Genomic DNA, 288,358 nt, shown 5'->3' with positions numbered 1-288,358 from the left:
ATCTTTTTTTAGGTTTTTTTTTTACAAGGCAAATGGGGTTAAGTGGCTTGCCCAAGGCCACATAGCTAGGTAATTATTAAGTGTCTGAGACCGGATTTGAATCCAGGTACTCCTGACTCCAGGGCCAGTGCTTCATCCACTATGCCACCTAGCTGCCCATCCTAGATTATCTTACAAAATTATAAGCAAAAATCATATTCCTTTGGTCAAAGAGGTCTCTTGTAAGGCTATGAATCACTGTGTGGACAGGGGATCACATGGGATGAATGAAAGAAAAGGAGAAAGAGGAGGAGGAGAACAAGAAAAACAAGAATTAGAACAAGAAATTGAAGTGGCATTTGGGTCACCAGAGGGGAGCTACTACTATTCACAGATTGTTCATCTTTTGTTATAAATGGTTTGTAATTATTAATACTTAATCCAGAGTGATTAAAATAGTGTTTATTAATAAATTTCTCTGCAGAGGAACATGGATCAGTTTCCCTAGCAGAAAAAGGCAGTGAACTGCAACAATGTCCAGTCTTGTATTCAGTTTGGAAGGCTTATTCCTCCCCTTCATGCCAGTCATTGGTTATTAATCTAATGGATACATTCACCCCTATTCCTTTCTCTAAAAATGTTTTCTCCTCCCTGATCATTATACTAATGAGCGTAGTATAATAATACATCACTTGTAAAGGAAAAGAACCCTAGGTCAAATGGCCCTATCAGATTTCAAGTCTGTTCAGTTTGGGATCAATTCTTTTGTCTTACACTCACATAGCTACACATGGGCATCAACAACCACAGGCAGACCCCACTCTTTCTAATAGTTGTATACATATATGTATATATATATATATATATATATATATATATATATATGATCTAATCTAATATCATTGAATAGTTTATTAACATTCTTGATCTCTATTGCTTCAATTAAAAGTTGTTCTATCAGCCTCTAATTGAGGACTGTAGGTTTTAGGATGTTTACCTCTGCCCCTCCCCCCCAGGGTCTGTTCTTTGAGATAGATTTGAGGGACTCTGCCTGTGTAATGCAGACCTTTTCATTTGTATCTCAAGGTTGGCTTTAACAATTAGATGAAGAGTCATAATGAGAAGATAGGAAAACTTCTCTGATTATCTACACTTTGGTAAAGAGGACACAGTAATCCTGGAAAAAATTGGATCTTGTCAATTTTGACAAAGTAACAGACCTCTTAATGGGTTAGATAATCATCCAAGTAGTCAATGACATGCAAATGTGAAACCTGATTGGTTGCCTGCCAAAAGTTTTATGACCCTTGTGGATTCTATATAAATTACCTCCAAAACTTTGTGAAAAGGTTGGCATTTGTAAGGATGCCATCCACTCATGGGTTTTGGTAAGATCCTAGAGAATTAAATTTCATTTATAAAATTAATTTTGTTGTTTTATTGTAGCCAAAGGGAAATTATAGTTAAATATATACATATATGTATATGTATGTATATATATATGTATATGTATATATATTTAAACTAACAATTTCTACCCTATATTCCTCACATCCTATGTTCTAGAAGGATTTAAATGAGTGAGAGTTGGGCAAATTCATCAGTCTCTTTCTGTTCCCCTGGCATCACCTTGAAGGAGAAATATTGGTCTAGCCTTTGAATATTAAGGAACTATTACCTGTGCTTGTCTGATATTTTCTATGGGCCTCTGATTCACTTCTCCATTATTTAATATATCTCCCTTCTCAAATGTAAATTCACCAAGATAATAGAAAGTAATCTCAGTCCCTTGCTCCTTTACCTTCTTGACTCTCAGCCTTAAAAGACTTCAGTCATATACAGGTGGTTCATTCCTTGATCCCCTTCTTCTGACTCCCCCCCTGCACAGGAGGTGGCCTAGACTCACCATAAAAGTTTGGCTGAACTCATCCTTCTTGCTAGATTCATGTGAATCTAAACCCAGTCATATCTGTGGCTATTCCCTTTCCTTTTCCTCTTTCTTAAATGTCCTTGCTATCAACCTTTGTGAACTTTTAGAAACTTGTGAACAGTTTACTTGTAGTAACCTGTAAATCTGTGTAAACTGTGAATTAAAATCCCAGCCTTTCTTACCCTTCTGAGTCAGAATGGTGAGATTTTCAATCCAATGAACCTGATCTTTAAATCTCCTTTTTTTTCCTGAGGGGAATTTCTCCATCAACATAATGGTAATCACAAAAGGGACAAATCAGCTAGAAGGTGAGAAATACCCTCCTCCTTTTTTTCCTTTAAGTTTACCACTTCCAATGACCCAAAGGTCCTCTTTACCCCCTGCTCTCAGAAATTTGCAGGAGAAAGGTGGAAGGTGTGAATTTTGTGGGGGAGGTGTGATCAGTAGGAATACCCCTTCCAGTAAATCACCCCCTCCCCAAGGAGGATGCTCTCAGAGGTGGAGCAGTTTTTGCTTGGCCCATGCTACCCAGCAGGAGCTGGCTATATGCTAGAGCTAGAGGACCTGCCCTAGGACTATGAGTTATTCTTTGTGTAAAGGCTTAGTTTTGGGGGGAATATCTTGGTGGAAATAGAGACTTTGAATTAGCAAACTAGTAACTAGAGCTTAGATATGGAGTTGTTTGGGTTTTTTTTTTACACAAACTCTAGTCACTCCATCCAAGTTCAACAACTTAAGGGTTGGAGTCTCCCTAGGATTGTTAGCATCTATCCTCTTCTCCTATTTTCCCCTAAGGCTGACAGATTATGACAAAAAGATTCTCTTTGATCTCTTAAAAATCTGTATTTTTGGGGCGGCTAGGTGGTGCAGTGGATAAAGCACCGGCCTTGGAGTCAGGAGTACCTGGGTTCAAATCCGGTCTCAGGCACTTAATAATTACCTAGCTGTGTGGCCTTGGGCAAGCCACTTAACCCCATTTGCCTTGTACAAAAAAAAACCCCTAAAAATCTGTATTTTTACCATTTGTTTTGTTTTTCTTTCTCTTCACTGCCCTCACCTGGTGTGGTAGTTGTCTGTTCTCCTTTTGTAGGTCTCATTTGCTTCTATGATTTTTCCCAACTATAAAATAGGAAAAAATTGGAATTTTTCTTAGTATCAGAAATGCAGACATCATGAAATATATTAATCCAAGTGATTGCAATTTTGAGAAGAGAGTCTTTTTTTTCCCATTCCTACCTCTAAATTTGTGTTAAACACTCATAGCCCTTTCATTTCTTAAGAAAACAGGTCTTAAAATAATAGGGACATAGTTAAGTTTTACTTGTATATATATACATATATATATATATATATATATGTATATATATATATATTTTTTTTTTAAGGATTAAGCTACAAATTAAGGATTGTTAAATGGAAAATATATTGTGGATTTCAAAGGGTATAGTAAAGGGAAAAAACTGGAATAATTTTGCTAAAAATGTGATTCCTATTTCTGTATTTTAAATTTTAAGAAAAGTCCTGAGCTTCATCATACTGAAGCAGGGCACAGGAAATAGCCATGCTGGACTTGAGAAAAGAAAGACTAGAGCCATCCATGTTCAATGAGTACTGTCATAGTTACTCCTCAGAGAGCTGCCCCTGTGGCATATGTATTAGAGAATACCTGGAGCCAGGTGCTAAACCACTCCCAAGAACCCTCCTCTGTCCATGGAAATGCATTTAAACAAGGTCTTCCAGACAATGGTTCTCTCCCTTTTTTTTCTTTCCTCTCTTTTCTTCTTTGCAGGATGGCCACTTTCTCTGAGCTAGAACCAGTGCACCCAGCCTGTACCACTGAAGAACTATGGCCTCAGAGGCCTGCAGAGCTCATACCAGGCTAAGCCCAGCTAGTTCTTATAGCTACTTCTTTTCTTTCCCTCAGGCACTATTGCCTAGACCTTTGTTGTTCAGACTGTTATTAAACAGCTTATTATCTGTGCAGGAAAAAGTTTAATGTGTAAACTTTGCAGGTTTGTAAAATAAAAATTCCCAGGCTTTTCTACTTCGAGGGATAGCTGTGAGTTTTTCATTTTCAAGACCTTTCATCTTTATTGTGACACAACAAATTACAAAACAGGAAGTAACTTGAAAGTGTTGTATTGTTTTGTGAATAATCTGAATATATTCTGAAAATTTTTGTAATTTGATTTGTAAGGTATATTTAAATATCTGACTAAATTATTAACCTAAAACACTATTTGATATTATTATTTGGGGAAAATAAGATCCATGGGCAACTGAGTTCAATTTCTAAAAACAGTATAAAGGAGACAAATGTTCTAAAATGTGAATTTCTCCTTTTTATTTGTTTGAGTTTTGAATCTAATTGTTTAATTTGCCCTGAATGGAGAAAAAGGAACAGGTCCACCTATTAAGGAGAAAAGGTAACTGGACTTAAAATGTATTTTTTATTTTGTGATATATGATGTGAAAACTGAGGATTTTTTCTGAGTAAGGTTTTAGTTATTGGCTCTAAGAACAATATTTGCTTAAAATCATAAAAGAAAATATGAGGTACCTCTGGAGATATTATCAACATTGATATGATTAACAATTTTCCTAAAATTATGACCCCTCTATTGGCTTGATCTCAAAGGATTTAGATCAAAGGTGTCTAATTTATAATGTCTTCTTTAAGGATATTAGTATTTTTGTTTTTTTCTCTTTTAAGCCTTTTTACCCTAGGTTTTCCCCTTCAGCTTGCTATCTGATAAGTCCCCAATATGGAAACAAAGGATTTTAGCATTTTAAGGAGTCAAGATGATACCTATCTGCTGCAAACCAAGTATTTGAGTTACTACCCCTCAGCAACTTACTTATTACCTCATCTCTGCCCCTTAAAAATATATCTTCCCCTCACCTAAATCCTCCTTTAAAAACTCATCAGCCCTGGAGTCAGGAGTACCTGAGTTCAAATCAGGTCTCAGACACTTAATTACCTAGCTGTGTGGCCTTGGGCAAGCCACTTAACCCCATTTGCCTTGCAAAAACCTAAAAAAAAAAAAAAACCAAACACTCGACTTACTCCTTGGTTTAATTGTTTCTGTTTCTCTCTGGCTTAGAAAAAATCTGAGTCACCTTGAAAACAGCCTCCTTAAAAGAAAACAGTTGAACAAAGGAAAATTATATTTGGAAATTTTGTGATAAAAATCTGTAAAAGTCCCTTTCTGTGAAAAATTTTCATCTCTTATATTAACTCATTGTAATGTTAACCTAATACTAATAACAATCACAAATGGCATGTTATAATGTCTATATTCTCAGTACAAGATAATCTAAAGCTTTGTATTATATTGAATTAGGACATTTTAAGTTTTTTTAATTTTAATTTTTTTTAATTTTTTTTAGTTTTTTTTTTTTGCAAGGCAAATGGGGTTAAGTGGCTTGCTCAAAGCCACACAGCTAGGTAATTATTAAGTGTCTGAGGCCGGATTTGAACTCAGGTACTCCTGAGTCCAGGGCTGGTGCTCTATCCACTGTGCCACCTAGCTGCCCCAAGTTTTTTTAATTTTTAAATTTTTTACTCACATTAATACAATAGCCATATAGTAAAAGTAAACATAACCCCCCCCTCAAAAAAGGAAGAGAAACTCTTGGGATGGATAGCATTCTTTATCATGAGTTTGTCTGAGAAATTGCTCCAATATTTTTTCCCACAACTGTTATTGTTATCTGCATTTCCCTCCATCCTATTCCTCCCCGCTCCCATTTATTCTATTCTCTCTCTCTCTCTCTTTCTCTCTCTCTCTTGTTTCACCTTGTCCCACCCCCTCTATCACCTACACTCTCTGCTCTTCTCCACCTGTCCCCATTCTCCCATCCCTTTCTTCTCCTATTTTTCTTTTAGGATAACATAGATTTCTAAACCCAATTGAATGTGTTCCTCTCTGAGTCACTTCTGATGAGAGTGAAGGTTCACTCATTCCCCCTTACCTTCCCCATTCCATTCTAGTGCAAAAAGTTTTTCTTGCCTCTTTTAAGTGAATTAACTTAACCCATTCTACCTCTCCTTTCTGTTTCTCCCTGTACATTTCTTTCTTGCCTACTAACTCCATCTTTATATCATACCTTCATACCCAGCTCCCTCCTGTGCCTTGCCTATATATGCTCTTACAAACTGCCCTAATGAATAAGAAGGTTCATATGAGTTATCAGTATCATCTTCCCATGCAGGAATACAAACAGTTTCATATCATTAAATCCCTCATAATTTTCACTTTCCCATCCACCTTCTCTATACTTCACTTGAGTCCTGTATTTGAAGATCAAACTTTCTGTTCAGTTCTGGTCATTTCAACAGGAAAATTTGAAAGTCCCCTATTTCATTGAATGCCCATCTTTTCCCCTAAAAGACTATGCTCAGTTTTGCTGGGTAGTTGAATCTCATTCATAATCCAAGATCTTTTGCCTTCTGGAACATCATATTCCAAGCCCTATAAGCCCTTAATGTAGATGCTTTTAAATCTTGTATTATCCTGAATGTAGGTTCATGATATTTGAATTGCTTATTTCTGGCTGCTTGTTATATTTTCTCCTTGACATGAGAGTTCTGGAATTTGACCAAAATATTCCTGGAAGTTTTCATTTTGGGATCCCTTCAGGAGGTGATAAGTAGATTCCCTCAATTTCTATTTTACTCTCTGCTTCTAGGATATAAGGGCAATTTTCCTGGAGAATTTCTTGAATGAAGTCTTTTCCTGGTTATGAATTTCAGGTAGCACAGTAATTTTTAAATTATCTCCCCTGGATTTGTTTTCTAGGTCAGTTGTTTTTTCAATGAGATTTCACATTTTTTACTAGTTCTTCATTCTTTTGTTTTTTTTTTTATTGTTTCTTGATTTCTCACAAAGTCATCAGCTTCCCTTAGCTCCATTCTACTTTTGAAGGAATTCTTTTCTTCAGAGAACTTTTGTATCCCCCTTTCCACCTGCCAATTCTGATTTTTAAGGCATTCTTCTCTTCATTTGTCTTTTGAACTGCTTTGTCCTTTTGACACCAACTGATTTTTAAGATGTTATTTTCTTCAGTATTTTTGTATCTCCTTCACCAAACTCTTGACTTGGTTTTCATGTTGTTTCTGCATTGATCTCATTTCTCTTCCCTTTTTTTCTCTTCCTCTTTACTTGATTTTCAAAATCTTTTTTGAGCTCCTCCATTGTCTGAGACCAATTCTTATTTTTCTTGGAGTTTTAGATACAGAATCTTTGACTTTGTATTTTCTGAGAGTGTTTTTTGATCCTTCATAGGGCCAAAGTAATTGTCTATAGCTGGATTTTTTTTTCTTCTGTTGCTTGCTCATTTCCCCAGCCTATGATTTTATTTCAACTCTTTTTTAAGGTTGGACTCTGCTTCCAGGGAGGAGGAAGAGACACTGTCCCAAGCTTTTGAAGGTTTTTGCAGCTGTTTTCAAGGACATCCCCTAGGGACCTCTATTCCTTCAAAGTCTCATGAGAGACTGTAACTGCTCTCCTGGTCTGTACTCTGGTCTGTTGATGAGCACAAGCAATACCGTCTGCCCTGTAACTGTGAGGAGGATCCCTTTTCCAGTCTGGCAGTAAAGCTCCTTTTCCTGAGACTGGGGTCCAGACTATAACCTGGATCTGTGCATGGGAAAAACAACAGTCCTGCCTCAGAGACAGCAAAGAGACCTCTGCAGTCTCCTCTGATGCCCTTACTGTCCATGGGCTGAGTACTCTGGAAGCATTTTATCAGGTGGCTCCCTAGACCTGTTCTTGGTCCCCCTAGGAGGCCTACACTGGACTGTACTCCACTCTCACTCTGGTGCAGCAGAGTTTCCCTCCTGAGCTTCCAAGTTTTCCTTGGCAATCTCTGGGCTGAGAGGTCTGGAAGCCATGCCTCTTGCAATGGACCCAGGTGCCCATGAACTGTTCCTGGATGGCTGGAGCTGGTTTGCTCCTGCACTGTCAGTCCAGCCCAAATCCTTCCAGTGATTCTTCCAAGTTATCCTTGGCTGGAAAATTATTTCACTCAGTCTTTCTGTGGGTTATGCTTCTCTAGAATTTGGTTATAGACATTTTTTAAAGGTATGGAGTGATCTGAGGGAGAGCTACTGGGATTTCCTGCCTTTACTCCTCCATCTTGGCTCCATGTCCTGGACATTTTAAGTTTTAATAATTCATAAATGAGATTATGGCATTTTCAGTATTCTGAGTGCTCTAACATTAAGATTAGTAAATACTTATAACAACTAAGATTATTAGTAAGGACATATTCTCTTGTACTGTTGATAGCAAACAGAATAAATGAATTAAGATTTCAGCTAATGATTTAGTACTTTACTATCAGATTGTAAAGGTTTGCTATGTGAACTGTGAAGAACTAATATTATATTGTCAACAATTTCTCTAGGTCTCTTCAACCCATATTTATGAAACTTTTGTCTTCTACCACATATTTATAAAAGGATGTGTATGTGTGTGTGTGTGTATGTGTGTGTGTGTGTGTGTATACACACACACCTATATAATATATATGTTATACATGCACACACATATATATGACCATATATGTATATATACTAGAATAACATTTAATATTTATTATTTGACAAGATAAAATAGGGAAAATTTATTTATTTGAAATTTTGTTGACTGGATGACTTAGTACTTCATGTGATTGTAAAGTGCCTGACATAGACCAGTTAGTTATTATTGTTTCTTTAATTAGGTATAAATGCTTCATACATACCTGATAATTTTATGGTTTATTTCAAGTAATATTAATTTTCTTGGTTGTAATATATAAATTTGTTAAATGTTGCACAAGTTACAGGTTGGAAGTGTTGAAGCTTAATTGTATTCTTTGTAATAACACTGCTTTCCTTTCGCACTACTTTGCCACTGGCTAAGAAGTCAGGACCTGTGGTATATATGTAGAAAAACAGTATTCTGGATTCTGCAAGACTTGTGCTCATGATGCTTGAAGTCCAAGAAGAGATAACAATTAATCAGATAGTGTTATATAAAGATGATTGGCATTGAAAAACAATTGAGCAACTTAATATTATGCAATCCTCATAGTCAGGTCACTAAGAGGGTTAATAATCTCCTTCATCCTTTGTTTCATTAAAAAAAATTTTTTTTAGTATTTAATTCAGTGAGTTTATTTGTTTTTTTTTCCATATGCATGGTCTCCCAAGGGTGTCCTAAATCTCTGACCTGCTTAGAGGAACTTCATCCATTATAGATGATTAGTTCATAATGTTATTGTCAATGTGTACAATTTCCATGCTTCTCTAGAGTTTGACAATTCTTGGGGTTTTTTTTAAAGTATTTTTTAAAGATTTTATTTATTTTGAGTTTTACAATTTTTCCCCCAATCTTCCTTCCCTCCCCCCTACTGCCACAGAAGGCAGTCTGTTAGTCTTCACAAGGTTTCCATGGTAAACATTGATCTAAGTTGAATGTGATGAGAGAGAAATCATATCCTTAAGGAATAAAAATAAAGCATAAGAGATAGCAGAATAACATAGTAAGGTAACAGTTCCCCCCCTCCCAAATTAAAGGTAATAGTCTTTGGTCTTTGTTCAAACTCCACAATTCTTTCTCTGGATACAAATGGTTTTCTCCATTGCAGACAGTCCAAAATTGTTCCTGATTGTTGCACTGTTGGAATAAGCAAGTTCATCAAGTTTGGTCATCACCCCCATGTTTCTGTTAGGGTGTACAATGTTTTTCTGGTTCTTCTCATCTTGCTCAGAATCAGTTCATGCAAATCCTTCCATGGTTCTGTGAATTCCCATCCCTCCTGGTTTCCAATAGAACAATAGTGTCCCATGACATACATATACCACAGTTTGTTAAGCCATTCCCCTATTGAAGGACGTTTACATAATTTCCAGTTCTTTGCCACCACAAGCAGGGCAGCTATGAATATTTTTGTACAAGTGATGTTTTTGGAGGGTGGCTAGGTGGCGTAGTGGATAAAGAACTGGACTTGGATTCAGGAGTACCTGGGTTCAAATCCGGTCTCAGACATTTAATAATTACCTAGCTGTGTGGCCTTGGGCAAGCCACTTAACCCCATTTGCCTTGCAAAAAACCTAAAACAAATAAACAAACAAAAAAACAAGTGATGTTTTTACCTTTTTTTTTCATAATCTCTTCAGGGTATAGACCCAGTAGTGGTATTGCTGGATCAAAGGATCTGCACATTTTTTGTTGCCCTTTGGCCCAATTCCAAATGCTCTCCAGGAAAGTTGGATGAGTTCACAGCTCCACCAACAATGTTATAGTGTTCCAGATTTCCCACACTCCTTCCAACATTGATTATTGTCCTTTCTGGTCATATTGGCTAGTCTGAGAGGTGTGAGGTGGTATCTCAGAGATGCTTTAACTTGCATATCTCTAAAAAAGTAATGATTTAGAGTAATTTTTCATATGACTATTGATCGTTTTGATTTCCTCATCTGTAAATTGCCTTTGCATATCCTTTGACCATTTGTCAATTGGGGAATGGCTTTTTATTTTTGAAAATTTGAATCAGTTGCCTGTATATTTTAGAAATGAGTCCTTTGTCAGAAATACTAGTTGTAAAATTTGTTTCCCAATTTACTACATTTCTGTGCAAAAGCTTTTTAATTTAATGTAATCAAAATTACATAGTTTGTTTTTAATGATGTTCTCCATCTCTTCCTTAGTCATAAACTACTTCCCTTTCCATAGATCTGGCAGGTAAACCACTCCTTGATCTTCAAGTTTGCTTATAATAATGTTTTTTATATCTAAATCCTGTGTCCATTTTGATCTTTTCTTGGTATAGGGTGTGAGGTGTTGGTCTAATCCAAGTTTCTTCCATACTAACTTCCAATTTTCCCAATAGTTTTAATCGAAGAGAGTTTTTATCCCGATAGCTGAACTCTTTGGGTTTATCAAACAGCAGATTACTATAATCATTTCCTGTTATTGCACCTAATCTATTTAACTGATCCAACATTCTGTTTTTTAGCCAATACCAGACAGTTTTGATGACTGATGCTTTGTAATATAATTTTAGAACTGGTAAGGCTAATCCACCTTCTTTTGCATTTTTTTCATTAATCCCTGTAAATTCTTGACTTTTTTTATTTCTCCATATGAATTTGCTTATAACTTTTTCTAACTCATTAAAGTAATTTTTTGGAATTTTGGTAGGGCACTAGTTTAGGTTTGGTATAATTGTCATTTTTATTATATTAGCTCGGTCTAACCATGAGCAGTTGATGTTTGACCAGTTATTTAAATCTGATTTTATTTGTGTGAAAAGTGTTTTGTAATTCTTTTCAACAAGTTTTTGAGTCTGCCTTGGAAGATAGACTGCTAGGTATTTTATATTGTCTGAGGTTACTTTGAATGGAATTTCTCTTTCTAGCTCTTTCTGCTGCAATCTTGCTAGTCATATATAGAAATGTTGAGGATTTATGAGGGTTTATCTTTATATCATGCAACTTTGCTAATGCTGCTAATTATTTCTAGTATTTCTAATATTTCTAGATGATTTTTTGGGATTCTCTAGGTATATACCATCATGTCATCTGCAAAGGGTGAGAGTTTTGTCTCTTTCTTCCCAATTCTAATTCCTTTGATATCTTTTTCTTCTCTTATTGCTGAGGTTAACATTTCTAATACAATATTGAATAGTAGTGGTGGTGATAATGGCCATCCTTGATTCACCCCTGATCTTATTGGGAATACCTCTAGCCTATGCCCATTGCATATAATGCTTCTTGATGGTTTCAGATAGATACTGCTTATTATTATATTCTATTATTTATTCCTACACACTTTAGTGTTTTTAGTAGGAATGGGTGCTGTATTTTTTCAAAATCTTTTTCAGCATCTATTGATATAATCATGAGTTCTCATAGGTTTGTTATTGATAGAATTAATTATACTAACAGTTTTCCTAATATTGAACCAACCCTGCATTCCTGGAATAAATCCTACTTGGTCATAGTGTATTATCCTAATGATAACTTGTTGTAATTGATTTGCTAAGATTTTATTTACGATTTTGGCATCAATATTCATCAGGGAGATAGGTCTATAATTTTCTTTCTCTGTTTTTAACTCTTCCTGGTTTAGATATCAGCACTATATTGGTGTCATAGAAAGAGTTAGGCAGAGTTCTCTCTTCACCTATTTCCCAAAGAGTTTATATAGAATTGGAACCAATGGTTCCTTAAATGTTTGATGGAATTCATTTGTGAATCCATCTGGCCTTGGATATTTCTTTTTAAGGAATTCAATAATGGCTTGTTGAATTTCTTTTTTTGAGATAGGGTTGTTTATGTTTTTAATTTCCTCTTCACTTAACCTGGGCAACTTATATTTTTGTACATATTCATCCATTTCACTTAGACTGTCAAATTAATGGCATAGAGTTGGGCATCATAATTCTGAATTATTACTTTAATTTCTTCTGCATTGATGGTGAGTTCACCTTTTTCTTTTATGATACTAGGAATTTGGTTTTCTTCTTTCTTTTTTTTAATCAAATTGACCAGAGGTTTATCAATTTTATTGTTTTTTTCATAAAACCAACTCTTAGTTTTATTTATTAGTTCAATAGTTTTCTTGCTTTTGATTTTATTAATTTCTCCTTTAATTTTTAGAATTTCTAACTTGGTATTTAATTGAAGTTTTTCAATTTCTTCTTTCTCTAATTTTTTAGTTTCATATTTAGTTTGTTGATTTCCTCTTTCTCTAATTTTTTCATATAAGTATTCAAAGACATAATATAGCCTCTGACAGCTGCCTTAAGTGAATCCCATAGGTTTTGGTATGTTGGTTCATTATTGTCATTATCTAGGATGAAATAATTAATTCTTCTATAATTTGTTGTTTGATCCACTCCTTTTTTTAAAATGAGGTTTTATCTCAGACACTTAATAATTACCTAGCTGTGTGGCCTTGGGCAAGCCACTTAACCCCATTTGCCTTGCAAAAACCCAAAATGAGGTTTTATTGTTTCCAATTAGTTTTGGGTCTGTATCTCCCTGGTCCAGTACTGCTTATGATTTTTATTGCATTATGATCTGAGAAAGATGTATTTCACTATTTCTGCCTTTCTGCAGTTGATCATTAGGTTTTTATGCCCTAGTACATGGTCAATTTTTTGTGTAAGTGCCATGTACTACAGGAAAAAAAGTATATTCCTTTCTATCTCCATTCAATTTCCTCCATAAGTCTATCATATCTAGGTTTTTCTGACAATCTATTTACCTCCTTAAGTTCCTTCTTGTTTATTTAGATTAGATTTATGTAAATCTGAGAGTGGGAGGTTGAGGTCTCCCACTAGTAGAGCTTTGCTGTATATGTCTTCCTATAGCTCTTTCAACTTCTCCTCTAAGAATTTGGATGCTATACCATTGGGTGCATACCTATTTAGTATTGAAATTACTTTATTGTTTATGGTACCTTTTAGAAGGATATAGTTTCCTTCCTTATCTCTTTTAATGCCATCTATTTTTGCAGCTGCTTTGTCTGAGATAAGGATTGCTACCCCTGCTTTTTTCACTTCAGCTGAAGCAAAGTGTATGTCTGACTTTTGATCCACATGGATGACTCCCTGAACTTCTTCCCCTGACCTCTCCCTGCACAGGAGATGGATTAGGCTCCCTATAAAGGTTTTGTCCTTTAACTTATTCATTATGGATCCATGTTGATAAGAGAGAGAGGGAGAGAGTGACAGAGAGACAGACAGAGAGAGAGAGACAGACAGACAGACAGAGAGTAGAGAGAATGAGAGTGAGTGAGAGAGAGAATGAGGAATGAGAGAGAGAGAAAGAGAAGAGAGAGAATGAGATAGATAGATAGATAGATAGAGAGAGAGAGAGAGAGAGAGAGAGAGAGAGAGAGGACACAAAGACAAATTTTTCTGACAAAGTATGGCCACAGCCTAGCTATCTCCCAGCAAGGGCTGGAGGCAGAAGAAATCATGGAGGTGTCAGATGAGACCATTTAGCACTTAAAAAGTTTCTCAATTAGCAAGGTTTTTGAATCCAAAGAATCTAAGAGTCTAAAGAATGGTGAGATAAGTGGCAGGAGAGAAAAACCATAGACTTTCAAGGGTAAAGATTTTCTGAACCCTCATTTTTCTGACTTTGCATACCATCTAACAATGCCGGCCTTATTCAAGCAGGAGTAAGAGTCTGTGAGCTAGGTCTACTACAGAACCCAAAATAAGTCCTAAAATGTCTGGTGAGTTGTTGTTGGTCTCTCCTCAAGCTTTTGCTAAGCTTAAGTGATCACCTATAGCTTCAAGAAGACACTGGGATCTTCTTGTTCCAGAGAGAGAGAGATGTAGATGGTGCATTCACCAAGAATCCTATCCCCAGGTCCCAGGAGAATGAGACCTCTGGGTTTTGCCTGAATACTCATCATTCTTGAGAGAATAGTCTCTGGTAAGTGGTCATCTCCTTCATGTGCACTTGAGAAAGGAGATAAAAAACACAAGTTAGCATAGTTTATAAAAGATGACTTACAAAAATGCCCAGCATCAGAGAGTTGATGAAGCCCACCCAGGGATGCCAAAATGATATCAATTGCCCAAGTGAAGTCCCATTTCACTCCACATAGGGTACCATTTATGAAGCTGGGAGAATTCCTCAGGGTGGGGGCTTGCAGCAATCAGTGGGGTTCATTTATCAGCAAAGAAAACACAAGGCTCTCTAACTCAGGAGGGCAAGAAAAGACAAATTTTAATTCACAAGTAACAAGTTAATCCATAGAGTTCTTTAGGGAGGTAGCAATGTAAATAAAGTGAGTTTTTTTTTTTATTAAGGAGGTAGTAAAATTTAAGAAAAGAAAAAACAGTTACAAGCTGGGTTAGTGAGAACATCAAGTAAATCTAAGAAAGGAGAAAGGGGAAGAGAAATAACCACAAGACAAGTGACTGGACTGAGATCAACATGGATCCAGCAAGAAGAGGGTGGACAGAACCTTTATAGGGAGCCTAGCCCACCTCCTGGGCAGGGAGGAGTCAGGGAAGAATCATGGAGTGTCTAGACTTGACCAGAATCAGGCAAATAACTTGGAAAGTTACCATGCCAGACAGGTGGAAGAGTAGAGGAGAGGGGGTTGAGGGTGTTTCCTACTATCTTAGTGAATTTACATTTCAGAAGAGAGTAGACTGAACAACAGGGGAGGGAGTCCACAGAAAAAGGCCAGATAAGCTCAGATAATAGTTCCTTAATAATATATGAAAGGCTAGATAACTATTTCTCTAATATTTCTCCTTCAACACTCTCAGTGTTGTTGTATAGACCTAAAGATTTAGATATTTTCTTGGAAGGGGCCATGACAGAAGCAACCTGGTCAGGAATGACTGTTCTTTTTTTTAATTTTTTTTTTAAATTTTTATTTTTTTTCAAGGCAATGGGATTTAATGATTTGTCCATGGTCACACAGATAGGTAATTATTAAGTATCTCAGGTTAGATTTGAACTCAGGTACTCCTGACTCCAGGGTCAGGTCCTACTGATTCCAGGGTGGGTTGTTCTATATAGGACATCAACAACCCTAATGTTATCACTTAAAGGTTTATTGAATGAGACATGGCTTCTATGTATCATAACCTTAGACTTGTCCTCTAAACAAGGAGAGCAGACAAAGATCCAGAAAAATAATTGGAGCCCAGAGACTCCTAAAAAAAAGAAATACACACAGAGATGTACTTGGGTCCTTGGAAGGGGAAAGAGAACTTAGAAGACTACTTATCCTAGTATCCTGCCTTAGGGAATATCTTGGTCCAAGATATGGCAGTAATGGAGAGTCAGGAACAAAATGGTTAAAGAGATCTTGGAGGAAGAATCATATGCCCCCAGGAGAACAGGGTACCATGAAACTCCTTATAAGAGTTGTTTTATTTACTATTTATTATTTATTATATATGTATCCCCAATGTATTTATTTATGTATTATATATGTATTTATTATTTATTATATATGTATCCCCAATACTTAGAATAATACCAGCACATAGTAAGTCTTTATTAATGGGGGGCAGCTAGGTGGCACAGTGGATAGAATACTGGCCCTGGAGTCAGGAGTACCTCAGTTCAAATCGGCCCTCAGACACTTAATAATTACCTAGCTGTGTGGCCTTAGGACACTTAATCCCATTGCCTTGTGAAAACCTAAAATAAATAAATAAGCAAGCAAGCAAATAAATAAATAAACAAATGTTATCACAAAACAAGTGTTTATTAATGCTAATTGATTAATTAGTTGATGTTAGGAGAGATGGTAGTAGCTGAAAGTAATGATATAATAGGAACTTCTAGCTCTTAAAGAGAAAAGGGAAAATTTCTAAACAACTCCAAACTTCTATATATAGACATTTAGATAGAAGAGGAGGAATTCTTGTACAATTCCAAATTCCTAGACCAAGAGGAAGAGTTTCAAGTCTAAGCAGAAGTTGTCAGGGAAGAACAGTAAGGAACAAAGCCACAAGGTGAAGGAACACAGCTCTCATTACTACTGTGAACTTTATAGACTGACTTACTTTGGAGGGAAGAAGGAATGGTTCACCTTGAAGATAGTACTGTTAGTCTAGTGGACTATAGATGCCTCAGGTGAAAGAATTTTCTTAATTATTTGTGGACTTGAGTGTGAGTCCTTTGTGGTTTGCATTTTCTGACAGATAGAATATATATATATATATGTATATATACATATATATATATATATATATATATATATATTATATATATATATATATATATATATATTGGGCTAGCCAACCTGTATTCTGATGTTTACAGGGAATATTCTGGAGAGGAGTCAAACTAATCAAATTTTCTTGCTGTCGAGAAAAATTCTGAGAAGAGGCATGAGTTAAAAAGAAAGATTTTTGAGGGATACTTTCAATCAATTGATTTATCAATTGATAAACACTGATTAAGTATAAGATTGAATCCAGCTGATGAATTCTAACAGCAGTTTTAGGCTACAGATTGCATAGTATTCTCAGGATTTTTTTTTGTCTTTTAGCTGTGAAATCCTCAAAAGATCATGTTTACATCAACTTTGATATTTCTCTGCAATACCATGTATATGTTTCTGTATGTGGTCACTCATTCAGTCATTGATGGAGACTGATGGATTGACTATTTTTTTTCCTCTAAAGTTTTGCTAGACTTGATATATGGATATATGATATATGATATATGGATAGGAGGTATTTCATTTCAAATGGACACATGGAGTGCTTGGATTCAAGGGTTTATATCTATAACATGAGAGGGAGAACACCAGAACTCAAACTTAATCTAGATAAATAGAAATAAATTCTGAGATGTAAGCTTAAAATATGATCAAACTTCAAATTTCAATTGATAAAAAAAAATTTAAAGTCCTATCACTTTAACTTCAGTCTGTACTTCCTGACAGTAGATAGACTGAAGCCAGTCCTGATAGGGATATTCTGTAAATGGATTTCTGTCTCTGATACCCTTTTCTTCCCTTTATTCTCTCTCTATATACTCCCCCACCCCTCCTTTAAATATGGACTGGTTTTCCTAATTCTCTCTGGAAGTAACTTACTACAATTAATTCTTTGCCAGAGAATCTTGGCATTGGAGGATTGAAAGAAGGATTAGGGGTCTGTAGGATCAGCTTTGTATTACACTGTAGGAGTTGACCCTTTCAGAAATCAAGCATGTTAATTGTTCAGCAAAATGCTAGCTGATCTCTAAACTGCAGGATTAAGTGTGTTTTTAGTTTTCTCCCAGGAGTTATGGAAAGATGGCAGGACTGAGGGTACTGTTTTTGTGACCCAGGAATGCCTATTAGGGTATTCTGCTGAATGAATGCTATTTTTCTATCTCAGCAATATCATCTGATGGTTAACTCCAAGATAGTAGCTAGGATGTAATAAAAAGTGCTGCGGTGTAGTGGGAATGGGTCTGAATTCTAGTCTCCCCAAGGGACTCTTTAAAGATGAAGTTAGTCTTTCACTCATATATCAAGTGCCTACCATTTGCCAGATGCTGGAGACACAAACACTAATGTATGATGGCAGAGAAAATTCAGAGAATAATAATGTTGTGTGCTGGCATATGGGATTTATATAGTTGGCACCAGAGATGCTTGGGCAAGAGATTCCTATGAGCCCAGAGACTGAGAAATACATATGAAGAGTAAAGTAGGAAACCTGTACAGGAAGCTAGATTTTCATCATGTCTCCGATTTCCACCTTGCATTCCAAGCTTGGGCTGGAATGGACATCCTTGGATGAAATTGGATTTTCTCACTCATTTTGATAATAGGATCTCATTTTGCTTACAGTTAAGAGTTATCCTCTCTTATTTATTTCTTGGTATAGTCTTATCTATATAACTCTCCCAATTTCTGTTTGTTATTTGTTTGGATGGATAAGTTTACTTGCTATTAGTGATGGTCTTTTTATAATCACCATTTGGTAGGAAGGAATGAAGCTGGTGAGTGAAAGTTGAGGGCTATGCTTCCCCTTAAAAACAATCAGAAAAAAAGACATGCCTTAGGAATTCCTAAACACTACAGCACTAGACCAGAAATATTTGAGTAGTCAATTTGGTATAATGCATGAATGCACAAACACATAAGTGTGTATAAATATCTTATGTACACATAATACATGCACCTAAAATTCTAGCTGTATACCATCCTTAGAGACGCAAAGAAAGGTAAAAATACCCAGCCACTACATGTCTCCTACTTCCCTGGCTTAAACTGCAGTTTCTCTGGAAGAAACATAAGCCAGATTCCCAATATATCCATGTCACTCACAAGTCACTTCTATGCCTTTAGAGAACCCATATAGTGAGACAGTGCCTGCCCTCAGAGAGTTTACATTCTACTAGGAAGATAAAATATGTTCACAGAAGAGTACATTCAGGATATAGAAATAAACACACACATATAGGAGAAAGATAATATTATATGTGTTTTACAGATAGTTTCACAAATACATGAAAACAAAGGCAAATAAATCATGTCTATCTGCATTGGGGGAGAGACCCATGCTTGGGGTCAGCCAGCCTAACCTTAAACTTGTGAATGTAAAAAGGTTTTCCAGAATGTCATAAATTACTTACTGTTTGGCTTTAACAGTAAATTCTATTTTGAAAGTTTTCTAACAATTTTTAAAATAAATAAAAAGAACTATATGGAAAATGATAAAAAATTACCTTATGACTCTTTCTGAGATTGAGGAATCAAGCTGAATAAAGTTGCCTAATATAATTGGGGTGGGGTGGCTAGGTGGCACAGTAGATAGAGTACCAACCCTGGAGTCAGGAGGACCTGAGTTCAAATCTGACCTTAAACATTTAATAATTACCTAGCTGTGTGGCCTTGGGCAAGTCATTTAACCCCTTGCCTTGGAAAAAACCAAAAAAAATTAATTGGGGAGTAAATCTAAATCCTAATGCCAGACTGCTTCATTTCCAAATTCTAGCAGTGAATTGGCTTAATGAAATGAATATTTTAAAATGAGAAACATGAGTTTAAATTATTATCACTTCAATTAGGGTTAATATTCTGTACAAGGTAATTTGAGAATGCCTTCAACTACATCAAGGATTTTTCTTTTATTTTTGCAAGGCAAGGGGCTTAAGTGACTTGTCCAAAATCACAGAGCTAAGTAAATATCAAGTGTCTGAGGCCATATTTGAACTCAGGTCCTCCTGACTCCAGGACTAGTGCTCTATACATTGTGTAACCTAGCTGCTCCTATATCAAAGCTTTTAAATTACCTTTTGGTTGTTTAAAATCTTAACATTCAATATGTGGTAGCTCAAAGAAATTAAATTGGCTCAAAAATTATTTTCTGACCAGTCTTAATTATCATGCTATAAAAAAATTTTGAATCAGAGATCTCTGCTTCCCCCAGCAGCTATTCTCTTGTCTCCTCTGGTCTGAAGAAATAAGAAGAGCTCACTGGCTATTTTTGCAAGGATAGGAGCTGGCCAGAACCCCCAAAACTCACCAAGCAGTATACAATTTTTACCTTACTGACTTAATGAGATTTGTATCCGATGTATGGTATCTTAAGACTAATTGTATATATTTGAAAGCTTTGGTGATGATTTGTGCGTAAAAACTTATTTTAATCCTGTGCAACATATTAGGTGTGTTTGAAAATTTTCAGTTTCACTTATGGTATTTAAAACACTATACTATCTTGGGCCTGATAATTCCCAAATGGAAAAAAAAAGTATTTTTGCCTTGAGATTTGCTTTGATCTATCAATAGATAGTTATTATTTACAAGTTTTTTTCTTTAGTGGTTTTAATACTTTACCATCAATTTGTAAGGGTTTGCTATATGAACTCTAGAAAGCCTGAGATTATAATGTTTACATTTTAAATTGTCAAAAATTTCTCTAGGTCTCTTTGACCAGAAAGTTTGTGAAACTTTTTTCTTTCACCAAACATTTATAAATGGGAATATATATTTGTGTAAATACATATACAAATATATAAAGGCATATACACATGCATAAAGACACACAGATTTTATATAATGCCTAACATAAGCCAATTAGTTTTTATTGTTTTCTTAATTAGGTATAAGTACTTCATACCTGATAATTTTATATGATTCCATAAATGTGAACAGTGCGTCATGATGGTAGTTGTGACAAGAAGTCTAATTTTACCTTATATATAAAATGGGTTTGTTTCAATTTTCTTGGTTATAATGTACAAATTTGTTAATTGTTGTACAAATTATGTGTTGAAAACTGAACTATATTTCTCATAAGAAAGACTGATTTCCCCCTTTGACAATACTCAATCTTTATGTCTCAGTCACCTTTGCAATTGGTTGAGAAGTTAGGTCTTGTGGGCATCTCCCCTAATGTTGCTTACAAGCTCAGGAAGATAATAGTATGCAAGAAGACTTGTCCTGTCCTCATGATGCTTAAAGTCCAGGAAGAGATAACAATTAATCAAAATGTTATATAAGAGTGAGAGACTTTGAGGAATAATTGGGCAACTTAATATCATGCAATCCTCATAGTCAGGGCATTAAGAGGGTTAATAATTTCCCCTAACCTTTGTTTTAGTTTATCTTATTTTTAGGTTTGTTTTTTGTTTTTTGTTTTTTGGCAAGGCAATGGAGTTAAGTGGCTTGCACAAGGCCACATAGCTAGGTAAATTTTCCAAAATTCACAAAAGAAACTAAAAAGAAAAATCAATGAAAAATTTATTAGTTATATTATTAACTCTCATAACTGTCTTAATTTTCTTTTACCTTTACCTAGAAAAGCTATTTGGTTATCTTTTATGAAAATGTAAGTTATTTAATGTTACTGTAATAATGTTGAAACCTAGAATTGGTAATTGATTACCTTATGGGAAGAAAAAGAGGGAAGTATCAAAGGTCCTGACCCCTCTCTGGGATCCCTGAAATTTCTAAACAAGGAGCTGACTTGTTGTAGATCTGCAGATTTATTTATAATATAATAATGATTTCTAAGGATTTGATTTTAATTTAATTTAAACTTGAAAAGAAAGACAAATGTATTTATTGTGTGAAATCTCTTTATACCATTTCAGATTGTAAAAATGAGATTCAATTCTTGAAGAATCTCTTACTTTGCAAGTTTAAAATTAAAAGTCTTTTTTGTTTTATTTGTGCTCTAAGGAACAGAATTTGAGTATGAAAACATTATGCTTAGTAAAAAGCTAGTGATTCATGTGTTAACCTACTTGGAAATCTAGTTGTTCTTTTTTTTAAATAATTTATTTGTTTTCCAATTATATGCAATAGTAGTTTCTATCACTTTTTTGTAAGGTTTTGAATTTTACAATCCCTCCCCCTTCCCTCCCCCCCCCATAGAAGGCAATCTGATAATCTTTACATTGTTTCCATGCTATACAATGATCAAAATTGAATGTGTTGAGAGAAACAACACAACCTCAAGGAAAAAATAAAATATTAGAGATATGCAATACATTAGACAACTTTTTTTAAAAATTGAAGGCAGTAGTTTTTAGTCTTTGTTTTAACTCACGGTTCTTTCTCTGGATATAGATGATATTCTCCATTGCAGATATCTTAAAATTGTCCCTGATTATTGCACTGATGGAATAAAAAAGTCCATTAAAGTTGATCATCAACTGTTGCTATTACTAGTTCTGCTCATCTTACTCAACATCAGTTCATGCAAGTCTTTTCAGGCTTCTCTGAAATCCCATCCCTCCTGACTTCTAATAGAACAAAAGTTTTCCATTTCATATATATATCACAATTTGTTCAGCCATTCCTCAATAGATGGACATCCCTTTGATTTCCAATTCTTTGCTACTACAAATGGGGTAGCTATGGATATTTTTGCACAAGTGATATTTTTACTCTTTTTCATAATCTCTTCAGGGTATAGATCCAATAATGGTATTGCTGGATCAAATTGTATGCAAATTTTTGTTGCCTTTTGGGCTTAATTCCAAATTATTCTTGAGAAAGGTTGGATAAGTTCACAGCTCCACCAATAATGCATTAGTATCCCAGACTTCCCACATCCCTTCCAACACTGATCATTGTTCTTTCTGGTCATATTGACCAGTCTGAGAGGTGTGAGGTGGTATACCTGAGAGATGCTTTAATATGCATTTCTCTAATCAGTTATGATTTGAAGTAATTTTTCTTATGACTATGGATCACTTTGATTTTCTCATCTGTAAATTGCCTTTGCATATCCTTTGACCATTTGTTAATTGGGGAATAATTTGGTTTTTTTTACAAATTTGACTCAGTTCTCTATATATTCTGGAAATGAGTCCTTTGTCAGAAATATTAGTTGTAAAAATTGTTTCCCAATCTACTACATTTCTTTTTATCTTGGTTACAATGGTTTTGTATGTAAAAGCTTTTTAATTTAATGTAATCAAAATTATCTACTTTGTTTTTAATGATGCTCTCCATCTCTTCCTTGGTCATAAACTGCTTCCCATTCCATAGATCTGACAGGTAAACGGGTCTTTGATCTCCTAGTTTGCTTATACTATTATCTTTTATGTCTAAATCCTATACCTATTTTGATCTTATCTTGGTATAGGGTGTGAGATGTTAGTCTAATCCAAGTTTCTTCCATACTAACTTCCAATTTTCCCAACAGTTTTTAACGAAGACAGAAGCCCAGAAGCTGGACTTTTGGGGCTTATCAAACAGCAGATTGCTATAATCTTTTCCTACTATCTCTTTTGTACCTAGCTCATATTCCACTGATCCACCACTCTATTTCTTAGCCAGTATCAGACAGTTTTGGTGATTGATGCTTTATAATATAATTTTAGATCTGTCAAGGCTAAGCTACTTTCTTTTGTACTTTTTTCATTAAATCCCTGGAAATTCTTGACATTTTATTTCTCCATATGAATTTACTTACAATTTTTTTCTAACTCAAAGTAATTTTTTTTGGAATTTTGATTTGTAGGGCACTAAACAAGTTGTTTAATTTAGGTAGAACTGCCATTTTTATTATATTAGCTCAGTCTATCCATGAGCAGTTGATATTTGCCCAACCATTCAAATCTGATTTTATATGTGTGAAAAGTGTTTTATAGTTGTTTTCATAGAGTTTCTGAATCTGCCTTGGCAGGTAGACTCCCAAGTATTTTATATTGTCTGAAGTTTCTTTAAATAGAATTTCTCTTTCTAGCTCTTGCTGCTATATCTTGCTAGCAATATACAGAAATGTTGAGAATTTATGAGGGTTTATTTTATATCCTGTGACTTTGCTAAAGTTGCTAATTGTTTCCAGTACTTTTTTAGATGATTTTTTAGGATTCTCAAGATCTACCATCATGTCATCTGCAAAGAGTGAGAGCTTTGTTTCTTCCTTCACAATTCCAATTCCTTCAATTTCTTTTTCTTCTCTTTATTGCTGAAGTTAACATTTCTAATACAATATTGAATAGTAGCGGTGATAGTGGGCATCCTTGTTTCACCCCAATCTTATTGGATGAGCCACTAGCTTATCCTCATTGCATATAATGCTTGTTGATGGTTTCAGATAGATACTACTTATCAATCTGAGGAACAATCCATTTATTCCTGTGTTCTCTAGTATTTTTTAGTATGAATGGATGCTGTATTTTGTCAAAGTCTTTTTCAGCATCTATTGAGAAAATCATATGATTTCTGATAGGTTTGTTATTGATATAGTCAATTATACTGACAGTTTTCCCAATATTGAACCAACCCTGAATTCCTGGAATAAATCCTGCATGGTCCTAGTGTGTATTATCCTGGTGATAAATTGTTGTAATTTCTTTGCTATGATTTTGTTTAAGATTTTTGCATCCATATTCATTAGGGAAATTGGTCTATAGTTTTCTTTCTGTTTTGACTCTTCCTGGTTTAGGTATTAATACCATATTGATGTCATTGAAGGAGTTAGGCAGAGTTCCTTCTTCACCTATTTTTCCAGAGTTTATATAGAACTGGAACCAATTGTTCCTTAAATGTTTGATAGAATTCACTTGTGAATCCATCTGGCCCTGGAGATTTTTTCTTAAGGAGTTCAATGATAGCTTGTTGAATTTCTTTTTCTGAGATAGAGTTATTTAGGTATTTAATTTCTTCTTCATTTAACCTGGGCAATTTATATTTGTAAATATTCATCCATTTCACTTAGATTATCCAATGTATTTGCATACAGTTGGGCAAAATAATTCTGTATCATTACTTTAATTCCCTCCTCATTGGTGGTGAGTTGACCCTTTTCATTTGTGATAATAGTAATTAGGTTTTCTTCTTTCTTTTTTTAAATCAAATTAACTTAAGGTCTATATGTTTTATTGTTTTTTTTTTATAAAACCAACTCTTGGTTTTATTTATCAGTTCAATAGTTTTCTTGCTTTTGATTTTATTAATTTCTCTTTTGAATTTTAGAATTTCTAATGTAGTATTTAATAGGGGGTTTTTAATTTGTTCTTTTTTAGTTGCATTGATTTCCTCTTTCTTTATTTTATTCATGTAAACATCTAAAGATATAATATATCCCCTGACAACTGCCTTGGTTGTATCCCATAAATTTTGGCATGTTGTCTCATTATTGTCATTATTTAAGATGAAATCATTAATTCTATCTAAGATTTGTTGTTTGATCCACTTATTCTTTACAATGAGGTTATTTAGTTTCCAATTAGTTTTAGTTTATCCTGTCCAGTCTGGTATAAAAATAGTAACCTTGAACTGACTCAAATACCACTGATATTTCTCTCTTCTGGATCAGAATCCTGTGCCACAGTGCACCTCTGACCAGGAACTGAGAATCTGGGCTGGACTCAGGGGGACTGGCACCCAAGGCCAATTCTCAAACTGCTGTGGAACACTGCAAGTACAACAGTTAGCAATACTAGAAGATTGGGCAATGACTTCTGTCAGCTAGATTCTCCTCCCACCATTACTAATACCCCATAGTCTAAATCAGAGATAGGACTCTCCCTAGATAGGATATACAGACTCATGTGGGATATAATCATGCCACCCTATAATCTTGACCTCCTTTTCTCTCAATGGAGAACATCTTCACCCAGCCTTTACTCCTCCTTTCTATAGGGAGAGGGGCATAAGTAGGGGTGCCACACTTACAGAATCAAGGGGAAGTTACAATGTTCACATAGGCAAGAGATGGTGGAGATGAATTGGTCCAGTTATCTCTCCTCTCTTCTCTTCTGAAGACTTTCGATGTCCTTCTGCATCTTCTGATTTGGTTCCAAAAGTCCTCTCCAGCTTTGGTGACTAGTTGAGACCTTGTCTTCTGGTAAAGAAACTGCTTAACATTTTACTCAGATCAAAACACATGTCTTCATCACAAGACAATGAGATTCTAAAGCTTATTAGAATTTACATTTTGCCTTACCCACAAATATATTGACATACAGACTTCACTTCAACATAAAAAACTTCCATAAGTGTTTCACTACATGAATAAACTCCAAGGAGAATTATTACATTGACTTAAGCTTGTAACATAAACATTCAACAATCATCTTAGTACAAGGCATACCCAGCATATGGTTTAAAAATAAAAAGTCTTAACCTTTTGCTCTCATTACAATAATGACTCAAACATCCTTAACCAAAATGAATTTTTTTTGAAAATATTCCCAAATATATCATGGATTTTCCTTTTCCCTATGTACTTATCTGACTCACATTCCTTTCATTAAAATAGACCTTGAAACTATCATTATCCTAAGAATTTTCCATTCTTCTTCTTCTTACCTAAATATTCCCTCTAATATAAAATTAAGGAAACAATTCCTAACTTAACATGCAGCTGACAGCAGGTGTCAGAGCCACACACCTAACCTTTCTGGCTATTAAATCCAATTGACCTAAAACTTCTTTTTCTGGTTCGCTTAGTTACTATAAAAATCCAGGACATCAAAGGAAAATTCCTTTATAGATGTAATTTTTGAATTTCAGTGTCCAAGCAGAGGTCAGGTGGGTAGTCAAATGTCTCAGGCCAGATTTATTCTACCAGGTAAGACATTATCCAAATGTCACTTTGGGGAAATCAAGTCAAAAGGGTTTGTCTCAGTCTATACTGAAAAGCTGCCCCTTTGACTGTATATCCCTATCACCTGACATCATCAGCCCATTGGCTTCCTTGGTTCCCAGAACAACACATTGACCCAAATAACTTACTTTTTACTGACCAGGTATCTGACATAAAAAGAGAAAATTGATTAAAAGTTCCATGATCTAAAATAGTTGTTTTACCTAATTAGAACTTCAAGTGAGTCCAATTCATTAAATTCCAATTATAGTCTTAATGGGATCCCTATTAATGAATCACCTACCTAAAGCTCTGAGTGTTCTTCCTGGGTCCTTGCTAAAACCGGGAATTATAACTATGGCTGACCCTACAGGCCTCATCTCCTACCTCTTACTCAAGGCCTCTGATCTCAGACTCACATCCCTTTGTCTGAAATCATATCTACTCCATCCCTATAAAGTGGCATATCAGATTACCCTTGGCTAGAGAACCCTCCTTCTAGGTGTGTTGTATTTTACAATAAATAAATACCTCTTTTGGCCAGGAGATTGCCTATCATCTCCTAAATTCTCACATAACAATTAAGCTAAACATTGCCATAGGAAAAATCTCAAATTATCTTTCTTTTGTTTATCTTTCTCATATTACATAGGTGCTTTTACTTCAAAGCACACAACCACAGTTTTGGAACACGCATACACACACACACACACACTCCAAAATATTCCAAATACACTTTCCTTTTACCCAAAGATGTTACAATAGAATTTAAAATCCCAAACTCTTTAACAATCTAGATTATTTAATTCCTCCCATTCTGTACAGGTTTTTTCAGAATGTAACAGCACTAATTCCCCTCTTTTAAAACCCTCAGAGTGATTCCCAAAACTCCGAAAGGGGTCAACCTTAAAAATGGAGTTAGTCAGCACTTTTAGGCCATGTGGCCAGACCAGAGACATTCATCAAATATAATTTTATTTCAACATGTCTCCAATTCATTGATTTTATATTTTCTTCCTTTCCCAATCACATATCATGCTGTTGATGGGGTCTTTTTCCCTTTAGGGCTTAAGCACTTTAAGTCTCCTGTTCTCCCCCTCCCCCAGATGGAGGGTCAGGGTACTCCCCCAGCTGAACTTGGCTTAGAGTGAAAGTCTTAAAAATATGGTAGATGGGATCAAGATTGCCATGTGTCCAACCCACCACCCCCTTCCCCCAACCCAGGGAGAAAACATGGGGTCTTTCCCAGACAGTCTTAAGAATAAGAATTCTTCCCTCCTATAACTCTCAATCTTTGCCTTAAAAGTTCTTTCTCTTCTAAAGATGGAAATCTGATTAGCCTGGTATGACTTGTTCTTCCCAAATCCTAGTTTGCTTTTACTGAATAGACTGATGATATTAAAGAGAACACTAAGCTTTGGTTAAAAAAGACCTGACATTTATTTATTCACTACTTCTTAGTTATAATGACATTTAAAGAATCATAAAGTGTTAGAGCTAGAAGAGATCTTAGAGAAGTTTAAGTGATTTGCCCCAAGTCAGACTATTGTTTTATACTTAGATACTTAAAAAATTGGACTATCTTCTTGCCTTCTGTCCTATTACCAGCCACTCTGGAGCAAAAGACACTGCCATGATGTTATCCTCTAGTACTTAATTCACACAGACACCTTGGGTCTTTGGCCCTGATTGTAAGCTTGTGAACACAAACTCAAATGATTCACCATATCTAGCCATCCTGAGCCATGCTTCATCTTTCACTCTAACCATCATCTTGTCATCTGTACTCTGGTCTTTACATTTTTGACCTTACATGGAATAATAACATTCTATTATATTCCTATGTGGCAATTTGTTTAACTATTCCTCAGTCTCCTTTGTTTCTAGTTTTTTGCTGCTACCAAAATTGCTGATACAATTATTTAGTTTCATAAGGGATCTTTCTTTTTATCTTTGACCTGCTTCACATATATACATAGAAATGAGATTTCTGGGTCAAAGGATATAGACATTTTAGTCACTGGTGACTGATTCATCTTGCCTGTAATTTTAGGAAGACTTTAGTCATTCTTAACCTCACATCTAATCTCCAGGCTATTTATTCTGACAGCCTCCTAGAACTATAAAACATACTCTGTAGGTTTTAACCTTTTCATCTTCAAAGCTTACAATCTGAGTCCTCATGGTCTTCATCAAGGATTGCTTATAATGCAACAAAAAATAATATATTCACCTCCTTGAAAAATAGAGGAACTAGAAAAAGGGATAAAGGAGAGAGAAGGGGAGAAAGTAATAGAAGGGAGAGAGGAAATAATACCTGAGTGGTAAAATGATCTGAGTAAACAACTTAACACCAGCAGAATGCCATCTCCTTAAGGTCATAGATTATTTCACTTTTTGTCATTATATCCCTCATATCTAGCATATGCCTGGCATATAGGAGTTGTTTGATAAATATTATTTTTAAAAAGTTAATTATTTCTCAATCAGATGAAAAGAGTTTTCAACATTCATCCTTTCACAAGCTTTTTGAGTTTCACCTTTTTCTACCCCCCTTCTTTTCCCTTCCCCCTCCCTATGGCAGCAAATATTTTGATATAAATTGTACATGTACAAGAGTGTTTAACATATTTCTATATTAGTCATGTTGTAAAAAAAAGAATTAGAATTAAGGGGGAAAACATTTGCTTTGCATTCAAGCTTCATTATTTCTTCTCTGGATGTGGGTTTTCATTAACAGGTCTCTCAGGATTAGCCTTGATCACTGAATTGCTGAGAGAAGTTGCTTCCATCATTTTTGATCTTCTCACAACGTTGCTCTTTATGTGTACACTTCACTCAGCAACTATTCATGCAAGTCTTCACATGTTTTTTCTGAAGTCAGGTCTCTCATGATGTCTTACATAACAATAATATTCCACAGCATTCATATATCATAGCTTGTTCAGCCTTTTCCCAATTGATGAGCATTATAAAGAGTATTTCAAAAAATTTCATATATACTTCAATTAGTTAGCCTTGCCTTAGCCTTACAGTGTACTTCTTCTTCCTTATTCCTTTTAATTACATATATTTTTGTTTTGCTTTGTCCAAGATCAGGACTTTTTTTTGCTTTTTTTTTCACTCCAGTTGAAACAAAATATATTCTGCTCCTTTCTTTTACCCTGTGTGTATCTCTCTGCTTCAAGTGTTTCTTGTAAACAATATATTGTAAAATTCTGTTTTTTAATCCACTTTGCTATCTTTTCCATTCATATTCACAGTTAAGAATACTAATTCTCCATTCTGTCTTCCCCTTTTGTACTGTTTTCTCTCTCCTTTCCCATTATCCTCCTCCCCAATGTTTTGCTTCTAATTTCTGCCCTCTCTCAATCTCCCTTCCCTTTTGTCAGTCCTTTTCCATTTCTTCTCCTTTTCCCCTTTTACTTTATTTTTTTTACTTTTACTTTAATTTTAACATTACCTTTTATTTTTCCCTTCCCTTTTATCAACCTTACCTTCCCCTTTCTTTCCCCTTTCCTCCCTACTTACCTGTGGTATAGGATAAAATTCTAAACCCAATCAGGAAAGTATATTTTTTACCTTTTTGCGCCAAATCTGTTGAGAATAAGATGTAGTCAGTGCCTACACCATCCCTTTTTCCCTTTATGCCTCATCATGTGGTGCTAATTAATCTCTAATGACTTTTTCTTTCATATTTTTTATGTCTTGTACCCACACTCTCAAAGTATACTACTTTTATCTGTCCTGATAGAAGTACAATTCCTAAGGGATAATTGATTTATAAGCCTCTTCAGATCATAATCATTTTATAGAGACACCCTCTGTCCAAGTAACCTTCCCTCAACTGTCCCCTTAGCAATACAATCTCAAAATCCCAAGCTGAGATGCAGATGAACCCCCAGCCTTGATCAGGGAGCAGGCAGCTTCACATGAGTGGGAGGACCAGAAGCAGGAGAGAGAGGAACTCTTAGTGAGGGGTGGGTGACTGAGACTCAGGGGGCTACACAGGGCTCCAACTTGGCTCTGGGCAGGCTCAGGCTTTGCAGACTCACTGTGGTAACAGCTGTAGCCGAACAGAGTAGAGCAGGAGGAAGGGACTTCTGGGAAGAAAGAGGGGCTCTGGGCACTTGCCCAGCTCCTGAGAGGAGGCAAGTTATTGTCACTTTATATCCACAGACTTTCCCCAAGTACCCTCCTTTTAACTGTCCCAATATAAATGCAACCCTCAAGAGTTAAAAGTTTGACATCACAATCAATTTCTACCTACACCCTCTAAGTATGCTCTTTTCAACTCTCCTAAGAAAAATACAATTCTTAAGAGTTACAATTATTGTCTTCCTATATAGGGATGTAAACAATTTAGTCTAATTGACTAACATGTTTTCTCCTTTCTGTTTATCTTTTTAACAGTCTGGTATTAGAAGATCAAATTTTCTGTTCAGTCCTAGTTTTTTTTTCTTTAATCAGGTGAGTTTAAAAGTCTTCTATTTCATTGAAAATTTATCTTTTCCCCTGAAAAAAATATGCTGAATTTTGCAGGGTAGTTAATTCTTGGTTATAATCCAAGGTCCTTTACCCTCCATAATATCATATTCCAGGTCCTCTGATTCTTTACTGTTGAAGTTGATAAATCCTGCATAATTCTAGTTGTGACTTCCTAGTATTTAAATTACTTCTTTTTTGGATGCTAGCAATATTTTCTCCTTTAGCTGAGAATTCTGAAATTTAGCCACAATATTCCTTGGAGTTTTGATTTTAGGGTCTCTTTCAGAGGGTGTTCAATGGATTCTTTTAAGTATTATTTTATCTTCTTGTTCTAGGATATTAAGACAGTTTTCCATGATAATTTCCTGTAAGATATTATCTAGGCTCTTTTCCCAATCATAACTTTCAGATCAATTATTCAGATCAATAATTTATAAATTATCTCTCCTGGATCTCTTTTTCAGGTCAGTTGTTTTTCCTAAGAGGCACTTTACATTTTATTCTATTTTTTCAGCTTTTGAGTACTGTTTGATGGAATCTTGCTATCTCATAGGGTCATTAATTTCCAGTTGTCCAATTCTAAGTTTTAGGTTTTTATTTTCTTCAGTTAACTTTAGTGTTTCCTTTTCTAAATGATTAATTTTACTTTTTTACGAATTGTATTTCTTTTCCAATTGGTCATTTTTTTACTTTTAAAGGAATTGATTTCTTTTTCCATTTGGCCAGTTTTAAAAGTAGTATTTTCTGTGGTTCATTTTTCATAAATTCTCTAGCATTGCTCTCATTTTTTCCTCCATTTTTCTTCTTCCTCTCTTTTTTGTTTTTGAAAAAGGTCTTTTTGGAATTGAGACCAGTTCAAAAACCCCTTTGAGGCTTCACACATACACATTTTGTCATTGTTTTCTTCTTCTGAGATGACATTTTTATCATCTTTATCAGAATAGTAGCTTTTTATTGTTTGCACTTTTTTTTTTGTTTTTTGCTCATTTTGAGAGTTGAGATTTGTTCCTGGGGCACAGGGGGTAAAGAATAAAGCTTTTTGTATTGGGGATTGGGGTCTTGTCCCCAGCTTATCACTTGCTTAGGGTGCTGCCTCTGTTTCAGTTGCTGGGAATTTGTTCCCTGAATTAGGTTAGCCCAACCCCAAACCGCTTGTTGTACTAGAATTTCTGTTACAACTTTATCTTCCAAGATGAGGTTGGAACCCTTATTGCTGGCCTGCTGCACTGTTGACTTGCTGAGCCCAGACCTGAACTGCACTATGTCTAAGAGCCTCCCACTGGCTTTCAAACTCTACAGTCCCATGCTGGGCTACACTCCCATTTTACCCAGGTGTGTTGGACTTTAATGAAGTTCTTCCATGATATCTTGAGTTGAGAACTTGTTTTACCCTTGTTTTTGTGGATTCTGAAGCTTTAGGGTCTGTTTAATGGCTTCATTTAAAGTTGGTTAAGGAAAAGCTCTGAGAGTTTCCTAGCTTTAAACTGCCATCTTAACTCTGCCTCAGAAGTCTTCAATAAGTACTTGCTGAATCAAATTGAATTGCCCAAGGTCCCACAGTTAGAAAATGTCAGAAACATAATAGAGTAGGCAAGTAAGTAAATGTTCGTTTAATTTAGTGACTTGAATTGAACCCACTTTCTGATTCCAGATTCAGTATTCTCTTTCCCTTATTTATTAATCTAGTTCCTCCATAAAACTTTACTAGTTTTGTTCAAAACACTACTCTTTCAGCTACCCATAGTCATAAATTTGGGTTTACCCTTGCTAGTTCGCTCTCTCTTTATCCTATACTCCTTCTCTCTATATTTTCCTTTCTCTCTACTCAAGGACCTATCCAGACCATTGCTCTAGGCTTCTAAATAACCTCCCCACTTTCAGCTTCTTCCTTTTCCTATCCATCCTCCACATATTTGCTACATTAATATTTCTATGATGAAGGTGAAACTGTCACTTTCTTGATCAAAGATTTTCAATCTTTATCTGTTGACTTCCAGGGGTGTCTTAATCCTTAGGATTAAGACTGAAAAGCCAGTAAGAGTACTTGAGATAGAAAGCAGTTTTCACCAAAATTTGACTATCTAGGAATCTGAAGTTCATGTCTAGCACTTAGGACAGTGACTGGTACATAGTAGGTAACTCTATAAAAATTAATTAATTGATTGATTTTCCTTCCAAGGAAGTTCAAAGCCTTAGGTTAGCCCTGGAAGCCTGCATGGAACCCTGGTGGAAAGGTATATAAAGGTATATAAAGGAATATAAAGGGTTGTCTCTCTACTATTGTTTCCCTTTTGAGTTGGGTCAAAAAAAGGCAAGAGACAAATTTGGAAACCTAGAATGGTAGGGTGGTACTCAGCAGAAAAGGGAGAAAAATAACATTAACTTTTTATATGGGCTACTGAATCCCGTATGCTATACTACAAAGAACAAGAAGTAGTAGAGAGGTGCATGGTTGTAATTGTTAAGTTGTAAAAGAAAACCAAATTGAAATTTCAAAGACAAATAGGAGTTAAAATTATATAACAGAAAGATGTATGGGGTTAGTCATATGGCAAGAGTAAAGAGTGACAGGTAGACAATGAGAGGGTTTCACTAGTGCCCTTGCTGAGATGAAACAGGGAAAACATTTCAAGTATTTGATGGAATCCCTCTGGTGAACTTTTGGGAGGACATATATGAGAAGGGCAAGTACAAGTAATTTGGAATCTACAATATTAAAAGGAATTCCGAATTGATGAGATCATATCCATGTGAGCATTGAAATAAAAGTTCTAATTCTCAAATTAGGTTTAACATCTCAATCCAGTTGGAGAAATTGTATAGTGGCTTGTGTTTCTGGTGACATGTTTGTTTCAACCACAGTAGAACCACTGAATAGAGTCTGATTTCTCTCCTGGAAGAAATAGAGAAAGAGTTCAAAGAACACCTTTCCATTCTCCAGGTTGTTAGGGGAAATGAAGCATTATTTATTTATTCATCTATCTATCTATCTATCTATTTGTTTGTTTGTTTATTTATTTATTTATTTATTATTTTATGATTTTTTCTCCCTAATCTCGCTTCCCTTCCCCCACCTCCCACAGAAGGCAATTTGCTAGTCTTCATATTGTTTCCATGCTTTACATTAATTTCAGTTGAATGTGATGAGAGAGAAATTATATCCTTAAGTAAAAAAAATAAAATATAAGAGATAGCAAAATTACAAAATAAGGTAACAGGGTTTTTTTTTAATTAAAGGTAATAGTCTTTGTTCTTCATTCAAACTCCACAGTTCTTTCTCTGGATACAGATGGTATTCGCCATTGCAGATATCCCAAAATTGTGCCTGATTGTTGCACCACTGGAATGAGCAAGTCCAGTAAGGTTGATCATCACTCTCATGTTGCTGTTAGGGTGTACAGTGTTCTTTCTGGTTCTTCTCATCTTGCTCAGCATCAGTTCATTCAAATACTTCCAGGCTTCCTTGAATTCCCATCCCTCCTGGTTTCTAATAGAACAATAGTGTTCCATCACATACATATACCACAATTTATTAAGCCATTCCACAATTGATGGACATTCACTCAATTTCCAATTCTTTGCCACCATAAACAGGGCTGCTATGAATATTTTTGTACAAGTGATATTTTTACCCCAAAATGAAATATTCTTAAAGGAAAGAGAAGCAAGATTTTACTGGGTGTTGGGGAAGAGAAAGGTCTAAGATGTGGAGATCAGATCCAGGTCAGAATGTTAGGGAGCAGAAGAGTATTACAGAAAAGAAAAAAGAGTATTTACTCAATTAGAGCAGCAAAATCGTTTTGAGGGTTTTCCCAAAGAGGGGGAAGCAATATGCCCCGAGGAGAAAGAAACTTCTTGTTTCTCAAAAAATGATAGAGTAGAACCACAGAAACTCATGTGAGATATCCAGTAGAGATAAGAAGAAGATGAGCAGCTGCAGTAGGGATTCAAAGGTCACCATTTGACAACCTGATAACAATAGAAATGCCTGTTCTATTCTTGGGGCAGGTACTAATACCTGGTTCCCTAAAAATATTGCTGATGATTATGAAGGTGGACATGAAACTGAAGACCATAGGGGTAACAAGCTGTGTTTTCCCTTGCTGTTGCCCATTGATAGAAAATGAGAAGAGAAAAATTAATTTGGGAAGTGAACAGTTGGCTACAAAGCTGGTATCTGAGAATGGAATTTGGACTTCTGGACCCTAGATTAAATTATAGGATGAAGATTTCTGGCCAGTGATGTACACCAAAGAAAGACTGCTAAGAATGAATTGCAAATCTATTCAAAAGGGATTTAGACTAAAAAGACTAGGGGAGGGCCTTGACCACCTATGTTTATTCCCCATCTCCTTTTCTTTCGTCACCCAGCAACCACCTCTGCTCAGGACCTCATCACTTCCAGACCGTATTATTCCAACAGCCTCCTGACTAGTCTCCCTACCTCGAGTCTCTCCCTTCTCTCATCTATTTTTAACACTACTGGCAAAGTAATTTTTCTTAAGTTCATGTGACTGGATCATCTCCTGTGACTTTCTATTGCCTCCTGGATAAAATATAATCTCTTGGGCTTAACTTTTAAAATCCTTTACAGTCTGGTCCTAACCTGTTTTCTCAGATTCACTGGACACTGGTTCTTTCTTCTGAACATAGTGTTTCAGCCAAAAAGTGATTTTTTTCCCTCTGTTCGTCATACAACATTCCACTTTGGTATCTTTGCACTGGCTGTTCTACATGTTCAGAATGCACAAGTTTGATAGAGTCCCTGGGTATTCCTTAAGTCTACATGAAACCTTTCCTGATCCTCCCAACATCTAATGCTCTACCTTCCAAATGATCTATTTACTTCGCATTATTTTGTATTTGTTTATATCTATGTTGTATACATACTTATCCTGCAGCTGCCCCATCTTCTACCCCCCCAAGAGAATGGAAGATTCTTAACTGTTTCACTCATCTTTATAGCACCAGAATTTAGAACAGACTCTGGCACAAGAGTGGGCACTTAAATGCTTATAGACTGATTGAGAAGAGGAAGTCCAGGCATAAACTCTAGATTTTAGGAAAGTAAGTTTCAAAACATTTATAGGAAATAGTTATGATCCCATGGTCCAAAATGTTATGGGGAAGTCAGCCTGAGAGGAATAGGGATGTCCAAGGAGATTCTAAAGACACAAAGCAAAATCATTCCCATGAAGAAAAAAATTGATACACAGGAAGCTCACTAATCAACTTGGACTTTAAAAAGAAATTTACAGGAGATGAAAGCAAATAGAGAATGAATTTTGGTCCTATAGAATCATGCTAAAGTTCAAAATGGGCTGAAAGTGTCAAGGAAAGACAAGAACAACAAAAATTGTTTTTAGTTGCATTGGAAGAAAAGAAAAATTAAAGGAAGAAGAGAATTTCTCCTCTGGGTGGACAAGACGATAATTGTTCACAGTGAAAAGACAAGCTACTTAACTTGTATTTTGCTTCTGTATTCTCTATGAAGAAGAATAACTTTTGCATTGGAAATGACACAACAATATTTACAAACAAAGAGTTGATACCCAAGAGAAGTAAGGAGAGAGTAGGTGAGCACCCAGGTATACTTGATGATTTCAGTCACCTGGCACAGATCAAATATATCCTGAAAGACATGGCAGGTGATATTTGAAATATCTGGAGCAGTTACAGAGGTGGCACATAATTAGAGAAGGGCAAATATCCCAGTTTTCAAAAAAAGAAAAAGAACAGAATCTACTAAGAATTGGTCTATGAAAATTCTAGAATGGTTGGTAAACATTTGGAAAGGGATGGTTGTAAAGACCTTTCATGACTTCATCAAGAATTATCATGCACCCAAAGAGTACAGCTATTGGGATAAAAATCCTCTTTTTGATTAAAAAAACTATTGGGAAAATTGGTAGTATGGAAGAAATTTAGATTAGATCAACACCTCACACCCTATGTCAAGATAAGATTAAAATGGATACAGGATCTAGACATAAAAACAATATTATAAGTAAACTAGAAGATCAAGGAGTAGTATACCTGTCAGGTCTATGGAAAGGGAAGCAATTTATGACCAAGGAAGAGATGGAGAACATCATTAAAAACAAACTAGATAATTTTGATTACATCAAATTAAAAACTTTTGCACAGACAAAACCACTGTTACCAAGATGAAAAGAAATGTAGCTATTGGAAAACAATGAGTATTCCTGACAAAGTACTCGTTTCTAAAATATACAGAGAACTGAGTCAAATTTTCAAAAAAAATAAGCCATTCCCAAATTGACAAATGGTCAAAGAATATGCAAAGGCAATTTACAGATGAGGAGATCAAAGTGATCTATAGTCATATGAAAAATTGCTCTAGGTGGTGGCTAGGTTGCCCAGTGGATAGAGCACAGGCCCTGGAGTCAGGAGTACCTGAGTTCAAATCCAGCCTCGACATTTAATAATTGCCTAGCTATTTGGCCTTGGGAAAGCCACTTAACCTAACCCCATTTGCCTTGCAAAAACCTAAAAAAAAAATTGCTCTAAATCATTGCCTATTGGAGAAGTGCAAATTAAAGCATCTCTGAAGTACCACCTCACACCTCTCAGACTGGCCAGTATGACTAGAAAGGACAATGTTCAATGTTGGAAGGGATGTGGGAAATCTGGGACACTAATACATTGCTGGTGGAGCTGTGAACTCATCCAACCTTTCTGGAGAGCAGTTTGGAATTGAGCCCAAAGGGCAACAAAAATGTGCATATCATTTGATCCAGCAATACCACTACTGGGTCTATATCCTGAAAAGATTATGAAAAAAGGGTAAAAATATCACTTGTATAAAAATATTCATAGCAGCTCTGTTTGTGGTGGCAAAGAATTGGAAATTGAGTGAATGTCCATTGCAGAATGGCTTAACAAAATGTGGTATATGTATGTCATGGAACACTATTGTTCTATTACAAACCAGAAGGGATGGGAATTCAGGGAAACCTGGAAGGATTTGCATGAAGTGATGCTGAGCAAGAGGAGAAGAACCAGAAAAACACTGTACACCCTAACAGCAACATGGGGGTGATGATCAACTTTGATGGACTTGCTCATATTCCATCAGTGCCAGAATCAGGGACAATTTGGGGGTATCTGCAATGGAGAATACTATCTGTATCCAGAGAAAGAATTGTGGAGTTTGAACAAAGAACAAAGCTATTAACTTCAATTCAAGGGGAAAAAAAAATCATGATCTTATTATGTAATTTTGCTATCTCTTATACTTTATTTTCCTTCCTTAAGGATATGATTTCTCTCTCATCACATTCAACTTAGATCAATGTATTCCATGGAAACAATGTAAAGACTAACAAACTGCCTTCTGTGGGGGTGGGGGGAGGGAAGCAAGAATGGGGGGAAAATTGTAAAACTCAGAAATAAGTAAAATTTTTCTTAAAAAAAAGAATTATCATGTCACCTTAACCTCATGTCTTAAAAAAAGATTAATAATTAGTAGATAAAAAGAATGCAATGATTATAATTTAATTAGATTTTAGCAAAGCATCTTGTGCTATTCTTGTGAAGATGATATAGAATTGATATTGCAATCAGTTGATTCAAGTTGAAAGACTGTACTCAGATAGTAATTGTGAATGGTTCAAACCAGCAGGGCAGGAAATCTCCCATAGAGTACCCCAGGGATCTGTGCTTTTCCCTTCAATGTTTAGTATTTTATGAATGACTTGTATAAACTCATAGATGGAATGCTTACCAGTTTGATGCTGGGAAGAATAGCTAACACACTGAATGATAAGTCCAAAAAAAGATTTTGATAGATTAGGGATTTGGGCTAAATCTAATAAGATGAAATTCAAAAGGAATATATGTAATGTTTTGTTCAGGTTTAGTAGAAATGAACTTCACCTTGGACAATATTGGGGAAGTATGGTTAAACAAGAGTTGTTCTGAAAAAGATTTGTGATTCTAAATGGGTTGCAAGCTCTAGATAAGACAGCAATGTAACAAAAATATGGTTCAACTATTTCCATGGCAGCTAAAAAACCACTAATGCAATTCTGGGCTGCCTTTACACCTATAGCATCCAGATGATGGTCCCACTGTACTCTGCCCTTGTCAAGCATCATCTGGAGTAATTTCCCCAGTTCTGGACATCATACTTATAGATTGGAAAGTTCTCAGAAGAGGGAAAACAGGATTGTGAAGAGCCTTGAGCACATGTCCTGTGAGGACTGGCTGAAGGAATTATGCACATTTAGCCTGAAAAAGAGGAGACTCTGGAGAGATCACTGTCTTCAAGTATTTGAAGGGCTCTCATGTGGAAGAGAGATTAAGCACACTTTACACATATCTGGCAAGGATCTGATTATAGTGAAGACATTCTGAAAGCTAAGTCAAGAAATCACTTGAATTAAGCAAACTCCTGGTGCAAGAGGACAGAACTAGGAACAATAGGTAGAATTTACAAGGAGGTCAATGTAGGCTAGTCGGTCAGAAGAACTTTTCTAACAATTGGAACTATCTCCAAGTGCAATAGGCTGCCTAGAGAAGTGGTGGGCTTCATCTTCTTCAACATCTTCAAGGGGAAGTTGGGTGACCAGTTATTGGGGAAGGTACAAAGGAGATTACTTTTGTGTATGAGTTAGATTAGGTGACTACTAAAGTCCTTTTAAACTTTCAAATTCTTTGCTATGCATTATTATCCTGAGTAATTCCATAGGAAGTGGAGTCTTTTAGTCACATTAGCAGAGACCTGGATATGAAGTTGTGTTCCTGGATACATTCCAAATTAAGATTCTGGATATATTTTCTCCTTCAAAATGTTGTTTCTCGTGGTGATATTTTACAGTTTTACTAGTGCAGACAGTATTATTCCTTTTGAGATAGACAGTCTTTCAGGGGCTGAATCATGGACCTTATCACCTAGATAAATTTGTTTCTTGGGGAGAAAACTTTTCCAGTAATGAACAATCAGTTTATAAACACATTTGAATTCAAAGTATCTTCCCTCCCCCCCTTCTCATAGGGCCCTTTGTCTGTAGAACAAGAGAATTGTGTTTGGTGACACTCCGGGACAGTTTTCTCAAAATCCTTTGAATGTTTCCCAATAAAATGGAGAGGAACTTACAAATTCAGCATTAGTTACTGGCACAGATTTCTCCAAGTTGAAGTTGCCAAAAAGAATTTATAGGTCATTCTATTGTTTGTCCCTGAAGGTCTATCAGATAAACAAACAAACTCCCACGAGCAGGGAACCAAGCTGGATTGCATCAAATTTCTGTTTGTAAATTACTTTTAATTGATATTGCGTAGTTTAGTAGCAGGCCCTTCTCACTGGCTGCAATCTCCAAATGCTTTAGATACCTGAGGTAGTCTGGAGGGACAAAGAAGTTGGAGAGTTGATGAGGCAGAGAGATCTGTTTCAGGTGGCAGGAGCCTAGAGTATCCTCAGGTTAGGAATTTTTTTTTTTTTTTTGCAAGGCAAAATGGGTAAACGACTTGCTCAAGATCACACAGCTGGGCAATTATTAAGTATCTGAGTCTGGATTTGAGCTCAGATTCTCCTGACTCCAGGGCTGGTGCTCTATCCATTGTACCACCTAGCTGCCCCTAGGATGGGAATTTTTAAAGGGCAAAGAAAGTTGCTGTGGGAATAGGATCTTTTGGGGAATAGGTCTTGTGGATATCCAAAGGGCAATAAGATAGGTCTCCAATATCTTAAACAAGAAACATGAAATTCTCCTACTTTTTTTTAGTAGGTTTTTTTTTTTTGCAAGGCAATGGGGTTAAGTGGCTTGCCCAAGGCCAAGCAGCTAGGTAATTATTAAGTGTCTGAGGCCAGATTTGAATTCAGGTACTCCTGACTTCAAGGCCAGTGCTCTATCCACTGTACCACCTAGCCACCCTCCTACTTTCTTAAGAGAGGAAAGGAGAACAACTGAAACTCTGGTGAATCATTCAAGGATTTATGTTATATTATATGGTGAAGATCTTCCCATCCCAATTTCACATCTACCAATTAGATTTTAACCAGCTCCACCCTCAATTTCAATCCCTGTAAACTATATCACTTTGTTAATTTGAAGCAAACATTCACCATCATACAACACCATCTTAAACTATTTTTTTAAGTGTTTTCTTCAGTCAGAAAGAACCTGTAGAATTCATCTCATTCATTCTTGCCTCTGGGTAAGATTACTACAACATACAACATAAAAATAATTTCTTTCTATTTATAAGATAAAACTATAACCTCTTGGAAGCCCATTCTGCATATGCATAATGCCATATTTGAATGAATGAGTGAATAAATGAATGAATGGAAATGCTAGGCATTGTGCTATATTAATTACTAAAGATCAGAAACCAACAGTCAACCAACTCATATAAGCCCAGTATAATATAGTTATCACTAGATATATATAGTGGTAGAAAATAAACTAGTTCTACAACTTTCCTGTTGATTACTATTTGTGTAACTTTGGGTAAGTCACCTTTCCCCAGTTTCTTCATCTATATAATGAAGGCATTGGACTTGATGATTTTAAGGGATTTTTAAACATTGAATCCATTGGTCTCGTTATCTCCTGGAGTTCCCAAATCTTATGTTTCAAGGCTCAAGTCAGTGCCATCACCACCTTGAAGCCTTTCTCGATTCTTCCAGTCCATACTCATCTCTTTCACTGAATTCCTGCAACATTTATTTTCTGTGTTCATTTGTTACTTAGTGTCACCAAGGGAATCACTGTGTGTGCATCAGACCAAACCTTAGATTAGAAATTGGAAGAACTTGGTTTGAGTTCCAACTCCCCCACTTGCTAGCTTTGTTTACTTGTAACTGGCAAACTATAAAGTACACACAAATGTAAATTATTCTTATAAGTTGTTATCCATTGTTATTAAAATTTCTTTGGCAATTTTCTCTATGCATATCTCATCTCATCAAGGAGATCCAATTCAGTTTAAAAGTGCTTACTGTGTGCAGTATCTTCCTAGGAGCTGGAGATACAAAGACTGAGGACAGTGACCTGATTACTTGTTCAAGTAAGAGTTGGAACGAAGCCCTTTCCTTTACAGAAATCCTATGATCTTTTTATTTTGTTCTATGATCTGGTCTACCACAGTCTTAGAATAGAGTTATGTATATGGGAGATGTTGTTCAAGCATTTTTCAGTCATGTCTGACTCTTTGTGACACTATTTGCATTTTTTGGTTTGTTTTTGCAAGGCAATGGGGTAAGTGACTTGCCCAAGGTCACACAGCCAGGTAATTATTAAGTGGCTGAGGCCTTAATTGAATGCAGGTCCTCCTGACTCCAGGGCCAGTGCTCTATCTATTCCTCCACCTAGTAGACCCTTACTTGCAGTTTTTTTGACAAAGATACTAGAGGGGTTTGTCATTGTCTCCTCCAGCTCATTTTACAGATGATGAACTGAGGCAAACAGATTTAAGTGACCAGCCTAGGGCCACACAGCTGAGAGCACATTTGAACTCAGGTCTTATTGATGCCAGAACCAGCATTTAATCGACTGCTCCATCTAACTGCCCTGCATATGGGAGATATTGGGCAAATATTTTATGGATTAATGGAATAGTAAAAAGAGAGAAATTAAGACAACTTTTATAAGGCTGCCCTGGAAATTTCCCTTGATGCCTTCATCAACCAGTCCTCTGGGTTCCCCCTCAAAACACCCTTTCTTCTCCAAAACACCTATATGTGTTGTTTTCCTCTAATAGAATGAAAGTTCTTTGAGAAGGATTTGCTTCTATTTGTATTACTAGCTCTTAACAGAGTGCTTTGCACATAGTAAACATTTAATAAATGATTTTCATTCATTTGTTCCTTCAAACATGAGCCTAGACTGCTACTTCCCTCTCCATTGTTCAGTCTTCTCTTCCCCTACTTTCTATTCCTTACCCTATCAAAGTATGAAAAGGGAAATTTTCCTTTCAGGCCACCAGACAAAAGTCCTAGTTGCCCTCGGGAACAAGATTTTAATCCATGACATTAAAGGAACAAGTCCACAAGGTTCTGTCCTCATTGGGCCTTTGCTCTCATTCACTAGCAGCAGGGACCCTGATTCTGCCAAAACTAGGGCATCTGCTCACCCTAGCTAACCTCAAATCTAGCCTTTCTTCACAAATCCATTCATTGCGGGAGGAAAAGGACTTTGGGATGCCAGCCAGGGTAATGGCAAGTCCAATGATTCCAGGGTTTAATGTTTCCAGTGGATGAACGCATTTGTCGACATTGTTCTCCTCACCTGCTGCATGTTCTCTCTGCCAGCCTTCTCTCTGTCCCAGTTTCCTTGGCATTCAGAGCAGGAGTGAACTGTCAGCTGAGCTCCCTTGTTAAAACACACTGCTTTTGCTAATTAGGAATCAAGATTCTCTCACAGTAGGCTTGGCCTGGGCATTGTTATTATCTTCATAAATAGACTCTTTACTTTGCAAATAGTATCATCAAACTGAGACATTGCCAACCTTCTGAATGTCCCCTGAGAACTCTAAAGGAGCAAAGAGTCTGTGTTAGTAGGAATCAAACAAGGGCCTGCATTCTGAAGATCTTCTGTCCTGATGTCATCCTGTTATATCTGGAGAAAGCATTGCTCTGAGAGTGACCCAATCCTAACAGGTTGCTTTGTACACAGGAATTCAATGCCATTACAGGAAGACCTCTTTAGTTGGTAATATAGGGACATTTTGGGGGGAAGGAAAAGATGTAGCCCCTGCCTTCAGGGAGCTAGCTCCCTAACCATTGGGAGACAGAAGATGTGCATACATGAAAAAGATACAGGTGTACTTGCAAATAAGCAGATGTAAATCGGGAAAAGATACCTCCCTTCTTCCACCGCTGGGGTAGAAGGTTCAGTAGGTGTGAAATGTACTTTCAAATGGGGTTGTTGTATTGTCTGGTTTTGATTAACTTTGTTTTATTTGTTTTATTCAATTATTGTTAAATGAGAAGTCTGGGTAGAGAATGTGGAGAGCAATATGTTTATAAATGTATATTATTTAATAACTGAAAAAGCATGTATTAAGCTCACACTATGTTCTATGCACTGGGCTATGAACTGAGGATACAACCAAAGCTAACATCATCCTTGTCCTCAAGGAACTTGTTTTCTAATGGAGAAGACAAAACACAAATAGGAATGATGGTTAGAGAGAAACATTTTGGTCAAGAAAATTATGGGGGGGCAGCTAGGTGGTGCAGTAGATAGAGCACTGGCCTTAGAATAGGAGGACCTGAGTTCAAATCTGACCTCAGACACTTACTGATCATCTAGCTGTGTGACCTTGGGCAAGTCACTTAATCCCATTGCCTTAAGTAAATAAAATAATTTTTTTAAAAAAGAGAATTATAGGGTTGGTGATATTCTAGAGAGGTTGTTTGACATATCTTATCTAGGATTAAGGGCAGAGTTTATTTGATATTTTTTGCTTTGTTTTTTCTTTTTTTTTTGCTAGGCAGTGTAGTTAAGTGACTTGCCCATGGTCACACAGCTGGGTAATTATTAAGTATCTGAGGCTACATTTGAACCCAGGTCCTTCTGATTCCAAGGTCAGTACTCTGCTGCACCACCTAACTGCCCCTTGATATTTTTTAAAGTATCAGTAATACATACATACATACATGTATATATATATATATATATATATATATATATTAGGAAATTTAGATATGTGGGTATTTATATATGCAAGGAAAATATATAGAATATATAAATACATTAAGATGGTATTGGCAAGTCACTGTCATATCTCCAGGACTTAATTTACTTTATTTGTAAAGTAAAGTAAAGGAATTGGACTAAATGGTCTCTAGTTTTTCTAGTCTAAATCAATGATTCTATACTGCAAGTCATCTAGTCAAATCCCTTTCCTCCCTCCACCCACAACCCAGAGAGGTCCAAGTCCAAGGGTGTGATTGAGTCAACTCAAACCATTTAAGGAGAGTCAGTTATTAATTTTTTTATATTTGAGAATTTACATTTCAGAAGTTGGCAAATGCTACAAGTTAGGACTCAGATTTATGGTTTGTTGCTTGTCTAGTAAGTGACAGAGAAAATCTTAATAATGAAGAATAAACTTAAAAGTTTATCCTACATACATTTTTCTCCCAGAAAGTGGGTTCTTAAACATCTACCATACCAATGCCCAAGTTCATCAACAGCAAAACCAGGGGGAAAAAAGGCCTCCCAATTCTGTCCAAAGCCTAAGAGAAATACTAATCATATTTGCCAAGTTCCCATTGTCGTCTGAGATGGTTCTCTAATAATAAATACAGGAGCAACTAGGTGGTACAATGGATAGAGCACCAGCCCTAGAGTCAGGAGGACTCTGAGTTAAAATTCAGCTTCAAACACTTATTACTTACTAAGTTGTGTGTCCTTGGGCAAGTCAGTTAACCCCATTGCCCTGAAAAATGAAAAAAAAAAAGAATAAAAAGGCAACATGAACTTAAGACTATTTAGGTGGTCTTATTTAGGCTGGTGGGGGGGTAGTTGAAATGGAGTCTTAAATACAATTATAATAAAGATTTTTTTTGCATTCAAAAGATTTATTGCACCAAATGCCACAGAGAACTAGATCAAAATGATACACTGAAAGCAGTAAGAAAAAATGTTTACACAGTTGACATTGCTACTTAGTTGACTGATTAAAAAATAAGATCCTTTCAGTCAGTCACAAAAGAGATACAATAATAGCAAAATCCAAAATGTTCTCCTGTTTGCATAACCAGAAGCTTCAGTACATCACATTCTCACTTCCAAGATGCATAGTAATATTCAGCAAGTTGGAGTAGGTGCAGGAGCTCTGATCCAAGGTAAATTTACACAGTGAGTTGGTTTTTTTTTAAGTAATAGCCAAATGTACATTTTAATAAAAGTTCAGGGTGTAGACTTTTCATGCTAGTAGTGGAAAATGTCCACTACTATATTGGGGAAAATATGCTCCAAAAACTACACATTAATGTTAATGATAAAAACTACACATTTAAAATTAACTTCAGGGTTCCTTCCTAGTGGTTCCTTTCATGGATATGGCTTATTCAGGTGAATAGAATGAAAAACTAGAGACTATATATTTTATAAAATCTCAGAGTCCAAACAGCCTCTGAGTCACATTGAATGCAACAGGGATTTTCGTCCCTCCAAAAAGTTATGAAGCCATTATGAAGCCAGAAGACTTCTTGAGTGATTGAGAATGTAATTGGGATTGTGGGATAAAGTATGAAAGTATTGAAAAGTATGGACTTGTAAAAGTCAATAATGTGTAAATAGTAGTTTCATGGGATGTGGAAAGATAACAATCACTTTCATTAAAAAACAGCACACTTCAGAAAAATGAATTTCAGTCTGTACAAAAAGCTATTATAACTGATCAAAGAATTTAATGCCATGGAAATTTTGCAGATTTTCAGCTATATTTTTTTCATTTCATCAGTTTTTAAGTGCATGATTCCCCTTACATTCTTATTATCGATTTATTAAAAAATAAAACTGGCATGCTATAAAGCAGTCCATCACCACAACATTTACATGCACCATCTGCTTGGCCATGCCATAGTAACTTGCCTAAGAAGCAAGAGGCTACAAAAGTTACATTCAAGAACAGGTAAGACTTACAAAGTTGAAGAAGCCCTTTAAGGTGGAATCCTGTCAACTGAGATAGTTTCTTTTTCCCTTTTTTTTTTGAAGTGGGCATGGGAGAGAGCAAGGACTCTACTGAGTAAAGATATTTTTTGATTATCCATCCTTCTTTATGTAAGAAGGGACTCTAGAGGTTTGACTTATAGTAAGAAACATTTGGATTAATAACAAGAACTTTTTGATATAAAAAGAACTTTAAAAACAGGACTAATCAACAACACAACTTCCATGTCTATCTTGAGCATAATGTAGGATCTTTAATTTGGACCTGAAAGAAGTTTTCGAATTCATTTTATTTCTACCCCACCCATTTCATTTTATAAATGATAAAATTGAAGCCCAGAGAGAAGGCTTCATAATAAATCCATGGCTATATGGAAAGTAAGAAGTAAAGTTAAGATGTGACCCCAGGCCTTCTGACTCCCAAGTCCATCACTCTATCCACCATATTTCCTTCCCTGTAGATTAATTTCTCTAGCTGCATCATAGTTCTCCAACAAGACTAGCATCTTCCCTTCTAAAACATCCCAATCCAAATTTAGGATTTGTCTACAATGGTGTGATAGATTGAATTCACTAGACTATCCCACAATCCCAGTTACAATCACTCAAGAAATCTTCTGGCTTCATGATGGGTTTTTAGTAATTCCATCCATATTCCCATTTTATTCACTGAGCTCACTAATGTCCATTTCCCAAGGAAACATCTCAAGGGAAAATACAATCTCAGAGATCAAAAAACTCTAACTCAACACATCGGTCACCTCCTAAATTTAAATCAGTCAACCCCTTTCCCACAGATTATTCACAGGAAATATTTTAACTCGCCCTGTCCTCTCCTTACTCACCATCCCCACACATGTCTCTGAACTATTGTCCCTCATGACTGCCCAGAGTTCTTTTAGTATTGACTCCTGCAAAGCATGATTAAAAAAGAAAATCTGTTGTGAGGTGGAAGAAAGGAAATATATAAAACCAAGCCATGGATAATAATTTATTTTTATTTTTGCTTAATCACCATTCTGGGTTTTCTATGCTCCCTTCCATTAGTGCAAATAATTGAGATCTAGTTATATGAGCACAAATCCTGAGGGAACTCTAGATAGCTGAGTGATGCATCTAGAAAAACAGCCTTTAGGTTAGGACTATAAAGGACCCAAATTTCTATTTATTCAGGTGAAACTATTGGTCAGATCTGTTGGTCCCATGCCCAGCACTTTTCAAACCTTATATCTTATATCCTTCCCCCCTTAGAGGAAAGCATTCGGGAAATAAGGAGAGTGAGGGAATAATGTTATTAGGACCATAATTGGCTGTGGGACATTGGGGCATTTTAAAATGACTGGTGAGAATCGCCAAGGGCTATTGCCAGTTTATTTAATAGTACCTTCCCGCTTCATAGCTCATCTAAGCCAAACAACCCTGTTTCATTCCTGCCACTTTTCTGTCCCCAAGGTGGCCTTGGAAGGCATGAAGGGAAGAATGACATACAGTTTTTCCATCAATGGGGAATATGTCCATGGATTAAGAAATGGATGAACAAATTGTTGCATATGAATGCAATGGAGTATTATTGCATAAGAAACACTATGAGGAATGCAGAAAAACAATAGGAAGATTTGAGTAAATTGATGAAGAGCAAAGCAATTATAATCAAAATCAGAATAGCTAGCATTTATAAAGCCCTTTAAGGTTTATGAGATGCTTTAAAGATATCACCTCATTTTATCCTCACTTCAAATCTAGAAAGTAGGAACTATTATAATCTCCATTTTATAAATCAGGAAATTAAACAAAGGTTAAGTGAGTCGTACAAGGTCTTCTAGCTAGTAAGCATTTAAGTTTGTATTTGAATTGAATACTTTCTGACTCTAAGCCCAGCACTGTTTATTGTACCAACGCTGCCTCTAAAGAACAAGAAGCAATTGTTACATTGATGCTGCTGTATAACCACAGCCAATCTTGACCTTTGTTAAGTAACAAGGAAATATACCTCCTACTTTTTGTTGTAAAGATGTGGGACTTTGGGTGCAGAAATGTTGCAAATGTTAGAATCATTAACAGTTGATTTTACTCTTTTTTCCCTTTGTTATATCAGAAGGTTGGTGTGTAAAAAGAGGTATATTAAGAAATGGCTGCAATACAGAAAAAAAAGACATTAAGAAATCTTTTTAAAAAATGGCACCTAATTGATAGTAATAGATCATAATGCCTTCTCCACTTAAATTTTCCTCTAATGGCAAAATGGAGATGACTTTGGGTTCTCAAAGGTGATATGTTCCAAGAGAACTTCCAACTGAGAAGGACTGCCAAGATTTGCAGGAATATGTTTGACCTAACAAACTGATTTCAGAGAGATTCATAATCACAAGACTGGCCACCAGGGGATTAATTATCATAAGTATTGCTGGTATTATTGCTGTTGTGGGGACATCTATTAAGATATAAAGAATTTGTGAGATTTTTCATCTGGACAGAATGTTCCCCAGAAAAATAAATTACGACTGCCCATATACTGAAATAAAATCAAACTATAACAATATTACTCATCAATGTATATCTGTCAGAGTAATGGAAAGATTCAAAAGAGCCTCTAATGACCTTGAATAAAGTAGAGTTAAATTTTAATCTGCTTTATTATATCAGTATGGACTGTAACAATAAATATTTGTCTTTCAAGGCAATTTAAAAATTGTGTTATATTTTGACTGATGTAAAATGGTTGTTTATACAGAATTAGTAGATATGGGATGGATATGATCAAATCAATGAGAATCAGCCTTCCCCGAGTCATCATTACTTGAGACAATTCCTGGCGTTTTGAAAATGTATTCCCTCTGTGTAATCATCAGAGCAGAAATTGGACCCATAATAAAATTTTTTTAGGGTTATGTAATCTCAGGAACTCAAAACTAATCCTCAAGGAAAGAAGTCATGCTGGAAACACATTTTCTACAGGAAGTCTTCTATGATTAAACCTTTTCAATACTGAAAACTCCTCTACAATGAGGCAGCAAGGTAGCACAGTAGATATAGCACCACAGCTTAAGTCAAGAAGACCTGTGTTAAATATGCTCTAGACACTTAATAGCTATAGGAGTGGGCAAGTCATTGAACTTTTTTAGTCTCATTTTCCTTATCTATATAATGGGGATAATAATAGCATCCATTTCATGTTGTTTAGCACAGTGAGGTGATTAATAATGACTTCTTTCCATCTTTCCACTCTACCCAATTACTTAGTTTGTCCTGCCTATTTCAGCATAAGGCTTTCTGTTCATGTAATAATATCATCAATTCCAGATCTGGAAGGGATCTCAGAAACCATCTGATACAACCCCTTCTTTTTAGAAAGAAGGAGACTGAGATCCACAGAGGTTATTGTATTTCCCCATGTATAAGATGCACCTTAATTTTGGGACCCAAAATTTGAAAAAGAATATATTACATAAAATTATTGAACTCAAATTTTATTCATCATGAAACTCAAGGACCTTCTGTTCTTGGTTTTCAGGCATCTTTTGGGCAAGTCTGGTGCATGGATGCATGGTTGGTCCATTCCATTTCATGAAGCTGAAGCACCAAAGTTTCCTCCTTTGAAATCAGTCACTTCTTTTTCATCAGCAATTCTTCTGACCTCGTGCTGAACCATCTTTGTGGCCATAGGTATTCCAATGGCCCTTTGCTCTTCAATCCATCTCTTAAATTCTCTATCTAACTCAGGCCATTTGGCTGACTTGCCTCTCATGGCTCCTTCTGCCATGGCATTTTTCAGTAGGGTTTCTTCTTCCATAACTAGTCTTGGATTGTTTTCTCAGTTGGAGGAAGACAGGCTGATGTTCAGCAGCACAATTTCCATTCATTTTGCAAATAGAATAATTTTGAACTTGAATTCAGCATGAATATGAAAATCTTTTCTGAACTATTTCTGGGCAGAATGTGGAAAAACATAACTTAACATACCTGTAACAAATGTGAAACAATAAGCACAGAGACAACAAGGGTGAAAAAGCAGGAAATGCAAGTAAAAAAATCTGCAGCTGCTGTATAAGACACTGCCAGTTTTTAGACTGCAAATTTTTCCGAAAAGGGTGAGTCTTATACATGGGAAATTATGGTAAGTGATTTTACAAGGTAGCACAGGTAGTAAATATGAGAGGAAGGATTTGAATCCAGGTTCTTAGACTTCAGAACCCAAGTTCTCTCCACAGTACTACTTGTTCTATAAAAGTCAAATAACATTGCTTCCAGGAATTATAAAATTATGCTTCTGATTCAAGGTTTTCATTTCATTTTATCCTAAGGCAAAGAAATCATAGGTCATTTAGAGAAAAAGAAAATAGAAAACCACAAAAGCCATGTTTACTGGTCATTCTTTAACCTTCTGTGACTCAGTGGTACCTTGGCTTTCATTCACAGTCACAGAGTCATGTATGCACGATTATCACAGTGAACCTGTTGTAGAAATGATCTGTAATGCTGAAAACAGCAAAAAGCATAGAGTGGGCATGGATATGTCACCCCACAGCAGTGGCTCCTATAGGAACTTTGTCAATATATGCCTCAACAAAAGTGATTTATAATAACTAGTCACATTGATAACATGTTTCTTAAAGGGTTACCAAATGCTTTCCCTCACAAAACCCATGCGAAGTTACCCAAGGTTTAATTATCCTCATTTTATAGATGAGGAAGCTGAGACTCCGAAAAATCACCCAGGAAGTTTGGATTCAAATCCAGGCCTTCTGATTCTAAGATCAAAATTTTCTCTAATGTCTCATGCAATCAATCACCTCCCTTAGAAAACACAAATCACTTTCCCTTTGCAAAGCTTCAAAAAGAATTTGGAGAATTGCCAAGTCTGGGATGTTCTCTGGTCAAGGACTTTTGTGTTGATAAGCTTTTGTGTGTCTTTCAGTTGGGCTTGTTGGAACTGAAAAATTCTAGAGGCGTGAGGGATACTTTCTGCAGAAATGAGAATGCCAATGCAGATCAGGGTTTAAACATATCCTGTCAGTGGGAATGCAATTTGGGTCAATGAATCATAAATCCTATTTTGGTCATTTGCTGAAGACACTGAAATCACAGTCATCCCAATGGAGACAGCTTGAAAGAGATGCTGATAACTAAGATGCACAAGCAAGTGGATGAGCAATCGAAGGGGTAAGATATTCTACCCAATGGATTGCAAATTTACCTATACTAATATAAATCCTATTGTTCATGAAGTCTTTCTCCCCAGGTCTTGAGAAGGGATCTGGTATGGATCACAAAGGGAATCTGACACTTGAGGTAAGTCTCCTGACACTCAGGTGACCAATTCTGCTCAGTTTATCAGCCCATAGAATGGCCCTTGAAACAGATCTTTGGAAAAATCAATGGTAACTTTTGTGCCACTTACAATGTTCAGGTTTCCTGAAGAGACAAAAAAAAAACCAATCTGGTTTTTTAGTTTGACCTCATCTCTTCAGACTTAAAAAAACTGAAGTACAATAAAATCTTTCATTAGAAGAAGACTACATGCAAACAGTGCATTTGATTTCTAGTCTCAGAACAGCAAACTGAGATCATCTGTCCCCTTTTTGTAGATGAAGAACCTGATAAACTGAAAAAGCAAAAATCCAAGCTTGGAATCTATCACCTTTGACTGAGAAAGCTCATTGCTTTGCTTCTCAGTCCCTAGAGAGAAAGAAATCATTTTAATTGAAGATTTTACCTAAATTTGATCCTCCACTGCCAGTCTTTACTTAGTACTCAAGCACTGTATCTATTCATGGTGGTGAACATATAGGCTTTGTGGAGGTAATTTGGAACTGAAGTCAAATAACACTAGGAGAGATTTAAATCAGATGTAAGAAAGAGTTTTGAGTAACTTTCCATATTAAAATATCAGTTTGCACCAAGAAGAGAAATTGTGAAATTTCCTTTCCTTTTGATTTTTAAGACCCTGCTTTCCCAGAGGGAGTAGAGCTAGGATCCTAAGCTTTAAACCATGAGCCCAACTTCCTAAATACTTGAGAATTAAAATTCTCAAAATGTCATGAAATGACTTTGTCTGCTCCAGACAAATATCACTAACCTATTGATAGAATCACAGATTAATCAACAAACCTTACAGTGTAGGTTTCCAAATATTTTGAAATAGTAGAAACTTTTTTTAAAGCTGCCATAATTTGTAGAATTTGGCATTATGGAAGTTAGAGAGTGGAAAGGAGTGAAAAACACAAATCAGGTCTTCTTGTTGATAAATGAGGAAGACCAAAGTTTGAAGGCATTTTTTTTAGGACGTCAAAGAGATCCATTCTCACAAGCAAGACTGGAGAGAGAGAGAGGGATGCTATTTATACCTTGTGATCTTGTTATCTGGAAGTTGGGGGAGAGCCTCCTTGGTCATTGTTGCACATTACCACCTATTTCTGGGAAAATAACAGTTTTATCATCCTCAGTAGAGCCCCCACATTGACTGGAAAGAGGAGAAAGAAGAAAATTATGATCTTCCTCCTCATATCTTCTCTTTCCTTTCTTCCCATACCTCCCTCTTTCCCTCCTACTCCTCCTTCCTTTTCTCCTATTCCTCTCCCTTCTCCTTTCTCATTTGTTTCTGGATAAGAGAATATCTCTACACAGGCTGGGAATAAGTGAACCACAGACTGCTTTGTTAAGTCATGGGCAAAGGAGAGGAGCAGACCATCACCTTCTTCTTCCTGCTCCCCCTTTCCTGTGCTGGCAGATGATAAGACTTTGGTCAATTGAATCCCAGCTCCCTATCAGAAAAAGGTTGGAGGCTTCTAGACTAAGGTATGATTTCTTGGTGTTGAAATTTTGTCTGGTAGAATATTTTTCACTGCTCTGATACCCAGCAAAAATATTGATTTTCCTTTCTTCTTTGAATAAATTAACATGTAATGTATATTTTATACTATGTCCCTTACCTGGACAAGATTTAATGCTCTTAGTTAAGTATTATGCAGGAATCTTAGTATTGTAATAATTTTTCTGATATGTACTCTCTACCACTGGTGAATTAATAATAGAAATTTTCTAACTTCTTCAAATTATGAAGTTTCATAGTCTCATTTACTAATGTCCCAAGATGTAATGTTTTCCCTTTTTTGATCTTGAGTAAATATTAAACCCTAAACAGATATTGAGTTCTGTTACTTCTAGGAATTTTGCTGCCAATCTTTCAAAAGATCAGTATACAGTTATCCTTTCTACATCATGGGGTTGCCTTCTACATCATGTAGGGTGCCCCTACAATCTAGAAAATCCTCATAAAATCTTTTGGCTCTGTCTTTGTACCAAAGAAGTCTGAATTATTATGGTATTCAAAGATAAAATATATTGATGTTATACAATATATATTTATATATTTCTAAGTTTCAAAACTTTTTTTCTATATTATCTTCTAACCTTGACATGTCACCTACAACTTCTGCCAAACTCCTCCAAAATTCCCCTTTAATTTCTTATGCTGACCTACAATATATCAAAACCCTGGTGAGGAGAGTGGCAACGTGTAAGGGATAACTGTATTCTGTTTTGTATTCTGGAAGAAGAGTCCTGTTAGCAACCAAGTCTTTTGTATAGCAAGACCAGCTCTGTGGAAGTAAAAGAAGTAGCCCCCCATGTGAATATAAACATGGGACATGATTTAAGAAAATGAAGAAAAGTACTACTATACTCAACACCAAAGCATGTCTTCTGAATGCTTTACTTCTTTTGGTTCCTCAGCCTAAAATCTCTAAAATTAGAAGATTTGTTCCAGTCAATAATCTCTTCTTTTAGAAAGCAATTTCCTAAGGAAAGAATTCTCCCTATCCACTCCTTTATTCCACTAAAAAAAATAATTAGGGCTATACTAGGAATAAAGGATATAAAGACCCCAAAACTAAACAGTCTCTACTTCAAAGATCATATATTTTACTGTGAGGACATTATGTACAACAGCAATGAAAAAAAGAAATTAAAAATATGCAAAGGAGGTACAAAGTAATTCTGAAGTAGATTAACAAAGAAGCACGGAGAAGCTTAAAAATCCCTGACAGGAGAACCAAATCACCCTGTCAGAGTAAGATCGATAGTAATGGTCTAAAGGGCAGCCAGGTGGTCTAGTGGATAGAGTTCTGGGCCTTGAGTCAGGAAAACTTAACCTTCTAAGTTCAAATCTGGCTTCAGATACTTACTAGCTGTGAAACCCCAGGCAAATTACTTAACCCTGTTTCTCCCAGTTTCCTCATCTGTAAAATAATCTGGAAAAGGGCATGGCAAACCACTCCAGTATCTTTACCATAAAAACCCCAAATAGGGCCACTTGAAGTCAGACAAGACTGAACACATGCAAAAACAATGGTCCAAAACTCCTTCCCTTCAGGGAAAGGAGTTGGATTTTCAGCTACCCTTCAAGTCCCAAGGAGTTTTTCTTGTCCCAACTAGGATGACTTAAGAGGCAATGTTGAGGCTCCTTGTACCCTTTTTCCAATGACTCATCCTGTTCAGTTATAAAAACTCTCAAGACTGTACTAGTTGGAGAGAGGCTACCACATTCCCTCTCCAGCCCTATTCCATCATTCTCTCTGACTGCCTCATTTTGTAACTCCCATCAAAGGAGCTGGCTTGCTTTGCTGTGTTGTTGCAAGCTCCATATTTCTTTGGACAGGGCTTTTGGTATTCCCAAACCTTCCTAACACTTTATTAAGACAGTTAATCCTGCCAGAGTTTATTCCCTGTTGGCATATCTTTCCAGAACCCAGGACTTTCCTTCCCTGGCTTTGCTATAGGACTGTTAAGAAGGAGTCTTGGACTGATACTATGTGGTCTCTTAATTGTTTCATCGTGTATCAGTCTTGTCTCCACATCTACAGTGTCCATTTTTAAGAGTCCAGAAGCCCATTGTCTCTTGCTTAGTCACAGTGGCTAATCAAACTCAGGCTCACAGACTGCACCTAGAATTTCATTGGGGTAAGAAATCCCCAAAAGAGGGCAGCCTTCTAAAGATGATCAGTATTTTCTCTGCAATATGTCATCTTAGAATCTTCCCTACAGCACTAAAAGGAAAAATGACTTGCTCACAATCAACCAACCAGTATGTGTCTGAGATAGGACATGAATTCAGGTATTCCTGAGTAGTTTTCTATACCAAACTGATTCTTTCTGGTCACGTGGTAGTAAGAATATTAGCTGACACTTAGCTAGCATTTGATGTTTAATTAAGATTTACAAATTGTATTTTTTAAGCCTCGAAGCAATCCTGTGAGTTGGGCACAATAGATATTGGTATCATGTATCCCAGCTTTACAAATGAAGAAACTGAGACTGAGGAGGTTAATTGATTTGCCCATGATCACATACCTAGCTTGTGACAGAGATTGGATTTGAACTCAAGCCTTCCTTATTCCATGTCTTTCTAATGTACTATAATTCTCTGACTATTGTGGGAAAATGTTGCATTTGGAGTTAGAGAAAATGAATTTGAATCCTGGCTCTGCTATTTATCTCCCACATAAGCATTCTTCATTTTCTTCATCTGCAGCATGATGGGGATGAGGGAGATGGGTTGGGTTTTGCTTTTATTTTGCTTTTAGCTCTTGATTATATGACTATGAGCTAAACAAATGTTTATTTAATCGAAGATTAGGTGCTCATTCATTTGATTGGGATATAAGTATACCAGATTATAAAGGCTTTTCTGGTGAACATGTTATATCTCCAGTAAAAATTTTTGTCTTTGTAAGCATGTTGCCTAGTATGTACAATGGCTAGCATATAGTATGATATATAAATTGTTCTAGATTGAATGTAAGCTCCTTGAGAGCATGTCCTGTGTCATTTTTGTATTTGAAACTTTCATATCAGGCAAATACTTAATAGTTGCTTAATAAATAATTGTGGATTTATTGGTGATAGTTATAGCTCTATATAGTTCTGATATTCTATAGGAATATTGGAAAGTTTCAAGTTTATAAAGGACTGATCAACACTATCAACTGCACTGGAACTGGCCTGGAACCTGTGATGACTAGAACTGAACAGAGCAGGCCAGAAGCAGATGTGTCAGGACCCAAATAGAAGTTTAATTAATTTCAAAGTGGGGAAATGAGTCCTGCATGTAAAGGCCCATCTCCTAAGAAGGAGGGCTTAAAGCTGCTGATGCTGGAGCCACTAATATACATGAAAAAGATAGGACCACAAAACAATCATTCTTAGGTCTTCAGAAAGTTCTTGTGGTTGGCATGTCTTGGGACAATACAGATATTCTTGTTTCCTGATGTAGTACTTAGTTCAGTTCACTTGGCAGCTACATGGACACAAGAGGTGTGATACATGGCCCTGGAAAATAGGGGGAGTTAAATCCCTCACCTGGTAAAACACCTGGTGCTGTAGTAAAATACCTGGTGCTAGTGGGAAAACACCTACCTAGTGCTGGTAGTAAAACACCAAGCAATACATTTTGTCAGAGGATCATATCATCCAGAGCTCAAAATAAGCCTGCTTGTTGGACCTTAGCTCTAGGAAATAGGTTATCCCTAAAATATTTTGGCAACACATTGCATTTCATTTACAGCACTGTCCTTAGGTACATGAGCAACAATTAAATTATGGTTTTTTTCCCCCTGGATCTCTTATACTAAATTATAGCCTGGCACACTCTTGGTTCTCCTTAATGCTCAAGCCACCTGAAACTCTGGCTACTTGAGTTGGGTTCTGCCCAACTGAATAATGAGAAATCATTATTCAGACTCAGGAAAGCAGGGGTGGAAAAAAAATAAAAATATATTAAAAGAAATTACATGGGCAGCTAGGTGGCACAGTAGATAGAGCACCAGCCCTGGAGTCAGGAGTACCTGAGTTCAAATCCTTCCTCAGACACTTAACAATTATCTAGCTCTGTGGCCTTGGGCAAGTCACTTAACCCCATTGCCTTGCAAAAAAAAAAGGAAATTACAACACATAAGAAAATGGTAGACAAAGACCGACAGAGACAAAATAACATTCAAGCAGAGCTGACTGGGACAGCGAGTCAGAGAAGACTGGCACTGAGCAGAGATTCAACCCAGATTTTTATGTCTGCCCCCTTAGCTGTAGGGCAAAAGGTGAACTCCCTTCCCATTCTTCTGTACTGGGAATTCTGTACTGGAAATTCACTCAGTTTCCAATTCTTTGCCATCATAAACAGGGCTGCTATGAATATTTTTGTACAAGTGATGTTTTTACCCTTTTTCATAAACTCTTCAGGGTATAGAAACCCAATAGTGGTATTGCTAGATCAAAGGGTATGCACATTTTTGTTGTCCTTTGGGTGTGGTTCCAGACTGCTCTCCAGAAAGGCTGGATGAGTTCACAGCTCCACCAACAATGTATTAATGTCCCAGATTTTCTGCATCCCCTCCAACATTGATCATTATCCTTTCTGGTCATATTGGCCAGTCTGAGAGGTGTGAGGTGGTTCCTCAGAGGTGCTTTAATTTGCATTTCTCTAGCAAGTAGTGATTTAGAGCAATTTTTCATATGACTGAATTGCTTTGGTTTCCTTTTCTGTAAATTGCCTTTGTATATCCTTTGACCATTTGACAAATTTAACTCAGTTCGCTGTATATTTTAGAAATGAGTCCTTTGTCAGAAATACTAGTTGCAAAAATTGTTTCCCAATTTATTACATTTCTTTTGATCTTGGTTACAGTGGTTTTTAATTTACAGAGTTTTTTAATTTAATGTAATCAAAATTATCTAGTTTGTTTTTAATGATGTTCTTCATCTCTTCCTTGGTCATAAACTGCTTCCCTTTCTATAGATCTGACAAGTAAACTATTCATTGATCTCCTAGTTTGCTTATAATATTATTTTTTATGTCTAAATCCTATATCCATTTTGATCTTATCTTAGTATAGAGTGTGAGGTGTTGGTCTAATCCTAGTTTCTGCCATACTACCTTCCAATTTTCCCCACAGATTTTATCAAAGAGAGATTTTTATCCCAATAGCTGGACTCTTTGGGTTTATCAAATGGCAGATTACTATAATCATTTTCTGCTATTGCACCTAGCCTAATCCACTGATCCACCACTCTATTTCTTAGCAAATACCAGACAGTTTTGATGACTGATGCTTTATAATATAATTTTAGATCTGGTAGGGCTAAGTCACCTTCTTTTGCACTTTTTTCATTAAATCCCTGGAAATTCTCAACTTTTTATTTACTTACAATTTTTTCCAACTTAGTAAAGTAATTTTTTGGAATTTTGATTGGTAGGGCACTAAATAAATTTAATTTCGGTAGAATTGTCATTTTTATTATATTAGCTCGGCCTATCCATGAACAGTTGATATTTGCACAGTTATTAAATCTGATTTTATTTGTGAGAAGTGTTTTGTACTTTATTTTCAAAAAGTTTCTGAGTCTTCCTTGGCAGGTAGACTTCCAAGAATTTTATATTGTCTGAAGTTATTTTGAAATGGATTTCTCTTTCTAGATCTTTCTGCTGCATCTTGCTAGTCATATGTAGAAATGTTGAGGATTTATGAGGCTTCATTTTATATCCTGTGACTTTGCTAAAATTGCTAATTATTTCTAGTAGTTTTTTAGATGATTTTTTGGGATTCTCTAGGTAAACCATCCAGTCATCTGCAAAGAGTGAGAGTTTAGACTCTTCCTTCCCAATTCTAATTCTTTCAATTTCTTTTTCTTCTCTTATTGCTGAAGCTAATATTTCTATTACGATATTGAATATTAGCGGTGATAATGGACATCCTAGTTTCAGCCGGACCTTATTAGGAATTCCTCTAGACTATCCCCACTGCATATAATGCTTGTTGATAGATACTACTTATTATTCTAAGGAACAATCCATTTATTCCTACACTCTAATGTTTTTAGTAAGAATGGGTGCTGTATTTTGTCAAAAGCTTTTCCAGCATCTATTGATATATTCGTATGATTTTGATAGCTTTGTTATTGATATAATTAATTATGCTAATAGTTTTCCAAATATTGAACCAACCCTGCATTCCTGGGATAAATCCTACTTGGTCATATTGTATTATCCTAGTGATAACTTGTAATCATTTTGCTAAGATTTTATTTAAGATTTTTGCATCTATATTCAACAGGGAAATAGGTCTACAATTGTCTTTCTCTTTTAACGTTTCCTGGTTTAATTATCAGCGCCATATTGGTGTCATAGAAAGAGTTAGGCAGAGTTCTGTCTTCACCTATTTTTCCAAAGGGTTTATATAGAATTGAAAGCAATTGTTCCTTAAATGTTTGATAGAATTCACTTGAGAATCCATCTGGCCCTGGAGGTTTTTTTTAGGGAGTTTAATAATGGTTTGTTGAATTTCTTTTCCTGAGATAGGGTTGTCTAGATTTTTAATTTCCTTTTCACTTAACCTGGGCAACTTATATTTTTGTAAATATTCATCCATTTCACTTAAATTATCAAATTTATTGGCATGCAGATGGGCAAAATAATTCTGAATTATTACTTTAATTTCCTCCTCATTGGTGGTGAGTTCACCTTTTTCATTTATGATACTAGTGATTTAGTTTTCCTCTTTTTTTTAATCAAATTAACTAGAGAATTATCCATTTTAATGTTTTTTTCATAAAACCAAATTTGGTTTTATTTATTAGTTCAATAGTTTTCTTATTTTTGATTTTATTAATTTCTCCTTTAATTTTTAGAATTTCTAATTTGGTATTTAATTGGGGGTTTTGAATTTGTTCTTTAATTTTTTTAGTTGCCTGTTTAGTTCATTGATTTCCTCTTTCTCTAATTTATTCATGTAAGCACTTAAAGATATAATATATCCCCTGACAGCTGCCTTGGCTGTATCCTATAAGTTTTGCTATGTTGTTTCATTATTGTCATTTTCTAGGATAAATAATTAATTCTTTCAATAATTTGTTGTTTGATCCATTCATTCTTAAAATGCCACCCTGCAGAGGGTGGGGGGGGGGGGGTGGCAGAGAATGAGAAAGAGCATTTCAAAGAGAAAGAGAGAAAGAGAGTTGTACCCAAGAATAATTTCTGGGAGCTCAGGTGTTTTGCTAATAGCTAGCACACAGTTGGGAGGGAGGGGGTGAAAGACTTTGGTACTAAATTTTCCCCATGTTTTAAGTCTCCTAAACTTCTAGATAGGCAAACATCAGTTGCGCATATACCAAATGTCCTTCCTTAACAACCCTCACTCCACAGTGGGATATAAACCAAACACCTCAGAACTGCCAACACTGGTCAGCTTGAACAGAACACAGGCAGGCCCACACAAGGGCTCCTGCAAAACACTACATGGGATCAGCGTATAAGCCATGTCTGATGCCACACCTTAGCTGACTCCCCACAAAACTCAACCTTAGAAGGGCTAGAGGTCCAATATTTTCCTACTTTTCTAAGAATCTAGGATCTATAAAAGGGGTGTGTTTCTCGCCTATGGAGCTCTATCCAATTTTCCAAGTCTGGGAAGAGTATCCTGGCCAGCTTGCCATTATATACCTGCTGGCTACTTGAGTGTGGTTCTGCCTATGAGGAACCATTATTCAGATTTAGTAAAGCAAGGTGGAAAGAAAATAAAAATTTTTTAATTTATTAAAAGAAGTTACAACACATGAGAAAATAGTAGGTAAAGAAAGACAGAGACAAAAGAACAGTCAAGCAGAGCTGACTGGGAACAGCAAGTCAGAGAAGACTGGCATAGAGCAGAAATTCAAATCAGATTTTTATGTCTGGCCCCTTAGCCAGAAGACAAAAGGTGAACTCCATTTCCATTCTTATGGACTGGAAATTAGGTAGAGAGTGAAGCCTAAGGAAATCAGTATAAAGATTTTATATTAAACAATGAAACAATGATAGTGGAACTACATTTCAAGAGTAGGGAACATCCACCCAATACAAGATTAACAGCCCTTTAAGATTGCAGATTTAGTTTCTGCTACAGTTACAGTTCTATACATCTTTTCCATGATAGTCAATTTACATCTCAAAAGTAGGTGGTAGTCAATTTACATCTCCACCCAGTTTCTACATTCATAATTCTCTACATCTTTTCTCTGCATCACAACCAATCACAATTCCAGAAAAAAGCACATTACCCAGCTCCTGATGGACTCAGAATATAGAGATGTGATTTTTTTTTTGGTCATGGTCAATGTGGATATTCTGATTAACTCTACACGCTAGCAGGAAGTGTTTTGTTTTCCTTACTTTCTCAATTGAGGAGAAGGAGGGGGGAGGGAGGTGAAGGGAAGGACTGGAAAAGAACACAAAAATAAAAAGATAGTCAATCAACATGAATTTATTAAGTGTCTAACAGGTGTGTCCAACTTTTTATCTCTTCTGGGCTGTATCACCCAACAAAAACCACACACATAATTCAATACCTATTCATGAATACCATGCAACCCAGACTACCAATGAGCACAACAACAAATTTGATGTCTCCTATCTTCTAAAATGGACTCTGAGGGTTATGGCCTGGTGGGGTGGAAAGGGCGGGGTTAGGGGTAGCAGGTTAGACACTCCTAGAGCTCTAATATGTGCCAGTGAACATACAAAGCTCTAAGCATACAAAAATCAAAATCAAAATAGTCTGCCTTCAAAGAGTTTATATTCTATAAATAGAGGTAACAGATATCTTTCAGATTGTGATTGAAGCTTATGTCCTAGGTAGCAGCGGCAATTAATTGCCTTTGTGGTAAATGGAGAAGGTTACTGTTTGAAAAACTAAAGCTTAAATCCTAAAGTTTAAATCTTTCTTATCTCTCCCAGGTATGACCATGCATCCAAAAGAAGTTCTTGTTCTATTCCATAGCAATATACCTTTCAAAACTTTGGCTCATTTGTGTGAGTCATTGTTCTTCAAGGAGAGCCCATACCTGATTTCTGACAGTCACAGAGAGAGTTGGCTTTATTTTTGAAGAGCATATTCCCAGAGGGACTGTGACTAAGGAAATCTTGTGCTCAGTTTTTTGGCATCCCTTAGCTGATTCCTACCATCTTGGTAATTTTTATTGTACATACCTTTAGTGGAGGGTAAAATCAGAATAGAAATGGTTGTTTGTATGGTTCTGTCAAGAAAATGCCCATTTAAGATAAGCATTCTGTCTGAATTCTGTTGCTACATTTCCTGTATGTCAGAGATATAAATAGTATAAGGCTGTCAGGACTTTGTCTAAGACCACTTACATCCAATGTGACTTGGGATGATCATGTCATATGATATGGGGCTGATGCCGAATAGCTGTGAGGAAGTTTATTTTCTTTCTTAGCTGGTCCAAAACAGTCAGACCCTAATGGTATCATTTTTATCCCTCTCCCGGGACTTACCTTTCTCCTCTGGTATAAATGCACCTGAATAAGTTGAACTACCTGAAAACCTGAACCACATCACACACCTCTACCCTCCCTAGCCCACTCAACTGAATTTTCCCTGAATGCCAAAATATCATATGTAAACATCATCAATTCTTCTCTTGCAATGAAAGCCATCACTAACTAGTTCTTTGGGACTCAGAGATTGGGCTTCTTGTGATGACTGATTGGGCATGCATGATAATCAGTCCTTTTCAAATAGTGCACCCAAGAAAATGGCTTGAACCTGTGGTTGCCTTCTTGCTTATTTGCAAAGCCTGAGAGAAATTTGTTAGTAGCAATGGCAATTGTAATTTGGTTATGCAAATATTGGCAAATCTCATGTCATGTTAACCCACATAGTTTTTCAATAGCTTCTGTTTTATTCATTTTGCCCCCGCTTGGTACCCTCAGGGTAGCTGACTAGGCTGTAGGTCGTTGATTATTTATAGAGCATACACGGCCCCTAGTTACAAAGTGAGAGAAGAGGGATTGATTAAATGCACCAAATTCTATTTTTTTATTATTGAAGAAGTATATCTCTTTGAACCTACTGAACTATTCCCTTAAGGGTTTCTCTGATCCACCAAGGTTAGCTCTTCTTGCTGTATGTTTTTATTTAATAAAAAAAAAGGTTGTGTTTTTTTTAAATCTTCCTCTTTGACTCAGTTTCTCTAGATTCTTAATTTGCAGCTGGGCTGAGATAATTTATCCTTTTTCTTCAGTCATACAGAACAGTTCAGCCCCGGGAGCTTCTATTCTATTTGCCCATCTTTGGTTCCTAGTTAGAGGAGGACTGGTAGAAGGACCTGAAGATGTTAGGCTGAAGGAGAGAAAAAATTAAGGCAAAAATGATCACTATCTTTTCATGAAGGATTCAACTTTCTGCCTCTAACTCACAGGGCTCTGGACCCTGGGCAAATGCCTTAACAGAGGGGGGGTGTTCTAGGCAATTCTCTAAGACTATAAATTGTAGAGAAAATGCTGGCCTATTTGGCAGAGGCATTTGCCTCATCTGGGATTAAATGAATCACAGGCACAGTCTATGTCCTTTGTCATTTGGAAGAATTAGACTTGTTCTGTTTAGTCCTAGACTACATAAGCAATAGCAATGATAGAAGTTAAAAAGATGTAGATTTAGACTCTTTGTGAGGAATAACTCTCTAACAAGCAGAGTTACACCAAAGCAGAAGGGCTGTCTGGAGAGATGTTGGAAACAGGCAAGTCGGATTAGTTCCCTATTTTTTTTTAGCTCCCTCTGGTGTCAAAGGCAGGTAGGCACCAATTGAAAGCCAGATATTTCAAGCAAGGAAAAGAAAGGCCAAGATGGGAAGGAACAAACCAAGCATGATCAGGAAAAAGAAGAATGTAGTGTATCCCAAGAAAAGGGAGATCCCTAAGCAGAAAATTTTGAGTCTATAATTGAGTGATTCAAGTGGTAACAGGTTCCCCTTCACTGGAAATTATTAAAAATAATAACTGGCATTTATATAGCATACAAAGCATTATATATTTACCTCACTTGATCTTTAATGAAAAACTATATATTCACTTGCAGAAGATGATAAAAAAAATTCCTTTCTAGAGATGGACTGGACTAGATGGATGGTGTCTGAGATCCTGTCCAGGATGTATCTTATATAGGAGGGATGTTTATATGCACATTGCATGTTTGTGTGTAGTTATGTGCATATGCACATGTATACACACAGATTTGAAGTGACAAAAGGCGGTTTCTTTTGTCAGCCTCCTTAGCAAAGAGTGAGAATGATGGCAATTCCCCCTGGGTATCATGGAAGGCTCATTACAAGACTAGCAGAAAGTTCTCACTCATTAATGCCCTACCAGCTAGTTGCACTGTACTGAAGGAAAACAGGAGGCCCTGCCAAGAATATGACATTTCTCATGCTAATTAGGGAGGTACTGAGTAACTGTGAAGCTCCTGAGTCTATTCTTCTGCCTGCTCTGCAGGTAAAAATGAGATTTCCCTGGAATCTGTTTCCTCAATCTGCCTGGCCTCTGTGCAACATAAGTGCTTGATTTCAGTCCCTAATCACTCTGTCTTAGTAAATAAAATCACAGACTCACCTTTCTTCTCTTTGAAATCTATTGTTCCTATCATAAGCCTGCCAGATATTGATCTCCAAACCCACAGAACCATACAGAGACTTAGAGGTGGAAAGTCATTTAATCCAAGTCTTACCCAAATCATGATTTCCCTCTACAACATTCATTTCATTCAATAAGCATTGATTGAGCATCCACCATGTATGAAGAATTATGCTAGATGCTGGGGGATGCACTCATACAAAATAAGACAATTCTTGCTCCCACAGAGCTTACATACTATTTGAGAGAAAGAATATGTACACAAAAGAATAAATATGAACTATAAACAAAGTACAAAGAATATTGAGGGAGAAAGAAAGGGTACCACCAACCAAGCAGATCTATGAAGGCATGGGAGATGACATGAATTGAGACTTAGGATCATGTAGACTTAAAGGGATCTGAAGGGAACTAGGGGGAACTAAGAGACAGATGGGAGGGAGGAACACATTCCTAGCATGTTCAGACCCCTACCAAGTAGTCCAGTTTGACTGGACAATAACATGCAAGGAAATTAATGTGTGACAAACCTGGAAAGAGAGGCTGGGGTTTTGTCATTAATGGATTTAAATGATAAGCAGGGGAATTTATATTTTATTCTCCAGTGTCTATGGAGTCATTGGAAAGTTTTGAGCAGAGTGAGCTAATTAGACCTACGCTTTTGGAATATCAATGTGGCAGCTGTGTGGAGGATGATTTGTAGAGGTGAACAATATCCTAGAAATTGGTCATCCAGTTTATGCCTAAATGCTTGCAATTATGAGGGACTCAGCAGGCACAAGGCATTCTATTCCATTTTTGGGACAGTTATTGTAAACTTTTTGAAAAAATTGACTATTTTTTATAAATTAATTCTAGGCAGTGCTGAAGTCCTGGGCCTGGCATAAGAAGAATGATCTTTCTGAGTGCATATATGGGCTCTGCCACTTACAAGCTATGTGACCCCGTTTAAGTCACTTATTCCTGTTTACCTCAGTTTGATCATCTGTAAAAAAGAACTGCAAAAGGAAATGATAAACCACTGGTGTGTCTTTGCCAAGAAAATCCCAAACAGGGTCACACAGAGTTGGACATGACTGAAATGACAGAACAACAATAACAAATTGTTGGGATAGTCTCTACCACTCCATTCCTAAATTAACCTAAGACTTGGGAAAACAAACATAGTGGAGGAGTAAGTTTTTTAATTTTATAAAGATATAGATCTGCTATGAGGTAGCTAGGTAGTATAATAGATAGAGCATTGGACCTAAGGGCAAGAGGAGCTTACAAAATCTTTCCCTGGCCAGAGAAACTGCTTCCCCTTAACCTCAATTCAAATCTGGCCTCAGACATTTTTGAGCCATGTGACCCTGGGCAAGTCACTTAATTACTGCCTGCCTCTGTTTCCTTAACTGTATTATAGAGATAATTGCACCTTCCTCCCAGGGTTTTTATGAGGATCACATGAGGGTACATTTGTAAAGCACTTGGCATTGGCATGTAGCAAGCCCTTCACGAAGGCTTGCTTCCTTCCTCTTTGAGTACCTCTTAGGATCAAAGTTCAAGAACTAGAAGGGGATCTCACCTGGCACAACTCCCTAATTTTGCAGATGAAGAAACTAAGACTCAGGGAGATTGCCTGAGGAAGTACATGACCAAGTCTCTAAGATCCAAATGCAGGACCTGGCCTCCCCAAGTTGAGTTTCTGTCCATAGCATCATCCCAGGACAGGGGAAAACTGCTGGTTTATTGTAGAGGCCTATATTCTCTGTTTTGTTCAATTCAACTCAGTCATCAGGTAGAGAGAGCAATCTACTAGTTATTAAGGAGATAAAAGACTTGGATAAGATTTTGTCTGCCCTTGTAGGGTTTACAACATAAAACTGTTTTTAGTCATTTCTGACTCTTTGTGATCCCATTTTAGGTTTTTCATGGCAAAGATATTAGCACAGCTTACCATTTTCTTCTGTAGTTCATTTTACAAATTAAGAAATTGAGACAAACAAGGTAAAGTGACTTACCCAAAGTCATACAAAGAGATTGTGTCTGAGATTAGATTTGGACTCATGAAGAGGAGTCTTCCTGATTCCAAATCCAGGGTCCTACTCACTGTGCCACCTAGCAGCCCTATAATATAATAGACCTGCTCTAAATTTTTATTCTGTGACTTATGCAGAATGAATGGCATAATACAAAGGAGAATGAAATACAATCAAAAAGGTGTGTGTGTGTGTGTGAATCCTAAAAGATACAAATCATTATTATACAAATCCTCAGATCAAGGAAGACATAGAGGAAGTGATAATTTGAGGTGGCCTTTAAACAATCAAGTAGGAAATCAAAAGGGTAGAAGTGGGATGTACTAGTGTGCTAAATTATAAGAGCTAAGGTCTCCTCCATATAGGGCTTGAGACAGGTGAAGTGTTGGGGAGACCAGTAAGAATTGTGTGGTCTAATTAGAACATTTGTAGCTTTGTCATGTCTAGACTGGTCCCAGTTAACCATGGGAACTGTTTGGAAAAAAAAAATTTGCTTGGACCTTCCACCCCCCCCCCCCCCAACTGTATTTGAGAATGACATATCTGACTACAAGATGGAAGTCTCAGAGTGTTTTGGAGTCTGACACAGTTGGAAGTGTGAGTGCAGCCATCTGGCAGGGCTGAAAGCACAATTTTGAAATATTTATCTCCATGTCACTATAATTTTTAACCATGTCATAGCTGGGGGGCTGGGGAGTAAGGGAGAAAGAGGGGAGACTGGAGTGGTTGGGGATGGCACAAGCTGGGCTTGGCAGTTTTCTGGCAAGGAAAAAAATTAAGCTAGAAGACCCCAAAGAAGTGGGCTTCAGAGAAAACAATGGTCTCCTTTCTCCTTTCCAGTCCCTCTGTGCTTCTTTTGTGTAGAAATCAGAAGGAGCCAGGGGAGAGGATGTACCATTGCAGAAATTACTGACCAAAAACCTGTGGCCAAATGACACATGAAAAATTTATATTGGTGGTGTTGGCAGAGAGGGGAAACAAGGGAGGAGGAGGTTTTAAAACTTAATATGAAATTCTAATAAGGCAAAATTTTAGTATAGAGTCTATTATTAAATAAAAATAGATCATCAGAAGAGAGGTTCCTGGTTTCATTTTGGGATGTATTCCAGAGGCAACTTCAGGTAGGGAGTTAGTAAAATCTGAGACTTGGGGTCAAGAAGAGCTACAGAGCTACATTCATTTTCTACCTTAGACTCTTTGAAACTATATGACCCAGTGCCAGTAATTTAATATCCCTCAGTCTCAATTTCGTTATCTACAAAATGGGTATAATTCTCTCATACTATTCTTGTCCAAAACCATCTTCACTCCCACACATACCTACCCCCAGGTCAGCAATGAAGCTTTTTCATTGTCTAGTAAGCACTTGACCTACTTTGTCCATGTTAATCCCTCCCAGAGGTCTTCTAAAGATAAAGACTGTGCTGGCTGAATTCCCCTCCTGCCCTTCCCCCAAGCTAGCATAGTGATCTTTATCACCATCTTTATTAGAATATAATCTGTTGGGGTGGCTAGGTGGTGCAATGGATAAAGCACCTACTCCAGAGAGTCAAGTTCCAAAACTTGCTTTGCTATTTTCTATCTTTTTCATCTTGGACTTCATCTCTCCATGCCTCAGTTTTCTTATCTGCCAGAGGAGGGGGATTAGATTAAATGATGATTTGATAATCTCTAAAATTTCTTCCCAGCTCTAAACCCCATGCTCAGATGAGGTGCTTCAACAACACTGCTTGATTTCATTGATCTGACTGACTGACTGACTGACTGACTGACTGTCATTTCAGTCTTAGAAAAATCAACAACTTGCAAAAAGTCTTATTGTAGTGCATGAATCCTGGACAAAGAGACTCATAGTTTCAGAAGATTATTGCTATAAAGGACCTTAAAAAGTCTAGGTCCAATCTGTATAAATGTAGACATTTATTTTGTCTAATACACCCATTATGTATTAGTGTATATCATGATCTGCATTTGTAATTTGCAATATTTGAAAATAACACTAACTCCGAAATTGGAAGAACTGAAGTCACATCCTATCTGTGTGTGGTCCTTAATATTTGTAGAATCTAGAGTGAGTCATTTAAACTTCATTAGTCTCAATTTCCTAAATGCAAGAAGTGGACTAGATGAACTTCTATGAACCCTTTTAGACTTTAAGCTCTATGTAAATTTTGCATTTCCTCCTCTAGCTGTTAACTTAGTGCACAAAGTGAGGGTTTAATAAATGTTTATCCTATGCTGCATTTTCTGGAGAAAGAAATGGTAAACCACTTTAGTATTTTTGCCAAGAAAACCTCACACAGAGTCACAAAGAGTCAGACACAACAGATATGACTGAATAACAATTTTGTATTTTATTGTTGTATGAGGAAACTGAGATCCAATGGAGGAAAGTAATTTTCCCAAGACATATAACTAGTAAGTGGAAGAGCTGGAACTTTGATCCAGGCCTTCTGATTCAGTACTTCAATGAACTGTTTATCTTTCTGGTTTCATCAGGGAGAAGAGAAACAAAAAGAGTAGAAACAGGATTTTTTTTAGATATGAAATTTCCAGTTGAAGCCAGTGAATACTAGATCACCTATACAGGAGGTTGGTCTTGGGAAGTTTCCCAATTGTTTAAGAAAAACAGGCACTAACTGAAAATGAGCATTTTGCTTTTCAATTAATTTTTGAAGGCCATCTGTGATTGATTCATCAGTGTTAATAATATGTTTCTTTCTTTGCCTTTTGAAAATATTTCAGTTCTATATGCCTAGCCCTCCTATCAAGGAGTTGGAGGTAAGAACTTGGGGACCTAAGAGATCCATCTTTATGGGAAAGGATAACCAAGAAGGGGATTCTTTTCCTATAAACCCTTACAGGGGACATCTGACATTTAAAATGGAACAGTTTCTGAATGTGGTGATTGATACTGTGTCTTGTCTGTAGACCAAAGTGGGAGGAGGGTGTCTGGGGCTGCTGAGAGACCAGTCAGTAATGGGCACAGATCCCAGGGTGACTAGGGAGCAGAACAGAAGCATTTGGCAAGCAGTGCCACCTCCTCCCACCCCCAATGTCCTAAAAAAAAAAAAGTCTTATGCTGTTGGAACTGCCAATATCCACTTCCAACAAATCTCACTCTCAACTTCCAATTATCTCCTGACAATTATTCACAGTGAAGTTTATTCATGGACCATCTTTCAATGATCATTGACATGATGACTTGATCCAGGTTAATGCTTTCTTGAAGGGATATGTGATTGATTCCTTCATACAACATTATTGTCCAATTTGTGGACAGTTCTCCTAAGCATAAAGAATAGGAAACAGCCCTGTCCCGCTGAAATTATAATCTCATGGGGTAGTTGACAAGTAGTAGCTACTAAAAGTGGTTGAGGTTAAGAGAAAGTACACTACATTGGCTGTCAGAATTCTTACTGCCAAGGATAGCTTGGGGGACAAGCTTTTAACTGACTCTCCATCTCTCTCTGTCTATAAAATCAGGATAATCTTTATATTGCCCATTTTACATGGCAAGAGTAAGGTGCTTAATTGCAAACAATGAAATTACATATCTGTCTAAAGTACTTGTATCTCATTTGATTCTAGTAATAACCTCATAAACTAGGCATTGCAGGCATTATCAGCTGCATGTTACATATAAGGAAACTAAGACTCACAGCCATTGTAAATCTATGGTTACATAGCTAGTGTCCAGGTGGGAGTCATATCCAGGCCTCTCTTGGATTATTTTCCAAATTCACTGCTTAATAACTTAGTACCTTACTATCAAGCTGCTTTTCTGATTGGATCCATCTTTTCTCTTGGACCTTATCCCTTAAAATCTAGGGTGCATATCTGGTAGATGTGCCAATATTCCCTTTCTTTGTTTCTTTGAATTCCAAGCTGACACAATCACTTCTCTTAAGGTTCCTCTCATTTTTCTATCACTAATCACTGGCTGATGTCAGAGACCAGGGGATTCACATACTGTGCTAGACAGAAGCATGAACAAAGATATAGGAAGCAAAAGGTAATGCATGTTCCAGGAACAGGGAGTATCCAGGTTAGACTGCAATTCTGAGTAATGCTATGATTCTGGGTTTAACTATTTGTCTTCCCCCAGAGGGGAACTGGTCATATGCCTGATGGTGTGCTGGCATCACTTGCATTTTCTGAATGTTCTTGAAAACATCAACATTAATGAATGATGGTAGAAATCATTGGGTGGCTAGGAATCTGGATGTGCCATATTGCCTCTGTTCACCCTGTGTGGGTGTCTGGTAGGTTAGACTCAGAGTCCTAATGCTTATATCTACCTTCCCTAAAACTCAGTGCTGTTGCCATCAAAGCAGACATTAGCTCAGGAAACCATGGGCATTTTAAGAAACATAGGTCTAGAGCTAGAAGAGAATTCAGGAGCCATCTTATTTAACTCCCTCATTTTCCAGATGAGATAACCAGAGAAGATAAATGATTTACTAAAAGTTACAGAGGGCAGTGAGGATTTGAATCCAAGCCTCTGAGTTTAAAATCAGTGTTTTCTCCACTGTCCTCAAATTGAATCTTTCTCCTATGTATTCCTCCACCACCATCTCCTCTTTTCCTCTCCTGTCCCCTCCAGCCCACCCTATAAGCATCAAAGAGTGTCTATGTTCACTTGGGATCTGTTAGTACAACCCAAGAGAACTATGCAAGGTGTGTAGGCTAAGAGGGAGGGTAGTGGATGCCTGCATTCTTTCTGTAGCCTGTGTGGTAAGATTTCAAGCCAGAATAAAAGTTCAGCCAGAGGAGCCTGTAGGTAAAAGAGGAATGCAGAACTAGGAATGGCTGTGTTTTTTCCTCCCAGCTTTTCCTTCTTGCTTTTCTACCTTAGGGTTTTGTGACTAGAAACTGTTAACTTTTTTCTTTGTATTCTTGTGCTTAGCTTAGTAGCTGATACATAGAAAGGATTTAATAAATGCTTGGTGATTGATTATTAACAAAATTGGTATTTAGTCATTTCAGTTTGTATCTCACCTCCCATGATAGCTCTAGTGTGGATCTGGACATTTACTTATGAGAGTCCAGTCAAGTAGAAATGTACACATGCAAGGTCATGACACAAAAATCTACTGGTTTTATTTTTGGAAACTCAGACTTTTTATAACAAAAACTTATCTCAGGATGATTGGTTAAAGGAGACCCAGTTTCACAATTTCCTGGGTAAATTTACAATATTTGTTCTTAGAAATCTGCATACTTCTCTATCAGAAAAGCCTTCTACAACCACCTCTAGAGCCACAGATTGTCCCAGGTCAGGGTTCACTGGAGAACCAACAAATCCATATAATGAGCAAGAATACATACATATATCTCTGATGGAAAAGGTCACCAAGGATATGTGTAAATCACTCCCAGGAGCTGACCTTCAATAGTATCTGACTCTGTGTCTGACTTAATGGAGGTAGGATGGATTTTACTTCTTACCAAAAGATTTTCTTCATTTCTTCTGACTGATTCTTATTTCCCCACTTAAGTAGCAGACTTTGGCTTCTAGATGACATTAACAGAACTTCCAAAATATTTTTGGAGGGCCATGGCTCCAGGGCAAGAGTGACTCTCTCCCAGTGACTCTGGCGCAGAAGATTTCCTCTTGACTATCTTCTTCAGAGATGATTAGTTGTATACCATTGGTCTAGAAAGGAAAGTGAAATGTTCCTTATTGAATTTTTTTCAGGAAAATTTACTGGGCAATCCCCCAAAAGTAGACTAGATCAATCCCTACCACTGATGCCAAGCTAACTTGAGGATCCGGCCACAGTTATTTCCTCTCTGCCTAAAATAGTCCCGAAAGTACTAGGTAGCAAACAGCTTTTGCTTTGGAAGTCCTATCCTTTAGGTCTTCAAGTGGATTTTTAAAGTAATTGAGAATAAAAACTGTTAATTTTTTTTCTTTGTATTCCTTGTGCATAACTCAGTAGCTGATACATAGAAAGGGTTTAATAAATGCGTGTTGATTGGTTGATAGCCTTAATTTCTACTTACCAGTCTTTCTCATGGGCTCAAAGATTAAAAAGAGTTATTGAAAACTTATGTGACTTGCGTAATGAGTGTCTGAAGCAGGACTTGAATCTAGATCATTTTTACTTCAAGTCCATTCCTCTATCCATTATGATATACTGTACTGTCCTAGCAATGAGCTTAGAAAGATACTGTTCTGCCTGGAGTAGACTTGGGGTAGACTTTCATGGGCCAACCCCAGTGCAACCAAAATGTAGACCAAGAGAGCAGAACCTTATTGATTAGTAGGGAAATTCCATTGCCTTTGATGAAATCTCATAGCAAAAGTTGCTAATTTATGGCCCTGGGCAAGTTATTCATCCTTCAAATCTTCATTCATCTCTGTAAAATATGGATAATAATACTTATAGTATCTGGATCACAGGCTTGTCAGGAGAGTCAAATATAATTAACTATGTAAAGTGATTTGCAAGCTTAAATATAGGATGTTTGTGTTGTTAAAGAAATATCCTTTTTGCCTTTTTAGAAAGTCGTTCCTGATGCTTTACCTGAAGTCAGTGAGAGGGAAGAAGTGGGGAGAAGTGCCATGCTTAACCATGCAGGAGGGATCATAGCCCAAGACTGGGGTCCAGGATGTGCCAAACATCCCCCTCCAAAATAGCCCCTTGCAGTGACATAAGGGAGTGCTGATATACAGTATCAATTCTAAGATGCATCTGAGCTCTGAGCTCTCCCTAGGTGACATTAATGGGTGACACATGGTTACAAAGTGCCAGTCCTTTAAATGACTTCCACTTTGGCCCCCAGAGAGTGTTTGTGGTTCAGCCAGAACAGGATCATTAATTTCTCATGCAGCCAGTCCACAAAAGCACAAGTTTTAACATCATCTCGTTAATTTTTCTGCTGATACTCAGCTTTGAAATCATTATCCTGACTCCCCAGCCCCCGCAGACACGAGTTCTCATTACTTTCTGGAGATAATAACCCCGCAGATCTATAAATCCAGGGCTGCTACTGAATGGGGCTGCATGTGTTGTTCCAATGTTCTTATGAAAGTGAAGCCACAGTCAGAGAGATGAACAGACTGGTGCTCAAACAGGGTAGCTCTTTTAGAAAGACAAACCCATTGACTTAAACAAAAGATGAAAGATGGTGATTAGAGCTAAAAAAGAGCCAGGAGGCTTCTAGGCTGAAGACCATTTTTGACAACAGTAGAACACTTGTTTTTTAAAAGAATTCCCCAAACAAGTATGATAATAGTAAACAGAAAATTCTAACTTTGTAGATCAAAGTTCTCAGTCTCCGATTCAACAGTTTCCAGAATCCAGAATCATTCCTACTTTCCAGCCTTTTCTCATACACTATCTAAACACATACTTTATGCTCTAGGCAAACTGGTTTATTCAGCATCAGCAAAATATATTCTGGGTTTTTTGCTGATGATATTCCCTATTCCTGAAATTATTTTCCCACCCTTTTAATAATCTGTGTTCCTACCCATTCTTTGTGTGTGTGGTGGTGGGGGCAATTGGGGTTAAGTGACTTGCCCAGGGTCACCCAGCTAGTAAGTATCAAGTATCTGAAGCAGGAGTTGAACTCAGGTTCCCCTGACTCCAGAATTGGTACCCTATCCACTGTGTCACCTAGCTGCTTCCCTATCCTTTAAAACCCAACTCCAATGCCACCTCTTCCAGAAAGCTTGCCATGATTTTGCCCACTTTTTACTTTCATGCTGGAATTGCAGTTGGGAATTGAAATGAAGTCTCTCTTCTATTCAGTGTTACTTTGACCATGAAAAAGTCATTAATTTCTTTGAATCTCAGTGATCTAATCTTTAAAGTCCACTAAATGATACCTACATAGTACAGTGGGATAAGCATTGACTTGGAGTCAGAACCTGGACTCAAATTCTACCTCTTCTAGTCATGGCTTCTGTGACCTGGCTCAAATCACTCAACATCTCTGGACTTCAGTTTTCCCATCTATAAAATGATGGGAAGTCACTTCTGGTTCTTTCTATGATCGTTTCTGAGGATTTTTTAATCTCCCTCATTTACCTATCATATATAAACTTTCACATATTTGAATTAGGTATTTCTTTTTGATAATATTACCTACAATACCTGTCTAATGGCATTTTTATGCGAATCAAATGAGGTCATGCATTATAAAGTGCTTTGTAAGCCTTAGAGCCCTATATAAATGACAGCCACCATCCTATCTTGGACACTTTATATTTTAAGCGATTAATAAATGTATCTATAAGACACATATTAATATCTGTTAATAAATCTACTAGATTGGGGGCGGCTAGGTGGCGTAGTGGATAAAGCACTGGCCCTGGAGTCAGGAGTACCTGGGTTCAAATCCAGCCTCAGACACTTAATAATTACATAGCCATGTGGCCTTGGGCAAGCCACTTAACCCCATAGCCTAGCAGAAACCTAATAAATAAATAAATAAATAAATAAATAAATAGATAACTGAATGAATCTACTGGATTGCAAGTTCTATGTGGCATAGTGGATAAAGTGTTGGACTTTACATTATTGCAATTAATAGAAATAATAACAGGTGGTCAATGAATCAATACCCATTTAGTAAGTGTTTATTGTATGCTAGGCACTATACTAAGCACTAGGGTTCCAAAAAGACACAAGACAAACAAGCTGTCACAATCTAATGAAAGGCATTTATATAGTGGGTTTTTTTTTAGGTTTTTGCAAGGCACTGGGGTTAAGAGGCTTGCCCAAGGAAATAAGCTAGGTAATTATTAAGTGTCTGAGGCTGGATTTGAACTCAGGTACTCCTGACTCCAGGGACAGTGCTCTATCCACTACACTACTTAGCCACCCTATATAGTATTTTAAGGTTTGCAAAATTCTTTACAAATATTTTATTCTTACAACAACCCTGAGAATCAGGTACTATTATTATTGCCACTTTTACAAGTGAAGAAACGAAGGCAAGCAGAGGTTAAATGACTTGCCCAGGGTCAAACAACTCACAAGTATCTGAGGACAAATTTGAATTCAGATGTTTGTAAGTCCAGGTCCAACATGCTATACACAATGCTCTCTAGCTACTCCTCAACCAAACAGATTCAAATATATTTTGAATACCTGCTAGCTATGCAAGTTTGAGAATACTACTTCATTCCATAAATTTCTCAAGCATTTATTAAGAGTGATGGGTAGGGGCGGCTAGGTGGCGCAGTGCATAGAGTTCTGGAGTCAAGAGTACCTGAGTTTAAATCCGACCTGAAACACTTAATCATTACCTTGCTGTGAGGCCTTGGGCAAGCCACTTAACCCCATTGCCTTGCCAAAAAACTTTAAAAAAAAAGAGTGATGAGGGAGGAGGCAGCTAGGTGTCATAGTGGATAGAGCACTGGCTCGGAAGTCAGGAGGGCCTGAGTACAAATCTGACCTCAAACACTTAATAATTGCCTGTGTGACTTTGGGCAAGTCACTTAACCCCATTTCCTTAAAATAAAATAAATAAAATTAAAAATTAAGAGTGATGGGGGAAATGAAGTCATTATAAGTTAGCCAATTACTTAGCTAATCTTTATTAAGCATTTTAAACACTTTAGTAGGTTTTAACTGTGATAAATAAATGCTAGGTGCTAATGTTAACAAAACATCAGAATTGCATCTAGTCTGAGGAATACCCAAATGAGAGACTCCCCTTCTCAGCAACCCTCCAAGGTGGTTGTCTAGACTTCACTTGAACACCTGATTAGCAAGGAACTCACTGTCTTTTGAAGAGGCCTATTTCAATTTAGAACATTGGTAATTGTTAAAATTCTTCCTCTCCCTTCTTTCCCCCGGCTCCCACCTAGCATCAAGAAAATTTGCTTCTCTGAAATTTCTTTTGTGTTTCTACTTCTGCCTTCTGTGGTGGAGCAAAACACAGTTCCTTTTTCCACTTGAGAGTACTACATAGGCCTAAAGATGCCCCTACATCCTCTCTTTACCCCTTACCATCCCACAGTTTTCTCTACTTTAAGCTAACCATTCCCATTTCTCAGACAAAGAATATGTAGTTTAGCTGTAGTCTCTGCCGCCCCTCCCATCCCTGCCACAATTCTTTGGAAGATTTCTATCTATGGCAGATAAAGGGGGCTTAAAATTCTGTCATATCCATTTCCCCCTGACCCTGGTACAATCTTGTCTTCAGAAGATAACCCCTCCAAGGCCCAAGTCCAAAGCATTTAATTCTTGTAGAAATCAGGAAGTAGTCATACTGAAACAGTCTGACCAGTGATCTTCCCTTGACACTGATGGTTTAACTTGGGCAGGAAGTGATTGTGTTTGCTAAGAGCAAAGGATGATTCACTCAAAAGTTGAGGGGAATGAATTCAATTTAAGTAGACAGTCAATCCTGTACAATTTATTGGTGAGTCACACTTCTGTTCTCCCCTCCCCATCTTCATTTTTTTTTTAACTTTTGGAGATCATTTATTGATTATGTCAGTTTTTGTTCACAATAAAAAATTCTAGATAATGATAACCTATCATCCAACACTGGTGGGAAACCTATCAAACTGGCATTCCTACACACACATGCACACACACATACACACACACACACACACACACACACACACACACACACACACACCCCAAAACAAAAATTTAAAATTGCTCCAGTGCTCTAAGCAGCAATTTTAGTATTCCTTCTTCACAAAAGCCTTCCCAATACTGGGATGCATCTTTGGCAGAATGGATGCCTGGTGCCCAATGACACTAGTTCCAATATCAGATAGAGAGCTGAATCATTGTAAGATTGTTTCTGAGACCCTCTGACCTCAGGTTTTTTTTTAACTTTCCTGTGAATTTTAAGCCCAAGAGAGAGATGAATGGTTCTTGGATAATCATAAAAGCATAGACTGGAGAGAGCTGGAAGGGACCTCAGAGGCCATCTAATTCAACCCCCTCATTTTATAGAAATAATAAATAATAAATAATAAATAAATAATAAAAAATGAGTCTTAAAGACATTCAAAGACTTGCCCAATTCCATATGAGTAGCAAATAACAAAAATAGGAGTGAAACCCAGGCCTTTTGTCTCCAAATCCAGTGTCCTCTACTCTGCAACACTTCCTTATCTTTGGTTGACAGCAGCAAGATCTTTTTAAAAGCAACCATCAGATTAGGTCTGAGATCAATTCCTTTTTCTTAGGATTCTAGTAACTTCAAAAAACAATTTTCAAGCAGGTGATGCAGTGGAAAGAGATTCCAGGAATCAGGAAGATGAGTTCAGTTCCAGCCTCATTTTCATTTGTGCAAGTCACTTAACCCTGTTTGCTGCCTCGGATTTTAATCTGTAAAAATGATCTGGAGAAGAAAATGTCAAACCACTTTGGTATCTTTGCCAAGATCCAGTCCCTTTCTCCCTCCCCAAATAGGGGGTCTTGAAGTGTCAGACAAACTGAAATGACAGAACAACAAATGTGTCAGTACAGTCCTAAACTCTGGGTTAGATAAATGAGAGTTATACTAGATCTCTAAAGTCCCTTCCGACTAAATTGATGTTCCTAAAACATGGTGTTGCGTCATGGTTGCTCAATAGTTTGAAGTCTTTCCTTTAGCTCTGATACTAGAATTTGGCTATTTCCTCCCTGGCTCTGGCTGAGTACAAAATTATCCAGAATCTAGATGAGCCATGAGATCGATCGCCCCCATGTGGCTGTGGATTTTTGTGGAAGATTATTTCTTTTGGAAAGCTTTTTAATTCATTTCTCTTTTCTATGGTGTCTGACCAACCAAAAAAGGGACCTTATTTCTGAAATCTATTTCATTGTCAAGCACCTCCCCCTAGTGAAGAGTCCTAAGGCTTCTTTCTTTGTTTTCATCTTAACTGTGTTAGGAGCAGGATGGGAAGTAGGGATGGGGCATCCCAAATTTAGAAACCTTTGAAGATTCAGAACTCTATAATGTTATAACTGGAAGTAGTCTTAAAGGTTATCAGGTTCCACTCCCCCATTTGAGAAGGTTTTTCTCTCCTCATTCTTTCAAGGAAGAGGAGGAAAGATCAAGTTAATACAACTTCTACATGACTAGCAAACATTACAAAAAAGGGCATAATCTACAGTTCTAGAAACATCCAGTACTGATAAAGTCACAGATTGGATCAAAATGATAATATTTTGATTAATGTTAATTTAATTGAGTTAATATAATTGATAATAAATATTAATTCATAGTTAATATTAATGCTAAGTGATGATGACCTTTAGCAAGTTACTTCCTTCAGTTTCTTCATCAGTAAAAAGTTATGGTTACACTAAATGAACTTGCTCATTTCTAGCTCTAAATCAAATGATTTTTAGTTTTTATTATACTTCATATTTTACAAAACACTTTCATCGGAAGTTTGCAACAGCTCAGGGAGATTGGCAAGGACAGGTGGCATCTCTATTTCACAGAAGAAATTGAGGTTTGGTGCAACTGTGACTTCCCCAGGTCACATATCTAGTAAATGTCAGAAGTGAGATGCCAATAATTCATATTTATATAGTGTCTTAAGGTTTGCAAAAGAAACTTCCCTGCTTTCCCAGTCTTTTTATCCCTTACTTCCTCCATATCTTCTACAATCCAGAGACACTGATGGTTCCTTTAGTTGTGCCTTACACACAGCACTGAATCTCTGACTCTGTCTTTTCACTAGTTGCTTCCTTAGAATGCTTCCCTTCTAACTTCCCTGGCTTTCTTCAGGATTCAGTTCAAATCCTGCCTTCTGCACAAGATCTTTCTCATTCCCTTCTCAGTGACTGCAGCTACTCTCTTGCTTATCCTCTGAGATTGCCTGCCATTTACTCTGTATAGATCTTGTATCCATAGTTGTTTGCATGTTGTCTCCCCAGTAAAAATAAAAACCCCTTGATGGCAAGGATTATTTATTTTTTAACTTCATTTGTAACCCTAACACATAACAAAGTGTCTGGCTTATAGTAAACATTTAATGAACATTTATTAAGTGATTGATTTAACAGCAATCCCCTTGAAGAATATAATTCTCTATCAGGGCAACAAATAGAAATGATTTTGGTTTTTGTGTTTGCATTCTTAGGAACTATCTCAGTGTGTGTTTGTGTGTCCGTGTCTGTGTCTGTGTGTGTCTGTGTGTGTGTCTGTGTGTGTGTGCACTTCCTGTGTGCTAATTCATTGATTAATTAATCCTTTGAGTTGGTAGACTATGAACTATTTTCTTCATTTTACAAATGAAATGGCTGAAGTCCTGACAGTTAATTTGCCTAGAATCATGTAACTAACAAGTGTAAGGACTTACAATCCTATATCCAAAGTTGTATAGTATTACAATAGCTGGGCAGTCAATCTGTATGATCGGAAAGACAGTGGTTGTTCCCAGTAGCCTAGTAAAAAATATTTGACTCCCTTCTATCCTCAGGCTGACTGTAGGCAATATTTAAAAGTCATGTCATTACAGGCTGATGTTTCTAATTTCTGTCTTATATTGATTGTTAAACTAATTACTCTTGGACAAAGAGGTAGAGAGTCAGGTAAGCCTTCTTTCAGATCATGGAATTGATATGCTTTGACTTTCCCCTGTGTTGTTTCCTTAAAAGGACTTTCAAACTGTGCTTTACTACAAATTGCCTCAGCTCTTCCACAAAATTACCCCAAGGAGCTGAGTGATAACTCTGTGTAACTGTCATTGTCAACTGCATCCTTGACAACACTTTTTAAATCCTTCTCTATTTCTTCAAGCATGTCTATGTCCAGACCCTATTGAACTCTGACAGAAAGAAATCTTGTGCAATCATTTTATATGTAGTTAAACTGAGGTCCAGATAAACAAAAGTTCTCATGGCTATTTAATAGAAATATATGGGCTAGAACTTAGGACTCCTAAAATTAGAATGTTCAGTTCAATATTCTTTTTTTCTCTCTGCTCTGGACAATAGCGATCAATAGGAAATATGTCTAATGAGAAGCTAGTCTCAAAAAACCCTTCAACTATTAACGTTCTAGAATTCTGTTTATAGTAAGGATGAAAATATTTATATGTAATGTTGATGAAATTGAGTTGAATCATTAGTCCTCTTATGCCTTATCCCATTTAGGACCACGAGCCACATTTATGATTGACCAGAACTAGAATTGCAGCTATGTTTGTTAAACGTATATATTTTTTTAAATTTTGAGACTAATTGATCCAAATGGGAATTGAATCTTTGACCCTGGACTCATTAGCCTTCTGTCCTAATGTCAACCAAATATGAAGAGTAGATTAGACTCTTCAAGTATTTAGCTTTTGGCATGGTCTAATTGTACACTTGCTCGGTGACCAGATGTAACAGAAATTATATGGGGATAAAAGACTTACTGATGTTTCCTTCTTTTCCCCTAGGAACTTCTTGTTTTCTGTCCCTTTAAAGGACTATTCATTTGGTTCAAATTTTACTATCTATTTCATGGTTAAAAATAAATTATTCTCTTTTTTAAATTTGTGTTATATTTTATTTGTGCTATATTTTGGGATTTTATGAATTAAATTAGAAGCATCTCAGTAGTAAATATCTATCCTATTTCATTTTTATCCCTTCACAGTACTTGACCAAGGAATTAATAAATACTTGTTTGATATTTTTGCAGCTCCTCATTTCATTATGACCCACTTAACTCCTTTTCTTCTTTTCCAGTTTCTCCAACTATTTGTTAGTGGCTCTCATTCCAAGGCTACCACATTATCCTTTTCATTCAGTCTGTTCCAGTCACCTGTTGTTACAGGCAGACCTCATGATTTTGAGTACATTTTCCCCTTTCACAGCAACTTCTGACTAAATCTCTTCTCTTCGATCAGATAAAAGGAACTGGAACTGGGAAGAGGAGAAAGAGAAAGGTGGACTTAAGCATAATCATATATCATTTTACGGAAGGAAAGGCTGATACTTTCAGTAGCTCATAAATTCCTTAACCCCAGGGCTAGAGAGAATCTAAGTGGTCATCTATCTAATGCATACCCTTGTCTTTGAGCAGGGCTTTATTGAAAAATCATCCCCAAAAAAGCTTCTACCTGCTTCCTCAGTCTTTCTTGGTTGAAAATTTGAGTATTGAAGTGGAAAAATATAAAATTATCAGTAGAAGAGTAATTCAAGTTCAGTAGAACCTTGTGCTGTGAGCACATTTCTGAGACTACAGGCCTAATGACCCTTTCAAGAAAGGCAATTCTTTCTTTTTTTTTAAATTCTAAAGATTTTATTTATTTTGAGTTTTACAATTTTTCCCCTAATCTTGTTTCCCTCCCTGACCCCACTGCCACAGAAGGCAGTCTGTTAGTCTTTACATTGTTTCCATGGTATACATTGATCTAAGTTGAATGTGATGAGAGAGAAATCATATCCTTAAGGAAGAAAAATAAAGTATAAGAGTGCAAAATTACATAATGAGATAATGGGCTTTTCCCCCTAAATTAAAGGTAATAGTCTTTGGTCTTTGTTTAAACTCCACAATTATTTCTCTGGATACAGATGGTATTCTCCATCACAGATATCACAAAATTGTCCCTGGTTGTTGCACTGATGGAATGAGCAAGTCCATTAAGATTGATCATCACCTCCATGTTGCTGTTAGGGTATACAGTGTTTTTCTGGTTCTGCTCATCTCACTCAGCATCAGTTCATGCAAATCCTTCCAGGCTTCCCTGAATCCCATCTCTCCAGTTTCTAATAGAACAATAGTGTTACATGACATACATATACACAGTTTGTTAAGCCATTCCCCAATTGAAAGACATTTCCTTAATTTCCAATTCTTTGCCACCACATGCAGGGCTGCTATGAATATTTTTGTACAAGTGATGTTTTTACCCTTTTTCATAATCTCTTCAGGGTATAGAACCACTAGTGGTATTAATGGATCAAAGGGTATGCACATTTTTGTTGCCCTTTGGGCATAAAGGAAAGCTAATTCTTTCAACATACTTCATTATTTTAAATAAAATTTATTAAATAGATTTTTATTCATACCCTTTTTTTGGTGATAACAAAGAATTTTATTTTTAAAAGGAAAAGAAAAAATAAGAAGACATTATAAACGTTAAATCTTTGGTCTTTCTTCTTATTTTTTTTATTTGCAAGGCGATGGGGTTAAGTGACTTGCCCAAGGTCACACAGCTAGGTAATTAATAAGTAACTGAGTCTGGATTTGAACCCAGGTTGTCCTGACTCCAGGGCTGATACTCTATCCACTGTGCCACCCAGCTGCAACCAGAACCATTCTTAAAACATACCAGACAAAAGATAATCAATTCTATTTTAAAGACTTCTGAAAAGTAGTAGTTCTTTTCTCACAAAGCATTTATGATTCAGTTCTATAGATTCGGATAGGAGTAATGCATCATGAAGTAGCAAATTAGAGAGCTGACTTCAATTCCAGGAAGAACTAGGTTCAAGTCTAGCCACTGACACATCCTGGCTATGTGAACCCAAATAAATCACTGACCCTCTCAATAAGACTCTAAATTGCAGAGAAGGTACCAATCTGCATTAGTAGAAGGAATTTCCTCATCTGGAAACTCCAAGTCATCCTGATTCATATCTGGTCCCTGAACCCAGATAACTCTGGAGAAGACAGTGAGGTTGGTTACTTAGCACAGCATCCCCTCACTGAAATCCAATTCATATGAATGTATAGTATCGCCTCCCTGATGTCATGGTCTTGAAGAACAAACATCATCATACTCGGAAAATCACAGATCTACTCTATTCATTTATAAAAGCAGTATTAACATCGATAAGGAAGAAGGGGTAGAACAATACAGAGAAAGAAGTGAATGAAGTGAGACTAATAATAGGTACAGGACTCATAAAAACTGAAACTATCACTTGTCCTGAAGGGAAGACCAACATTGCGAAGGGTAGGAAACTTGGTGTTCTTTAGTGTTCTTCTTCTTTACCCCTCCCCATGCAAGGTTGGAAGGTTGGGGTTGAGTTTTGGATGACCTCCTGAGGGACAGGAAGGGGTAGAGCAAGCAAAATGGTTTGATTTTCCATGATTCCATTACATCTGCTGAAATGCAGATCAACTTTTAGAGGAATGGGGAGAGGGGGATTTTAATGTAGGGAAACATGAAGGATAGTTCAAGCTAGGTAGCCAAGTAGACCAGGAAATTTAGACTAGCCTTCTCCATGAAGATGATCAGCTTTGATTCTTAGTCACCAAAGTATTCCTCAAACTTTATTTTAGGCCTGAGGACCACTCATTCATTACTTTTCTCAATTCAAAATACTCAGATGAAACTGTTATCTCCTCAATTTAGGAGTTCCCTCCAAGGATATAGATGGCAACTTTACCTTGTCTGTTTATCTTGCATAAATCTTGTCCAGGTTCTCCCCCAAACTCACCAAATGGAGTCCACCCAATGGACAAGGGTCTGTTTTACTTTCTCCTGACATCTCAGAGGTCTGTACTACTAGAACAGGCACTACTAGAACATTCTGGCCTTCCACCATATCATCATCACCTTACCACTGCCACATGAACAGACTATTATCTCTTCCTTGCTGAAATTCATTACTAGTCTACTCTAGTGTTCCTCATTGGCTATAACCTGCAGCCCGCTCAGACCTACCATGCCCTTCTCCATTGTCTTCTGTAATAGTCATCTTGGGTTCTTTGGAGGCAGTTGTGGTCCATATATAGCTGCCTTATAGCCCTATTAGTAGCATTAATATTGATAAGATGGGTGTTTGTTTTCCATGGAAAGCTTAGGATCAATAAAAGAGCTTTTCAGTTTCCTGAAAGCAATCCAGTCTGCTTTCCTCTTCCTATTTAACTCTGGACTACCTTATTATCTCTCTGGATTGTGTATCCAAGTATACATACTCTTGGATTGTCTCTGTGTACATGTTAAAATTTGCAAAATGAATATTCTGCATCTACTTGGTCTTTCCTGTGTAGATGGATAGGCCAAAACCCTTTGATTAATTACAAATGTCTTCCAGCGGACTCTACAAGGTTCTGGGGCTTCATTTAAACCACACAACTTTATCAGCAAAGAGTAGCATCTGGAGGACTTTACTATCCATAAGAATAATGAATTTAGATTTTTAGATCTCTCTTATCACAGTGACAAAGAACTTTGGGGAACATATAAATTTCTATTTTTATATGTTTAGGATCATAGAGAGCAAGGTTAATACTGTTGTTATATATTTCAATAATCTAAAGGTTTTGTTATATTTGTTGTAAAAATTTGTTGTAAATGGAACTGAGGAGGATTTTTGTTTTGTTGTTATTTTAAATCAACAAACAATAAACATGCTAGAATCTTATATTCTTTACCTCTTTCAGTTAATTGTAAAATAAGTAATTGGTGCAGTGATGGTCTATAATCTGTACTACTTAAGGGAGTCTAAGGTTCACAGATTTCTTGGAGTGGGAGTGCTGAGCTGAAGTAAGCTAAACATTTATCAGAGGTCTTCACAGTCTGGCACAAATTTGGTGAGATCCTGAAACTGGCAAACCAAACCATGTAGAGCAAGTTAAAACTTTCATATAGATAAACAATTGCATTGGGCAGTGAGTGCCATTGCAATTCGTCAGTTGAGATAGGAAGACAGTGTCAAAACCAACCCTAAAAAACTCCAAAACAAACAAGCAAAAAAAATAAAATAAAATAAAATAAAAAGAAAGAAATGGTGTTTGGTTCATAGATGAATATTGTTTGTGAAAACATGCTTGTTTCTAATTAATGCCCTGAACAAGGATAATCTTGATGTAGCTATAGTTTGATGTCTTTAAAAAAAAGATTTTTTTAGAAATGGGAAAGTAGTAAATAGGTCAACAATTATTAATGTTCTCTTAGTCACCTTTTTTTGGTAATATAAAGTTTCAAGGTTTTTAAAAGACCTCTGAGAATCTTCTCCTATTTCATATACTTTTAAAAATTAGCCCCCCTCAACAGTTTTACAACTGTATTTTTTCAGAAACATCTCCCCCTAAATATTTTTGGCCCAATTTTGCTGCCACTTCCATTTTTGTTGCATTTATCAAAGTTAAAAAAGAATCTATAGTATGAAAAGACTTTAACAAATTTATGCAAAATGAAGTAGGCAAAGCCAAGAAAACTGTAGATAGATAGATAGATAGATAGATAGATAGATATGATATGGATATAGATATGGATATGGATATGGATATAGATATAGATATAGATAAAGATAGATATATAGATATAATGGCTACATCAACAAAATGCAAAGAACCACAAAATAATTAAAAGTGTGTGTGGCAAAATTCAAAGAACAAATTTAGACCCAAAGAAGAGTTAGGAGAAGATATCTTTCTTAATTACTTCAAAGGGGTTAGGAAAGGAGGGTGTCCACAGTTATGGAATATTGCTTATATTGTTTGTTTTTTGTGGATTTATGATTTTTGCTGATTGTCTTCTCAGTTCTCTTTTTATTTTTTTCTTAAAATTCTTTGTTATATGGATGACTTTAGGAAAAGATAGGAAGAAGTACATGGGAAAAATTTAGGTAATATATAAAAAACATTAAAATAAAATTATTCATTAAAAAAATTAAATCTGGTGGCAAGACAATGTCAAGATGAGGGCAATGACCTGTGATGCAGTGGATAACCTTGGTTTCTTTGATGTTTGACCAAGCTATAAGCACACCAAAGCACCTGCTTTAGCCATTTTCATGGTCTCTGTGACAAATTGTACTCATCTGACCATTCCACTAAGGGAAGTTTTCACATGGGGTAGATAACCCCCTAAGTCCCTGGTTTGAGGCTTGTCAATTACTTTCAACCTGATTTAGCCTACCTGCTAAGACACTATTACTAGAGTATGACTACTGAACATACTGTAACTTCCTGGAACTACAGGTAAGAATTGGGTAAGAGGTGAACACTAAGGGTGGATGAGCTATTTTAAGACAATGCTGTAAAAGTATTGTACTCAATATACCAACAAATCTGGAACACTCAACAGTGACCACTGGTTTGGAGAAGATCAGTTTACATCCCAGTCCTAAAGAAGGGCAATGCCAAGGAATATTCAAGGTATTGAACAATTGCTCTCATTTCACATACCAGCAAGGTTCTAAGAGTCTACATGTTAGACTTTAGCAATTTGTGAACCAAGAACTACCAGAAGACCAGGCTAGTTGGATTATCAGGAAAGTTGTGCATCACAAAACCAGTACTTTCAAATTCTGGTCCTGGAGAAGATTTTTGAAACCTTTGAATAGCCAGGAGATCAAAGCAGTCAATACTTAAAGAAATTATTCAGACTATTCACTGACAGGCAAAATACAGATGCTGCAGTTTAAATACTTTGACCACATAAGAAGAAAGCATTTTTTTTTTTTTGGAAAAGACCCTGATATTGGAAAGAAAGAAGGCAAAAGAAGAAGGGGATGACAGAGGATAAGATAGTATCTCATCCAGGGATGGATAGATAGTATTCTGAAAACAATGAACAGCAACTTGGATAGACTTTGTGTGGTTGTAAAGGATAGAGAGATCTGGCATGCTTTGGTTCATGGGCTCACAAAGAGCTGGACAGGACTGAACAATAATGGCAACAGTAACAACAGGCATTTGTTCATTCGACAATTAAATTTCTTGGCTCATACCCCTAGCTATTTAACATCTTCCTTTATTTCTGTTTCCTTGCATATATTCTGCCAAATTAACTCTATCAAGGCCATAATTTTATAAATAATTAAAGAAGTAAAAAATCAGCATAGTAGTGTCAGAACATTAACTGTGCATAGCACAAGACTGCAGCTTTCATTTAGTTCCTGCTCAACCCCCAAGTAGTATAGTAAGCAAATATCCAAAAATTCACTTCTCTGTGGCTTCCATCTTCTGTTTTCCTATGTCTGCTGCAAGCTAAGCTAAAATGAAATTCACACATAGATAAATGTTATTTGTGTTTAACCAGATTCATAATTATAGGGGCTGCAAGGAACCTTGGTGATTCTCCAGGATGCTATACAAATAGGAAAACAGCATCAATTTCACCATCTGAATGCCTATTTTTCATCTCCTTGGAGTAATTCATCCATCAATTTACACATTTTTGCCCTTTCAGCTGTAAATGTGAAAAAAATTTGGTTGAATTTCCAAAAGGAAAAGAGGGTAACCTGACTGTTCAGATTACCACTCTTGAGTCTGTCATTTACCTAGGTACTCTTTATTACAAGCCTAACCACTATGCAATTTTAGCAAGGTTTTTGATATTATCACTTGTACTTTTTGTGAGGGAAAGAAGAAAATGTGAGTTAAGTTTGAGTACAATTAAGTGAATTCTGAACTTGTTGATTAGACAAACCAAACAGAAAGCCATTAATCAACTGGAATAAACTCTTCAAAGGAATGGCCTAGAGATTTGTGCTTGACCACATACTGATTAACATTCTTATCATTTCTTTGAAAACAAGTATAGATGACAAATTTACAAATGATTGTAAGCTGGGAGGGATAGCCAACAAACTGGATGAAAGCTAGGATTCAAAAAAAGATCTTGACAGGGTAGAACCCTGGACCAAATCTAACAAGATGCAATTTATTAGGGATAAATATAAAGTCTTACTGTGCATCCAAAAAATCAGTTACATATAGAGGCAGTGTTTGGTAGTAGATAGAATACAGAACTTGGAGTCCCACCTTTATTGCTAGATATGTGGCCCAGGGAAAATCCCAAACCACTATGTGCCCCAGGAACCTTCCTAAGACTTATTTACTAAGTCATATATGGGTTGTAATTCATGGTGATAGTAAAGGGAGTTACCACCTTAAAAGTTCGACATACTTAATAAATCACAGATGTTTTGTGTAGTTGCATAAGGATTTGATGAAAGAGTTCATCTGAAAAAAAGTTCTGACAGTTTTGTTGAACTGCAAAGTCAGTATGATATATGGGGCATTTGAATATTATTGCAGTTGAGAAAGTCAATGCCATATTTGGCCGTAACAGAGAGACATAGTGTCCAAGATCAGGGGAGGATAATGCTCATAGGATCATAGATTTAGAGCTAGAAGGAATCTAAAAGGTCATCAAGTTGAGGTCATTTCTTTTTATAGATAATGCAACTGAAGCCCAAAGGACTTATCCTAGTGAAGGTAAACATCAAATTCAGAATCTGAAGGTCTCTGATACCAGAGCTAATGAACTTTCCATTGGGCCATGTTACTATGCTCTGATCAGAACACATTTGGCATAATGTGTTCAGACTTCACTGCCACCTTTTAGGAAGGAAATGGATAAACTGAAGAGTGCCCAGAGAAGGACAACTAAGGTATGAAAGAGTTTTGAGTTAATGTCATCAGAGAGACTCCATTAAAGGAACTAGAAATGTTTAACCAGTAGGATTGTTAGGAGGATGTCTGGAGGGTTAGGCAGAGAGAGACTGATAGATGTCTCTGAATATTTGAAAGACTGTCACAGTCACATAGAATAGAGATTAGGCTTGTTTATCTTTAAGTCCTCAGTTTCTGGTACAGTGTCCTACATGTAGCAGTGTCTTAATAAATGCTTGTTAGTTGATTGGTTATCTTCTTAGAGATAACAAGCATCTGTGAATTTGGGTCCTCAATACAGAGTATGTTTGTGTGAGTGGAGGTAAGGTGTATGGGGAGTGGTATTTTTTCTGACCTATATCATGATTTTTAATTTTTAAAAATCTTTTTTAAATTAAAAATTGTTCTTTTCCTCCAACCTCTTCCTTCCCATGGGGAAAGGAATAAAAACAAAGCCCTTGTAAAAAATATGTACAATCAAGCAAAACAAATCCTCACATTGTTCTCATTCTTTGAGTTCTATTATCTCTGTGTAAGGAGGTGCTTTATCTTCCATTCTCATGAATGCTTCTTGATCACTGGTTGATTGCTGATTGATCAAAGTTCTTTTATTTTTCCCCTTTATTTTTCTTGTTTGTGTTTTCCTTTTTCCAATTGTCATTTTATTTTTTCAAGTCTTTCAACATTCATTCACATGCATAAACATATTTTTAAGTTATATAATTTCCTTGTACCCTTCTTTCCCACCCCTGTCCTCTCAACAGTGAACAGTCTGGTGAACTTGTATATATACATTTGTGTTTAATATGTTTACAGATTAGTGATTTACTGTATGAAGAATTAGGATTAAGGGAAAAGAAAGCAAATGTGAGATAGGAAAGAAAAACATAAGGGAAATTTTTAAAAAGTGAATGTAGTGTTCATTCAGATTCTATAAGTTTTTCTTTGTATTGTTTTTATTCCTTTGGATGTGTATAGCATTGTCTATAACAGGTCTCCCAGGATTGTCCTAGCTCTCTGGATTGTAGAGAAGAGCTGCATCCATCATAGTTGTTGATCAGAATTCTTAAATCATTCTAAGATATTTCTTTTAAAATGTTATTATTGTGCATTTATTTTTACTTTCTTCTGGTAAAATAGTATTCCATTATATTTTTATACCATAATTTATTCAGTCATTCATTAATCGATGGTAGTCAATACTGAGTTTCAAGTTGCTGTCTGAGAATTCATGTCTGTATAGCATTTTTTCTTTAATTTATTTACACATTACTAAAATATTCTTGTTTAAGAGTAAACATAATACCCCCTCCAAATATAGGCCCTCATGAGCAATAAAGAGAAAAAATAAAAATAAAAATAATAATAATAGGGGCAGCTAGGTGGCGCAGTGGACAGAACACCAGCCCTGGAGTCAGGAGCACCTGAGCTCAAATCTGGCCCCAGACACCCAGCAATCACCCAGCTGTATGACCCTGGGCAAGCCACCCAAACCCCACTGCCCTGCAAAAAACAAATAACAATAATAATAATAATAATAATAATAATAATAATAATAATGGCAGCTCTAGTGGCACAGTGGATAGAGCACTGGCCCTGGAGTCAGAAGCACCCAGGTTCAAATCCAGCCTCAGACACCCAACAATCACCAAGCTGTGCAGCCCTGGGCAAGTCACGCAACCCCATTTGCCCTGCAAACCCGCCCCACCCAAAATAATAATAATAATAATAAATGTGCTTTAGTCTGTGTTGCAACACTTCCAGCTCTGTCGTGGGTGGAACACATTCTTTATGGATAAGTCTATCACAAAAGCTACTTCCCTATTTTTCCACTGTTTCCATTGCTGATCACAACTCCCTCCCTTCATACTTCTCCGCTACCATACACTATATATTTTCTCTCTCCTTTCACTCTGTCCCTCTTCTTAAATGTGCTGCAGGGTAGCTGGGTGGCACAGAAGACTGATCAATGGCCCTAGGGCCAAGAGGCCCTGAGTGCTCATACCACCCCTAAGGCCCAGCAACCATCCAGCCCTGTGGTCCCGGACAGGCCATCCAATCCCAGCTCCTTGCAAGAAGTCAAAAAGAAAATGTGCTATATCTGACCACTCTCCCCCACTATCCACCCTCTCCTCCCTCACTCACATCCCCCCCTTCCCCCTGTCCCCTTCTCTCCTTCTTACTCTAGAAGTCTATACCCCATTGAATATATATGCTGTTTCCTATCTGAGCCACCTCTGATGAGAGTGAAGGTTCCCTCATTCCCCCCTCACCTTCCCCCCCCCTTCATATCATTGCAATAGCTCATTGCAATAAAAAATTCTTATTATATGAAATACTTTAGCCTATTCCACCTCTCCTTTCTCTTACTCCCATTACATTTCCCTTTTGGCCATTGACTCCATTTTTACACTATATCATATCTTCAAATTCAACTGTCTCCTGTGCTTCATGTATAAAATCTCCTTCTACCTTCTCTATTAAATGAGAAGTTTCTTATGAGTATTATCAGTATCATTTTTCTATGCAGGAATACATGTAGTTCATTATCACTAAGTCCCTAATATTTTACCCTTCTCCTCCACTCTCTATGCTTCACCTGAGTCCTGTATTTGAAGATCAAACTTTCTGGTCAGCGCTGGCCATTTTAACAGGAACATTTGAAATCCCCCTGGTTCATTGAAAGTCCATCTTTTTACCTGGAGGAGGACGTTCAGTTTTGCTGGGTAGTTGATTCTCAGTTGTATTTTGAGCTCTTTTGTCTTACAGAATATTACATTCCAAGCCCCACAAGCCCTTAATGTAGTTTCTGCTATGTCCTGTGTAATCCTGACTGCAGCTCCACAATATTTGAATTGTGTCCTTCTGGCTGCTTGTATTATTTTCTCTTTGACTTGGGAGTTCTGGAACTTGACTATAATATTCCTGGGGGTTGTTTTTTGGATCGTTTTCCGGGGGAGATTGGTGGATTCTCTCAATTTCTATTTTGCTCTCTGCTTCTAAGATATCTGGGCAATTTTCCTGTAGGAATTCTTTTAAGATGATGTCAAGGCTCTTTTCCTGATCATTACTTTCAGGTATCCCTATAATTTTAAAATTATCTTTCCTGAATCTGTTTTCCAGATTGGTTGTTTTTTCAATGAGATGTTTCACATGTTCTTCTAATTTTCAGTCTTTTGGTTTTGAAGTATTGTATCTTGACTTCTTGTAAAGTCAGCAGCTTCCTTCAGAGCTCCATTCTTGATCTGAAGGATTTGTTTTCCTCAGAGAGCTTTCTTATCTCTTTTTCCATCTGGCCAATTCTGCTTTTTAAAACATTCTTCTCCTCAATAACTTATTGAATTGTTTTATGCATTTGACCTATGCTGGTTTTTAACATGTTATTTTCTTCAGCATTCTTTTGGATCTCCTAGGTTAAGGGGCTGACTTCTTTTTCATGTTTTTCCTGCATCTCTCTCATTCCTTTTCCCAATTTTTCTTCTATCTCCCTCACTTGATTTTCAAAATGTTTTTTGAGCTCTGTCATAGCCTGAGCCCAATTTCCATTTTGCTTGCAGTCTTTAGATGCAGGAACTTGTACTTCCCATCTTCAGATTGAGTATTTTGATCCTTCTTGGGATCATAGGCAATGTATATCTCAATGGTGCTCCTCCTTTTTTCCTCTGTTTACTCATTTCCCCAACTGTGCCTGGTTTTGGGGTGCTTCCTGAGCTTCTGAGTATTATTGGAACACCCCCCCCAACAAAGATCTCAGTGTGTGAAGAAGCTCTGTCTTCCCTCCTGGTCTGTGAATGACCACAAACATACCCCTCTGCCACCCCTGCTGTTCTATGGGAGGCCTAGACTGTGATCAGGATCTGAATGTGGTCAGAGCCCTAGAGTCCTATTCCAGGTACAGAGGAAAAACCTCAGAAGTCTCTCTCCACTACCTTATCTTTGGTGGGCTCAAGGCTCAGTTGTCTGGGGGCTCCTGTTTACTCACTCTGTTTGCTTCCAGTTCCTGGATCTGAGCTGCCCTGATGCTCTCTGAGTGCCTGAGGATTGGGCTTCATGCACTTGCTCTGGCAGAGGTCCCCCATTAATCTTCCAAGTTGTGCCCGGGGCTCCCTGGGGTGTAGGTCAGGAAACTGCCCCGGCTGCTGTGAGCCGCAGCTCCCAGTACCCTGGGGCTGCCTCCGGGAGGCTGAAGTTCCTTCACTCTGGTGGGCTGTCCCTCTGACCCATGGAGTGGAGTCTTTCCACTATTTTCCAGCTTACCTTGGGCTGGAGAACTGACTCACTGGATCCCTCTGTCTCTTGAAAATTTAGTTAGAGTCCTTATTTTATGAGTTTTGAAATATTATATATAGAGAGCACCTAAGAGAGGCTCTTCTCCTGTCACCATCTTGGCTCCACCTGGATCACATTCTTTATCATAAGTCCATCATAGAAGTTACTTCCATATTTTTCCACAGTTGCTGTTGCTGATTGTAATTCCCTCCATTCATTCCTCCCCACTACCATCTATTTTATTTTCTCTCTCCTTTCACTCTGTCCCTCTTCAATGTTCTGTAGGTCAGCCGAGTGATGTAGCAGACAGAGCACCAGCCCTGGGGTCAAGAGGCCCCAAGCCTACATCCCACCCCAGAGCCCCAGCAACCAACCACCTGGCCCTGTGGTCCTGAAAAGGCCACCCAATCCTACCACCTTGCAAAAAGTAAAAAGGAAAATGTGTTCTATTTGACTATCCTCTCCCATGGTCTACCCTCTCCCCTGTCACCCACATCCCCCTCCCCTCCCCCTGCCCCTTCTCTCCTTTTTCTTCTAGATGTCTATACCCTATTGAGTGTGTATGCTGTTTCCTCTCTGAGCCAGTTCCGATGAGAATGAAGGCTCTCATTCCCCCCTCACCTTTCCCCCTTCCATACCATAGCAAAAGCTATTTCTTGACTCTTTTACATAAAATATTTTAGCCTATTCTACTTCTCCTTTCTCTTACTCCCAGTACATTTCCCTTTCATCCATTGACTCTATTTTTACAATATCCTATATTTTCAAATTCAGCTCTCTCCTGTGCCTCTTTTATAAAATTTCCTTCTACCTGCTCTATTAAATGAGGTTTATATGAGTATTATCAGTATCATCTTTCCATGTAGGAATACCAATCATCATCATCATTAAATCCCTCATAATTTGCCCTTCTCATCCACCTTCTCTATGCTTCACCTGAGTCTTAGTAGTTGAAGACCAAACTTTCTGTTCAGCTTTGGTCATTTCAACAGGAACATTTGAAATTCCTCTATTTCACTGAAAATCCATCTTTTTCCTTGGAAGAGGATGTTCAGTTTTGCTAGGCAGTTGATTCTTGGTTGCTTCCAAGCTCTTTTGCCTTCTGGAATATTTGATTCTAAGCCCTATAAGCCCTTCATGTAGTTGCTGCTAAGTCCTGAGTAATCCTGGCTGTAGCTCCATATCTGAATTGTGTCCTTCTGGCTGCTTGTAATATTTTCTGTTTGATTTGGGAGTTCTGGAACTTGGCTATAATATTCCTGGGTGTTATTTTTTTTTTTGAATCTCTTTCAGGAAGAGATTGGTAAATTCTCTCAATTTCTATTTTGCTCTCTGCTTCTAGGATATCAGGGCAATTTTCCTGTAGAAATTTTTTAAAAATGAAGTCAAGACTCTTTTCCTGATCATGATTTTTCAGGTAGCCCAATAATTTTTAATTATCTCACCTGGATGTTTTTTCCAAACCAGTTGTTTTTTTCAAAGATATTTCACATTTCTATTTTTTCATTCTTTTGGTGTTGAATTACTGTGTTTTCATTTTTCATAAAATCATCAGCTTCCTTTAGCTCCATTCTACATTTGAAGGCTTTTGTTTTCCTCAGAGAGCTTTCTTATCTCCTTTTCCATCTGACCAATTCTGCTTTTTAAATCATTCTTCTCCTCATTAATTTTTTGAACTGTTCTATCCATTTGACTTAAACTGGTTTTTAATATGTTATTTTCTTCAGCATTTCTTTGGATCTCCTTGACTAAGGTGCTGACTTTGTTTTCATGTTTTTTCCTACATCTTTCTCATTTCTCTTCCCAATTTTTATTCTACCTTCCTTACTTGGCTTTCAAAATGTTTTTTGAGCTCTTCTCACAGCCTGAGACCAACTTCTATATTGACTTTCTCATCTTCAGAGTATGTCTTTTGGGTTTCTATGTGACCAAAGTAATTGCTTAGGGTTAAGTTCCTTTTTTTTCCTGTTTATTCATTTCCCCAGTCTATGCCTGATTTGGGGTGCTTCCTGAGCTTTTGAATATTATTGGAATACCCCTGCAAGGACCTCAGTATGTGAGGCTCTGACTGCTCTCCTGACTGTGCTCTGCTCTGTGGAAGAGCATAGGTACACCCCTCTGCTCTGGGGCTGTGAGGAATGTCCCTGCTCTATGGGGCCCCAGACCCTGACCAGGGTCTGAATATGGTCAAATCCCCAGAGTCCTTTCCCAAGGACAGTGGAAAGACCTTGACAGTCTCCCCCCCCAACCCCAACTCCCTTACCTTCTGTGGGATGAGCACTTAGGGAGCAGCTGCTGAGAGGTTCCTGCTCGGCGACACTGTAGGCCTGCTTCTATTTCCTAGGATCTTGGTTGTACTGAGGGACAAAGCTGTGCTGACAAAGGTCACGCTGACCTGGGCTTCACTCGCTCTGGCAGAAGTCTCCCTGCTGATCTTCCAAGTTGTGCTTGGTGCTCTCTGGGGTGGCAGGTCAGGAAACTGCTTCTGCTGCCAAGAGCTGGGGCTCCCAGGGACCCAGGCACCCTGGGACTATTCCTGGAAGGCTCATGTTCCTTTGCTCTGGTGTTGCTGCCCCCTCCAACCCTGTGGAACAAAGCCTTCCCACTATTTTCCAGATTACCTTGGGCTGGAGAATTGCCTCACTGGATCTTTCTGTGGGTTCTGTCTCTCGAAAATTTAGTTGGAGTCATAATTTTAAGGTTTTTTTGAAATATTTTAGAGAGAGCTCCTAAAGGAGGCTGTACTCCTCTCTCCATCTTGGCTCCATCCATTTGTATAGCATTTTAAGTAGCATAAAAGTCTTTTTTTGTAACACTCCCTTTTGACAGGCAAGGAAATTGAGGCTTAGAAAGAAAAAGTTATTTTCTCAGGGTCACAGTTAGTCGGTGTCAGAATCATTGCTTGTGAATTCATTGCTACAAATCTATGCCGCTGTCTCCAAAGTTTAGACTCTTACCAGAGGACAGTGAACAAGTAAGACTGACAAAGGATTGAAGATGCCTAAGAAATACTGAGGTCAGTGAATAGCTTTATATTGATTGCTGATGAGTTTTATGAAGCATCCTGGGCAGCAAATTACTCTCAGGCCACGCTATCAATTGTCTCTTTGCTTAAGTTAGAAAAGAAGAAAATGCTAAACTGGGTTATAATATGCAAGACTGTTTTTTTCTAATAGCTTTTCCTTTTTTTTTGAAAAACCTAGAAAAATTGGACAAGTTTTCTCTGAGTGATATGAGATGTAGTTGCATGGAGGGAAAAAGATCTCAGCTCTTTGCTTTGTTTTGGTTTTTGCAAGGCAATGGGGTTAAGTGACTTGTCCAGGGTCATGCAGCTAAATAATTATTAAGTGTCTTGAGATCGAATTTGAACTTAGAGGATCTCAGCTCTTTGCTCAAAGTCCAATCCTTTATAGTCTTTTTTTTAGGGTTTTTTTTTTTGGCAAGGCAAATGGGGTTAAGTAGCTTGCCCAAGGCGACACAGCTAGGTAATTATTAAGTGTCTGAGACCAGATTTGAACCCAGGTACTCCTGACTCCAGGGCCTGTGCTTTATCCACTATGCCACCTAGCCACCCTCCTTTATAGTCTTGAAAATTTATTTTACTGTTAGCATTTTAAAGAGATCATAGCATTTATAACTGAAAAAGACCTTAGATATCCAGGTCAATTCTCTCATTTTTCCAGGAAGAAACTGAGGTCTAGAGAAATAAAATTACTTATTGAGATTACATCAAGAATAAGTGGCAGAAATAGAATTCAAAACCAGCCCCCCACACACATTTTTTTTTTAAGTCTGGAGCTCTGAAAGTACAATGCTTTCTTCCAGACAAATACATAGGGAGTGATACCTAAAATGCCTGGGCAAAAGATAGGGTTTCTATTATATTGTGATTTAATGCTGTATAATTTCTTCTCAACTCCTTAAATTTATTTGTTTAAATTCCTACTAAATTAAACTGTATTTGGAATTATTCACTTAAGCATCTTTAGGCATCTAATTTCATATCATTAAAAAACCTAATTTTTTATTAAGGTTCCACACAAACATCTAATTAGGTTTAGGTTACCTCATGCTAATTATCACTGTTGTATCATTTGTTAAGTTTTCTGATTTTAATCTAATTACACTGCAATTAGTGACAACACATGCATTCAGCTGCTTAGCTTAAAAAATTAAGCCATATGTGCAGGGTGAATTGTTTCAATTTGTTTGACCATTATACATGGTCATAAAATGTTTTTTGTATTAAGATCTACAAAAATGTATAACTTTACAGTTATTTTAGTTGGTTCTGCATAAAAATAAAACTTCTTTAGCAGGTTTCAGTTTGAGTGAAGCCATGCCCATCCAGTGATTAAGGCAGGTAAGAAAGAAAAAAAGCAAAGAATGGCCTCTTTTGCATAGTCAAAAAGAAAAATCAAACCAAGGGGGTAAACCCCTTAGGTTTTCTGACCAAAATTAAACAGTTGCAATCTATATTTACTCTGAGTCAGTCTGGACCCAAACAAGGACCAAGTTTTTATAGGTTGGCCTGTAACCTTTTGTTGACCAGTCCATGTGAGCCAGAGTGAGTTGGGGCTGGTGAACCCCAAGATACATAGCCAAATTTCAGTGATAAAAATTTCCTGTCCTTTGGGCAAAGTCCTCACAGGTAAATATGTGATGTGCTAGTGTGAATCAAAGGAAAGGGAAGGAAAGAAGAAAAAGGGGGGAGGGGAGAGAGAGAGAGAGAGAGAGAGAGAGAGAGAGAGAGAGAGAGAGAGAGAAAAGAAGGAAGGAAAAAAAGGAAAAAAGGAAGGGAGAAAGATGAAAGGAAGGAACAAAGAAAGTAGAAGAGAAAAAAAAGTCTCCCACTCCTGCTGCATCTATCTTTCTCATCTATATCTGGCTACCAGACTGGATGACTCTGGAAGAGAAAGTGAGATAGGTGTCTTTGTACAGCACTTCCTCACTTAAATCCAGTTCACTTGCTTGTCATGGAATTATCTTCTTGATGCCAAGGTACTCTTCAACAGTGAAGGACAAAAAACAAAAATTTCTTTAAGAGACTATTATCTTCATTGGCTAAATTTTCACAATAAACTCTCTTATTTTCCTGCTCTGTCACCTTCATGTATTACAACAGACTAAATAGTTTCAAGGAAATGCATTTCTAGAGATATTAGTATTTATCCCAATCACAATATCATAAAAAACAATTCTTCAATTTCTTGTATAAGAAATTTTGAAAATTTTGAATCCTAGAGTTTAAGGGATTTAAAAGGACCTTAAAATCCTTTAGAAGGGCGACTAAGTGGCGCAGTGGATAAAGCACCGGCCCTGGAATCAGGAGAACCTGGGTTCAAATCCAGGCTCAGACACTTAATAATTACCTAGCTGTGTGGCCTTGGGCAAGCCACTTAACCCCATTGCCTTGCAAAAACCTAAAAAAAAACCCTTTAGAAGACTTAAAGATAGATAGAAGGAACCTTAGAGAAGGAACCTCATTTTGTAGATGAGAAATCTACCAAATCTCCAAAAGAAAAAATTGGTTTGTCCAAGATCATACATATAAAGTGATTGTATTGAACAGAGGATTAATTTGATCAGACTTTGTAGGAAAGTCTTTCTGAGAAGATAAGTAACTGCTGTGGTTGATTCTTGTGATTCTTGCTGCCCCTAAGATGACTGATAACTGAGAATCAGGGGAACTGATTTTTGTTTGTCATTTCAGCCCTCTTGAAGATTTTATTTAGCTATTGATGATAGGAAAATGCTCTCAGGGAAAGGAAGTTTAAAGAGCTATCTCTTGGGGTTCTTTTGGAGTGAAAAACTCACCAATTCTGACTCAGGAGGGTAAGAAAGACTTAAATTCTAATTCACAAAATTGCTACAAAACCTACATGTTATTACAGAAAGTTCACTGGTTGGTACATAAAGTTCACAGATGACCACATATAATTCACAGATTAAGCTCTCTGGAGAAGTAGCAAGACAGTGAGCTACTTAAAGGACAGGCTAATTAACAGAGGTTGAAGTTAAAAAGACTAAAGTCTTTAAGAGGAAAAAGGAAGGAAAGAAACTTAGATCAACATAGATCCAGCCAAAGGAGCTAGGGTCATATTGTTCCAGCCAGATGACCAGATCATGTTAATCTAGTTTAGAGAGAGAGAGCAAATGGAACTCATTGGGGAATACAGGAAAGGAGAGCAAGAGAGTTGGGTGTAAGTCATTCAAACTTTCTGGCAGGTGGGATAGAGTGGTTTAGTACCTGGCTCCAGGTACTCCAATTTGGCTTAGGAAATCACAAATTAGTCAATGAAAAATGGAGAACACCTCCACAGGACAGAAAGATTACAACATTTTCTCTGTGCCCTACTGACATGACCATGGTCCCTTTTCATAGTGTCTAGTATGTGGTTAGTATGACCTTTTCTTATCCTGTATATAAAAATGTTTGCTTCAAAGAATTTTGCAACTATAAATACTATCTTAAATTAATTGCTTACAATAGAACATACAGTTATACACAATTTATGTGTAACTATTATTAAATGAGGCTCCTCTTTCTAGTTAGCATCAATGTTTCCCTTTCCCTCTGGAATATGAATTACCATTCACATGTAGAATTCCAAGACACATCAATTAGATCTTTAAATGACCTCTTCTAATTAATGGGAGGAGCCACGAGCACTTCCAAGGTCTTCTAGTCTTCTGAAATTCTTTGGGGAAAATTTATTCCTATTGGCTACTTTTCTATGTGTTCATTATGGTTGCTTTCACCTCTAATAAGAAACCAAAAACATCTGCCCTGTCTTTTTCCAAATTTTATTTTTATTATTAGACCTTGAAGGGCTTCTCCAAGGATAATTTCTTTGAAGGTGTGCCAAGACTAAGAAGCAGGTCATCAATGTGTCTCCTGCAACCTAGTGCGGTTGGGACTATGGAAGTATGGAGAGGGGAAGATCTGCATTTTATCTGACCTTTATGCTGCTACTTTTAATAGCTCAAATAATATGAGTCCTAGGTGAAGTAGCCCCTAAAAATCTATTTATCTCTGGGAGAAACCTCATGTACTATTAAGAGGCTTTCTGTTTCTCTATACTTTCCTCATCTCCTAAATGCCCTTTTTTGTCTTATGTGTCTTATATGAAAACTTTATTTTGGAGCTTTACCCAGAGTAAAATTCTGGGGAAGGGACAGTGAACTAAAGACAGACACTGACCTTCTAAAAACCTAGCCCCTAGGATCTGCCCTGGTGTGTTACGAGCACAGAACTTTTGAGTGGGACTGGATGTCCTGGGCCACATGTTCCAAGGAGATATTAAGTGCTAAAAAATACTTCAGGTACAGGGCAGCTGAATTCAGATCACAATCATTCCACATGAAGATTGGTTAGAAGAACTAGAGAAATCTTATATGAAGAGAAAAAGATTAAGAGGGAATATGATATCCATTTTCAAGTATTTGAAAGGCTGTCATGTGGCAAAGATTCTGCCTATAGAAGCAATGAGCAGAAGTTGCAGAGGCAGATTTTTAGGACTGATGGAAATGAAAACTTCCTAACAATCAGCGCAGTCAGAAATAAAATGGGCTGCCTTCAGAAGGTAATTGGTTCTCCCTCATTAGAGATCTTCAAGCAAAGGTCAGATGCCTTTGTTGGGTACATAGTGAAAAATGGTTGTTTAGAATTAGTAGATATGGGATGGATATGATCAAATCAATGAGAATCAGCCTTCCCCGAGTCATCATTACTTGAGACAATTCCTGGCGTTTTGAAAATGTATTCCCTCTGTGTAATCATCAGAGCAGAAATTGGACCCATAATAAAATTTTTTTAGGGTTATGTAATCTCAGGAACTCAAAACTAATCCTCAAGGAAAGAAGTCATGCTGGAAACACATTTTCTACAGGAAGTCTTCTATGATTAAACCTTTTCAATACTGAAAACTCCTCTACAATGAGGCAGCAAGGTAGCACAGTAGATATAGCACCACAGCTTAAGTCAAGAAGACCTGTGTTAAATATGCTCTAGACACTTAATAGCTATAGGAGTGGGCAAGTCATTGAACTTTTTTAGTCTCATTTTCCTTATCTATATAATGGGGATAATAATAGCATCCATTTCATGTTGTTTAGCACAGTGAGGTGATTAATAATGACTTCTTTCCATCTTTCCACTCTACCCAATTACTTAGTTTGTCCTGCCTATTTCAGCATAAGGCTTTCTGTTCATGTAATAATATCATCAATTCCAGATCTGGAAGGGATCTCAGAAACCATCTGATACAACCCCTTCTTTTTAGAAAGAAGGAGACTGAGATCCACAGAGGTTATTGTATTTCCCCATGTATAAGATGCACCTTAATTTTGGGACCCAAAATTTGAAAAAGAATATATTACATAAAATTATTGAACTCAAATTTTATTCATCATGAAACTCAAGGACCTTCTGTTCTTGGTTTTCAGGCATCTTTTGGGCAAGTCTGGTGCATGGATGCATGGTTGGTCCATTCCATTTCATGAAGCTGAAGCACCAAAGTTTCCTCCTTTGAAATCAGTCACTTCTTTTTCATCAGCAATTCTTCTGACCTCGTGCTGAACCATCTTTGTGGCCATAGGTATTCCAATGGCCCTTTGCTCTTCAATCCATCTCTTAAATTCTCTATCTAACTCAGGCCATTTGGCTGACTTGCCTCTCATGGCTCCTTCTGCCATGGCATTTTTCAGTAGGGTTTCTTCTTCCATAACTAGTCTTGGATTGTTTTCTCAGTTGGAGGAAGACAGGCTGATGTTCAGCAGCACAATTTCCATTCATTTTGCAAATAGAATCATTTTGAACTTGAATTCAGCATGAATATGAAAATCTTTTCTGAACTATTTCTGGGCAGAATGTGGAAAAACATAACTTAACATACCTGTAACAAATGTGAAACAATAAGCACAGAGACAACAAGGGTGAAAAAGCAGGAAATGCAAGTAAAAAAATCTGCAGCTGCTGTATAAGACACTGCCAGTTTTTAGACTGCAAATTTTTCCGAAAAGGGTGAGTCTTATACATGGGAAATTATGGTAAGTGATTTTACAAGGTAGCACAGGTAGTAAATATGAGAGGAAGGATTTGAATCCAGGTTCTTAGACTTCAGAACCCAAGTTCTCTCCACAGTACTACTTGTTCTATAAAAGTCAAATAACATTGCTTCCAGGAATTATAAAATTATGCTTCTGATTCAAGGTTTTCATTTCATTTTATCCTAAGGCAAAGAAATCATAGGTCATTTAGAGAAAAAGAAAATAGAAAACCACAAAAGCCATGTTTACTGGTCATTCTTTAACCTTCTGTGACTCAGTGGTACCTTGGCTTTCATTCACAGTCACAGAGTCATGTATGCACGATTATCACAGTGAACCTGTTGTAGAAATGATCTGTAATGCTGAAAACAGCAAAAAGCATAGAGTGGGCATGGATATGTCACCCCACAGCAGTGGCTCCTATAGGAACTTTGTCAATATATGCCTCAACAAAAGTGATTTATAATAACTAGTCACATTGATAACATGTTTCTTAAAGGGTTACCAAATGCTTTCCCTCACAAAACCCATGCGAAGTTACCCAAGGTTTAATTATCCTCATTTTATAGATGAGGAAGCTGAGACTCTGAAAAATCCCACCCAGGAAGTTTGGATTCAAATCCAGGCCTTCTGATTCTAAGATCAAAATTTTCTCTAATGTCTCATGCAATCAATCACCTCCCTTAGAAAACACAAATCACTTTCCCTTTGCAAAGCTTCAAAAAGAATTTGGAGAATTGCCAAGTCTGGGATGTTCTCTGGTCAAGGACTTTTGTGTTGATAAGCTTTTGTGTGTCTTTCAGTTGGGCTTGTTGGAACTGAAAAATTCTAGAGGCGTGAGGGATACTTTCTGCAGAAATGAGAATGCCAATGCAGATCAGGGTTTAAACATATCCTGTCAGTGGGAATGCAATTTGGGTCAATGAATCATAAATCCTATTTTGGTCATTTGCTGAAGACACTGAAATCACAGTCATCCCAATGGAGACAGCTTGAAAGAGATGCTGATAACTAAGATGCACAAGCAAGTGGATGAGCAATCGAAGGGGTAAGATATTCTACCCAATGGATTGCAAATTTACCTATACTAATATAAATCCTATTGTTCATGAAGTCTTTCTCCCCAGGTCTTGAGAAGGGATCTGGTATGGATCACAAAGGGAATCTGACACTTGAGGTAAGTCTCCTGACACTCAGGTGACCAATTCTGCTCAGTTTATCAGCCCATAGACTGGCCCTTGAAACAGATCTTTGGAAAAATCAATGGTAACTTTTGTGCCACTTACAATGTTCAGGTTTCCTGAAGAGACAAAAAAAAAACCAATCTGGTTTTTTAGTTTGACCTCATCTCTTCAGACTTAAAAAAACTGAAGTACAATAAAATCTTTCATTAGAAGAAGACTACATGCAAACAGTGCATTTGATTTCTAGTCTCAGAACAGCAAACTGAGATCATCTGTCCCCTTTTTGTAGATGAAGAACCTGATAAACTGAAAAAGCAAAAATCCAAGCTTGGAATCTATCACCTTTGACTGAGAAAGCTCATTGCTTTGCTTCTCAGTCCCTAGAGAGAAAGAAATCATTTTAATTGAAGATTTTACCTAAATTTGATCCTCCACTGCCAGTCTTTACTTAGTACTCAAGCACTGTATCTATTCATGGTGGTGAACATATAGGCTTTGTGGAGGTAATTTGGAACTGAAGTCAAATAACACTAGGAGAGATTTAAATCAGATGTAAGAAAGAGTTTTGAGTAACTTTCCATATTAAAATATCAGTTTGCACCAAGAAGAGAAATTGTGAAATTTCCTTTCCTTTTGATTTTTAAGACCCTGCTTTCCCAGAGGGAGTAGAGCTAGGATCCTAAGCTTTAAACCATGAGCCCAACTTCCTAAATACTTGAGAATTAAAATTCTCAAAATGTCATGAAATGACTTTGTCTGCTCCAGACAAATATCACTAACCTATTGATAGAATCACAGATTAATCAACAAACCTTACAGTGTAGGTTTCCAAATATTTTGAAATAGTAGAAACTTTTTTTAAAGCTGCCATAATTTGTAGAATTTGGCATTATGGAAGTTAGAGAGTGGAAAGGAGTGAAAAACACAAATCAGGTCTTCTTGTTGATAAATGAGGAAGACCAAAGTTTGAAGGCATTTTTTTTAGGACGTCAAAGAGATCCATTCTCACAAGCAAGACTGGAGAGAGAGAGAGGGATGCTATTTATACCTTGTGATCTTGTTATCTGGAAGTTGGGGGAGAGCCTCCTTGGTCATTGTTGCACATTACCACCTATTTCTGGGAAAATAACAGTTTTATCATCCTCAGTAGAGCCCCCACATTGACTGGAAAGAGGAGAAAGAAGAAAATTATGATCTTCCTCCTCATATCTTCTCTTTCCTTTCTTCCCATACCTCCCTCTTTCCCTCCTACTCCTCCTTCCTTTTCTCCTATTCCTCTCCCTTCTCCTTTCTCATTTGTTTCTGGATAAGAGAATATCTCTACACAGGCTGGGAATAAGTGAACCACAGACTGCTTTGTTAAGTCATGGGCAAAGGAGAGGAGCAGACCATCACCTTCTTCTTCCTGCTCCCCCTTTCCTGTGCTGGCAGATGATAAGACTTTGGTCAATTGAATCCCAGCTCCCTATCAGAAAAAGGTTGGAGGCTTCTAGACTAAGGTATGATTTCTTGGTGTTGAAATTTTGTCTGGTAGAATATTTTTCACTGCTCTGATACCCAGCAAAAATATTGATTTTCCTTTCTTCTTTGAATAAATTAACATGTAATGTATATTTTATACTATGTCCCTTACCTGGACAAGATTTAATGCTCTTAGTTAAGTATTATGCAGGAATCTTAGTATTGTAATAATTTTTCTGATATGTACTCTCTACCACTGGTGAATTAATAATAGAAATTTTCTAACTTCTTCAAATTATGAAGTTTCATAGTCTCATTTACTAATGTCCCAAGATGTAATGTTTTCCCTTTTTTGATCTTGAGTAAATATTAAACCCTAAACAGATATTGAGTTCTGTTACTTCTAGGAATTTTGCTGCCAATCTTTCAAAAGATCAGTATACAGTTATCCTTTCTACATCATGGGGTTGCCTTCTACATCATGTAGGGTGCCCCTACAATCTAGAAAATCCTCATAAAATCTTTTGGCTCTGTCTTTGTACCAAAGAAGTCTGAATTATTATGGTATTCAAAGATAAAATATATTGATGTTATACAATATATATTTATATATTTCTAAGTTTCAAAACTTTTTTTCTATATTATCTTCTAACCTTGACATGTCACCTACAACTTCTGCCAAACTCCTCCAAAATTCCCCTTTAATTTCTTATGCTGACCTACAATATATCAAAACCCTGGTGAGGAGAGTGGCAACGTGTAAGGGATAACTGTATTCTGTTTTGTATTCTGGAAGAAGAGTCCTGTTAGCAACCAAGTCTTTTGTATAGCAAGACCAGCTCTGTGGAAGTAAAAGAAGTAGCCCCCCATGTGAATATAAACATGGGACATGATTTAAGAAAATGAAGAAAAGTACTACTATACTCAACACCAAAGCATGTCTTCTGAATGCTTTACTTCTTTTGGTTCCTCAGCCTAAAATCTCTAAAATTAGAAGATTTGTTCCAGTCAATAATCTCTTCTTTTAGAAAGCAATTTCCTAAGGAAAGAATTCTCCCTATCCACTCCTTTATTCCACTAAAAAAAATAATTAGGGCTATACTAGGAATAAAGGATATAAAGACCCCAAAACTAAACAGTCTCTACTTCAAAGATCATATATTTTACTGTGAGGACATTATGTACAACAGCAATGAAAAAAAGAAATTAAAAATATGCAAAGGAGGTACAAAGTAATTCTGAAGTAGATTAACAAAGAAGCACGGAGAAGCTTAAAAATCCCTGACAGGAGAACCAAATCACCCTGTCAGAGTAAGATCGATAGTAATGGTCTAAAGGGCAGCCAGGTGGTCTAGTGGATAGAGTTCTGGGCCTTGAGTCAGGAAAACTTAACCTTCTAAGTTCAAATCTGGCTTCAGATACTTACTAGCTGTGAAACCCCAGGCAAATTACTTAACCCTGTTTCTCCCAGTTTCCTCATCTGTAAAATAATCTGGAAAAGGGCATGGCAAACCACTCCAGTATCTTTACCATAAAAACCCCAAATAGGGCCACTTGAAGTCAGACAAGACTGAACACATGCAAAAACAATGGTCCAAAACTCCTTCCCTTCAGGGAAAGGAGTTGGATTTTCAGCTACCCTTCAAGTCCCAAGGAGTTTTTCTTGTCCCAACTAGGATGACTTAAGAGGCAATGTTGAGGCTCCTTGTACCCTTTTTCCAATGACTCATCCTGTTCAGTTATAAAAACTCTCAAGACTGTACTAGTTGGAGAGAGGCTACCACATTCCCTCTCCAGCCCTATTCCATCATTCTCTCTGACTGCCTCATTTTGTAACTCCCATCAAAGGAGCTGGCTTGCTTTGCTGTGTTGTTGCAAGCTCCATATTTCTTTGGACAGGGCTTTTGGTATTCCCAAACCTTCCTAACACTTTATTAAGACAGTTAATCCTGCCAGAGTTTATTCCCTGTTGGCATATCTTTCCAGAACCCAGGACTTTCCTTCCCTGGCTTTGCTATAGGACTGTTAAGAAGGAGTCTTGGACTGATACTATGTGGTCTCTTAATTGTTTCATCGTGTATCAGTCTTGTCTCCACATCTACAGTGTCCATTTTTAAGAGTCCAGAAGCCCATTGTCTCTTGCTTAGTCACAGTGGCTAATCAAACTCAGGCTCACAGACTGCACCTAGAATTTCATTGGGGTAAGAAATCCCCAAAAGAGGGCAGCCTTCTAAAGATGATCAGTATTTTCTCTGCAATATGTCATCTTAGAATCTTCCCTACAGCACTAAAAGGAAAAATGACTTGCTCACAATCAACCAACCAGTATGTGTCTGAGATAGGACATGAATTCAGGTATTCCTGAGTAGTTTTCTATACCAAACTGATTCTTTCTGGTCACGTGGTAGTAAGAATATTAGCTGACACTTAGCTAGCATTTGATGTTTAATTAAGATTTACAAATTGTATTTTTTAAGCCTCGAAGCAATCCTGTGAGTTGGGCACAATAGATATTGGTATCATGTATCCCAGCTTTACAAATGAAGAAACTGAGACTGAGGAGGTTAATTGATTTGCCCATGATCACATACCTAGCTTGTGACAGAGATTGGATTTGAACTCAAGCCTTCCTTATTCCATGTCTTTCTAATGTACTATAATTCTCTGACTATTGTGGGAAAATGTTGCATTTGGAGTTAGAGAAAATGAATTTGAATCCTGGCTCTGCTATTTATCTCCCACATAAGCATTCTTCATTTTCTTCATCTGCAGCATGATGGGGATGAGGGAGATGGGTTGGGTTTTGCTTTTATTTTGCTTTTAGCTCTTGATTATATGACTATGAGCTAAACAAATGTTTATTTAATCGAAGATTAGGTGCTCATTCATTTGATTGGGATATAAGTATACCAGATTATAAAGGCTTTTCTGGTGAACATGTTATATCTCCAGTAAAAATTTTTGTCTTTGTAAGCATGTTGCCTAGTATGTACAATGGCTAGCATATAGTATGATATATAAATTGTTCTAGATTGAATGTAAGCTCCTTGAGAGCATGTCCTGTGTCATTTTTGTATTTGAAACTTTCATATCAGGCAAATACTTAATAGTTGCTTAATAAATAATTGTGGATTTATTGGTGATAGTTATAGCTCTATATAGTTCTGATATTCTATAGGAATATTGGAAAGTTTCAAGTTTATAAAGGACTGATCAACACTATCAACTGCACTGGAACTGGCCTGGAACCTGTGATGACTAGAACTGAACAGAGCAGGCCAGAAGCAGATGTGTCAGGACCCAAATAGAAGTTTAATTAATTTCAAAGTGGGGAAATGAGTCCTGCATGTAAAGGCCCATCTCCTAAGAAGGAGGGCTTAAAGCTGCTGATGCTGGAGCCACTAATATACATGAAAAAGATAGGACCACAAAACAATCATTCTTAGGTCTTCAGAAAGTTCTTGTGGTTGGCATGTCTTGGGACAATACAGATATTCTTGTTTCCTGATGTAGTACTTAGTTCAGTTCACTTGGCAGCTACATGGACACAAGAGGTGTGATACATGGCCCTGGAAAATAGGGGGAGTTAAATCCCTCACCTGGTAAAACACCTGGTGCTGTAGTAAAATACCTGGTGCTAGTGGGAAAACACCTACCTAGTGCTGGTAGTAAAACACCAAGCAATACATTTTGTCAGAGGATCATATCATCCAGAGCTCAAAATAAGCCTGCTTGTTGGACCTTAGCTCTAGGAAATAGGTTATCCCTAAAATATTTTGGCAACACATTGCATTTCATTTACAGCACTGTCCTTAGGTACATGAGCAACAATTAAATTATGGTTTTTTTCCCCCTGGATCTCTTATACTAAATTATAGCCTGGCACACTCTTGGTTCTCCTTAATGCTCAAGCCACCTGAAACTCTGGCTACTTGAGTTGGGTTCTGCCCAACTGAATAATGAGAAATCATTATTCAGACTCAGGAAAGCAGGGGTGGAAAAAAAATAAAAATATATTAAAAGAAATTACATGGGCAGCTAGGTGGCACAGTAGATAGAGCACCAGCCCTGGAGTCAGGAGTACCTGAGTTCAAATCCTTCCTCAGACACTTAACAATTATCTAGCTCTGTGGCCTTGGGCAAGTCACTTAACCCCATTGCCTTGCAAAAAAAAAAGGAAATTACAACACATAAGAAAATGGTAGACAAAGACCGACAGAGACAAAATAACATTCAAGCAGAGCTGACTGGGACAGCGAGTCAGAGAAGACTGGCACTGAGCAGAGATTCAACCCAGATTTTTATGTCTGCCCCCTTAGCTGTAGGGCAAAAGGTGAACTCCCTTCCCATTCTTCTGTACTGGGAATTCTGTACTGGAAATTCACTCAGTTTCCAATTCTTTGCCATCATAAACAGGGCTGCTATGAATATTTTTGTACAAGTGATGTTTTTACCCTTTTTCATAAACTCTTCAGGGTATAGAAACCCAATAGTGGTATTGCTAGATCAAAGGGTATGCACATTTTTGTTGTCCTTTGGGTGTGGTTCCAGACTGCTCTCCAGAAAGGCTGGATGAGTTCACAGCTCCACCAACAATGTATTAATGTCCCAGATTTTCTGCATCCCCTCCAACATTGATCATTATCCTTTCTGGTCATATTGGCCAGTCTGAGAGGTGTGAGGTGGTTCCTCAGAGGTGCTTTAATTTGCATTTCTCTAGCAAGTAGTGATTTAGAGCAATTTTTCATATGACTGAATTGCTTTGGTTTCCTTTTCTGTAAATTGCCTTTGTATATCCTTTGACCATTTGACAAATTTAACTCAGTTCGCTGTATATTTTAGAAATGAGTCCTTTGTCAGAAATACTAGTTGCAAAAATTGTTTCCCAATTTATTACATTTCTTTTGATCTTGGTTACAGTGGTTTTTAATTTACAGAGTTTTTTAATTTAATGTAATCAAAATTATCTAGTTTGTTTTTAATGATGTTCTTCATCTCTTCCTTGGTCATAAACTGCTTCCCTTTCTATAGATCTGACAAGTAAACTATTCATTGATCTCCTAGTTTGCTTATAATATTATTTTTTATGTCTAAATCCTATATCCATTTTGATCTTATCTTAGTATAGAGTGTGAGGTGTTGGTCTAATCCTAGTTTCTGCCATACTACCTTCCAATTTTCCCCACAGATTTTATCAAAGAGAGATTTTTATCCCAATAGCTGGACTCTTTGGGTTTATCAAATGGCAGATTACTATAATCATTTTCTGCTATTGCACCTAGCCTAATCCACTGATCCACCACTCTATTTCTTAGCAAATACCAGACAGTTTTGATGACTGATGCTTTATAATATAATTTTAGATCTGGTAGGGCTAAGTCACCTTCTTTTGCACTTTTTTCATTAAATCCCTGGAAATTCTCAACTTTTTATTTACTTACAATTTTTTCCAACTTAGTAAAGTAATTTTTTGGAATTTTGATTGGTAGGGCACTAAATAAATTTAATTTCGGTAGAATTGTCATTTTTATTATATTAGCTCGGCCTATCCATGAACAGTTGATATTTGCACAGTTATTAAATCTGATTTTATTTGTGAGAAGTGTTTTGTACTTTATTTTCAAAAAGTTTCTGAGTCTTCCTTGGCAGGTAGACTTCCAAGAATTTTATATTGTCTGAAGTTATTTTGAAATGGATTTCTCTTTCTAGATCTTTCTGCTGCATCTTGCTAGTCATATGTAGAAATGTTGAGGATTTATGAGGCTTCATTTTATATCCTGTGACTTTGCTAAAATTGCTAATTATTTCTAGTAGTTTTTTAGATGATTTTTTGGGATTCTCTAGGTAAACCATCCAGTCATCTGCAAAGAGTGAGAGTTTAGACTCTTCCTTCCCAATTCTAATTCTTTCAATTTCTTTTTCTTCTCTTATTGCTGAAGCTAATATTTCTATTACGATATTGAATATTAGCGGTGATAATGGACATCCTAGTTTCAGCCGGACCTTATTAGGAATTCCTCTAGACTATCCCCACTGCATATAATGCTTGTTGATAGATACTACTTATTATTCTAAGGAACAATCCATTTATTCCTACACTCTAATGTTTTTAGTAAGAATGGGTGCTGTATTTTGTCAAAAGCTTTTCCAGCATCTATTGATATATTCGTATGATTTTGATAGCTTTGTTATTGATATAATTAATTATGCTAATAGTTTTCCAAATATTGAACCAACCCTGCATTCCTGGGATAAATCCTACTTGGTCATATTGTATTATCCTAGTGATAACTTGTAATCATTTTGCTAAGATTTTATTTAAGATTTTTGCATCTATATTCAACAGGGAAATAGGTCTACAATTGTCTTTCTCTTTTAACGTTTCCTGGTTTAATTATCAGCGCCATATTGGTGTCATAGAAAGAGTTAGGCAGAGTTCTGTCTTCACCTATTTTTCCAAAGGGTTTATATAGAATTGAAAGCAATTGTTCCTTAAATGTTTGATAGAATTCACTTGAGAATCCATCTGGCCCTGGAGGTTTTTTTTAGGGAGTTTAATAATGGTTTGTTGAATTTCTTTTCCTGAGATAGGGTTGTCTAGATTTTTAATTTCCTTTTCACTTAACCTGGGCAACTTATATTTTTGTAAATATTCATCCATTTCACTTAAATTATCAAATTTATTGGCATGCAGATGGGCAAAATAATTCTGAATTATTACTTTAATTTCCTCCTCATTGGTGGTGAGTTCACCTTTTTCATTTATGATACTAGTGATTTAGTTTTCCTCTTTTTTTTAATCAAATTAACTAGAGAATTATCCATTTTAATGTTTTTTTCATAAAACCAAATTTGGTTTTATTTATTAGTTCAATAGTTTTCTTATTTTTGATTTTATTAATTTCTCCTTTAATTTTTAGAATTTCTAATTTGGTATTTAATTGGGGGTTTTGAATTTGTTCTTTAATTTTTTTAGTTGCCTGTTTAGTTCATTGATTTCCTCTTTCTCTAATTTATTCATGTAAGCACTTAAAGATATAATATATCCCCTGACAGCTGCCTTGGCTGTATCCTATAAGTTTTGCTATGTTGTTTCATTATTGTCATTTTCTAGGATAAATAATTAATTCTTTCAATAATTTGTTGTTTGATCCATTCATTCTTAAAATGCCACCCTGCAGAGGGTGGGGGGGGGTGGCAGAGAATGAGAAAGAGCATTTCAAAGAGAAAGAGAGAAAGAGAGTTGTACCCAAGAATAATTTCTGGGAGCTCAGGTGTTTTGCTAATAGCTAGCACACAGTTGGGAGGGAGGGGGTGAAAGACTTTGGTACTAAATTTTCCCCATGTTTTAAGTCTCCTAAACTTCTAGATAGGCAAACATCAGTTGCGCATATACCAAATGTCCTTCCTTAACAACCCTCACTCCACAGTGGGATATAAACCAAACACCTCAGAACTGCCAACACTGGTCAGCTTGAACAGAACACAGGCAGGCCCACACAAGGGCTCCTGCAAAACACTACATGGGATCAGCGTATAAGCCATGTCTGATGCCACACCTTAGCTGACTCCCCACAAAACTCAACCTTAGAAGGGCTAGAGGTCCAATATTTTCCTACTTTTCTAAGAATCTAGGATCTATAAAAGGGGTGTGTTTCTCGCCTATGGAGCTCTATCCAATTTTCCAAGTCTGGGAAGAGTATCCTGGCCAGCTTGCCATTATATACCTGCTGGCTACTTGAGTGTGGTTCTGCCTATGAGGAACCATTATTCAGATTTAGTAAAGCAAGGTGGAAAGAAAATAAAAATTTTTTAATTTATTAAAAGAAGTTACAACACATGAGAAAATAGTAGGTAAAGAAAGACAGAGACAAAAGAACAGTCAAGCAGAGCTGACTGGGAACAGCAAGTCAGAGAAGACTGGCATAGAGCAGAAATTCAAATCAGATTTTTATGTCTGGCCCCTTAGCCAGAAGACAAAAGGTGAACTCCATTTCCATTCTTATGGACTGGAAATTAGGTAGAGAGTGAAGCCTAAGGAAATCAGTATAAAGATTTTATATTAAACAATGAAACAATGATAGTGGAACTACATTTCAAGAGTAGGGAACATCCACCCAATACAAGATTAACAGCCCTTTAAGATTGCAGATTTAGTTTCTGCTACAGTTACAGTTCTATACATCTTTTCCATGATAGTCAATTTACATCTCAAAAGTAGGTGGTAGTCAATTTACATCTCCACCCAGTTTCTACATTCATAATTCTCTACATCTTTTCTCTGCATCACAACCAATCACAATTCCAGAAAAAAGCACATTACCCAGCTCCTGATGGACTCAGAATATAGAGATGTGATTTTTTTTTTGGTCATGGTCAATGTGGATATTCTGATTAACTCTACACGCTAGCAGGAAGTGTTTTGTTTTCCTTACTTTCTCAATTGAGGAGAAGGAGGGGGGAGGGAGGTGAAGGGAAGGACTGGAAAAGAACACAAAAATAAAAAGATAGTCAATCAACATGAATTTATTAAGTGTCTAACAGGTGTGTCCAACTTTTTATCTCTTCTGGGCTGTATCACCCAACAAAAACCACACACATAATTCAATACCTATTCATGAATACCATGCAACCCAGACTACCAATGAGCACAACAACAAATTTGATGTCTCCTATCTTCTAAAATGGACTCTGAGGGTTATGGCCTGGTGGGGTGGAAAGGGCGGGGTTAGGGGTAGCAGGTTAGACACTCCTAGAGCTCTAATATGTGCCAGTGAACATACAAAGCTCTAAGCATACAAAAATCAAAATCAAAATAGTCTGCCTTCAAAGAGTTTATATTCTATAAATAGAGGTAACAGATATCTTTCAGATTGTGATTGAAGCTTATGTCCTAGGTAGCAGCGGCAATTAATTGCCTTTGTGGTAAATGGAGAAGGTTACTGTTTGAAAAACTAAAGCTTAAATCCTAAAGTTTAAATCTTTCTTATCTCTCCCAGGTATGACCATGCATCCAAAAGAAGTTCTTGTTCTATTCCATAGCAATATACCTTTCAAAACTTTGGCTCATTTGTGTGAGTCATTGTTCTTCAAGGAGAGCCCATACCTGATTTCTGACAGTCACAGAGAGAGTTGGCTTTATTTTTGAAGAGCATATTCCCAGAGGGACTGTGACTAAGGAAATCTTGTGCTCAGTTTTTTGGCATCCCTTAGCTGATTCCTACCATCTTGGTAATTTTTATTGTACATACCTTTAGTGGAGGGTAAAATCAGAATAGAAATGGTTGTTTGTATGGTTCTGTCAAGAAAATGCCCATTTAAGATAAGCATTCTGTCTGAATTCTGTTGCTACATTTCCTGTATGTCAGAGATATAAATAGTATAAGGCTGTCAGGACTTTGTCTAAGACCACTTACATCCAATGTGACTTGGGATGATCATGTCATATGATATGGGGCTGATGCCGAATAGCTGTGAGGAAGTTTATTTTCTTTCTTAGCTGGTCCAAAACAGTCAGACCCTAATGGTATCATTTTTATCCCTCTCCCGGGACTTACCTTTCTCCTCTGGTATAAATGCACCTGAATAAGTTGAACTACCTGAAAACCTGAACCACATCACACACCTCTACCCTCCCTAGCCCACTCAACTGAATTTTCCCTGAATGCCAAAATATCATATGTAAACATCATCAATTCTTCTCTTGCAATGAAAGCCATCACTAACTAGTTCTTTGGGACTCAGAGATTGGGCTTCTTGTGATGACTGATTGGGCATGCATGATAATCAGTCCTTTTCAAATAGTGCACCCAAGAAAATGGCTTGAACCTGTGGTTGCCTTCTTGCTTATTTGCAAAGCCTGAGAGAAATTTGTTAGTAGCAATGGCAATTGTAATTTGGTTATGCAAATATTGGCAAATCTCATGTCATGTTAACCCACATAGTTTTTCAATAGCTTCTGTTTTATTCATTTTGCCCCCGCTTGGTACCCTCAGGGTAGCTGACTAGGCTGTAGGTCGTTGATTATTTATAGAGCATACACGGCCCCTAGTTACAAAGTGAGAGAAGAGGGATTGATTAAATGCACCAAATTCTATTTTTTTATTATTGAAGAAGTATATCTCTTTGAACCTACTGAACTATTCCCTTAAGGGTTTCTCTGATCCACCAAGGTTAGCTCTTCTTGCTGTATGTTTTTATTTAATAAAAAAAAGGTTGTGTTTTTTTTAAATCTTCCTCTTTGACTCAGTTTCTCTAGATTCTTAATTTGCAGCTGGGCTGAGATAATTTATCCTTTTTCTTCAGTCATACAGAACAGTTCAGCCCCGGGAGCTTCTATTCTATTTGCCCATCTTTGGTTCCTAGTTAGAGGAGGACTGGTAGAAGGACCTGAAGATGTTAGGCTGAAGGAGAGAAAAAATTAAGGCAAAAATGATCACTATCTTTTCATGAAGGATTCAACTTTCTGCCTCTAACTCACAGGGCTCTGGACCCTGGGCAAATGCCTTAACAGAGGGGGGGTGTTCTAGGCAATTCTCTAAGACTATAAATTGTAGAGAAAATGCTGGCCTATTTGGCAGAGGCATTTGCCTCATCTGGGATTAAATGAATCACAGGCACAGTCTATGTCCTTTGTCATTTGGAAGAATTAGACTTGTTCTGTTTAGTCCTAGACTACATAAGCAATAGCAATGATAGAAGTTAAAAAGATGTAGATTTAGACTCTTTGTGAGGAATAACTCTCTAACAAGCAGAGTTACACCAAAGCAGAAGGGCTGTCTGGAGAGATGTTGGAAACAGGCAAGTCGGATTAGTTCCCTATTTTTTTTTAGCTCCCTCTGGTGTCAAAGGCAGGTAGGCACCAATTGAAAGCCAGATATTTCAAGCAAGGAAAAGAAAGGCCAAGATGGGAAGGAACAAACCAAGCATGATCAGGAAAAAGAAGAATGTAGTGTATCCCAAGAAAAGGGAGATCCCTAAGCAGAAAATTTTGAGTCTATAATTGAGTGATTCAAGTGGTAACAGGTTCCCCTTCACTGGAAATTATTAAAAATAATAACTGGCATTTATATAGCATACAAAGCATTATATATTTACCTCACTTGATCTTTAATGAAAAACTATATATTCACTTGCAGAAGATGATAAAAAAAATTCCTTTCTAGAGATGGACTGGACTAGATGGATGGTGTCTGAGATCCTGTCCAGGATGTATCTTATATAGGAGGGATGTTTATATGCACATTGCATGTTTGTGTGTAGTTATGTGCATATGCACATGTATACACACAGATTTGAAGTGACAAAAGGCGGTTTCTTTTGTCAGCCTCCTTAGCAAAGAGTGAGAATGATGGCAATTCCCCCTGGGTATCATGGAAGGCTCATTACAAGACTAGCAGAAAGTTCTCACTCATTAATGCCCTACCAGCTAGTTGCACTGTACTGAAGGAAAACAGGAGGCCCTGCCAAGAATATGACATTTCTCATGCTAATTAGGGAGGTACTGAGTAACTGTGAAGCTCCTGAGTCTATTCTTCTGCCTGCTCTGCAGGTAAAAATGAGATTTCCCTGGAATCTGTTTCCTCAATCTGCCTGGCCTCTGTGCAACATAAGTGCTTGATTTCAGTCCCTAATCACTCTGTCTTAGTAAATAAAATCACAGACTCACCTTTCTTCTCTTTGAAATCTATTGTTCCTATCATAAGCCTGCCAGATATTGATCTCCAAACCCACAGAACCATACAGAGACTTAGAGGTGGAAAGTCATTTAATCCAAGTCTTACCCAAATCATGATTTCCCTCTACAACATTCATTTCATTCAATAAGCATTGATTGAGCATCCACCATGTATGAAGAATTATGCTAGATGCTGGGGGATGCACTCATACAAAATAAGACAATTCTTGCTCCCACAGAGCTTACATACTATTTGGGAGAAAGAATATGTACACAAAAGAATAAATATGAACTATAAACAAAGTACAAAGAATATTGAGGGAGAAAGAAAGGGTACCACCAACCAAGCAGATCTATGAAGGCATGGGAGATGACATGAATTGAGACTTAGGATCATGTAGACTTAAAGGGATCTGAAGGGAACTAGGGGGAACTAAGAGACAGATGGGAGGGAGGAACACATTCCTAGCATGTTCAGACCCCTACCAAGTAGTCCAGTTTGACTGGACAATAACATGCAAGGAAATTAATGTGTGACAAACCTGGAAAGAGAGGCTGGGGTTTTGTCATTAATGGATTTAAATGATAAGCAGGGGAATTTATATTTTATTCTCCAGTGTCTATGGAGTCATTGGAAAGTTTTGAGCAGAGTGAGCTAATTAGACCTACGCTTTTGGAATATCAATGTGGCAGCTGTGTGGAGGATGATTTGTAGAGGTGAACAATATCCTAGAAATTGGTCATCCAGTTTATGCCTAAATGCTTGCAATTATGAGGGACTCAGCAGGCACAAGGCATTCTATTCCATTTTTGGGACAGTTATTGTAAACTTTTTGAAAAAATTGACTATTTTTTATAAATTAATTCTAGGCAGTGCTGAAGTCCTGGGCCTGGCATAAGAAGAATGATCTTTCTGAGTGCATATATGGGCTCTGCCACTTACAAGCTATGTGACCCCGTTTAAGTCACTTATTCCTGTTTACCTCAGTTTGATCATCTGTAAAAAAGAACTGCAAAAGGAAATGATAAACCACTGGTGTGTCTTTGCCAAGAAAATCCCAAACAGGGTCACACAGAGTTGGACATGACTGAAATGACAGAACAACAATAACAAATTGTTGGGATAGTCTCTACCACTCCATTCCTAAATTAACCTAAGACTTGGGAAAACAAACATAGTGGAGGAGTAAGTTTTTTAATTTTATAAAGATATAGATCTGCTATGAGGTAGCTAGGTAGTATAATAGATAGAGCATTGGACCTAAGGGCAAGAGGAGCTTACAAAATCTTTCCCTGGCCAGAGAAACTGCTTCCCCTTAACCTCAATTCAAATCTGGCCTCAGACATTTTTGAGCCATGTGACCCTGGGCAAGTCACTTAATTACTGCCTGCCTCTGTTTCCTTAACTGTATTATAGAGATAATTGCACCTTCCTCCCAGGGTTTTTATGAGGATCACATGAGGGTACATTTGTAAAGCACTTGGCATTGGCATGTAGCAAGCCCTTCACGAAGGCTTGCTTCCTTCCTCTTTGAGTACCTCTTAGGATCAAAGTTCAAGAACTAGAAGGGGATCTCACCTGGCACAACTCCCTAATTTTGCAGATGAAGAAACTAAGACTCAGGGAGATTGCCTGAGGAAGTACATGACCAAGTCTCTAAGATCCAAATGCAGGACCTGGCCTCCCCAAGTTGAGTTTCTGTCCATAGCATCATCCCAGGACAGGGGAAAACTGCTGGTTTATTGTAGAGGCCTATATTCTCTGTTTTGTTCAATTCAACTCAGTCATCAGGTAGAGAGAGCAATCTACTAGTTATTAAGGAGATAAAAGACTTGGATAAGATTTTGTCTGCCCTTGTAGGGTTTACAACATAAAACTGTTTTTAGTCATTTCTGACTCTTTGTGATCCCATTTTAGGTTTTTCATGGCAAAGATATTAGCACAGCTTACCATTTTCTTCTGTAGTTCATTTTACAAATTAAGAAATTGAGACAAACAAGGTAAAGTGACTTACCCAAAGTCATACAAAGAGATTGTGTCTGAGATTAGATTTGGACTCATGAAGAGGAGTCTTCCTGATTCCAAATCCAGGGTCCTACTCACTGTGCCACCTAGCAGCCCTATAATATAATAGACCTGCTCTAAATTTTTATTCTGTGACTTATGCAGAATGAATGGCATAATACAAAGGAGAATGAAATACAATCAAAAAGGTGTGTGTGTGTGTGTGAATCCTAAAAGATACAAATCATTATTATACAAATCCTCAGATCAAGGAAGACATAGAGGAAGTGATAATTTGAGGTGGCCTTTAAACAATCAAGTAGGAAATCAAAAGGGTAGAAGTGGGATGTACTAGTGTGCTAAATTATAAGAGCTAAGGTCTCCTCCATATAGGGCTTGAGACAGGTGAAGTGTTGGGGAGACCAGTAAGAATTGTGTGGTCTAATTAGAACATTTGTAGCTTTGTCATGTCTAGACTGGTCCCAGTTAACCATGGGAACTGTTTGGAAAAAAAAAATTTGCTTGGACCTTCCACCCCCCCCCCCCCCAACTGTATTTGAGAATGACATATCTGACTACAAGATGGAAGTCTCAGAGTGTTTTGGAGTCTGACACAGTTGGAAGTGTGAATGCAGCCATCTGGCAGGGCTGAAAGCACAATTTTGAAATATTTATCTCCATGTCACTATAATTTTTAACCATGTCATAGCTGGGGGGCTGGGGAGTAAGGGAGAAAGAGGGGAGACTGGAGTGGTTGGGGATGGCACAAGCTGGGCTTGGCAGTTTTCTGGCAAGGAAAAAAATTAAGCTAGAAGACCCCAAAGAAGTGGGCTTCAGAGAAAACAATGGTCTCCTTTCTCCTTTCCAGTCCCTCTGTGCTTCTTTTGTGTAGAAATCAGAAGGAGCCAGGGGAGAGGATGTACCATTGCAGAAATTACTGACCAAAAACCTGTGGCCAAATGACACATGAAAAATTTATATTGGTGGTGTTGGCAGAGAGGGGAAACAAGGGAGGAGGAGGTTTTAAAACTTAATATGAAATTCTAATAAGGCAAAATTTTAGTATAGAGTCTATTATTAAATAAAAATAGATCATCAGAAGAGAGGTTCCTGGTTTCATTTTGGGATGTATTCCAGAGGCAACTTCAGGTAGGGAGTTAGTAAAATCTGAGACTTGGGGTCAAGAAGAGCTACAGAGCTACATTCATTTTCTACCTTAGACTCTTTGAAACTATATGACCCAGTGCCAGTAATTTAATATCCCTCAGTCTCAATTTCGTTATCTACAAAATGGGTATAATTCTCTCATACTATTCTTGTCCAAAACCATCTTCACTCCCACACATACCTACCCCCAGGTCAGCAATGAAGCTTTTTCATTGTCTAGTAAGCACTTGACCTACTTTGTCCATGTTAATCCCTCCCAGAGGTCTTCTAAAGATAAAGACTGTGCTGGCTGAATTCCCCTCCTGCCCTTCCCCCAAGCTAGCATAGTGATCTTTATCACCATCTTTATTAGAATATAATCTGTTGGGGTGGCTAGGTGGTGCAATGGATAAAGCACCTACTCCAGAGAGTCAAGTTCCAAAACTTGCTTTGCTATTTTCTATCTTTTTCATCTTGGACTTCATCTCTCCATGCCTCAGTTTTCTTATCTGCCAGAGGAGGGGGATTAGATTAAATGATGATTTGATAATCTCTAAAATTTCTTCCCAGCTCTAAACCCCATGCTCAGATGAGGTGCTTCAACAACACTGCTTGATTTCATTGATCTGACTGACTGACTGACTGACTGACTGACTGTCATTTCAGTCTTAGAAAAATCAACAACTTGCAAAAAGTCTTATTGTAGTGCATGAATCCTGGACAAAGAGACTCATAGTTTCAGAAGATTATTGCTATAAAGGACCTTAAAAAGTCTAGGTCCAATCTGTATAAATGTAGACATTTATTTTGTCTAATACACCCATTATGTATTAGTGTATATCATGATCTGCATTTGTAATTTGCAATATTTGAAAATAACACTAACTCCGAAATTGGAAGAACTGAAGTCACATCCTATCTGTGTGTGGTCCTTAATATTTGTAGAATCTAGAGTGAGTCATTTAAACTTCATTAGTCTCAATTTCCTAAATGCAAGAAGTGGACTAGATGAACTTCTATGAACCCTTTTAGACTTTAAGCTCTATGTAAATTTTGCATTTCCTCCTCTAGCTGTTAACTTAGTGCACAAAGTGAGGGTTTAATAAATGTTTATCCTATGCTGCATTTTCTGGAGAAAGAAATGGTAAACCACTTTAGTATTTTTGCCAAGAAAACCTCACACAGAGTCACAAAGAGTCAGACACAACAGATATGACTGAATAACAATTTTGTATTTTATTGTTGTATGAGGAAACTGAGATCCAATGGAGGAAAGTAATTTTCCCAAGACATATAACTAGTAAGTGGAAGAGCTGGAACTTTGATCCAGGCCTTCTGATTCAGTACTTCAATGAACTGTTTATCTTTCTGGTTTCATCAGGGAGAAGAGAAACAAAAAGAGTAGAAACAGGATTTTTTTTAGATATGAAATTTCCAGTTGAAGCCAGTGAATACTAGATCACCTATACAGGAGGTTGGTCTTGGGAAGTTTCCCAATTGTTTAAGAAAAACAGGCACTAACTGAAAATGAGCATTTTGCTTTTCAATTAATTTTTGAAGGCCATCTGTGATTGATTCATCAGTGTTAATAATATGTTTCTTTCTTTGCCTTTTGGAAATATTTCAGTTCTATATGCCTAGCCCTCCTATCAAGGAGTTGGAGGTAAGAACTTGGGGACCTAAGAGATCCATCTTTATGGGAAAGGATAACCAAGAAGGGGATTCTTTTCCTATAAACCCTTACAGGGGACATCTGACATTTAAAATGGAACAGTTTCTGAATGTGGTGATTGATACTGTGTCTTGTCTGTAGACCAAAGTGGGAGGAGGGTGTCTGGGGCTGCTGAGAGACCAGTCAGTAATGGGCACAGATCCCAGGGTGACTAGGGAGCAGAACAGAAGCATTTGGCAAGCAGTGCCACCTCCTCCCACCCCCAATGTCCTAAAAAAAAAAAAGTCTTATGCTGTTGGAACTGCCAATATCCACTTCCAACAAATCTCACTCTCAACTTCCAATTATCTCCTGACAATTATTCACAGTGAAGTTTATTCATGGACCATCTTTCAATGATCATTGACATGATGACTTGATCCAGGTTAATGCTTTCTTGAAGGGATATGTGATTGATTCCTTCATACAACATTATTGTCCAATTTGTGGACAGTTCTCCTAAGCATAAAGAATAGGAAACAGCCCTGTCCCGCTGAAATTATAATCTCATGGGGTAGTTGACAAGTAGTAGCTACTAAAAGTGGTTGAGGTTAAGAGAAAGTACACTACATTGGCTGTCAGAATTCTTACTGCCAAGGATAGCTTGGGGGACAAGCTTTTAACTGACTCTCCATCTCTCTCTGTCTATAAAATCAGGATAATCTTTATATTGCCCATTTTACATGGCAAGAGTAAGGTGCTTAATTGCAAACAATGAAATTACATATCTGTCTAAAGTACTTGTATCTCATTTGATTCTAGTAATAACCTCATAAACTAGGCATTGCAGGCATTATCAGCTGCATGTTACATATAAGGAAACTAAGACTCACAGCCATTGTAAATCTATGGTTACATAGCTAGTGTCCAGGTGGGAGTCATATCCAGGCCTCTCTTGGATTATTTTCCAAATTCACTGCTTAATAACTTAGTACCTTACTATCAAGCTGCTTTTCTGATTGGATCCATCTTTTCTCTTGGACCTTATCCCTTAAAATCTAGGGTGCATATCTGGTAGATGTGCCAATATTCCCTTTCTTTGTTTCTTTGAATTCCAAGCTGACACAATCACTTCTCTTAAGGTTCCTCTCATTTTTCTATCACTAATCACTGGCTGATGTCAGAGACCAGGGGATTCACATACTGTGCTAGACAGAAGCATGAACAAAGATATAGGAAGCAAAAGGTAATGCATGTTCCAGGAACAGGGAGTATCCAGGTTAGACTGCAATTCTGAGTAATGCTATGATTCTGGGTTTAACTATTTGTCTTCCCCCAGAGGGGAACTGGTCATATGCCTGATGGTGTGCTGGCATCACTTGCATTTTCTGAATGTTCTTGAAAACATCAACATTAATGAATGATGGTAGAAATCATTGGGTGGCTAGGAATCTGGATGTGCCATATTGCCTCTGTTCACCCTGTGTGGGTGTCTGGTAGGTTAGACTCAGAGTCCTAATGCTTATATCTACCTTCCCTAAAACTCAGTGCTGTTGCCATCAAAGCAGACATTAGCTCAGGAAACCATGGGCATTTTAAGAAACATAGGTCTAGAGCTAGAAGAGAATTCAGGAGCCATCTTATTTAACTCCCTCATTTTCCAGATGAGATAACCAGAGAAGATAAATGATTTACTAAAAGTTACAGAGGGCAGTGAGGATTTGAATCCAAGCCTCTGAGTTTAAAATCAGTGTTTTCTCCACTGTCCTCAAATTGAATCTTTCTCCTATGTATTCCTCCACCACCATCTCCTCTTTTCCTCTCCTGTCCCCTCCAGCCCACCCTATAAGCATCAAAGAGTGTCTATGTTCACTTGGGATCTGTTAGTACAACCCAAGAGAACTATGCAAGGTGTGTAGGCTAAGAGGGAGGGTAGTGGATGCCTGCATTCTTTCTGTAGCCTGTGTGGTAAGATTTCAAGCCAGAATAAAAGTTCAGCCAGAGGAGCCTGTAGGTAAAAGAGGAATGCAGAACTAGGAATGGCTGTGTTTTTTCCTCCCAGCTTTTCCTTCTTGCTTTTCTACCTTAGGGTTTTGTGACTAGAAACTGTTAACTTTTTTCTTTGTATTCTTGTGCTTAGCTTAGTAGCTGATACATAGAAATGATTTAATAAATGCTTGGTGATTGATTATTAGCAAAATTGGTATTTAGTCATTTCAGTTTGTATCTCACCTCCCATGATAGCTCTAGTGTGGATCTGGACATTTACTTATGAGAGTCCAGTCAAGTAGAAATGTACACATGCAAGGTCATGACACAAAAATCTACTGGTTTTATTTTTGGAAACTCAGACTTTTTATAACAAAAACTTATCTCAGGATGATTGGTTAAAGGAGACCCAGTTTCACAATTTCCTGGGTAAATTTACAATATTTGTTCTTAGAAATCTGCATACTTCTCTATCAGAAAAGCCTTCTACAACCACCTCTAGAGCCACAGATTGTCCCAGGTCAGGGTTCACTGGAGAACCAACAAATCCATATAATGAGCAAGAATACATACATATATCTCTGATGGAAAAGGTCACCAAGGATATGTGTAAATCACTCCCAGGAGCTGACCTTCAATAGTATCTGACTCTGTGTCTGACTTAATGGAGGTAGGATGGATTTTACTTCTTACCAAAAGATTTTCTTCATTTCTTCTGACTGATTCTTATTTCCCCACTTAAGTAGCAGACTTTGGCTTCTAGATGACATTAACAGAACTTCCAAAATATTTTTGGAGGGCCATGGCTCCAGGGCAAGAGTGACTCTCTCCCAGTGACTCTGGCGCAGAAGATTTCCTCTTGACTATCTTCTTCAGAGATGATTAGTTGTATACCATTGGTCTAGAAAGGAAAGTGAAATGTTCCTTATTGAATTTTTTTCAGGAAAATTTACTGGGCAATCCCCCAAAAGTAGACTAGATCAATCCCTACCACTGATGCCAAGCTAACTTGAGGATCCGGCCACAGTTATTTCCTCTCTGCCTAAAATAGTCCCGAAAGTACTAGGTAGCAAACAGCTTTTGCTTTGGAAGTCCTATCCTTTAGGTCTTCAAGTGGATTTTTAAAGTAATTGAGAATAAAAACTGTTAATTTTTTTTCTTTGTATTCCTTGTGCATAACTCAGTAGCTGATACATAGAAAGGGTTTAATAAATGCGTGTTGATTGGTTGATAGCCTTAATTTCTACTTACCAGTCTTTCTCATGGGCTCAAAGATTAAAAAGAGTTATTGAAAACTTATGTGACTTGCGTAATGAGTGTCTGAAGCAGGACTTGAATCTAGATCATTTTTACTTCAAGTCCATTCCTCTATCCATTATGATATACTGTACTGTCCTAGCAATGAGCTTAGAAAGATACTGTTCTGCCTGGAGTAGACTTGGGGTAGACTTTCATGGGCCAACCCCAGTGCAACCAAAATGTAGACCAAGAGAGCAGAACCTTATTGATTAGTAGGGAAATTCCATTGCCTTTGATGAAATCTCATAGCAAAAGTTGCTAATTTATGGCCCTGGGCAAGTTATTCATCCTTCAAATCTTCATTCATCTCTGTAAAATATGGATAATAATACTTATAGTATCTGGATCACAGGCTTGTCAGGAGAGTCAAATATAATTAACTATGTAAAGTGATTTGCAAGCTTAAATATAGGATGTTTGTGTTGTTAAAGAAATATCCTTTTTGCCTTTTCAGAAAGTCGTTCCTGATGCTTTACCTGAAGTCAGTGAGAGGGAAGAAGTGGGGAGAAGTGCCATGCTTAACCATGCAGGAGGGATCATAGCCCAAGACTGGGGTCCAGGATGTGCCAAACATCCCCCTCCAAAATAGCCCCTTGCAGTGACATAAGGGAGTGCTGATATACAGTATCAATTCTAAGATGCATCTGAGCTCTGAGCTCTCCCTAGGTGACATTAATGGGTGACACATGGTTACAAAGTGCCAGTCCTTTAAATGACTTCCACTTTGGCCCCCAGAGAGTGTTTGTGGTTCAGCCAGAACAGGATCATTAATTTCTCATGCAGCCAGTCCACAAAAGCACAAGTTTTAACATCATCTCGTTAATTTTTCTGCTGATACTCAGCTTTGAAATCATTATCCTGACTCCCCAGCCCCCGCAGACACGAGTTCTCATTACTTTCTGGAGATAATAACCCCGCAGATCTATAAATCCAGGGCTGCTACTGAATGGGGCTGCATGTGTTGTTCCAATGTTCTTATGAAAGTGAAGCCACAGTCAGAGAGATGAACAGACTGGTGCTCAAACAGGGTAGCTCTTTTAGAAAGACAAACCCATTGACTTAAACAAAAGATGAAAGATGGTGATTAGAGCTAAAAAAGAGCCAGGAGGCTTCTAGGCTGAAAACCATTTTTGACAACAGTAGAACACTTGTTTTTTAAAAGAATTCCCCAAACAAGTATGATAATAGTAAACAGAAAATTCTAACTTTGTAGATCAAAGTTCTCAGTCTCCGATTCAACAGTTTCCAGAATCCAGAATCATTCCTACTTTCCAGCCTTTTCTCATACACTATCTAAACACATACTTTATGCTCTAGGCAAACTGGTTTATTCAGCATCAGCAAAATATATTCTGGGTTTTTTGCTGATGATATTCCCTATTCCTGAAATTATTTTCCCACCCTTTTAATAATCTGTGTTCCTACCCATTCTTTGTGTGTGTGGTGGTGGGGGCAATTGGGGTTAAGTGACTTGCCCAGGGTCACCCAGCTAGTAAGTATCAAGTATCTGAAGCAGGAGTTGAACTCAGGTTCCCCTGACTCCAGAATTGGTACCCTATCCACTGTGTCACCTAGCTGCTTCCCTATCTATTCTTTAAAACCCAACTCCAATGCCACCTCTTCCAGAAAGCTTGCCATGATTTTGCCCACTTTTTACTTTCATGCTGGAATTGCAGTTGGGAATTGAAATGAAGTCTCTCTTCTATTCAGTGTTACTTTGACCATGAAAAAGTCATTAATTTCTTTGAATCTCAGTGATCTAATCTTTAAAGTCCACTAAATGATACCTACATAGTACAGTGGGATAAGCATTGACTTGGAGTCAGAACCTGGACTCAAATTCTACCTCTTCTAGTCATGGCTTCTGTGACCTGGCTCAAATCACTCAACATCTCTGGACTTCAGTTTTCCCATCTATAAAATGATGGGAAGTCACTTCTGGTTCTTTCTATGATCGTTTCTGAGGATTTTTTAATCTCCCTCATTTACCTATCATATATAAACTTTCACATATTTGAATTAGGTATTTCTTTTTGATAATATTATCTACAATACCTGTCTAATGGCATTTTTATGCGAATCAAATGAGGTCATGCATTATAAAGTGCTTTGTAAGCCTTAGAGCCCTATATAAATGACAGCCACCATCCTATCTTGGACACTTTATATTTTAAGCGATTAATAAATGTATCTATAAGACACATATTAATATCTGTTAATAAATCTACTAGATTGGGGGCGGCTAGGTGGCGTAGTGGATAAAGCACTGGCCCTGGAGTCAGGAGTACCTGGGTTCAAATCCAGCCTCAGACACTTAATAATTACATAGCCATGTGGCCTTGGGCAAGCCACTTAACCCCATAGCCTAGCAGAAACCTAATAAATAAATAAATAAATAAATAAATAGATAACTGAATGAATCTACTGGATTGCAAGTTCTATGTGGCATAGTGGATAAAGTGTTGGACTTTACATTATTGCAATTAATAGAAATAATAACAGGTGGTCAATGAATCAATACCCATTTAGTAAGTGTTTATTGTATGCTAGGCACTATACTAAGCACTAGGGTTCCAAAAAGACACAAGACAAACAAGCTGTCACAATCTAATGAAAGGCATTTATATAGTGGGGTTTTTTTTAGGTTTTTGCAAGGCACTGGGGTTAAGAGGCTTGCCCAAGGAAATAAGCTAGGTAATTATTAAGTGTCTGAGGCTGGATTTGAACTCAGGTACTCCTGACTCCAGGGACAGTGCTCTATCCACTACACTACTTAGCCACCCTATATAGTATTTTAAGGTTTGCAAAATTCTTTACAAATATTTTATTCTTACAACAACCCTGAGAATCAGGTACTATTATTGCCACTTTTACAAGTGAAGAAACGAAGGCAAGCAGAGGTTAAATGACTTGCCCAGGGTCAAACAACTCACAAGTATCTGAGGACAAATTTGAATTCAGATGTTTGTAAGTCCAGGTCCAACATGCTATACACAATGCTCTCTAGCTACTCCTCAACCAAACAGATTCAAATATATTTTGAATACCTGCTAGCTATGCAAGTTTGAGAATACTACTTCATTCCATAAATTTCTCAAGCATTTATTAAGAGTGATGGGTAGGGGCGGCTAGGTGGCGCAGTGCATAGAGTTCTGGAGTCAAGAGTACCTGAGTTTAAATCCGACCTGAAACACTTAATCATTACCTTGCTGTGAGGCCTTGGGCAAGCCACTTAACCCCATTGCCTTGCCAAAAAACTTTAAAAAAAAAGAGTGATGAGGGAGGAGGCAGCTAGGTGTCATAGTGGATAGAGCACTGGCTCGGAAGTCAGGAGGGCCTGAGTACAAATCTGACCTCAAACACTTAATAATTGCCTGTGTGACTTTGGGCAAGTCACTTAACCCCATTTCCTTAAAATAAAATAAATAAAATTAAAAATTAAGAGTGATGGGGGAAATGAAGTCATTATAAGTTAGCCAATTACTTAGCTAATCTTTATTAAGCATTTTAAACACTTTAGTAGGTTTTAACTGTGATAAATAAATGCTAGGTGCTAATGTTAACAAAACATCAGAATTGCATCTAGTCTGAGCAATACCCAAATGAGAGACTCCCCTTCTCAGCAACCCTCCAAGGTGGTTGTCTAGACTTCACTTGAACACCTGATTAGCAAGGAACTCACTGTCTTTTGAAGAGGCCTATTTCAATTTAGAACATTGGTAATTGTTAAAATTCTTCCTCTCCCTTCTTTCCCCCGGCTCCCACCTAGCATCAAGAAAATTTGCTTCTCTGAAATTTCTTTTGTGTTTCTACTTCTGCCTTCTGTGGTGGAGCAAAACACAGTTCCTTTTTCCACTTGAGAGTACTACATAGGCCTAAAGATGCCCCTACATCCTCTCTTTACCCCTTACCATCCCACAGTTTTCTCTGCTTTAAGCTAACCATTCCCATTTCTCAGACAAAGAATATGTAGTTTAGCTGTAGTCTCTGCCGCCCCTCCCATCCCTGCCACAATTCTTTGGAAGATTTCTATCTATGGCAGATAAAGGGGGCTTAAAATTCTGTCATATCCATTTCCCCCTGACCCTGGTACAATCTTGTCTTCAGAAGATAACCCCTCCAAGGCCCAAGTCCAAAGCATTTAATTCTTGTAGAAATCAGGAAGTAGTCATACTGAAACAGTCTGACCAGTGATCTTCCCTTGACACTGATGGTTTAACTTGGGCAGGAAGTGATTGTGTTTGCTAAGAGCAAAGGATGATTCACTCAAAAGTTGAGGGGAATGAATTCAATTTAAGTAGACAGTCAATCCTGTACAATTTATTGGTGAGTCACACTTCTGTTCTCCCCTCCCCATCTTCATTTTTTTTTTAACTTTTGGAGATCATTTATTGATTATGTCAGTTTTTGTTCACAATAAAAAATTCTAGATAATGATAACCTATCATCCAACACTGGTGGGAAACCTATCAAACTGGCATTCCTACACACACATGCACACACACATACACACACACACACACACACACACACACACACACACACACACACAAACACACACACACCCCAAAACAAAAATTTAAAATTGCTCCAGTGCTCTAAGCAGCAATTTTAGTATTCCTTCTTCACAAAAGCCTTCCCAATACTGGGATGCATCTTTGGCAGAATGGATGCCTGGTGCCCAATGACACTAGTTCCAATATCAGATAGAGAGCTGAATCATTGTAAGATTGTTTCTGAGACCCTCTGACCTCAGGTTTTTTTTTAACCTTCCTGTGAATTTTAAGCCCAAGAGAGAGATGAATGGTTCTTGGATAATCATAAAAGCATAGACTGGAGAGAGCTGGAAGGGACCTCAGAGGCCATCTAATTCAACCCCCTCATTTTATAGAAATAATAAATAATAAATAATAAATAAATAATAAAAAATGAGTCTTAAAGACATTCAAAGACTTGCCCAATTCCATATGAGTAGCAAATAACAAAAATAGGAGTGAAACCCAGGCCTTTTGTCTCCAAATCCAGTGTCCTCTACTCTGCAACACTTCCTTATCTTTGGTTGACAGCAGCAAGATCTTTTTAAAAGCAACCATCAGATTAGGTCTGAGATCAATTCCTTTTTCTTAGGATTCTAGTAACTTCAAAAAACAATTTTCAAGCAGGTGATGCAGTGGAAAGAGATTCCAGGAATCAGGAAGATGAGTTCAGTTCCAGCCTCATTTTCATTTGTGCAAGTCACTTAACCCTGTTTGCTGCCTCGGATTTTAATCTGTAAAAATGATCTGGAGAAGAAAATGTCAAACCACTTTGGTATCTTTGCCAAGATCCAGTCCCTTTCTCCCTCCCCAAATAGGGGGTCTTGAAGTGTCAGACAAACTGAAATGACAGAACAACAAATGTGTCAGTACAGTCCTAAACTCTGGGTTAGATAAATGAGAGTTATACTAGATCTCTAAAGTCCCTTCCGACTAAATTGATGTTCCTAAAACATGGTGTTGCGTCATGGTTGCTCAATAGTTTGAAGTCTTTCCTTTAGCTCTGATACTAGAATTTGGCTATTTCCTCCCTGGCTCTGGCTGAGCACAAAATTATCCAGAATCTAGATGAGCCATGAGATCGATCGCCCCCATGTGGCTGTGGATTTTTGTGGAAGATTATTTCTTTTGGAAAGCTTTTTAATTCATTTCTCTTTTCTATGGTGTCTGACCAACCAAAAAAGGGACCTTATTTCTGAAATCTATTTCATTGTCAAGCACCTCCCCCTAGTGAAGAGTCCTAAGGCTTCTTTCTTTGTTTTTCATCTTAACTGTGTTAGGAGCAGGATGGGAAGTAGGGATGGGGCATCCCAAATTTAGAAACCTTTGAAGATTCAGAACTCTATAATGTTATAACTGGAAGTAGTCTTAAAGGTTATCAGGTTCCACTCCCCCATTTGAGAAGGTTTTTCTCTCCTCATTCTTTCAAGGAAGAGGAGGAAAGATCAAGTTAATACAACTTCTACATGACTAGCAAACATTACAAAAAAGGGCATAATCTACAGTTCTAGAAACATCCAGTACTGATAAAGTCACAGATTGGATCAAAATGATAATATTTTAATTAATGTTAATTTAATTGAGTTAATATAATTGATAATAAATATTAATTCATAGTTAATATTAATGCTAAGTGATGATGACCTTTAGCAAGTTACTTCCTTCAGTTTCTTCATCAGTAAAAAGTTATGGTTACACTAAATGAACTTGCTCATTTCTAGCTCTAAATCAAATGATTTTTAGTTTTTATTATACTTCATATTTTACAAAACACTTTCATCGGAAGTTTGCAACAGCTCAGGGAGATTGGCAAGGACAGGTGGCATCTCTATTTCACAGAAGAAATTGAGGTTTGGTGCAACTGTGACTTCCCCAGGTCACATATCTAGTAAATGTCAGAAGTGAGATGCCAATAATTCATATTTATATAGTGTCTTAAGGTTTGCAAAAGAAACTTCCCTGCTTTCCCAGTCTTTTTATCCCTTACTTCCTCCATATCTTCTACAATCCAGAGACACTGATGGTTCCTTTAGTTGTGCCTTACACACAGCACTGAATCTCTGACTCTGTCTTTTCACTAGTTGCTTCCTTAGAATGCTTCCCTTTTAACTTCCCTGGCTTTCTTCAGGATTCAGTTCAAATCCTGCCTTCTGCACAAGATCTTTCTCATTCCCTTCTCAGTGACTGCAGCTACTCTCTTGCTTATCCTCTGAGATTGCCTGCCATTTACTCTGTATAGATCTTGTATCCATAGTTGTTTGCATGTTGTCTCCCCAGTAAAAATAAAAACCCCTTGATGGCAAGGATTATTTATTTTTTAACTTCATTTGTAACCCTAACACATAACAAAGTGTCTGGCTTATAGTAAACATTTAATGAACATTTATTAAGTGATTGATTTAACAGCAATCCCCTTGAAGAATATAATTCTCTATCAGGGCAACAAATAGAAATGATTTTGGTTTTTGTGTTTGCATTCTTAGGAACTATCTCAGTGTGTGTTTGTGTGTCCGTGTCTGTGTCTGTGTGTGTCTGTGTGTGTGTCTGTGTGTGTGTGCACTTCCTGTGTGCTAATTCATTGATTAATTAATCCTTTGAGTTGGTAGACTATGAACTATTTTCTTCATTTTACAAATGAAATGGCTGAAGTCCTGACAGTTAATTTGCCTAGAATCATGTAACTAGCAAGTGTAAGGACTTACAATCCTATATCCAAAGTTGTATAGTATTACAATAGCTGGGCAGTCAATCTGTATGATCGGAAAGACAGTGGTTGTTCCCAGTAGCCTAGTAAAAAATATTTGACTCCCTTCTATCCTCAGGCTGACTGTAGGCAATATTTAAAAGTCATGTCATTACAGGCTGATGTTTCTAATTTCTGTCTTATATTGATTGTTAAACTAATTACTCTTGGACAAAGAGGTAGAGAGTCAGGTAAGCCTTCTTTCAGATCATGGAATTGATATGCTTTGACTTTCCCCTGTGTTGTTTCCTTAAAAGGACTTTCAAACTGTGCTTTACTACAAATTGCCTCAGCTCTTCCACAAAATTACCCCAAGGAGCTGAGTGATAACTCTGTGTAACTGTCATTGTCAACTGCATCCTTGACAACACTTTTTAAATCCTTCTCTATTTCTTCAAGCATGTCTATGTCCAGACCCTATTGAACTCTGACAGAAAGAAATCTTGTGCAATCATTTTATATGTAGTTAAACTGAGGTCCAGATAAACAAAAGTTCTCATGGCTATTTAATAGAAATATATGGGCTAGAACTTAGGACTCCTAAAATTAGAATGTTCAGTTCAATATTCTTTTTTTCTCTCTGCTCTGGACAATAGCGATCAATAGGAAATATGTCTAATGAGAAGCTAGTCTCAAAAAACCCTTCAACTATTAACGTTCTAGAATTCTGTTTATAGTAAGGATGAAAATATTTATATGTAATGTTGATGAAATTGAGTTGAATCATTAGTCCTCTTATGCCTTATCCCATTTAGGACCACGAGCCACATTTATGATTGACCAGAACTAGAATTGCAGCTATGTTTGTTAAACGTATATATTTTTTTTAAATTTGAGACTAATTGATCCAAATGGGAATTGAATCTTTGACCCTGGACTCATTAGCCTTCTGTCCTAATGTCAACCAAATATGAAGAGTAGATTAGACTCTTCAAGTATTTAGCTTTTGGCATGGTCTAATTGTACACTTGCTCGGTGACCAGATGTAACAGAAATTATATGGGGATAAAAGACTTACTGATGTTTCCTTCTTTTCCCCTAGGAACTTCTTGTTTTCTGTCCCTTTAAAGGACTATTCATTTGGTTCAAATTTTACTATCTATTTCATGGTTAAAAATAAATTATTCTCTTTTTTAAATTTGTGTTATATTTTATTTATGCTATATTTTGGGATTTTATGAATTAAATTAGAAGCATCTCAGTAGTAAATATCTATCCTATTTCATTTTTATCCCTTCACAGTACTTGACCAAGGAATTAATAAATACTTGTTTGATATTTTTGCAGCTCCTCATTTCATTATGACCCACTTAACTCCTTTTCTTCTTTTCCAGTTTCTCCAACTATTTGTTAGTGGCTCTCATTCCAAGGCTACCACATTATCCTTTTCATTCAGTCTGTTCCAGTCACCTGTTGTTACAGGCAGACCTCATGATTTTGAGTACATTTTCCCCTTTCACAGCAACTTCTGACTAAATCTCTTCTCTTCGATCAGATAAAAGGAACTGGAACTGGGAAGAGGAGAAAGAGAAAGGTGGACTTAAGCATAATCATATATCATTTTACGGAAGGAAAGGCTGATACTTTCAGTAGCTCATAAATTCCTTAACCCCAGGGCTAGAGAGAATCTAAGTGGTCATCTATCTAATGCATACCCTTGTCTTTGAGCAGGGCTTTATTGAAAAATCATCCCCAAAAAAGCTTCTACCTGCTTCCTCAGTCTTTCTTGGTTGAAAATTTGAGTATTGAAGTGGAAAAATATAAAATTATCAGTAGAAGAGTAATTCAAGTTCAGTAGAACCTTGTGCTGTGAGCACATTTCTGAGACTACAGGCCTAATGACCCTTTCAAGAAAGGCAATTCTTTCTTTTTTTTTAAATTCTAAAGATTTTATTTATTTTGAGTTTTACAATTTTTCCCCTAATCTTGTTTCCCTCCCTGACCCTACTGCCACAGAAGGCAGTCTGTTAGTCTTTACATTGTTTCCATGGTATACATTGATCTAAGTTGAATGTGATGAGAGAGAAATCATATCCTTAAGGAAGAAAAATAAAGTATAAGAGTGCAAAATTACATAATGAGATAATGGGCTTTTCCCCCTAAATTAAAGGTAATAGTCTTTGGTCTTTGTTTAAACTCCACAATTATTTCTCTGGATACAGATGGTATTCTCCATCACAGATATCACAAAATTGTCCCTGGTTGTTGCACTGATGGAATGAGCAAGTCCATTAAGATTGATCATCACCTCCATGTTGCTGTTAGGGTATACAGTGTTTTTCTGGTTCTGCTCATCTCACTCAGCATCAGTTCATGCAAATCCTTCCAGGCTTCCCTGAATCCCATCTCTCCAGTTTCTAATAGAACAATAGTGTTACATGACATACATATACACAGTTTGTTAAGCCATTCCCCAATTGAAAGACATTTCCTTAATTTCCAATTCTTTGCCACCACATGCAGGGCTGCTATGAATATTTTTGTACAAGTGATGTTTTTACCCTTTTTCATAATCTCTTCAGGGTATAGAACCACTAGTGGTATTAATGGATCAAAGGGTATGCACATTTTTGTTGCCCTTTGGGCATAAAGGAAAGCTAATTCTTTCAACATACTTCATTATTTTAAATAAAATTTATTAAATAGATTTTTATTCATACCCTTTTTTTGGTGATAACAAAGAATTTTATTTTTAAAAGGAAAAGAAAAAATAAGAAGACATTATAAATGTTAAATCTTTGGTCTTTCTTCTTATTTTTTTTATTTGCAAGGCGATGGGGTTAAGTGACTTGCCCAAGGTCACACAGCTAGGTAATTAATAAGTAACTGAGTCTGGATTTGAACCCAGGTTGTCCTGACTCCAGGGCTGATACTCTATCCACTGTGCCACCCAGCTGCAACCAGAACCATTCTTAAAACATACCAGACAAAAGATAATCAATTCTATTTTAAAGACTTCTGAAAAGTAGTAGTTCTTTTCTCACAAAGCATTTATGATTCAGTTCTATAGATTCGGATAGGAGTAATGCATCATGAAGTAGCAAATTAGAGAGCTGACTTCAATTCCAGGAAGAACTAGGTTCAAGTCTAGCCACTGACACATCCTGGCTGTGTGAACCCAAATAAATCACTGACCCTCTCAATAAGACTCTAAATTGCAGAGAAGGTACCAATCTGCATTAGTAGAAGGAATTTCCTCATCTGGAAACTCCAAGTCATCCTGATTCATATCTGGTCCCTGAACCCAGATAACTCTGGAGAAGACAGTGAGGTTGGTTACTTAGCACAGCATCCCCTCACTGAAATCCAATTCATATCCCTGATGTCATGGTCTTGAAGAACAAACATCATCATACTCGGAAAATCACAGATCTACTCTATTCATTTATAAAAGCAGTATTAACATCGATAAGGAAGAAGGGGTAGAACAATACAGAGAAAGAAGTGAATGAAGTGAGACTAATAATAGGTACAGGACTCATAAAAACTGAAACTATCACTTGTCCTGAAGGGAAGACCAACATTGCGAAGGGTAGGAAACTTGGTGTTCTTTAGTGTTCTTCTTCTTTACCCCTCCCCATGCAAGGTTGGAAGGTTGGGGTTGAGTTTTGGATGACCTCCTGAGGGACAGGAAGGGGTAGAGCAAGCAAAATGGTTTGATTTTCCATGATTCCATTACATCTGCTGAAATGCAGATCAACTTTTAGAGGAATGGGGAGAGGGGGATTTTAATGTAGGGAAACATGAAGGATAGTTCAAGCTAGGTAGCCAAGTAGACCAGGAAATTTAGACTAGCCTTCTCCATGAAGATGATCAGCTTTGATTCTTAGTCACCAAAGTATTCCTCAAACTATTTTAGGCCTGAGGACCACTCATTCATTACTTTTCTCAATTCAAAATACTCAGATGAAACTGTTATCTCCTCAATTTAGGAGTTCCCTCCAAGGATATAGATGGCAACTTTACCTTGTCTGTTTATCTTGCATAAATCTTGTCCAGGTTCTCCCCCAAACTCACCAAATGGAGTCCACCCAATGGACAAGGGTCTGTTTTACTTTCTCCTGACATCTCAGAGGTCTGTACTACTAGAACAGGCACTACTAGAACATTCTGGCCTTCCACCATATCATCATCACCTTACCACTGCCACATGAACAGACTATTATCTCTTCCTTGCTGAAATTCATTACTAGTCTACTCTAGTGTTCCTCATTGGCTATAACCTGCAGCCCGCTCAGACCTACCATGCCCTTCTCCATTGTCTTCTGTAATAGTCATCTTGGGTTCTTTGGAGGCAGTTGTGGTCCATATATAGCTGCCTTATAGCCCTATTAGTAGCATTAATATTGATAAGATGGGTGTTTGTTTTCCATGGAAAGCTTAGGATCAATAAAAGAGCTTTTCAGTTTCCTGAAAGCAATCCAGTCTGCTTTCCTCTTCCTATTTAACTCTGGACTACCTTATTATCTCTCTGGATTGTGTATCCAAGTATACATACTCTTGGATTGTCTCTGTGTACATGTTAAAATTTGCAAAATGAATATTCTGCATCTACTTGGTCTTTCCTGTGTAGATGGATAGGCCAAAACCCTTTGATTAATTACAAATGTCTTCCAGCGGACTCTACAAGGTTCTGGGGCTTCATTTAAACCACACAACTTTATCAGCAAAGAGTAGCATCTGGAGGACTTTACTATCCATAAGAATAATGAATTTAGATTTTTAGATCTCTCTTATCACAGTGACAAAGAACTTTGGGGAACATATAAATTTCTATTTTTATATGTTTAGGATCATAGAGAGCAAGGTTAATACTGTTGTTATATATTTCAATAATCTAAAGGTTTTGTTATATTTGTTGTAAAAATTTGTTGTAAATGGAACTGAGGAGGATTTTTGTTTTGTTGTTATTTTAAATCAACAAACAATAAACATGCTAGAATCTTATATTCTTTACCTCTTTCAGTTAATTGTAAAATAAGTAATTGGTGCAGTGATGGTCTATAATCTGTACTACTTAAGGGAGTCTAAGGTTCACAGATTTCTTGGAGTGGGAGTGCTGAGCTGAAGTAAGCTAAACATTTATCAGAGGTCTTCACAGTCTGGCACAAATTTGGTGAGATCCTGAAACTGGCAAACCAAACCATGTAGAGCAAGTTAAAACTTTCATATAGATAAACAATTGCATTGGGCAGTGAGTGCCATTGCAATTCGTCAGTTGAGATAGGAAGACAGTGTCAAAACCAACCCTAAAAAACTGCAAAACAAACAAGCAAAAAAAAATAAAATAAAATAAAATAAAAAGAAAGAAATGGTGTTTGGTTCATAGATGAATATTGTTTGTGAAAACATGCTTGTTTCTAATTAATGCCCTGAACAAGGATAATCTTGATGTAGCTATAGTTTGATGTCTTTAAAAAAAAGATTTTTTTAGAAATGGGAAAGTAGTAAATAGGTCAACAATTATTAATGTTCTCTTAGTCACCTTTTTTTGGTAATATAATGTTTCAAGGTTTTTAAAAGACCTCTGAGAATCTTCTCCTATTTCATATACTTTTAAAAATTAGCCCCCCTCAACAGTTTTACAACTGTATTTTTTCAGAAACATCTCCCCCTAAATATTTTTGGCCCAATTTTGCTGCCACTTCCATTTTTGTTGCATTTATCAAAGTTAAAAAAGAATCTATAGTATGAAAAGACTTTAACAAATTTATGCAAAATGAAGTAGGCAAAGCCAAGAAAACTATAGATAGATAGATAGATAGATAGATAGATAGATAGATAGATATGATATGGATATAGATATGGATATGGATATGGATATAGATATAGATATAGATAAAGATAGATATATAGATATAATGGCTACATCAACAAAATGCAAAGAACCACAAAATAATTAAAAGTGTGTGTGGCAAAATTCAAAGAACAAGTTTAGACCCAAAGAAGAGTTAGGAGAAGATATCTTTCTTAATTACTTCAAAGGGGTTAGGAAAGGAGGGTGTCCACAGTTATGGAATATTGCTTATATTGTTTGTTTTTTGTGGATTTATGATTTTTGCTGATTGTCTTCTCAGTTCTCTTTTTATTTTTTTCTTAAAATTCTTTGTTATATGGATGACTTTAGGAAAAGATAGGAAGAAGTACATGGGAAAAATTTAGGTAATATATAAAAAACATTAAAATAAAATTATTCATTAAAAAAATTAAATCTGGTGGCAAGACAATGTCAAGATGAGGGCAATGACCTGTGATGCAGTGGATAACCTTGGTTTCTTTGATGTTTGACCAAGCTATAAGCACACCAAAGCACCTGCTTTAGCCATTTTCATGGTCTCTGTGACAAATTGTACTCATCTGACCATTCCACTAAGGGAAGTTTTCACATGGGGTAGATAACCCCCTAAGTCCCTGGTTTGAGGCTTGTCAATTACTTTCAACCTGATTTAGCCTACCTGCTAAGACAGTATTACTAGAGTATGACTACTGAACATACTGTAACTTCCTGGAACTACAGGTAAGAATTGGGTAAGAGGTGAACACTAAGGGTGGATGAGCTATTTTAAGACAATGCTGTAAAAGTATTGTACTCAATATACCAACAAATCTGGAACACTCAACAGTGACCACTGGTTTGGAGAAGATCAGTTTACATCTCAGTCCTAAAGAAGGGCAATGCCAAGGAATATTCAAGGTATTGAACAATTGCTCTCATTTCACATACCAGCAAGGTTCTAAGAGTCTACATGTTAGACTTTAGCAATTTGTGAACCAAGAACTACCAGAAGACCAGGCTAGTTGGATTATCAGGAAAGTTGTGCATCACAAAACCAGTACTTTCAAATTCTGGTCCTGGAGAAGATTTTTGAAACCTTTGAATAGCCAGGAGATCAAAGCAGTCAATACTTAAAGAAATTATTCAGACTATTCACTGACAGGCAAAATACAGATGCTGCAGTTTAAATACTTTGACCACATAAGAAGAAAGCATTTTTTTTTGGAAAAGACCCTGATATTGGAAAGAAAGAAGGCAAAAGAAGAAGGGGATGACAGAGGATAAGATAGTATCTCATCCAGGGATGGATAGATAGTATTCTGAAAACAATGAACAGCAACTTGGATAGACTTTGTGTGGTTGTAAAGGATAGAGAGATCTGGCATGCTTTGGTTCATGGGCTCACAAAGAGCTGGACAGGACTGAACAATAATGGCAACAGTAACAACAGGCATTTGTTCATTCGACAATTAAATTTCTTGGCTCATACCCCTAGCTATTTAACATCTTCCTTTATTTCTGTTTCCTTGCATATATTCTGCCAAATTAACTCTATCAAGGCCATAATTTTATAAATAATTAAAGAAGTAAAAAATCAGCATAGTAGTGTCAGAACATTAACTGTGCATAGCACAAGACTGCAGCTTTCATTTAGTTCCTGCTCAACCCCCAAGTAGTATAGTAAGCAAATATCCAAAAATTCACTTCTCTGTGGCTTCCATCTTCTGTTTTCCTATGTCTGCTGCAAGCTAAGCTAAAATGAAATTCACACATAGATAAATGTTATTTGTGTTTAACCAGATTCATAATTATAGGGGCTGCAAGGAACCTTGGTGATTCTCCAGGATGCTATACAAATAGGAAAACAGCATCAATTTCACCATCTGAATGCCTATTTTTCATCTCCTTGGAGTAATTCATCCATCAATTTACACATTTTTGCCCTTTCAGCTGTAAATGTGAAAAAAATTTGGTTGAATTTCCAAAAGGAAAAGAGGGTAACCTGACTGTTCAGATTACCACTCTTGAGTCTGTCATTTACCTAGGTACTCTTTATTACAAGCCTAACCACTATGCAATTTTAGCAAGGTTTTTGATATTATCACTTGTACTTTTTGTGAGGGAAAGAAGAAAATGTGAGTTAAGTTTGAGTACAATTAAGTGAATTCTGAACTTGTTGATTAGACAAACCAAACAGAAAGCCATTAATCAACTGGAATAAACTCTTCAAAGGAATGGCCTAGAGATTTGTGCTTGACCACATACTGATTAACATTCTTATCATTTCTTTGAAAACAAGTATAGATGACAAATTTACAAATGATTGTAAGCTGGGAGGGATAGCCAACAAACTGGATGAAAGCTAGGATTCAAAAAAAGATCTTGACAGGGTAGAACCCTGGACCAAATCTAACAAGATGCAATTTATTAGGGATAAATATAAAGTCTTACTGTGCATCCAAAAAATCAGTTACATATAGAGGCAGTGTTTGGTAGTAGATAGAATACAGAACTTGGAGTCCCACCTTTATTGCTAGATATGTGGCCCAGGGAAAATCCCAAACCACTATGTGCCCCAGGAACCTTCCTAAGACTTATTTACTAAGTCATATATGGGTTGTAATTCATGGTGATAGTAAAGGGAGTTACCACCTTAAAAGTTCGACATACTTAATAAATCACAGATGTTTTGTGTAGTTGCATAAGGATTTGATGAAAGAGTTCATCTGAAAAAAAGTTCTGACAGTTTTGTTGAACTGCAAAGTCAGTATGATATATGGGGCATTTGAATATTATTGCAGTTGAGAAAGTCAATGCCATATTTGGCCGTAACAGAGAGACATAGTGTCCAAGATCAGGGGAGGATAATGCTCATAGGATCATAGATTTAGAGCTAGAAGGAATCTAAAAGGTCATCAAGTTGAGGTCATTTCTTTTTATAGATAATGCAACTGAAGCCCAAAGGACTTATCCTAGTGAAGGTAAACATCAAATTCAGAATCTGAAGGTCTCTGATACCAGAGCTAATGAACTTTCCATTGGGCCATGTTACTATGCTCTGATCAGAACACATTTGGCATAATGTGTTCAGACTTCACTGCCACCTTTTAGGAAGGAAATGGATAAACTGAAGAGTGCCCAGAGAAGGACAACTAAGGTATGAAAGAGTTTTGAGTTAATGTCATCAGAGAGACTCCATTAAAGGAACTAGAAATGTTTAACCAGTAGGATTGTTAGGAGGATGTCTGGAGGGTTAGGCAGAGAGAGACTGATAGATGTCTCTGAATATTTGAAAGACTGTCACAGTCACATAGAATAGAGATTAGGCTTGTTTATCTTTAAGTCCTCAGTTTCTGGTACAGTGTCCTACATGTAGCAGTGTCTTAATAAATGCTTGTTAGTTGATTGGTTATCTTCTTAGAGATAACAAGCATCTGTGAATTTGGGTCCTCAATACAGAGTATGTTTGTGTGAGTGGAGGTAAGGTGTATGGGGAGTGGTATTTTTTCTGACCTATATCATGATTTTTAATTTTTAAAAATCTTTTTTAAATTAAAAATTGTTCTTTTCCTCCAACCTCTTCCTTCCCATGGGGAAAGGAATAAAAACAAAGCCCTTGTAAAAAATATGTACAATCAAGCAAAACAAATCCTCACATTGTTCTCATTCTTTGAGTTCTATTATCTCTGTGTAAGGAGGTGCTTTATCTTCCATTCTCATGAATGCTTCTTGATCACTGGTTGATTGCTGATTGATCAAAGTTCTTTTATTTTTCCCCTTTATTTTTCTTGTTTGTGTTTTCCTTTTTCCAATTGTCATTTTATTTTTTCAAGTCTTTCAACATTCATTCACATGCATAAACATATTTTTAAGTTATATAATTTCCTTGTACCCTTCTTTCCCACCCCTGTCCTCTCAACAGTGAACAGTCTGGTGAACTTGTATATATACATTTGTGTTTAATATGTTTACAGATTAGTGATTTACTGTATGAAGAATTAGGATTAAGGGAAAAGAAAGCAAATGTGAGATAGGAAAGAAAAACATAAGGGAAATTTTTAAAAAGTGAATGTAGTGTTCATTCAGATTCTATAAGTTTTTCTTTGTATTGTTTTTATTCCTTTGGATGTGTATAGCATTGTCTATAACAGGTCTCCCAGGATTGTCCTAGCTCTCTGGATTGTAGAGAAGAGCTGCATCCATCATAGTTGTTGATCAGAATTCTTAAATCATTCTAAGATATTTCTTTTAAAATGTTATTATTGTGCATTTATTTTTACTTTCTTCTGGTAAAATAGTATTCCATTATATTTTTATACCATAATTTATTCAGTCATTCATTAATCGATGGTAGTCAATACTGAGTTTCAAGTTGCTGTCTGAGAATTCATGTCTGTATAGCATTTTTTCTTTAATTTATTTACACATTACTAAAATATTCTTGTTTAAGAGTAAACATAATACCCCCTCCAAATATAGGCCCTCATGAGCAATAAAGAGAAAAAATAAAAATAAAAATAATAATAATAGGGGCAGCTAGGTGGCGCAGTGGACAGAACACCAGCCCTGGAGTCAGGAGCACCTGAGCTCAAATCTGGCCCCAGACACCCAGCAATCACCCAGCTGTATGACCCTGGGCAAGGCAACCCAAACTCACTGCCCTGCAAAAAACAAATAACAATAATAATAATAATAATAATAATAATAATAATAATAATAATAATAATAATAATAATAATGGCAGCTCTAGTGGCACAGTGGATAGAGCACTGGCCCTGGAGTCAGAAGCACCCAGGTTCAAATCCAGCCTCAGACACCCAACAATCACCAAGCTGTGCAGCCCTGGGCAAGTCACGCAACCCCATTTGCCCTGCAAACCCGCCCCACCCAAAATAATAATAAAAATAATAAATGTGCTTTAGTCTGTGTTGCAACACTTCCAGCTCTGTCGTGGGTGGAACACATTCTTTATGGATAAGTCTATCACAAAAGCTACTTCCCTATTTTTCCACTGTTTCCATTGCTGATCACAACTCCCTCCCTTCATACTTCTCCGCTACCATACACTATATATTTTCTCTCTCCTTTCACTCTGTCCCTCTTCTTAAATGTGCTGCAGGGTAGCTGGGTGGCACAGAAGACTGATCAATGGCCCTAGGGCCAAGAGGCCCTGAGTGCTCATACCACCCCTAAGGCCCAGCAACCATCCAGTCCTGTGGTCCCGGACAGGCCATCCAATCCCAGCTCCTTGCAAGAAGTCAAAAAGAAAATGTGCTATATCTGACCACTCTCCCCCACTATCCACCCTCTCCTCCCTCACTCACATCCCCCCCTTCCCCCTGTCCCCTTCTCTCCTTCTTACTCTAGAAGTCTATACCCCATTGAATATATATGCTGTTTCCTATCTGAGCCACCTCTGATGAGAGTGAAGGTTCCCTCATTCCCCCCTCACCTTCCCCCCCCTTCATATCATTGCAATAGCTCATTGCAATAAAAAATTCTTATTATATGAAATACTTTAGCCTATTCCACCTCTCCTTTCTCTTACTCCCATTACACTTCCCTTTTGGCCATTGACTCCATTTTTACACTATATCATATCTTCAAATTCAACTGTCTCCTGTGCTTCATGTATAAAATCTCCTTCTACCTTCTCTATTAAATGAGAAGTTTCTTATGAGTATTATCAGTATCATTTTTCTATGCAGGAATACATGTAGTTCATTATCACTAAGTCCCTAATATTTTACCCTTCTCCTCCACTCTCTATGCTTCACCTGAGTCCTGTATTTGAAGATCAAACTTTCTGGTCAGCGCTGGCCATTTTAACAGGAACATTTGAAATCCCCCTGGTTCATTGAAAGTCCATCTTTTTACCTGGAGGAGGACGTTCAGTTTTGCTGGGTAGTTGATTCTCAGTTGTATTTTGAGCTCTTTTGTCTTACAGAATATTACATTCCAAGCCCCACAAGCCCTTAATGTAGTTTCTGCTATGTCCTGTGTAATCCTGACTGCAGCTCCACAATATTTGAATTGTGTCCTTCTGGCTGCTTGTATTATTTTCTCTTTGACTTGGGAGTTCTGGAACTTGACTATAATATTCCTGGGGGTTGTTTTTTGGATCGTTTTCTGGGGGAGATTGGTGGATTCTCTCAATTTCTATTTTGCTCTCTGCTTCTAGGATATCTGGGCAATTTTCCTGTAGGAATTCTTTTAAGATGATGTCAAGGCTCTTTTCCTGATCATTACTTTCAGGTATCCCTATAATTTTAAAATTATCTTTCCTGAATCTGTTTTCCAGATTGGTTGTTTTTTCAATGAGATGTTTCACATGTTCTTCTAATTTTCAGTCTTTTGGTTTTGAAGTATTGTATCTTGACTTCTTGTAAAGTCAGCAGCTTCCTTCAGAGCTCCATTCTTGATCTGAAGGATTTGTTTTCCTCAGAGAGCTTTCTTATCTCTTTTTCCATCTGGCCAATTCTGCTTTTTAAAACATTCTTCTCCTCAATAACTTATTGAATTGTTTTATGCATTTGACCTATGCTGGTTTTTAACATGTTATTTTCTTCAGCATTCTTTTGGATCTCCTAGGTTAAGGGGCTGACTTCTTTTTCATGTTTTTCCTGCATCTCTCTCATTCCTTTTCCCAATTTTTCTTCTATCTCCCTCACTTGATTTTCAAAATGTTTTTTGAGCTCTGTCATAGCCTGAGCCCAATTTCCATTTTGCTTGCAGTCTTTAGATGCAGGAACTTGTACTTCCCATCTTCAGATTGAGTATTTTGATCCTTCTTGGGATCATAGGCAATGTATATCTCAATGGTGCTCCTCCTTTTTTCCTCTGTTTACTCATTTCCCCAACTGTGCCTGGTTTTGGGGTGCTTCCTGAGCTTCTGAGTATTATTGGAACACCCCCCCCAACAAAGATCTCAGTGTGTGAAGAAGCTCTGTCTTCCCTCCTGGTCTGTGAATGACCACAAACATACCCCTCTGCCACCCCTGCTGTTCTATGGGAGGCCTAGACTGTGATCAGGATCTGAATGTGGTCAGAGCCCTAGAGTCCTATTCCAGGTACAGAGGAAAAACCTCAGAAGTCTCTCTCCACTACCTTATCTTTGGTGGGCTCAAGGCTCAGTTGTCTGGGGGCTCCTGTTTACTCACTCTGTTTGCTTCCAGTTCCTGGATCTGAGCTGCCCTGATGCTCTCTGAGTGCCTGAGGATTGGGCTTCATGCACTTGCTCTGGCAGAGGTCCCCCATTAATCTTCCAAGTTGTGCCCGGGGCTCCCTGGGGTGTAGGTCAGGAAACTGCCCCGGCTGCTGTGAGCCGCAGCTCCCAGTACCCTGGGGCTGCCTCCGGGAGGCTGAAGTTCCTTCACTCTGGTGGGCTGTCCCTCTGACCCATGGAGTGGAGTCTTTCCACTATTTTCCAGCTTACCTTGGGCTGGAGAACTGACTCACTGGATCCCTCTGTCTCTTGAAAATTTAGTTAGAGTCCTTATTTTATGAGTTTTGAAATATTATATATAGAGAGCACCTAAGAGAGGCTCTTCTCCTGTCACCATCTTGGCTCCACCTGGATCACATTCTTTATCATAAGTCCATCATAGAAGTTACTTCCATATTTTTCCACAGTTGCTGTTGCTGATTGTAATTCCCTCCATTCATTCCTCCCCACTACCATCTATTTTATTTTCTCTCTCCTTTCACTCTGTCCCTCTTCAATGTTCTGTAGGTCAGCCGAGTGATGTAGCAGACAGAGCACCAGCCCTGGGGTCAAGAGGCCCCAAGCCTACATCCCACCCCAGAGCCCCAGCAACCAACCACCTGGCCCTGTGGTCCTGAAAAGGCCACCCAATCCTACCACCTTGCAAAAAGTAAAAAGGAAAATGTGTTCTATTTGACTATCCTCTCCCATGGTCTACCCTCTCCCCTGTCACCCACATCCCCCTCCCCTCCCCCTGCCCCTTCTCTCCTTTTTCTTCTAGATGTCTATACCCTATTGAGTGTGTATGCTGTTTCCTCTCTGAGCCAGTTCCGATGAGAATGAAGGCTCTCATTCCCCCTCACCTTTCCCCCTTCCATACCATAGCAAAAGCTATTTCTTGACTCTTTTACATAAAATATTTTAGCCTATTCTACTTCTCCTTTCTCTTACTCCCAGTACATTTCCCTTTCATCCATTGACTCTATTTTTACAATATCCTATATTTTCAAATTCAGCTCTCTCCTGTGCCTCTTTTATAAAATTTCCTTCTACCTGCTCTATTAAATGAGGTTTATATGAGTATTATCAGTATCATCTTTCCATGTAGGAATACCAATCATCATCATCATTAAATCCCTCATAATTTGCCCTTCTCATCCACCTTCTCTATGCTTCACCTGAGTCTTAGTAGTTGAAGACCAAACTTTCTGTTCAGCTTTGGTCATTTCAACAGGAACATTTGAAATTCCTCTATTTCACTGAAAATCCATCTTTTTCCTTGGAAGAGGATGTTCAGTTTTGCTAGGCAGTTGATTCTTGGTTGCTTCCAAGCTCTTTTGCCTTCTGGAATATTTGATTCTAAGCCCTATAAGCCCTTCATGTAGTTGCTGCTAAGTCCTGAGTAATCCTGGCTGTAGCTCCATATCTGAATTGTGTCCTTCTGGCTGCTTGTAATATTTTCTGTTTGATTTGGGAGTTCTGGAACTTGGCTATAATATTCCTGGGTGTTATTTTTTTTTTTGAATCTCTTTCAGGAAGAGATTGGTAAATTCTCTCAATTTCTATTTTGCTCTCTGCTTCTAGGATATCAGGGCAATTTTCCTGTAGAAATTTTTTAAAAATGAAGTCAAGACTCTTTTCCTGATCATGATTTTTCAGGTAGCCCAATAATTTTTAATTATCTCACCTGGATGTTTTTTCCAAACCAGTTGTTTTTTTCAAAGATATTTCACATTTCTATTTTTTCATTCTTTTGGTGTTGAATTACTGTGTTTTCATTTTTCATAAAATCATCAGCTTCCTTTAGCTCCATTCTACATTTGAAGGCTTTTGTTTTCCTCAGAGAGCTTTCTTATCTCCTTTTCCATCTGACCAATTCTGCTTTTTAAATCATTCTTCTCCTCATTAATTTTTTGAACTGTTCTATCCATTTGACTTAAACTGGTTTTTAATATGTTATTTTCTTCAGCATTTCTTTGGATCTCCTTGACTAAGGTGCTGACTTTGTTTTCATGTTTTTTCCTACATCTTTCTCATTTCTCTTCCCAATTTTTATTCTACCTTCCTTACTTGGCTTTCAAAATGTTTTTTGAGCTCTTCTCACAGCCTGAGACCAACTTCTATATTGACTTTCTCATCTTCAGAGTATGTCTTTTGGGTTTCTATGTGACCAAAGTAATTGCTTAGGGTTAAGTTCCTTTTTTTTCCTGTTTATTCATTTCCCCAGTCTATGCCTGATTTGGGGTGCTTCCTGAGCTTTTGAATATTATTGGAATACCCCTGCAAGGACCTCAGTATGTGAGGCTCTGACTGCTCTCCTGACTGTGCTCTGCTCTGTGGAAGAGCATAGGTACACCCCTCTGCTCTGGGGCTGTGAGGAATGTCCCTGCTCTATGGGGCCCCAGACCCTGACCAGGGTCTGAATATGGTCAAATCCCCAGAGTCCTTTCCCAAGGACAGTGGAAAGACCTTGACAGTCTCCCCCCCCAACCCCAACTCCCTTACCTTCTGTGGGATGAGCACTTAGGGAGCAGCTGCTGAGAGGTTCCTGCTCGGCGACACTGTAGGCCTGCTTCTATTTCCTAGGATCTTGGTTGTACTGAGGGACAAAGCTGTGCTGACAAAGGTCACGCTGACCTGGGCTTCACTCACTCTGGCAGAAGTCTCCCTGCTGATCTTCCAAGTTGTGCTTGGTGCTCTCTGGGGTGGCAGGTCAGGAAACTGCTTCTGCTGCCAAGAGCTGGGGCTCCCAGGGACCCAGGCACCCTGGGACTATTCCTGGAAGGCTCATGTTCCTTTGCTCTGGTGTTGCTGCCCCCTCCAACCCTGTGGAACAAAGCCTTCCCACTATTTTCCAGATTACCTTGGGCTGGAGAATTGCCTCACTGGATCTTTCTGTGGGTTCTGTCTCTCGAAAATTTAGTTGGAGTCATAATTTTAAGGTTTTTTTGAAATATTTTAGAGAGAGCTCCTAAAGGAGGCTGTACTCCTCTCTCCATCTTGGCTCCATCCATTTGTATAGCATTTTAAGTAGCATAAAAGTCTTTTTTTGTAACACTCCCTTTTGACAGGCAAGGAAATTGAGGCTTAGAAAGAAAAAGTTATTTTCTCAGGGTCACAGTTAGTCGGTGTCAGAATCATTGCTTGTGAATTCATTGCTACAAATCTATGCCGCTGTCTCCAAAGTTTAGACTCTTACCAGAGGACAGTGAACAAGTAAGACTGACAAAGGATTGAAGATGCCTAAGAAATACTGAGGTCAGTGAATAGCTTTATATTGATTGCTGATGAGTTTTATGAAGCATCCTGGGCAGCAAATTACTCTCAGGCCACGCTATCAATTGTCTCTTTGCTTAAGTTAGAAAAGAAGAAAATGCTAAACTGGGTTATAATATGCAAGACTGTTTTTTTCTAATAGCTTTTCCTTTTTTTTTGAAAAACCTAGAAAAATTGGACAAGTTTTCTCTGAGTGATATGAGATGTAGTTGCATGGAGGGAAAAAGATCTCAGCTCTTTGCTTTGTTTTGGTTTTTGCAAGGCAATGGGGTTAAGTGACTTGTCCAGGGTCATGCAGCTAAATAATTATTAAGTGTCTTGAGATCGAATTTGAACTTAGAGGATCTCAGCTCTTTGCTCAAAGTCCAATCCTTTATAGTCTTTTTTTTAGGGTTTTTTTTTTTTGGCAAGGCAAATGGGGTTAAGTAGCTTGCCCAAGGCGACACAGCTAGGTAATTATTAAGTGTCTGAGACCAGATTTGAACCCAGGTACTCCTGACTCCAGGGCCTGTGCTTTATCCACTATGCCACCTAGCCACCCTCCTTTATAGTCTTGAAAATTTATTTTACTGTTAGCATTTTAAAGAGATCATAGCATTTATAACTGAAAAAGACCTTAGATATCCAGGTCAATTCTCTCATTTTTCCAGGAAGAAACTGAGGTCTAGAGAAATAAAATTACTTATTGAGATTACATCAAGAATAAGTGGCAGAAATAGAATTCAAAACCAGCCCCCCACACACATTTTTTTTTTAAGTCTGGAGCTCTGAAAGTACAATGCTTTCTTCCAGACAAATACATAGGGAGTGATACCTAAAATGCCTGGGCAAAAGATAGGGTTTCTATTATATTGTGATTTAATGCTGTATAATTTCTTCTCAACTCCTTAAATTTATTTGTTTAAATTCCTACTAAATTAAACTGTATTTGGAATTATTCACTTAAGCATCTTTAGGCATCTAATTTCATATCATTAAAAAACCTAATTTTTTATTAAGGTTCCACACAAACATCTAATTAGGTTTAGGTTACCTCATGCTAATTATCACTGTTGTATCATTTGTTAAGTTTTCTGATTTTAATCTAATTACACTGCAATTAGTGACAACACATGCATTCAGCTGCTTAGCTTAAAAAATTAAGCCATATGTGCAGGGTGAATTGTTTCAATTTGTTTGACCATTATACATGGTCATAAAATGTTTTTTGTATTAAGATCTACAAAAATGTATAACTTTACAGTTATTTTAGTTGGTTCTGCATAAAAATAAAACTTCTTTAGCAGGTTTCAGTTTGAGTGAAGCCATGCCCATCCAGTGATTAAGGCAGGTAAGAAAGAAAAAAAGCAAAGAATGGCCTCTTTTGCATAGTCAAAAAGAAAAATCAAACCAAGGGGGTAAACCCCTTAGGTTTTCTGACCAAAATTAAACAGTTGCAATCTATATTTACTCTGAGTCAGTCTGGACCCAAACAAGGACCAAGTTTTTATAGGTTGGCCTGTAACCTTTTGTTGACCAGTCCATGTGAGCCAGAGTGAGTTGGGGCTGGTGAACCCCAAGATACATAGCCAAATTTCAGTGATAAAAATTTCCTGTCCTTTGGGCAAAGTCCTCACAGGTAAATATGTGATGTGCTAGTGTGAATCAAAGGAAAGGGAAGGAAAGAAGAAAAAGGGGGGAGGGGAGAGAGAGAGAGAGAGAGAGAGAGAGAGAGAGAGAGAGAGAGAGAGAGAAAAGAAGGAAGGAAAAAAAGGAAAAAAGGAAGGGAGAAAGATGAAAGGAAGGAACAAAGAAAGTAGAAGAGAAAAAAAAGTCTCCCACTCCTGCTGCATCTATCTTTCTCATCTATATCTGGCTACCAGACTGGATGACTCTGGAAGAGAAAGTGAGATAGGTGTCTTTGTACAGCACTTCCTCACTTAAATCCAGTTCACTTGCTTGTCATGGAATTATCTTCTTGATGCCAAGGTACTCTTCAACAGTGAAGGACAAAAAACAAAAATTTCTTTAAGAGACTATTATCTTCATTGGCTAAATTTTCACAATAAACTCTCTTATTTTCCTGCTCTGTCACCTTCATGTATTACAACAGACTAAATAGTTTCAAGGAAATGCATTTCTAGAGATATTAGTATTTATCCCAATCACAATATCATAAAAAACAATTCTTCAATTTCTTGTATAAGAAATTTTGAAAATTTTGAATCCTAGAGTTTAAGGGATTTAAAAGGACCTTAAAATCCTTTAGAAGGGCGACTAAGTGGCGCAGTGGATAAAGCACCGGCCCTGGAATCAGGAGAACCTGGGTTCAAATCCAGGCTCAGACACTTAATAATTACCTAGCTGTGTGGCCTTGGGCAAGCCACTTAACCCCATTGCCTTGCAAAAACCTAAAAAAAACCCTTTAGAAGACTTAAAGATAGATAGAAGGAACCTTAGAGAAGGAACCTCATTTTGTAGATGAGAAATCTACCAAATCTCCAAAAGAAAAAATTGGTTTGTCCAAGATCATACATATAAAGTGATTGTATTGAACAGAGGATTAATTTGATCAGACTTTGTAGGAAAGTCTTTCTGAGAAGATAAGTAACTGCTGTGGTTGATTCTTGTGATTCTTGCTGCCCCTAAGATGACTGATAACTGAGAATCAGGGGAACTGATTTTTGTTTGTCATTTCAGCCCTCTTGAAGATTTTATTTAGCTATTGATGATAGGAAAATGCTCTCAGGGAAAGGAAGTTTAAAGAGCTATCTCTTGGGGTTCTTTTGGAGTGAAAAACTCACCAATTCTGACTCAGGAGGGTAAGAAAGACTTAAATTCTAATTCACAAAATTGCTACAAAACCTACATGTTATTACAGAAAGTTCACTGGTTGGTACATAAAGTTCACAGATGACCACATATAATTCACAGATTAAGCTCTCTGGAGAAGTAGCAAGACAGTGAGCTACTTAAAGGACAGGCTAATTAACAGAGGTTGAAGTTAAAAAGACTAAAGTCTTTAAGAGGAAAAAGGAAGGAAAGAAACTTAGATCAACATAGATCCAGCCAAAGGAGCTAGGGTCATATTGTTCCAGCCAGATGACCAGATCATGTTAATCTAGTTTAGAGAGAGAGAGCAAATGGAACTCATTGGGGAATACAGGAAAGGAGAGCAAGAGAGTTGGGTGTAAGTCATTCAAACTTTCTGGCAGGTGGGATAGAGTGGTTTAGTACCTGGCTCCAGGTACTCCAATTTGGCTTAGGAAATCACAAATTAGTCAATGAAAAATGGAGAACACCTCCACAGGACAGAAAGATTACAACATTTTCTCTGTGCCCTACTGACATGACCATGGTCCCTTTTCATAGTGTCTAGTATGTGGTTAGTATGACCTTTTCTTATCCTGTATATAAAAATGTTTGCTTCAAAGAATTTTGCAACTATAAATACTATCTTAAATTAATTGCTTACAATAGAACATACAGTTATACACAATTTATGTGTAACTATTATTAAATGAGGCTCCTCTTTCTAGTTAGCATCAATGTTTCCCTTTCCCTCTGGAATATGAATTACCATTCACATGTAGAATTCCAAGACACATCAATTAGATCTTTAAATGACCTCTTCTAATTAATGGGAGGAGCCACGAGCACTTCCAAGGTCTTCTAGTCTTCTGAAATTCTTTGGGGAAAATTTATTCCTATTGGCTACTTTTCTATGTGTTCATTATGGTTGCTTTCACCTCTAATAAGAAACCAAAAACATCTGCCCTGTCTTTTTCCAAATTTTATTTTTATTATTAGACCTTGAAGGGCTTCTCCAAGGATAATTTCTTTGAAGGTGTGCCAAGACTAAGAAGCAGGTCATCAATGTGTCTCCTGCAACCTAGTGCGGTTGGGACTATGGAAGTATGGAGAGGGGAAGATCTGCATTTTATCTGACCTTTATGCTGCTACTTTTAATAGCTCAAATAATATGAGTCCTAGGTGAAGTAGCCCCTAAAAATCTATTTATCTCTGGGAGAAACCTCATGTACTATTAAGAGGCTTTCTGTTTCTCTATACTTTCCTCATCTCCTAAATGCCCTTTTTTGTCTTATGTGTCTTATATGAAAACTTTATTTTGGAGCTTTACCCAGAGTAAAATTCTGGGGAAGGGACAGTGAACTAAAGACAGACACTGACCTTCTAAAAACCTAGCCCCTAGGATCTGCCCTGGTGTGTTACGAGCACAGAACTTTTGAGTGGGACTGGATGTCCTGGGCCACATGTTCCAAGGAGATATTAAGTGCTAAAAAATACTTCAGGTACAGGGCAGCTGAATTCAGATCACAATCATTCCACATGAAGATTGGTTAGAAGAACTAGAGAAATCTTATATGAAGAGAAAAAGATTAAGAGGGAATATGATATCCATTTTCAAGTATTAGAAAGGCTGTCATGTGGCAAAGATTCTGCCTATAGAAGCAATGAGCAGAAGTTGCAGAGGCAGATTTTTAGGACTGATGGAAATGAAAACTTCCTAACAATTAGCGCAGTCAGAAATAAAATGGGCTGCCTTCAGAAGGTAATTGGTTCTCCCTCATTAGAGATCTTCAAGCAAAGGTCAGATGCCTTTGTTGGGTACATAGTGATTCTTGTTTAGATGTTGGATTAGATGAGATTCCATCCATCTCTAAGATTCCTACAATTCAGTCAAGTCCAACACTTGCTGGGCAATGTGCAAAACTCCTCTCAAAAGGGTCTAATGGGAGAAGATAGTCAATCTATAAACATTTATTAAGAACCTACTATGTTGGGGTGGCTAGGTGGTGCAGTGGATAGAGCAATGGCCCTCAAGTCAGGAGTACCTAAGTTCAAATCCAGTCTCAGACACTTAATAATAATAATAATAGTAGTAATAATAATAATAATAATAATAATAATTGCCTAGCTCTGTGGCCTTGGAAAAGCCACTTAACCCCATTTGCCTTGAAAAAAAACACCCCTAATATAAAAGAACCTACTATGTGCTAGACTAAGACAACACCTTAAAGGGAGCTGGAAGGAGTGGGGTGGATGGTAGCTACAAACACTAGGACTTCTTGATGTGGGATGGCCAGAAAAGGAGTGGCTGGAGGTCTGGTTCTCTACAAAATAAGGTGACCAAACATCTATTAGACCCTAGTTTATGTAAAGGGCTTAAAGATTCACTTAGGATTTCTTTTGATCTGGAAGCATGCCTTCTATACCTTGGTTTTTTTAGGGACCCAAAGAAAAAAGCAAACTTGAGTCAACTTGTAGTGTTCTCTCTCAAATTACCTTGTATTTATTTTGTATATATGCTCTATTTATATATTTAGAATGTGTTTTTCCTGATAGAATATTAACAACTTTTGCATATGTCTTTGATTCCAGTCTAGCATAGTGCCTGCCATGTAATCACTTAATAAATGTTTGTTAATTGGTTGACTTTTTCATTTCAATGACTTTTCAATTATGCTATAGCTATCTCTTTCTTTGGAATTTTGGCTAGCATCCTCTGGTGGCTGGTCCACTTGGATTTACTAAACTCAGTGAGCAAAGCTTCTAGGGACTCCAACACCAAAGTTCTGGAACCAGCCCCTCCCCCAACATAAGATCTTGGGAAAATGAAGAAAGGCCAGTGAAAAGCTGAGTCCATTGAACATTACCTTGAAGACAAAGATCCTAACTCAGAGAGAACTAGAACTTCAGAGGAGAATATGAATTCATCTCCAGCCCAGAAAGACTTCTTAGAAGAGATTAAGAAGGAGTTTAAAAATCAATTGGCAAAACGGGTGGGGGGAATGCAAGAGAAAATAAACATCTTGCAACAAGAAAACAAAACCTTCAAAAATACAATTGGACAAGTACAAAAAAAGAAAAGATTGGAATCTGTGGAAACTAATGACTTCATCTGTTAAAAAAAAAACAGATAAATAGAAGAAAATGTAAAATATCTCATCAGCAAAACAACTGACCCAGAGATCTGGAAGCCTGGACTCTATACTTCAGGATATATTGAAGGCTAATTGCTCTAATATCATGGAACCAGAGGGCAAAATAGTTATTGAAAGAATATATCTATCCCCTCCTGAAAGGGATCCCAAAATGAAAATACCAAGGAATATTATGTCCAAACTTCAGAACTATTAGGTAAAAAGAGAATATCCAAAAAGCAGATAGAAAGAAATAATTTAAAGAGGGGTCTCAGTAAGGATTAGGCAGGACCTGGCTGCATCAACATTAAGGGATTGAAGGGCCTGGAATATGATATTCCAAAGAGTAAGGAAGCTTGGAAAGAATTCACCAGCCAGCAAAATTGACACTTCTCTTCCAGAGGAAAAGATAGGCATTTAACAAAGTAGGAGACTTCCAACTTTTTCTGAGGAAAAGATCAGAGTTAAATAGAAAATTTTATTTGGACGTCAAACAGGAGGTTCAAGAGATACATGAAAAGCTAAAAAAGGGGAAAGAAAAAAGAACTGTTATCAATAAGATGTAATTATCTATAACCCCACCTGGGAGATAGACTCTCATAACTCTTGAGAATTGTAACTCTATTAGAGACAATATACTTAGCCAGAAGTAATGGACACATGACTTGTTTGCGACTCTGATAGAATGATTTAAAAATAATATCTACTTAAAAATAGGGGGATAGTATAGAGATGGGAGAATGGAGGAAACTGAATGGGGTAAATTATATCACATGAAGAGGTACAAAGGAACTATTGCAAAAGAGGGGAAGAAGGGAAGAGGTGAGAACTGCCTGAATTTTACTCTTATCAGATTTGGCTCAAAGAAGGAATAAGACACATGGTCAGTTAAGTTTAGAAACTTACCTTGTTTTTTAAGTTTTAAGAGGGAAAGGGGAGGAAAAGAGGAACTGACAGAAGGAAGGAAAAGAAGAAAGAGAAAACATAAAGGGGAAAGAAAGGGGGAGGGATATAAGAGGGCAAACACACTGAAGGAAATGGTATTCATAAGAGGAATGCTGGGAAACAGGCATAAGATTAAAAAAGGGGAAAATTATAAACAGAGAGAGAGGATAGCATGGAGGGCAATAAAGACTAAGTAATTATAACTTTGAATGTGAATGGGATGAACTCTCCCATAAAACATAAGCAAATAGCATAGTGGATTAAAAACCAGAATCTTACAATATGCTGCCTGCAAAAAACTCATTTGAAGCAGAGAGATACATATAGATTAAAGGTAAAAGGTTGGAGCAGACTATATTTTGGTTCAGCTGAGGTAAAAAAGGCAGGGATAGCAATTCTTATCTCAGACAAAGCAGCTGCAAAAATAGATCTCATTGAAAGAGAAGAGGAAGGAAACTTTATCCTCCTAAAAGGCACCATAGTCAATGAAGCAATTTCAATACTAAATATGTATATACCAAGCAGTATAGCATGCAAATTCTTAGAGGAGAAGCTGAATGAATTACAGGAAGGCATAGACAGCAAAACTCTACTGGTGGGAAATCTCAACCTCCCTCTCTCAGAATTAGATAAATCTAACCATAAAATAAGCAAGCAGAAAGTTAAGGAGGTAAATAGAATGTTAGAAAATCTAGACATGATAGACCTTTGGAGAAAATTGAATGGGGATAGAAAGGAATATACCTTTTTTTTCTGTAGTACATGGCACCTACACAAAAACTGACCATGTACTAGGGCATAAAAATCTCATAATCAAATGCAGAAAGGCAGAAATAGTGAATACTCCCTTTTCAGAAAACAATGCAATAAAAATCACATGCAATAATAGACCATGGAGAGATGGACCTAAAACTAATTGGATACTAAATAATCTCATTTTAAAAGATGAGTGAATTAAACAACAAATTATAGATAGAATTAACGATTTATCCTAGACAATGACAATAATGAGACAAAATACCAAACTTATGGGATACAGTCAAAGCAGCTATTAGGGGATATAATATATCTCAAAATGCTCACATGAGTAAAATAGAGAAAGAGGAAATCATTGAACTAAGTATAAAACTAAAAGAAATTAGAGAAAGAACAAATTAAAAACTTTCAATTAAATACCAAATTAGAAAAATTAATGAAATTGAAAGCAAGAAAACTACTGACCTAATAAATAAAATCAAGAACTAGTTTTATGAAAAAACCAAAAAAAATTGAAAAACCTTTGGTTAATTTAGTTTAAAAAAGAAAGAAGAAAACCAAATCACTAGTATCAAAAATGAAAAAGGTGAACTCACAAACAATGAGGAAGAAATTAAAGTAATAATCAGAACTATTTTGCCCAACTATATGCCAATAAATTTGATAATCTAAGTGAAATGGATGAATATTTACAAAATATAAGTTGCCCAGGTAAAATAAAGAGGAAATTAATTATCTAAATAACTCTATCTCAGAAAAAGAAATTCAACAAGCCATCAATGAACTCCCTAAGAAAAAGTCTCCAGGGCCAGTTGGATTCACAAGGAAATTCTATCAAACATTTAACATTCCAGTTCTATATAAATTCTTTGGAAAAATAGATGAGGATGGAACTCTGCCCAATCCTTTCTATGACACCAATATGATGCTGATATTTAAACCAGGAAGAGTCAAAACAAAGAAAGAAAATTATAGACCAATTTTCCTAATGAATATAGATGTAAAAATTGTAAATAAAATCTTAACAAAGCAATTACAGGAAGTTATCACTAGGATAATACACTAGGACCAAGCAGGATTTATTACTAGAATGCAGGGTTGGTTAAATATTAGGAAAACTATCAGTATAATTGACTATATCAGTAACAAACTAAACAGAAATCATATGATTTAATTATCTTAATAGATGCTGAAAAAGACTGACAAAATACAGCACACATTCATAATATTGACACAAGAGAGCATAGGAATAAATGGATTGTTCCTCAGAATGATAAGCAGTATCTATCTGAAAATATCAATTATCCCAGCAGTTTTTATCAAAGAGGGAGTTTTTATCCCAATGGCTGGACTCTTTGGGTTTATCAAACAGCAAATTACGATAATCATCTCCTGCTTTTTCACCTAGTCTATTCCACTGGTCCACCACTCTATTTCTTAGCCAATACCAAACAGTTTTGATGACTGATGCTTTATAATATTAGATCAGGTAGGGCTAAGCCACCTTCTTTTGTATTTTTTTTTTCATTAGGCTCCTGGCAATTCTTGACTTTTTATTTCTCCATATGAATTTACTTACAATTTTTTCTAACTCATTAATTTTTTGGAATTTTGATTGATAGGGCACTAAACAGATAGTTTAGTTTTGGTAGAATTGTCATTTTTAGTATATTAGCTCTACCTATCCATGAGCAGTTGCTATTTGCCCAGTTATTTAAATCTGATTTAATTTGTGTGAGAAGTGTTTTATAATTATTTTCAAAAAGATTCTGAGTCTGTCTTGGCAAATAGACTCCCAAGTATTTTATATTGCCTGAGGTTACTTTGAATGGGATTTCTCTTTCTAGCTCTTCCTGCTGTATCTTGCTAAACATATATAGAAAATGACCCTCAATTTTTAAAAAAGTTGTCTTTATGTACAAAAATAATATTGCTATCTCTAATATTTTATTTTCTCCTCAATGTTTTTTTTCTCTCAACATATTCAATTTTGATCAATACATAGCATGGAAACAATGTAAAGATTATCAGATTGCCTTCTGTGAGGGGGAGTGGGGAGGGAAAGGAGGGAGGGAGCAAATTGTAAAATTCAAAACTTGCAAAAAATGATAGGTAGAAACTACTTATTATTGTATATAATTAAAAACAAATAAAATATTTATATATTAAAGAAATTTGAACTAAAAAATGAGTGATGAAAAAAACTGATAAGGCAACATATCTGTTCAACAGTCCCATAAAGGGTTTTATAATTTGCTTTTTACATATCTGTCTCCCTGGAAGCATAATAGGAGCAATAGACTATTGGTTTGTGTTTTAAGTATTTGTCATTGTGTGAGTTTAGGAATCTTTTATGCTGTTGAAGAAAAAAATTAATACCAATAATGTACTCTTTGAATTAGGTATCAGTAAGTTAGAAACACAAATATATGTATAAAAAGAGCTATCTAATCTATTTATCCCTCTATCATTCTATCTAAATCATTTCTAGTTTGCCAGGTCCAAGCTTTCATAGTCCCCCTTGCCTTCTGATAGACTGCCCCAAGATTTCAAGAATTTCAAAACTTTGCAGGAATCTAAAACAAGGAAAATATCATAATATGTTAAAATAGTTTAGAATTAGCATTCCAGAAAAAGAAACCATTCAATTCCTTCCTGGACTATTTTCCCCTAAGAATTTTTTCCTGTTGTCAATATCTTAATTTTCAATCTCAAAGGAGAAGACACTGATCCCAAATGTGTCCTTGTACTAATTACTCTAGGTGGGTAATACAGTAATCATCTCACATAGAACAGAGTAGTTTGGCTATTACTCTTATTCCATTTGCAAGTAAAGCTCTACCTTTTGTTTTTCCCATTTTCCCTAAGTCACATGTTATACAGAGAAAATTTCATCAACTCAACCCAAAATCAAATCCTATAGTCTTTTGATAAAAGGTTCCTAGAGGTGCTGGTTGGAAAAAAAGAATCAATTGTATTCCTACTCTTTAAAATTAGTGCTGAAAACAAAGGATTAATTCCTCTCTAAACAACTTTGAATACCTCAAAAATTAATTCTGGAGTTAGTTAAAACTAAAAAAAGACAGGGTAAAAAACAATTTTCTAGCCCAAGACAACTTATAAAGACAGCAAAAAGGTCTGCCCTATTGGGGTGACAATGGAGAGCAGTCCAGAGCAGGTTGTGCCAGCATACGCCAGCTACAGGAAACTGGCAGTGGGCTTGGGGGCAACCGAATCAACTGTTGCTACGGTGGCTTTTGGAGCCCCCAGACCCGACAGTAGGAGTGTTGTACAACTCATCAGAAGGGCTATAAAACTGTACATACCCTTTGACCCCAGACTATAGGTCTGTACCCCAGAGATTTAAAAAAAATAAAATGGGAAAAGGACTTTTTTATACAAAAATATTCATAGCACATCTTTAAAGTGGTGGTAAAGAATTGGAAATTGAGGGGATACCCATTAATTGAGGGATAGCAGAACAAGTTGTAGGTTGAAATTGTGATGGAATACTATTTTACTATAAAGAATGATGAGCCAGAGGCTTTCAGAAAAAACCTGAACAGATCTATATGAACTAATATGAAACGAAATGAGCAAAATCAGAATGCTGTACATAGTAAATTCAGTGACTATGTAATTTGGGAGTAGTTCACAGTATTATTTTGTTGATCTGGAGGTGACCCATGACTCTTTGACCAGCATTTTGTTTTCTGAGTTCATAAATTCTCAGCCTGTTTTTGCTATGGGATTTAGTTTTTTTTTTTTGGCTATATTCTTCTGAGACATCTGATCTTTTAGTTGTCTGTGTATCCTATCTTGGGGGTTAATATGCTTTTGTTCATATAAAGATCATAATTATAATTATTGCTTTTTTTACTTTTCTTCTTTCAGATTCTTCTATACCTAAGGGCAAAAAGAAATAAGCATTTACAAAGAAGCTATTATGTGCCAGAATCTGTTAAGTAAGTGCTTTACATTGTCTTTACTACAATCTTGTGAGTTAGGGGTTATTATGACCCCCATTTTGCAGATAGGAAACTGAGACAGTGGCTAAACCACTTCCCCAGGGTTACACAGCTAGGAAGTTAATGTGTCCATCTTGAGTTCAGGTCCTTCTGAACTATTCTGCCAATTATTTCTACTATGAAGGCCATGAATTATGCTTTTGCAGTTTTTATTTCAACCTTTCAAGAATATTTTGAGGTGGTTCTGGGGATCTCCAGGTCCTTCACCATCCTAGTTGACCTCTGGATATTCTGTAGTTTGTCAATGTTCTTAAAATTTGATGTCCAAAACTGAACCTGTACTTAAAATGTGTCTAATAAAGGCAGTGTACATACATTGGAACTCACAAATTACTGAATGCACAGATAGGACTTTTAAAATTATTGACAAATATAACAGGACTATCAGTTTAATGGGGAAAATGATGCTCCATTTGCTAATTTGGATGATGCCAGACAAAACAGAACTACTACTGCCTTTCCTTGACTGTGAATGGATCTTTTTTCATCTTGCCATAGTTGAAGAATATTGAGAAACCAGACCAGCTATATATACCCCAGTTTTCTTACAACATACTCTGATTTGAAGGAAAGTGTACATTTCATGAAGATTAAAACAAAACCAAGTTTCTATACCCAATCACAAAATTTTATAATTCATCCTAAATTCTACTATTCAAACAGACAAGTAAACATTGAACAACTACAATCAAAATTAAATTCCAAAGCATTTTTAACAATTGATATCTGTGCACATCTTTAACATCTCATGCTGCTCATGCTTCACATTTAAACAAAAACTACAGAACACTAAAAAGTCCTTGCTATGTGGTCAGAAAATTTAATTTGATTAGTTGGATGACAACAATGTTTAAGTTTTATTGACATTTATATAAATAGTTGCATAGAATGCTCTTGCAAAACATATTTTTTTTTACCATGCACAGTCTTTGCCTAAATCCTTTTTGGAGTATGACTTAATTGCAAAATTAATCTTCCATATTCACTATTTATTTAGAAATTTCATTTTATAGAAAATTGCAGGTATGTAGCTTTGACATATATCAAAAGTGCAGTGCAACAATTTATTATAAAATTAGTATTGTCAAATATATTCTTATTCAGATATCAAATTTCACTTTTTAAAGTACATTCAGATTCAAGCATTAAACCAAAGTGATTATTATTATTTTATATCTTTAAAAACACCTGAAAATTTTATCTATGTAATCTTAGACCTGGACAAGTCATAAATAAAACTTGGGCAGTTTCAAATTAAGAAAAAAAATTCTATTTATTCACTTCACTGTAAGACACAGAGTCCTATTAACTTTACATATGGCACTGTCCCCCAAAATGAGTTTCCTTAGTGTAGGAGGGTAGCAAATCTTTTACACCTTGGCTATTAATTAGCTTACATTATTTAGTTGCTGATTTTATATATCAGAATATATAACTCCACAAAGACATTCTCATTTAAATAAAGTGCTGCATGTAGTCACCCCATCTTTAGCATACCAATTAACAATGCTTTCCACCCTTAGATTAAAAGCTCTTTGTTATGGTACTAAATCTTGTTTTTAAACAAAATTAGTCTACCTCAATGGACAGGAGTATAAAGTATATTACATACAATTACCTCCTGCTAACCTTCATCATTTTCTTTTTTGTACATTGTTTGAGGCCTTATGAACCACAGTTTTCCCAACAGGAAACAAAATTGTTAAGATAGACCTTAGTCCAATATCTAGTGTTGAAACTGTGGGGCCCAGATTTTGGTGCTCAGAGTATTCTGCTGCAATCCATCACCATGATCATTTCATAGTTACACTGAGAGTGCTGACTTTTAAGTGACACCAGAAGAGTTCAATTTGATACCCTTGGTTGTTTGTTGAATAGTTTTTTTTTTTAACTAGATGTTGCTATTTAGCAGTGATTGGGCAACAATCTACTTAGTCTTTAAACTCTCTCCATTGAAAAACTGTTCATCCTTGCAACCATTTCCTGCATGGCCATTTAATTTTTCTTCAGTTATAGTCTTCAAATAAGCTAGTGGACCCTTGCCTTCAAAAGCAGAAGGATACTTGAAAGAGCCTCCAATTCTATCCCACAGAGTGAAATATTGGCCATAGTTATAGTCAAAATAGAGGTGGTGATCTGTGTGATGGGCTGAGCCATTAATAATTGGTTCTAAGAATCTTGGAACTCGGAAGTCACCATCATGAATGGAAATTGTCCAGACATTCACAAAGATGTACAGGCCTAAATAAACTACTTTATGTAATGGAAAGATGAAAGGATATATATGATATGGTAGACTCTGAAGAAAGCCATCCAATGGGTGAAAAGCATGACTTGCAAATGGAGTAGTAATCTTCCAAAGGTGATGAGGCTTGTGTACATGCTAAAAAAGGAAAAGGAAATCATTATTAAAAAACAACTTTATTCTACAAAATGCAGTTTTTTATATAGTATAGACTTATAGATGAAAAGGACCTCAGAGACCATTATTTCAACTCCTTTACTTTGCAGATGAATAAAATGAAACCCAGGGTTAAATGATTTGACCTAAGTCACATAGCATGAATTTAGATGTATAGGCAAAAATGATGCCTACCCAGAGAATCACTTAAAATCAGTACAATTTTACATTCCAACTCTTGCTACTAAACAAAATAAATCTTGTAAACTCTTAAAAATATCTGTCTTAAAAAAGAAAAAAATCCCTTTCTAGTGCCACATAAATTCATCCAACCAAGATGAATGGGCTGATTATAGCTGTGGCTGTGGTCACTAAAGAATTTGATCTAGGGAAAAGGTTTGGAAACAATTACATATGTATATATTTATACAACAAAGAAGTTATGTAATAGTATTTTCCCACTTTGTCCAGAATAATTTTACCTTATATAGAAATTTATGATGAAGGCCTCGATGAATCCAATAGATTGCCATATCAGTGAAGAAGAGGAAGGATAACATACTAAAAATGACTCCAGGCCAACCTAGAACATGTAAACAGAGTAGCAGAATCAAACTTAAGTTTATAGTTCAAGATCAGAAGTCATTTTTCAGGTATTCATCTAATAACAAAATACAATCTTGAAGTCTCATAAAATAAATGGCTAATTGTATTGACATACCATAATATAAAATAGCTTCCTAGGAATTTTCTAGAAATTCATGATTATTTCCTTTTTTCAGTTTATTATTTATTTCTCTATTCCCTGTCTCTTGAAGGAATTGAAATATACAAATCTGCTCAAAGATGTTAGATCCCTTTTGGATAAATACCTAACTATTTGAAAGACAGATCCAAGAATGTTATTTATTCTTATCTATTCCCTTATGCCCAGTCACCTTGTCACCCTTCTTTAAATTAGTCTTTTCAATTTATCTTTTCCTTTCTATGAGCTTATCACATCATGCCTAGATTATTTTAATAGGTCCTTAATTAGTCATCCTGTCAGAATAATATTTTTTTAAAAACCCACCAAAAAACACTTCACTAAAGAACTTTGCTACTGGCAACCAGATATATATTTTTGTACATGACTTGAAGACTGGTCTATATAATTATCAATCTATAGAAAACCTGAAGTTGGAATGTTCCAGAGAGTACAATACTTAAGATTTTGTCACTAAGCTATAAAAAAGGGTAACCATTGAGGAATGAGGACATGTGGGGGTGGGGAAGAGAGAGGGGAACCTTTTCTCTGTCGGGGTTATTTGGTTATTTATAACACCATTCACCTGCTATATTTTGCCAAACATTTAATTAGTTCATCCCTAAAAAGTTCCTAGATTTATCAAATTTTGATTCCTGCCTGCAGTTGCCATGATAGCACCAGGTCCATAGGTGGGATGTTCCCTGTCCCTGATGCAGAGGATCAGTGATTGCAGAAATGTCCATTGAGGGTGGCATCTTATAAGGCTTCAGGAGCTGGCGATGCTTAACCTACCCTGAAGAAGGCTCTGGAGTGTGAGAGGTAGGAAGAGCCTTGTACTGGAATGGACCTGAAAAGACCTAATGGGCCATGGAAGCCAAGAAATGAAACTTGCTGCAAAGGCCCAACAGAAACCAGGAGTCAAGCAGTGAGGGTCAAGGTAAAAAAGACCTGGTAGGTTCAGTTGGTCCTGGAGATGACTCAAGGAGCCAGGTGCCAGTGGCATTTCTTTTCCCCAATGGTTCATATGGAAAAGAACCTAGAGAATTCAATGGGGTATAAACTCAATCCAAGTCAACTTTATAAGACAGACAAAATGGTGAGTTTATTTTTAGGCTTCCTGGAGAGAAGCAGCATGTCCAAAATAGGTAAAGTGACAATCAGAACTCATTTGGACTACTGTGTTCAGTTCTGGTTGCTACATTTCAACAGGGTCACTGACAAACAAAGGGATATAGAGAAAGGAGACTGAGACTATAAAAAAAATAACCAAAATCTATGCTTATATGAAGAATAAAGAAAGTAACTAGTGGTACTCTATATGAAGGAGAGGAGGGTCATGGGATTAATTACTGCCTTTCAATCTTTAAAGAGTTGTTTAATGGAAGAAATGGAAGGCTGGTTCTGCTTGGCTCCAAAAGACAGAGCTGGAACCAATGGGTAGAAGTTATGGAGAGGCAAATCTCAATTTAAAGAACTGATCAATTGGGCTATTCAACCCTGGATTGCACTGCCTTGTAAAGTAGTAAGATCTCTACTAATCAAACAACAAGTTCTATTAAACTTCTTTGTTCTGAGGATGAAAAGGGAAACATGAAACAGTACTTATCCTCAAGAAGCTTATATTCTATAACTGGAGGCATTCTAACAAAAGCAAGATAATCAATTGGTAGGGATATCATAGAGAGGATTCAGGTTTCAGTCAAGGTTTGAATTAGATAACCTTTGAGGTATGTTCTAACTCAGAGTCTATCAATAAATATAAACTCTTCATCCTAACACTCAGAGCAAACAAGAACATGACCACTCTATTTTTTTGAATCATATTTTATCACTTTTTCCATGCTTTTTTCTTGCAATAAGACTAATATAAAATTTGTTTTGCATGATTTCACAAGTATGATGCATATCATATAACTTGCTTTTCAATAGGTGGGGGAGGGTGTGAAGTAGAAAGAATATTTTTAATTGTATAAAAGAAATAAGGAAATATTAGTAAATAATATGTTCATTATTAGTAGTATTTTAATACAAAGGGTAATGCTTGAACTATTCTTAATAAAGACTACTAAAAATGCCATTAAGCATTTATTAAGTATTTTTTTCTCAAAGAGCTCACATATTTTAATATAAATGAATATTTAACCTATTTTCCAATTACATATTATAGTAGTTTTCTCCCAATCTTTTTTTTTTGGCATGGTTTTGAGTTTTACAATTTCTCTCCTTCCCTCCTCCTAACAGAAGGTAATCTTATATAGTCTTTACATTTGTTTCCATGACATGCATAGATCAAAACTGGATGTATTAATCAGATCCATAAGAAAGAGAAAATATTAGAGAAAGCAAAATTACACAATACATAAGACAACTTTTAAAAACTGAAGATAACAAGCTTTGGTCTTAGTTTAAAACTCCACACTTCCTTCTTTAAATACAGATGGTATTCTTCATTACAAATTCCCCAAAATGTCCCTGATTATTGCATTCATGGAAAAAAACAAGTCCAACAACAGTTGATTATACACCTTAACAACATCATGGGGTGATGATGTTCTTCTGATTCTGCTTATCTCACTCAGCATCAATTCATGCAACTCTTTCCAGGCTTTTCTGAAATCCTGTCCCTCATTTTTTTTAGTTGTTTTTTTATTTAAATTAAAGATTTTATTTATTTTGAGTTTTACAATTTTCCCCCTAATCTTACTTCCCTCCCCCCACCCCCCACAGAAGGCAATTTATTAGTCTTTACATTGTTTCCATGGTATACATTGATCCAAATTGAGTGTGATGAGAGAGAAATCATATCCTTAAGGAAAAAACGAAGTACAAGAGATAACAAGATCAGACAATAAGATATCAGTTTTTTTCCCCTAAATTTAAGGTAATAGTCCTTGTTCTTTGTTCAAACTCCACAATTCTTTCTCTGGATCTAGATGCACACAGCCCCAAATTGTCCCTGATTGTTGCACTGATGGAACAAGCAAGTCCATCAAGGTTGAGCATCACCCCCATGTTGCTGTTAGGGTGTACAGTGTTTTTCTGGTTCTGCTCATCTCACTCAGCATCAGTACATGACCTCTATATTTCAACTTTATTTCCTTAAGCACTAAGCCTCTACTATAGCCAGGCATGTCTCCACACCTTTGCTCATACTCTTTCATTTGTTTGATAAGCCCTCTTTTCTCCACCTAATATAAATCTTCTTTATTCTTCAAAGTACAATTCATTTCATCCATTCAATCCTCTGAACTCCTAGGGGAGCTGTGTGTGTGTGTGTGTGTGTGTGTGTGTGTGTGTGTATAGATGTAGAGTAGTAAAGGTAAATATTTTTATTTCTCATAATTTTGTATGCAAAATATAGAGATTAACCTAGGCCTCTTAAATTTATCTGATCAATACCAAAGTGCTTGTAGAGGGGTGGCTAGGTGGTGCAGTGAATAGAGCACCTGACCTGGAGTCAGGAGTACCTGAGTTCAAATCCAGCCTCAGACACTTAATAATTACCTAGCTGTGTGGCTTTGGGCAAGCCACTTAACCCCACTGCCTTGCAAAAAACCCCCAAACAAACAAAGAAAAAGTGCTTTTAGATCCTTTCACCCAAGTAGGAGGTATCTTTACATTAGATACAATCCAATAAAGAAAGAAAATAAAAATTGAGCAGGAATTCTACATGGTGTCTGCAGTCCCTTGGGTGTATTTTTCATATAACCTAGTTCAGGTTGGATGACTTTATCTTTTTTCTTAAGATAATCTCAATAAAGTTATAAAAAGTTATGCTAAGGAGGCAATTTAGCTTTTAAAAGACATTCATTTGTTTATATTCAGATTCTTTTTTTGACACTCAAATTGTTTACTCACCATAAGTTGAATCTTCTATTTTGTCATACAGTTTGCTGTAACCTCTGACCTCGGCCAGAAATAATAAAACTGTGGGAATACTCATCCATGGTAGTGATTGGATAGTATGCTTAATCTCTCGATATACTTGGTTCTGAAATTCAGATTTTTAAGCATTAAAACTAGACCCAGTATTTGTTTTCAATGTGCATAATCTAAAGTAATATAGATATATATAGATATATCACTACTTCTAGTTGTGGTTTAAAATACCTCTTAGTATTATTTTACTAATTTTTAGAATAAACCATTTTATATTATTAAATTTTAATGCTAGAGAGCAAAAAAGAAAACTAATGCTGAGAGAGCAAAAAAAGAAAAAGAAAAAGGAATGAGAAGAGAGATGGGAAAGAGAAAAGGGAGAAAAGAGAGGGGAACAGAGACAGAGTGAGAGGGAAGCAGAGGGAGAAAGAGAGAAATGTAAAGAAAAGGATATTTCCTTACTACATATGCCTAACTAATTTTAATTTCTCAGAGACATTGTCTTTCTTAAAATATTCCTAGTGGAGGGGCGGCTAGGTGGTGTAGTAGATAGAGCACCGGCCCTGGAGTCAGGAGTACCTGAGTTCAAATCTGGCCTCAGACACTTAATATTTACCTAGCTGTGTGGCCTTGAGCAAGCCACGTAACCCCATTTGCCTTGCAAAGAAAAAAAGGAAAAAAAACCCTAAAATATATAATTTTTTTTCCCTAGGGGAAATATCATTTCAGGAATGTTCAATAAACACAATCAACATTTTCCTTCTACCAGCTCCACCATACCACTCCTTAATATTTGCTAGTTTAACTGGTGTTAATTGAGAACAACAGAACTAAAATATGAAGGTGATTAAAAACAATTCTAAAAATTCTAAATTCTATATGCAGTTAGATGGCACAGTAGATAGAGCACCAAGTCTGGAATCATGAAATTATTATTGCTCTATCATTTCAATTGAGTCCTACTTGTCATGACTCCATTTGGAGTTTTCTTCTTTTTGGTTTTTGCAAGGCAATGGGGTTAAGTGACTTGACCAAGGTCACACAGCTAGGTAATTATTAAGTGTCTGAGGCCAGATTTGAACTCAGGTCCTCCTGATTCCAGGGCCGGTGCTCTATCCACTGTGCCACCTAGCTGCCCCGTATTTGGGGTTTTCTTGGCAAGGATACTGGTGTGATTTGTCATTTCCTTCTTTAGCTCATGCTATAGATGAGGAAACTGAGGCAAACAGGGTTAAGTGACTTATCCAGGGTCACAGATTTAGTTAAACTTGAGTCTTCTTAACTCCAAGCTTAGCACTATATCCACTGTGCCTCCAAGCTGTCCCAGGGAGAAAGACTGGAATTCAAATCTTGCTTCAGGCTTACTAGTTCTATATCTGTAGACAAGTTAATTGACTTATTGTCTTCATTTCCCTCATATATAAATAAGGATAAAAGGATCTATCTATCTCCCAAGGTTGCTGTGAGGATCAAGTAGATAATAACTGTAAACTCTGAAAATTTTAAAGCACCTTATAAATTAAACTATTAATAACATAGTAAGAGCAATAATAATAAAAACTACTTTATTTCTATGGTTCTGATTAAAGTTATACATTAAAGAATATAACTGTTTACATGTTACTCATTAGGCTTTTAGATTCCTTTGAGTATCACTGCAATGTCAGTCTAGTAGTTTTAGTCAGGTTAAAAAAAATACTCATTCAAAATCAGAAATAATCAATTTAATCATAATCTCACCCCATCCCTATACTTTTACCTGATATAGCATAAGTGAAAAATGAAATGCTTACCTCTAAAAAAAGTGGATGTTTCTTCAATGAGTGATCAAAGACAAAGTAATAGCTCAGAGTCGCAAAAAAGAAATATAAAACGTAAGCACCAAGATTTGTTACAACTAGGAGACTGAGAGACTGTCGAATGATTTCATCCTCTGGCCATGTACTTGGATATACATATGGTGTGAAAAAATAATAATCTGCAGCATTCAATACAAGATCCATCGCCACGCCTGAATGACACAAAGATGAAAAGGCTATACTTCCTTCAAGAAGAATCATTAGAATACTTGATAACTTTTTAAATACTGCAAATAGAGAAATGGTACCCGAGCTTTTACTACTGAAGAAGCTGAATTAAAATTCACACCATTGAATTTGGAGAACTTTCTGCCAAAGCTGTCAAACTCCTTCTATGGGGAGCTCTAGCAGTGGGTTCTCCAGCTTCAGTGGGCACTCTGATTTTAGGAACATATCTCTGAAGGCACTGGCTGTGGTTTTTAAAACATTTCTTTTGGTAGAGGCAGAGTCTCTATCATCAAAGATTCTAATATTGCTATGGCAAGTCATAAGAGCTAGAGGCAAGGAAGGCACTTCTGCTTTAAGAGTCAAGTGTTTTCAATTAGAATTAATGTTATAAATGGTGTCTAAATTCTATAATGCTATCAGAGTATTATTACCATTCAGGTACATTATGGTACTTTTGCTTTTAGGCTTAAACAGACTGTAGGTACCTAATAATCACAACACTGGGAAAATACATAACAAGTCCTAAACATCCAACTTAATAGATGATCTCTGGGACCCAACCTTTTGGTGAATTAGTGACTGCTACACACTTTTTGATTCAGTCCTTTAAGAATTTGGAATAATACTTGTCAGTTTAAGGAAAAGAGAAATTTTAACTTATCCCTTCAAGTAGAAGAGCTGCATGAAGGATGGTTTGGAAAGAATTAGGACTAGAACTAGGACTGTCAGTTAACAGACTGTTAAACTTTATGTAAAAGTCGGTGATGGCCTGAAATTGGTGGTAGCCATGGGAATGGAAAGCAAGGAAAAGGAGAGGTAAAATTATCAGGACTTTGCAGATGATTATGAAGCAGAAGAGTGAAAAATGATAACTAAGATTTGTTATTCAACCTGAAAGCAAAAAGCTGTGGATTACTGGATTCTGGCAAAAATCCCCAGCCTCTTCTCCCTACCTATCCTGTCAGGCCCCCAGTCTCCAGCGGTTTCCAGTCATTTACAGGATCAAATAAAAAGCTTCTGTTTTCATAACCTAGTCCCATCCCTTACTTACTGCTTTCTTTCTACCTCCCATGTATTCTGATCATTGGTTTTTCTGTTCATTTAACAACACACACCATTTCTCGGCCTTAGACATTTTCTTTAGCTGAAACCTCACACCTGGAATTTTCTCCCTCCTTATTTCTGCATCCTGGTTTCTTTCAAGAACTTGCTAAATTGCCACAGACAACAGGAAGTCTTTCCCAATCCCTCTTAATTCTAATGCCTTCCCTCTTTTAATTCTTTCCTATTTATCTTGTATTTAGCTTGTTTGTTCATTTTTGCTTGCTAATCTCCTCCACTTAAAATGCCTGATACACAAGTGCTGAATAAATGCATATGGATTAAATGACAAAATGAAATCATATACACCATTACATCATATCCTTAAGAAGCTCACAGTCTACAAGAGGAAATAAAACAAATACACAAATAGCAATGATATAAAGCAGAATATGGTAAGGACAGGAAGAGTTCCAAATAAACTATTTAAGAGAAATGGGAGAGAGAGATCCCTTTCAACTAGGAGGAATCAGCACTGGATCAAAGAGTTGGATCAAATTCTGGATAAGCAAGAAGAGACATATGCAATAGAGGGGAGGAAATTAATTAGGTTAGTTGTCATAACTAGTTATTCACCTGATTTGAAACCTTGAGTATTTCCTGTCTTCCCATTTGGATTAGAAATTCAGGTTCCCAAGAAATTATTAAACTTAAGGAATGTATGTAATATATCAAGTACCAGGGTTAAAAAGAAGAAAAAAAGAATTTCCACCCTCAAGGAACTTATGGTCTGCTATATTATTACACAGATAAGAATACAGTGCAAATTAAGTAGGAAGAAAAGAGGTTCAAATTACAAGGGTTTGTTTATCTAGCCTGGAGAACATTCCTTCAAGGCTCAAATCTGGCATTAAGACATCCTATGCTTACAAAATTCTCACCTGTAAAATGGGAATACTACTTGCTTGTTTCCACCTCTTGGTTTTACCAGTCAAGTTTAGATGAAATAAGTAATATTATTATATTTGTTACATATGAAAATTAAGGCAAACCAAGGCACAAAGTTCCAAGTATGTGCAATTTATTGTTAGAATAAGAAATTACCAATAAAATAAAGTCAGTCAAAAGACTACGAAGGAGGGATTACTAGCCTTAACATAATTTTGGAAAGTATAAGAGAACAAGGAAAAGGAAGTATCATATACAGAACCCAAAATGATTGGTTACAAAGTCTGCAGTAACATAGGTGGCCAAAACAATATGATTGGTTGGATATTTGGAGCTAGGAACAACTTCTTCCTCTTCTTCCTGCTGTCAGAAAAGACTAATTAACAGAATCCATCAGCTCTTTAATAGACTAGAAATAATAGATTTCTTGTTACCTAACTGCATTCTCTAAAGTTTATTATTAGTAAGATAAGAGATCTCCCTTAATCATAAATGGGTATGCAAAAAAACTGTACAGAGCTAACAGATTTCTTTGAGTTAAGGTGATTTATAGTAGGACAATTTGAACTCAGGAAAAAAGCAAAGTTCTCAACTCAAAGAAACATAGTGCAAGCAGCCAGAGAATAGAATCAATTACAAAATGGAAGTAAATATAAAAAACGAATTAAATTATTTTATTTATCAATGTGCAATGTTTTCTTGTTGTTTAGACCATTTAGACTCTTTATGATCCCATTTTGGGGTTTTCATGGCAGACCCTGGTTTGCCATTTCATTCTCTGGATCATTTTACAGATGAGGAAACCAAGGCAAATAGGATTAAGTGATTTACCCAGGGTTCCAAAGGTAGTAAATGTTTGAGGTCAGTTTTGAACTATGAAGATGAGTCTTCATGACTCTAGTCATGAAGCCATCTAACAGAGACAAGTGCTTTTGTAAATTTTAAGAGTACAAGTATAAGTTATTATTTTGCTGTTTTAAGTGAAGGAAGGTTCAGTTAATTACTCCCAGTTCACATTAGCCATTCAGGAAATCTATTCTGAAAGGAACACTTAGCTCAGCAGGGGAGAAATTATTTTCTGTTAACTGAAAGGGGGTTTTCATATTCTCAGGGGAGTTGAAATCAATCTTGCAATACGCAAGTATGCTCTTTAGAGCCTAGGCTAGACCTAACAAAGTTTCTAGTCAAACTTTTATTAGCTTAACAAATACTTGTTTTCTTCCCTATCCTCTTCAGGCTCCAGGTCTACAGTTCTATCCATGAGGCTAAACATATTTATGTGCGTGTATATGCACATATGTATATATGGAATCTTTGAAAAGAAAATGTATATACACAGACACACACAAACACATATACAAATAATGTGTATGTCTGGGGAGACAGCTGATATGTAGTGGATAGAGCTAGTTTCAAAACCAGGAGGTTCGAGTCTTGTTTGTTCCATCTGAGAAAGCCAATAAACCTCTCCTTGCTTAAAATAAATTCTCTGAAGTAGAGAAATGTCCACTGACAGCAGTGGAGGGAGTTTCTTCATTCAAAAGTCCCCTACAGCAAGTGAATCAAGAGTCTAGTCCCGAATACGTAATGAATACTTTTGAGTGTGTATACATCTATGTTTTGTTCTTTTCAGAGACGGCCCATTTTAAGGCTAAAGCCTTATTGACTCTATATGTTATTTACTCTATATTGCCTATCAAATTCTACCGACCTTTTTCTTAGTAAAATAAAGCTTACAGAAAATATCAACTCTACCACCAAACGCTTATGTTAAATTGTGATTTTATTTGCAAAGTTTTGCATAGACTCCTCAAGGGTATAGTATACTGAGGCACAGCCCTGACCCCTTCCAGAAAGCCGGCAAACGGCCCCTCAGCGCCTCCCTTTTTTCCTTTGTACCTTCTATATTAGGTCAACTCAATTCTGGAAGCACCAAGAGCCTACTGTGCGCCCGTCGCTGCCCGCAGGCTCCGCTGGCGACTGTGCCCGATGTCCAAGCTTCATCCCGCAGTGGGCACCGGGCATCCAGTCCTCTTACTGAAATGCCCAGCCTGGTGATGCGCTCGTCCGCAGGAGCCAGCAGGGCTGACAGCTGGTCCGCAAGGCCCCCCGGCCCTCCCGGGCCCCCCAGCCCCAGGCGCCGCTCCTCCCGCTAGGCTCCCCCCCGAGGCCCCCGCGGCTAACCCCCCGACGCCCGCGCGCACCTCTAATCCCGCACTGTCCCTCTCGCGTGGGGCCCGCGCCGCCGCCGCCTCCGGCCCAGCCTCGCCTCGCCTCGCCTCGCGCCCGCCGCCGCCGCCGCCGCCGCCGCCGCCGCCGCTCCCTCGCCTCCGAGCGCGAGTCCCCGGGGCCGCTCAGGGGCCTGGCTAACCCGGGACCTGAAGAAGGCGAGGCCGGGGGCGGCGCGCGCAGCGGGCGGAGCGAGGCGCCGGCCAATCAGGGCCAGGGGGCATGGGCCGATATGACGGCGTATCGCGCGACCCCTGGGAGCGAAGCCATTGGCGTCATGCGGCGCCTGCGCGCTGGGCCGCGTCCGCGGCGCCGGGGGGCGGGGCCGCCGAGGGGGCGGGGCCGAACCTGCCCCGGAGGGCCGGGCTCCGCCCCGGCAGCCCCTTCGGCTCCCCCGTACCCCGCGCCCTCGTCCCTGGGAGCCGGCCCCGCGCGTCCGCCGTCACGGCCCCCTGGAGCCGCCGCGAGGAACTCCCGGGAGGCGGCTCCACGCGGGCCTCCCGCCCCCCTCCACCCCTCCGACGCCCCCTTTGCTCCTGGCTGAGCTCCCTCGGCCCCCTGGCTCTACCCAGGCTGGCCGGCAAGCTTCAGCCGCGGCTCCGCCCCATCTTTTCAGTAGCTTGTTTATACGTAGAGCTTTTTGTTTGTTTTTGGAAATCACTTTCCCCCACTAGCCGGAGCAACCGGAAGGCAGAGGCCCGGGTGTCTTTTTTCCTATCTACGACCTGCCGGGAGAAGAGGAGGGCCCCAGTCAGTGCTGTTGGCCCATCGCCGAGGATGCTGACACGCCGAGACTAACCCCTGCCCTGGCTGCTGCAGGTCAGCTCGGGAGGAGTTGGAGCCCAGCTGTTGGACCTTCAGAGTGAGCGTTCAGACCCCAGAAACAGGCAGGCAGGACATCGGGGCCTTTATTTACTGTGTTATTGTCTAGACAAGAAAGCGATGAAGAAGAATCATAGATTAAAAATACTTTTTAATTCCGATATTAAAGCAAAATAGGAAGAGAAAGATGCAAAACAAATCTAGACAAGAAAATTTCTAGTGGGAGCAAGCAGCATCAGGGAAGAGTATAAAATGCTTGAGCTTGCAACTAAGAGGAAAAGATGAGAAGAAAGTTCATTCTTGGCATGGGTTGAAGCCGGCAGAAATAGACAAGGCATCCATTTCGGTGTAGAGCTAAGTAGTTCAATTTGGCTGAATTGCAGAGGGAATTTGGTTTGGTTTTTTTTTTTTTAAAGGCTGGAAAGTTAGTTTGTTGATAGATTGTAAAGGGCCTTAAAAGGAGGCTAAAGACCCACTGAAGGTGAACTACTTTGTAAAGATTATTTTGGTCCTTTTGTAAAGGATGGATTGGTTTAGGAAAAACTTGAAAGCTAGGAGACTTTCAGGATGTTTTATCTAACTGGTGAGCAGTGTTGAGGGCTTCAGATAAGGTGATGCTAACTTAAAGGGGTTGAATATGAGTAATACAATATTAAAATCTACAAACATTGAGAACTAATTGGATTTAGGTGAGGATGGTGAAAGGTTGAAGATGACTCTAAGATTAGGAACTTTGGTGACTGAAAGGGTGATCAGAAGGTCAAAGGGTGGTTTGGAGACCTGAATTGACAGTCATCACTACTTGTTGGGTCTGGCTGTTTGACCATCTAATTATCTACTTTCTCACTACATCATTTCTATAAGAATAGTATCAGAGGCTTTATTGGATGTCTTACGTACTAAACAGCATCAAAGTTAATTTTTGCAGCTTGCGTTACTGACCAAAGTCTAAATTGTCATTACAACATAATCGTTAAACTTTGTACTTAGCATTCTACTAATCTACTGCAATTCTAGTCAACACACACACACACACACAAATATTTTTTGACTGATTTGTTTTTTGGGGTTTGGCTTTGCCCCTCCTTGAATCGCAACTCAGACTCAGGAATGCAGGTTTTACAAAGAAAATAGAGATTTATCAAGGGAAGTTACAGCATATTAAGAAAGGGATAGAAAAGTTCAAAAGAGTTTAAAGAGAAGACCATCTGGTTTGCTGATTAAATTGGCCAGGCCAGCTGGTCAGGAGTAAAAAGTGTCAAGCCTCTCCCTCCGCCCCCAGAGTCCATGGGAAGGGGTGGTGACCCGGGAGTGACACAAGTCCCTCATTGGAAATTTTGCCTTTGTGGGAGGAGTCTCTTGGTTGGTCTTCCAGGGCCCATGCTTTCTGGCAGCCCAGAAGTGCAATCCAAATCCAGTTGTCCTCAGGTATGGAAAGACAAAGGAAGATTCCCTTTACAATGCAAACAAAAGATTTACAAAGTTTGGCTCTAGCTGATCTCATCACTCCCATGCCCAGGTTCAGATAGAGACTGACATTCAGCCCAGGTCACTAGCTGTAGATACTGGTGTTGGACCGAGGTCACTAGCTGTAGGCCTGTTGCTTGAATCCTAGAGGAGACAAAATTGACAGGTAGGCAAGGGCCAAAAAGAAACAGAAGAACAATTATTATAAGTGGAACAATCAAAGTATTCAGCAAGGAGAGTAACCAGGCCCTCCAAGAAGATCTGCAGGAAGAGGAGCTCAAGATGGAATGGAGATTTTGCATCCAAGATGCCTCTTGCAGTATTTTCTTGGTATGGAGTTCCAGTTATGAAGAATCTGACTTTACTCTAAGCCCAGAGAGATAGGAATGAAAAGACAAAAATAATTAGTAATGACATAATGTGTTTGATTTAAGGACAGTGAGGATGAGAATAGGAATCTGATTCAACAAGTACAATAGCTCAGTATAATAGCTTATAAGGAGTGAAAAGTTTCCAGACACTTATCTCCAAGGCTCCTCCTTCTTAAACAGGTACTTCGAGTCTTCCAGTGGCTCACAAGAGTATGTGGTTTCACCTAGAGAAGCTGGGGAAGGCACAGGTTTAATCCTAGAAAGGTGAGCCCAGCTAGGGAGACCTTCCAATTTCACTGCTGTTGGGGTAGAGAGAATAACTCGATATGGTCCCTTCCATTTCACCCCCCAGTGGATCTGTTTGCTGAGCCTTTCAGGACTAATATACCATATCCCCTGGACTTATAGGAAAGACTTCCCTAGAGCCATTATCTTCAGCTTTGGGCACATGCTTATTAGCTTACTCAAAGCTGTTCTAACCTCGCCTAGTTGTATGGCAAACTGTGTAACTAGGTGTTGCTCTGAGTCCACAAGAATATCTGATGTCAAGAATGGTTTGCCATAAAACAGCTCAAAAGGGCTAAGCTTAATGTTTTCCCGTGGAGCAATACAAACTCTTAACAATCCTATTGGAAGAAGAGTTATCCAGTCTCCCTTGGTCTCTTGGCACAGTTTAGCTAAGGTGCGTTTGAGAGTGCCATTCATCTTTTCTACCTTTCCTGATGCTTGAGGAAGCCATGCTGAATGAAGAAAGTATGTGATGTTCATTTCTAGCTACTCCCTGAGTTATCTGAGAGACCGTTATCACTCTGCAAAGAGCAGGGCAGGCCGAAGCTGGGGATTATTTGCTTCAAAAGGACTTTGGAGACCTGAGCTCTCTCAGTTCTACAAGGCCATGCCTCCACCCAAGAGGTGAAGGTGTCCACTAAGACAAGGAGGAACTTAAAGCCTCGACAAGGGGGGTATATTATTGAAGTCAATTTGCCAGTCTTCCCCAGGATAGGTACTTCTCCTTTGGACAGGTTTTAAGAGTGTAGGCTTAACCCCACCCTCAGAGTACACTTGAACACAAATGGAGCAGGCTCTGCAGACTTGGCTAACAGTCTCCCTTAACTTGTGGCCATATTGAACTTGATTCAGCTTCCCAGTCTGGGCAGACAGTTTATCCTGCAGTGGTTGCCAAAATGTCACTGATTTGTTTCTTGGGTTAGGTTCTGCCCCTCAATGAATCACGACTCAGACTCAGGAATGCAGATTTTAGAAAGAAAACAAAGATTTGTTAAAGGAAATTACAACATATTAAAAAAAGTAATAGGAAGGTTAAAAAGTTTAAAGAGAAGACCATGTGGACTGCTAATTGAATTGGTCAGGCCAGCTGGCCAGGGTTCAGCAGGATACTGGAAGGTAAAAAGGGCCAGCCTCTCTCTCCTTCTACTTAAATTCTCTCCCAGAGTCCATGGAAGGGGTGGTGACCTGGGAAGATCCAAGTCCCTCATTGGAGATTTTGCCTTTTGGGGAGGAGTGACTTTTGGGTGGGCTTCCAGAACCTGTGCTCTCTAGCTGCCCAACAATGCAATCCAAATCAGGTTGAAGGTCAGGCCCTCAGGTGTGGAAGGACAAGGAAGATGTGTTCTTCTTTGTAACCAGCTTTTTTTCTTTTTTTTTCTTTTTTTTTTTTTAGGTTTTTGCAAGGCAAATGGGGTTAAGTGGCTTGCCCAAGTCCACACAGCTAGGTGGTCATTAAGTGTCTGAGACTGGATTTGAACCCAGGTACTCCTGACTCCAGAGCCAGTGCTCTATCCACTGTGTCACCTACCACCCCCCATACTCTTTTAAAGATCTCACATCATGTCTCAGCAATCACTTTTACCAATTCTGAAAGTAGTCAAAGATATAGTTAATTTGAATCTTCTGTCTTGACTTTCTTGTGTGTAAAAATTGTCTTTCTGTTTCTAGAGTTTCAACTTACCATTAGCCATTTCTCTTCAATTTTTTCTTACTCTTGATAGAGAAAACAAAAGTAAAATGAGAGCTGAGCAGCTTAATGGCCCTTTACCTCCACTCCAAGTAACTAAAAACAATACAGTTATAAACCCAGTTTTTAATTTTATCTTGACATTTTTTCTTTTATTTATTCATTTATTTTTATTTTTTAGGTTTTTGCAAAGCAAACAGAGTTAAGTGGCTTGCCCAAGGCCACATAGCTAGGTAATTATTAAGTGTCTGATTTGAACTGGATTTGAACCCAGGTACTCCTGACTCCAGGGCTGGTGTTTTATCCACTATGCCACCTAGCCACCCTGACATTTTTTTCTTTTTATGAGCTTGAATATACTGATACTAACTTTACAGGACTCTGATATGCTTTTGTATCCATCCTCTGTTGTCAGCCCTTTTCTTCAACTGTCTATTTAAAACCTAAGTTGGTTGATGAGTTCCATGGTCATTCCCAGAGGTACACTTAAGATAACTCCCAATTTTCTTTCTAATCATGATTCTCTTTGTGTTTTTGGAATTTCATTCCTGAGAGCTTCCAATTACTCTTAGACTACTTTATCCAAGCTTGTTACTGTTATGTTATTGTATGTCAGCACAACTTGGTATATTAGTGCTTCTGAAGAACATAAGCATCACACATGATAGGTATGAGCAGCTTACAACATATAACCAAAAAAGAACCCTGAAAAAGAACAGAAATTAGGAATATAATTAAGGAGAAAGACATGAGAGGCTGATGGCTTGAATGCTCCACTGGAGTGCTCTTGATGTTGGGGGAACCAAAGAAGGATGCCAATATGTTGATATCCTGTGGTGAACATTTACAATAGCTTGAATGAGAGCTATACAAAATTAACAAACATGAAAGAACTCATGAATAGATGAAATCACAGATCCATTTTATTATTTTATAGGTATCTCCTGTAGAATTTTAGTGCATGATTTAGGCCTAAATTAATCCTAATTTAGTTCTAATTTTTCTTTGAGAAATTTTAAATCAGCCTGATTTTCTTTCCTCTCTTTGCTCCTCTCATTAAAATCTAAGATAGAATGGACATTTCCCCTCAAGGAGTCATTTTCATCCTAGCAATTAGTTTATCCATTATCCATCTTGGTGTGATATAGAGTTCTTTTTCTTGATTCCTCTACCCTTTAAAGGATAAAGTTATCATAAAACAAGTAAAATTATTAGCTCTGCTTTTGGAAGAGAAAGCAAACTCAAGAAGACATACACCCCCTCCCCAACACACACACACACACACACACATACACACACCCTCTCTCCTTTATCTCCCTCAACGGCATACATGCTCACAGGTATGCTCACATACCTTCTTAGTTTACAATATTGCCCTGAACACTATCTCTCACACATACAGCCATACACACACACACACACACACACACACACACACACACACACACACACCTCCCTCCCTCTCCTTTATCTCTCTCAACAGCACATACTCTTACCTAGTTTCTTTAAAATATACCTTTCCAGAACTATATTCTAAGCATAGGTGCATTTGTACATATTTGCTGGTGTCTTGACTCCTTGTCTTGAATTTTGTGCTCTAAGCATCTTTGCTATTATTTTTCTTAATTCATTGTAATTATTCCTAATGATATCTAGCTTGGTGGACATATGTGTAGACAATTCTTTCCATTTCTATTCCTACTCTGTTAAAACTCTTTTGTAAAGATTTGTAAGACTTCACACAAATACATTTTTACAAGCTTCCATCTTTTAACTAGTCCCAAAATCCACATTTCTCTTCTGAAGTCCTTACTTTTAATGGGCAAAAATAGTACCTGTGCTCCTAAGCTCTTCAGTCATACAACCTTTAGCTTTGTTACTGGCAGCATTATTTGACTATAAGCAAATTACTAGAAGTAGGCAACATCATCCATTTGGACAGTTTCTATGCTACACCTTAGAAAGATAATTCAGACAATAGTTGCTTGAGTTTGTTTCAGCAGGAATTGTACCATTATCATTACACAGCTTCTTTTCCTCTGACCTTTACTGTCTGGTTATTATATGATTGTCCTTATGGATCCACAACTTCATTCTTTGGAAATCAAGAAGCAACTTTCTCTTTATTCAGAGCATGCAAGTTCCCTCACATGGGCCAAAATCATTTTACAACTTGAAATTCTTTTTCTTTTCTTTTTTTGTTGAGACTATTATTCTGCTTTTTTTTTAAAAAAAGAAATTTACATTTTTCCATTAGCCTGGATGGTAGAAAGTTATTCCTCAGACCTTTACCTTCTCTTCTAAGAGGAGGGCCAGCTGCTAAAGCAAAGATGTTGATTATTCTATGCAAGAAAGTAGAATTTGCTTTCCCAATCTGTGGATATAAAATCCTCAGTATTTGTTTTTGCTCATCATTGGAATTATAATGAAGTCAGCTGATTTAATCTGGGAATATTTTCTGTTGCATTTTGGGTATATATAGAAGATAATCTATTAAGATTTTAGTGGAATATAACAGGGAAATAAGATACCCATGCTATGTAATCACTGGTGTTAATACATTGTGGTAGTGGTAGTGGTGAGAGTTGGGGGGATTTGACGTGTAGTTGGAAGGACACAGAACTTGGCTTCAGCAAAATCTGGACTTGGATCCTATCAGTCGTTGTGTGACACTATGGGTAGGTAGCTTCACTTTTTTGGGCTTCAGTTTCTTCATCTGTAATGAAGAGGCTTAGCATACATATTATAGAAGACCCATCCCAGCTCTAAGTACTATGATTTAACTCTTCCTCTGTTTTAATGATCTGATTCATATCTATAACTATTTCCAATAATTTGAGAAGTGTTAAAGGTAGAAGAGACCTTAGTTTATTTATTCCAAGCCCCTCATTTTATGGAAAAGAAGAATGAAGTGTGGAAAGCTAATATCACCTTGGCAACTTGCTGAGTGCTCTTCTGGTTCTGCTAATTTAATAGTAAGAATGATTCATTGGTGTTATGGACAAGAGTTTGTCATTAAGGTAGGAAGACTCACTTAGTTCAAATCCTGCCTCTGCACATACTAACTTGGAATATTGAGCATGCCTCTTAATAGCTTGGTGCTCTCTTAGGCAACTAAGACTGCAAGTTAAAGTGAAAATGCCAACTTGCTTTAGAAAAGGGAGTTTCGTCATCAAGATCTTATCTTCTATTGTCATTTGCATAATACTTAACATTTGATTTTAATTTAATTTTTTTTTAGTTATAAAGCATTTATTTTCTCTTTCTCTCATATCTCTTTCCACTCCCTCCACACCACCCCTTTCCACTGGGAAAAAAGAAAAATAAAACCCTTGTAACAATAATCTAACAGAACAAAATTCCACATTGACTATATTAAATCTTGCATTTGAGTAAAAAAAACATAAAAAGTTTCATTAAAGAGAATGAATACAGTGAGGCAACATAACAAAATTTATGGAGTGCAGCAGTACTTATAGGAAAATTTTCTATCTCTAAATGCTTGCATCAAAGAGCAGATCAAGTAATTTGCATGCATCTAAAAAATGCTACAGAATAAATTAAGAATCCCCAATTAAAACAAATTTAAAAAAAGCTGAAAATTGAGAGAGATATTAATAAAATTGAAAGTAATAATACCATTGAACTGATAAAACTGGGGACTGGTGTTATGATAAAAACCAATTAAAACCCTAATAAAACTGGCCAAGATGGTGGAGAGAAGCCAGCACTATGCTAAGGTCTCCTGACTTTCCCTCAGAGCTAATATAAATCATGCCTCTTAATAGAGAATGGACCAACAAAATCCAGAAAAAGAAGCTAGGAGAAGAATATCTCCAAACAAAGTCTGTCTCAGGGTAACGTGGGTGAACCGGGAGCAGAGAGCAGAGAACCAGCCCGGGGCGGGGGTGGGGGGGGGTGAAGCCCTAGGACCAACCTGAGATCATCTGGGGAGGCTTTGGCTGTGTGTGGGGAAGGAAGGGGAGTTCCAGTGGGGTGGAAGGGAGAGTTCTAGCACAGAGAGTTGCAGAGTACAGCTGGAAGTTTATCCGCACTGCTCGGGTGCTCTGGAGAACCAGGGCTGTGGGTTCCATACTTTCAGCAAACTCCTCTTCACAGAACAAACACAGTAACAGTTCCCTCCCTCCCCCCCCCCACACCCCATGCCCCAGGCTCAGATGTGGGCAGCAGAGTTTCCTCAGTTGAATAAAGAAATCTAGGTCTGGGCCCAGCCCACATTGTTCAAGTATAATAGTACCCAGTTACAGCCGCACCCTCTCCAGGCCTAGGGAGTGGGCCTCAAATCAAGGTCACAGACACTCCAGAAAAAGCAACCAGCACCCCTTACTGGGCAAGCCAGTTGGAGTTATTAAACCCAGTGAGCAAAACCTCTAGGAATTTGAACACCAAAGGTCTGTGAACCAGCTCCTCCTTCAACACAAGATCTTAGGAAAATGAAGAAAAAAGCCAGTGGAAGTGGGGGGGGGGGGATCTATACAAAACTACTCTGAAGGCAAAGATCCTGATTTAGAAATTGGTCTCCAGCCCAGAAAGACTTCCTAGAAGAAATCAGGAAGCAGTTTAAAAATCAATTGGAAAAAGTGGGAAAAGAAACGCAAGGGAAAATTAACAATTTGCAAAAGAAAATTAACATTGCACAACAAGAAAATAATTCTCTCAAAACCACAATTAGGCAAATAGAAAACCCCTTCAAAAATAGAATTCCAACCAATTGGGAAAGGAGTTGCAAAAGGTAAATGAAAATCCTTTTTTTTAAAAATAAAAATGAATAGAATCTGTGGAAACTAATGACTTCATGAGACAACAAGAATCTGTTAAACAGAACCAAAAACTGAAAAAAGAAAATATAAAATACCTCATTTGCAAAACTACTGACCTTGGAATAGATCCAGAAGAGACAACTTAAGAATCATTAGGCTTCCTGAAAACATCAAGGAGGAAAAAAGGCCTGGACTCAATATTACAGGATTTAGTGATGCAAAATAAGCCTGTTATCATGGAACCAGAGGGCAAAAATAGTTATTGAAAGAATACATCAGGGGCAGCTAGGTGACACAGTGGATAGAGCATCAGTCCTGGAATCAGGAGGACCTGAGTTCAAATTTGACCTCAGACACTTAATAAATACCTAGCTGTGTGACCTTGGGCAAGGCACTTAACCCCATTGACTCACACACAAAAGAAGAATCAATCCCCTCCTGAAAGAGATCACAAAAATGAAAACCCCAAAGAATATTTGTGGCCAAATTCCAGAACTATCAGATAAAAGAGAAAATGCTGCAAGCAGCCAGAAAGAAACAATTTATTTTTTTATTTTTTATTTTTTTTATTTTTTTTTTATTTTTAAAGATTTTATTTGAGTTTTGAGCTTTTCAATTTTTCTCCCAATCTTATTTCCCTCCCCAGAAAGAAATAATGTAGATACCAAGGGGCCACAGTAAGGATTACACAGGACCTGGCTGCATCAACATTAAGGGATGGAAGGGCCTGTAATGTGACATTCCAAAGAGCAAGGAAGCTTGGAATGCAGCCAAGAATTCACTATCCTGCAAAATTGAGCCTTCTCTTCCAGGGGAAAAGATGGATATTTAACAAGATAGGAGATTTCCAACTTTTCCTGATGAAAAAACCAGAGCTAAATAGAAAATTTGGACTTCAACAGGAGACTTAAGACTCCCATGGCAAGGTAAAAGAAAGGGTAAAGAAAAAAACTTATCCAATAAGATGAAATGGGTTACATCCCCACTTGGGAGAAAGATTCTCATAACTCTTGAGAAATGTAACTATTAGAGAGAATGTACTTAGCCAGAAGTAATGGACACTTGTGACATATCCATTACTCTGATAGAATGATTTAAAACTAATATTTCCTTAAAAGGGGGGGCAGTAAAGAGACAGGAGGATGGAGGAGATTCGATGAGGGTAAATCACATTATATAAAGAGGTACAAAGGACTTATTGCAATAGAGGGGAAGAAGGGAGGAGTTGAGAACTGCCTGAATCTTACTCTCATCAGATTTGACTTAAAGTTAACATCCACACCCAATTAAGTTAAGAAACTTATCTTTCAAGTATTAAAAGGGGAAAGGGAAGGGGGGAGGGTAGAAGGGGCAAAGGGAAAGGGGAAAGAAAGGGGAGGGGGGGTTGGATATAGGGGACAAACACTGAAGAAGGTGGTATTCAGAAACAAAATACTGGGGAATATGGATAAAGTGAAAAAAGAGGAAAATAGAAACAGAGGGAAGATATCATGGAGGACAATGATGAATTAGTAATTATAACTTTGAATGTGAATGGGATGAATTCCCCCATAAAAGGTAAGCAAATAGCAGTCGATTAAAAACCAGAATCCTACAATATGCTGCTTACAATAAATTCATTTGAAGCAGAGAGATACATATAGATTAAAGGTAAAAGATTGGAGCAGAATATATTATTAGGTCCTCCTTAAAGGTACCATAGTCAATGAAACAATTTCAATACTAAATATGTATGCACCAAGCAGTATAGCATGCAAATTCTTAGAGGAGAACCTGAGTGAATTACAGGAAGACATAGACAGCAAAACTCTACTGGTGGGAAACCTCAACCTCCCTCTCTTAGAATTAGATAAATCTTATCATAAAATAAACAAGCAGGAAGTTTAGGAGGTAAATAGAATGTTAGAAAACCTAGACATGATAGACCTTTGGAGAACATTGAATGGGGATAGGAAGGAATATACCTTTTTTCTGTAGTACATGGCACCTACACAAATATTGACCATGCACTAGGGCATAAAAATCTTATAATCAAATGCAGAAAGTCAGAAATAGTGAATGCTTCCTTTTCAGAAAACAATGCAATAAAAATCACATGCAATATTTGGTGATAGAGAGATAGACATAAAACTTATTAGAAACTAAATTATCTCATTTTTAAAAATGAGTGGATTAAACAAAAAATTATGTATAGAATTAATGATTTATCCTAGACAATGACAATGAAACAACATACCAACCTTATGGGATACAGTCAAAGCAGTTATTAGGGGACGTATTATATCTCAAAATGCTTACATGAATAAAATAGAGAAAGAGGAAATCAATGAACTAAGCATGAAACTAAAAAACTTTTTAAAAAACAAATTAAAAACTTTCAATTAAATACCAAATCAGAAATCCTAAAATTTAAAGGAAAAATTAATGAAATTGAAAGCAAGAAAACTACTGACCTAATAAATAAAACCAAAAGTTGGTTTTATGAAGAAACCAATATAACTGATAAACCTCTAGTTAATTTGATTTTAAAAAAAGAAAGAAGAAAACCAAATTGCTAGTATCAAAAATGAAAAGGTGAATTCACCACCAATGAGGAAGAAATTAAAGTGATGATCAAAACTATTTTGCTCAACTATATGCCAAGAAATTTGATTAAGTGAAATGGATGAACATTTATGAAAATATAAATTGCCCATGTTAAATGAAGAGGAAATTAAACACCTAAATAACTCTGTCTCAGAAAAAGAAATTCAACAAGCCATCAATGAACTCCCTAAGAAAAAGTCTCCAGGACCAGATGGATTCACAAATGAATTCTATCAAATATTTAAGGAACAATTGGTTCCAATTCTATATAAACTCTTTGGAAAAATAGATGAGGATAGAACTCTGCCTAATACTTTCTATGACACCAATATGGTGCTGATATCCGAACCAGGAAGAGTCAAAACAGAGAATGAAAATTATAGACCCATCTCCCTAATGAATATAGATGCAAAAATCTTAAATAAAATCTTAGCAAAGTAATTACAACAAGTTATAATTAGCACAATTCACTATGACCAAGAAGGATTTATCCCAGGAATGCAGGGTTGGTTCAATATTGGGAAAACTGTTAGTATAATTAACTCTATCAATAGCAAATCTCTCAGAAATCATATGATTATATCAATAGATGTTGAAAAAGTCTTTGACAAAATACAGCACCCATTCCTACTAAAAGCACTAGAGAGTGTAAGAATAAATGGATCGTTCCTTAGAATGGTAAGCAGTATCTATCTGAAACCGTGAATAAGCACTATATGCAATGGGGATAAGCTAGAGGTATTCCCAATAAGATCAGGGGTGAAACAAGGATGCCCCTTATCACCACTACTCATAAATATTGAGTTAGAAATATTAGCTTCAGCAATAAGAGAAGAAAAAAGAAATTGAAGGAATTAGAATTGGGAAGGCAGAAACAAAACTCTCACTCTTTTCAGATGACATGATTGTAGACTAGAAAATCCTAAAAAAAAGATCTAAAAAACTGCTAGAAACAATGAGCAACTTTAGTAAAGTTGTAAGATATAAAATAAACCCACATAAATCCTCAGCATTTCTGTATATTACTAGCAAGATATAGCAGCAAGAGTTAAAAAAGAGATATCCCATTCAAAGTATCTTTGGACACTATAAAATACTTGGGAGTCTACCTGCCAAGGCAGAAACTCTATGAAAATGACTACAAAATACTTCCCACACAAATAAAAGTAGATTTAAATAACTGGGCAAATATCAACTGCTCATGGATAGGCTAAGCTAATATAATTTATATAATGACAGTTCCACCTAAATTAAATTACTTATTTAGTGCCCTACCAATCAAAATTCTAAAAAATTAATGAGTTAGAAAAAAATTGTAAGTAAATTCAAATGGAGAAACAAAAGGTCAAGAATTTCCATGAATTTAATGCAAAAAAAGTACAAAAGAAGGTGGCTTAGCCCTATCAGATCTAAAATTATAAAGCATCAGTCATCAAAATTGTCTGATACTGGCTAAGAAATCAGTGGTGGAATAGACTAGGTGCAAAATAGATAGCTCCAAATGATTATAGTCATCTGCTGTTTGATAACCCCAAAGAGTCCAGCTTCTGGGAGAAAAACTCTGTCTTCAATAAAAACTATTGGGAAAATTGGAAGTTAGTATGGCAGAAACTTGGATTAGACCAACCAACATCTCACACCCTATGCCAAGATAAGATCAAAATGGGTATATGATGTAGACATAAAAGATAATATGATAAGCAAACTAGATCAAGGAATAGTTCACCTGTCAGGGATATGGAAAGGGAAGCAGTTTATGACCAAGGAAGAGATGGAGAACATCACTAAAAAACAAATTAGATAATTTTGATTACATTAAATTAAAAAGCTTTTGCACAAACAAAACCATTGTAACTAAGAGCAAAAGAAATGTATTAAATTGGGAAACAATTTTTGCAACTAGTAATTTGACAAATGATTCATTTCCAAAATATATAGAGAACTGAGTCAAATTATAAATTTATTAAAAAAAACAAGCTATTATTACCCAATTGACAAATGGTCAAAGGATATGTAGAGGCAATTTATAGATGAGGAAATCAAAGTGATCCATAGTCATTTGAAAAATTACTCTAATCCGGTCTCAGACACTTAATAATTACCTAGCTGTGTGGCCTTGGGCAAGCCACTTAATCCCATTTGCCTTGCAAAAACCTGAAAAAAAATTACTCTAAATCATTGCTGATTAGGGAAATGCAAATTAAAACATCTCTGAGATACCACCTCACACCAATCAGACTAGCCAATATGACTAGAAAGGACAATGATCGATATTGAAAGGGATATGGCAAATCTGGGACACTAATAAATTGTTGGTGGAGCTTTGAACTCATCTAACCTTTCTGGAGAGCAATTTGAAATTAAGCCCAAAGGGCAATTAAAATGTCCATACTCTTTGATCCAGCAATACCACTACTGGGTCTATGCCCTGAAGAGATCATGAAAAAGAGTTAAAAACATCACTTGTACAAAAGTATTCATTGCAGCCCTGTATGTTGTGGGAAAAAAAATTGGAAACGGAGTGAATGTCCATCAATTGGGGAATGGCTGAACTAATTGTGGTATATGTACTTTATGGAACACTATTGTTCTATTAGAAACCAGGAGGGATGGGAATTCAGAGAAGCCTGGAAGGATTTGCATGAACTGATGCTGAGTGAGATGAGCAGAACCACAACATTGTACACCCTAACAACAACATAGGGTTGATGATCAATCTTAATGAACTTGCTCATTTCATCAGTGCAACAATCAGGGACAATTGGGATACCTATATTGGAGAATATCATCTGTATCCAGAGAAAGAATTGTGGAGTTTAAACAATGACCAAAGACTATTACCTTTAATTTTTTTAAAAAGTTATCTTATTATGTAATTTTTCTACCTCTTATATTTTATTTTTTCCTTAAGGATATGATTTCTCTTTCACACATTCAAGTTAGATCAATGTAAAGCATGCAAACAATGTAAAGACTACCAGACTGCCTTCTGTGGTGGGGAGGAAAGGGAGATTGGGGGAAAAATTGTAAAATTCAAAAACCAAACCCTCCCCCCCACCCAATAAAACAGGTAAACTGTTGGTTAATTTGATTTTATAACTTGAAAACCAATTACTAGAATCAATCATGAAAAGGGTAAATTTATTTCCAATGAAGATGAAATGAAAGCATTTGTTAGGATCTATTTTATAAAATTATATGCCAATAAATTAAACAATCTAAGTGAAATGAATGAATAGTTACAATATTTGCAGGAAGGATTACCCCCCCAGATTTTATAATCAACAGAAGACAAAAAAGCAAATCCAGGACTAGATGTTTTCACAAGTAAATTCCATGAAGTATTTAAATAATTAATATAAAGTATTCAGGAAAAAGGCAAAGGAGTCCTACCAAATTTCTTTTATGACGTAAATGAGACACTGAAACCTAACACAGGAAGAGCAAAAAATAGGGAAAACTTTAGACCAATTTTCCTAGCTTTTATTAATTTTTTATTAATTTTTATTATTTTATTAATTTTTAAATCTAGCAATGAGATTGAAGCAATATATCACAAAGGTATAGTATAACCAGGTAGGATTTGTACCAGGAATGCAAGCCTGATTCAATAATAAGAAAATTATCAGCATAATTGATAATAAAAACAAAAACAATATACTTATTTCAATAGATGCAGAAAAAAAGTTTTGACAAAATATACCACATTCCCATCAAACACTAGAAAGCACAGAAATGAAACTTTCTTTTCAATAGGACGTAGAATTGAAAAGTATTAGCAAGCTCTATCTATAGTGTTAAAAAGCTAGAAGCTTCCTAATGCTATGCATAAAATATTCAAGAGATATAGTTTCTGGATAATGTTATTAACAACCCCAGGATATTAAAGGATTGTATCTCTCTTAGATCAAAGACCTACTCAATGCTTATATGTCCTTGGAAGAGTAGATGTTCCTATGTGTGGAAATTAATTCTGATTAGTTAACAATAAGAGAATGGATATTTTCAGGAGAGATGGACTATTCTAATGAGGTCCTGGGGAAGTCACTCAGTCTTGGTCAAAGAGAATTATCTTTATCCATATCAGCTATCTGACAAAAGAAGAGAGGGCAAATTTTCCTAGACCTGTCTGAAAAATCCAATTCACCTAGAGACGGTCAAGGCAGGATAAATTTTTGGCAGAGATCAGTGATGTCCTTCAAAGGCTGGGCTTCAAGGAAATAGGACAATATTTGAATATTAATAATCATTTCTCTCACCATTAAAATCAGAGGTGTTACCATTTCTGTTATTCAGTATCGTCCTGGAACAGTTAACTATAGCAATAAAACTAGAAAAAACAATTGAACTAATTAGAATAAACAAAGCAGAAAAAAAACAAAGCAAAATCACTCTTGTTTTCAGGCAATATTATGGAATCCCTAGAAAATCCTTGAGAATCAACTAAAAACCAGTTGAAGTACCCAACTTCAACAAAGTTGTAGGATATAAAATAAACTCTCACAAAATATTAGAATTTCTATATAATTATCAAAATCCAGTAGAAAAAGAGAGAAATTCCATTAAAACAACTGCAGCCAACATAAAATTCTTGGTCTACCTAACAAAAAAACCCAAGGAATTATATGAACACAATTACAAAATACTTTCCACATAAAGTCAGATTTGAACAATGGAAAAATATTAATTGCTCCCAGGTAGGCTTATGGTCTGGCAACAATGCCAAATGTATGTTTACATAAAAGACTGAGACCTCAAGGCAGACACTCACATAGTAGTAAGAAGTAAAACAAGAACACTCCAAGTCTTTGTAAAGAATATGTCAGACATGGGGGACAATGCAAAGGTCCACCTAGAAAGGAATGCCCCTCAACAAAGAAGATGCTGTGCTCTATTAGCAAGTAGAACTGCAGTAGCTCAAAAGAAATATGAGATGCTCAAATATAGAGACAACTGCACTTCAAATTTCCATTTGAGACTATTGGTGCCTTTGTTGGTTCTTGTCCTTTATTATTAAAGAAGACCACAATGACATCACTATATTTGACATAAAGTACAGTGTGTCTGACTGTGACTGATCAGATCAATAGGAGCTTGGAATGGTTTAACCTAGGTTGGGCTCAAATAATCCACATGAACCTCTGGGGTGGATACTCTAAACTCAGGGATGTCATGTTTCCTTTGAACTGCTTTAATTCTGCCTTCCTCATGGAGTGTAGCACCCTCAAATGATGAGGGCATGCCATTCTGGCCGATCCTGTGCCAGTGTCATCCATGTTGTACCATCAATTCCAAATTTCTTCAATGAGACCTTCAGGATGACTCAGTATCACTTCTGTAGACCCCACTGTGAGTGCTTGCCCTGTGTGAGTTCTCCATAAAATAGTATTTTTTTTACAAGCATACTTCTGACATTCTAACAATGTGTCCAGTCCATTGTAATTGCACTCTTTGTAGTAATATTGGAATGTTAGGCAGTTTAGCTCAAAAAAGGATTTCAGTGTCTGGTATCTTCTCTTGCCAGGTGATGTTTGGAATCTTCCTAAAACAATTTAAATGGAACTGACATAGTTTCCTGATATGGTACTGGTAGACTGTCCAGGTTTCACATGCATATAGTAATGAGGTCAGCAGAATGGCTCTGTAGATCTTCACTTTGTAGTCAGACTAAAACTTCTTCTGTCCTATACTTTCTTTCGGAGCCTCCCAAATACTGAACTAGCTCTGGCAATGTTGAGTGTCAACCTCATTGTCAATGTGTACCTCCTTGGAAAGGACACTGCCAAGGTAAGTGACCTTTTCCACAGTACTCAAAACTTCTCCATTTTCTATAATCGATGGCTCCATATGTGGATAGTGTGGTGCTAACTAATGGAGCACCTGTATTTTCTTGGTGTTACTTGTTAAACCAAAATTACACAAACAGCAGAGAATCGTTCCATACTTTGTGGCATCTCAGCTTCAGAGGCTGCATTGAATGTACAATCATCTGCAAACAGAAGATCATGTACCAATACTCCCTCTACTTTGGTCTTGACTTGTAGCTTTTTCAAGTTGAAGAATTTGCCATTAGTGTAGTAGTTGACTGCCATGTTCATCCTCAGTGAAGGCACTTGATGACATGGCTGAAAACATCATGCTAAAAAGTGTGGGAGCAAGGACACATCCTTGTTTCACTCCATTGATGACTCTGAGCATCATCCACTATCCAGAGTCTGGGCATGCTTTTGCTGTCATGAAACTGATATACAATAATGATGAACTTCTCCAGGCAACCAAATTTTGATGTAATTTCCTATAAACCCTCATGACTGATGGCATCAAAGGTCTTGGTCAGATCAAGAAATGTTATATACAGACCTCTGTTCTATTCCTGGCATTTTTCCTGGAGTTGTTGGGCAGCAAAAACCATATTGACTGTTCTTGACTATTTTTTAAACCACACTTGTTCCCAGGGAGGTGAATATCTTCCAGGTGAAGAATCAGCCTATTGATAAGGACTCTATCAGGAATCTTACCAGCAATAACTAAAAGAGAAGTAGAGATGTACAATGCAGTCATTCTTGAATTTTGGAAGATAACCTCTTCATGCCATATAATTTGGAAAAATTTCACACAGTTTTTGGATGAGCAATGGATTCCCCACCTTGTAGATTTCATCTGGAATGGAATCAGCACTTAGGTGCTTTATCCCTTGAAAGGAGTCTAATGGTATTCAAAACCTCTTTTTCAGTTGCAACTTCAGCTAGGGACTAACTGACTTCAACTTGAGGTAAATGATCACTGGCTACTGCCAGTGATTGATGATGGTCTGTTAAGAACACTATGGAAGTGTTCAGCCCATCTCTCTAGGATCTTGTCCTTATCCTTAATCAATGTGGATCCATCTGCACTGAGTAGTTGAGATGTACTATATGTCTTTGGCCCATAAATAGCCTTCAGGGCATCATAAAAGCATTTGGGTTTGTTACTGTCTGCATAAAATTGAATTTCATCTGCCTTTTTACTGAGCCAAGAGTCCTGCATCTCTCTAAACCTCACTTGTACTTTACCTTTATTGGAATTAAATTCTGCCTTCTTTGAAATGGTTGAGCAATCCTGCTGGTAAATCTTTTGGAGTTCTCATTTTTCATCTAGTAGTTTCTGCATTTGCCCATCATTTTCATCAAACCAGCCTTGGTGTTTGCAGGTATTCTGGACTAGATGAGCAAATGCAGTGCTGTATAACACATCTCTGAAAACTGACCACTCCTTTTCTGCTCCCCTGTTGCCAACTGTGTGTTGGCTCAGTTTCCCTTCCAAATTAACAACAAACTTTCAGTTCAGAGAGGCCCTCTAATCTCTTGACATTTATTCTTCTGGTATTCATTTTGCTTTGCGGTCACTGCTTTGGTTGACTGAATATTTAGCTTGGAGAGGATGAGTCTGTGATCAGTCCAGCATTCTGCACCACACATTGCCTTTGTCACTCTCACATTCTGTCTGTCTCTTCTCCTTAAGGTCACTTGGTCTAATAGGTGCCAATGTTTGCTATGGGGTACATCCAGGAAGTTTTATTGCATTTAGGTAAATGGAAGACAGTTTTGTGATAAGAAGGTCATGAGATGTGCAAGTCTTCAGTAGAAGATGATCATTGCAGTTGTTGTTTCCAACTCCATTCCTCCCAAGGACTCCTTGCCATGTCTGGTAATCTGAGCCTACTCTAACATTAAAGTCACCCAGAATTATAAACTTGTCCTTTTTTTGGTACACTGATGGTAAAAATCTCCAGGTCTTCATAAAATTTTTCTTTAACTTCATCAGTGTTCTTTGTTGTGGGAGCATAGCCACATGATGGTGGCATGGCATTTTCCTGGAAGTGGCAATCTCATTGTCATGAGTCTGTCATTCACTCTTTTTGGTAGGTATTCAAGAATGTTGGCTAGATTACTTTTGATTGCAAAACCTAGCCCAGCTTCATGGTGTTCCCTTTTGCTTTGGGCCTTCCAGAAAAAAACATGTATCCAGCTCTGACTTCAGTAAGCTGGTCTTCATTTGCCAGCCTTGTTTCACTCAGGGCTGCTATTTCGATACCATACCTGTTGAGTTCTCTTGAACAAGAGCTGTTTGTTTTTCAGGTCTATTGGATCCTGTGTTGTCTGTGAATGTGCACAGGTTTCATTCACTCATGGCAAGTGGAATTTTCTTTGAAAATGTTTTTGTAGGTTTTTTTGAGGTGAGCAGATTGATTCTTAAAAGGGCTGTTCAGTCACCCAGGGGGCTGCTAAATCCCACTGCTGCTTTCAGTGGAGAAATGACCCTATAGCCTGCAGGGTTGTGACTACAACTCCCAGTGTATCCACACCTGCTGTCATCACTTGCCTGTTGCCACAGGACTTTGAGGAATAGTTATGAGTGATGTCTTTTGTTACATGTGTAAATTGAATTTAAGAGACAGAGCTGCATGAAGTCAACTGCCTCATTCTCCCTTCCAAAGTCATCATGATCTAGCATAGCAAGACAGAGTCAAGACAACTAGTAATGGCTCTAGATGCAGTGGATGTCCTTGGTGTCTTTGATGTCTAACCAAGTTCTAAGTGCTCCACAGTGCCTGCTTCACCTTCCTTCATGGACATTGGAACAGATTGTCCATTACACCAGTGGAAGACTTCACATGCTTGGGGTAGACAACCCCCATGACTCATTGATGAGCTTGAAACTCCCTTGGTTACCCTTAACCTGGTTTAGCCCGCCTGCCCAAATAGCTTACCTGTGAATGGCTGCTGTGCATGTTACAGCTTCTTGGAGTCACAGGTGAGAATTAAGTTGCTCATTAAAGGTGGAAAGCAATCCTGAAGAGGGCTTGGCAGCCCTCACACCAAGGTACTAGTCTTCCTTGAACACATCCTATACCTTGCTTTACCCCTAATCTAATTGGAAAGGTTTCTATTTTATCTTCATTAAAGTTTTTTTTCTTATAGAGACTATTTTAAGGAAAACTTTATTTCTGTGTTTTCTAGTGTTATTTTATTTTATTTTTTGTTTTCTAGTGTTTTTAATAGGAACATGTCTTGTGTTTTGTCAAAGTGTTTTGCATCACATGATTATTTTTGCTGTTTTTCTTATTGATGTGGTCAGTTATGCTTATAGTTTTTCTAATATTGAACCAGACCTCCATTCCTGATATATACCCAGTCTGATTGTAGCATGTTATTTTTTGTGATGTATAGTTGCATTGTCCTTTAGTATTTTATTTATAATTTTTGTATCAATATTCATTAGGGAAATTGGTCTATAGTTTCCTTTCTCTGTTTTAGTGCTCCCTGATTTAAGTATCAATATGATATTTATGTAATAGAATGAATTCAGTGTAGGATTTCTTCTTTACTATTTTTTCAAATAACTTAATGTAGCATTGGAATTAATAGATCTTTAAATAGCCAATTTTGCTTATAAATCCATTTGGTCTTAGGCTTTCCCCCCTCATTTTGTAGCTCATATATAATTTGTTCTATTTCTTTATATAAGTTTGGTTATTTAAGGATTATTTCCTGCATACAAATTTTGTTATGTTGACTTATTTTTTCATTATCTTTAATGAATTTTAATTGATTATTTCTTTGATTTGTTCTTTGATCTATCCATTCTTTAGGATTAGTTTACTTTGATTCCAAATAATTTTTAATCTATACTTCAAAGGCATTTTATTGAATATAATTTCACTACATTATGGTCAGAAAAATTTGCATTTAGTATTTGTGCTTTTTTTCTGTATTTGTTTGTGAGGTATCATGCATAACTGAGATATACTCCTTTCTATTCTCATTGAGTATTCTCCAGAGGTTAGTCTTATGTAATTCTCTAAAATTCTATTCATCTCCTTTACTTCTTGTTTATTTAATGGTTGTATTTCCCTAGGTCTGATAGAGGATAAATTGAGGACCCCTCACTATTTCAGTTTTTATTATCCTGTAACTCATTTGACTTTTCTTTCAAGAATTTGGATGCTCTGCCAGTTGGTGCATTTTTATTCATTGTTAATATTAATTCATCTACTACATTATCTTTGAACAAAATGTAGTTTCCTTGATTATCCCTTTTAATTGATATGTGTCCAATCTGCATTTTTCTTTGAGCTTTTGTTTGCAAATGTCTCCAGTCACTGTTTTCTTCTGAATTTATGTTTTGAGCTTTCCTCTAACCATGGTCAGGTTCTTTTTTGTTGGTGTTGCTTGTTCGTTTTTCCAGTCTATTTCTTAACTTTGGACTTTATGTTAAAGTCAATCCACTGTAGAAGAAAATGAAAACCTCTCCAGTCAGTCAGTATCTTGCCAAGAAAGTTTCATGTATAGAATTGATGTATTATAATCTTTGGGGTCACAAAGAGTAGGACATAACTGAACAACTGTTTTCATAACAATATCTTAGAGATTCTAGGTTTTGAATGTTTCCAGTGTAGCATAATCCAGGAAGTGGTCTGGTAACTGTGCTCCTCTCCTGTGCTCTGTCTGTGTCCTTACACAGTTATGGATCTTGTTCCCTCATGACTCAGAACTCTCCTATTCACTCTGGAACTGCTGTCTGGCAGTGTAATGATCAACAGAGCTATTCAATGGTACTTGTTTGCCCCAGTACTAAGAAGAGGTCAAGGCATTCAGTTTCCCTTACAACCCTTGGACTCTGGTGCTGTTCTTCTTATTTACTGTACTCCTGAACAGTCCCTGCCTTAGTGTCTGTAAACTTTTCTTTTTATCTTCCTATTCTTCTCTGGACTGAAACAATGTCTTAGAGTACCTTCTTGTTTACTTTTGGATCAGAATTCAGTCTTACACACTCTTTAGGTTGTTGTGGTGGAGTTAAGGCAAAAATACTGTCACTCCATCATTTGACTCTGCCTTCCCAAATTGTATTGAAAGTCAATTTTGAACCACTATTTGATCTTGTGACATTTCAGGGAGTAGAGTTGTCATATCAAGAATGGATTGCCTTCCCCTCAAATGATATTTAATGATGGATGTGTTGCCAAAAAAACACTGTTATTGCATCAGGAAGCTGTGATTCCTGAGAGATGAGGTTTTTGTTGGGCATTTGATTAAAAGTCTTGTTTGCTGGTTTCTCCTGATCTGGGAGATAATTATATAATTTTTCAAAGGTTCGTCTCTCTCTCTCTCTCTCTCTCTCTCTCTCTCTCTTTGTGTTGCTTATGGGAGAGGAGGATGGAAGATAAAGTTTCATATGTAATCAAATCAAAACCTAGATTGCAAAAAAAAAAAAAGACTAAGCACATCAATCATTACCTGCTTGAAGATGTAATAGGCCAGTTTCTTAAACCTGTGGCAGAAACTGAGTCATGGTCAGCCGGACTGTCTAGTATTAATTGGACTAGACAACAGCTTTGAACTCTTGGTAGCACTTTCCAGGTAACTCCACCCACCACCACCCTTGTATTTCCTGTTGGATGACCAATAGATGACCACCAGTGTTTCCAAAGTATTCCATACTTTGGATATTGTTAGGTCTTCCTATGCTGTATGGATTTATGGTTGATAGTAGAATGGGTATTACAGTTTATGAAACTTCAATGTACCAGAAGGAGTCCCTGTATATATATATATATATATATATATATATATATATATATATATATACATACATACATATATATCACTTCTATGCCATCTCTTTGTAAAAGGGTGAAATGATGTAAACTAATAGGACCAGGTCTTTTTGGGGGAAAGAGGTGGGGAGGGTGAAAGGAGAGGAAAAGTGGTGAAAAGGAAGACAAGATAGTAGATATTTTATATATAACTAAAATGATTAATGAATTCCAAACTTCTAGTCTTAACTGATTTACTTATGATTGGTGTATATTTAAGAGTATCTGAGCTCTGTTTGCCCTTTTTTGATGTGTTTGTAGGAGACTCCAGGTCCCTTGGCTTACTTCAGGATAAAATTGCATAGCTCTAAACTGGCTAATTGTCTGGATACAGACAGTTTCTTGCATTATAGTAGAACATTAAACTTCCTTTCTCCAAATCAAACCGAAGCTAGGATATTGATGACAGAAAGTTGGAGATATAAATGTCATAACCCTTTTCAATAAATGAATGTGCTCACTAATATACTATCCGTAAAACCCACAGATAGAACAACTAGTGAAATATTATCTCTATTCCTTTGAACCTAATTACTGGTTAAAACAATAGGCTAGGGGTGGCTAGGTGGTGCAGTGGATAGAGCACTGGCCCTGGAGTCAGGAGTACCTGAGTTCAAATCTGACCTCAGATGCTTAATAATTACCTAGCCGTGTGGCCCTGGGCAAGCCACTTAACCCCATTGCCTTGCAAAAAAAAAAACAAACCCTCAAAAAACAAAAACAATAGTCTAAAATATTTTATGTCTTGGTATAAAACTTAAAAGTTTTTTTAATGGTGTCATTAAGAAACCTGCATTATTCTACCTCTGATGATGAAGGGTTATTCAAACTAGAAAATGCTGAAAGAAAAATAAAATAGAATTTCATAATGGTGAAATTGAAAGGAAAATAAAGAGAATATCAGTTGTATAGTAACTCTCAGCTGATGTACACAAACTATTCCAAAAGTTAGAATCAGAATTACTTATTAAAGAAATTGGAATTAGCAGCTTTATGGTGAGAACTAAATGAAAGATGCAGAAAAAAGATATTCTTTTCTTTGTTTTTAAAAAGATTTTACTTATTTTGAGTTTTATAATTTTTCCCCTAATCTTATTTCCCTCCCCTCACCCCCCACAAAAGGCAATTTACTAGTCTTTACATTGTTTGCATGGTATACATTGATCCAAATTGAATGTGATGAGAGACAAATAATATCCTTAAGGAAGAAACATAAAGTATAAGAGCTAGCAAGAGCAGACAATAAGATATCAGTTTTTTTTCCTAAATTAAAGGTAATAGTCCTTGGTCTTTGTTCAAAATCCACAGATTTTTCTCTGTATACAGATGGTATTCTCCATTGCAGATATGCCAAAATTTTCCATGATTGTTGCACTGATAGAATAAGTAAGTCCATCAAGGTTGATTATCACCCCCTGGTTGCTGTTAGGGTGTACAATGTTTTTCTGGTTCTGCTCCTCTTGCTCATCATCAGTTCATGCAAATCCCTCCAGGCTTCCCTGAATTCCCATCCCTCCTGGTTTCTAATAGAATAGTAGTGTTCCATGACATGTGCATACCACAGTTTTTTTTTAGATTTTTCAAGGCAATGGGGTTAAGTGGCTTGCCCAAGGCCACACGGCTAGGTAATTATCAAGCGTCTGAGGTTGGATTTGAACCCAGGTACTCCTGACTCCAAGGCCAGTGCTCTATTCACTGTGCTACCTAGCCGCCCCATATACCACAGTTTGTTAAAGCCATTCCCCAACTGGAGGACATTTACTTGATTTCCAATTCTTTGCCACCACAAACAAGGCTGTTATGAATATTTTTGTACAAGTGATGTTTTTAACCATTTTTGTGATCTCATCAGGGTATAGACCCAGTAGTAGTAGTATTGCTGGATCAAAGGGTATGCACATTTTTGTTGCCCTTTGGGCGTAGTTCCAAATAGCTCTCCAGAAAGGTTGGATGAGTTCACAGCTCCACCAACAATGTATTAGTGTCCCAGATTTCCCACAACCTTTCCAACAATGATCATTGTCCTTTCTGGTCATATTGGTGAGTCTGAGAGGTGTGAGGTGGTACCTCATAGTTGCTTTAATTTGCATTTATCCAATAAATAATGATTTGGAGCAATTTTTCATATGACTATGGATATTTTGTTCTCCTCATCAGTAAATTGCCTTTGCACATCCTTTTGGCCATTTGTCAATGGAAAATGACTTTTTTTAAAAATTTGACTCAGTTCTCTGTATATTTTAGAACTGAGTCCTTTGTCAGGATATACTAGTTGTAAAGATTGTTTCCCAGTTTACTACATTTCTTTTGATCTTGGTTACAGTGGTTTTGTCTCTGCAAAAGCTTTTTAATTTAATGTAATCAGAATCACCTGGTTTGATTTTAGTGACGTTCTCCATCTCTTCCAAGTCATAAACTGCTTCCCTTTCCATAGATCTGACAAGTAAACTACTCCTTGATCTTCTAGTTTGCCTATATTATTGTTTTTTTATGTCTAAATCCTGTATCCATTTTGATCTTATCTTGGTATAGGGTGTGAGGTGTTGGTCTAAGTTTCTTCCATACTAACTTCCGATTTTCCAAGATATTTATTTCTATGATACATGGAATATTAACAAAAGTTGATTATTTAACTAGGTCATACAAAAAGTTCCATAAGTTCATAAAGTCAAGTGATGGTACGTCCTGTTTTTAATAAATTTGAATAAATATGAGAAAAAGTTATAAAACCAAATAAAACAAAAAAAACCCCACTTAAATAATTTTAGCTAAATATATTGAAAAACAATAAGTGTAAATATAACTTTATGTTTGTTTGTTTATTTATGCTGAATTTTACAATCCCCCAATCTTGCTTCTCTTCTTCTACCCCCCCGCAGTCTGATAGTCTTTACATTGTTTCCATGCTTTATATTGATCAAAATTGAATGTATTGAGAGCAAAATCATATCCTTAAGGAAAAAAATAAAATATAAGAGATAGTAAAATTACATAAGATAACTGAATTTAAAAAAATTAAAGGCAATAGTCTTTGGTCTTTGTTTAAACTCCGCAATTCTTTCTTTCTTTTTTTTTTCATGTTTTTGCAAGGCAAACAGGGTTAAGTAGCTTGCCCAAGGCCACACAGCTAGGTAATTATTAAGTGTCTGAGACCGGATTTGAACCCAGGTACTCCTGACTCCAGGGCCAGTGCTCTATCCACTGTGCCACCTAGCTGTCCCCATTGCCCATTTATTTAAATCTGCTTTTATTTGTGTGAGAGGTGTTTTGTAGTTGTTTTCATAGAGTTTCTGCCTTGGCAGGTAGACTCCCAAGTATTTTCTATTGTTCAAAGGTACTTTGAATGGGATTTATCTTTCTAACTCTTGCTGCTGCATCTTGCTAGTAATATACAGAAATGCTGAGGATTTATATAGGTTTATTTTATCTCCTGCAACTTGGCTAAAGTTGCTAATTGTTTCCAGTAGTTTTTTAGATGATTTTTTTAAAGATTCTCTAGGTCTACCATCATGTCATCTGCAAAGAGTGAGTTTTGTTTACTCCTTCCCAATTCTAATTCCTTCAATTTCTTTTTCTTCTCTTATTGCTGAAGCTAACATTTCTAACACAATATTAAATAGTAGTGGTGATAAGGGGCATCCTTATTTCACCCTGATCTTATTGGAAATGCCTCTAGCTTATCCCCATTGCATATAGTGCTTGTTGATGTTTCAGATAGATACTGGTAGTCATTCTAAGGAACAATCAATTTATGCCTATATTCTCTAGTATTTTTAGTAGGAATGGGTGCTGTATTTTGTCAAAGGCTTTTTCAGCATATATTGATATAATCATATGATTTTTGAGAGGTTTGTTATTGATAAAGTTAATTATACTAACAGTTTTCCTAATGTTGAACCAACCCTGCATTCCTGGGATAAATCCTGCTTGGCCATGGTGAATTATCCTAGTGATAAATTATTGTAATCACTTTGCTAAGATTTACTTTAAGATTTTTTGCGGCTATATCCATTAGGGAGATAGGTCTATACTTTTCTTTCTTTGTTTTGACTCTTCCTGGTTTGGGTATCATCACCATGTTGGTGTCATAGAAAGAGTTGGGCAGAGTTCCATCTTCCCCTATTTTTTTTTTTTAGATTTTTCAAGTCAATGGGGTTAAGTGGCTTGCCTAAGGCCACATGGCTAGGTAATTATTAAGTGTCCGAGGCCAGATTTGAACTCAGGTACTCCTGACTCCAAGGCTCTATCCATTGTGCCACCTAGCTGCTCCTTTCCCTATTTTTCCAAAGAGTTTACACAGAATTGGAACCAATTGTTCCTTAAATATTTGATAGAATTCACTTGTGAATCTGTCTGGCCCTGGAGATTTTTTCTTAGGGAGTGCATTAATGGCTTGTTGAATTTCTTTTTCTGAAATAGGGTTATTTGGGTATTAATTTTCTCTTCATTTAACCTGGGTGATTTATATTTTTGTAAATATCCATACATTTCACTTAGATTATCAAATTTATTGGCATACAGTTGTGCAAAATAATTCTGAATTATTACTTTAATTTCTTCCTCATTGGTGGTGAGTTCACCTTTTTCATTTATGATATTAGGAATTTTGTTTTCTTCTTTCTTTTTTAAATCAATTTAACTAGAGGTTTATCAGTTTTATTGGTTTCTTCATAAAACCAACTTGGTTGTATTTATTTATTCAATAGTTTTCTTGCTTTCTATTTTATTAATTTCTCCTTTAATTTTTAGAATTTCTAATTTGGTATTTAATTGGGGATTTTAAATTTGTTCTTTCTCTAAATTTTTGGTTACATGTTTAGTTTATTGATTTCCTCTTTCTTTAGTTTATTCATTTAAGCATTTAACGATATAATATATCCCCTGACAACTGCCTTGGCTGTATCACATAAATTTAGATATGTTGTCTCATTATTGTCATTGCTAGGATGAAATCATTAATTCTTTCAATAGTTTGTTGTTTGATCCTCTCATTCTTTAAAATGAAGTTATTTAGTTTCCAATTAGTTTTAGGTCTATCTCTCCATGGCCCTTTATTACATGTGATTTTTATTGCATTATGATCTGAGAAGGATATATTCATTATTGATGCCTTTCTGCATTTGATTATAAGGTTTTTATGCCCTAGTATATGGTCAATTTTTGTGTAAGTGCCATATACTGCTGAAAAAAAAAGTATATTCCTTTCTATTTCTACTCATCTTTCTCCAGAGGTCTATCAAGTCTAGATTTTGTAATAGTCTATTTACTTTCTTAACTTCCTTCTAGTTTATTTGATGGTTAGATTTAATCTAAATATGAAAGCAGGAGGTTGAGGGCTCCCACCAGTAGAGTTTTGCTGTCTATGTCTTCCTGTAATTCATTCAACTTCTCCTGTGAGAATTTAGATGCTAAACCACTTGGTACATACATATTTAGTATTGACATTGCTTCATTGTCCATGGTAACTTTTAGGAGGATAGAATTTCCTTCCTTTTCTGTAAGAGACTGTTGTAACTTTGTATGGGAGTACTAGCCTGTGAGAGTAAACACATGCCTGATTGGCTACTTAAAGAGTTGGGGGGAAACCAGGGACAAAAAGGGGTATTTAAGTGCTTGCTTTCTGTGAAATAAAGAGAGAACCTGCCATCTTTGTCTCTCGGTTCTTCAGTGTTCACCTGAATAAAATAATAGGTAAGGAATAACGTATAATTTAGCCAGCAGGCACCTAATACTTATCCCTTTTAATGTCATCTATTTTTGCAGTTGCTTTGTCTAATACAAAGATTGTTATCCTATCTTTTTCACTGCAGCTGAAGCAAAATATACTCTGGTCCTACCTTTTACCTTTACTCTACATGTATCTCTTTACTTCAAATGAGTTTCTTGCAAGCATCATATTGTAGGATACTGTTTTTTAATTGACTCTGCTATATGCTTACCTTTTATGGGGGAGATTCACATTCAACGTCATAATTTCTAACTCTTTATTGTCCTCCATTCTATCTTCCCTCTGTTTGTACTTTCCCCCTTTTTCCCCTTTATCCATATTCCCTAGTATTTTGTTTCTGAATACCACCTCCTTCAGTGTATTTGCTGCCCTATATCCAACTCCCCTCTCCTTTCTTTCACCTTTCCCTTTGCCCTTTCATCCTTCCCTTCTTTCTGTTAATTCTTCTTTTCCTCCCCTAACCCCCTTTCTCCTTTTAATACTTGAAAGGTAAGATCAATTTCTTAACTTAATTGAGTGTGTGCCAAATCTGATGATCTCCCTTCTTCCCCTCTATTGCAATAGGTCCTTTGTACCTCTTTATGTAATGTTATTTATTCCATTCAATCTCCTCCATCCTCCTATCTCTTTTAAATCATCCTGTCAGAGTCACAGATAAGTCATGAGTGTCCATTATTTCTGGCTAAGTATATTCTCTCTAATAGAGTTACATTTTTTTTTGCAAGGCAAATGGGGTTAAGTGGCTTGCCCAAGGCCACACAGCTAGGTAATTATTAAGTGTCTGAGGCCGGTTTTGAACTCAGGTACTCCTGACTCCAGGGCTGGTGCTCTATCCACTGCACCACCTAGCCACCCCAGAGTTACACTTCTTAGGAGTTATGAGAATCTTTCTCCCAAATGGGAAATGTAGCCCATTTCATCTTATTGGATAGCAATTTTTTTCTTTACCCTTTTTTTAACCTTTTCATGGGCCTTTTGATTCTCCTGTTTGAAGCCCAAAATTTTCTATTTAGCCCTGGTCTTTTATCAGGAAAAGATGGACATCTCCTCTTTCATTAAATGTTCATCTTTTCCCCTAGAAGAAAAGGCTCAGTTTTGCTGGATAGTGGATTCTTGGCTTCATTCCAGGCTCCCTTACTCTTAGGAATATTATATTCTAGGCCCTTTAATCCCTTAATGTTGATGCAGCCAGGTCCTGTGAAATCCTTATTGTGGCTCCTTGGTATCTAAATTGTTTCTTTCTGGCTGCTTGTGAGATTTTCTCTTTTATCTGATAGATAGTTCTGTAATTTGGCAACAATGTTCCTTGGTGTTTTAATTTTGGGATATCTTTCATGAGGGGATTGATTCTTTGTTCTTTTTTTAGTTTTTTTTCAAGGCAGTGGGGTTAATCATCCTGCCCAAAGTCACACAGCTAAGTATTTATTAAGTGTCTGAGACCGGATTTGAATTCTGGTCCTCTTGACTCCAGTGCTGGTGCTATGCCACTTAGCTGCCACCAATGCATTCTTTTAATAACTATTTTGCCATCTTTTTCCATGTTATTAGGGCAATTTTCCATCACTAAATTCTGTAATATTGAATCCAGGCTTTCTTTTTTTCTCCACAATGTCTTCAGGAAGCCCAGTGATTCTTTAGTTGTCTCTTCTGGATCTATTCTCAAGGTTAATTTTTTTTTGTCAATGAATTATTTTACATTTTCTTCTATTTTTTCAATTTTTTGGTTTTGTTTAGTAGATTCTTGTTGTCTCATGAAGTCATTAGTTTCCACAGATTTCATTTTTTTTAGAGAAGAATTTTCTTCATTTACCTTTTTTAACTCCTTTTCCAATTGGTCAATTCTATTTCTGAAGGAGTTTTCCATTTGCCCAATTGAGGTTTTGAGAGAATTATTTTCTTTTTGCATTTGTCCAATTGTATTTTCCAAGAATTTTTTTTCTTGTTGCAAGGTGTTAATTTTCTATTGAGTTCTTTCCCCATTTTTTTCCAATTGATTTTTAAACTCCTTCCTGATTTCTTCTTAGGAAGACTTTCTGGGCTGGAGACCAATTCATATTCTTGTCTGAAGTTCTAGATCTCTCTTAGATAGGACTTGCCTTCAAGGTGGTTTTCTATGGGTCCCCTTTTCCTCTGGCCTTTCTTAATTTTCCTAATATCTTGTGTTGGGGGAGGGACTGATTCACAGATCTTTGGTGTTGAAATTCCTAGAGGCTTTGCTCACTGGGTTTAGTAACTCCTAGTGGCCTGGCCAGTAGGGGGTGCTAGTTGCTTCCTCTGGAGTATGTGTGATCTTGATTGAGGCCCACTCCCTAGGCCTGAAGGGGATAGGGCTGTAACTGGATACTGTTATCTTTGAACAATGCGGGCTGGGCCCTGTGGCTAGCTGGTTAATCTCTTTTTTTGGGAGGTTGCTCTGCTCTGGGGTGGAGGGCTGAGGGGATGTTATTGTATTTGTTCTGAGAATAGGGCTCTGCTGAAAGTATAGAGCCCATGGCCCTGAGCCTAATGGATTGATGTCCATCCACACACTGCAACTCTCTGTGCTGGAACTTCCCCTCCAGCCCTGCTGGGGTTCCCCCAGACTGCCACTCAACAGCCAAAGCTTCAATGACTGATTTTAGGTTGGTCCTTGGGCTTTACCCTGCCACCCCTAGGTTGGCTCTCTGCTCTCTGCCTCCAGCTCACCCACACTCCTGAGACAGACCTTGTTGGTAGATGTTTTCCTAGCTTCTTTTTCTGGGTTTTGCTAATCAAATCTCTGTTAAGAGTTGTGATTCATATTAGTTCTCAGGGAAAATCAGGAGACCTTAGCATAGTGCCTGATTTCTCTCTGTCATCTGGGCTGGAAGTTAAATATAACTTTTGAGCAGTGACAAAATGTCCATATATAAAAATCTGTGGAATTTAGCTAAAGCACTTTTTGGAGGCAAATTTATAACATTGAGTATTTAGATTAATAACATGGAAGAAAAAAAATTTGATTTTCAGTAAAAGATACTAAAAAAAGAAACAAAATATATTTGATGAAGTAGAGATTATTGGAGGAACAAAAGGTTAACTTTAAACTATATTATAAAGTGAAGAGACCATTGTTGAAGTGTAAACTGGATAATTTTGATTACTTTAAATTAAAATTTTCTTTTTTTATAAATAAAACCAATTTCACCAAGAATAGAAGCAAAAAATTGGGGAAAACTTTCATAGACAATTTCTCAGATAGTATATGATTGTGTTGGGTACTGCTATGATATATGTAATGATGAGCTTGTTGATTTAGAAAAACTTAGAAAGACTTGGACCTGAAGGAAGATGTAGTCCACCTCCAGAGAAAGAAATGACAAATAGAAATATACATATGGATATGGATATGGATATGGTTATGGATATGGATGTGTATATGTATGTATTTATGTGTGTGTGTGTATCTGCATTCAATTGTAGCCTTTGAGGAGGGAAAAGAGCTGGAAGAGGAGGGAGAAAGAAATTAAAAATGCACAGCAGAGAACAAAAGAAAGCCTAGAAGGAAGCAAAAAAAATCTGGGTAGCTTTTCAAACAATGTGTGGTATTTATTACATATGATTTTTGAAAAGGAAATTTATTGTTTTATATCGAATCCTTTCTTATATTCTGCTATGGTTTTTTTTTTTTATCATTTTTGTGTTTAAAATGAATAAAAAGGGGACAGCTAGGTGGTGCAGTGGATAGAGCACCACCCTGGAGTCAGGAGTACCTGAGTTCAAATCCTGCCTCAGACACTTAATAACTACCTAGCTGTGTGGCCTTGGGTAAGCCACTTAACCCCATTACCTCGCAAAAATTTAAAAAACAACAACAAAAAAAACGAATTAAAAAAATTGCACAAAAAAGAAACAGATTGTTAAAGTTATAAAGTTCTGTTTAGATATGTGTGATCAAAATAAAAATATGAGAGGGAGAAGATTTTGCAAAGGGAGAGACTTAAAAAAACAACAACCCAGTTAAATTCATAAATCATTAATAGGAAAAGGAGAGTAAATGGCACATCAGCAAAATTATAAATGAGAAATATAGAATGATAAAGAGAATTTAAGAATATAGAGAATGCCACATGATTTTAGGCTAATTAGAGAATTTAGAAAAAGATTAGTATTAAAACAAATATTTAGATAAGGAAAAATCATGCATAATTGAACTTTATAATTCAGTGTTTAGTGGGCTCTAAATCATGTTACCTAGGGGGAAAAACTCTATATTAAGGATTTCTGAGAAGTTGGCAGGTAGAAATTAGGTTTAAATCAATATTTCACATCCACAGCTAGTGGATAGAGTGCCAGCCCTGGAGTCAAAAGGACTTGAGTGCAAATGTGACCTCAGACACTTATTAACTATCTGATACCGAGCATGTCACTAAACCCTGTTTACCTCAGCTATTTATCTGTAAAATGATCAAGAGAAGAAATTGACAACCAGAACATGGAGAGGCAGACAAACCTGGCAATGATTCAACAATAAAAACCGAAATGGTCAAATGACTTGACTATTAAGAATTATGGCCCTACCAATCAAAATTCCAAAAAATTACTTTAATGAGTTAGGAAAAATTGTAAGTGAATTCATATGGAGAAATAAAAAGTCAAGAATTGCCAGGAGCTTAATGAAAAAAAATGCAAACGAAGGTGGCTTAGCCCTACCTGATATAAAATTATATTATAAAGCATCAGTCATCAAAACTGTTTGGTATTGGCTAAGAAATAGAGTGGTGGACCAGTGGAATAGACTAGGTGTAAAAGCAGGAGAGGAGTATAGTAATCTGCTGTTTGATAAACCCAAAGAGTCCGGCCACTGGGATAAAAATTCCCTCTTTGATAAAAACTGCTGGGATAATTGGAAGTTAGTATGGAAGAAACTTAGATTAGACCAACACCTCACACCCTTTACCAAGATAAGATCCAAATGGTTACAGGACATAGACATAAAAAACAATACTATAAGCAAATTAGAAGATCAAGGACTAGTCTACCTGTCAGATCTATGGAAAGGGGAACAGTTTATGACTAAGGAAGAGTTGGAGAACATCACTAAAAACCAATTAGATGATTTCGATTACATTAAATTAAAAAGCTTTTGCACAGATAAAACCAATGTAATCAAGATCAAAAGAAAAGTAGTAAATTGGGAAACAATCTTTACAATTAATGATTCTGACAAAGGACTCATTTCTAAAATATACAGAGAACTGAGTCATATTTTTAAAACAAAAAGCCATTCCCCAATTGACAAATGGTCAAAGGATATGCAAAGGCAATTTACAGATGAGATCAAAGCAATCCATAGCCATATGAAGAAATGCTCTAAATCATTAATTATTATAGAAATGCAAATTAAAGCTTCTCTGAGGTACCACCTCACACCTCTCAGATTGGCCAGTATGACCAGGAAGGATAATGATCATTGTTGGAAGGGATGTGGGAAATCTGGGACACTATTACACTGTTGGTGGAGCTATGAATTCATCCAGCCCTTCTGGAGAGCTATTTGGAACTATGCCCAAAGGGCAACAAAAATGTGCATACTCTTTGACCCAGCAATACCACTACTGGGTCTATACCCTGAAGAGATGAGGAAAAAGGGTAAAAACATTACTTGTACAAAAATATTTATAGCAGCCCTGTTTGTGGTGGCAAAGAATTGGAAATCAAGTAAATGTCCTTTAATTGGGGAATGGCTTAGCAAACTGTGGTATATGTATGTCATGGAACACTATTGTTCTGTTAGAAACCAGGAGGGATGGGATTTCAGGGAAACCTGGAGGAATTTGCATGAACTGATGCTGAGTGAGATGAGCAGAACCAGTAAAACACTGTACACCCTAACAGCAATATAGGAGTGATGTTCAACCTTGAAGGACTTGCTCATTCCATCAGGGCAACAATTGGGAACAAGTTTGGGCTGTCTGCAAAGGAGAGTACCATCTGTATCCAGATAAAGAGCTGTGGAGTTTGAACAAAGTACAAGGACTATTCCCTTTAATTTGGAAAAAAACCCCAGATATCTTATTGTCTGATCTGGTTACCTCTGAGAATTCTGTTCTCTTTAAGGATATGATTTCTCTCTCATCACACCCAATTTGGAGCAAGGTACAACTTGGAAACAAAGTAAAGACTGACGGAGTGCTATCTGTGGGGTGGGGGTGGGAGGAGGGAAGCAAGACTGGGAGAAAATTGTAAAACTCAAATAATATCTTTAATAAAAAAAATTAAAAAAAGAATTATGGGAAAGAATCAGTGTTTTGCTTTCAGAAAGGTGAGAAAGGGAATTAACAGAGTCTCCCAGGTGTCTATGAGAAACCATGATGTCTGGTCTTTGTGGAAACCTGAGATGCCAACCTGTTTACAGGAAGGAGAGAGTTAGACAAAGGGAAATGGGGATTAAAGCAATAACTTTTCAGAGGTTGAATGAGTCTGTGTAATTGTCCTTTGCACCTGCTCAAGGAAGTAGCTGTTCTTCTCATTAGTATTATGAGCAAGTCAGGGAAAATGTAGGGGAGTAAATGTATCAATTAGGTTGTGATCCCAGGCAATGATTGGCATGAAGAGGTAGGAATAAGCCTTTCAAAGTGCATATAAGACTTTGAATTTCCTTGATTTGGTGGCTTTCTGCCCTTGAGAGAGGAGGTCCTTTTATTAAGACGTTTTAATAAAAGCCATTTTAGTCATTCTGGGCTGTATTCATGAGCCATTTATAACAGGATCATACCATAAAAAAAATCAGAAGAGAACTGCATTTTAGATTCCTTTTACTGTTGTGGCTAGGGAGTAAATTCTTAAGCAAATAAATGATTAGGAAAGATAAAGCAAATAATATGATTATGTGAAACTGAAAAACTTTCAGCTAAACATTTATACCACTGGCATCAGTTTTTCACTGAAAACCCAATTTGACCTGATATCTCTTAAAAAGATCTGACATCCAAGGTTTGTAGGGAATTAATGGAATATTATATAATTTTAAGAACCATTCTTCAATGAATAATCAAAAGATATCAATAAAAAGTTCTGAAAAAGAATTACAAACTTAATTAACCACTATATGAAAGAATAATTCAGATCCCAAATAGAAAGATACAAATCAAAACAACTCTGAGATTTCATTTCATAGCCAACAATTTATGCTAGTGATAAAAAATGTGAATTATATAGTACTGTGGTGGTTTTTGATAGACTTGCACACTGATGCATTATTGGTGAAGCTGTACATAGATCCATTTAGATTATTATATTCCTTGGGAGCAATCTAAATGGAAAAGACAGAAAATTGAACACTTTAAAATGACAATGATCAAATATTTCTCCAAAGGATAGGATAGGGCATATGTCAGACAAATATATTGTTAAGTTTTGTTAAACTACATTTCCCCCCCTTTTCCTTTGGAATTGAGTGTGGTTTTCTGGAACTCTTTGGTATAAGGAGATATACATTTGGAAACCTAGGTTATATGAAACTGGCAAGTATTTACTATGTTCCATGCATCCTAAGCCTTGGGAATACAAAGAAAGGCAAAAAAACAGTACTTAGTACTTGCCTTCAAAGATTGTACATCCTAATGGGTTAGACAGCATGTAAATAATTATTAGATTTATATAAGAAACATAAAAGGAAAGGAAAGGAGAAGTCTGAAAAGATTGGTAAAGGCCTCCTGTAGAGAGTGGCTTTGAGCTAAGCTCTGAAGGAAGCCAAGGAGGTGAGGGGACAGAGCATTCTAGGCACAAGACAGTCATTACAACCAAGGAGTTGGGAGATGGAATATCAAGTCTGAGCAACAAATAGCCCAGTTTAGTTGAACAGAATAAGTGGAAAAAAATAAGTAAAGTATGAGGGTTGGAAAGGTAGGAAGCTGACAGCTTTATCAAGAACTTCAAAAGAGAAGATTTACACTTGATTTTGGAGGCAATAGGCAGCTACTGGAACTCAGAGTACGCATTGACATGGCCTATGCATTAGAAAAAATTGCCGTGGCAGTTTAATAAAATAGAATGGTTTAGAAAAGGGAGAGATGAGAGAGGGAGACTAATTTGAAGGCTATCTAAAAGCAAAAGATAGTAACAAAATTTTTTTTCCAAAGTGACCCAAACCTACACAAAATACTTTAAATATGTCAATCTTGAAGGAGAAACAAGGCAAATTATCACAAATGTCCTGCAGAAGAAATACCACAGATCTTCTAGAGCCAAGATTTCAGAGTAAGCATTAAACTGCGGTAGCTCTACCATATTTACCTCCAATCAATGACAAAATAACACCCAAAATAAATCTTGGAATTGTAAATCCAGCAAAAAACCCCCAAACAAACAAAAAACTAAACAACAAAAGAACAACAGGGGTGGGACAATCTTTTAGCCCAAGAAACTTGGAAGAGTGACAAGAAAGGTCTGTCTCACTTTGGTAAAAGGGGGGTGTACTCTATGACAGGAAACTTCCCAGAAAAATCTCATTTCACTAAACCATTGAGAGATCTTGCACCCTAGTGTGGTGGAGCAGGCAAATTCTAACACCAGGACCCTCATTGTGTTTCAGCATAGTCAGGTGAACAGGCAGACTCCAGCTCCAAAACCACCATATGCTTCAGTGTAACCCCAGGCAAACAGGTAGATGCCAATTCTACCAGTTCTTGAGCAACCAAGAAGCTGCCAGGATTTTCCTTTGTTCTGCATATCCATGGACAAACAGGGAATAAGCAGCTGCCAGATGCCAAATGCTTCAGTGTAGCCCAGGGAAAACACAGAAATATCTAATAGGCTTCAGCACATGCCAGACATCAGCACTAGGATCCTGACTCAGCACCAATTCAGCTGCTGGATACCTATGGCCTCTAGTAGTGCAAGTCACTCCTACCTTACATCATCAGTGGAGCATAAGACATGAAAGTCTCCCATGGACCTCAGGGTAACATTAGTGTAGCCCTAGGAAACCACCAATGCCTGCAGCCTCTGGTACAAGAAGCCTGAGACACCCTTATACCCTGGGAAAATAGCCCAAATTTAAAAGAAAGGATAAAGGTAAGAAATATGAACAAAAATAACAACAAAAGGAATTTTACCATAGAAAGTTATTATGGTGATAGGGAAAATCAAAATACAAATTCAGAAAAGGACAACAATGTCAAATAATTCACAAAACCCCAAATAAAAATGGGAAGGGACTTGAGCTCAGAAAAAATTCATGGAAGTGCTCAAACATGAACTTAAAAACCATATTAGAGAGGTAGGATAAAAATTGGGAAAAGAAATGAAAGTGATATAAGAAAATGATGAAAAAAAGAGTCAATAGCTTGGAAAAAGAAACCTGCTTAAAAAGTAGAGTTGTCTTGAACCTTAGTCTCATCAGTATTAGCTCAAAGAGGGAATAATATATACAATCAGTTGAAAATAAAAATGTATCTTAATCTGACAGGAAAGTAGGGGAGGATGAGATTATATAAGGGGTGGGGTGAGGACTGACAGAAAAGAAGGCAGTCTGGGGGGAGGCTGTAGACAGAAGCAAAATACTATGGAGGAGGGAAAGGGTACAAGGAGAGGACAAACAGGAGGAAAAGTAGGAAGGAGGGTAATATATAGCAATCATTACTATGAATGTGAAAGGGATGAACTCTCCCATTAAACAGAAGCAGATAGTAGAGTGTATCAAAATCCAGAATCTTACAATATGTTGTTTACAAGAAACACACTTGAAGAAGAAAGGTACACAATGAATAAAGGAGAGAGACTGGAGCAGAATTTATATGCTTCAATTAAAATAAAATAAAATAGGGGTAGTAATCCTGAATTCAAAATAAAAACAAAAAGAGACCTAATTAAAAGAGATAAGGAAGGGGGAGGCTAGGTGGTGCAGTGGATAGAGAACCAGCCCTGGAGTCAGGAGTACCTGAGTTCAAATCTGGCCTCAGACACTTAATAATTACCTGTGTGGCCTTGGGCAAGCCACTTAACCCCATTGCCTTGCAAAAACCTAAAAAAAAAAGAGAGATAAGGAAGGAAACTACATCTTACTAAAAGTTACCCTAGATAATGAAGTATTATTAATAATATACATATATGTTCCAAGTAGAATAGCATCCAAATTAAAGGAGAAGTTACAGGTTCAAAACCAAACAAGAGACAGAGAACATTATTAAATATAACATAGATAATTTTGATTACATTACATTAAATTGCTTTTGCTCGAAGCCAATGCAGCCAAGATTAGAAAGAAGCAGGAAGTTATGAAATGATCTTTTTGTCAAGTATCTCTGATTAAAAAAACCTTATTTCCCAAATATATAAAGAATTGAGTCAAATTTATAAGAATATAAACATTCCCCAATTGATAAATGATCAAAGAATATGAACAGGCAGTTTTCAGACAAAAATCTAAGCTATTTTAGTCATATGAAAAGATGTTCTAAATCACTATTAATTAGAGAAATGCTAATGAAAACAATTCTTAGGTAATACCTTATATCTATTAGATTGACTAATATGATAAAAAAGAAAAATGCTAAATGTTGGAGAGGATGTGGGAAAATTGGGACACTAATACACTATTGAATTAATCATTAGTGGGTTTTATAGTTAGTGGTTGTTTTTGGATATTGAAGAAGACTATGACATCAGGAAAGTGACGTCATGATTTGTACGTAAGACTTATTAAAGTAAGGAAATGTTGTGTAAAGATTTTTCTTTTACTATCCATGTGAGCAGATATAATAAGATAAGGATAGTTGGTGATCAGTGGGAGACTTTGACCTTTCAGAATCAGATCTTATTTATCTCACTGAGGCTACCTGGCAGTACTCTATCTGTTTCTTGATGTTCTAATTTTATGGTGATAAACTTTCAATATTGCAATAAATCCATCTCTCAATGGTTTAGGTTTGGTGACAAACTTTAGAAAGTATGGTAGAGGCAGAGCCAAGATGACAGCAGGAAACAGCCTCTCTTAGGTGTTCTCACCAAAATATTTCAAAAACCTTAAAATTATGATTCTAACTAAATTTTTGAGAGACAGAATCCACAGAAAGATCCAGTGAGGCAATTCTCCAACCCAAGGTAACCTGGAAAATAGTGGGAAGGCTCTGTTCCACTGGGTTGGAGAGGGAGCAGCATGCCAGAGGGAAGGAGCTTCAGCCTTTCAAGAATAGCCCCAGGGTACCTGGAAGCCCCAGCTCCTAGCAGCAAAAGTAGTTTCCTGAATTGCCATCACAGGGAACACCAAGGACAACTTGGAAGATCAGCAGGGTGACCTCTGCCAGAGTGAGCATGAATCTTAGGTCTGCATGGCCCTCCTCAGCACAGCTGGGGCCCTCAGCACAGCCCAGACACCAGGAAACAGAAGCAGGCCTGTGGAGCTGCCCAGCAGGAGCCACCCAGCACCTGCTCCCTCATTGCTCAGCTCACTGAAGGTAAGGGAGTGGAGGGAGATTGTCACAGTCTGTCCTCTATCCCTGGAACAGGACTCTAGGGCTTTGACCACATTCAGACCTTGGTCACAGTCTGGGGCCCCATATGGCCATTCATCAGATCAGGAGAGCAGTCAGAATCTCACATGCTGAGGTCCTTGTGGGGGTGTCCCAATAATACTAAAAAGCTCAGAAAGCACCCCCAAACCAGGCACAGGATGGGGAAATGAATAAACAGAAAAAAAGGAACTTGAACATAGACAATTACTTTGGTACTATGGGGGACCAAAATATACAATCTGAAAATGAGAAAGTTGAAGTTTCTGCATCTAAAGACTCCAAGAAATATAGAAGTTGGGCTCAGTTTATGACAGAACTCAAAAAAGATTTTGAAAATCAAGTAAGGGAGGTAGAAGAAAAATTGGGAAAAGAAATGATAGGGATGAAGGAAAAACATGAAAATGAAGTCAGCAGCTTAGTCAAGGAGATACAAAGAAATGCTGAAGAAAATAACATATTAAAAACCAGGGAGGCAGCTAGGTGGCACAATGGATAGAGCACCGGCCCTGGAGTCAGGAGTACCTGAGTTCAAATCTGGCCTCAAACACTTAATAATTGCCCAAGTGACCTTGGGCAAGTCACTTAAATTCCCCATTGCCTTAAATAAATAAAATTCAAAAAAGTTGGAGAAAAATTCTTTCAAAAAAAAAAGCAGAATTGACCAGATAGAAAGGGAAGAGAAAAATGCTTTAATAAGCAGAATTGGACAGATAGAAAAGGAGATGAGAAAGTTCTCTGAGGAAAACAAATCCTTTAGATGTAGGATGGAGCTAAAGGAAGCTGCTGACTTTGTGAGAAATCAAGACACAATAATTCAACATCAAAAGAATGAAAAACTAGAAGAAAATGTGAAATGTCTCATTGAAAAAACAACTGATCTGGTAAATAGATCCAGAAAAGATAATTTCAAAATTATTGCTCTACCTGAAAGTCATGATCAGGAAATGAGTGTTGACCTCATTTTTTTTTTGCAAGGCAATGGGGTTAAGTGGCTTGCCCAAGGCCACACCAGCTAGGTAATTATTATGAGGCCAGATTTGAACTCAGGCACTCCTGACTCCAGGGTTGGTGCTCTATCCACTAGCCTAGCCACCCCTTGACCTCATTTTTAAAGAATTTTTACAGGAAAATTTCTCTGATATCCTAGAAGCAGAGGGTAAAATAGAAATTGAGATAATCTACCAATCTCCTCCTGAAAGAGATACACAAAACCCCCATGAATATTATAGCCAAGTTCCAGAACTCCCAAGTCAAAGAGAAAATATTACAAGCAATTAGAAGGAAACAATTCAAATATAGTGGAGCTACAGTCAGGATTACCCAGGACTTAACAGCATCTACATTAAGGGCTTGTAGGGCTTGGAATATAATATTCCAGAAGGCAAAAGAGCTAGGGATGCAACGGAGAATCAACTACCCAGCAAAACTGAACATCCTCTTCCAAGGGAAACGATGGATTTTCAATGAAACAGATGAATTTCAAATGTTCCTGTTGAAATGACCAAGAGCTGAACAGAAAATTTGATCTTCAAGTACAGGACTCAGTCGAAGCATAGACAGAGTGGACGAGAAAGGTAAATTAAATTATGGGGGACTTAATGATGATGATGAACTGTGTGTTTTCCTGCATGGAAAGATGATACTGATAATATTTATATAAACATTCTCATTTAATAGAGCAGATAGAAGGAGCTTTTATAGATGAGGCAGAGGAGAGAGCTTAATTTGAAGATATAATATATTGTAAAAGATGGAGTCAATGGATAAAAGGGAAATGTACTGGGAGAAAGAGAAAGGAGAGGCATAAAAGGCTAAAGTATCTCATGTAAAAGATATTTCATGTATCTTTTATGATGGTATAGAAGGGGGGGATGAGGGATCTTTCATTCTCATTAGAAATGTTCAGAGAGGAAATAGCATACACACTCAATAGAATATAGATATCTAGAAGAAAAAGGAGAGAAGGGGATGGGGGAGGGGAGGGGGGATGTAGGTGATAGAGGAGAAGGTAGATCATAGGAGAGGATAGTCAGAAATAACACATATTCTCTTACTTTTTGCAAGGTAGTAGGCTCAGGTGGCCTGTCCAGGACCATGGGGCTAGTGGTTGCTAGTTCTCTGGGGTGGGATGTAGGTTTGGGCCCTCTTGGCCCCAGGGCTGGTGCTCTGTCCACTGTGCCATTTTGTTGCCCCACAGCACATTTTTGAAGAGGGACAGAGTGAAAGGAGAGAGAAAATATAATAAATGGTAGTGGGGAGGAATTATAATCAGCAACAGCAACTGTGGAAAAAATATAGAAGTAACTTCTATGATGGACTTATGATAAAGAATGTGATCTACTTGTGACAGAGTTGATGGTATCAGAACACATACTGAAACGTATTTTTTTCTTTTACTTTATTTCTCATGAGGTTTTACATTTTTGTGGGGAGGGGATACTATGTTTACTCTTAAACAGGAACATTTTAGTAATGTGTAAATAAATTAAGAAAATTAAATTGAAAAAAAGAAAGTATCATAGAGCTAACCTATCTCTTGAAGGTCTAATTATTTGTGACAAATTTTGACAGTATAGTACAGGCACCCTGTCTTGTCTTTTTATGGTCTGATCTTATGGCAACAAACTGTCTACAGTATGGTAAAGCTAACCTGACACACCATGGTGTAAATCTGGAGAGAGAGCTCACCTGATGTATCCAGAACTGCTGGAATAGTGTAGGCCCCTCTGTCAGGGTGAACACATTCCAGGAAGGTCCTGCTCTTCACAAAGTAAAGAGTATTTTCCCTGGGACTCCCTCGCAATTCTTCAGGAATCACTCATTACCACACTGGATGTCTCCTGGCATCCCAACAATGCACTGTTGGGGGAATTGTGAACTGATCCAACAATTTGGAGCTATACCCAAAGGGTAACCAAACTGCATACTTTTTGATTCAGCACTGCCACTACTAGATCTGTATCCCAACGAGATCATTAAAAAGGGAAAAGGACCTATATATGCAAAAAGTTGCTAGCAAACTTATTCATGGTGGTAAAATATTGAAAATTTAATGGTTGTCAATCAGATAAAGAATGACTGAACAACGACTGAGGTATATGAATGTAATGGAATACTATTGTACAATAAGAAATGATGAGCAGGCAGATTTCAAAAAACCTGAAAAGACTTGTGGAACTGATACAAAGTAAAATGAGCACAATCAGAAAAACATAGTATGCAGTATCAGCAACATTGTGTGATGGTCAACTATGAATAACTTGACTCTTCTTAGTGACACAGTAATCCAAGACAACAAAGGACTCAAGAAGAAAAATGCTATCCACACCTAGATAAAGAACTTCTGAATGCAGATCAAAGCACTCTTTTACTCTCATTTTATTCATTTTTGTGTCATTTTTTCTTTTGATCTGTTTTTTCTTTTACAATTATGACTAATATTGAAATGTTTTACATGATAGCACATGTATAACTGGTATCAAATCACCTACCATTTTTGGGAACAGGGAGAGGAAGTAGGATGGGAAAAAATTTGGAACTCAAATAGAAATGTGAATGTTAAAAATTGACAAGTATTTAGGGAAAAATAAAATATTAATTTAAAAAAAGAAACACTACAGATGTCACAGATGGATTCACAACTAATTTTTTTTCAATTTTACAAAAATGAATAGTTCAAAAAATTCATCATTTGACAAAAGCTGTTGGAAAAACTGGAAAATAATATGGCAGAAACTAGGTTTAGACTAACATCCCACACCTGGGACCAAGAGGTCAAAATGGATAAGATTTACACATAAAGGTTAACATCATAAGCACATTAAGAGAGCATGGAATAGTTTATCAGTCAGATTTATGGCTAGGAGAAGAACTTAGGAGCAAAGAAGAATTAGAAAGTATTACAAAATATAAAATAGATCATTTTGATTATATACAATTTAAAAGCTTTTACACAAACCAAACCAATGCAGTCAAAATTATAAAGAAAGCAGAAAGCTGGGGAAAAAATTTTGCAACAAGTATTTCTGATAAAGGCCTCATTTCTCAAATGTATATAGAGTACTGAGTTGAATTTATAAAAATAAAAAATCATTTCCCAGCTCATAAATGGTCAAAGGATATGAACAGGCTGTTTTCAGATAAAAATGCTATTTGTAGTCATATGAAAAAATGTTCTAAATCACTATTGATTAGGGAAATACAAATTATACAACTCTGAGATACTATCTCACACTTAGCAGATTGACTAATATGATAAAAAAAGGAACATGTTAGATTTTGGAGGGAATGTGGGACCACTGGAATACTAATGCACTTTTGGTGGAGCTGTGACCTGATCAGGCCATTCTGGAGGGCAATTTGGAACTATGTCCAGAATGTTATAAAAATGTACATACTCTTTGATCTATCAATACCATTACTAGTCAATATTCCAAAGACATCCAAAAGCTGAGAAAAGAGACTATTTAAACAAAAATATTTATAGTAGCTCTTTTTGTGTTGGAAATCAAAGGGATGTTCTTGAATTGAGGAATGGCTAAATGAGCTGTGGTATATGATTGTGATGGAATGTTAATGTGCTATAAGAAATGATCAGCAGGATGATTGCAGAAAAACCTAGCGAGACTTACATGAACTGATACATAGTCAAGTGAACACAACTAACACAACACTGTACACAGGCTCGGCAATATTGTTAGAGGAAGAACTGTGAATGACTTACCTATTCTCAGAATATAATGACCTAAGACAATTCCAAAGGACTAATGATGAAGCACACTATCTGTCATCAGAGAAAGAATTGATATTGTTTGAATACAGACTGAAGCATGCCATTTTTCACTGTCATTTTTTCTTTTTCAATCATTTTCTTATATAAAATGACTATCATGAAAATTTTGCATGTCCATAACCTATATCTGATTTGCTTAACATCTCAGTGAGGGAAGAGGAGGAGGGAGGGATAGAATGTGGAACTAAAAACTTTTTAAAAAATGTTAAGGGGCAGCTAGGTGGTGAAGTGAATAGAGCTCTGATCTTGATGTCAGGAGGATCTGAGTTCAAATTTGATCTCAGGCACTTAATAATTACCTAGCTGTGTGACCTTGGACAAATCACTTAGCCCCATTACCTTGCAAAAACATAAATAATAAAAAATGTTAAAACTTAAAAAAGAGACTATGATACAGGGTAATTGCTGATCTTCATCAGTAGAGGGAGTCTACATACTAGGAATTTCTCACACCATAGTTACAAATCCAGATGTTTCTTAAAGAAGTTTTTTTTTAAAAAAAAACAAATAGACTGCAAGCTTCTTGAAGAAAATTACTTTATCTTTTTCTTATTACTCTTTATACTAATAGCACTATGACCAGTTTTACAATGCAACAAATATTTATTGCTCTGTAAAGAAAAATGAATAGTTCATAGATTATTCTTAAATATGAAGAAATATAAAATGCTAGAACACTAAACACTTTAGACCATTTTCCATAAGGGAAATTTAAGTTGCAAAAACAATGTCTCAACCTCAGGTTTTTCAACTCTAACACCTGACAGTTATTTGTTCTGTAAACCTTAAAGCACTATGTAAATACTGGCTGTTATTAATAATAAAATATGTAGAAATATATTTAAAAATCATTTATAATGAGCAAATATGGTTTTTACCAGGCAAAAGGATGGTTTTACATCTGGAAAATTACAATACATTATATTATATATATATATATATATATATATATATATAAATATATAAACAAAAAAGCTTTTTTAAAAACTCTATGGGCTTATATCAATAAATGTATTAAAAGCAATGAAATAAATTTTAGATTTACTCCTTTCCCTTTTCCTCTCCCCCCCGCCAACCTTAAAATGAATTGAGGCACATTTTGTAAAATGTATGTTTATAACAAACTAATATTTTAAATTTCCCTTATCTAACCTTTAACTCGAAAGAGAAAAGAACCATGAACTGGAATCAAGGATGTAAACGTTTGCAAAGAAGATGGTGTTGGTGTTCAATATAAATCAGTACCTGGACAACAACAAATCAAATAAGGCCATCTAGCGCTGGAGAGAAGAAGCACACTCTCCTATTAAATCCTCTGGGTAATCTGAGTTTAAAAACCAACAGAACTCAGCCCTGACACCTTCACAAATCACACAAAGCAGAGCTGCCTGCATCTGAAATTGCAGGATGAAAATAACCTCAGCATGCCCTTTTCTTTGTCTCTAACCCACTGAAGGTATTGAGTGCAACTTCAGGGAAAGCTCTGAAGTTTTCAAAGATCACTTTTTAGGTCACAGGTCTCCTGTGCCCTTTGCCTCTCACAGTGGCAAAATCTCTTCTTATTTAAGGTGTTTGATGCTTTCACATTTTCTCCAGCATCTCCTGATGTTGAAACGAACAGAATTTCTTTGATTCACGTATGAAATCAATACTGGACCCAACAGGATTCAGGGAAGCTAGGTGGCATGATGGACAAGGTGCTGGTCTAGAGTCAGAAAGACAAGTTCAAATCCATGCTCAGATACTATTTATGTGATTCTAGGAAAATCTGCTCCAGTTTCCTCAACTGTAAAGAGATGATAATAATCATAATACCCAATTCTCAGGGTTGAAAGAATCAAATTATACTTATACAGAGTAGCTACTTTGTATTTGTTTCCCTCCTCCTAACTTTCTGTTGACCTAAGTAAAGCAGTCATTTACACCTGTGGATTAACTATGTTTAATTGACACTCTACAAAGAGTTACCCTTTTGTTTTATCACTAATACTACAATCATGCATTTTCATTTAAGTGGAATGAAGGGCAAAGTTTCTCCTCATTGCTGACATTTAAGTGAGCTTTAAGCGGGGATATTCTGGTAAATATTTAACAACTAGCTCTCCAAAATATGAACTCATGAAATTCCTAAATTTAATCTGCATTATTTTCTCAAATCTAATGAACATAACAATAAATCAAGACCTCATTTATAGTTTGGGCAGATTTACAAGGTGTTATAGATTAAAATGAAATTTAAGAATCAACTCTCTTTCTAGGTCAGCAGCTCTAACACTCTTCTTTTTTTTTTTTTTTTAGGTTTTTGCAAGGCAAATGGGGTTAAGTGACTTGCCCAAGGCCACACAGTTAGGTAATCATTAAGTGTTTGAGACCGGATTTGAACCCAGGTACTCCTGACTCCAGGGCCCGTGCTTTATCCCCTACGCCACCTAGCTGCCCCAGCTCCAACACTCTTAAGGTTATTAAACAACTTGCTTTGTTTCATTTGATCCTGAAAAGACCCTATAAACTAGAGAATAATGGAATGACAATTCCTACTGATGAATAATCTAAATCTCGGAGAATTTAAATGAATTGCCCCAGGACACATAACTACTAAGTGTCAGACCAGATTTAAATCCAAGTTTCTCCTGAATAATGGTCCAGGTTTGTTCTTTTAAAGGGATTTTAGTCAGCTAGAGCAAAGGGAGAGGTTTGTGGTGATGTTGATGAAGGAGGGAGGTAGTACATCCATCAGGCTTATGTGGCAGATGCAGATGTTAACTTTGGTCAAGTGATTGAGGGGTCTGTGTCTCCCTCTGGAGAAATCTCTAAATTCCCCTTCTGAGGCTGCAGTTATTATTTGTCCATTGTTTTCAAAGAGGACCAGTGACATCATGGGGGTGATGACTTGTATGTGAATTGGAGTTATCGGCCTCTCTGAAGTCCAGTGTCACAAGTCTGGATAATTGGTAATGGTTGGAACTGGGATGCAGTGGATGACCAAGCCATAATAATATTTTGAGTCATATCACTTTCAACTTAATAGAAACAGACATCTCCTAATTTAAATTCTAACTTTAAGTGTAAAAAGTGTCTGAAGTAAATTAATACCATTTAAGTGGGCATGAATAGTGTCAACCTTCTTAAGAAAAGATTCACATTCATCTCATCTCCATCCATTTAAATCCTTCTCTTAGGTAAATTATAACAAATTGGATAAATCTTTACATACATCAACTAATTTCATCCATGGTTATTTTTAATATGAGAGAAATCAGAATTGATCTTAGATTTCACTTCATTGGGAAGTAAAGATGCTAACAGACAAAGAGAAGTTAGTATGCAGGAGCTTCCAGTGCATTCATTAAACTTGTTTGAGTTTAGGTTTTTATCTTGCATTCTGAACTCTGAAGCCCAAAAGATTTAACAGAAATTTCTGAAATCAACAGCAAATATCTGAGACTATATGGCCTTGTCACACTTGTATTTCCCTTAAGGGAGAAAAGAAATTATTTGCTGTCTGAATTCTTCCAGGCAATCATAAACTTGTGTGGGGCACTCTGCTTCTATTTTCCATTGCTTCACAGCACCAAGCTTTTCTTCAGGGAAAATACAGTGTAAAGCTGGGAACAATGATCTGCAGACTGACCTTTGCTATCTGACTGAACTAAAAAGATGTGCTAAGTTTAACATTAGAAGATGAACACCTAATTGACTCAAAGGTGTCATGGATGATTCAAAGACTTGTTTGGGCAAAGGAGTCTATGTCCAGTCTTCTAGGACTTGGAACTTTTGTTGCTCTAGCACAGATGTCTTCCATTTAGTTCCTTCTTTTCTGTCCTTTCCCAGGTTAACCCTATTCCTTTCTTTCTCATCTTTTGCCTCAGGACTTCTAGTTACATCTTAATTTTTGGATGCAACATTATTCTCATGACTATTTAGTAACTTTTCACACTGTAACCTTTATTTGACATTTTGAAATATATCCTGTTATACAGAACTGTAACTAGAACAGGATCATTTGGGTTTTGTCTTAGGGTTCTTAATTTAGAGGGTCCTAATAACAACAGAGTTTAGCACCTAACTAGAAAAAATTACTAGTTAAAACCGGAAGCTATCAAATGGTGAGCTTTTCTTCCTTCTTTGCTAATATTCTTCTATTTCTTCTCCCTTAGTTTATGAGGATTCTGAAAAAGCAGTGTGAGAATGGAAAATACATCTTCAGTAATAAAATTGTTGCTGTTCTCTTTTTGAATAGTTCCATGGTCCTTACAGACTGATTCTGATTTTAATTTCAAAAATGTGGGGTTTTTTTTCCATGATTTGGATTGAGATTATCATGATATGATTTGACTAATTTTAATTTTGGAGTGTCTTTCATTTTATTACTTTCCTCAAGCATACTGGAGATAGTTTTCCTGACTCTCTTGCAATTTAGGATTCTAACCTTAAAACTAATTCCAATCATTTCCAATCATCAACACAATGGAGAAAAACATAAGGACTGATTACTAATTTATAGGAAGTTCTATAGAAAGGACAACTATATCTCCAGGTTTTAAATTTCAGTCAAAGATTACTAAGTTGGTTGGTTCTTGTCCTTCCTTAAAGAAGACCAAAATGACATTACTATGTCAGAGATAAGTTAAAGTGTGGTTGGCTGTGGCTGCAGATGTTAACTTTGGTCGAGTGATTGAGGGGTCTGTGTCTCCCTCTGGAGAAATCTCTAAATTCCCCTTCTGAGGCTGCAGTTATTATTTGTCCATTGTTTTCAAAGAGGACCAGTGACATCATGGGGGGTGATGACTTGTATGTGAATTGGTAGGTGCTTAATATGGATTGAATTGTTTTGAATCCAGTTGAATCTTGAAGCATTCTTCTTCATTCTCCTTTCTATAAACAACTGTTATCCTTCTAATAACCTATTTTCTGAGCAAAAGAGAAAGGGGTTAATTTGTACTTATTTTTTCTCCCTTTCAGTTTATCTGAAAAACAAACAGAAACAAAATATAGTTATGTGGAAAGAACTCTGGACTATAATGAGATTTGTTACCTTGGGCAAATCAAACCTTTTTGTAGGCCTTCATTTTCTCATTTGTACAATGAAGGAAATTGAATTAGTTGATCTTTAAAAAAGAGCCATAGGAGGAAAGGTGTGCTTGCTATCAAGGAATAACCCTAAGGGCAGTTGTCAAACACGATCATGGAAGAAATAGTTTGAAAGAGCCATTGAAAATGTACAGAAAGGTATTGCAAGAGTATGTTAATATCTGGTGTGTACCCAATTAAAGTTAATGAAAAAAGACTTTTAGAAAAGAGTCTGGAAATAGCATATTAATAATTCTATACTTCCTTAGGCAGAGAGCTAAAATAAAAGATTCAAGTTATATATATATATATATAGCATCAAAGTTAAGGAGTCTAAAAATTCAAAGAACAAAACAAACAATCAAAACCTTTTAATATAATGACATGAAAAGTAGATATTCTAGGTGAAACAGAACATCTGAAGAAGGAGGTGAAAAATTTCTGATCATAAGACATCCAACACAATGACAATGCAAGCTAGAGGACATGAAAAACAAAAAAGGTTGCAGAAACTAATACATGATTGTTGTGTTGAAAGCTGTATCAAAGGAAGTGACTAACATTTTGAAAATGGAAAGTGGCAGAACCAGACAAAATTCCTATTTATTGATTCCAGCACTTCACAGAGCTGATTAAGCAAGGTACATTATAATCCAGATCCTATGTTTCTTAAAATATCTATTACCAAAGGACAATGACACCAGTGATTCTACCAAATAAAATTCAATTCCAAGCTTTATATACTTTATTTAAGACTCTCATTGCTTGTATTACTGAAAAAAAGATAAATACAAGAAAACATATTAACTAAGGAGAAATAATAGTGTGTCAAATTTTTTAAAGACTATAATGGTCCATAAGAACTTAACATTATTTAGCTTTTAAAAATTGGGATGGCATGCTAAATGATGATCTCAACAATTTCAGAAAAACATGGAAAGATGCATGAAATAATGAAATAATGTTTTTAAGAGTATCTTTGAGTGACAAAGTTAATTTTGACTATTATAAATACCCAAATTAACTTTCAAAAGAAAAAAATGTTATCTGCATCCAGAGAAAGAAGTGATGAATATAAGTATATATATATATATATATATATATTGAATATTTTTACATATTTACACCTATATATTTGTGTCTTATGGTAGCCATCTCTAGGGAGAAAGGGAAAGGGGGAGGAAAGAAAAAAAGAAATTTATATGATAATTTTGTTGTATATTTGAAAGGATATTAGCAAGTTGTGCAAAGTAGATTTGCAGTTTCATATGCAATCCTTTTTTTATTGCAATATGTTATAGAAATGCTTGTTTTATTGCATAAATTAAAAAATAAAACAAAAAATAAAGCAAACCTTACTTGTAATAAGCCTACGCAGGTTGAGGTATATATCATCCTTGTTGTCCTACTAGAGTTGTACTTAAATGATTTCAGTGAACCTTCAGAGTATGAACTTATAACTTAACACTTTTGTTCAACTAGAGAGAGACATTATTTTATACACATTTATACACTTATTCCATAGTACATAGAGCACTGAATGCACTGTTCCAGTAGCTTTTCTATCCTGTTGTATGAATTCTCTTTAATATTGATTCTATTGCCAATAAGCCAGCCAGACACTGGAAAAACTACAGTTTATTTACTTAGAATTTGATACAGTTCTTCAGTAGATAATGGACATGTATATCTGTTTCAGTTTGGGAGTCTCATATTAAACACTCCTTAGGTGAGGCAAAGAGAAGATGTGCTCTTTGGTCAGGTATATTTGTTATAACAAACATTTATTATAAAAGAAGGAATGTATTCTTGTCACCATAGCTTTTCATAGCATATCAAAGAAAAACATCTGTTACTTGGCAGACAAGATATTTCTTTGAACTATCAAAGATATTCTTTGCAAACTAAAATCTTTTACGGCATTCAGAGACAGAGAGGAGACATTCAAAGAAGTCAACCTGGAATATGTGCTAAGTCAGCAACTAGGAAATGGCAAAATAGTTAGTTATGTCAAGTCCCAATAGGCCATTCTTAGCTCTCAAAAAATCTACTTTTGACAACCCATTCAAAAAAGATGAGAAGGCATATAATTACAATAACTACAATATGATACAATAGGAAAGATAAGAATAGGATTAATAATGTCCCACACTTGAAGATTGCTTATAGTAAGCCTACAGAGCTTACATGATTTTATTCAATAACTGAAAGTTATTTCATCAAATTGTATAATAGTCCATAGAATGTTTCACATAAAATGATAATAGCAAGATATTGATTTGTCCTAGGATTGATTCTATCTGATCTCCATTGAAAAAGGTATGAAGAAAGATATAAATATTAATATTAATAAAAATGACAAATGGTATAATCTAAAGGTCTTCTCTAGGTTATGTCCACATTAAGTTGACCACCAATTACTTGATAAAAAATAAAAATACAGTAACTGAAGTTATACTAATTTGTTTACAGAAATAGAGAACTCTGTGATAGATATTCAAGACCATGTCATTGCTACCTTAAAGAACCCAGAACAATGCAGGTAATGTAAGGAAGTGGTGGTGTTTGAAAAATGAAATAAAAATTTAAGTAAAACATTTTTACTAGCTATCATGTTGATTTCTCTTAATCTCCAAGCTACATGGAATTAAACATTTTCAAAAAATAGACATTTAGCAAAAGAAATCAAAACATTGTGAGAACAGGATGAGGTACATATTATCATCCCCATAGTATTATCTGATATTGGAGTTGTCCAGAAAATGCTTCCAGTGAGCCTATAAAACATGAAATTACATTTCCAGATTCTTATAGGCTCACTGAAAGCATTTCAGACCCACCATTTTAGTCACCTTCACAAAAGTTAGCAGAACAAAAAAAATAAAAAATAAGGATGATAGTGAATTAGATAATAAACATTATCTTCTGGCATTTACATAGTGTTTTAGGGTTGAGCAAATACTGTTTATAAGTCCCTTATTAAATTTATGAATTCATATCTCAACTTTCAAATTATTGGGACTCTTCTTCCAAGCATAAATTTTGGGCATCGTACTGAGAGAGGGGACATAATTCACTGTTTGGGTATTTAGATAGACATTGTAATTTAATTGGTAGAGGTTCTCAGTTATGTGTGAGAAATGTTTAATAACTGGCTCTCTTCCCCCATCCCCCCATATACCTTAGACACACTTTTAAATTTAATATGCATTATTAACATTTTCTTCATCACTGTCTTAAGTCTAGGTCAAACTATATAAATCAAGTACTGATTTGTATTGCTGATTGCAGAGGTATAAATGCTTATCCTAAAAATTTAACAGCTGGCTCTCAGGAGCATCAACACACCAATACTTCCTCCACCAATACATATCTACATAATTTTTAGCCCATATAATTTTTTGTTTTATCAAAAATTCTCCATAACATATCAATCCAAAGTGTGTGATGGCGGTCTTTAATGTTTAAGTTTCCTTGGATCAAGACAATTAAACAAACATTATTAAGCCCATACCATGTGGTGGCATTGTCCCATTTTTGTCTTTACCTAGTGTTTAAAACAATTCCTTGAACATGTGACTTTGGTTTCATGTTGTTTCCCTTATCTGTATAGCAAGACAGCTGCTTTTAAGTTAATAAGCCCAAAGGAGCTTTGATTAGCTCAGAGAGAAATATCCAAGTTCATTATAATGTGGTTCTCTTTGTTAAGGCATGCACCCTGGCTATTCAGTTCTTAGCAGGATTTACTAGTCTGAACAAGCTCAGGTGACAATCCCCACTACCAAAATGTCTCTATGCTTTAGCTCACTTGACTTGAAAGTGATCTTTTTTGATCCCTGGAAGTAGAAGGCTTCTAATTTATATAGGAGATTAAAGAACATATTGGACAAATATTAGAATATTAAATCTAATCTTCTCTCTCTCTCTCTCTCTCTCTCTCCCCCCTGTCTCTGTCTCTGTCTATCTTTGTCTCTGTCTCTGTCTCTCTGTCTCTGTCTCTCTCTGTCTCGCTCTCTCTCTCTCTCTCTCTCTTTCTCTCTCTGTCTCTCAACTTTGTTGCTCCCATTCTACTCTCTCAGGTACTTACCATGGCACCGATAGTTTCATTTATTTATATATGTTACAGCATAGCATTTTTGTACATAGAATAAAGTAAAAATGAAAATAATGAAAATAGATATAATGTTCCTTTGTGGAGAATCATCACCATCTCTTTCATCCAATATTCCTTAGAATTCCTTTCCAGATCTTAAGTGCAGGTGGAGAACTATCCTGGAGAGAGCACACAACCACACTTGTTTTAAAAAAAGAAGAAAATTCAATCAATCAACAGCAATAAGGAAATAATGCTACTGAGCTAAGTATAGGAGAGGTAAAACCCCCCCCAAACTCTTAAGGAGTTCACATTTCAGTGGGGAAGATGACACAGAAATAATTCTGTGCATACAAGATATAAAAAGAGCAGATGGAAAAAGGCAGAAAAAAGTAGAAATCTAAAAGGAATTGTGGTGAAGAGGAAAAATATTCTAGACATAGTGGCCAGCCATTGAAAGGCATAGAGTTTGGAGATTGAATGTTGTGTACAATGACAAGCAAGAAGAAAGGTACTGAGCACCATAAAGCTTGGAAGAGGACTAGAAAGATAGAAAGGGCTAAGTTTTTGAAGGATTTTAAAAGATTTTAAAAGGATTTTAAAAGATTTTAAAAGATTTTGTATTTGATACTGTTAAGTGATAGGGAGCCACTGAAGTTTCATTAAGTAGTAAGTGTATTTTACTGAAATCACTGGCAGCTGAGTGGAGGATGGTGCAGAGTGGGAAGAAATTCAAAGTGGGGAGACCCATCAGCAGGCTGTTGCAATATTCCAATGATAAGGGAATGGGATGAAAGCCTGGACCAGAGTGGTGGCTGTAAATGGAGGATGGTGATCCTCTTGACAATATTAGGGAAATTCATAAGAAGGGAGGGTTTGGGACAGAGGAATAACATTAATGAGTTCTGCTTTGGATCTGTTGAATTAGAGATTCCCAAGGGCTTGGTAGGGTGATGCAAGACAGGGAGCTAAGGAGAGTGAATAGTGATAAGTAGATCTGGAATCAGAGATAATAATTGAACCTATGAGAACTGATGAGATCAAGCAAGATAGTATAGGGGGAGAAGAGAAGAGCTCCCTAGAAAGAACCTTTGAGGACACCTAGTTAGTAGGCATGATCTAGATTAAGCAAGTTCAGTGAAGGAGACTGAAGAGTGAACATAAAGATAGGAGGAGAAGGGGCAACTAGGTGGCACAGTAGACAGAGCACCAGCCCTAGAGTCAGTCAAATTAGTCTTTGACACTTGATACTTAACTTAGCTGTGTGACCTTGGGCAAGTCACTTGACCCCATTGCCTTGAAAATATCAAAAAAAATCTAGAAAGGAAACAGTGTATAGGAGAAGAGATTGATTTATAGTGTCAAAGGCTACAAAGAGATCTAGAATGGCAAGGATAAAGATGAGGCCATTACTTTTGGCAGTTAAAAGATGTGACTTTAGAGAGAGCAAGCAAATGAAGAGGTTGTAAGTTAGATTAAAAAAGGTTTAGAACTAACTCCCCCCTACACTTTTCACTATGTTAAAAGGAAAGTAGCCACAAAGATGACTTTCCACTAGGTTTATGGATCAAGGGGAATGCAACCATAAAATTTCATTTCCTTATTGCTAAGAGATATCCTGATTATATTTCACTGATGTTCACTTATTACGTGTCTGTATACCTCAGTCTCAAGCCTTCATACTATCAAGAAGAGGGGAAAAATGGAGAAAAGATGACAGAATGCTCAGATTGTTGTTCAGTTGTGTCTGACTTTTTGTGACCTGTGGACTATAGCACTTCAATGCTGTCCACGGGGTATTCTTGGTAAAGATCCTGGAGTAGTTTGTCATTCCCTCCTCCTATGGATTAAGGTGAACAGAGATTAACTGATTTACTGGCTCAGGATCACACAGCTAGAAAGTATTTGAGTTTGGATTTGAATTCTGACTCCAGGGCCAGAGCTTTATCCACTGGGCCACCTGTCTGCCTCCAAAAGGACACTGTCAAGTGCTATCTGAACCAAATTAAACTATAATTGGGAAACATTTGGTAAAATCATATATATATATATATATATATATATATATATATAATCTATCTTTCTATCTATCTGTCTATCTGTCATCTATCCCAAAACAAAGATAATGTTGATTTGTGATTTTCTAAGTCAATATATGCCTGAAAATATCCTTATGTTCAGTTTGGTGGCACTCCTTTCTATTTGAATTTGACACCACTTCTGTAAAACATTCAGAAAAGACAGTACCTATTCTACCTTCCCTGATGTTATGGGTCAGAATAGTAGAATTGGGAAGTTTTGAGTTAAACTTAACTCTCTGTATATTATTGTCCTCATCTGCAAAATCAGGAGGTTGGACTTCATTTCCAGCTCTAAATAATTTATGATTTCATTGGTTGGTTGGCTTTTGTCCTTTATTATCAAAGAAGACCAAAATGATATCAACATGTTTGAGACACATTACAGTGTGTCTGACTAGGACTGATTGGACCAATATGAGCTTGGAATGCTCTGCCACAGGTCGGGCACAAATAGACACCTGGGGTACCTACTCTAAACTTTTGTATGTCATGTTTCCTTTGAGTTGCTTCAATTCTTCCCTGTCTGATGAGGGCACTGCCATGCTGGGCAATCCTGTGCCAGTGTGTCTCCCATGCTGTACAATCAATTTTAAAGTTTTTAAGAGAGACCTTCAGGATGTCTTGGTATCATTTCTTCTGATCTCCTTGTGAGCACTTGCCCTGTGTGAGTTCTCCATAAAATAGGTTTTTTGGCAAGCATACATCTGGCATTCTAAAATCATGTCCAATCTGTCATAATTGCACTCTCTGTAGTAATAATATTGGAATGGACCTCAGTGAAGTATGGGTGATGTCTTTTGATGTGTATGTAAATTGGATTTAAACGAAGTAGAATTTCATGAAGTTGCTCACCTCACTCTCTCTTCCAAAGTCATCATGATTCAGCATGGTAAGACAGATAATTGGTGATGGCTCCAGATGCAGTAGATGACCTTGGCATCTTTGATGTCTAGTCAAGCTCTAAGTGCTCCACAGCACCTGCCTCAATTGGTTTCATGGCCGTTGGAATGAATTGTTCTCATCCACTCATTCCACCAGTGGAAAACTTCCCATGGGGTAGACATCCCCACCAACTCACCAATGAGCTTGAGATTCCCTTGGTTACCCTCAACCTGGTTTAGCCCTCCTGCCAAAATGGTTTCCTAGTTTGTGGCTGCTAAGAATGCTGCAGCTTCTTGGAGCCCCAGGTGAGTTGGGTGACTCAGGTGGATATCAAAGGTGGAAAGCATCTCTGAAGAGGGCTCAGCAGCCCCCACACCAAGGTATTCATCTTTTTTTATGACTTAATGATCCTATGAACCTAAATTCAATGTGCTGCTTGTTAAAGTCTGTGACATTTGATGAATATTTCTCATCCACTTTGGTTTTTTAGGGCATAGAATTAGAACAAGCTAACAAGCTTGCATTGCTTTATGGAGAAACTGGACAAATGATTTTTGGAAGGGGTTCCCTCTGGGGCTGTAAGGGAGCTGGGAACATCATTCAGTCACTGGTACATAATATTTCATGGTCAGATGCAAAAGGCAAGCATAGCTCTATGCATGGCTCTAACTGAAGAGGTTTTGATGCATTTCTGGCCTTGATACAATTGACAAGAAGTCATCTATAAACAATAATGGTGATGAGAAATTCTTCTTTTGCTTATATTGTCAAAATATTTTGGAGATACCATTTTACAGAGCTAAGGCCCAGCAAGCAGTCTCTGTCCAAAGCTTGGCATAACAATAATCCTTTGCATCCTGGAATGATCTCAGCCTCTGGCAAAGTATGTTGCTTGGACCAGCACTAAGTGTTCACTGAGGATTTAGCTCCCTCTATTTCCCAGGGCCATCTATAACATGTTCACATTTCCTTTTCCTGTCACAGAATTCTGGTTCAGAGTGGCTATGACCCCGCCCCTACATTAAAAACATCATGGGGGGGGGCGGCTAGGTGGCGTAGTGGATAAAGCACAGGTCTTGGAGTCAGGAGTACCTGGGTTCAAATCCGGTCTCAGACACCTAATAATTACCTAGCTGTGTGGCCTTGGGCAAGCCACTTAACCCCATTTGCCTTGCAAAAAAAACCTAAAAAAAATCATGGTCCGACCCAGTATGTATATAAGACCTGTCTTAGGCCCAGCATGTTAAACCTTCCTTCTGGGGGCCAGGGGGTGCTTCCAACTATGGGCATCGTTTTCCTCACTCTGAAATTCATTAAACTTCCGTTGTGTCCTGATTCTCCTGTCTCTTGCCTGCTCTGTTTCAGCTCCAGTCACCCCCAGGTTAGAGGCCAGTTCTGGTCAAGCTGACAATACCTTGAGCAGGAGATCCTCCATGACACTATCATACACATTATATCTTTAACACCTTACTAGCATATTGTTGAACAAAGATGTTCTGGTTGTCATATCTATTATAGAGTCTTATATAATGACCTACATGTTCGGGCCTTCAAAGCTATATTTTGTTCTATCAACAAAAATACTTTAAGATCAATACAGATCAAAACAGGACTTTATATTCTCTACACATCTCAAGCACTTATTTGAGTGAAAAGATATGGTCTGCTGTAAAAAAACCTGAGAAAGCCAGTCTATTCCCTGCTCATGTGATCATTAAGGATGCCATTAGATTAAACAAAGGGAATCTTAATTGATGGATCTTATATCTTAGTGACAGTGGGTCAAAATGACCAAAACTTAAATGTGAACCCAGGCTAACTTTTTTGGGGGTCTGCTAGACATGCACTGTTAAAAATATATATTTTATGACTTTAAGATTCTGAATCAAGTAATAGGAGACAGTGCCTCTTAATCATTAGAGAGCTTTACCTGGACTAAGGAATACTCAGGTACAAATCCTTCCTCTGATACTTTCTAGCTGTGTGACCATGGACAAGTCATAGGGCCAGGGCAAAGAGAAAACTGATGATATGTACTTTCTGGGCTTTTTAATAGATTCTTTCTAGCAAAGGGAAATACTCTATGGAGATTCTATATGTTATACCACATAGATATTTTATGTTGTTGTCCAGTTGTTTCAGTTGTGTCTGACCCTTTGTGATTTCATTTGGGGTTTTCTTGGAGAGGTTTTGCCACCTCCTTTCCACCTCATTTTACAGATGAGGAAACTGAGGCAAACAGGGTTGAGTGACTTGGTCAGGGTCATACAGCTGGAGCTTGATGTTAGATTTGAACTCAGGTCTTCCTGATTCCAGGACCACTGTTCTACCTCACTGCCTTGTTTTATATTACTCACATCCTAATTTTAATTTTTTTTTTCCTCTCTCTCTTAGTTCATATTCAAAATTGGGTAGTAGCTGCTGGTCTTTCTCAGTGGTCTTTTTAATACATTTGTTGATCTGAGATAAAGAGACAAAAGTAGTCAATGATTCTTTACTTATTAATTTAAGGAGAGCTCTATAAATGTTAATTTCTGATTTATAGTTGGTACCTTGGCATCCTTTAGAAGCTTTAAAGTTTTTACTTAAATATAAGGGTTTTTAAAAAGCACAGAGTGATGATTCTGGATGTCTTGCTTGACTTGGAAGCTGAATTATAGTTTTTGGAATTCAGAAACAGCATATCATTGTAACTTCTATCACACCAGGGCAGATGATGGAAGTCCCCCGATCTTGTTTTATGGAGAAACTGGACAAATGATTTTTGGAAGGGGTTCCCTCTGGGGCTGTAAGGGAGCTGGGAACATCATTCAGTCACTGGTACATAACATTTCATGGTCAGATGCAAAAGGCAAGCAGTAAATTTCAACCCAAAGTCAGAAGCTGGTCACTTAGAGACCGAGGCTCACTGATGATATCTAGGGTGGCCTTGGGTCTGAGGAGTAGTCTTTAAACTCACAGCAATTACTGGTATCACATTGATTTCTGTCTTTATTTATGTTTGCTTTGACTTTTTTTTTTATTTTTGGTGAGAGCTTAGAGGGGCTTTCCAGAAGTTGGATGAGCCTATCAAAGCTTAAATGGGTCTTTCATTTGGCATATTTTTTCACATAAGGGAAGCCTCTTACCTTGACTCCCCAGAGGGGGAGGCAGGGGCAACAAGGGAAGGAAACAAGGGGCAGAGAAAGGATAGAACTGGGGGTGATTCCCAGAGAGGGTGTTCAAACTATGACTGGAGGAGGAAGTCTGTGATGATCTTGAGAGAGGCTGCCCCAGGACTTGGAGTTTTATACTTAGGTCATGCTACTTTCCAGATGCAGAGAATTATGCCCCCTGGATTCAGCCTCACTCCAAGCATTAGGACACCTGAAGAGAACTGATGTTCTATAGGGAGGGACAGGGTCTCAATTTAGCAAATTTGATTAGATTCACTCATCTGGCATCATAGACCCCTGGGTAGCATCTATTGGCTGGGGTAACAGAGGCTTCCAGCATGGTAGATCTCAGAAGAAGAAAAGGGTAGCAGGTAGGAGAAGCAAGCATGACTATGGCAAAGACAGTTGGTGGGAGAAAAATTAAGCTCAGAAAATGAGAGGGTTTTGTATACTATAGTAGCCTTTGAAATATAGATTTTTATCTTTTTAGATACTTAAGTGTTAGGAAGCAGTGGCTCATAATGGACAGAATGTGAACCTGGAATCAAGAAGACTTGGTTCAAATCCTGTCTCTGCTATTTCTTAAAAAGTCTCTAAAAAGATTGTAGTTGAATTATGATCTTGCCACACTGGGAGATCCCAAATGGATAAAATCACAGTTTTCTGCCACAGAAGTATGAATGGTCCATTTTCAAAGAACCATGGAATCACAAAATGAGATATTATTTGTAAAGTATTTTGCAAATCTTAAAATGTTAGACAAATGTTAGCTCTTGTTATAGAATCCCAGAGTTGAAAGAGTTCACTCAGGGCCCATCTAATTCAACCTGAACCTAAATGAAAATCTTCTTCAAAAGTGTCAAACTCAAAAAGAAATGGGAATTACTAATTCTTTTTTAAATTTCTTTTTATTTATTTAAGGCAATGGAGTTAAAGTGACTTGCCAAGGTCACACAGCTAGGCAATTATTAAGTGTCTGAGGCTGGATTTGAACTCAGGTCCTCCTGACTTCAAGGCTGGTGTTCTATTCACTGTGTCACCTAGCTGACCCTTCTTTTAGTTTTTTTTTATTTTTTATTTTTTTAAATTTATATTGTTACAGCAATCTTGTGAGAGCAATCATAACCCCCCCCCCCCCCAAATGAGAAACCTTAAGAATAGTGAGAGAGGAAAAAAAGTGTACATCAGTCTGTCACTGTCTCTGGGGTGAGTTGCCTTCCCCATCATAGCTACCAGAGAAGTTGCTTCAATATTCTTCCCACAGTTGCTATCACTAGCTGTATTTCCCCCTACTCTATTCCTCCCCACTCTCATCTATTCCATTCTCTCTCTCTCTCTCTTCTTTCATCCTGTCCCTGTTCATAAATGTGTTGTATCTGAGTACCCTCTCCCATGATCTTCTATACCCTATTAAGTTTATGTTATTTCCTCTCTGAGCCATTTTTGATGAGAATGAAGATTCACTCATTCCCCCTCACCTTCTCCCATTCCACTCCATTGTAAAAGCTTTTTCTTGACTCTTATGTGAAATATCTTAGCCCCTTCTTCCTCTCCTTTCTCTTCCTCCCAGTACTTTCCTTTATGGCTTATTGACTCCACCTTTTTAATATATGCTCTTTCTAACAGCTCTTATAAATGAGAAAGTGAATATGAGTTATCAGTATCTTTTTCCCATGCAGGAATACAAGCAGTTCAACATCATTAAGTTCCTCATAATTAGTCCTTCTTGTTCATCCTCTCTGGTTGGTTTCCTCTGAGTGCTGTACTTGGAGATTGAACTTTCTGTTCAGCTCTGGTCATTTCAATAGGAAAGTTTGAAAGTCCTCTGTTTCATTGAAAATCCATCTTTTCCCCTGAAAGAGAATGTTCAATTTTTCTGGGTAGTTGATTTTTGGTTGTAAACCAAAATCTTTTGCCTTCTGGAATATCACATTCCAAGCCCTATGAGCCCTTAATGTAGATGCTGCCAGATCCTGTGTAAGCCTGACTATAGAGCCATGGTAATTGAATTGCTTGTTTCTGGCAGCTTTTAGTATTTTCTCTTTGACTCGGGAGTTTCGGAATTTGGCTATAATATTCCTGGAAGTTTCTCTTTTGGGATCTCTTTCAGGAGGTGATTGGTTAATTCCCCCAATTTCTATTATACCTTCTGCTTCTAGGATCTCAGGGCAATTTTGCTGCATTATTTCTTGAAAAAATGAAGTCTACACTCTTTTCCTGGTCATGACTTTCAGGTAGCACAATAATTTTTTTATATTTATTTATTTATTATTTTTTGCAAGGCAATGGGGTTAAGTGGCTTGCCTAAGGCCACACAGTTAGATTATTATTAAGTATCTGAGGTCAGATTTGAAGTCAGGTACTTCCGACTCCAGGGCCGATGCTCTATCCACTGCGTCACTTAGCTGCCCCTAGCCCAATAATTTTTAAATTATCCCTCCTGGATCTGTTTTCAAGGTCAGTTGTTTTTCAATGAGATATCTCACATTTTCCTCTAATTTTTGGTTTTGTTTAGTAGTTTTATTTCTTCCTGAGTTCTCGCAAAAGTCACCAGCTTCCTTTAGTTACATTCTGCACTTGAAAGAGTTATTTTCTTCAGAGAGCTTTTTTAATCTCCTTTTCCAGCTGGCCAATTCTGCTTCTTAAGGCATCTTTTCATTTGCCTTTTATGTTGCTTTTTTTCCATTTGACCTAAACTGGTTTTTAAAATGTTATTTTCTTCAGTATTTTTCTTGTATTTCTTTCACCAAGCTGACTTGGTTTTCATGATTTATCTGCATTGTTTTCATTTCTCCTCCCAATTTTTCCTCTACCTCCCTTAATTGCTTTTTGAAGTCTTTTTTGAGCTCATCCATAGGCTGAGCCCATTTTCTATTTCTCTTGGAGGTTTTGGATACAGAAGCTTCAATTCTGTCATCATTTGAATAAGTATTTTGATCCTCCATGGGACCAAAATAATATTCTGTGGTTAGAGTCTTCTTTCTCTATTGTTTGCTCACTTCTTTAGCCTATGACTGATTTGCCACACTTCCAAGGCTTTGGGGTTTTTGGGACACCCCACAAGGACCTTAATTCCTCTAAGGTATTATGAGAGGCTCTGACTGCTCTCTTGCCTGTGTTCAGGCCCTCCCCTTTGCCCTAGTAGCTATGAGGAGTGTCCCTGCTTGGCTATGTGGGAGCCCAGACTGCAACCTGGATCTGAGTGTGGGCAAACAGCTGAGCCCTGCCCCAGGAAGAGCAGAGAGACCTCTGCAGTCTCCCCTGACCCTCTTACCATCTATGGACTGAGAGCTCTGGATGTGCTGGGTGGCTCTGCCAACTCCCGCTGCAGGTTCTTACTGCAGGGCTGCTCTGAGGCCAGAGCTCCACTCTGTACTCACTTTGGTGTAGCAGAGTTCTCTTGCCACCCCTTCCAGCTGTCCCTGACGATCCCTGGGCCAAGAGGTCTGGAAACCTTTCTCTCTGCCATGGACCTAGGTGCCCGCCCTGATGTGCTGCACTGTGGTGGCTTTTTCCAACCCCTGGTCTGGGTGGAACAGACCTTTCCTGTGGATCTTCTAAGTTGTCTTGGACTGGGAAATTGTATCACTCAGTCTTTCTGTGGGCTCTGTCCCTCTAAATTTGGCTAGAGTCATAATTTGACAACTTTTGGAGTTTTGGGGGGAAGGAGTTTCTGGGAATTCCTGCCTTCACGCCTCCATTTTGGCTATACCTGGAGTTGCTAATTCTTTAAAAAGTTCCTTGAGGGTCACATATTGACTTAGACAAGCACATGTTTTTGTATGTGTATACATATATAAATGCATATATACAAACATATTTTTAATGATATATCAATACATTAAAATCAGATAGGAATTACATTTTAATTTGTTTATTTTGTTTCAGGCCACACGCAGGAGTGTTGTAGGCTATTTATGGTTTTGGCTGCATGTGACAGTTCTGTTCTACAATGATCACTGAATTAACAAAGGCAAAAAGGAGGTTTCCTTCATTCTGCCACTGGTTAGTATACTAGAAGTAGGATATATGCAGATACTAAACTTGTTTTGCTGACTAACTCTTCCCTGATAACAGCTTAAATAAATTGTTTAACTTAATAAGTTAAGAAATTAATAATTAACAAGTTAATAGATATCTTAAATAGCTATCTCTTAAATAGTACTTAGAGGTTTGCAAATGATTTATACATATTATATTATACTCACAACTATCCTGGGAGCAAACATTTCTATATTTATATTTACATTTTACCATTTTACTTATGAGTTAATGGAGGTTGAAGGCAAATGACCTACCTGACACAGAGCTAGTAAATGTCAGTGGCAGGATTCAAACTCAGTTCTTCTCAGTTGCAACTTTTATTTTTTATTTATTACACCATCTAGCTGGCCTGATGGATCTCTATTATTAAGTATTTGTTAAGTATGCTGGACCACTGGCAGATCATTCACTTAGACAAAGTTGCTATTTTCCCGAAGTTCATGTGTAAGGGGTTTTATTTTCAACCTTTTCTAGAACCATTAGTGCTTATCAACATGTTTCGTATGCTGAGCTCACCTGACTCTGCTGCTGCTGCTGCCTCCCCCCCTGCTGCTGTTGTTGCTGCTACTTGCACAACCAGGGCAGAGCTCAAGGATGAATTGAACTTGAAAACATTTCTTCTTCTTCTTCTTCTTCTTCTTCTTCTTCTTCTTCTTCTTCTTATTATTATTATTATTATTATTATTATTTATTATTATTACTGTTGTGAAATACAGAAGAAAACGTAGTTGCTGAAGCCAGTGGTAGATAGCTGCCAGAAAGAACCAATATTGACTACCTGAGGAACAGGAACAATCTTTGTTTTGCCAGTTCTCTTTCTGACCAAAAGCTGATTCTGAGGAAAGAGTTTTTAAAACTTTATCAAAGGACCACAATACAGTATGATGCATTTACCTCCGGTGGCATATATTCATCTCACCACATCTGCCATCAGACTATTCTTGATTACATAGCTATGACCTCTTTTACAGGGTCTATGCCACACAGTCTGCCCTCTATTTGCAACCTTTTCAGGAGTTCAAAGCTATACCACATCACTTTAATTTTTATTTGAGACATTACATAAAGTATCTCTTTTGCTTCTTAAAAATCAGGAACTCCCTCTCTGTAATAAACAATCTTCCCTTCATTTTAGGCTTCTAAATGAGCATGAGCTCCTTCCAGCTTATAGTCATCATGGAGTTCTCACTCCTCACAGATGACATTGGTTATCCTTTCTAGTATCTTCCACCCTTCTCTTATCTCCCTGACTCATTGTTATAGTAAGAAAACTCTATGTTCCCCATTGCTACTTACTAACTCCCTCTACTATAGTCTCTGCAATCTCTTCTTTTATTATCCATCTAATTAAGAGCCTGTTGGCCATCCTTTCCTGACCCTTAGGGCATTCTCCCTCCCTTCTCAAAGAGTTTGATTCCTGGATTAAGGTCTTTCCTCCTCTACTTTTGCTTTCATTATAAGGAAATACAACAAATTTGTTGATCCTTCTAGTACCCTAAATTCCACATTCTTCAATATCCTCAACTCCCATGATCCACCATTCAACCTCAATTATATTCAGGGTTAGTCATACCTTTATTCATAGGCATTCTACTTCCAATTTCCTTTATCTGATCCTACTCTATCACTACACATTTCTACATCTTACTCCTCCAAACTTATTCTTTACCTTAACCATGATCTGAAATATCTCTATTTCACTGCTTTGAAAGACCATTACCCCTGCTCTGGTACACTCTCCTCCCATCCCAATTTTGATCTCTTAGTAGATTAGTTCTATTCCATACTATCTTCCACTCTTAAATCTCTCAAATCCTTTGATCTCTTGAACTGTTAGTAGTTCAAACCTTGCTGAACTCCAGCCCTGGAGTATTCCTACTATCTTCCTTCTCCACTTGTACTTATGTATTGCTGTACAGGGATTAGGAACTCTATAAATTTATTATCTAATCTCTACTGAGTCTCCACTGCAATAAAGGTTCAGAAATAATATCTTCCCCAATTAATTCTCTATTTTTCTACAAATATGTCTGTTCTAAAGCCTCCTTGCCTACCTTATCTGTACCATACAATTCACTCTCATCCTTTCATCTAAAGCCCTTACCTTCTACTTTTCTGAGAATCAAGACCATTCCCCAGAAGTTCTTATGTAGTTTTTCTTTTTCTCACATTCCCTTAAAGTTATCCCCAACTATTTCCTTCTCTAATCTCTGATGAAGAGGTGGCCCTTTTCTTTATCAAGAGCAGCCCAGTTATAGAATCTTGATTCCTCCTCCAGAAGATTACCTCCATGATTGTTCCAAGCTACCCCTTCTTCCCCACATAACACTCTTTCAATCTTTGCCTATTTGCTCTTTCCCTGCTGCCTACAAAACTGTCGAAGTTTCTCCTATCCTTTAAAAAAACCCTCAATTGATCCTACCATCTCTGCTGGCTATTACCTTCTAGTTCTGTTCCCTTTTCTCAAATTCTTCAAAAAAAATATTTATATCCAGTGCTTCCTCTTTTCTCCCTCTTCTATATCTTATACAATATCATTACTTAATTCAAAATATTCTCTTTAAAGTTACCAAATGATTTTTTTAATTGCCAAATTTAATTTTGCCAGTGCTTATTCTTCTTCAGCCTTTGCAGCATTTGATGCTGCTGTCTGCTCTCTCTCTTCCTGGATACTTTCCAAAATAGATTTTCATGACACTACTCTTTACTGGTTTTCCTTCTATGTAACTGCTCCTCTTCAGTCTTTGTTGTATCATTATTCATGCCACTTTTTTATTTACTGTGAATGTATTCCAAAGTTCTGTCCTGTGTCTTCTTTTCTCTCTATAATTTCTCCCTTGGTGACTTCATTATCTCTCCTAGGTTCAATTACTATTTCTTTTTTAAATTTTTAAATTTTTAAACTTTTCAATTATTATTTCTATAAAGATGACTCCCTGGATCCCTATATCCACCATAGTTGCTCTCCTCACCATGGAAACAGTACTAGCTAAGGAGTTAGAAGACCTGTGTTCAAATCTAAAGTGTCCCCAACCCACTGTTTATTGCTTGTGTGACTATGAATGAGTCACTTAACTTCCATGGTTCTCATTTTCTTCATCTAAAAATGAAGGGATCGGATTATATGGTCTCTGTTCTATATCTGCTTTCATATATGTCATAGTAGACATTTCAATTGGTATGATCTCAAACTTAATATGTTCAGAGAGAACTCATTGCCATCCCCATAAATTCACTTCTCTCCTGAATTTCTCCATTGCTGTCAAGGTCACTACTCTCAGTCATCCAGCTTTGAAACTTCTGTATCATTTGTGACTCCACATTTTCACTCACTTCACATATCCAATCTATTGATAAGACTGACTTATTTAACTGACGTTATTTCTGTCTCTACAGTATCTCTCCCAAATGTCTCTTCTCTCCCTCACAGAGATACTATCACAGTTCAGGTCCTTATCACTTTGACTTGGATTATTACAATAGCTTCTTAAGTGCCCTCCTTGCCTCTAGTCTCTCTTCATACTAATCTATTCTCTAGATATTTGTTACAATATTTCCCCCATAATATTGGGGGGGGGTGGAGATAGACTATGCATCCTAAACTCTGATGGCTCTCTCTTACTGCTAGGATCAAATATAAGTTCCTCTATCATTCAGAAACTTCACAACATGACTTCCTTTGTTATTTGTTGTTCAATAGAGTCTGACTCTATATGATCCCATTTGTAGTTTTTGTGGCAGAGATACTGGAATGATTTGCCATTTCTCTTTTCCAGATCATTGTACAGATGAGGAAACCAAGCAGAGTTATGTGATTTGCCCAGGATTACGTAGCTAATAAGCATCTGAGTCACAGGAGTTCCGTCAGCACCACATCACCCATAAGTAGAACCATTGATTACAGCAAATGGAGAAGTTATGAGTACTGTAGACAAGTTCACTTCCCCTGGCAGTGTCCTTTCCAAGGAGGTGCACATTGGCAATGAGGCTGACACATTACCAGAGCTACTTCAGTATTTGGAGACTCTGAAAGAAAGTATGGGAAGAAGAGGTATTGTATTAGACTGACTACAATTTGAAGGTCCACAGAGCCACTGCGCTGACTTCATTGCTATATGCCTATGAAACCTGGATAGTCTAGTAGCACCTTGTCAGGAAACTGAATTGCTTCCATTTGAATTGTTTTAGGAAGATTTTGAAGATCACCTGGCAGGAGAAGATACCAGACACTAAGGTCCTTTCTTGGCCTACACTGCCTAGCATTCCAACATTACTACGAAGAACACAATGATGATGGACTGGACATGTTGTTAGAATGCCAGATGTATGCTTGCAAAAAAAAAAAACCCAACTATTTTATGGAGAACTCGTACTCATAAGGGGATCAGAAGAAGAGATTCTGAGACACCTTGAAGGTCTCATTGAAGAATTTTAGAATTGCCTGTACAGCATGGGAGACACTGACACAGGACCACCCAGCATGGTGTACCCTCATCAGTGTGGGTGTGAACTCTTTGAGGAAGGCAGAATTGAAGCAGCTCAAAGGAAATGTGACATCTGTAAGTTTAGAGTACCTGTCCCAGGTGTTCACATGGACTATTTGTGCCCAACCTATGGTAGAGTATTCCAAGCTCTTATTGGTCTGATCAGCCACAGTGGGATATACTGTAATTTATCTCAAACATGGTGATGTCATTTTGGTCTTCTTTAAAAAAAAAAAACCAAGAACCAACCAATCAACCAATCTGAGTCAGATTGGAACTCACAAAGATGAGTCTTCCTGAGTTCAGGTCTGGCAGTTTATCTATTGCATTTCCTAGCTAACTACTTCATATTCTTATATGTTATTCCTCTCCATATAATCTATAATTCAGCGATATTTACTTACTGTCCCACAACCATGCTGTTTCATTTCCCATTACTATGTCTTTGCATTGTCTAGAATTCATTACCTCCTCACCTCTTTTGTCTTGTAACCCTTTTTTTTCAAGATTCAATTCAGGTGCCATCTACAAGAAGCCTTTACTTATCTCCCAGCTACCTATATCCTCCTTCCTCAAACTACCTTGTATTAATTATATATATATATATATATATATATGTACATATATATATATATTCTGAATCTGTTTATACTGTTCATGTTGTTTTTTCCAATAGAATGTAAACTCCTCTAGGTCAGAGCATGTTTTTTCACTTTATAACACCAGGGCTTAAGACAAAGAAGGCACATAATAAATCTTTGTTGACTGATTAATAAGTTCATTTGTACTGCTGCACAAGCAGTGGGAAGATGTAGTAGGTAGATAGGCAGGGAAAATAACTAGGAGTTGGGCTCTAGAATCTGTCCCCAACCCATCTGTACAACAATATTTATAGCAGCTATTTTTCTAGTATCAAAGAACAGAAAACTAGGAGTATCTCTCATTTTGTTGAACAATTTGTGGTATATGAATATAATGAAATATTGTTATGCTATAAGAAATGATAACAGAGACAAATTCAAAAAGACTTGGAAAGGACTTGCATAAAGTGGTGCTGGGCAGAACCAGAAGAACAGTATACACATTAATAGCAACATTGTGTGATGATCAACTATGGAGACTGCTCTTCTCAGCAGTACAATGAGCAGACAATTCCAAAGGACTTGTGGTACAAAATACCAACCTCATCCAGAAAAGGAACTATGCATTCTGAATGCAGGCCCAAAGCATATTATTTTCAGTTTTTAAATTTGGGTTTTTCTCCCATCTCATATTTTTTTCTCGTTTGTTCTGATTCTTCTTTCACAACTTGACTAACATGGAAATATATTTAACAAGTATAACTTTTGTTAGATTCTTCACTGTCAAAGGGAAGGGAGAAAAAATGTGAGATTCAAAATCTTACCAAAAAATGAATGTGGAAAAACTATCTTTGCATGTAGTTGGAAAAATAAATAAATTTATTTAAAAAAAAATAAAAACCTGGGCAGACTTGAATGGACTGATGCAGAATGAATAGAGCAGAATTAGGAAAATAATTTATATAATAATAACAATATTATAAAAACAAACAACTCTCAAAAGATTTAAGAACTCTGATTAATGTAATGACCAACTGTGGTTCCAAAGGATCAATTCTGAAGGATCCTGTCTATCTCTGTATGGAGAACTGTTGGACTCAATATGCACAATAACACATAGGCTTTTAGAGACAATGTGGGGACACGTTTTGCTTGATTATGCTCATCCCCCCCCCCCCCACCACAGCCCTTTTTTCCCCTTTGACTGGGGTGAAGGGAGAAGCTGAGAGAAGAAAAAAAATTGCTTGTTAATTGAAAAATAAATTAATTTAAAAGAAGGAATCATCTAACCTATTTCATTGCTGAAACCCTTTCCCTATTCTAATTTCAGACTCAACACATTGAATTTCAAAGGTCCTTCAATATAGATAGAACTTTTCTCTCTGCACTGACCCTACTCTATGCTGGGAGATTTTAGGAAAGTGTGGACTTTCCTAAATAATATGAGGATTTGTAACAGTAATAAGAATAAGAATGATAATGAGCATAGCATTTATCTGGTATCTAATATGTGTGCCAGACTCTGTTAAATATCCCCTTTTACAGATGAGGCTATAGGAAACATGCATCAGACTGGCTCAATCAAAGCTCAATGGAGTTTTAGCAAATCTAGATGATCTAGCATATGAAAGGTAGGTAGTAGGGGCGGCTAGGTGTCGTAGTGGATAAAGCACCGGCCCTGGAGTCAGGAGTACCTGGGTTCAAATCCGGTCTCAGATACGTAATAATTACCTAGCTGTGTGGCCTTGGGCAAGCCACTTAACCCTGTTTACCTTGCAAAAACCTAAAAAAAAAAAGTAGGTAGTGCCATGTTGCATAAGGGCTGGGAGTCAGATTCAAATTTCACTTCAGATACCTCCTAACTGGGTGACCCTGGGCAAGTTCCTTAACTCTATTTGCATCAGTTTCCTCATCTGTAAAATGTGTTGGAGAAGGAAATGGCAAGCCATTTCCAGTATCTCTGCCAATATTTAAACCCCAAGGGAGTCACAAAGAATTGGACATTACTGAAACCACTGGAGAACAATAAAGTTTTTAAGAGAACAATTTCTTTGGTCTTCTGTGTAGGGATACTAAGAGGCAGAGTGGACATGGCACTAGATTTGGAATCGGAGGACTTGGAATTAAATTCCAGTTGGGAATCAATTGTTTATGCCACCTTGGGCAAGTCACTTCCCCTCTCTAGGGTCTCAGTTTCCTCTTTTTGTAAAATGAGGGTGATAGACCAAATGACCTCTAAATTCCCTTCTATCTCAAAACTTATGATCCTATAATGATCCTCTGACTGAATGATCTCTAAGATATCTTCTTGCTTAAGATGATATGAATTACAATAGATGCTGCATTTTTTCTTTATCTAAAAATCTTCAGGGGCAGCTAGGTGGCACAGTGGATAAAGCACTGGCCCTGGAGTCAGGAGTACCTGGGTTCAAATCCGGTCTCAGACACTTAATAATTGCCCAGCGGTGTGGCCTTGGGCAAGCTACTTAACCCCATTTGCCTTGCAAAAACCTAAAAAAAAAAATCTTTAGGACAATGTTAAGCTACCAACAAGGTAGACTTAAAGGCTAGTCAGTTGTGGCATATTTGATGATTTATAGGCAGGGGTGCATTAGAGTCAGATCAAACCAGACTTAAATTTTCATGTGAACATTTGTACCTTGGAAATTGGTAAATGCTACAAATTAAGGATTGGTTTATTGCTTTGTTGAATGTCTGGAACTAAGAAAGTGATGGATAAAATATTAATAATGCAAATTAAGCTTAAACACGTGTCATGGATAGTTGTTTGTTTTTTTATAGAGAGCTAGCTATTAAATATTTATCAACTTATTCCAGACTAACCATTCAATTACTCTATGGATTTAAAGCAGTACTTGTAAATGGTCAGTATAAATTGCCTTATTCAATATATTTCGCATCCCTATACTTGGATTTTTCCTTTTTCCTCTAAGTGAAGTTATCTTGAAAATAAAGATATTCTTAAGAATTATGGATGAACACCTTTCAGGAATATCATGGAAGAGTTTCATATATTCTGTGGAAAATTGGATGAAACTTTTTCCCCAAAAGTCTTTTCCATCTCCAAATTATATAATTTTATGAATAAATTCTTTTCTAATGAAAAAGGTACTTATTGAAGTTAGCAGAATATTTTCATATATATATAGTGATTAATTCAATGACACTTTTTGATAATTTAATCTCTAGCCTCAGTTTCTCACTCCTGTCACATCTTGTCTCAGGGTCTCCTGCCATTTGGGGAAATAATTGTCCCTGGGCTAATTATTCAATCTAGCAAGCCTAAAGGAGCTCAGAGCACAATATCTGATTGAACCACCAGGTGTCGCTCCAATTTCACAAAAGCATGAATCTGCTGCCTTGGCTGTTGCCTTTCCTTATTCTATGTTGGCTATAAATCAGCTTTTTTTTTTTTCTTAAACTCCTTGCTGTGTTCTAATTTAGTTTAGGAGATTAAATGAAATGTTGATCAAATATTAGAATAAGATATCTACTATTTACATCTGAATTTACTTTTCCAGCTTCTTTCTTTGAATTATTTTCTCAGGCTCAGAAGATGTTTAAATGATAAGGGTATGAAGCAGATTCTTCTGGGTTATTTTTCTTAGGCTCTTTTAGGTACCTTTCGTATTGATTGAAGCATCAAAACTGAACCTACTACACAATGAAACTTGTGATTTTTTTACTTTTGTACTTTTGTTCAAACTACTTCTTCAGTTTAGAATCTCTCTTACCTGTTCAAATCCTCCTTCAAGGACCTTCCTTATGATTCCTCATAATTCCTCCCAGCTGAACCAGATCTCCCCTTCTTTGGATGGTATAGCACTCTGTCCCTCTATTATTGAACTTTTAACCTTTTGTCTAGAATTATAGTTATTTCCTTATCTCATGTCCTCAAAGATAACTGTCAACCCAAACTGATAAACTCCTTATATCTGCTTCATCCTTATACTTCCTATAATTGCTACCACAAAGCCTTGCACATAGAAAACATTCCAGCAAGTTTAGAACAAATGTCACTAGTGAGGCAGTGAGGCAGGCTTATTCACTTGTTCATTCACTCTTACTTACTGGATGTCTACCATGATCATATCATTTTGCTGAGCATACTCTATACAGAGAAGCATACACATAAGAAGGCTATGGCTTTGGGGGAGCTCACAGTCTAGTCTGGGAAATGAGAGAGAAGCAAGAAAAACAAGAAATGTCACAGGGAAGGATATGATTAAGTAGCAAATGAGTTGTGTTCTATTCAATTGAGCAAACACTGATTAAGTGGCTTTTGTGAGCAAGGATGAAAATCGCAGGTCCTTGACATATTGATGGAAGTGGAGGCATTATAGTAGTCATTGTGGATACATAGATGAAAATGAACAAAAACAGTTTAAATATTACCAGGGAGTGAAATGACATGTACCCAAGTAAGTATGATATAAGATAGCATGTGATAGGAGCAAAGAATAAATCTAGGTAGGGTGGTCAAGGAAAATAGGAGGAAGGATGAGGTGGTAGATCAGGGAGGCTTCCTGGAGGAGGAAGAACTTGAGCTGAACTTTAAAGGTCAAGAAGAATTCTGAAAAAGAGAGATGAGGAGGGAGAATGTGTTATAGGTGAGGGGGATGGTCTTCTCCAAATCACAGAGGAGGGAAATGGTATGTGAAGTCTGGGGAACAGCTAGTAGTCTAGTTTAACTGAAATATGTGTCTGTGTGTGTGTGTGTGTGTGTGTGTGTGTGTGTGTGTGTGTGTGTGTGTGTGCATGTATATTGGGGTAGTATAGGTAGTAATCCCTTGTAAATGGTCACAGAAGTCTTTATGAAAGAGATGGGACTTAAGTAGGGCTTTGAAGATACAATTTGGTTAAGGAAAACCTGGGGATAATAAAGCTTTCAAAGGTTGAAAACTGGTAATAATGCAGAGAAACCTGGGCATGTGAGTGATGAGATCAGTTGGAGACAAACTTTGTAAATCTTTTGTTTGCATTATAAAGGGAATCTTCCTTCCTTTATTGTCTAATATAGGCCACACCTGAGGGCCTGACCTTCAACCTGATTTGGATTACATTGTTTTTTGGTCGGGCAACCAGGGAGCACTGGTCCTGGAAGACCACCCCAAAAAAGACCATCCCCCCCAAATGGTAAAATCTCCAATGAGGGACTTGGGTCATTCCCAGGTCACCACCCCCCCTTCCATGGACTCTGGGAGAGAATTTAAGGAGATCTGAGGGGAAGGCTGACCCCTTTTTACCTTCCAGTGTCCTACTGAACCTTGGCCAGCTGGCCTGGCCAATTCAATCAGTAATCCAGGTGGTCTTCTCTTTAAACTCTTTCTAACTTTATATCCCTTCCTAAATATGCTGTAACTTCCTTTAATAAATCTCTATTTTCTTTCCAAAACCTGCATTCCCAAGTCTGAGTCGCAATTCTTTGCTGGGCAGAACCGAACCTAAGAAACAAATCAGCAGCTACAGTGTTAGTGGGAAAGTGTTTACTCTTTTCAGAAGACAGAAATTAGGCTAGTTTGACCAGAAGATTTGAGCAATAAATTAATCTAAGGAATTAGTAGGGGACATAGTTGGAAAGAGATAAGATTTTGAATTCTAGAATAATGGCCTTTATTTTGTGTATCTTGTTCTTCCTTCCTCATTGCCCCAAGATAGGATGTAAACTCCTTGAGGGCTTCCTTCCTTCCTTCCTTCCTTCCTTCCTTCCTTCCTTCCTTCCTTCCTTCCTTCCTTCCTTCCTTCCTTTCCTCCTAATTAGTCTCTTTGCTCCTAATTTTATCCCATTCAAACCCACTTTTCACAGAGATACTACATTGATATTTCTAAACAACATGATGAATAAGTCACCATCATACTCCAAAATCTTTAGTGACTCCTAGGATAAAGTATCCTATTTTTAGCTTGGCATACAAGACAGGAAGTATCTTTGTAGTCTTATTTCATATTGCTCTCTTTTAAGCATTCTCTAGAATTGACTAGATTAGTCAAACTGCCTTATAGCTATTCATTGTGTGTGCCATCCATCTCCTGTCTATGAGCCTTTGAATGAGTGGTCCCTCAATTCTGCACTTAATGCCATTGTGATGTGTGTGTGTGTGTGTGTGTGTGTGTGTGTGTGTGTGTGTGTGTTTGTATTTGGTGAGAACAGGACAAGTCAGCAGATGTAAGCTTGATGCTACCCTCTCCCTTAAAGGTGATCGAGGAAGAAGCTTTTGTTTTGATTCCAATTTGTACTCCTAGACCAAAGATATTTGTGGTAGGGGGGCAGATAGTTACAACTCTTCTTCTCCCTCCAAGGCAGAAATCAGTCTCCTTTTGTAGAGAAGCCAGATTACTTAGACATTTTTCCAAGTCATCCACAAGCAATTCATATCCATATCTTCCAGACAGATGTCTCCATATTTTATGTGCCCACCTTCAAGAAGCTTACATTCTATGTGATGTTTCACATTCTCTTCTATTTTTTTCTATTTTGTTTTATTATTTGTGGGTCTCATAACTTTACTGACTTTCCCTTACCCAATTCTAATTTTCAAGGAGTCATTTTATTCCTTAAGATTCTGGATCTCCTTTTCCACTTAGTTTTTTAAATAATCCTCTTGTTTTTCTTGGATTGTTCTTTTTTATTTATTTATTTGCTTATTTTTTCTTTTTCCTCAATCTCTCTTATTTGGCTTTTAAAATCTTTTTGGAGTTCTTTGAATTCATTTTGAGCAGGTAATCATTTGATATTATTCTTTGAGGCTTTTTTTGCTTCAGTAAGAAAGTTTATATTTTATTGAAGGAAGACAAAACACAAAAGCAGGTGGGAAGAAGAAGGTACTATGAGGCTGCATGGTTTGGAAATAGTGACTGAGAAGTGCCATGGAGTCCTGGTCCTGGCAAAGATGAAAGCTCACTAATCAGGCAGTATCTCAGAAGCTGTCCAAAGTTCTGGGATATGGGTTGAGTTGAGGATGACTGGATGCAGGTTGCATGGTTCTTAAGATGTGACTAGGAAGTGTTAATATGCTTTTTTTTTAAGTTGAGGATCAAAATATGTGGGGAAATATTGGAAGTGGTAGGTATTTACCGTTCATTTGGAAATCTTGGTAGATAAAAAAAGAGGAATTAAAAAGTGGGTTAAGGGGAAAGCAGGGTGAAATAAAACTTTTTTGGTCAAGATTGAGAATTTTTTTTTTGAAAACAGGAAGTAAGCAGTGGAAGAGCAATTGAAGAGACTTGCATAAGGAGATAATTTAAAGGGTGAGGCTACCTGAGGACAAAAAGAACGCTGGAAGTTTCTAATTTGTTAAAGATACTTATACTAATTTAAATCTGTTCTTCTCCAGGATCAAAGTACAGTGAAGGCCAGGAACACTAGATCAAGTGAGGTTAAGTCCTATTTGAATTTGAAATTGGTAGTTATTTTTTTTGAGGAAAGATTTATTAAACTCAATTTCCATAGCTAAGAGGCAATATAGTATAATATCTTGTAGGCCTGTCTTAGAATCTGGAAGACCTAGGCTCACATCTGACACATCCTAGTGCAGGCAGTTGATCAGAGAAGTGATTCTTCCTCCAGATCTCCAGAACTTGATGCCTTACATTAAAGAGAGCCTTTTTATGGATTTGAAGAGCCTACCAGAAGTAGAGAAATACCTGTGACTGTTTCTTCTTATAAAGGGTGGGCATCCCCACTGGCACTTCTTTGAGGGGATTAAAGACCTGTCCTGATTTAGGATTGTATCCAGATTGAATCAGTAAACTGGTCCACAAGACATTATACATGCTACCTCTTAGCTATGGAAATTGAGCTTGGCATCTCCTGAAGGATGATTTTCAGTGATAGGGGCTTATCCCAAGATTAATTAGTTGGATGGACCCCTCTTCTTTAAGAACTTGGGATAGGGGTTTTTTTCTCATATTTTTTCTTTCTGCCTTTTTCTAGAGAGGTGTTGATTGTCTTTTAGCAAAGACACAAGACTTGCATGTCTTTGCCCACATGGTCTCAGAGGGCAATTTCTGATATTCTTTTGATTCTATAGGTAACATGATTGGAGAATCGAGTCTTCTATTTATAAAAGTGTTGTATGGCACCAGATTCAGGAGTTGCCTTGTAAGAAATCAGAAATTTGACTTCCTATTCAAAGAAGGGGAATTTCCCAAGTAGCATGCCTCTTAGGAAACAAAAGATATTTCTAATGTCTCTCCTCCCCAATTCCCCAGTTGGAGGAACAGCAAGGGATTAAAGCTACAACATGGAGAGCCAAGAATAGGGTTTTGCTCTTTGCTATTACCATGAGTAGTTTGGATATTACAGATCTGAAGAAAAGGAAATTGCTTGTCTAACAGTTCTGAAGTATGTTTCCTTTCTTCAGAAGTCTAAGTCACAGGGTGGTGCTATGAGTAATACTGAGACCCACAAGAGAGGGAGAAGTATACTGATTTAAGTTTCTTGATGAATTTTATTTATTTGTTTATAGGTTCCCATATTTTTTGTAACTTCTGGATTTTCTCTGAGGTGAGATGAAGGCTGTCTTGTTCCCCACATTCCCATTTGTTACTTGTACTTGTAAGAAAGCCTAGCACCCCCTTTAACTCATTTATGTGAGAACCAAGTTCTGAGTTATATTTAGTTATTTTTCAGAGTAAACTCAGGGTATGGGAAGATAAGCCAGAGTATATGAGTCAGGGAACCTGAGTTCAAATCCAGATTCAGACACTTTTAGTAGCAATGTGGCGCAGCTTGAATCCATCCAAATGGTTTCCTCAATCGTAAAATGGGAATAATTAATAATAGCATTTACCTCTCAGAATTGTTGTGAAGATCAAATAGGATAATATCTACAAAGCACATGGCACATAGTAGTCAATTTATAAATCCTTGTTTCTTTGCTTTGTTCTGAAGTTGAACCGTCACCATGTTAGCCCAGAGCTTGGAGGAACTAGCTCTCTAATCATGAAGGGCAAGTCACTTACCTTTCAAGTTCCTATGGGAATTCTCTAAGACATCAAGTTGAAGATGTTGCATTCTACATTGATATGCATTAATCTCCATTGTGGAGGACATTTCCATACCTAGAATTCCCAATACCAATGAAATCACACCATCCAAACAAACTAAAAATTTTCAATTTAAACAAATTTCCATTATACCTCCTCAGTTAATATATTTCAAAATAATATTGTTATATTAACTATATACAAAGTCAAATTCTTTGTCTATACCCATAGCCAGGCAGCTGGTGGCACAGTGAATAGAGCATTGGACTGTCAGGAAGTCAGGAATTCAAAGTCGATCCCAGACCTTTCCTAGCTGTGAAACCCTGGACATGACACTGCCTCAGTTTCCTCATTTGTAAAATGAGGATAATAGCACCTACCTTCCATAGTGGTTGTGAGAATAAAATGAGACAATATTTATAAAGTGCTTAGCTAGTTTCTGGTACATGATGGGTATTATATAAATGTTATTATTATTATGTCTATAACATAGACAAGGCACATCTCACCCATGCCTCTGGTAAAGGCACATTATAATATCATTTTGCCTTGCCAGTGGCTTGGGGGGGATGTAGCCATCTGTAGCCTACAATCAATGTTTCAGGATCTGCAAGGCAGCATTTTCACTGTGGCCTGCCGTGCATCCTGATGCAAATAAGTCTGGCTAACTGCCCTGGCTGTAGCTATTTGGCCTGTATTTTGAACAAATTTATCTATAAAATAAAAAAAAAAGCTGGCTTGGTACCCTAGAGGGAGGGAGTATCAATAGTCACCCTGACATTGGAGTCAGCCAACTGCTTAGCCTAAATGATCAAAGAACTCTGGTTCATTACCTCATTCACCCCTAGCATGGTACTGAGAGTTTGGAAGGTAGGAATTCTACTGAAATAGTTAGTACGTACTAAAAGAGAAAAAAATTAACTTTGGGAGCAACTTGCATTATTAGCAATTGGCTGAGATTAGTATGTGTTTTTTCACTCAACAAGCATTTGTTGATCCCCTTCTGTTGCAGGCCGTTGTGCTAAGCCCTGGGGATGATTAAAAAAAAAAAGCTGATGGCATATTTCCCACTGAGAATCCAGTAGGGAAGATAAGACATGTGGACAAATATAATACAAAGTAGAGTAATAATACAAAGTGTTATGAGACTTCATAGTGGTATTATGGATAAACCATCGACCTCTGGGTGGGAATCTGGCTTTGGACACTTAGTGGGTGTGTGATCGTGGGTTGGTCACCTATTATCAGAGCCTCCATTTCTTCATCTGTAAAATGGAGATCATAATGTCTGCGTTGCCTACTTTGCTGGATTGCTGTGAGGGAACTGTCATAGAAATAAATATTTATCATCTGCATAACCATTTAAGGCAGGGCCCCAGACATGATTATTTCTCTCCTGGTTTGATTTCATTCTCTATACTTCTTCATATCCTTAGTAGCCACCTTGCCCTATTTTGTTTGCTCATATTTAATAAATAATCCATTTGACTAGCACCCCCTCCCCCTTTACATATATAATCACATATATGTGTTTATCTGTAGCTACATATCTGCCTCTGTCTTTTCTTCTTGTCTTTCCCTTCCTTCCTCCTTTCCAAATAATGATAGGGAATGAAATTCTGATATTATTGATATTGGAAATTCTCTAGTGGGGATACTCCCTCCTCCAGTATGTTAGCCCTTTTACTATAAAAAATGTAAGGGCTTTTGATTTTTATTGAGACAGCAGAGAAAACTGTGGAATAGGTGACATTTGAACTACATACACGTTGAAAGATGGTTAGAATTTCAAAAGGTGGAGGTGAGGAAAGAACAGTTACTTTGGAATGCTGTGAATCAAAGCAAAGATTCTATTTATTCTGTTCCTTGAGATAGAAACTTGGGAGCAATTGCCCTCAGGCCTCTGAATTTGCCACAGTTTGGTGAAAACTATATGTTGTGATCTGTCTCTGCAATCTTCAGTTGTGTCTTTCTAGAAAGGGCTATTTCCTGATCATTGTGGAAAGTGCGTATGGTGGACTCTTGTGAGTCACCAGACGTTCACTGATTAATTGCAATCCTTAATGAATAATACTTGTCTAAAAACTAAAGTAAGTAGGACACTCCTCTGTGTGTATGTGTATGTTTGTGTGCATGCATGTGTAGAGCTTCAAGAAGGGAAGTAGGATCTAAGAGAATGCTGTTTAAGTATTCACAGATACTATGGAGGAAGCCAGAAGTTAAAGCCTCTCCTTGCTCAATGAATCTGATGATGACGTGATTAAAAAACAAAAAGAGTTGTAAAATCTGGTATTAACCATGGAATATCAGAGTTGGCAAGGACTTCAAGCTCAAGTAATCCACCCTGTCTTTGAGTTAGAATGCCCTTTATAAAATTCTCCACAAATGGATGTTCAGCCTTGGTGACAGAACCCCACTGTGGTCTCTTATTTGAGATGGCCATTGGAATGGTCTAAATTATTAGAGGGTTTTTCTTATATCAAGTCTAAGCTTCTTCTCTGCAGCTTACACCCATTGTTCCTACTTCTGATCACTGAAAACTAATATAGTGCATCTAATTCCTTTTCTAGAATAAATTCTAATCCCTATGGGAAGAGGCAATTTGTTACTGTGCAGTGTACAGAATGCTGAGTGAAAAGGTAGGAAGAGGCAGTTTTCTATTCAGCCTCTGACACTTAGTACCTATGTGACCTTGACCAACCATGTCATCTAACCTTTCCAAACCTCCATTTCCTTAGCTGTAGAGCGAAGATATTAGTATACATAGAATCTACCTCTAGGGTTGTGGTGAGGTTAGATGAGATAATGTACAAGTTGCAAAACCTTGGTTTCCCTCTCCCAGAGTGAGGTTGATTACATTACTCTCTAGCAGTATCTCCTGAGGAGGAGGAATATCTTTGTTTGCCGCTATTGTCCCCATTCTGTTGAGTTATTCTAAATGTTTGGGTTGCATTTAATGGGTTTATTTATGGGTTTATTTAATGAATTGACATGAATTTGTTTCTCCAAAGGGATATTTTGCTGAGAAGAGATATCAAAGTAGAAGTATAAACATTTCCCCCCCAATATCTGAAGACACATACCCTACCACCTTAGTCTCTAGGCAGAATGGATTCAAACTTAACATGGTTGTTACAAAGCATCTACCCCCATAAAATTTATTTCCAAATTCAGCATAAGGATGGATGAGTCTGTATTTTTATTACCATTAGGCTCTATCAAGTAGATCACTCTTCAAGGTCTCAATTTCTATGCTATATCTTCCACAACTTTTGGATTTCTGGTGGCACAATCTCCTGACCTGTTGAGGCGTACAAAGTCATAGCTATCTCCAATACTCCTTTACCTACAGTCAGGAAAGATTGGATGTGAAGCAGCAATGGAAAGGTCATGGACTCTCAGTCTGATGTGGACTCTAACTAAAGAGAGGACCCAAGCAGCCCCATCACCTGAAGGTCCATTGCAGCTTATCAAGAAAGAGAAAATACCCTGACCAATTAGAGCCCTTTGAAGAACCAGGTCTGGCTCAGAAGTCAATCAAAAGTCTCTCTTTTTCATGGCTAGAAGACAAGAACCAGTTATAAAATATCCGTACTTGTCTAAGTCAGGTAATAAGGCCTTTCTGTTACATCATTCCTTCCTGGAAATGGATTTCCTGCTCTCTTTCATGTGGGCTGGCAACAGACATTCACCTTGCAAATCCTTTGAGGATGGAGACCCATTAATCAGCTCCTCCCCATACACATAAAAAAAACTCTTTGCAAACTTTCAAGCATTATAGGAATGTTAATTATAGGGATTAGGGATTAGAATTAATTAGTTATTATTATTGTGATTATTACACATGATAGCCCTTCAAACACTTGAATATAGACCTCATGTCCCTACTAAGTCTTCTCTTCAGGCCAGATGTCTCTGGTCCTTCAGTTGATCCTCATACAGCATGACCTTGAAGCCCTTCACCATCACAGTGACCCTCTCCTAGATTCTCTCCAACTTAGGTGTGCTCTTTCTAAACTGTGGAACATAGAAAAGGATCCTGTATTTGCACAAATAAATAGTCTAGCCCATTAAATGATATTCATTGTTAGAACATGTGTTCTTGCATTGAGCTTTAATTTGCCTCTCTTCACCTTCTACCCATTGCTCCTGGTTCTAGTCTTTTTTAAAATTAAATTAAATTTTTTCATTCTATTATTTTGTTGCCAAGAAGAGCAATTCTAAGTTCTCTTCCATAAGGCAGCTTTTCAAATAATTAAAAACAGGAATTATATTTCTCTTAAGACTTTTCTCTTCCAGGCAAAGCATTCTCATTCCTCTCCCTTTTCTAATTCATACTCCACACAGCTGCCAAATTGATATTTCTACAGCACAGATCTGACTCTTCTAGTCGGCAAGCTTCAGTAGGTCTCTATTGCCTTTAAGATAGAGTACATTTTTGGATGGCATTATATGAAACTTAACATCTAAAATGGACTCCTTATCTTTTTCTTTAACTCCACCTATTTTCCAGTATCTTTATTGGTCAAAGGCACAATCATCCTCATTTACCCAGATCTCTAACTTGTAAATCAATCCAGATTTGTCATTCTCTTTATCACCTCTTGCCTGAACTCCTACAAACGCCTCCTCATTGTTCACCTTGTCTCCAGTATATCCGCTTCCCAATTCATTGTCCACACAACTACCAAATGGATATTCTTAAAGTTAGACAGTCTTACCAGGTTACTATTCTGCTCAAGAACTTTCAGTGATTTCCTATTATCCTGGAAATAAAGTACAAGCTCCTCCTGGCAGTTAAAGGCCTTCACAATCTGGTTCCAAATTATCTTTCTAGACTTATTTACCATTTTTCATCCTCAAGCAGCTTTGTTATAGCCCTCCTTGGTGTACCCTGATCTGCCTTTGTGTTACACATTCCCCATGCCTAATACTTTTTCTCCTAACTTCTTCCTCTTGGAAACCCAAGCTCATTCCAAAGGTGAACCTCAGAGCCACCTCCTAGAGATTTTACTTACTGGTGTTCTTTTTCTTTTCTGAAATTACTTTGGGGATACATAAACATATACACACAGCTATTCGAGTGTATATAAAATTTTTTACATGTGTGTCATTAGAATATGTTTCTTGAAGGTTAGGATTGTTTTATTTGTGTTTTTCCTCATCAGTTCTCTCCTAGATGATTACAAGAGCCTCTTAATTGTTTTTTTTTACAACTGCAGGTCCATTATATACACTGCTGTATAGATCTGACCATGATATTCTTTTACTCAATTAATTCCAATTGCTTCTAGGACCAAATATAAATTTCTTTCTTTAGTTTTTTAAAAACCTACATAATCTCAACCTCTCATTGAACATTGCTTTCCCTCTCCCACTCTGTGATCCAATTAGACTGTTGTTTTTCTCCATTCCTTCCACAAGGCCTTCTAGGTCCCATCTGCATGCCTTTGCTCTTTTGGTTCCCTAAACCTGGAGTTCACTCCTTCCTTTTTCTACCTTATAGATCCCCCCCTTTTTTCTTCTCAATGTGGTTAGAGTACTAACTTTTCTGATGGTGAAGACTTTTCTGATCCAACCCAATCTTAGTGCTCTCTTTTCCAAACTACCTTGTATTTTATTTATTACTTTATGCATATTTGAATTTATTTATCTCATGTTTAATCTGGGCATATCTTTATATATACTTATTTCCTCAATTGGAATGTAAGACAATGGAAATATTGTTATTTTTTTTTGTTTTTATCTCCCCAGTGCCTGATATAGAAGGGGTGTAATAAATATATTTAGATTGGTTTTTGATTGATGGACTCATATTGACGCTGCTAAAGTTAAAATTTATCTCACTGAAACATGATTCTTTTTTTCAAACAGACTAATGTATAACCAAATCTATTATACTTGTGAAAATTTTATATGTATATGTATATATGCACACACACACACATTTTACTCAAGGGCACAATTTTGTATATGCCTCTACTGAATTTCATTTTATTAGATTTAACTTTTTTTCCCTAACAAGATTATTTTGAATTCTGACTCTGTCATCTAGTGTGTTTATGATCTGTCTTGACTTTGTGTCATCTGTAAATTTGATATGCATATACTATATGTTTTTTTAAAGGCAATAATAAAAATGTTAAATACTATAGGACCAGGGACAGATCCTTGGAGGACTCCACTGGAGACTTGGTTCAAAATTGATGTGTAAACAAGTTTAATAATTATAGTCTATCTAACAAAGGGGGTCCCCAACCTTTTAATAAGAACCTACTTTTTGCATTGATTGGTAGGGGGAAAAAGATGCAGGTGATACCCTTCAGCACAGATAAGGAGAGGATGAGACTGACAGTAAAATTCCTTAAACAGATGAGGATGTCAGCAAACCATGGAGGAAGGGTCATAGATTGGGGTGGTGCCAGCAGCTGACTTGATGCTCAGTTAGATAAGGTTCTTAGAACTATGAAGAAATTTTAATATTGTGCTGGTGGATGGATAGGCTTAATGTCTTGTGCCTTGGAGGCAGTGTAGTAAAGAGAGTGCTAGATTTGAAATGAGGATGAGGGGTTCAAATCTGCTTCACTTACTAGTTATGTGATTCTGTTCAAGTTATAATGCTAAGCCACAATTTGTAAAACCTCCCTAATAGAGCTGCTTGAGAGGATCAAACAAGCTAATCGATATAAAATACTTCACAAAGTCTTGAAATGTTTTACTAAGGTCACCTTTTTGGTATGTGTCTCAAATGGTAGTACCTCTGATGTTATGATACAGGCTTTCTCTGGATTTTACAAAGATGACAATATCTAGTGTCACTCACACATATTTGGTATCCCTAGGTATATCAGTCCAGATGATAATTTAGCAGTGAATTATACTAACATTTGAGGTTAGACTAAAAATAATATATTTGCTTTCTCTGTGTTACATTCTGAAAGAGGAGACTGCATAGATAGGATATAGACGTCTGGGACTCAGGAGATGTAATCCAGGGTTTGGCTCTGCTGCTAACTAGCTATGTGACTTTGGTGAGTTGCTTAAATTCTCAGTTTCCTCATCTGTAAAATGAGGAGGTTGGAGCCTTCTAGCTCCTAAAATTCTAGGCTTGTCTATTCAGATAAACATGAAAGTTCTGATAAATAAATATTTGATTGTGACCATGAATTGTGACCCACAATAATAGATAGTTGTAAGGCTAGATAATGAGGGGATTTGAAAGATAAGTATGAACTGTACTAGGTGTGTGAGAGTGATCTGCATTGCAAGAAGTCTTATATAAATATCAGTTGGGAGAGAGATTTGTTTATGCAATATGAGTAAGGAGAAACATCCTTGTTTCTCTCCAAGATTAAAAAAGAAAAGTATCTCATTTTGTGTAAGGATATGAATAATAAATGAAGAAGGGTAGCCTAGATGTCTGTGTGAGGGATGGTTGGGGAATTGTGTCAGGAAACTAACCTTGCAGTGTCAATTTACAAGCCATGATGTTTTCTCCTTGAATTACTTCCATCACTACTTACCCTAAAACTTGGTGCAATAGAAAGAGAGCAGAATTTAGAGCCAGATGACCTGAGTTCAAATTCAATGTGGCCTTGGAGAAGCCACTTTAGCCTCAGTTTCCTTATCTCTAAAAGTGGACAATTGAACTAGATGACCTCTAAGGTCTTTCTAACTCTAAATTAGTATCTTCCCAGGATTATTCTCACAGCAAACCCAATCATATCTGATATCCTTTCCACACTGTGACCTTTCCCATAGAGATTTCCCTATATCGTGGGTTAGCATAAGAAATTAAGTGAGAGTTTTGAGGGAATTTTGGTGAAGCTGCAGATGATTCAGAAAGGTCAGCAAATGATAAAGAAAAAATTTACAACTTCAGAAATGCATAAAGTATTTTGAATAGTATATTATACTATCAACATATATTAACTTCTAATACCATAATAATTCAGACTTCTCCTCTGGTATGAAGGAAAGGCCAAACAATTTTATACAGATTTTCCAGAATGTGGGAGCATTGTGCCCTTACCTCCAATGATATGGAAGGGATAACAGTATTGATCTTTTATTCAAGTTAAGACCTGTATTAGAGGGTTCTCTGCTCTACTTCGCACTGTTTTATAAATGTTCTTCAGTGTACCAAGAGAGCGCAAGGGCCATGCCATCTCAACTTTCTAAGCCTCCCAATGGCTTTCACAAAACTCTTCACACAGCAGGCATTCCATACTTGTTTGCAGAATGGATGAATGATTCTCTGGAGATGTGATTTCTGATGCTATTGGTTAATTGACTAATATCTTGACTAATTGACTAATATTGGCTAATTGATTAATATTCACCAAAAATCTTCAGGGCATCTCTGTTGTAAACTCCCTTTGAATTCCTAGAGGCCAGTACCACATCTTATATTCAATTTAGGCTTTGTATCTATACTTATACACATTCTGCAGAAATGGCATCATTTACAATGTGCATCTTTACTTCCCAAAGACTAATAGAAATCAATTTGTTTCTATTTCCATGCAGTTATGCTTCCAGAGTACAGGCTATATCATTAATGCCTGGTTCCTGTTTGGATGGGAGTTGCTATTGGGGCTTTTTAAGTGCTGAACACGAGTTGTTTATTTTAGGCTTTCTCATCTATTCCAATAACTGGGCATTTCAGAAGTCAACGGGAAGGTCTGGGGCTCTGATGAATACAAATAATGTACCAGTTATCTTCTGTCAATGCCGGCACCCTGTAAGTACATGTTAACTATAAAAATAGGAAGCAGATATTTACACTTTCTTAAAAAAAAACCCAAACCCAAACAAAACCCCACAATCCAGCTCATAGAAATAAGTTTCTGGCAAGTATAGAAGCATGATGCTTTTTATAGGCAGATGTGTTCAGATTCAGAAAGGGGAGTTCTTGGTTTTTATGCTTGAGTAGCAAGAACAGTCATAGAAGCGTCCAGAGAATGGTTTCCATTTATATTTCTCTTGAAACATAATTAGAATGACTAGTCTATCTTTCAGGTTATAACATTTGCTAGTAAACAACTCCTATGTTTCTTCTGGAACAGTTGATAGGAGTAATTAAAATGTATGAGCCAATGTTTTCTGGAATGAAACGTTTAAGCATTTTCATCTAACTCAAACTCCATCTCTTTCCTCCCTCCTCCTTCCTAGCTATAGTTCTTGAAAAAAAGCTATCTGAATTTTATTTTTTCATTATCCACTCTCTTCTCAGCCCAATTGCCTGCAAACTTCTGCTCCCTTCACTCTACTGAAAATGAATTCTCTAAGTTCACAATTGACCATCTAATTGCCAAATCTAATGGCCCTTTTTTTTAGGTTTTTGTAAGGCAAATGGGGTTAAGTGGCTTGCCCAAGGCCACACAGCTAGGTAATTATTAAGTGTCTGAGATCGGATTTGAACCCAGGTACTCCTGACTCCAAGGCCGGTGCTTTATCCACTGCGCCACCTAGCAGCCCCCTAATGTCCCTTTTAGGAGGGCAGCTAGGTTGGTTCAGTGGATAAAGTTCTGGGTCTGGAGTCAGGAAGACCTGAATTCAAGTGTTACTTCTTAGCTATGTGACCCTGGGCAAGTCACTTAATCTCTGTTTGCCTTAACCCACCAGAGAAGGAAATGGCAAACTAATATCTTTGTCAAGAAAACCTCTATAATTGGATGGTCCATGGTGTCATGAAGAATTGGACAAAAGCTATATTTTATTGTAGAGGAAACTGAGGTCTAGGGAGTCTAAATATCTTACCCAAGGCAATATAGGCAATAAGCTTTAGATATCAAGATCTCTTTCCATTATTCACCATCTCCTCTAGCCCTTGACTTTTCTGAAGCCTTTGATACTTGGAATCCTTTCTCCCCAACTAGATACTTTCTCCTCTCTTGGCTTCAGAGATATTATTGACCTTTATATCTCTTCCTATTTCTATAACCACTCCTTTGTCTCCTCCCATCCTTTAGCAAAGATAATTTTCCAGGGGCCTATCTTTGGTCCTCTTCTCCCTCAAAGATCTTTCTTTTGGTAATCCCATTCACTCATGCCATATTCATGCAGAAGATTTCTAAACCTGTACAGCAGGATCTCTTTTCTGAACTGAAGTCTCACATCTCCAGTTACCAATAGGGCATCTCCTTCTGAATGTCACACTGGCTCTTCAAACTCAACATGATCCAAACCAAACTATGTGTTTCCTTCCTAAACTTGGGAATGAGAAAGCAGGGAAAAAAAACCTGAGCAAATTTGCTCTAGATTTGAGACTTAGACCAGATAGCTAGGAGCCAGAGGACATCTTTAGCCTCTGAAGAAAGAAAAAGAGAAAAGAACAGTAGTTGGAGAGGTAAGGAAAGGCTTTATGAGACTGAGCTTGCTGAGATGTGTGCTTGAGGGACTTGGGGTGGGAGGACCTGTTACCAATCTTACCTTCCACACACTGAAATGCATGTCTCATATATATCATACACAAACTCATATGTACCTACCAGCTAGCTTCTTCCAAATATAGTTTTCAAAGAATTTTAGCCTTAGAAAGGATCTCAGAGATCTTCTAGGCTAACACCCCCACCCCATTCAATGCATGAATGTGTTCTCTAGCAAAGCTATCACATTGGGGAGACCCTAACCAGATTCAAATGTAATTGATAAATATTTAATAAAATAAATAAAAATACAATAAAAACAGTTAATGTAAATTTGTGGTTTTCTAAGTCAATAAATGACTTCCAGGATTCTTATACATGGTTGAGTGACCCTATTTCTATTTCAGTTTGACAATATTGCATCACAGAATCACTGATATTCATCCTCAATTCAATTCAATAACTATCTCTTCAGTAACTCCTTTGGGGAATATAATATTCAAAGAATGAAAATATAAGACAATAACTAGAAAAAATACATGCTCTTTTTACTAGGGGAGGCAGCATTTTCATATAAGTATATATATATATATATATATATATATATATGTAAAAGTAAAACTAATTTTAAATTTTAAAGAATTTAAATTACCAGGGGAGGAGGCTATGAAAAAGTTTCATGTACAGAGGAACACTAGAACTGTGATAATGATAGGGAAAGATAAAAAGGGAGAATATTTCCAATGTGGGAGATTTTGCAAAGGAGGGAGGTGGGAAATAATATATGAAATGGCTATCAGGTAAGTTTAACAGGAAAAGAGAATGTCTGAAGGGGAGTACAATGAAATAAGAATGGAAAGATAAATGAAAATTGGGTTGTGGAGGGGTGATGTGCTTTGAATAATAGGGAGCTTTGAAAAAATTTTAAATGTGTGTACGTGTGAGTATATGGGCATGTGTATGTATGCTGTGTATGTATGCTGTGTGTGTGTGTGTGTGTGTGTGTGTGTGTGTATTTGTGCACTTCAGTGATGAGTATGCATAGGGAAAGAATGGGTTACAGGGTCAGAGCCAGAGTGTAGGAATACCAATCTGAAACTATTTGGAGGAGGGTTGGAGAGAGAAGAGCTAGAAATAGAGAGGCCAATTAGAAGGCAATAGTGGATAGTCCATAAGAGTGATGAAAACATTGATTGAGAAAAAGGCTAGAGGAGAAGAGATAAGAGGGCACTTGCAAGAACTGTTTAAGTCCACAGTTCTCCCACTCATTTCTCTTCCATTTTTTAGAAACTGGGACATTTACCTTTTTCCAATCTTGTCATATCTTTCCCACGATCTTTCAAATATCACTGACTGTGGCTCCACAATCATACACGTATTATTCACACACACACACACACACACACACACATCTAGGTGATTTGAATTCATCAAGAGTAATTAGATACTATCTTTTTATTATTATTATTAGAAACTATTATTAGATACCCTCTATTATGCCTTCTCCCCCCCAGGAAATTCATCACAGGGAAATTCCATCATGCTGTAAGACTGAATCAGCCTGGTATTTATATCTCATCAGTACCTTCTACCCTTCTGATCAGACCCTATAACTAGAGAGCAAAGTTATGGGCTCTGTGGACTCTATTTTAAAAGGAGTCTTGACACATTTTTTCTTATTTCCCTGTCTCACCAATTTTAGATTTTTCTGGAAATCTCCAACATGCTGTGGTCCTCCCCTCTCTCCCCCAGTTTTTCAGCCTCCTTTTTGGTATTATGTTCCCCTATTAGATTGCATACTCCTCTCAGACGAGGCTATCTTTGGCTTTATTTGTTTTTTGTATTCTCATTGCTTAGTACTATGCCTCACACATAATAAACTCTCTCTTTTTTTGTATTTAAATTTTTTTCCCCAATTATATATCACAAAAATTTTTGTATTCATTTTCTACACAATTTTGAGTTCAAAATTTTTCTCCCTCCTTCCCTTTCCTTCCTTCTGAAAATGGTAGAGAGTTTGATATTGTTTATATATATGTGCTTTTAGGTAAACCATAGTCCCATATTCATCAGTTGTAGAAGAAGAAACAGATAAAAAGGAAAAAATAACCTTGAGAAAGTAAAGCAAGTGAAAAAAATATGCTTCAATCTGTGATCATAGTCTTTTAGTTCTTTATCTGAATATGAATAGCATTTTCTTTCTTGAGTCCTTTGTACTTATTTTTGTTTGTTTGTTTTTGCAAGGCAATGGGGTTAAGTGGCTTGCCCAAGGTTAATACAGCTAGGTAATTATTAAGTGTCTGAGGCTGGATTTGAACTTGGGTCCTCCTGACTATTCACTGTACCACTTAGCTTCCCCATCCTATGTACTTATCTGGGGTTACTGTGTTGCTGAGAAAAGCTGGGTCATTCACGGCTGATCATCACAAATTGCCACTGATAGTGTGTATATTGTTTCCCTGATTCTGCTCATTTCACTTTTCATTAGTTTGTACAAGACTTTCCAGGTTTTTCTGAAATCTGCCTAATCATCATTTCTTATTGCATAATAGTATTCCATTACATTCATAAACTACAGTTTGTTTAGCCATTACACACATAGTAGATTCTTAATAAATATTTACTGATTATTGATTGACTATTCCTCTACTTGAGTATAAATTTATTCCTTGCTACTTATTAATTCTCTTATTCCCAGTTCAAATATGATTTTCCTTGGCATACAAACAAAACCGAGAAGCAAAATAAGTATTTAGTATATTTTCTTTCTCTGTTTTCCATTACCAACCTTCCATCCCATCCTGTCTCCCCCCACACCAGTCCTGTCCCTCCTTCAACACCTTTGTTCTTCCCAATACACCTTTAGTCAACCTCCTTGTCATCCTTAGCTGCCCCCAGCCTCCACCTCAGGGTACCCTGAAGCTTTAGCTGCTCACATTGTTTTCATAGACCTCTATTACCTAAGGTCTGCTTTACATCTTCTGAACAATTTCTTTTAAAACTAGAGTTGGATGAAGGTATTCCTGTGGATCAACATCATTTTCTCAGATCCCATTTTTCTTCTTTGTGTTTCCAGAACTTCTCCTCTTTCCCCTTTTCCCACTGCAACATTTTAGTTTATGGGATGCCACCTATCTGCCCTCTGAACCCTTGAAAATTTGCTCTTCCAAAGTCTAGGATGCATCTCAGCCTCTGTACAGATTTTTTGCCTTTTTTTTAACAAAGTATGGCAGGAGCTGGTTACTCTCAGCTGGAGTTTCCATCATTTCTGCCCCACAACCTCTTCTGCATTATTACTTAGATCCAGGATAGAATTTCCTCTCATTGATTCCTCTACTTTTTTGAAGGAATTATCATTAAGGTAAGTCAAAAAGTCATTAGTCACATTTTTGGCAGAGAGGGAGAGTTACAGCAGTTGTCTGGAAAATTGAAGTCTCCCCCTCCCCAATCTATCGTGCCTCTGTGTGTTCCCCACACACCTCATCTAATTCCTTTTTCTGGTCAGGTGATGTATGGTATGCTCCATGACAAAATCACTTCTGTTTTGCCCTCCATTGACTTTCCTCCAAATATTTTTTGGTGATAGTTTCTTTTCTTACCTCTGGTTCCTATAGATCCTCATGACTTCTTAATATAAAGGCAACCCTATTTATCCTATTTCTTTTGAAAGAGGCAAATCCACCCAGAGTCACAGTGCAGGCATGGATTTCATCCCACCAAATCTGGTGACATCCATAACGTCAAATTGTTCTCTCTCTAATTTTTTAAAAATTTTATATTTTATTTTATCTTCTGTTTCTAATTCTCTCCCTCTCAGTTCCTCCTCCCATACCCACTGAGAAAGCAAGAAAAGCAAAATCTATCTAAGTATAAGTAATTTTTTTCCATTTAATCTGCATTAATTTATATAACTACCTGCTGTCTCTTCCTTAGAATTATAAACTCCTGGAGAGTGAGGATTGTTTTATTCTTTATATTTGTATTCCTAGTGCCTAGTAAAGTATTGGCCCTTAGTAGGCCTTTAATAAATGTTTATTGATTGACCGATTCTAATTGTCAGCTGGATGCTCAAGTCTAATTGTTTTTTTTTTATAGAGAAGTCTTTGACAAAGAATTTCTGAGGTTGTCTATATTCACCAGACAAATACTATTAGATTTAAATGTCTTTTATGGAGAATTAAATGTGGCTTTTGCTTTGGGAAGTGGTCTCCATTCTATGCTCTGTATACTAATTACTAGCCTAGTAGTAAAAAAGAGACTTTCAGATACAAGTTTGCAATTAATTAGGGAAACTCCCAAGTGTTCATTCTGGAGGCTGATGGGGAGTTATATCTTAATTGTTCAAGCAACTTAGTTAAGTTCAGAATTCCTCAGAATGAATTCTGCCGCAGTTCCCCTTGGGGCCTGTTGGCCCAGTAGTGTCCTGACTGCTTCGGTTTTACTTATCTGTAAAAATCAATGTTGTCTCTCTAACCAGTGCTTTGCCAGCCTTCAGGTGCTCCACAAAAGTGCATGAAATACAAGGGTGTTTGTGAAGATTAACTTTCCTAAAGAGGGATGTGCTCTTGAATGGCAGCTGCGAATCATTTTGGATCTTCTCCTTCTGCATGCTGATTGCTTTGAGCAAAAAGAACCAAGTATGTTAATAATGGACTCTAAATGAGTGTGTTTACACAATATTTAGTAAGTGAAAGCTCCTAATTTTCCTTTCAGCATTACTTCACTGGTTTCTTAAATAGCTTTTCATTTCTGTTTACTTTTTTTCCCCAGACTGCTGGCTTGATAGTCTTTTCAAACAGTCGGTCAGAACTCAGAAACCCTGACAAGCTTCTTTGGAGAAAGTTTCCATTGGAGATTTCCACAGGAAAGCTTTTACAGACCTAGTAAGTGGTCTTGTATTTTTAAGACATTAATAATTTTCCTGATTTGGTACCTCTCCAGGTGGCAGAGAGAAGGATTGATGAAAGCAAAACCTATACACCTCACCTGCCAGGCAAAATAGTATTAAGGAATGATGAATGAGTAAAACAGGCCTCAAAGTGCTAGTCAATGATAATTAATGGTATGCCCTCCCACTGATCTGGAGAAGTTATGTTTTTCCACATGAAGAAAATCAGTGTTATTCCCTTTGAATGACTTGAAATAATAATAAGTAAATATACAGTTCACTGTTTTTTAAAAATCTCACTTGACTCTTTATTATCCAAGTCTTCTGCAAATCTACAAATACAATGACAATTGATGGTAAGGATGATAACAACCTTTAGGTACTGTAAGAGCCTGAAGTGTCTGTCTTCAATTACACAAACATTGAATTCAATAAAAAAAAAAACAGAACAAGTGGCAACTACTGAAGTGGAAAGAATATGGTATTTAGAACTTGAGCATATGGATTCAAATCCAGGCTTTTTCAATTAGGACTTGTGCATCAGTCAAAAACCTTTATCAAATGCTCACTATTAACAAAATCCTGTCAAGTTCTGGAAATACATATAAAGGCAAAAAACAGTTCCTTCCTTCAAGGATCTCACATTCTAATGAGGGAGAAGGCATATTAATAATTAGGTACATACAAGAGACTGATTAAAAAGATGGATGGATGGATGGATAGATAGGGTAAATGAATGGATGATGGATGGATGGAGGATGAGTGAATAGGTGATTGATGGATGGATGGATGGATGGGTGAATGAGTGAATGGGTAGATGAGTGAGTGATTCGGTGAGTGGATAAGTGGGTGCGTGGGGAATAGATGGCTGAATAGAGAGATAAATAATATAAATGGATGAGAGATAGGGTTAGAAGGATAGGCATTAGTAGCTGGAGGGTCTGGGAAAGGCTTCCTTAAGAAGATGAGTTTTGAGCTTAATCTTGAAAAAAAACCAAGGAAATTGAGTCAGAGTTGAGGGGCTGTGCATTCCAGGCAGGTGGATGGAGATGGGAGTTGGAGAAACATGTTCTAGAATAGTAAGAGAGCCCTTGCTGCTGGATCAGAGAGTATATGGAGGAGAGCCAAGATTAAGAAACCTGGAATAGTAAGAAGGAGACAAAGGAGAATTTTAAATGTCAAACAGAAGATTTCATATTTGGTTCAGGAGACATTGAGAACCAGTGCAGGCCATTGAGCAGGGTACCTCTTATCCCTGTCAGAAATATATTTTAGAAATTCACCTTGGCAATGGCAGCTGAGTGGAGGATGTACTAAAGTGGAGAGAGGCAAGGAGATCAGTTAGAAGTTGTAATAATCTAAGCCAGTAAATAACCTGAACTAAATCATCTGTCCATTTATCCTGGTCTTCGGTTTCCTCATATGAAATGAGCTGAATTCAATGATTTCATGTTTCCTTTCTGCTCAATGTATAATCCTATTTATAAAGCACTTACCACATGGTAGGCTCTGGGGATACAAAGATGGGAAAAGGAAATGCTTGCTTTCTAGGGGCTTATGTTCTAAAAGAAGGGATGTGATAAGAATAGGGATAAGAACAAGGTTGCCAAAAATGGCAACCAAAGTGCTCTGGGAAAACTGAAGAAATAATTTCTTTCTGTAGATTTCAACCTGGATGTCCCATTAACTCAAACTTAACATGTTCAAAACAGAAATCATCCTCTTACCTCTTAAACACATTCTCTCTTCCTACCTCAGTTATATTTAATTCTTCCCTTTCCCTTAATCCCTTTCCATAACCAATCAATCATCAAATCTTTCAATTTTTATAACATCTCCATTCACATGGCCACCAAATTCAGGCCCTTACCTCCTGTCTATACTGTTTCAATAGAGTGCTTATTAGCCACCCTGCCTCAATCTCTCTTTATTCTCTTCCCAGAAACAAAATTAATATCTCTAGGGCATAGGCTGAAATGTCACTCCCATTTTAATAAACATTAGTAAGGAGCTCCCTATCATCTTCTGGATAAGAATTCAAACTTCTCAGTTGGCCGATAAAATCATTCACATTTTGATTCCAATCAGTTTTCTAAACCTTTTTCCTGTTACTCTCCCTATAATGCCTATAATTCTAAGAAAAGTGACCTACTTTCTAGTCCCAATCTATGATGTTCCAACTCATATTTCCTTGATTTTTTTCTGCTCTTCCTCCATGCCAATGATGCTCTCCCTTCTCACCACTGCCTCTTAGCCTCCTTAGCTGTCTTCCAGGATCAGTTTAGAAGGCACCTCCTCCTTAAGGTTTTTCCTGACCTCTCTTCTTATTATGTCCCCACCAGCTGCTTTTAGTGTGTCTTGTTGGACCTGTGATTTCATCCAGGTAGGAAGCTCCCACTGAGAATCTTCACTACTGGAAATCAGAATCACTTTTTCCGTAACTTAGAGATTTGCCTGAGGCACCAGGAGGTTAAATTATTCTCTGGGTTCATACTGAAAGAATTCAACAAAAGAAGGTCTTGAACCCAGGTCTTTCTCACGCACAGGCACTGGCTTATCCTTCTATCACTGCCTCAGGCTGCCTTTCCCACTGCTTTGGGTTTAAGATGCATGTATTTATTTATTTATTTGGTACATATTATTCCCTAGGATTGATAAGAAATTTTTTATTTTTGAGTTTGTATCCCTAGCATCCAGTGAGATGCTTGATACAGAGTAGGCACTTTGTAAATTGGTTCCTTGAATTGAACTGGAGGAAGTTTTCACATCTAAGTTAAATTTTGAAGGAAGAAGTATGTTGAGAAGGAATCTGTGTCTCTGTGTTAATATGTTTTAAAATTCCTAGTTTTTCAAAACTAGTGATCTCTATGATAACTATCTTTGAATGGAATACTTGATTAGCCAGAGTTTCCCCACTTCACCTATGTCCCTAGAGAGTCCATTGTCTGAGCTGGCTAGTTTGTTGAACTAAAATGTTTCAGGAAAGAACCTTTACAAAGGTTCTTTTAACTGATATCCCTATCGATTACTTGATTGAAAGCTTATCGGGTACCAGCTGCTTCCTTTTGGAGTTGTTCCACCAGCTCCAAGATGCTGGCAGGAGGCTGGAATGGGGGGATGGGGGTTGGAGGGGAGGAAAGCTAGTTTGATGAGCCCTTGCAGAGAGAGGGTTGCCTTTATAAAGGGAGTCCTTGGGGCCATAGGGACTCTTGGGAAGCCGCTAAGGCCTAATGAAAGAGGGTCTACAGTGAAATTGCTTTTGTTGTGGGTTCTGTCTCCTGGCCCTGTGATGGCCAGAAGGATGCCTCTTTGAGGCTGCTGTCCCCTCTGGAACCTATGTCTGGCTGCCGACTTTGCATCTGGGAGGCACGTCTCCTGCCTCTGCTGGGAGAATGCAATCCTGTGCGTGCTCCTTTTAAAATTAGTTTTTAAGAGAAGTTTGATTCATTTCATTGATTCTGCCTGGAACAAAAAGGGAAAAAAACAAACACTGATTTTCAGGGATATGAATTTCTTCATTGTTTTTTGTGTTTTTTTTTTTTTTTTGCCTCAGAGGGCTTTGTTATCCAGGAGTGTTTGCCAAGTGCTCTGTTTCATGGACTTTAATGAAAGTCTGGGGCCCCATTTTTCTTCTAGATCAGTTTGTAGGGGCCATATTTCTGTCATATGAAATTTGGAATCTCAGGCTTTGGATATTATCTTGACAGAAGTAGATAAGCTGGCACAGGAAGACATGGAAGGCCAAATAAATGTAGATACAGGACATTTTGGGGAGTGGTATTATTGCCTCTTACATGGGGGAAATTAAAGCAAGCTTCACTAAACAAACCTTGCTTTGAGAAAGGAAAGCAATGAGCAGCCTCATCTTCTCTAAGTTTCAAACTTCATCCAAATAAGATTGTTCTGTTTCAGACTAGGCTGAGACCCACTATTTGTCTGGTGGGCAATTCCACAGCCAAAAAAAAAAAATATGGAATCAACATTTATTTGTGTGTGGGATAAAAATCCTCTTAAAAATTTTTTGAGAGACTTCTCTGAGCAAATAAATAAATAAATAGTTTGTTTACTTTTCTCCAGAGAAGGGCACACTCCAAGTCTCACAAAGGTAGTGAAAATCAAGGAACTGCCCCAAATTGACAGTCAAGCAAGATTATTTGTCCTAATGCAGTCCCCTCCTCTTCCCTATCATCTCTCTGTTGACTCATTGGTTAGCTTCAGAGTTACATTCTACTCACAAAAATCTACACTAGCAACAAAGAAAATAATGAAAGGTTTTCAAAAACTATTACTTCACCATCCATCCAGATGGTGAGAATAACCTTCAGGATTATAACTATCTTAATGAAGTAATGTCTAGTAAAAATAGGTTTATCATAAAGTTATGAACTTGTCTTGGAATGCAAGGTCTTTCTATTAACAGTCTACTATCCACCCAGTTAGTAAAAATATCCTTATTGAGAAACCAGGTGGCATCCAGCTGGCCTTACAAGTCTCATTTGGAATGCAAGGCCTTTCTTTTACGAATAATCTAAGAATATTGGTCTGTTTTTCTTAATAGTTCTTAACCTGAGAAGACTTCACTAGGAATATTTAACCCTAAGAAAGTTTTATTGGGAATATTCTACTTACTGCTAGTGAATAAAACTCAAAGAAAATAAAGAAGGGCATCACTTCTGCCTGGAAGTTGCTGGAGAAATAGTAGGAATAGTTTTACAACAGGTTATATAAGGATTATTTCAATCTTTGTGTTATCTAATATTTATCTATTGAGTATTAAAGATGAATAGATCATTTTTTTCCATAATGGAAATTATGTGTCTGTACAAAATGGTAACATTGACACAACATGGGGAATATTAGATAAGAGGAGACATGGTATGGTAGAGGGAGTCAAGAAGTACTGGCCCTTAGAGTCAGAGGTACTGGGTTCAAGTCCTACCTCTTTCAGGTACTTGATGGGCAAATGTAGGTAAGTTATTTAGCAAACATCAAGTTCCCTGGACTCTTCCTTTACTATAATCAACCAACAAGCACTTCTTATGTACTTTATGGCAGATGGTGAGAGAACAAAGACTAAAAGGAATTAACTCTGCACTCAAAGACATTTTGTTGTATCATGGAAGACAAATATATTCAAAGTATGAAGCAATTGTTTTGAGGAGTCATTAGAAACTGGGGCTAGGAGATAGGATCAGGAAAGGCCTCTTATGGAAGATGGTGTTTTACAGATTGTAACTTTACCAGAGGAAGGTCTTCCAACTAAATTAACAAATTAAAAAATAATAATTTGATGGCATCAACTGAGGCTCATTGTTATTTCTACTCTGTTAGAATTCCAGCAGGTAATTCAAGCTCTTTCCCTTTGTATTCTCTTGTCCTACTTCATTCCGAAATTTTTGATTCTGGGTGACTTAAACTCACTTGTTCCAGTAAGGTTGAACTCTGCCTTTGAAGTGGTATGCTGGAGTCAGTTCACACAGGTTGGAAAGATGAATTTGTTAAATTTTGGAATCAAGAAATGCTTCAAAATTAGAGTTTAGATTTTTTTTTTAGGTTTTTTGCAAGGCAAATGGGGTTAAGTGTCTTGCCCAAGGCCACACAGCTAGGGAATTATTAAGTGTCTGAGGTCAGATTTGAACCCAGGTACTCCTGACTCCAGGGCCGGTGCTTTATCCATTGCACCACCTAGCTGCCCCTAGATTTATTATTTTGTTGGTTTTCTAGAGATATCAAATTTGTGATCCTCTGGCTCCAAGTAGCCCTCAAAACTTCCTAGTGGAACCTGAGCCAATTTAAAATGTACTTAGGAAAAATTTAGCAAAATAAATAAAAAATATAATACATCATAGATAATGGTAATTTGTGATTTTCTAAGTCAGTATGCAGCCTGCAGGGATCCAGTTTTATTTGAATTTGATACCACTAGTCTAGACTTAAGAAAGGGTAGGACAAAATGTTACTAATGGAAATTGAATTTAAAAGTGTGCTATGAGAACATTTTTTTCCCTTGGAGAACTGTACACCCCTGTTCTTACTGTACTAAGTTTTCTTAATAAGTGTTTAGATCAGTAGCTTTGTCCTTTTAACAGTTTCCTTGGAAACTTCAAAAAAAAAGTGGCCTTCCTTTTTCCTTCCAATAAACATCTACCTTATCTCTTCTCTTACCTCATCTTTAAGTTGCCAGGAAAAAGTCTCTTCTTTAGACTCAACAGAACTAAAACTTCCAATCTTTTTTTCCCTTTGCTAACTCTTTTGTTTTCCCTTATATCTTTCTAGAGATAGGGGCAAGTCTTAGAGTTAATGTGGGCATTGATTTAGTAAACTTTAGATTTTTAATGACCTTTGTGCCAGACTAGCCCAGGGATGGGGGCAGGTGAGGCACCCCTGAGCCCAATTGAATCTAAATTTTGGAAAACCTTGATCTATAAAAGAAGCTTTTCTCATTTTTCTAGCTCATTATGTCATTCCCAATCCCCCCCCCCCGCCCCCCCCCCCACTTCAGAGCAAATTCTGGGGAAAATGTTTAAACAAAGTATAGGAATGATTCATTTCTAGATTCTCCAGAGTCTGTTCTGGAAAGAGACTCAGTATACAAAACTATAGCTATCAGGTATAGGACAGCTGTTTTTTAAAATTCCCCAACAAAGGAAATACTTAAAATACAAACTACATGAAGCACATGTTGACAAAATGTTCAGACCATGAAATAGTAACCTCATCATTCTTATTGATGATGATGATGTTTTTCCTTCATTCTTGAAGAAGAACATGACAACAGGGAGATGATTCCATGAAAAGCCCACGAATTGGCTTTGAGTGTGTGTGGGGGATGGGCTAAGTCACCAGCCTTTCTCCAGAAACAACTGGGTCCAGTGGCCAGATATGGATCAGGATGATCAGAGATGGTCCTGGATGTGAGGCAATCAGAATTTAGTGACTTGCCCAAGGTCACACAGCTAGTAACTGTAAGGGGTCTGAGACTGGATTCGAACTCCTGTCCTCCTACCTCCAAGACCAGCACCACCTGGCTTCCCATTCTTATACTTTCAAGAAGCTTATGGTCTTGATGAAGAGATAATTCACTTTCTCCACTGCTCTGCTCTGTCTGCATAGCTCACTATTCTAAATATCTTAGTGAGTTGTATCTAGGCTGAAGCTTTTTTAGTCTTTTCATATGTAGTATCCTCTGGGAGTTGTCATCTTTTTCTTCAGAAAGTGGTTGCAAAGATCACCTCCTGCTGGGCAACCAGAACCCATATTGAGGACCTTCTGACTTCAGAATGACCCCTGCTTGGTCATTTGTACTCATGGAAGGAAAAAAAAAGCAGAAGAGGCACCTAGGGCCCTTAAAATCTAGTTTCAGTCTCATAGGCAAGGAAAACACTTTCTTGTTGCCATGTGCTAATAGTTACTATTGTTGAGGTGGGGAGGGGAGAGAGATACCCTCTCCCCCCATTAGAAATTTAAGGGAGAATCCTAACATGCTGGAGGGAGAGCAAAAGTCACTTTTTGAGCATCCCCTCCTGGCTCAGGTGTCAATCTTCTGACACAGATTCCCTAGCCATCTCTTCACTCCCTTTATGGTGACAAGGTGATAATCATCCTAAAATCTAAGTCCTTCAGGACATGCTATAGGGGGTGGCCCCCACAGGCCCCAGTCTGCCAGACCCTGGGGTCCCTTGTATATCTCTGCTACATTTGTTTTCTTTTTTTAATTAATTGTCTTTGTTTTGTTTTTGCAAGGCAGTGGGGTTAGGTGACACAGCTAGGTAATTATTAAGTGTCTGAGGTTGGATTTGAACTCAGGTCCTCCTGACTCCAGGACCATGGTCTATTCACTGTGCCACCTAGCTGCCCCTCTCTGCTACATTTGTAACCAAGAAAGATCTAGGAGCAGCCCTACAACAAGCAAGGAAATCTAGAGATGATAGAGTTCCCGTTCTGATTTTGATTGGTAACTTGTAAAAATCACATTTACAAGGTTATGTAAAAAAGAATCACTATTTTCAAAAAAGACAGGAGCATCTAAGGAGATGCCCTTTTAGAGCTTTTGTTAGTTATGTTCAAAGAGATACTTGTCATTTTTACAGGGTTGCGGATTCATCACCTAAAGAAAATACTGGAAAATTCCACTTAAAAGTAGGGTGAGGAAAATGAGGTTCTGAGTGGTGAGTGTGGGGTAGCAGGATGAGCCCCAGATTTGGAGCTTGTGTGACCTCTAGGTCTCCATTGTCTCACATGCAAAAGGGGGATTAAAACAGATGCTCTCTGCATTCTCTTACAGTTTTAAATCCTCTGCTCCTCACTGTCTGATTTTATGTGAGGGAGAAGTCATTCTATGGCCTGTCAGAAAAAAATAAAACAAAACATTTCTATTACATGTAGGTATAGAATTCTCAATCTGTACCCAAGAAAGTCATCTTGTGTCTTCTCAAGTGCAAACAGGAATTTCTAGAATATTCCTAGTTATGCAATGCTAATTAAGTATACTCTAACTACTTGTGATTTCATGGCAATTTGCCTAAATAATATCAGTGCTTAAAATTCTCTCATGGTTTCACAAAATATTCAGTAGGTTTTCTTCTCCCCAATCTAGGGTAAGAGTGGAAGGAAGCTCAAGACTTAGCAGGCAATGTTTCCCTCTCTCCTCAGTCTTAATTGTAGGAGGCCATTTAAGAGTATTTAATGGCAGTTAAAAAATTAACCTGGTGCAAAAGTTCCTTTAAAAAATACCTAAGGAGTGTTATTAGCCTGAAAGTGAAAGTGTTGTGTGAATATATACATATATATATATGCTATTTTTTCCAAGATATTCAAGAATAGCAATTTGTTATTGCAAAATAACTAGTTTCCTAAATGTCCAACAGTGGGAGAATGGATAAATAAATTGTGGTGCTTTAATGTAATAGAGTATTATAATGTAATTAAGATGGGTGAGTATGAGGAATATAAAGAAATATGAAGGGGAAAACTATTAAATAATGCTGAGTGAAAAAAGTAGATACAGAAGAATAGACTACACACTATGGTCATTTACAGGGGAAAAAACAAATGGGAATGAATAGGCAAAGATTCTGCTGGCATGGAAAAGGGGTAAAAATAGTACAAGAGTTAGAAATTTAAGTTTGATGGGATGATTTCATGTAATTGTGAATAGTTGCAAAGTAATATTGCTTATAAGAAGCCATTTTTAAAAAACAGAAAATGTTAAGGGAAGGGAGTATTGTTGGATATAGTCTACACTATGGGAGCAGAACTTCCAAAGACTGTCCCCCACCCCAATTTCTGGTCCTATTGAATGAATATGCAGAATACGCCTACTCTTCTTCTAACTTGGGTCTACAAAATCAGCACTTTGAGTTTGGGGTTCTTTTAGGGTGGAAATTATTCAGAGCTCTCCACTGTTCTTCCCACTCAAAGCCTTGAATGTTCTGATATGACACGAAGAAGCTTTTGCATTATATGTTAAATCGCTTCCTCCGTGTCAAATTAGTTTGCTAAATTGCTTTTCTGCATGTTGCTCCTCAATAGTATAGAACCCCTCCTTTTCTGCATGGATGCAGATATTCCCAGTAGCATTTTGCTGTCATGAAATATGACTTATGGAAAGTATGATTGAATATACAGTCAGTAACTCTCTGATTTGAATGTTCCAGGTAGTTATGCAAATGACATCTAAGGAACAGGCAGGACTGTGGCATTAAGGATGTGTTTAGCAACTAAATTTAGAGAAATGGGGGAAGGGGGAATATCCTGGAATTACAAGGATGCTGCTGCCTTTTAGTTTTAATAATAGCCAACATTTTTAGAGTGCTCTATGATTTGCCAAGTGTTTTAAATATACTATCTCCTTTGATTCTTATAGCAATCCAGGAAAATAGGTACTACAGATATTTTTCTCTCCTTTACTGATGAGACTCTGAGAGATGACCATTGTCAGATTGCTGGTAAATGTTGGAAGTCCTGATTTAATTCAGTAGCAGAACTCTGTAAGTGAAGGCTTTACAACAAGAAATAAACCCTATCCTAATGATTCCTTGTAGCAAGGCAAGAATTATTGACTATTTAAAATAGATTAGCTTTCTTGTCTCTATTTGTAAAAGATATTCTAGACTTATTTATTCTTGAACTAAATTTGGGATTTCATCAGTGTGAGGGAACTCTGTCTTAGCCAGGAAGAAGACAACCTCTCAGCAATTTAATATTAAAAAGTTGCAATGGACATTGAGATGTTAAATGGCTTGCTCACTCATGGCTCAGAGGCAGGATCTGAATCCAGATCTTCCTGGCCTCCCTAGACAATTTTTTTTTTGTTTTTGCAAGGCAATGGGGTTAAGTTGCTTGCCCAAGATCACACAGCTAGGTAATTATTAAGTGTCTGAGGCTAGATTTGAACTCAGGTACTCCTGACTCCAGGGTTGTTGTTCTATCCACTATATCACCTAGCCACCCTTGGACAATTCCTGATAAACTTTTTACATCCCTTTCCCTTACAGCCTAGCAAGCTAGAGTAAATGGCTGAGCCTGTCATTTTGTTTAGCAAAATAATCCCAGAATTAGAAGACAAACACAGTTCTGATTCACACATTCTTTGCTCCAAATAGCAGACCACAGCCATGCCAACATGTTGTTGCAAGGGATTGCTTTATCATGATTACTTTAAAAAAAATTAGAGTTGAAAAAAAAAGAGATCGCTGGGGTGGGTTTGTAGATTTTGGAAGGGAATAATTTGTACCATACAAGATAAAATTTGAATACTGCTCTTCTAATTTTTCTGTCAAAAAGCAGCATGATTCAGGGTTGAACATTTTTAAATGCAGGTTGTAAAGCATTTGATATGAAAGGTGTGCTATTAGCATAAGGTATTATTATTTCATCTAACAGGAGGAAAAAACCTATAGCTCCTGAACTCTTTTACAATCTTTGTTTTGTGCTTAAAGGCTAAAACCCTCCCTAACCTGAGTACCTGAGAGGACATAGTGCTCCTTCCATATTTTCTAAGTGCCAAATTCATCAAGGAACGGAAAAGTCTTTGGGGTTTTCTTTCTGCCTGTGTTCCTTTATGATGATGAGAGGATCTTAAATGATAGTCATATTTCAGGAACTGAATTACACTCTCTCAAGCGGGACTTCTCATAGTCAGAACAGTGATTTTAGCAGCGCCTTAGGAACACAGAAAGCATCTCACATTGTTTTGAAAAAGGACCACTAAATATTGCATGCAGTTTTCTCCATCAGATTGTTTATTTCTCTGCGTTTTAAAAAGATACTTAATTTTTCTCAGCAGCTATTTTTGTCAATACACTGGGGAAAGAGATTTTTAAGGGCAAAATTTGCATGGGGTGTGCCAAGAGCTGGTATTTTCCTGGAAGGCTGTTCACTACATGCATAAAAATAAATCTCACACCGCTCTCCAGAAAATGTCCTTGGCAGTTGGTGTACTCTCCAAGCTACATCCCGCATCTAAGGTTTCAGAGAAAGGGGGGAAAAAAGATCCCTGTGTGGTTTATTTGTTTCAACGCTTACTGTGGTTTCAGTGGGAAGCAGAAACAGAACGCTAGAGGGCGCTGTCTGATTTGCTTTTTAACTAATCCATCTGACTATTGCAAATAGCGTGGGCCCTTTACATCTCAACTACATGGGAATAAAAATAAGGTGTGAAGACCTTACCACCCCACCCCCACCCCACTCCGGGTTCAGAATGGGGGTAGGTGTTTAAAAAATTCTGAATTATTAAAGAAGTCACTTTCTATTACTATGGGCTTTCACGATTGTCATCTTGTAATCATTTTAAAATTCCTTTGACTGGAAGAAAATTTATTGGATTCCAAGCTTTCCCGAAATGTCATATGATTCTTAAAATAGCTGGGAAATTAAGCAATGTAAAACAATTAGTGCTCTTGAGTTTTCCTATTAGCATTTTCCAACGCTTTGACTGTAGCCTGCCCTATCACTGAACTAAGAGCCAAGGATAGATAGAATTCCCTCTTGGAAGCAACACCTGGCCTGGAAGGACTGACTGCTTTCTTTGATAGGACCCAGATCAAGACTTGACAAGGCTCCCAATTAGATGCCTCTTTTAATAACTGTGACACAGAAGTCACTTCTTTTCTTCCTTACAGCTATGGTCTAGAGGAGATCAACTTACACCTTCTGGCATCTTTTTTGAAGACATTTCCACAAGAGACTGGAAAAGATAGGTTATTATTCCCATATTGTAGATGAGGAAATAGAGATGTAGATATAACCAATGATTTATGGTCTGAATAATGAGTCTGTAGAACTAGGAATAGCTCCACAGGTCCCCTGATTTCTATTCATCTTGAGAGTGGAAGAAGCCTGTAGAGCTATTCTTAGTCTTGGTTGGAGTAATTAACTCAAATTATTTAAGAATATGACCCATTCATATTAAATACAAAGTAAAGGAAATGTGGTGAAAACATTTCAAGCTACTGAGGATAATAAGCTGAGAAATCAAGACTGGGATTAGGGATAGACCTTAGGGTAGATCCTGGTTATTTCATTTTAAATAAGACACCAAGATGACAGCATCATAGATCTTGAGTTAGAAGGGACCCCCCGAGACCATCTAGTCCAATCCCCTTCTTTTACTGATAAAGAAACTGAGGCCCAGGAAAGTTGTGACTTGCATAAAGGTCACATAAGTATAATTATAGGTAATTATGTAATTAATAAATATAGGTAAGTGAAAAATAATAAGAGGCTGCCCTGCTTAAGCTCTGGATCTGGACTCATAGTTCTTGAATGAGGAACTCCTATCAAAGCAGATCTCCAAATCTCCAATCCTTGGATTGTGACTCTCTGAGAAAGTGTCTGTCTGTCTGTCTGTCTGTCTGTCTGTCTGTCTGTCTGTCTCTCTCTCTCTCTCTCTCTCCTGGGCCACTAAGAGGTGAGTGATCTTCTAGAGTTCCTGGAGCAATCATATCTTTAAGGGAACCCTTGAAATTCACGTCTTGCCTCTTATCTAGTTTGCCAAGCTGCTTCTCAGGAAGATGTTAGCAAGTTAATAGTCACAGAAGGAAGTCATCCTTGAAGCTGGTTCATTGGCATGCTAGTTTGATCATGTTAGTTTCTGAAAGTTAAACTTTCAGCCTGCATGAACAGAATGATAAATTCATTTTTGCCATCTATTTAGTGTAAGATATAGAGTGGCCATAGTTCACACACACACACACACACACACACACACACACAAAACGTCAAGTCTTGGGGTGGCTAGGTGGTGCAGTGGATAAAGCACCGGCCCTGGAGTCAGGAGTACCTGGGTTCAAATCCAGTCTCAGACACTTAATAATTACCTAGCTGTGTGGCCCTGGGCAAGCCACTTAACCCTGTTTGCCTTGCAAAAACCTAAAAAAAAAGTCAAGTCTCTCCCCACCCCCCCCAAAAAAAACATGTCATAGGACCTTAGATCTAGAGTTGAAAGGGACCTCAGGGGTCATCTATTCATCCCATCATGTTACATTTTAGGAAACAATGCCAGTAAGTAACTGGCAATATCACATAAATAGCAAGTGGTAGATTTGAACTTGGGTCCCTTGACTCTAAATCTGTCATTCTTTCTACATTGCAAAGCTACATAGAAGCCATTTTCTTCAAGATCAGGAAGGAGAGTGTGCTAATATATTCCTCATCTGATATTAGATTGTTTTTTCCATTCCAGCTTTCAATGAGATTTTCATGTCCAAATGAAAGTAGGAGTCCTTTTTCCTCATTTTCTGGTTCAGTGCCTTTGTAGTGGCATTGGCAAAGCCCTCTGCCTAAATAAGATAGTTTTTAAAAACCCCAAAACAAAACAAATACAAAACCATGAATGGGTTAGAACCCAGGGAGAGAGATAACTGCTCTCTGCAGTCCCACAACAGATTTTCAGCTCAACATGTCCTTTGAGCTGTGGGACCCGTGATTTTCACATGTGGGAGAGGCCCTATTGGTCATACCTACCCCCAACTTAGCAGTGCTTAGCTTCTCAGCAGTCCTAGTTCCACATAAAAGCACCAAGAAACTTAAAGGCAGAAGATATAACTTCAAAGCTTTCCTTGGGGCTAGTTTGACTTGTCTTTAACCTTGAAAGGAGAGGCACGGCATGGATGCATTGAACAGAGTCTGCATGTAGCTACCAGCTATGGAAAATGTGTAAAAATGCTATTTATAGGGGGAGGAGACTTGTCAATTGTACCAATGTATCAGTGGAAGGCTAATGCTGCATGAGGTTCTGAAAATGGTAATGTAGACAAATTCAGAACTACAGAATCTCAACCTGGAGACTGTCAAGTCCAACCTTTTCTATATGAATAAGAATCCATGTCGCATCATTACCTTTTGCCTGGAAAAGCTCAGGTGAAGGTGGAGGTAAACCCGGGGTTTTCTTAACCCTTCCATTTCACTCTAAGAGAACCCTGATCGTAAAGAGGATTTTCTTGACATCAGGACTAAATCAACCTCTTCACAACTTCCATCATTGCTCTGAGTTCTGCCCTTTAGGGCTAAGCAAAATACAAGGGCTTCAAATGCTGAACAAAAGAAAGATAAGAGGGAATCATTTCTTGAGCTGGAGAGTGACCTCAAAGCTGGATCATTTCCTGGCCCACACTAAATATGCATGACAACTCCAATCAGCCATCACCTGCCTCTTCTACCTACACTTTCCTTTTCTTATGAAATGCATTTTGCTGACTTAATTGCATATATGCTTATTGTCCCTTCTCCATCCTTACTAGAATTGAATTTCCTTAAGATCAGAGAATGTGTTTCCTCTTTGGATTGCATATTGTTATTTTGTAGGTATGTGTCAAATGCTTATGAAATGTAGAAATGAATGAATGTCAGAGTTGGCTAGGCTTCTCTCTTTCTGTTGAGGGCACCACCATCTTTCCAGATGATCCATCCACTTTTTCCTCCCTCCCTTGCCCCTGTTTTCCCAGGGTTTGCAACCTTCGAGTCATCCTGCACTCCAGTTCCAATCAGTTGCTAAGTCTTGTCAGCTCTAGTCTATCAATGATGTCCCTTGACTTCATTCGTCTTCCCTCTTCTCCACTCATCAACTCTTGCCTGGACTATTAAAATGCCCTTATTGGTTTTGCCTCCTTTCCCTTCCCTTTCCAATTCACTTTACAGTCAAATTCGAGCTACTAAAATCAATCAATTGATAATTTTATCAGGCCTATGTACTAACTGCTGGTTTGTCACTCCCTAGTTAAAAAAGCTTCTGTGACTCCCTATGGTTTCTCTAGGATAAAATACAAACAACTTTGTTTGGCATTGGAAGCCCCTTATAATCTGGATCCAGTCTACCTTTCCAGATTTATTATGCATTTCTCTCTTTCATATTCTCTGTTTCTCAATATGACAATTCATCTCCTACTTTGGGGTCATGCACAGTCTGTCCCTCAAGCATGGAAGGTTCTCCATCCTTTTCTGTGCCTCCTAAAGCCTTTCTTCAAGACTCAGTTCAAACACTACCTCCTCCACAAGTCCTATCCTGTTGAATGAAAATCAGTGAGTAAGAAAAAGTCCAGTCACCAAGGAGTGAGAATACTTGAACACAAAAGTTTATTGAAGCATAAAACACATTAAATTATTTGGTTGCTTTGTAAAAGACGACAGAGTGGTTTTTGGGGGGTGGGATGGGAAGGATTCCCCAGGTCTGCAAAAGATAAACCCAGTGATCAAAGTTGCCCTGGCAAAAGAGGAAGAGAAGAACTTGAGAGGAGGCGAGCTGAACATTCCCTTGGTGGTGCACAGTCAACCACTTCCAAAGACCTTACAGATTTCTTAGAGCTGGCTATTTCCTCCTGTCTTTGTCTTAACAATCCCTCTCACTATAAAACTGTGATCTGGATGGTTGCATGGGTTTCTGTCCTTCTCTAAACAGGGAAGCTGTTTCTACTGGTATCTTTCATTTCCTTCCTCCCCTGCCCCCAATACTTCTTGTTTGGGGGAGCCAAAGGTTTTGGAGAAGGCCAAGTTGAAATTTCAGGCAAGATGGATGCTTTCCACAATTGGCTTTTTAGTAGCACCAGGGTGTGCTGGTTCATCTAAAGAGCCTGGAATTTCCCTAGCTTCCTTTGCTCCTTTTTTCATCCTTGAGTGGTTGAATACTTCTGCATGGGTTTTGACTTAGGGGCACACACTTTTAATCCTACAAGGAGTTGAAGTAAGTAAATTACAGTACTTTAAATAGAAACCTTGAGTTTATTATGAGGTTGTGCTTGATTTATACACCAAATGCCATAGTGAAATCTGGGTCAGAATGAGGAGGGCAATCCAAACTTGCAGTTCGATGGAAGAATTAGAGGCTGTGAAGAGAGAGAGAAAAAAAATCATTAACATAAAACATAATATAGGATGGAGAAAATTGTCTGGAGGGGATCCCAGGCCTCAGGAGTGGCTGTCTGCCACATGCTAGCCACCCTCCTTATCTGATGGGTCCTAAGCAAGATGGAGGACTTGGAGCTATCCTGATATTGAGGACCATCTGCTGGCAGTCCTGACGGTCAAGTGATGCCCAGGGGGTCTCTGGGGTTTTGTGGAGTTTGATCAAGGCAGCAGTTTGTTACAGCAAGATTGTTCCCATCCTGTTCTCACTGCTGAGCACCTGGCTCAGGTTTTTGGTGTAGGCACAAGGATGCTTGGCCATCTGGCTTCACCTCTCAGCATCAGCATAAGTTTACCCAAAAGTGATTGTAACACCTTATGATAAAAGTGCTTGAGTATAGCACATTCTCTTGTATTTAAATTGCATATTATATATATCATATATATATATATATTTGTATTTATATCTGTGGGTGCCTTCTGCTTCCTAGAATATAAGTTCATTGGAAGGCATTGGACATTTCCCTGTAGTCTTTGTATTCTCAGTGTATAGCCTAGTATCTGATGCATAGTAGAAGCTTCAGAAAAAAAATTGAACTGAATGACCTCCATCTTTCAGAAAAATAAATGGGGACCCAGAGTTGAGGAAAAACTCAACAAGTTTCCATATTCCTTCCATCCTCTCTAGAATAGTTAAATTCAAATAGCAACTTCTTTTATTCAGGGTAAAGCCACTTATTTAACTTTCACTCCTCTCTCTCAGGTGAATGCCAGAAAGATCAATAGGTTGACTCCTTTTGGGTCAGAGGCAGCCTGGAAAGGATCTCATGACAGTGGGTAAGGAGTCACCTCTGCAGCTCTTGCCATCTTCTTGCAGGGTCCCTGTCACACAGCTACATAGGGGTCCATCCACTCTGCTTGTACAAATCTGCTCACAACCGCCATTATCTTCACACCAGTCTAGCCCTAAAAAGAATGCCCATCAACAGCCAATGAGGCAAACTGCAAACAGAGAATTACACTGGAAACCTAAACATAATGATTTTAAAGGAGGGGATGCAAAAGCAAAAGCATATCCTTTTGTGATTTAAAACAATTAAAAAAAAGTAGTTCCCTGAGGGGAAGTTATCAACTCTTCTGAAAATGATGCCCCGAGTCCACCCATCCACACAATATTATTTTTTAGGAAGATGTTCATTGGCCCAATTTACAGCACCCCAAAGTTATCTTGGCCTCCAGAGTGTGTTGCTTTAAAATTTAATGGGACTTAGGGAACATACATACTTTTTCTCCTAATAGGTCCCACTGAAATGATCTGTTCTTTGGGTTCTTTTGCATAATCAGTGGCAACTCTGGAATTCTGGGGGCAGTTCTGAAAGAGAAAATACCAGAGGGTCCATATCATCATTTCAGATTGATAGTTTATTCTTTCCCATATCCCTACCTCCAAGAGTCAATAGCTTCAGTCTCAAGCATGGCTGCTCTTCAGATTAATTAGAACCAGTGCATTCTTGATCACTGGGACCCCTGGGTTTGTGGATGCTCTATCTTGAACAGAAATAGATATTTTTTGAACCAGGGTCAGATTATTAAGGGCTGCCTGTCCAGTGAGGAGAGTTGGTTTGTCTCTTTAGACATTGATATATGCCGAATTGGAAGGAAACATGGTTCTTCTCAATTGCTTTGTGGAGATCAGATCATGATAAGCGTAATGATGAAGCACAGAAGATGAAGTACCAGGTGAAAATTCTGTCAAATCTAATAAGTGTGGTGGTGAGTATACTATAGCTGAGTAACCACCCAGAGGTGAGTGTACTCTAGGTGAGTGGCCATCTAGTATAGAAGAGAAAAATGCCTGCAAGTATACTACTCCCAATGTAATTACTGAGGATACGGTGCTAAAGGATGCCAAAGAAACTTCAGCCCATTGATTTCATAGCTTGCTAGAATTTGGAGAGACACGAGAGTTTGTTACCATTACCCTCATAGCTAGCATTTATATTGTACTCTAAGGTTTGTGAGGCATTTTATGTATAATAAATATCTCATTTGATCCTGACAACAACCCTGGGAGGTAGGTGCTCTTATTTTATAGATGAGGAAGTTGAGGCTAAGAGATAATAATTGACTCATCCAGATCCCACAGTTAATCATCTGAGGTAAGGTTTGAATTCAGATCATTAAGCCCAGGACTTTATCCAGTGTGTCACCCAGCTGCCTAATTGAAATACTTGAATATCTTCATTTTTACAGACGAGGAAACTGAGTGAGAGTGAGAGAGTGAGAGTGAGAGTGAGAGTGAGAGTGTGTGTGTGTGTGTGTGTGTGTGTGTGTGTGTGTGTGTGTGTGTGTGAGAGAGAGAGAGAGAGAGAGAGAGAGAGAGAGAGAGAGAGAGAGAGAGAGACACTTGAAATCAGTGGGTATTTGGCTTTCTATTTTGCCTTTGAACCTGTGTGATCAAGGGCAAGTCACTTAATTTCCCCAAGTTTCATTTTCCTTATCTGTAAAATGGAATAATGGGATTCTTATTAGCATCTGCTTCGCAAGGGTATTGTGAGGGTAAGTTGTGGTATAAATGTCAGCTGTTGTTGTCCAGGGTCTACCAAAGAGCCTTCCCCACTTAAGGAATGCTTTTGAATTAAATGATTGTCCAAAGTCTTGTGGACAGTTCATAGAAGTCCCTGGTAGTTCTTGGGATGTATCTCCTGGCTTGGACCAAGAATAGCAGCTATAATAGTATGTATCCATATAGCCTTGGTGCAGAGATAGTAAAAAACAGGTCTTTCAGGGCTAGGGAAGTGGGATGACTGACATCATTTCACCATGTCCTTCTCTCTTCTCCCCTTGATGCTGCCTTCCTCCCCTCCCAAAAGTGTGGAGAGGATTCACATTGCAGCCTTGGTCACCTGCCACAAAAAGCTCTCCAACCACATGTTCTTGGCCCTCACAACCCGCCATCTGGGAAAAGCTCAGCAAGGAGAGAGACGAAGAATTTCATTTCTCTGCCACTCACTTACAATTTTGCAGGAGTATTTTTCTGAATCGCAGAGTGATACTGCACAGTGAAGGTGAACTTCATCATAGTCCCCGATGAACTTGAAGACCGTGACGTGGAAGCGACAGGTGAGAGACACACCATTCTCCTCAATGCCAATAGTGTTATCTTTAATATTCTGACACCTGCTCCAACAGAAAAGTGCTATCTTTGCTTCTGGTGCATGTTTTCTCCTCTGATATTTTATTCCTTACATATTCACTATAAAATTGCATTCCAAAAAATTACCAGGAGTGACCTTGTAAAAAGAATGCCTTTGTAACTGAACAGATACCTCCTGGGTTTAGGACTCATCCCGTCTATTATAAATTATAAGTATGTTTTTAAAGCACCAAGAACATATTATTTAGTACCATAACTACAAATAAAGATTTAAAGAGAATGAATTCCCTTTTATCTCAGTTTCCTATTTCATCTCTCATGGTGCTGTGCTTTACTGATTGATTTTTAATCACAGAAGATGATTCTCTATTTAATACATTCCTTCAGTTAAACTTTTTTTGGGAGTCTATGCTTTGGAATAGGGATCTCCACATAAGGAAAATCTGGCAGACTGACATAGATCTATAACTCATATTCTTAGAGGAGCCTGAGACTCTGTGAAACTATGAAGTTTGCCCAAAGTCATGAACCAGTATGTATCCAAGGCAGAACTTGAACCTAGGTCTCCCTTATTTTTAGGACAACTCTCCATCGACTCCTGGAGCTTAATTACTCCTTTATAATATCAGGTTTCCCAAGGTACCAAGAGACTTTCAATTAGAGAAGTAGAAGAACTCTGATGAATCCCTACCAGAACTGACATGTACAGAAATGGAAAGCACACCTGGTCGGTGCTGGTAGCTGATAGCATAGCATATGGACATTGGGAATGAGACAAATGGTGTCATCAGACACATGATGAAGAGCAGGGTGGGACAAGTCAGAGGACCGGGATTCCAATCCTTCCTACATCTCATGTGCATTATCTATATGGGGGCAGCTAGATAGAGGGTGGGAATTCAAATCCAGACTCAGATACTTGCTACTCACTAGCTGTGTGACCTTGGGCAAGTCACTTAACCCTGATTGTCTTGCATCCAGGGCCATCTCCAGTCATCCTGATTCATATCTGGCCACTGGACCCAGATGGCTCTGAAGGAGAAAGTGAG

At 37.2% G+C, this 288,358-nt stretch overlaps 2 protein-coding genes and 1 long non-coding RNA gene across 5 annotated transcripts in view; 1 reads left to right on the top strand and 2 right to left on the bottom strand.

The window, feature by feature from the left end:
- Nucleotides 1-105,089: 105,089 nt before the first annotated feature.
- LOC141507544 (uncharacterized) lies at nt 105,090-243,586 on the top strand. Its single transcript, XR_012474179.1, has 5 exons — nt 105,090-105,337; nt 160,120-160,190; nt 221,456-221,615; nt 238,327-238,443; nt 242,259-243,586. It is a non-coding gene; the product is annotated as an uncharacterized LOC141507544 (long non-coding RNA).
- Nucleotides 157,303-173,591, bottom strand: SC5D (sterol-C5-desaturase). Of its 3 annotated transcripts, none has more exons than XM_074215294.1 (5): nt 173,502-173,591; nt 169,075-169,292; nt 167,261-167,393; nt 163,137-163,237; nt 157,303-162,636 (listed from the first exon to the last, which is right to left on the bottom strand). In XM_074215294.1, the coding sequence occupies exons 2-5, from the start codon at nt 169,282-169,284 to the stop codon at nt 162,181-162,183; spliced, it is 900 nt and encodes a 299-aa protein (XP_074071395.1). In that variant the 5' UTR covers nt 169,285-169,292; nt 173,502-173,591; the 3' UTR covers nt 157,303-162,180. The 3 variants fall into 3 exon arrangements, with proteins under 3 accessions (XP_074071395.1, XP_074071396.1, XP_074071394.1); XM_074215295.1 differs by lacking the exon at nt 173,502-173,591 and adding an exon at nt 173,197-173,406; XM_074215293.1 differs by lacking the exon at nt 173,502-173,591 and having other exon boundaries at nt 169,075-173,190.
- A 39,818-nt stretch (nt 243,587-283,404) lies between the features above and the next one.
- Nucleotides 283,405-288,358, bottom strand: part of TECTA (tectorin alpha) — a 141,811-nt gene continuing 136,857 nt past the window's right edge. Inside the window, exons 27-30 of the mRNA XM_074212228.1 lie at nt 287,170-287,332; nt 285,437-285,524; nt 285,002-285,118; nt 283,405-284,133 (exon numbers count right to left, since the gene is read on the bottom strand). Of these exons, the coding sequence (XP_074068329.1) occupies nt 284,033-284,133; nt 285,002-285,118; nt 285,437-285,524; nt 287,170-287,332 (469 nt within the window). The 3' untranslated portion in view covers nt 283,405-284,032. The remainder of the gene's footprint in view (nt 284,134-285,001; nt 285,119-285,436; nt 285,525-287,169; nt 287,333-288,358) is intronic.

The sequence above is a fragment of the Macrotis lagotis genome, chromosome 1, assembly GCF_037893015.1.
Source record: "Macrotis lagotis isolate mMagLag1 chromosome 1, bilby.v1.9.chrom.fasta, whole genome shotgun sequence".
NCBI lineage: Eukaryota > Metazoa > Chordata > Mammalia > Peramelemorphia > Peramelidae > Macrotis > Macrotis lagotis.
This window is presented reverse-complemented; position numbering and strand designations above follow the sequence as displayed.

Coding starts and splice junctions, on each gene's coding strand:
- SC5D (XM_074215293.1), bottom strand. CDS start 169,341: ATGATTCTTCTTGAAGGAAGTATAGCCTTTTCATCTTTGTGTCATTCA. Junction 167,394..169,074: donor AACATCCACTTTTTTTAGAG/GTAAGCATTTCA, acceptor TCTGAATTTCAG/AACCAAGTATATCGAGAGAT. Junction 163,238..167,260: donor AATAGAAGATTCAACTTATG/GTGAGTAAACAA, acceptor TACATGTTCTAG/GTTGGCCTGGAGTCATTTTT.